At 43.4% G+C, this 221,072-nt stretch overlaps 3 protein-coding genes and 1 long non-coding RNA gene across 6 annotated transcripts; 1 reads left to right on the forward strand and 3 right to left on the reverse strand.

Annotated features, from left to right (window-relative positions):
• Positions 1-512: 512 nt before the first annotated feature.
• Positions 513-46,548, reverse strand: VWA2 (von Willebrand factor A domain containing 2). 2 transcript variants are annotated; one of them, XM_060641421.3, is made up of 14 exons: positions 46,076-46,548; positions 38,436-38,497; positions 34,742-34,816; positions 33,285-33,418; positions 27,447-27,556; positions 18,362-18,556; positions 13,933-14,066; positions 13,211-13,343; positions 10,795-10,850; positions 7,914-8,021; positions 6,000-6,572; positions 4,255-4,806; positions 3,410-3,535; positions 513-2,532 (listed from the first exon to the last, which is right to left on the reverse strand). In XM_060641421.3, exons 2-14 carry the CDS (start codon positions 38,485-38,487, stop codon positions 2,444-2,446), a joined length of 2,337 nt encoding a protein of 778 aa, XP_060497404.1. In that variant the 5' UTR covers positions 38,488-38,497; positions 46,076-46,548; the 3' UTR covers positions 513-2,443. The 2 variants fall into 2 exon arrangements, with proteins under 2 accessions (XP_060497404.1, XP_060497405.1); XM_060641422.3 differs by lacking the exons at positions 33,285-33,418; positions 46,076-46,548 and having other exon boundaries at positions 38,436-38,452.
• A 6,089-nt stretch (positions 46,549-52,637) lies between these two features.
• TDRD1 (tudor domain containing 1) lies at positions 52,638-94,828 on the reverse strand. Its single transcript, XM_078434848.2, has 26 exons — positions 94,649-94,828; positions 93,759-94,089; positions 91,419-91,468; positions 84,373-84,517; positions 82,158-82,263; positions 81,375-81,438; positions 80,282-80,386; positions 79,873-80,055; positions 79,217-79,360; positions 78,297-78,468; positions 77,135-77,221; positions 75,089-75,256; positions 74,860-74,967; positions 73,797-73,967; positions 71,957-72,199; positions 70,978-71,115; positions 68,034-68,144; positions 66,883-67,053; positions 64,242-64,517; positions 63,403-63,522; positions 61,167-61,283; positions 57,839-58,006; positions 56,585-56,812; positions 55,922-55,968; positions 55,748-55,840; positions 52,638-53,088 (listed from the first exon to the last, which is right to left on the reverse strand). Exons 1-25 carry the CDS (start codon positions 94,811-94,813, stop codon positions 55,748-55,750), a joined length of 3,711 nt encoding a protein of 1,236 aa, XP_078290974.2. The 5' UTR covers positions 94,814-94,828; the 3' UTR covers positions 52,638-53,088.
• An 11,235-nt stretch (positions 94,829-106,063) lies between these two features.
• Positions 106,064-107,045, reverse strand: LOC132684567 (uncharacterized). Its single transcript, XR_009612726.1, has 2 exons — positions 106,473-107,045; positions 106,064-106,220 (listed from the first exon to the last, which is right to left on the reverse strand). It is a non-coding gene; the product is annotated as an uncharacterized LOC132684567 (long non-coding RNA).
• A 130-nt stretch (positions 107,046-107,175) lies between these two features.
• Positions 107,176-159,032, forward strand: CCDC186 (coiled-coil domain containing 186). 2 transcript variants are annotated; one of them, XM_078434847.2, is made up of 16 exons: positions 107,176-107,360; positions 117,072-117,764; positions 124,081-124,207; positions 130,930-131,058; positions 136,102-136,314; positions 137,247-137,366; positions 144,704-144,808; positions 145,249-145,347; positions 145,531-145,617; positions 146,456-146,598; positions 149,742-149,997; positions 151,154-151,343; positions 152,480-152,560; positions 154,374-154,584; positions 155,885-156,104; positions 156,941-159,032. In XM_078434847.2, the coding sequence occupies exons 1-16, from the start codon at positions 107,212-107,214 to the stop codon at positions 157,022-157,024; spliced, it is 2,907 nt and encodes a 968-aa protein (XP_078290973.1). In that variant the 5' UTR covers positions 107,176-107,211; the 3' UTR covers positions 157,025-159,032. The 2 variants fall into 2 exon arrangements, with proteins under 2 accessions (XP_078290973.1, XP_060497407.1); XM_060641424.3 differs by having other exon boundaries at positions 107,243-107,393.
• The last annotated feature ends 62,040 nt before the right edge of the window (positions 159,033-221,072 follow it).

Raw genomic sequence — 221,072 nt, forward strand, 5'->3', positions numbered from 1 at the left:
ATCATCTCAAAGGAAACAGAAGAGCATACCACAAATCTCAATACTCCTAATAAACACTCTTAGTAATCCAGGAATAGCAAGAAGTATTCCTAACCTGATAAAGTAATCCACAAAAATAACACATCATGATGGGAGATTGTTTCGGGTCCAGAAACAGATACCACTACTCTTTAAAACATTATTCTGGACGTCCCTAGACAATGCAAAACGACATGCCAAAGTACTAGCACAAATATCAAAAGGAAGAAATAAGACTGATTATTTACAAGTACCTTTCTAGAAAAGCAAATTAACAACAGGAGTAGAGTGTCTAGCAAGGTGGCTGCAATCAGGATCATTCAGAAAATAAAATTTATGACCTATTTGCACTGTTTTAATTTTTCCAAGGAGAACATTTTTTTTTTTATGTTCTATTTTTAAGAGACAGAGGGTGAGCGGGGGGAGGGGCAGAGAGAGAGGGAGACACAGAATCCGAGGCAGGAGCCAGGCTCTGAGCTGTCAGCACAGAGCCCGATGCAGGGTTCGAACCCACGAACTGCAAGGTCATGACCTGAGCTAAAGTCGGACATTTAACCAACTGAGCCACTAGCTTCAAGGTTTTTTTTATTTAAATTCTAGTTAGTTAGGGATGACTGAGTGGCTCAGGAGGTTAAGTGTCTGACTTCGGCTCACATCATGATCTCACAGCTTGTGAGTTCGAGCCCCACGTCGGGCTCTGTGCTGACAGCTCGGAGCCTGGAGCCTGCTTCAGATTCTGTGTCTTCCTCTCTCTCTGCCCCTCCCCTGCTCACTGTGTGTGTGTGTGTCTGTCTCTCAAAATGAATAAACGTTAAATTAAAAAAAAAATCTAGTTAAAAAAGGCCAGTTTCTTTTAAAAGAAAGAAAAAGTCTTGGCTGGTTAGGCAATAAGATAGGAATTCTCTCTGCCACTATTGGGATGCTGAGAGGGTTGAACTATTCAATGGTACCTTCCCTAGAAAAGGAAAAAAAAAAAAAAAAAGGCTCAAGGTCTGGGATCTAAAAATAGAAGCAGTGTTTTAATGTGTAAGTCTGTGGGTTTTTTTTTTTTAAGTCCAAGCAATTCAAATGGGATGTCCAAATATCAGCCCTGACCCAAAGAGCCTACACTGTAAAATGATTAAACTTGCTGTTGAAGACTGTGGGTTCATGTAAGTTCTCAGACATCACCCATCGGCACCTGCCAGGTGGACATCCCTGCTCTGATGTCACCTGCCCAGGCTAAAGTAGTAACAGGAGTGAAAATATCCTTGAACACAAATGACTGTCATGAAGGTGCTTGGTACCCTGGACCTTTCATTTGAAATGTCTAAGGATACCCTCAGGTGGCCTCTTCAAGTACTTTAGGTCAAAGCAGCCTTGAATATTTGCATGTAAAACATTTACATTATTTACATTAAAAAGAAAAAGTATCTGGATATCTGGATGTAGGTCACAGCTCCACAAAGGTTTCTACTGAAAACCCAAAGCGAAAGGACCACAACCAAGGGGAAGGACTGATTCCTAAATACTGCAGGGGTAAGTACCTAGTTTGCCAGAAAACACTCCAACTAAAAAGCCTTTTTGCCACACGGGTCCTGTTAAGTAACCAACATCATATCTTGAGACATTCCTTTAGCGAGAAGCAAAGCCACTTAGATAACATTAAGATCGATGCTTAAAAAACGCCAACACCCTCTAGTTTTCTTTATGCTGTATTTGTTTAAGAATTCCAATCCTCTTTGTCCTAAAAAAAAAAAAAAAAAAAAAAGCAAGCAATAAACACCCCCCAAGTAGCCCCCCTACATAATCTCTCGAGGAAGCCCCCCCAAAGGGAATGTAGCCCAGGACCTGGGACATCTTCACCTGGCCCCTCCCCCATAGTCAAACAAGTTGGTTAGTGGTCACATTCCAGTCCCGAGCCTTTTTTAGGTCTTTGCCACGCACAGATCCAGGCACCAGAAGAAGTCACAAATGCCACACAAGCCCCTTGTCGAACCGAAAGCAAACGCACTAGGAAATCTTTGGGAAAAGAGGTGTGAAAAGGCCCACACTTTTTCCATCTCGAAACGCCGTGCCTTCAGTGGTCCAAACACCACTCTAGTCCGCGCCTCCTCCTATTACCGTTCCCAACGACATCCTATTTAGCATCTGGTGAGGGCCAAGGTTGCTTCAAACAGGCCATCAGGAGTCTCCACGCTCCTTTGTTTCTCCTCAGGGGAAAGGCGGCCGACGACACGAGCTCACCGGGGCACAGCCAGGCACAGCAACCAAATACTTACATGTCAAGACTTTTCAACATCAGCATTAGTGGTGGAGTCAGGTGTCGCCGTGTCCCCAAGCAGCACGGTCTGCAGCCGGGACAGCTCTTTGTGGCGGAGGCACGTGGGCGGGAGGGTTCTGCGCGGAGCCGGAGGCAGGATGCTCCACGGATGCCACGGCAGTTTCAGCGCCCGGGGTGCTCAGACCTGGGCAGTTGCTGGGAGGGGTCTCGGCGGGAGCCACGGGCCTTGGGGGCATCTCCTCTCAAGGACCCTGGGAGAGAAATGAACCTTGAGAACAGGAGGAGTGTCTGAGTCATCTTTTCAGCCAAATGGCAGCCTGTGGGGCCCTGCGTGGCTCTCCCTTCCTCCAGAGCCCGAGCCCGAGCCCGAGCCCGAGCCCAAGCCCACGTGCCAGATCAGAGGCCCTGTCAGCGCCCTTCAGGTCCACTCCCCGGCCTCAGACAGCCTTGCTCGGCCGGTGGCCGAAAACCCCAGACTTCCAGGGGCATCTTCTGGTCGCTGGCTCCCCTAACTTGAAATTCAAGAGCAGGAGCCACAGTGGGCCCGTAAGGCTGCCCAACATTACTCTCCGTCGGGTTGGGGCCCTTCTCTCCTGGACAGTCACCCAGCTCTCCTCACACCACCAGTGCCCCCTCCTGTCCTCACTCTCTGCTGACGGCTGTTCCTCCCATTTCGCCGAGAGGGGAGACACGTTCAAAGAAGAACTCCCCCCAGCCTCCACCCCCCACTCTGTCCCCACCAACCCGCATCTGTGCCTGCGTCCTCTGTCTCCCAGACACCCCGCCTCCACTGCGCTCCCGGCCCAGGCCCCCCTGGGAGACCTCCCTCCCAGGATATGCTCAGCACCCACACGGTGCATGCTGCACCTGCTCCCTGTCCGTCTCCCCCGCTGGCATGGGAGCTCCGGCAGGACAGGACTGCTTGTTGACTGCCATGTTCCCCGCACCTAGAACCACGCCCAGGGTGCAGGCGGCCCCGCTCAGCGTCTCGCGCGGGAGCGACAAACGACCGCATGAGCCCTTCCGTTGAGCGAACGCCCTAGAACCTGCCTTCAGCGGAGTCCCCGGGGCTCAGCAGGTCTGAGGGCCACCCCCAGCTCCCACGTGCAGAGCGAGAGCCCCACTTACGTTTCCCACAGTGGGGGCCCTGCCAGCCGTCCTGGCACTCGCAGCGGTAGCTCCCGTTCTGCAGGATGCAGGTGCCCTCGTGCATGCACGGGCTGGGTTTGCAGAGGTTGACGGGCCGCTTGGCTTCTAGAAGGGAGAACGTGCCCAGCAGGCCCAGCCCAGGTCAGCCCCAAGGCCCTCGACTCCAAGGAAGCCCAGAACAGAGGTGAGGCCCCTGGAGTAGAGCAGCGGCTTGGAGGTTGGCACGTGGTTGGTGCCCCACACGGCTTGGCTAGGTCACAGACCCGGCGTCCACACAGCCTTCCTTCCCTGCTGCATATGGCGTCTCTCTCTCCCTCTCTCTCCCTCTCTCTCTCTCTCTCTCAAACATGCTGTGCACATAGCAGTGTTTACCATTATTATCACGGACACACTTTTAAAACAGCAGGAAGGAGGTCACTGGCAAAAGGAGGCCCTGGGGTCAGGCTGGCCTGGCCGTGTTTGTTCCCCGCTCTGTCATTCACTACCTAGGTCGGTGTCAACCCGGGCCCTCAGATTCCTGGGGGCGTCTGCGGGTATCCTAGGGGCGGCTTCTGTTCAAACGAGGTACAAAACCTCTCAAGTCGGGAGAGAGGGGTTTTTTTTGTTACTCAAATTCTCTGCACCTTAAATGTCAGATTGGGTCAGCTGCGCCTGGGGCAGGGTTTCACGCGAGCGGGGATTTAGCAGAGAAGCCAGCGCACGGAACGCGGGGGGGCAGCTGGGGGGCGCTGCCATCCTGGCGATGACGCACCCAAGGGCGCAGGCTGAGTGCCCCCAGCCCCACCCCGGAAGCGACAATGAAGGGTGTGGACTCCCCTGCTCACCTCCACATATCCACTCGATGAGCGCGTCCTGGTGGTGCCTCAGGTCTCCGTAGGTTGCCACGTGGAGCAGGGAGTCCCGGGGACCCGCGAGCCTCCGCAGCGCCTCCCTCAGCACGGGCCCCACGCCCACCACCAGGACAGAGACGCCGTTGTTCCTCAGCTTCCGGACGGGGACGGCCGCGTCCTCCGCCCCCAGCCCGCCTGTGAGCACCACCACAGCCTTGGGGACACCAGGCCGGGCGCCCCTCTGGACCGTCATCACCCTGTCATGGATGTGCAGCAAGGCTGTGCCCGCCGAGCCCACCCCGCCCAGGTAGGGGGCCTGGCTCACGGCCCGCAGCACCGCGGCACGGGTGGCGTGGGTGTCCAGCCCGAAGGCCACGCGGACCTGGCCGCCGTAAACCACCAGGCCGACCTGCGTCACGTCGGGGTTCACGTCAAACCGGAGCGCGCAACTCCTCACGAAACTCTGCATCCGGGCGAAGTTCTCGGGCCCCACGGAGGCCGAGGCATCCAAGGCGAAGACCAGGTCCAGGGACCGCGCCTGGCAGCCTGCGGGGAGAAGCAGAGTGAGCCCCGGGCCAGGCCCTGCCCAGCGGAGCCCCCTCCTCGGCACCAGGCCAGAAAGGGGGGCCGCCCTGGGTTGGGCCAGCAGTCGGCCCGCTGTAGCCGCCACCCTCCGCCCGCTCCTCGAACGTGAGGACACGCGAATGCCAGGCTAGACCGCATTCCCAGACTCCCCGGCAGAGAGAGCAGAGACAGATGGCCACACCTGTCTCATGGGACGTGGTCGGAAACGACCTTGCGGTCTCCAAACCCTGTCCTCGAGAGGAAGCTGCTTCCCTCCTACTTCCCTTCTCCCCACCTCCTGCTGGCTGAGAGACAAGGACCTCAGGCCCAGAGGTGGCACAAGAGAGCCAAGCCACCGTGCTGGCCGAGGCCACACTCACCTCCTAACTGTGAGAGGAAGAAATGTCTAAATCGGCTGTAAGCCACTGGGCTCCGGGGACCCTCTGGGACAGCAATTCGCCCGCACCCTCATCCATTCCCTTCCTGGGCACCCTCCGTGTGCCATGAACTGGACTCGAGGCGCTGACAGTACCAAGTGGACAAGATGGGCCCACGCCCCGCCTCAAGGGGCTGTCTGTGGGGTGACAGACAGGAGACCCACACAGAATTACAAATTACGTGAGCAGGCTTGGGGGCCCAAACCAGGGTACTGTGAGAGGGACCAGCAGGAGCACAAAAGCAGATCGGGAGAAGTCAGGGCCTCTCTGTGAGGAGTAAGTGTGAGCTGAGGGGTGGGTGGGGTCCTGAGGCAGGGGGAGGCCCCGAGTGGCTGGACCCCCCCACCCCCACCCCGCACCGTGCAGGGGCTGCAGACAGATCTGAGGAACCAGCCACAGGGAGCTCTCAGAAGCCAGCGGAAGGAGTCTGGGTTTTCTGCCGAGTGCGGAGGGGAGCCAGTGGATCGGATTTATCGGTTTTTAAACACCACGCCAGCACAAGGAATATCTGAGAAACTGGCGGCCCGGGGAAGCCTAGGAAGGCATGATGGCCAACTATAACGCAGGGTCCTGGACAGAATCCTTGGAACAAAAAAAGGCCACTAGGTAAAGACTGAGATCTGAACAAAGTATAGACCTTAGTAAATAATAATATATTTGTGGATTCACTAACTATGACAAATGCACCCTGTTTTAACGCCTCGTAAGAGGAAGCATTGTGGAGTCCTGGGACCTCACCTGGCGGCGGCCGGCTGCACAGCTTCCCCTGCAGCTCACGGGTTTGGCGGAACAGGTCATGTGGGCCGGTGTAGACCAGGACGCGCTCTGGGCTGCCTGTGATCTCCTCCAGCTCTGCCCGCACGGCCTCGGTGCCCACTCCCAGCAGGAGCAGCTCTCGGGCCCTCGCACGACGCGCCGGGCCGGCCACGTCATCCTGGGAGGGTGACTCGGTGAGCAGGACCACCACTCTGCGGGGACGGTCCTGGCCCGTCCTGGCGGCGCTCCCGAAGCCGCGCTCAGCCGCCTGCCGCAAGGCGCCGCCCGTTAGGGTGGCGCCCCCGCCGAAGGGGATGCCATCCAGGCTCCTGAGCAGGTCCGGCACGTCCTGGTACTCGCCCACGGGCACGGCCACCATCAGCTCCCCGCTGTAGCGGGCCACACCCACGCGGGCCCGGGAGTCCTCGCCCAGTGAGGCCTGCACAAACCGCTTCACGAAGGCCTTGGCCCGCAGGAAGCCGTCCAGGGTGGTGCCCGCTGAGCTGGCCAGCAGGAAGAGGACGTCGATTCTGCATTCCGGGCTCAGTTTCGGGGCTGCCGGGATCACAGCAGCCGTCAGTCACGCTATGGCCACCTGGAGCATGGAGGTCGCTGTCCCACCCGAGATGCCCAGCCACTACACCAGGCAGGAGACACCTCTCTCCCAGGAGGGAGACGGGGCAGAGAAGCAGGCGACACGGGCTGGGGCGCGTGGCACAGAGTTACACCGGCCCGCACACGGCTCTCCCTCCTGGCTCTCACTACGGGTCTCCGTCTGGCCCCTTTTTAAAACTTAAACTGTAACTTAGAACTTTCTTCCATTATGGTTAGTGCTTCTTGTGTCCCTGTGAGAAATCTTTGTCTACCTCAAATCAGGAAGATATGCCACGTTTTCTTCCAGAAACTTCACCGCTTTGTCTTTTACGTTTAGATCTACGATCCATCCGGAACTGATTTCTGTGTCTCTTAGAAGGTAGGGGGTCAAGATTGTGTTCTTCCATAGAGATCTCCAGTTGACCCAACACTACGTTTTTTAAGTTATTATTTTTTACAAGAAATAAAATATATAGATAATACATATATTATATAACGTTATATATTATATAATTATATAATATTATATAATTATAATTATATAATATATTATATATTATAATATATAATATATAATATAATATATATTATATATTATATAATATACATTATATAATATATAATATACATATTATATAACAATATATATTAATATAATTAATATATAATTATATAAATATATAATATATAATAATGATTAATATTTTAATAATATATTATATATAATAAATATATATTATCAATATATTATAATATATAATATATATTTTTATATATAATAAATATATATATATATATTTTTACAGTTTTTGTTTAATAAGCTCCTACTGTGTGTCAAGCCTTGTTACAAGGCACTTTCCATCTACCTCATTTAAAATGCCCAGCAACCCTGCAGGGTAAAGCCTACTATAATTTTCATCTCATACCAGGGGTTAGGCCCTTTGCTCCTGTTCCTATGAGAGGGGAGAAGAGACTGCCCAGAACCAGGACTGAGAGTCGGACTGGCGTCAGCCTGCACCTGAACTCAGCAATGCTCAAAGAGCAAGCAGTGGCCGTTCTAAAGATAATACGCCAGGAGCCGCTGTCCTACCCAGGGTATCACCACCTGAGTTATTTATTCGTGGAGCACTCAGAGGCTGTATCACACGAAACAAAAGATCGGCGGTGTGCCTGCAAAGTAGGTGGCTCTAAAACTCAAGGGCCAGTTTCTACCTAGTAGCTAGCGGGGTGGGAGGTTGGTAGGGGGAGCCCAGGTTCCACGGCTCCCCAGCGGTCAGTCTCAGAAGTCCCGTGCATACGTACCGCAGTTAGCCTCCCCTCCGAAGGCTGGTGGGCAGAGGCAGCGGTACCTGTCCAGTCCTTCTGGAACACACGTGCCTCCATTCTGGCAGGGCTGCGAGTCACAGGCGCCTATCGGAGAGAGGCCCATTAAGAGCCTAGCACGTCAGCTCAGAGGCTTGAAGGGGTTTGGCCAGAGGTGTGAATCCGGCAGACCACCCTGCACGCCACCAGGGCCCAGCTCCCTTCTTCCCTTGGGACCACTAGGAAACTAGCCACGAAGTCTGTGGCAAAGAGGGGACAGAAAGCGAGTGAGGCACGTAAAGCAGGGGCCGGGTGGCCGATGTCAAGGGCACTCAGTGATGGGCTCCCTAAGGCCCTGTGTGAATTACAGGCTCAACGGACCCTGGACTGTTAGGGACTGAATTGTCTTCCTCCAAATTCATATGTGCAAGTCCCAGCCCTCAGGTCCTTAGGATGTGACTGTATTTGGAAAGGGCCTTTAAAGAGGAAATTAAGGCCAAATGAGGTCATAGGGTGGGCCCTAATCCAGTCTGGCGCGTACAAGGAGGAAGAGACACCAGCCTCACGCAGAGGGAGGCCACGTGAGGACAATGAGGAGACAGCCATCTGCAAACGGAGCAGAGAGACCCCAGAAGAAACAGAACCTGCCGCCCCCTTCATCTTGGACTCCCAGTCTCCAGAACCACGAGCAAGTGCATTTCTGTTGCTTCAGGCATCCGGTCTGTGATATTTGTTCATGGCAGCCTTAGCCGACTGCACAACATGGCTTCACAGCCCCCGCCTGCCGAGGAGACCTGGAGGAGCTCCCGGGGGCTGCAGTGATTAACTGGTGTTGGATCGGAGCTCGGCGAGGATGGAAATCTCAGTAGCATCATGGCAGCCACGCGGGTGTCCGTTAAGACTCAGGCGGCACCGTGGCGTGCCATTTCCTGAAGTTCTACGTGGCTGTTCTTAACGGCCTCTCCGGGCTGCCACTGCAAGATGGTGAGCCTTTGGTGCCTGGGGCCCATGAATGTGGCCTCCTCCACCTGCATGGGCGCCTTAATTAGCCCCTCCACAGAGTTATTGTGACGATCACGCAAACTAATCCACACAAAGTCTTGGCACAAAGCCTGGCGTGAAGCCAACACTCCATAACATGTTAACACAGCATTGGCTTTGGGAGGTGAGGTCCAAATTAGGGGCAGTGTCTCTTCCAAAGGGGCTACTTTATACAGGAAACCACAGCCCGTGACAAAATGGGGCCCGCTCTGAAGTGTCCTACCTGTGATACCCTATGGTCAATATCTGAGCTCCTTTCAATTCCCTTATCAATTACTGTAAAATGCAGATGATACCACATGACCTCCCTCCCAGAGTTAGAACAGACAAGATCTTTATGAATTCACGTGTCATGATATGCAAAGGACTTACTAAGCAGCTGAGTGTGGTTACCACGGGAATTGGTGATTTCTGTCCTTTCTACATAAAAATGTAGAAAATGTGGTGGTCACATCACTATAATTAAAGCATATGCTTATTGGAGGTAGAATTTTTGAGGCTAACTCTGGGCACCCAGGCCTGCTATTCTGCCAGCCTGGTATCATGGAAACAACTGGGGGCGCATGAACATGGGGCCTTTAATGGAGCAGCTACTATGTGCCAGGTACTGTGTTAAGCACCACACGTGCATGATCTCGCCTCACGGACACTGCCCGATGAGGTAGGTTTTGTCAAGGTCCCCTCATTTCAGATGGGGAAACTGAAGCTCAATGACTAGAGGTCACGTGCAGTTCAGATAGCTGGAAAGGGGTAGAGCTGGGACTCAAACCCGGGTCACTCTCTTTCCAAAGCTTTAGGCTCAAACTTCAATTTCCTTTTTTTTTTTGGGGGGGGGGGAGGCATGCAGAAAGACAGCGAGCACGTGCGTGTGCGCGAGCATGCGTGAGCAGGGGACAGGCAGAGAGAGAGGGGGACAGAGAATCCCAAGCAGGACTCGACGCGAGACTTGATCTCAAGAACCATGAGATCGTGACCTGAGCCGAAATCAAGACTGAGCTTAACCGACTGAGCCACCCAGGCACCCCTCAAACCTTAATGTCTGAGGGAAAAACCACCCTACTTTCAGTTTCTTCTGTGTTTCACAAGGACGCAACTTGGGAACTTTTTAAAACAGGATGTCAAGGGGATCGCCAAACTCGGGGCAGAAAGTGCAGCTGGCTCTGCTTCCAGGAGACAGGCTCCTTGCCTCAGTCGGGAGTAGCAAACCCATAAATGACTGATGCCAACACATGAGTGCAACTTCTATGCTCCCGGGTCAGTGAGGTGCGCCAGACCCCCGGAGAAGGAGCAGGAAGGCCCACTGGGGAGCCAGGCTGAACGATGCCTAATGGTATTAGTGAGTCCGCCTGTTTGCTTTGGGGCCTTGTGGCTGACGAAGCACTTCCGTGGGCATTTATCTACCGAATCTTCACTAGGAACCCGTTTATGATACCCCCTATCATACAGAGCAGGGAGACGGGGATTCCAGACGTGGAACAACCTGTTTTATAGAGGAGGAAACTGAGGCTTAAGTGTCCAGCCTGGAGTTTGGTGCTGGACGTGAGCTTCCCTTTCTGCAAAGCCGGTGCTCAAGGCACGCCCTTCTCTGCCTCTTGTCCTGCAAGGGGCACGGGTTAAGGAAGGTAACTCCAAAGTCTTCATCCTTAGTGAAAAAACGCCACTGAGCAAAGGGGGAATGAGTCCAGCATGAGCATTCGCCTCCACCTCTGCAATGCCGGTCGCCCTGCCTGGGAGCTGGTTCCAACCCCACCCTCTGCCCCAGGCGTGCAAACACATCTTTAGACGCCAGCCTAGTCCCAGGGCCCAGAAAGAGCTAGAAAATCCAAGACGCAGACTGTACCTGGGCAGGTTGTCCTGTAGCAGGTGGCAGGGTGGGTTAGGACCACTCTCTTCCAGCTGTCACCCAAGGGAACAAATGGCAGAGAGCAAAAGTTTAACACGAAAGCAGAAACCTGGAAGGCAATTTGAACCGCTAAAAGCCGGAATGAGATTCCAATGCAGATACGGGTCAAGAAAGACGTCTTTCTGTCTTGATTCTACCCCAACTTTTATCTGTATGTGGATAGGATAGGGAAAGTTCCAAGCTACCCGGAAACAGTTTTTAAAAAATGTAAGTTGGCGATCATGTCAGAATTCGGAAATAGCTGTGCTCAGAACTCTGAACTATCGGCAGAGCTTTCTATTACGGGTTACTTTCTGGGGCCGGCACAATGCAGCGCTGGAGGGGAGGGCGAGGAAACAGTGGGAATTGGGCAACTGGATTCTGGCCGTGTGATTCCCCCAGGCCTCCCACCACAGGGGCAGGCTAATTGGGCTCACCTCTAGGGCAGAGCCTTCCCTGGAGCAAAACACCCACTTGGGATTAAAGCCAAGTCAATTACTGACTCAAGGAGTTGCTGAAATCAAAAGTCTGCCAAGCTGCCAGCTCATTAAAGAGAAATCTTCTCCCTGTCCACATGTACTCCTAGTGACTTCCTGAGACCACAAATCCTAGCCCAGAAAGTTCTGCGGACTCCTCCCAGCCTGAACTGGGAATCCCACGTCGTTGGAGCAGAGACTGGCCACAGGGCTTTGCCTGGATCTGCACATCGCTCACGGCTCCTTCCTGAGCTCCCTCGGGCCTGGACTCTATGCAAAAGTGGGCCTTTCCTGCCCACTCTGCCAACGCTGCCCCAACCACCACCTCCCCACGCCCACCCGTCCTTTCGTTCCTTTTCTCTGTAGCACTAATCGCTACCTATCAGTTTATTTTATGCATTCGTTTTATTTACTATTGCCTCCTGCCACTGGAGTATCAGCTCGTGAGGGCAGACTGGTTTCTGAGACACTCACGCTGATTCCCCAGGACCTGGGACAGTGGAGGCCCTCAGGGTTTCTTGAATCGGGGAATTGGCGAAGAGCTTACTACACCGGCAGACAATTCTAAAAGCCTCCAGGATTAGTGCACTTCACAGATCAACTCGATGCCGACTCTCCACAACCCTATGGGGTGGGTATTATTATCATCCCCCTTTCACATGTAGGAAAAGGGAGGGGGAGGTTCCGAGCTCACCAGTGGTCACTTGGGAATTAACAGCTCAGCAGCCTGACTCCAGGATCTGAGCACAAAGCCACGGGGTGTCCTCTACCCACCAGCTTCTCCTGAGGCTCCCAGCTCTGAATGCCTCTGTGTGGCATCACCGGGTTCCCGTTTCTTTCAAGACTGATCCAGCAGCCCCTTCTCCATGACATCCCAGGGAGGACAGGCCCCGTCCGGGCACCTGAGACACCTGACGGTGGTCACTGTCCAATGCCTCCTCTGGACCACGAGCTACCTGGAGGTGGCGGCCATGCCTCTCTCCGCACTGCACCCCGCTCGGTTCAGAGTGAGCTCTCAGAACGAGTCCAGTGGGGAAACAAAGAACTGCCTTCTTTCACTCGAAAGCTCGGGTTCTGAAGAGGGCCTCTAGTGGCCTCTGCCAAGGCATGAGGCCCTCTTTTCTCTGACCCACGTGCAGGCCACGGCCCTTCCCTGCCAAGACGGTCTTTGGACTCGCCCCCAGCCCAGCGTGATGGCTCACGGCTTCGCAGCCGGTCCATTTCATTGCTGGGTGTCTTCTGAGCTCATCACTGAGGGGCAGGCCAAGGCCAAAGATGCAGCTGGTTCCAATATGACCCCTGGCTTTCCAGAGAAGGCAAGAGGACAGGATCACCAGCTGCCGACCAGATGCCGTACCACAGGTAGTCTAGTCTAGGAATCTTCGAGAGAATGGCTGACCTCCAGGCAGCAGGTATTCTAGAACGCCTGAGCTCCAGTTCTGACGAACACTGCATCATCCCCCACGGCCTCCACAACTGGAATTTATCTAAGACCTTAAGCCTCCCGCCCCACTCGGCCCCGTAAGGACAGAGACTGGTATTCAGAGGAATCAAATTACCAGACCGCCATCCGAAGTCCAGACCACTGCCCTAGAGGACTGGCTTTGGCTCCCTTATTAGCCTTCCAGAATGGCTGTGGCCCTGTCACCCTCACTCACCATGCGCGACTGGGCCGTGGGTCGACAAGATTCTGACGCTGTGTAGCTGTGACCTTTCCTGTGACCCCACAGCTCTGTCCCTGTCTCCCTCCCAGGTCCCCTCTTGTCCCTGTCACGCCCCGTGGCCAAGGCCCTTCCAAACAGCTGTTCTCCCCGGAGCACGTGCGTGCCCAGCTGTGGGGGTCTCCGTCTCTACCCAGGCAGGCCCTCGGGCGCTGACCCCAGACCACGTGGACAAACCTGGAGAAGGGACAGAGTGCCACCAGCACGGCATCGGTCCCCCGCGATCCTCTCCAGCACAGGGCACTGCCCACAAGCTCCCTGACCGTCTCCAGCGTCTTGCGCTCACAGGGATGAGGCTGGACCTGGCAGTCTGTGTCCACAGGGCACAGTGACGGAGAAGACAGGGTTATCTCCCTCCCCCACCTGCGGTCCCACCACCCTCAGCCCTCCTACCTTCTGCCTCTTTCCCGGCCGAGCACGTCAGGGGAGGGGCCCTGCGCTACCTGCTGGCGGGGCAGCCAGTCTCTGAGCATCCCCCCGGCCCACAGCTCTCGCATCTTGTGCACGTGTGCGCCTTTTATTCTGGCTCCCGGGTGGAGCCTGATGATGACAACTAGCAATGCGGAGACCTCACCCCAGCTGAAGTGGCCCTGTGCTGACCGTGCCTGGGGAGCTCACTTGGCTCTTCCTCCTGAGGAGGGGACAGGCACAGGGGGCCCCACCAGGTCCGGGGCCCCTCTACCCCTCAGCGACAAGCTCGGGGTTCCGCGCTGAGAAACCACAGGGCTCAACACAGGGAGGCAGCCCGAGCAGAGCACCCCAGAGCTGAAGCTGCGAGACCCCGCTCCTCTTGCCCTCCCCTCTCCCTGGGGAGCCTCCTGACCTCTTGCCTTGGGGAACCGTCCCCACCCTGCTTCTACCTGGGCGGGGCCACACCTTCTCAGCCTGGAAGGCCTTACCTGGAGAGGCGACGGTGCAGATGTCAGACTTGCTGAGGGTGCTTAAAAGGCCATTGGTGGCGTCCTCCACCTGCTCAGCCATCAGCACGTGCTGCTCCCTCGGCTCGCTGGCCAGCACGTGCAGCTCCTCCCACCTGTCCCCCGTCCCCAGCCCCCAGCCGAGAAGTTACGAGCAGCTGACTGCCCCACCCCCCTCCACCTTCCTGTCCACCCATCTCCCACACCAGGGGCTCCCTGTGGACAGCAGTACGACCGCACTGCTCCAAAGGCCACGTAGCTGCAACCTCACCCACCAGGGATGCAGGTTCTTTCTGTGGTTCACTTCTGGACCTTACCTGCATCCCCGGTGGGTGAGGTAAGGTCCAGAAGAGAACCGCAGAAAGGCCCCGAGGGCGTTCGAGCACGCGTGCCAGGATTCACAAACTTCTCCAAGGCAAGCCAAACCCGCGGAACCATGGGCTCTCATTTGAGACATGGTCTTAACAGACTTGGTTGTCTGGTGTTATCCCCCACAGCTAATGAGAAACATTTAACCAGAAAGGAAATGAGGGAAAGTGATTCTGGGTGATGGCAAGAGAAGAACGAGCAAGGGAAGCTAGCGGTAGAAAGAAAACACTGAAGGATGATAAACAGTGGACATAAGAACTCAAGGGTCAGCAACGTGAGGTTATGCAGAGGAAGGGGCCAGCACACATCAGCAGCCAGGGGGCACTGAGGTTAGGGCCCAGCCCCAAAATGATATGTGGGATGAAGAAAGCATTAAATGATGTTGAGAAGCCTTTTTTTTCGATTTCTTTCTTTTTTTTTTTTTTTTTTTTACTTTTTATTTTTTGAGACAGAGAGACAGAGACAGAGAGAGAGACAGAGTGCGAGCAGGGGAAGGGCAGAGACAGAGAGGGAGAAACAGAATCTGAAGCAGGCTCCAGGCTCTGAGCTGTCAGCACCGAATCCAATGCCGGGCTCGAACCCAGGAACCGTGAGACCGTGACCTGAGCCGAAGTCGGACGCTTAACTGACTGAGCAGCCCAGGCGCCCCGAGAAACCTTTTTAAGGAGACCGGGCAGTCAGGAATGTATTTAGAATCTTGCCCATCAAGAAATTCATCAAGACAGACCAAGGTCTGGCAGTATGACAACAACTTCATTTATCTCCCAAGTTCACTGGTATAAACCTCTCCATTCTCCTCTGGAGCCGTGTAAACTAGACATTCCGCCCAGTACCTCGGACAGCACCTGACACACACAAGGGGGCTTCCGAGTTGGGGCCTCAACAGTAGCATTCAGAGGGCAGCGAGGCCGGGCCCCTCCCTCCGCTCTCCCAGCCCAGCAGCAGAATTTCACAAAAGCCAGGGCCGAGAACCAGCAGAGAAGGGGCCCAGTGAATACTAAGAAGAGGAAGGAGTCGGAACCGGCATCAGCTTTTTCATCGCACTCAGAGCCTCACACTGCCCACGGCGGCGGTTCTCCAACGTCAGTGGACATCAGAATCACCGGGGGCCACGGAAAACCACCGGCCGAGGTGCCTCACCCCAGAGTTCTGGGTTCATCGGGGTGGGCCCGAATGTGTGCATTCCTCACAAGCTCTCACGTGATGCTGATACCGCTGGTCCAGGGAGCACACTTTGAGAACACCGGTCGGTAGTGACCTGGCCTTTTACCAGCAGCGAGAGGAGGGGTCAGAAGGGCCTGGGAACCCACGGGCTTCCTCAGAGGGTTCCTATGGCTGCAGCCCAGGACATGCGGGGCAGAGCAATGTCTCCTCTCCTGACCAATGACCTCTTGATCCCTCTAAGTGAGGGGTGCTCAAAGTGCAGGTGTAGGCCCCCAAACCGTTTCACCCTCATCCAGAACCAGACGAGCATAGACACTGACAATAAACACCTAGAAGCTATTATACAGGAACCTGACAGTGTCATTTTACGCCTGCTGGATCAAGTAATAAACTTTTGGGCTTCTATTCTGTCTTTGCTTTTTATTTCACTTTGCAAGTAATTCTTTTTTTTTTTTTTTTTGTCTTCCTCTGAAGTATCCATCCATGATGGATTCAACAGACTGGACCTCCACCACGGACAGTCTGAGAAGCACTGCTCCAGCTGGCAGCTGGAGAAGAAAGTCCCGGAACGGGCCACGTATCGCCACCACCTGGCAGGGCAGCATCCTCACTGCCAAACCTTTGGGCAAGTGCGACGTGCAAGGTACTGGATTCGGCACCGTGCGGGAGGAGGGTGGGCAGCGGGCCAGGAAGCAACACCCTTGTCTCCTCTCTCGTGCGTGAGGACACAAAAAGAGCCCCCGGTGAGGTGGTGTGTGTTAAATACTCACTCACTGGCAATGACAACCACAACGGGATGCTGCTGGTGGCGGCCCGGCCCAGGATAGCCCCCCCCGCCCCCCAGTACTGTGCACGCTGGTCCTCAGTGGTCTTCCCTCGCTGCACCCACTCGCTAGGTGATCTTCAGGCTATAAATGCCACCCTCGAGTTCAATCTCTGTCCATCCTCTCTCCTGCGGCCCAGACTCCTACGTCCCGCCGCTGACTCCGCTTCTCTGCTCAGAGGTCCAATATGCACCCCAAACTTGATCTGAAAGAGGACTCCGCTCCCCTTGCTCCTCCCCAGCCTTCCCCACCTCAGTAAGTAGCCCCGCCTTTCGCTCTGGGGCTCAGGCCAAAATCCTGGGTTGTCCCACGCGCAGCTCACCAGCCACTCCACTGCCCTGCCTTCAGAACTACCCGAGTCCAACCATCCCTTAGCGAGGTCCCAGCACTTTCCCGCTATAAGCCACCACGATCTCTCTCTCTCTCTCTCCCTCCCTCCCTCCCTCTCTCTTTCTCTCTCTGGTGAGCGCTCCAAAGGTCGCCTAACTAGATTCCCTGCCCTGCCCCACCCCTTCTCCTTGCACCTCAACCCCCCAGTCTCTTCTCTACCTGGCAGCCAGTGTGATCTTCTAAAACAGCTAGTCAACACGTGGCATTTCCCTGGTCAAAGCCACCGAACCTTCCCAACCTACTCACAATATGCTCTGAAGGCTTTACTGTGACCCGCAGGTCTAGAGACCTGACTCCTACCTACCTCTTCTATCCCGTTTCTTGTAATTCACCCCTTGTTTGCTGGGTTCCACACACACCGCCAGGCTTTCTGTTCTATAGCACACTAAGCTGGCTCAGGCCGTCTGTGCTCGGCATCTGTCTTGCCTACTCTTTTCCCTGCTATTTGGAAGGCTTACTTGTTTCCCTCAAGTTTCTGCTCAAAAATCAACTCCTAACAGACGCCCCCCCCCCCCCCCCCCGCCACCCGATCTAAAACAGCTGGGTTCCCTGCGCCTCATCACTCTTGTTAACCTCCTACCACCTTCCTTTTCCTTCTCTGCGTTTTATTTCCACCCGAAATAGCATTACTTATTCATTCACTCACATGTTTATTGCCTAGTGCCTCTCCTAGAACGGAAGCTCCGTGAAGGCAGGCGCTTTGTACCGTCTCTGTATTCGGAGAACTTAGAATAACACCTGTACTAAAACTAATAGAGGGGCTCCTGGGTGGCTCAGTCGGCTGAGTGTCCAACTCTTGATTTTGGCCCAAGTCACGGTCTCATAGTTCATGGGACTGAGCCCTGAGTCGGGCTCTGTGCTCTCGGTGTGAAGCCTGCTTGGGATTCCCTGGCTCCCTCTGCCCCTCCCCCACTGACTTGTGCATGCCTCTCTCATGCCCTCTCAAAATGAATACATACACTTAAAAAATAATAGAAAATGGGATTTCTGTGTACAGGCATGGTACCCAGACCAGAGAGTCCTTTCACTTAATACCCACAATAACGAGGGCCCACAAGGGCACCCCCAATTTTAGGGTTGACAGCGGGGAAGACCTGTGCTCCTCTCTTTTCCAGGAAAGCACATTCCAGTGTCTGAGGAGGGAGCGGCCCCTCAGAGACCCCCACTCTCCTGGCCTCAGGAGTGGGTCTGTGACTCAGGCTAAGGAGAACCCTTTCTTGGATTATTCCACTTGAAACCGGGAACATGAGTCTTCTCTCCCCAGGGTGGAGCTGGGCACCACCTGCAGCCACAGTCCCGGGTTCCTTTGAGGACCAGGCTCAGAGAAGAGCAGAGGCAAGAGGAAAGAATCTTCATGGCGTTCAAGTCCCTGGCTCCTGCTTACCCCAAGGGACCCCTGACCCACCCAGTACAATCAGATGAGTCTGTGAATTTCCATTTCTGCCCGAGTCAACTGGGGTCAAGTTTCTGGCGCTTACAACCAAGGACTCAGACTCAGCTAAAGACAACGCACGCTCCCAGACTTGGAGCTCCGCGCGTTCTGGCACCACATACAAAGCGAGGAGGAGAGCGAACCTGGAAGGACCAGAGTGGTCTGGCCAAATCCCCTCTCTTACTGTGTCTCCACAGTCTCCAGGGTGACCCAGAGCGACCGAGGCTCTTACCTGGGAAACCGGACCCCGACGGCAAATACGGTGACACCTCTTTCCTTGAGCTGCTTGGCTGGCGCCGACACGTGCCCTTGGGATCTCCCGTCAGTGACGACGATGAGGATCTGGGGCACAGAGGCATTTCTGCCCCCAGGGAACCCTTTGCGCAGAAGGTATTTCAGAGCGAGGCCTGTCTCTGTGCGCCCTCCTCTGGGTGCACACAGGAGGAGGAGACAAAGACGACAGTCAGTCATCCGCCTGCGTGAATTGGGAATGACGACCTGAAACAACGGGCTCCTCCGTGTTTAGTGACAGCCGCTTTCTCCCAGCAGTGGCTCAGAGTGACAAGTCCAGCATGGGACGTGCACCTTCTCACCATCCGAATCACAACGAAGAGTAGTAATTAACTCTTCCTGTGGACGGAAGTTTCACCCTGGACGTCTCTGCCGTATTACGCAATAATGTCATTCTTTGTGTAGGTTTTTGGACTCTCTTCCCGTACCCCTCTGCCTCCAGTGACAGCTCAGGGGCTGATGACCTTCACTTTCTGTGTGTCTAACACCCACCTCCCACCTCTCCCCATCTGTATCATTCTTTTCTTGTTATGGTTCAGCATCCCGTTGGGGTGGGCAAGCAGATAACTGAGCTTCGGAAAATCGTGTGACTCTCTAACCGTGAAGGACGGGTCTTTGATCCAAGGGTCTGATGATGGTAGGGTCTGTGATCAGGCCTTCCTGGCTCACTTCCAGTCCAGGGTTAGGTGCCGGAAGGCTGAACTGTGGGACTGCTTCCAGATCGGGGGACGTTACGGTGGTCCCATCTCGTCACAGCCTAGTTACAGAGACTGTCTGCTGAGCTTGGAATCCCAGCACAGAATCTCTATTAAATCCTACAATAGGAGGCTCATGCAAGCGTCCTCAGAGGGAGGGCTGTCAGCCTTCAGAGTCAAACAGGCAGACAACAATTCCCTGTAATGGGTCTTAGGCCAAACCTTTCAGTGGGTGGCAACACATCGGACATGAGCCACAATGTCGAGCCTGATGGAATCACCACGGTTATTAACCGCACACACAGAGAAAGCCCTGTAGATTTGGGGGGGCACATTTATTCTTACGTTACAGTGTCAATTAAGGCAACCATGCCTGTCTCTCAGAGGGCCCTACAGTGACTCTTCTAAGGTGCAAACACCCAACTGGCAAGAGGCTCGGGCACTCTGTGTGTGTGTGCCCACGTATCTGCGTGGGCAAATGCGTACACGCTTCTTTAACTCGCCACTCAAAACAGTCACTTCTCATGCAAGCCTGACGTGGCCCTCCTGCCCAAGCATCTCTCCTGGTTTGCTCTCCTCCAAGCAGCTACTCAGAGATCCGGGCTCCTTTCCTTTTGTGCTCCCCTTCCTCTCTGTCCTCAAGGACCTCTCCACTCAGCAGAGAGGTGAGGGAAGAGCAAGGAGGAGTGTGCTTGGAAGGATTTATGGACCAGGCCCAGAATATTCTTCACTTTTACTGCTTTCTGTCCTAAGAGAGCTCTTGAAGGGCAGTTCTATGAGGCTCCATTAAGTTAACGAATGTCAACAAGAGTGCATAACTCCTAGAATTAAGACTCTTGGTCTTCCATAATCAGCATCTGCATCAATTAAAAAGCTACTGTTTTCAGCCCACTGGTGTTTCTTATGGGCACTCTAAGTGGAAGAAAATGAGAGTGAGACCAGGAAGCATAACATGATCCCATGCCCCAAGAACTGTCGGTCTAGCTGAAGAAACAGGACCTATAAGCAATAACAATTGCCAACGAAAGGATGACAATAGCAAGAGTTCTGAGGAGGGGTTCATCGTGGGGAGGAGCTGTCAGGGACAGGCTTCAGCAAGGCAAGCATCTGATGGGGTCTTGGTGAGTCAGTGGATTAGGAAAAGAAGAGACCACTCCAATCAGGGGAAGAAGTGTAAGCAAAGGCACTGGGGAACACTGCCAGCCATGTCCTGGGCTGGTGAGCAGAGCCTGGCTTGGGCAAGGGGCTTATCCAAAGGGAGCAGAACATCAATGAACACCAAGTGCCCCCCCCCCCCCCCCACTCTTCTCACACTGTGCTGGGTCACATATCAGATACTGAAGATAACCAAGAGGATTTTGATTTCTGAGAAGACTCCCACCTTTGCCAAAGCTCTTCCGTCTACAAAGAGCCATCCTCTAAGGCTCCTAGGAGGGCAAATGGCTTCCCATTCCTAAAGGATGATATTAATACAGAGTTTTCACTTCATGCCAATACTTCCCCTACCCGTTACTAAAAGTAATCCCTACAGCGATGATAAAAGGTGCTAATATTATCCTCATTTATTAGATGGGGAAACTCCAGCCCAGAGAATAGTAATACTAACTGCTAGGATTTCCAGAGCACCTATCTGCCAAGCACCACTGTGTGTGTGTGTGTGTGTGTGTGTGTGTGTGTGTGTGTGTGTGTGTGTGTGTAAAGGTACTAAGCTCAAATAATTCTCACCACAGCTGAGATAGGGGAGTTCAGGGAAAGGCCCTATCTAAGGTCACACAGCTCAGGAATAGTGGAGGCAGGACCTGAACTCTGGACCCTCCACTTCCAGAGGCCAAGTTCTTAGCCAAAACGTTATACAGCCATCCAAGTCACCTGCCTCTCAACCAGCTAGTGGGGGGTCAGAACTGGAGTTTAAACCCAGTCAGGCTGATTCCAAAGCCAATGGTCTTCCTTCTCCAGGGGTTGGCAAATTACAGCCTGTAATTTTTTGTAGATAAAGTTATAGTGGGAAACAGCCATGCCCATTCGTTTATGTACTATCTATGCAAAGACCCTATGGCCAGCAAAGCTTGGCCTCTATAGATCTTCACTGAAAAAGTCTGCTGATCCCTGCAGTACACCGTTCTACCTAAATGGTCACAATGCTCTTCTGCTCACCAAAAGCCAAGGTGCCCCACTGACCATGAAACTCCCTGGGCTTTCATGCCCCTGGCAGTGTGCCCATGGCTGTGGTTAGAGATAAATCAAATGTCCAAGACGTGGGAGTCTGGGCTCCCAACTCCACTGGCCTGTGGGGTGTCTGTCCTTCCTGTCCCTCAACACACAAATGCCTGTGCTGTCTGTCCTCTCCACTTTTGCTCCCTAACCCACTTTTCCCACTGGAATACTCTACCAGTCAGGTGAGATTCCCAAAGACTTCTGGACTCTGGGAAATGAGGAAAACCCCCCCCACCTCCATGTTCCTCACTCTGTGGAGCATTTCTATCTGAGAGTCTGTCCTGAGCTCAGGGTCTGGCTCTAGACAAGGGAGGTCGGAGGCCAGAGTCTCACCAAGATTCTTCTAATTTCTCTCAGGACTAACCCAGGTTGCAAGTGAAGGTTCGCAGACTGACTACGGTCTTAGGGGAGCTGTGACTGCAATGCTTGGGCTTTTTTTGGTGGGGGCGGGTCTGGAATCTAAACATTTGGCCATTGGAATACTCAAGTGGATAAGGAACGTGGGCTCCAGAGTCGGTGGGGCTCAAATATTAGTCCTGAAATTTATTAGCCAAGAAAACTGGAAAAGGTAATGAGACTCACTTTCCTTCCTTGTTAAAGTAGGGGAAGTAACAGTATTAGTAAATGCTACACCCAGTGCCTCCTAGGAGCCAGTGAGCACCCCATCAGTGGTAGTTACCATGATTAACTAGCAGTCTGTTCCAAGAGGTTTTTCTTTTGAGTTAGTCTCAAATTCCAATGAGCATAAAAATCCCTTGGGAGGTGGGAAAATGGAGATTCTCAGATCCCATCATCCAGAGACTCCAAACTGGCGGGTGTGCGACCAGGCTGAGAATCTGCATTTCAAGCCAGCCTCCCCTGCCCCAGTGATTCTGAAGCAGGTAGCCCACGAAACAGATTCTGAAAAGTAATTTATCAGAAAACTCACTGTAGGGGCACCTGGGGGGCTCAGCAGGTTAAGCGCCCAACTCTTGATTTTTGGCTCAGGTCACGGTCCCACGGTTCGAGGGATCAAGCCCCACGCCGGGCTCTGAGCTGACAGCATGGAGCCTGCTTGGGATTCTCTCTCCCTCTCTCTGCCCCTCCTCCTCTTGCATGCACACACGCTCTTGCTCAAAATAAATAAATAAATAAACATTAAAAAAAGAAAACTCACTGTAGGTAGAGGGATGTTGATTACAGAGGTTTCTTTCTCTTTTTTAAACCAATAGACAAAAACCTTGGAATCAACGTAAATGTGTCCCTTTAAAGAAGTGATTTAATATACTATGATAGTTCAATTCATTGAGTTATCGTAGAGCCATTAGAAAGGATCCGCATGAAAAATAACGCAGCTTTATGCAAAACTGCGCACCAAGTAAGTTAAAAAAGAGCCAAAAGCTTCGTAATTACAACTATTCTAAAAGCGATGTTGAAATGTTAATGTGGTTTGAAAGATGCCACAGCTAGCATTGTGCTAAGGTACAGTGAGCGGTGAGTGCTATTTCTGGAGAGCTATCTAAATACAGTAAAACTCTGATAAAGCTACAGATGGGGTCCAAAGCAATCAGAAAACCCAAGAGTCGCGTGACCGTGAGATTAATGAAATGACCGCGGGAGCCTGCACAGCCAGCTGGCCAGGAGCTCTGCGCATTTGGAACAGATTTTGCTGGCCATGCTTCATCTGATTTTATGTTATCATGGGGTGCAAAACTGGAAGGTTCTTAACTGTGTCGTTTTTTTAAACTTCTTAATGCAAAGTGGCAGCAAGGGCAGTTCCCCGGCCACCTCAAAACACACTTTCAGGGGATCGATCGCCTTGGTCTGAAAAGGCAAGCATTTGGAGTTCTGGGTAGAGCTGTCCCAATCAGCCCAGCACTTAAAATTTCACTGCAGAAAAAGGGTAGAGAGCCCTCGGGAGGTTATCACTCCCACTCGGGCCAACATTCCTCTGTACTGATTAATAATAACGTCTTAACGTTTAGCGTCCTCAGTGACCCTGCAACTGCGGCCAAAAAATTACTTAGTGCCTCCTTGCCTTGTTTGCCGCCTCTTGTAGTCATCCTAGGACACACGATGCTAACCATACACGGCTAAGAAGATCAGACACATAAAGAGGCCTCTTTCTCCACCCACAGTGTCCTCATCTGGCATATCCTTACGGAGTCTCTGGACTTCCTACGTTGTGACTAATACTCCCAAGCCCTTAGTTATGACTTCCAACACAGCTGAGGAGAGGCTCAACAAACACTTTGGGGGGTGGGGAGGGGAGGGTGGAAAGAGGTGGAGAAGGACAGCTGGGCGGTGGCGGCGGGGGCGGGGGGTTGCCTACTGGACAAGTAGCAGGACTCTGCGGTCCTGGCCAAGTCCCCTGCTCCTTCTCAGCCTCAGTGGTCTCCTCCGTAAAATGAGGGGTTGAAATAGATACTAGATGATCCCCAGAGTGCCTTTTTGAACCAGTATGCTGCAATTTGCTCAGTGTTTTCAGAACAGAGTGGGACCAAATCGTTAAGGCAGAGTTACCCAAACAATTGCTGACATACAGTCCTGAACTGAAACCAAGAGGCCAGTTTCTCTTCTGCAAACGTTAGCATGCATCTAATGGGTACAAAGATGTTTTGGGAATAAAATGTTTTATCAATAATGATATGGTAATTTTATGGTATATGAATTCTTATACCATATAATTCTCCCTTTTAAAATATTTTTTAAGTTTATCTATTTATTTTGAGAGAGAGAGAGCAGGGGTGAGTTGGTGGGGGGTTGGCGTAGAGAGGGAGGGAGGGAGAGAGAATCCCAAGCAGGTTCTGTACTGTCAGTGTGGAGCCCAATGTAGGGCTCAAACTCACTAAACTGCAAGATCATGACCTGAGCTGAAATCGAGAGTCAGATGCGTAAGAGTCAGTCAACTGAGCCACCCAGGCTCCCCCAAAATCACCCTTTTATTTATTTTTTTAATTTAAGAAAAAAACGTTTAACGTTTATTTTTGAGAGAGAGAGAGAGAGAGAGAGAGAGAGAGAGAGAGAGAGAGAAAGGGACAAACAGCATGAGTGAGGGAAGGGCAGAAAGAAAGGGAAACATAGAATCCGAAGCAGGCTCCAGGCTCTCAGCTGTCAGCACAGAGCCGGATGTGGGGCTTGAACCCGCGACCCATGGGATCATGACCCGAGCCGAAGTTGGATGCTTAACTGAGCCAACAAGGCGCCCCCAAAATCACCCTTTTAAAGTAAAATCACCCTGGTGTTCAGGATAGTCACAGAATTGTGCAACCATCCCCACTAAGCTCGAAACATTTCATCGCCCCCAAAAGAAGCCCTACACCCATTAGGAGTTCCTCCCTCTTCCCTCTGCCCACAGCCCCCGGCAGGGACTGATCTGTTTTTTGTCTCCACAGATTTGCCTATCCCAGACAGTTGACATACATGGAGGAATCCTGCAACACGTGGCCTTCTGGGTCTGGCTCATCACGTTTTCAAGGTTCATCCATGTTGTAGCATGAATCACATCGTCCTTCCTTTTCACGACTGAAAAGGAATGATCTTCCATGGTTCGGATATACCGCCTTTGGTTCAGCTATTCATTCACTGGGCTTTTGTGTTGCTTCCATTTCGGGGCTGCTACAAATAATGCCGCTATGAACATCAGTGTCCACGTGTTTCCGGAGGCATACATCTTCAATTCTGTCCGAGTCACTGGGTCACGTGGGAAACCCGTGTTTAGCTGCCAGATTAGTCCCAAAGGCACTGCACCATTTCACAATCCCACCAGCAGCGCATGAGGGGTCCAATTTCTTCGTGCCCCTGCCGACACTTGCTACTGGGTGTCATCTATTTTAGCCTTCCTGGTGGATGTAAAGTGGCAGCTCATTACGGTTCTGATTTGCATTTCCTTAATGACTAATGACACTGAGCATCTTTCCAAGTGTTTGAGGGCCATTTATACCTCTTCTCTGGAGAGATGTCTATTTACAAGGTTTCTTGCTGGGGTGATGAAAACGTTCTAAAATTATAGTAATAGTGGCCTAACTCTGGAAAATACACTCGAAGTCACTGAATTGTACACGCTGAATGTGTGAACTTCATGGCATTTAAATTACATGTCAATAAAGGCGGGGTTTTTTTGTTTTTTTGTTTTTTTTTTTAAACTTAGTGTGTAGAATAAGCACATGGCAGGGGGTGTCTGGGTGGCTCAGTCGGTTAAGCATCTGACTCCTGATTTCAGCTCAGGTCATGATCTCACAGTCATGAGACAGAGCCCTGCATCAGTCTCCCAGCTGGGCATGGAGCCTGCTTAAGCTTCTCTCTCCCTCTCTCTCTGCCCCTCCCCTGCTTGCACACTTGTTCTCTCAAAAAGAGAGGGGGGGGGCACCTGAGTGGCTCAGTTAAGCGTCAGACTCTTGATTTCAGATCGGATCATGATCTCACAGTTGTGAGTTCAAACCCCTCATTGGGCTCTGTGCTGACAGTGTGGAGCCTGCTTAGAATATATATTCTCTCTCTCTCTCTCTCTCTCTCTCTCTCTCTCTCTCTATATATATATATATATATATATATATATATACACACACACACACATATATATACATACACATATATACATATATAGATGTGTATATATATATGTATGTATATACATATATATAACATGTATATATATACATGTATATATAACACGTATATATATATTCCTCCCCTGCTCGTGCTCACTCTCTCTCAAAATAAATTTAAAAAATAAAAACAAAACAAAACAATCATCATCATCACAGGGCAGTGGGAGAGACCTTTCAAAAGTGCAAATCCTTAGTATCTAGTATCTACGTGCCCTAAGCCCACAGAGGGATTCAGCAGGTCTGGGAGGGAACTGAGGCACCAGCATTGACGACACACTCCTTACAGGCAACGCTGACCCAGGCCTTCTGACCAAAGAGCTCACTTTGACAAGTGCTGCTCTGGGCGTCTGGGCCTCAGACATGGGAGTGAGAGGCTGCGACTGTCCTCTCTAGGAAACCATTCTCGGAGGCCTCAAGGGTGGACGGTCCGAGGGAACGAGGCAAGGCCAGTGCACACTACCGTCGTGTTTAACAAACACTTCAAGGTGCTCGCCTTCCCTCTGTGCCTTCTTGAACCTGACTTGCCTCTCATTCTGGTCGGGGTATCCCCGGACCGGGACAAACAGCCTGAGAAGAAGTCACCGAGGGTGCCTGGGGGCCATAGGGCCCCCAGAGGTCCTGCTGTGCCCAGCGCGCGGGACACGGGCTCCTGGAGGGCGCTGGAGGCACGGAGGCCTGTGACTGGGAAAGACTGCAGAGTCCGGGGCCCTCCCTGGCAACCGGAGTTGGTGGCTGTCAGCGGCTAGGACCAAGGACCCCGGCAGGACTTCAGTGGACACCCGCTCAAGGGGCAGCAGACAACAGAGAGCAGAGTGGCAAGCGGTAAGCGGCAAGTAAAGGTGCTCTTCTGTGTTTGTACACGTGTGGGTGCGTGCACTTGCACGTGTATATAACACACGTACACAGATGCACGTGTGTATATAATACACGGACGTTTAAAATACTGATACACAGTATACGTGTGTATTTACATATACCTATATGCGTATACACACACGTCAGCTGACTCGTAATGTGAGTAAAGCTGTGACCCTACCACATACATTTATAGGGTGTATATGAGCACACAAACAGCTGTTCATCCTTTCTAAAGCATTCTTAGTAACTGGGGGACACTTACTCTTTCTAGAAGACAAAAACGAGGCTCCGAGACGTGTGGGGAGCCATCCCGGCCGCAGGGACAGAACTGGGAGAAAGACCCAGGGTTCTTCCCCCACCCCCCCAACCCCAACCCCTCACGCTCCTGAGCCACCTCAACCTTCACTAGCCCTCTCTGTCCCAGGTAACGGACAACTCCACGCTACGGCGGCAAAGATACCGTAAGTCGGCGTGAGCTCCCACTGGAGACGCGGTTATGTAACAGGAGGAGCGGTCTTGAGAAGAAGGGAATTCTCACTACCCACCGGACGCAGCTGGGGTTCCGGAAGCCAGACCGCAGCCCTCTCTCGGGCCAATCACGCCCTTCAAGGGAGCGATCTTGAGAGCAGCCGGCTCCATCCGAAGCACGGCGGTGTCGGATCATACGTACTTGAAAACCACGCTCTTCATGTTTGCCTTCACTTCCTGTGGGGACGAAAACGAATCCAAGGGGAATTCCAGACGAGGGATGGAACCGAACTGCAGTGCTCCCACTCTGACCTGCAGTAGGAGACAGAGGGCCCGGGGGGAGGGTGCTGAGAGCGAGGTCAAGTCACAAATATTCCTAAGGGAAACGAAGGGACGAGAAAGGTTAACGACCCTGCCTCCTGCCCACGCAACAAATACCAGAGCCGGGGCTCCCTCCAGTGTCCCTCAGAGAAAGGCCCAAAGACCAGGAGGGGGGCCTGGAGAAAACCAAGCGCCTGTGCGCGGCACTGACAACCACCAACAGCACCTCCTCGCCCCACATCCTGGCCAGCCCTCCCGGCTGGGCTGCGAGCACCTTGAGGGTAGGGTCTCTGGTCACACTTCCAATGGCCTCCCAGGTACCGTTTTATTTTTTTTATTTTTTATTTTTTTTTAACGTTTATTTATTTTTGAGACCGAGAGAGACAGAGCATGAATGGGGGAGGGTCAGAGAGAGAGGGAGACACAGACTCTGAAACAGGCTCCAGGCTCTGAGCTGTCAGCACAGAGCCCGACGCGGGGCTCGAACTCATGGACCGCGAGATCATGACCTGAGTCGAAGTCGGACGCTCAACCAACTGAGCCACCCAGGCGCCCCCCAGGTACCGTTTTAAACAATCCCTCGTGTTATTTCATGAGCGAGGAGCCATCCATGCTCACACCCCTGCCGGAGGAACGAAAACGTAGAGAGACACAGATCCGGCCCGGGGCTAGTGAAAAAGAGAGCGGGGCCACTGTACTTCGTGCCCACGACCCTCACTAAGCCTCAGCGGCACTGCCAGCCTCCTCAGCAGCCAGCACGGACCTTGAGCAGAATGCTGCCGGCGAGAGCAGGGGAGCCGCGGAAGGCAAGCACGGCCGCCTGCACGGGCGGCTCACCCCCAACCACAGCCACCACCTGCGCATCCTTGGTGGGCGCGGGTCAGTCCTTCCCAGGCCTGCTCTTGCCAAGCGCGGGGAAGGCCGGCTCTCCACACCAGGGTCACACTGGGGGGACAATCGGCATCTTAACCTGAGATGACGTTCCCCCACGGCGGAAGGGGTCGGGGCCGCGGGTGATTCCAAACAGATGCTGCATCATCCGCATTCAGAGGCCACGTGAGAAGACCCAACGCCTTGCAAAACTGGAGAAGGGAAACTGAATCAAGTCACTTTCCGGGCCCTTTGGACCCTAGCTTGTCTCGAGCAGAAAAGGCTATAAACATTTGGGTTTCCTCTTGAAAGCCCAAGCCCTGTACATAATCACTGGCTCTCCAAACCTGCATTCCCAGTCACTATCAGCTAACCCCAATTCCGGCCAAGATTGCAAATAGGCCATGTGATTCATATTGAAGCGATGAGACTGCTCTTTTACCCACTACTTGAATTCCTGCACCGCTGATCCCTTAACAGGCTTCGTGCTTTGGAGACCATCAAAGGGCTCGGCCCCACCAGCCCAGTGGCACCTGCTCCCGATGACCAGAGCCCAATGGACTTTCCTTCAACAGGAGGTTCTGAGGATGAGCATCTTCAGTAGGAAGAGATTTGGGTCTTGGGTGGGCATGTGTGGGAGAGGGACCCTGGAAAATGGGGCAGAAGAGAAGCTTGAGATTCTGAGGAACGACCCTTTCGAAATCTCCCTTGAGGTCAGCGTGTGATCAAGGTGGCACCTCCAGCTAGTGGGGAAAAGCTGGTCTAGTAAGTGACACTGAGATCACTGAACAGCCACCTACAAATGAGAAAAGGATCAATCACAAATGGATTCAAGATTTACACGTGAAAAAAATGTAACCGTGGAAGTTCTAGAAGAAAACTGGAAAGAATTTCTTCATAACTTCCAAGTGGAAAACAACCTTACTTTGCCTTGAAACCCAGAAGCCATAAAGGAAAAGGGTGATAAATCTGGCCACATAAAGAAAACTTCTACAGGGCAAAACATACCACAATGCAATAAAAAAAAAATGCAGACAAACGGAAAAGTTGTTTGCAACTCAAGTCAGAGGCACGAGGTTAGTTTTCCCAATATGTAGGGAACTGATCTAGGAACTGATGCATAAAAGACCAACAATACAATAGAAAAACTGGCAAAGGGTATGAACAGATATCACACAGGAAACACAAAGGGCTCTTTGAGAAAAGATGCTTCACTGTACCATACTGAAATGTAGCAGAAATCTAAATACAATGTTTGCAAGGGAAACTACCAAGTTCTCAAACACCGCTGGTAAGAATATAGATGCTACAGCACCTATGGAGACCAATTTCTCAATATTTAGTGAAAATACAGTTGCATAGGGCTCCTGGGAATATATCCTACAGACATACTTCCATATATGTGAAATGATGTATTTACAAGCTCACAGTATACATACATATATAACAATATACATATATGTATATAACAGTATATGTGTGTGTGTATATATATATATATATAACAGTATACATATATATATTTTTTTAACATTTATTTTTTTTTTTTTGAAAGACAGAGAGACAGCACGAGCAAGGGAGGAGCAGACAGAGAGGGAGACATAGAATCCACAGCAGGCTCCAGGCTCTGAGGTGACAGCACAGACGCGGGGCTCGAACCCACGAACCATGAAATCACGACCCGAGCCGAAGTCGGACGCTCGACCGACTGAGCCACCCAGGTGGCCCGGTATGTTTGTAATATCAAATGTCCATCAATAGGGGATTGGTTAATTAAACCTCAGTATATCCTCACAATGGAACATTACTAAGCCATAAAATATAATATATGCCTGTATTAACGCCTATATTACCTATCTACCTAGATACAAAAAGACTTCCAAGACAATATGAAGAAAAAAGGCAAGGGATAGAACAGCGTATACCACATGCATGGTAGGCTTCATACCGCTTGTGTTTGCGTGAGGGGATTCTGGAAGGGTGCTCGAGAAAACAGGTAGGGAAACCGGGCAGATGGAAAACATGTGAGCAGGAGGGACACTAGGCATTGAATGTGTTCTCCTTGAACGCTGCGAAAGGGTTACTTAAAAAACAACAATTCCCTTGAGACCAACAGCCGAGCGTATTTGCTTGAATTAAACAGGAAGGACATAACTTCAAAACAAAACAAGATGGAAACAGCTTGAGTCAGTGGTTAAGGCATTTAATTTAATTGGCGGTTTGGGAGCAAAGGAGTTGCCTTTTATCTTCGGTTTACTGTGTGCTCCGAAGCAAGCCTGCCCACATTTCTCACCGCACTGTAATCACCCTGCTGCAATCACTGTATCAGAGCCAGGAAGTGAACTTCTCAGCTTCTAATTGTCGGGAGAAAGACTTCAGACACTTTCAATCCACCTCACCCCACAGAGCGCGCACAGAAAGCAACTTAATTTATAGCAACTTGAAAACTTAAGTTGCAGGGGCGCCTGGGTGGCTCAGTCGGTTGGTTAAGTGTCCGACTTCGGCTCAGGTCACGATCTCACGGTCCGTGAGTTCGAGCCCCGCGTCGGGCTCTGTGCTGACAGCTCAGAGCCTGGAGCCTGCTTCACAGTCTGTGTCTCCCTCTCTCTCTGACCCTCCCCTGCTCATGCTCTGTCTCTGTCTCAAAAATAAACAAACATTAAAAAAAAAAAAAGAAAGAAAACTTAAGTTGCAGAAAAGTAGAATAAGGTGCAAATCAAATCCTCCGAGCGCGGAGATACAAGGAGTCACAGAAATGCAGCAGCCAAAGCACAAAACCTGAAGCACAAACCAGACAGAGACGGAGCCACCTGAAATGGCCCTTCATGCCAATCCCCAGTGGCACCATTCCAACAAGTCTGAGCGGCTTGAGGTCCTGGTGCCCCCTTGCTCGCTGAAACAGACCCCCCCCCCAACCCCTTAGCTCAGCAAGTCTTGCCATGAGAAAGTTTGGACACTCTACATCAGTGCCAACGTCACCAACGTCAACAAGGGTTCGATGTTTACGGTTCTCCCTCCACGAATAACTAATGAAACGTCATGGGGAATCCCTTCCTTCGAAAAGCAGGGCCCTGTGTGGAGGAGAGCGGAGACTCAGCAGCCCGTGGTCCTGGCCCTCAGAGGACCCGCGATGGGTTGACCCGGTGGTTGCAACTTCTGGACTGCTCGTGCCCGGATGGAATGGTGTCTGTCACGGTGTCTTCAGACGGCCCTGCAAGGCTGCCTGTGGTCCAGGACAACGTGCTCCCCCTCTCAAAAGTACCTGCCATTCTGGAGAAAATCTGGCTTTCATTAAAAGCCACTTTTGCTCTTAAATCCTAGCGGTTTTTCTAGGATTAACCCAGGAATGTCATCTTGGAAAACCACTTCCTTCTGTAACCTGTTTGCAAGTAGTCTCTAGTTCAAGTTAAGTATCGCTTTTCAGACCAAAATGCCGTTGTTAAATTTTGATTTTTGAGTAGGTTCCCATGGTTCAAAATCCATCATGCATTAAAAAAAAAATCTGTATCGGTGAGTCTCCCCGTGGAGGCACCCCATCGGTTCAGGTCCCACCCTCCCCCTCAACAGCAAACCACTGCCCTCAGCCTCTTTACAAATCTCTCCAAGTACAAACCTACTCTATTTACCTCCCTTTATTTTTCATAAAAAGTAACATGCTACACATACCATTCGCACCTTACTTTTTACTCTCGTCTGTTTCGGTGCCCTTCCGTCTAAGACACCTTCCCCATTCACTTTCTGCAGCTGCCCAGTGTGTCCTTTAGGAATGCGCCATATTGGATTTACCCGTCCCCTGTGAATGGGTATGTGGATTACCTGAAACCTTTTACGAATGCAAACAACACTGCAGGGAATCACCGTGTGTGTGCATTACTTTGCATTTGTGGGAGTATCTGTGGAATAAATCTCATGGAGTAGAATTCCTGGGTCAAAGGGTCCGGGCCGTTGTCATCCCGACAGATGCTGTCAGATGCCCTTCCGAGAGGCTGCACCGGGTTACGCTCCCACCATCAGTGCGCGCACCCGTTTCTACGGATCTGCCAATGGGGCACGTCACCGAACCGCATTTTTGCTAAGCCAGTAAGTGAAAATGGTATTTCAGCGGGACATTTGCCGTTACCGTGAGTGAGGCGGGGCGCCTTTTCCTGTGCCTAAGGGCTGTCTGTGTTCGTTGCCCGTTTCTCTGTCGGGTTGTCCCAAGATGCCCCTTTTAGCAGCAAGAGCCATGGCCAGTGCACCCTGCTGCTATTTCAGAGCGCTCTCCGGAGCCAGGGAGGACCAGGAATGAAGAAACTGGCTGGATTCACTCAGGCAGGAGTAGTTCCTCGCAAGTGAACAGAGAGGGTACTGCACTTCCTATTGAGACGCTCGTCTTCTGAGGCATAGCTTTTGTCTGCCAGCACGCTGTCCCTTTCCCACTGTTCTACAGACACCTCTCTTGCGAGTGGGAAGCCAACAAGGCGAATCGGCACGTGACTCACAGGGGGCCAGAGAATCTCTCCCCTCTGACTACTGGATTGGTCAAGGGATTGTTACGTGATCCACGCCTGCCCGATGGGAGCCATGCCGCCAGGTGTCCAGGGAAAGAAAACCACCTTCTTTTTACTGGGTTCCCTATCTTGAAGGACAAGGTAGGGCGAGTCCGCCATATAAGGAAAGCTTGCTTGGGAAGGAAGCCAACCAAGGAACACAAAATTCTACCATGCCTAGAACCAGAAGACCACCCCCCCCCCCCACCTTGGTCTTCCTGTTCCACTAGCGGGTACATGTGCCCTTCTGCTTAGAACTGGATCTCGGTCACTTGCCACCAAAGATGCCGAAATACAGAGATGACGAGACCTGCACTCACCCTCTCGGGACCGATGTCCAGAGCGTCGCAGACCGTGACGGCAAAGTGTTTGGACCTTTCAAAGCTCCCCTTCCCGACACTGTAGGAGCCGTCTATCAGAAACAGGACGTCCACAGCAGCTGAGCACCGTATCACTAGGGGGGAGAGGGGGACATGATGTGTGACAACTGGCTTCCCCGCCATCTGGTCCCAAGAGGGTCTCCCTCCTGAACCAGAGCAGAGGCAGAAACAACCTTGGGGTGGATCGGGCTGCTCCTCTCAGCACCTGGGCAGAAACGACGCAGGAGAAGGTCCCGGCCAGAGGCAGCCCTCCTCTGGAGCAGGAAGTCTGCTCCCCCGGCCAGGCCTCGCCCACCAGCACGAAGCCCACAGTCTTCGTAATAACTGGAAATGTCTAATTCAACAACACTAACTGAGCCATAGGAGGGGAGCGCCCGCTGGGCCAGCGAGGGATACTGAAGAGCCTTGGCCCCAGCCCTCGGGGGCCACAACCTAGTTCAGACCCTGGCACATGAGGTCACATTACCCCAGAGTTCAAGTGAGAACGGCACTGACTGTGTCTTTCCTGTACACCATCCATCCACTGCCTTCAACGCTTCACATGTGCTAACTTATTTAATTCTTATAACCACCCTAAGATAGACTGCTATTTTTTTGACTTAACAGTTTAACTGAGGCACTATTCACAAACCATTCAATTCACCCGCTGAAAGTTTATAATCCAGTGGCTTCTAGTATATTCACAGATACGCCCCATCGTTGCCACAGTCGAATTTAGCACCTTTTCCATCACCTCAAAAAAGAAACCCCGTAGCCTCTAGCTCTCAGCTCCCTAGCTCCACACCCCACCCCTAAACAGATGCGCGGTTTTTACTCCCAGTGGAGAGATGAGGAGAGAAAGGCACGGGACGATTCAGTAACTTCCCGAAAGCCAAAGTGCCAGCAAGTGAGGGGGCTGGGAAGCAAACGCAGGCTGTCTAGCTTGCAGAGGCCACATCCCTCCACCTCAGCTCGAGGATGCAGGACAGTGGAGGTCAGAGAAGCACCGGCGAGAAGGCGCCACCCAGAAGGCGGCGACTGCGGGGGACTTCACCAGAGAGGGAGGGAAGGGGCATTCAGGGCCTCTGGGAGTGGGCTGGTGGGGCGTGAGCACGTGGAGCGAATGCTGGCAAGGGCGGAAGAGGAAGGAACATGGCGGGAGGTGAGGTTGCTGGGGGGATGGTGGTCACGAGGGACTTCTAGGCAAGACCAAGGAATTCAGCAACAAGGATTAACTAAGGGTGTTCACCCCCGCGGGAGACCTGCTCAGGCCTGTTTGGGGAAAATGGCCCTGGCTACAGCGTGAAAGGAAGACGGGAATGGGACAGGAACGTTCTAGAATACCATAGTTTCCCTTGGGTCCATCACGCAGAGGATGAAATGGGGGGCCTGGAGGGTCGAATGACACAAAGGCTTACTTTTGCTGGCGGCTGAAATCTTCCCAATGGTCTCCCTGCTTACGTGGACTTCCTGAAGAGGATGAGATGGGCGTACTAGGAAAGAAGACACCAGAAAGAGCCATTACAGGGAGCAGTCTTAGAGTCCACATATGTGACCAGAAATGAGAGGTAATAAGAGAGAAAACTGGAAGGTGGAGGAATTCAATGATGTTGTATCTCAAAAAATTACCAGACGGACAACATAAAGAAACCCCTCCAAATACTCCAATCAGGAACCTTTGTATTTAAATTTGGGTATCCCGAAGACAAAAATTAAAAATGTACATAGAGGGGGATACAGAGAGCCTGTGAATCTCATGAGTTTTGCCCTTTGGTTAGGTATAATAACTGGGTGCCCCTCTGGGGCACAACACCTTGCCATAAAAATTAACCCTGGATATAAACATACAATTCATAGAAGAAATACAATTCGTGGAGAAGCACAAGGGAAAATGTTTAAACCGGTGACGAAATGTTTTAACCCAAATAATGAGATACCCGTTTAACGGTGAAATTTAAATGATCAGCCTCCAAATTTAAATGTAACTGGGGAAAGACCCAATCAGGAAAAACTCTTCCAGGGGTGGCCCTGGAAACTGGTCCAACCCTTTTAGCAAACAATTCGGCCAAATGAATGAAGAGTCGTCAAGCTGCTTACAGCCTTTGCCCCTATGGTATCGCACCTGGGAAGGGATCCAAAGGAAAACCACTTGTAGACAAGGGAAAAGGTAGATCAAGTCTCTCCTTTCACGGTTGCGATGGAGAGGAAGGCTGGAGAGAACAGATATCCATAGGGACAGGGCTGGGAGTAAACTCTGATAAATTTGTTCAATGCAATTCACATGAAAAAGAGCCAAGAAGTTTTGGGGTAGGAAGTTCACGAATACATCTTTCGTTCTTTTATACGATATCTAGTAAAATTGGAATGATGACATATAAGCAATCAATAGCAATTTAAAACAAACTTTGGGGCACCTGGGTGGCTCAGTCGGTTAAATAAATGTCCAACTCTTGATTTCGGCTCAGGTCATGACCTCACGGTATGGGAGTTCGAGCCCCATGTTGGGCTGTGCGCTGACAGCATGGAGCCTGCTTGGGATTTTCTCTCTCTCTAACGTAGTTCCTAGCTCTCCCCACCTAACCTTCCAGCGGACGGTCTCTGCTCACCTGACACGCCCGTCCCTCAATCTCTACTCACAAGGAGGCTGGTTCTGGGCCAGAATGCTGGACTAGCAGTTCCTCCGCAGTCAAGAGCCGTCACGCAAGTACCTCTGATGAGGTCTAGGACACCCCGCCATGGCGGTTTTGCCACCAGGAGCAGAAACAAGACAAACTACAAAGACAGTCTTGTTGACAGAGCTCTCGCCAAAATCTTGCCAACTCACTGCCCCCTTCCTCATAACGCAGTGTTGCTCCCATCAGCCCAGCTCCCCTGGAAGCCCCCCCCCCTCCCCGAGGGCGGGAACTTTCCCATCCGTCTTCCACAAAGCCTAGCCCGGCTCTCTGCACATGGTGGGTTCGCACTAAGGTTTCCCGAGTAAGTCTATGAATTACTGCCAAGGGCCCGGGAGCCAAGGAACCTCCAAGGCCCTACAAAAAACCGAAAAATACTGTTCCTTTGTAAAAGTCTCACCAGCAAATTCTCCAGCTGGAGACAGGCCAGCAGCCTCCCCCTGAGGGGAAGGAGGAAGAGCCCTGCCACCAGAGACTAGTCACTACAGATGTCACTCAGCCGATGTGTCTTTCTGTACCGTGTGCTCAGCTGTCACGGCAGGTGCCAGGCATCAAGTGAGCCCTCCTCGTGCCTCGGGTGGCCTCCCTATTGCTCCCCAGGGAAGTCACCTCGGGGCTCTGTGCAGTCTCCCCCTGGAACAGGGAGCCAACGAATGTGTGACTGTGGCTTCCCGTTCAGACCAAAGCGGCCCGGCCTCTGCCGGCCACCCGCCCGGGCTCCAGAACTTTAATCTCCAGCCAAGGAGCGGGCAGGATTGAGAATCACTGGTCCCGTCAAACCCTTTCACCTTTCAGATAAGACAGCCGAGGCTTACAGAGATGATTCCTGTGCGTTCCGCTCCCCCAGAGGAGCCCAGAGCGGTGTGGCCGGCCCAGGAGTCAAGAGATGGGCGTTTGTCCCTGGGCAACGGCTGTGTGACCCCGGGCAAGTCACGAGGATCATGGGGCCTCCCCCACCTCGTCTGTACAACCCGGGGAAGGTCAGATCGAGTTCTCTGTCAACTGCACAGGGCCACAGGAAGCGCAGCTCTGCAATGAGCTAGAGCCGAAGCTGGACCCTGAGCCTCCACGGACCTCATTCCCGCCCTGAACCCAAATGCATCTCATTGCTGCCCAGTCCCTCGACCTTGAAGCCACTAGTTACACCTTAAACCCACGTGGCTTGGAGAAGGGGGGCTGGGGGAGCCGAGCAACCACCCGCCTTCTTCCAGCCTCTCTTACCTCCCCAGACTCCGGGCCAACAGGTGGCTCGTGCCAGCAATCAACACACACCCCAAAACACAGGCATGGGGGGACTGCCAGACAGAATCTCAGAGGCCACGAGGGGATCCCAAGCTAGACTCGGATGGCTGGACACCCTGCCCATTTGTCCTTACTTGAAGGACAAGTAAGACGTTCTGACAATAAAAATAAAGTTGATTTGCTCCGTTATTCACTCCTGAATCCACTTCTGGGGCACCTGTATGTGCCAAGCCCGGTGCTGGGCATCCAGATGACACAGTGGTAAATAAACAACACACAGAACCTCTCTCTGATGGAGCAGATCTCTGGTACAGCAGGTGGGCTCTAAGGTTTTAAAAATTCACCCGGAAGTAAACTCGTCTCGGTGTTACATGCTTCAGAGCAGACGTACCCACGGCTACAGGTTTTCCAGGAGAAACAGACTGGATCTGGGGGCCCCGGAGGAATTGCGCTGGGTGCTGAAAGACGAGTAGGAGTTTGCCAGGGTAGCAGTGCTCGGTGAGGGGGTGATCTAGCCAGAGGGGCCACCATCACTGAGCACGCGTAGGCAGGGAGGGAGCAAGGGTGCTGGGCAGGATTGGAAGGGCTGTGGCGAGGAGGGAGAGGGTCCAAGAGGGGACTGGAAGTGGCATGCGGTCAGATCAAGCAGGGTCTCTGAAGAGCAACGGGTATCATTGAGAAATTTTAGGCAGACTGGGGCACCTGGGTGGCTCAGTCGCTTGAGCATCCGACTTTGATCTCGCGGTTCATGAGTTCAAGCACCACGTCAGGCTCTGTGCTGGCAGCTCAGAGCCTGGAGCCTGCTTCAGATTCTGTGTCTCCCTCTCTCTCTCTGCCCCTCCCCTGCTCATGCTCTGTCTCTCTCTCACTCAAAAATAAATAAATTTTTAAAAAGTTGTTTGTTTGTTTGTTTGTTTAATTTTAGGCAGAGAGAAGGCGGGGAGGAGTGGAGAGGGGTCCAGGCAGTCAGATTTGCATCGGCTGGAGCAGAACCAGGGGGACCCGGGGTAACCGCACAGCGGCTGGGCTGCTTTGGTTAGAACAGCGGTCCAAGCACAAGATGATAGGGCTCATGCTAGGCAGGTGGCTGTGGAGTGGACAGATTCAGTTGCCTTCGAGAGACCTCCTGAAGTTAAAATTGACAGGATACGAGGCAAATCAAACCCCTCCACACCTCACCCCTGACCAAAAAGCTTACCTCCAGAAAGCAGGAAAATGAAGATGGCCTCCAGCAACGGGAAGGAAGGCATGTTGATGTAACTATGGGGCAGGGTAAGAAAAAGGTATCAGCAATTAGCTCTGTGCACCCCCCAAGTCATCCTGAAACAAGACGACAGCTGCTCAGTCTTTTCCAGGTACAACTATGACCTTGAGGCTCTTCCTCGCCACGGTGACTGTATTCGTCAAAAAAAAGACCCAAATTCCCTCAAAAGTCACGCAAGACTACTCCAATGACTTTGCTTTCAAAGGACAGGCTAGCATCTTCCCCAGACGCCTGCCCCCAACCCCCCCCCCCCCCAGCTCCTTCACAGACTCCGGGAAGGCATGCTGTCCCCACGGATAAGAGTCCCGGGTCCCAGCTTGGCCTGGCCCCTGTCCCGCCACGTGACCTTGAGTAAAGTCCCCTCCATCTCATTGCCCCCATTTCTTATGACGAGTTAGAATCAGAGACTCAAGATAGGATTTCCAACGTCCTAATGTTCTGAAGCCTTCTAGCAAGATCACAACGTCTACACTTCCTACGCCATAAAAAGTAACATGGCTGAAGAAGTCACAAAAGGATCTTTCAAAAAAATGCCTAGTAATGCTTAGAGTACAGGTAACACTCGGTTCCATGGGGCTTGACAACGATCTTTAAGGGAGGAAAGGGTGGAAAGTGAGAGCTTTTAATAAGAATGATAGACTATAACTCTGCTGCTTTAAAAGCACATACATGAGGTAGACTTCTGATTTTAGCTGTGGGGCCCAAGAAATGGATCCTTATCCTTTTCAACCACAAAGATATGATGTAAAATCTACACAGTCTTACATTTTAGCCACTGTACTGAAAGGGATCATACAGAATGAAATGTAGACTCCCCTCCACCCCCAGTATAATTTAGCGGGCAAAAATCTAAGAATATGTGAACAATAAGCTCCAGAAATTCTGTTTTCTTGCCTTTTGGGATCCAGTACAACCAAGGTCTCACCCTACGGTTTCTCCGCATCAAACCTGCCTATTTAAAAAGAAAACATGAAAGAGTGGGGCCACACGTAGGCCTTCCCGAAGTTTCCTCCTGTTAAACAAACAATGCTGGACTCTCACTCAGGAGACCATTCCAAAGAGAAAATCCCACGCAGAGATACAGGAAGGGAAGCACGGCAGGGTCCCCCCGGGTTCTAGAGAAGAGAGTGGAGGGAGAGGTGGCCGGTCACTGTGTGTGGTACGCAGGGGTGCAGCCGAGGGTAGAGAAACTCATTTCCACCTGGTGCACCCAACTCAGAACGTCCCTGTGACCTCTTGGACAAACACGCTCTCCTGCGTCTAAGAACGTGGAGAACAAGGCAGGAGTGCCAAGTTTTCGTGTACGTATCTTGGGTCCTGGGACATCCACATCTCCACTGGCAGATGTCAGTTCTCCAAAACGCACGGCGGAAGCTTCCCGGTTATGTTTAGCTGCTCACCAAAATGCCCGTAACTTAACGCACGCGACAATGAATTCTCCTGTCAGACGCACTCCACTGTCTCTACTGGGGCATTACAAACACATCCCCTTGGGACGCTTAGTCGGTTAAGCACCTGACTCTTGGTTTTGGCTCAGGTGACGATCTCGTGGCTCGTGAGTTCGAGCCCCGCGCTGGGCTCTGTGCTGACAGCTCAGGGCCTGGAGCCTGCTTCGGATTCTGTGTCTCCCTCACTCTCCGCCCCTCCCCTGCCCACACTCTCTCCAAAATAAACATTAAAAAAAAGAAAAAGACACATCTCCCAGCTGCGGCAACAAAACAACTTGACTTGACTGTCAGAGGAGTTTGAGCGGGCCAAGAGCAAGGGCTGCCTTGAAAACTGAAGCTCCCCAAGAAAGATAATTTTTCATATTTAAGTTTAAATATAACCCAACTCATGTTCCTATAGCTGCTACTGCCGGACCTTACTTGGAACTGTAGGGAATTTGAACAAACAGCGGGGACTGCTTCAGGGGACAGCACTTACGGCTCAGGTCTGCATTCCTACTCTTGGAGAGCAGACTCCAGGGAACAAGAGGGACACAACTTGGGAAAGGGGAAACTCACAGTGAATGAGCCGGACACACCTAAGAGATGAAGGAAGGGGTCACAGAAGCTCAGAAGCGGCAGGGGGGGGGGTCCCAGACAGTCGCACAGTTCAGGTCTCTGGCCCCTAATCCAGTTAGATGCTTGCGTCTAACCAGGCTGCTTCCGAAGTGGAGGTGAGTCAGGGCCCTCGAGCTACCGCTCAAGCTGAGATGGCATAGAGGCGGGTGACTAGGACAGGTAGGGGCTACACCTGCCCCCTGGTGGCACACAGCCCGCACCGTGAGTCCAGGAGCCCCACTTCTCATCCGATGCCATGGTCCCTCATCTACAAAACAAGGAGGCTGGACCAGATGCTGCTAAGGTGTCTTTTGGTTTTAAATCTCTCTGTCACGGACCCGTGATGGTCAGACCTTACTCTACTGAATATTCAGCTCCCTGGATTTCAAACACGTCTGGAACAAAGGGAATCAAATGTCCCAACCAGCCGAGAGTCTTTGTGCCTCAGATGACCATGAGGCTCACGTCTGCACCTAATCCAAGTGGCCAGCGGAGAGCGAATCTTACAAGAGCAAGAGGGTCAGGACCTTCCCGGACACACGGGGGAGGGGAAGACGGACAGAGAGGGAGCAGGCCAGCGCGGCCAAGGCCATCCCCGCTGGCTTCCAGCCTGGCACCTGCCAACAAGACAGGCCTTCCTTTCCTCTCACTCCCGACGACAGACGAAGGGCAGGTTCTCGCCTGCCGCCTGGGAGCCAGGCCGGGCCACGTGGACCAGGGCCAGTGCAGAGCTGCCCCTGGGATGCAAACCAGTCAGGCTCAGGCTGATTTTCCGGGGTCCCGGCTTCTGACCCTGGGCACGTGCAGGACTCTGAGAATCAGGCCTGTTGATGTCTTTCCCAAACCAGGATTCCAGCAGCCTCCCCAGGCTGCCGTGAGGACCTGGGGGAAGGAAGTACATACAGAAGGTTCCCGCGCGCACAGAAAGGCACTCAGGTCTGCCAGGAGACAGACCCAAGCAACTTCCTCCCGCTCTCTTCCTTCCGTGCCCCTGCATGCCCCGGTGAATGCTTTTCAGAGTCTCCCAAGCTTCTGCTCATTCGGGCAAAATTTACGTTGGCGATCTGCAAATCAAGGCAAGAAGTCAAATGCCTCCTGAGAGGCGTCCGGACCAGAAGGTGCTGGCTCTGGGACCCCAGCAGCACCTCCCTCCCCTGCGCCCGCGGCACAGCCCGCACTCAAACTGCCCGCTGGTGTGATCGTCTCACCTGCCCGGTGGCAAAGGCCGCAGGGACTCCGGCTTCGTCTCTGCCGGAGCCCCAGCCGCCTGCACTTGTCTGGCACACAGTAGGCGAGATGCGTGCCTGCTGGGTCAGTAAGCACCGCTACGCCTACTTCCGGAAGGATCTTTGCGCTCACTACACTCGCTGCATTCCTTCTTATGCCAAGATAAACGAAATTAAACGCTGCTTGGGTGCGGTATTCACAGCACCCTGCTGTCTCCCACCTGTCATCTCAAACGTTCAGTTTCCCACCCCCCTCCCCCCATCACAACTGCTTGCAGTGCTAATTCAAATTCTAAGTACAGCCCAACACCTGAAATCTTTTTAAGAAAGGACGAATTGCATAGTAAAAATCCAGCAGCTGCTTCCATCCAGTGAGCATTTGCTGGGTGCCTGGCACCGGGGGCCATCCTTCTATATCTTCTCTCCCCCTAAGCCTTGCAGCCAGTCACTGAGAGTATTGTCCCCATTTTACAGATGAGAAAACTGAGGCACAGGCAAGTTGTTTTTGCCGCAGGTTACACAGCTAATAAGGGGATCAGACTCCCTTCTGGCCTCCCAGTGATATGCTCAACCCATCCCCTTCCTGATCCTGGGGGAGTAAGGTAGGGGAAGAGAGGCATAATTAAAAATCTGCCAGCTGAATCCTGCCCTTTGGCAGTTTTCCACAAGCTACCACCTGCCAGCAACTCCCACCTTCGGCACACGTGAGAAGATTTCCAGAACTCTCTGCATTCTTGTGCAAAGCAGTCAGGAGTGGTTTGCATCCCAGGGGCAGAAACAGATCATCGTGTGCAGGTACCCAGGTATGCCTCGTCAAGCCTTTTCCGTTGCAAAACGCCCCACTCGTCATTTGTTCTTTTTCTGTTCCATTACCCACGCTAATCCCACGTCATTCCTGGCTCCTGGGGCTCTCACACATCCACTCTTCACCACCACCACCACCTCCCCCCGCCCCCATCTTCCCATCTGACTGCTGTGTTCAAATCCTGGTTCCACGCAGCACTGGCACCGCTAAGGACAGTGGGTAAGCGCAGTTTGTCGCAGGGCTCTGCAAAACTCAGCACAAACCAGGGATTACACTTTCCATGCCGCAGGAAGAAATGAAGGCCCAAACAAGGCTACTTTGGGAAAAGAAGGACCAGGCTGGCAATGGCTGAGGGCAGTTTTGCAGGACAATGCCTGCCTTCTCCTCTAGGATGGGAAATGAAATGAGTTCGGGGTGAAAAAGGAAACCACTTCTGCCTCCTCACAAAACGCACTTCCCACCCCAAATATTAGGTTAGCCCTTGGCAGCCTCCTCTCCATCAGTGGGATGGAAATCTGAGCCCTTTACAAGAACGGGCAACACCTGAACAGGAAGACTTTAAAACCGGAGGTAAAAGTGTCGAGCCAGAAAGCCCTTGCTGTCTTTCACCGTAGCAGTTGCCTTCCTTGTCCTTTTGATACAACATTTTGTCAGGCTCAGGGGGTCCAGAGAAGTGGGCCACATGCTTCTAGTTTGACACAGCAGAGAGACCATTTTAAAAGCTGCTGGGGGAAAGTCACTCTCCCTCTCAAAGAATTGCAGATCGTTAGAACCTGACGGTCTGAGAAGCTGAAGTCAGCACCAAGGGATGAACAATGCGCTGTACAGATTCCCTGATCAGATGGGCATGGATCTCAAGGCTTCCCACTCTCGCCGCACCTGCGAAGAGACACTTACAGCCAAGAGAGATGTTTGTTTTGATGGTTATTTGAAAATCCTTCATTTAATCTGTACAGGACCCAAGTTCATTGGACTCTGGGAAGCAGAGGCATAAGAGAATGCACATGGGACCAGAAGCCCAGAGACAGAATTCCATGCTAGTTCTGCTTCTAAACACCTGGGTGACGTTCCCTGTCTCAGGGTCATTCATTCGTCCAATTGGGGTGAATCTTAGTTTCACGAACTCAGGCAAGCGTTGTAAAGATCCAGGGGAATCGTGTGTGATCGTCCCTAAATGTACAACGTTAAAGGTTGTCATTACATTTAATAGGTTAATTTCATAGAACACCCATAATGCCATAGGGTAGACATGATCATTTCCATTTTTCTACATGAGAAAGTGGTCTTGTAGAAGCTGGGACCCAAAGTCAAAGAGCTCCAACAAGTGTGGAGTCAAGCCCAGGTCTTCTGATGAGGACAGCTGGGCCGTGACAAGAAGAGTGCAGTAATACAGAACGAGCACAGTCAGACGCCGGGAAGCCTGAGCCTTAAGCCTTTCAGTAACTTCCTTCAGTTCAGTCTTTCAATTTCCTTCCCTCACAAATGGGGGTGACATCACCCAGCCTATTTACCTAAAAAGGTTGATGCCGGGATCACATGAGATCACAATGCAAAAGTGCCCTGGGTGAAGGCAACGTCTCTTAAATGGAGAGCAGGGAGATCCGTTGAAGAGAAGGGACTCAGGACCAGAAAAGGAAATGAGGGATCCAGGACAGGAATCATATTGAAGGCAGGCCAGCAGGCAATTCTGTGGGTGGGAGAGGAAGCGGTCCGGAGCTGTTTACATGATGAAAGAGTAAACTTAAGGAAGGGACTCCAAGCGCATTCCACTGGTCCAGGGAGCTGGCTGGCCTGGGGTGATGCTGAAACCATTAGCCTTGTGGATAATGACAGGGTTTTGTTTTATTTGCAAACAAACAAACAAACAACAAAAAAACCCTTGTGGGATGAGATTAAAAGTTGATAATTTTGCTGCATTGCTTCTGATGAAAACTAAAAAAAACTGATCTGTGAAGGGCAAAAGTACAAAATCTGCGGACCACTGTTCTAAAACACCTCACAATGATGCTGACCCCTCCAATGTTATAATTACATGAAATTTCATTTATTCAAGCATCTGCCCTGTGCCCAGCACCCTGTCAGGTGTTGGGGATACAATGAAAAGACTCTGTAAGGTACACACAACATGGGACAAAAGGCTTTGTAATCTCACCAGTTTATCCCTGATGTCAGCACTTGCCAATTAATGACTGGCCCATTTATGCAGCTCATCAAAAGCCTAGCAGTCTGGGTTCCTGGGGGGCTCTCCCATTCGCTCGTGGGTCGTCTTTCACCTCTCTAGGTCTCGGTTTCCTTATCTGTAAGAACCTGGACATCTGAGCAAACTGAGGGGAAGGAAACAGCTATTGCAAGCTCCAGAGGGTAAACCAAAAACTAAAGGTAAGGGGAAATATGTCACTGATGGTTTTCAGTCAATCAGACAGATGTGATAAAGGAAAGGAGCCCCCCTCTCTTCCCCAGGATTTGTCGGGGGACCTAGTCTGGAAAATTCTTACACCATCAAGAGACATTTGGGGTCGAATTTCTACAAACAGCAAGGGCTGCACCCTCGGTGAAGAGCAGCCCGCAGAGCCTTGCACCCCCATCAGCAGCAAGAAGGTAATGGCTGCAGGTTGCTGAAAGCCAGCAGCATTTACAAATTAACTCCCCAGGCCTTTGCCAATTGCAGTGGTACCTCTAGGACGGACGGAGAAAAGAGAAGAGAAGAAAGAAAAATCTTTTCTGACTCTTTTCTCAACAAATGCACATTTCTTAATATAATGTCACAATGGAAGCCAAACAGACGTTGAATTTTTACACGTTAAGTTATAAAACATTGAAAGGTTCTGGGGTTTTTGTGTGTTAAAGAACCTCGTAATTTGCCAATTGTACAGGTTCTGATTATTCAGTTCCAAGACACCAGACACACAGCAGGTGCTCCCACCCAACGGCCGCTCTTGGCTGGAGAGCCATAGATTCCAGGGGGGGCCAGGTGCCCTCCCCCCTTCTTTGCCAGGGTGCCCACCCTGCTCCTAAACCGACGCCACCTGGCAAGTTTCAAAGGTGCATTTCCGAGACCCTCCATTTACTCTCCCAGCAGGTGGCCAAGGGCTCAGCCCCAGGAAAGAGAAATGCAGGAAAAGGGGGCGGGGGGGGGGGGGGGGCGGCCGGGGAGAAATCCCAGTATGAGAAGTCACAAGGACAAATCCCCTAGCCTTCCCATCGCCCAGGGGCCAGTCTCTGGGCCACGGGCCCTGCTAGGGCTCTGCCAGCAGAGGCTTCGCCGGGGCACTCTCGCTGCTGGGAAAACTGCACAGGAGTCACCTTAACACCGCGTAGGCCCTGAAAAAGAGGGGCGCGGGGAGGGGGGCTTGGGCACGTCCCCCAAACATTTACTCAAAAGGCGAGTCCCCTTCCGCAGTCTCCAGATTAACAGACTGTGCCTGTGCCAACCAACAGGTCGAGTTTAATACACGGTTCCCTTCTCCACCCACTGCCACCTAGCCCCTGTCCCCTTACCTGTGCTCCGCGCCCCCTTGGCTCTGCGACCCCGTGCCGGAGTCCCAAAAGAGAGGCCACTCCCGGGCCCGCCACGCTCCCCGTCCCGATGCGCTGGCTGGGTCTCCCCGGGCCGGGCCGTCTGCAGGGAGCCCGGGGGAAGCGTGCGCCAGGTGCGCTCGTCCAGGTGCGCCAGGTGACTCCGGCTTCCCCGAGAAGCGCGCGGGCCTCGCGGCCGAGTTCAGGTGCGGCTCAGACAAAGCCGAACAAAGCCCGCAACGCCGCTCGGCCGCCGCGTCCACGCGGGACCGCACGGGATCCGTGCCGCTGGGAGGGACGGCTGGGGGCCGAGCGTCCCCACCCCCGGAGCGCGGACAAGGAACCGGCTCCCCTCCCGAGGCCGCTGGCGGGGGCCCGGGGCGCGGAGACAGCTCGGGCTCCGACTCACCGGGACGAGGGCGGCGGGAGCGCACGGCGGGACGCGCGCGCCGAGGCTGCCGAGAGGGCCCGCGGGCTCGGCTCGGGCCAGGGGGCGCTGCAGGCCCGCGGGAGGGCGCCCTGGGTGGGAGCCACGTGGGGCACCTGTAGTTCTCGCCGACGGGAGGCGGCGAGCGCGGCGCGGGCCCAGGGAGGTGCATCGGCCTCTTCTGGGACCTGGGCCCGCATCGCTTCTCGCGTTTTTTAACACGGCGTGGGCCAAGAGCGGCAAGTCAACAGAAGTACTTACTTCTGCGCGGGTCTCCCAGCCTCTGATCGGTGTAGCAGGGCTGTGCCATCCGCTGCCGACTCCGCAGGGTTTAGTGCTCAGACCCGTGCGAAGATGTTGACTTTGGCATCGTTTCTATTTGGCATGGCAGTTGCCATTTACCTGTCTGCAGTTACTGCGGCTGGGAGGTAATAAGCGGGCCTTTTTGGCCAGCGTCCTCGATTAAGTCTAGAAGGTGCCTGATTTTTAAAACTCGGATGCCAGAAAGCAAAATGGCATAATGCCTACACACAGTAAGCACTCAAGAGATGTTGACTATTACTGTATCATCTATAGTTTTCATAAGGCATCAATAAAGTGTCATTGCACAACGTGTGCTCATTGCAAAATAAGAAAATGCCAGTAAGGACCTTGCAGAAAAACACCTGTTCCACCATCCAGAGATAATCACTGTTAACGTTACGGTGTTACGTTCTTTCAGCATCCTTCCACTTACATAAAAATTTACATTCTTTTTAGTTCGGTCCCTACATACTGTGACATACCCAGCTTTTCTATTTCTCTTCTTGAACATGTTTTTAGCCACTACTTAATATTCCAATGTAGTTAACCTGCTGTTGTAAACATTAACTGTTAATCATGAAATTAGATATTTGTGCTTTTGCCCAATCACTTCCTTGGAGTAAACTGCAAGAAGGCAAATTTCTAGACTCTTGGGTATAGGCAGGTTAAGGCTTTTGATGTGTATTGTCAAACTGACCTCCAGGAAGATCAACCTGTTTCCTCTTTTCCATGCCCCTCTTCCCATTATTCTTGTAAATGTCAGTCTGATAGACTAATACCTTTTTTTTTAACGCTTTTCCTTTTTAACAAATTTTTTAAAGCATTGCCCTTTGGTTCTCAGTTGGTTTCCAACCCTCTCAAAATCTGCAGCTTCTAGTGAAAGGGACCCATGGTCAGTAAATGTTGCAAACTTCACAGAAGTGGGGAAAAGAAGGACCCATTTTTCACTTAACTCCTTCCAATAACATTTATTGAGCACCTGTTTTTGGTTGTCTGTTTTACATTAAAACGGAGCCACACCAGAGCAGGATAAGCCATGCAGGAGCACCTATGCAGGGGAAACTGGCCGCAGGTCTAAATGCTTGGCGGAAGGAGGGTTGGGGAGGGGAATTGTCTCAAAAACATGTAATGCAAGCCAAATAGGTCATTTTAAACGTTCCAGTTACCACATTTAAAAAGTGGAAAGAAACAGGTGAGCTTAGTATTAGCCCAGTAGATCCCAAATATCTTGTGTAATCAATGTAAAATAGAGATATTTTATGCTGTCTTCAAAATTGTGTCTTACACATTTATAGCACATCTCAATTTGGTCTGGCCACATTTTAAGTGTCCAGTAGCCACCTGTGGTGAGTGGCCTGTGTCTCTCCAGACAGAACAGAGGTTTGAGAAGGGCAGACCACGTCCTGGCAAAAGTGGAAATTTAACAGCTGACGGCCCTCTCCCCGACTTGGTGTGATTCGCTGCTAAGCTGGCATCTACCAGCACACCTTTGGCTAATCAGTTTACGTGTGAGAAGTCAAATTTCAATTCTGGATGTTCCTGACAGTGTGGCGGCTTTAACTGGGGGGGGGGGGGGTCGGGGGGGGGGGGGGTCGGGGCGGGGAGTTCACATGTTCATTCCACGATCAAGAAGTAAAAGGCTACAACTATAAATACTGGTGGAGATACAAGTTCTTTCAAACTCCTTCACATCAAAGTATAAGTCAGTCTGTCCCAGATGCCTATCAGATCTATCAGATGTGCATGGCGGCGGGGGGAGGGAGGCAAATGCAAGTGGCCCAGGCTACGGAGAGTGGTGAGTGGGAGACTAGCAGGGCTGGAGTTTTACACAAAAAGCTGGGCAACTCCTCCTTTATGAAGATCTGTGGAAAATTTCAAGTCACTTTGAAGGACCATCATCCCTAAGAGTCTGTGAGCCCCTTGCTTCCAAGGACTTGCCTTGCTCATCGTTGCAGCCCCAATGCTTGCTAACTCTACACAGTAAGTGCCCCTTGAAAATGTGAATTGCCCCTACAGCAGGTCTCGGTGGTGAACACACAAGGCATGGAGGCGACTGTGCGTTTCACGCAGAGACAACAGGGGACCAGTGACACAGAGTGGGAGACACCCAGTGTGGAATGACCACTGCTTTGGAAATGAGGGAACTCTGGGATTCCCCATTCAGCTCCCCTACCTACTGGACTTGTGACAGAGAAAAGATGCTTCATTTTTGACTGCTCAGTTTTCTGGCCTATGAAATGAAAGGTTCAGGAGTACAACCGTTCTCAGATCTGGGGAAGCCCCCAGTTTTTTGCACCCGCTCCCATTATTTGGACCCCCGAATGATGAAAGCAAGGTGAAACACGTATGAAAAGCCCCAAAGGAAAATAGGTTACAGAGCCGCCAACATGGACTTCCCAAAACCCTCTCGAGAAGTGCAAGATCAGGAAACAGTGCGTATTCAATGGCCAAGAAATCATCCCAGAAGAAATAAAGGGCCTGATTCTGCAGTGCTCCACAGGCAACAAAACCATGGCGCGGAGGGCAAGAAGAGAGAACAAAGTAGTGTTGGCAGGACATGAGGAACAGAAATACTGCATCTCAAAGCTGGAGACCCTTGGGTTTGGGGTAGACACCAATGGCTCTAAGGTTTAAAACATACAACCCAACTCCATTAAGACAGTGAGAATTACACACAAGGTTACTGGATTTGTTTCTGGGAAACGTGATGCTTTCTGGCTCAATCAAGGAAACACATTATGTCTCCAAAGGCAAGGGCCTGGGTAACGTCAGTCATGAGACCCACACCCAAGACTGCGTAAGCACTCTCCTCCTTCAAACTGCCAGGACTTCCAAATTTTGTATCTCCCGTTTCACACACGAATGCCTTATGTGTTCACTGAATGCATTTCGAGAGGAATCTGGGCACACCCTTGGGGATGGGCTTCTTAGAATTAGCCCCACGGTCTGTCTCACTTCCTGGAAGGCTTCCTATCACTACAAGGTTTCAAAAATGGCATCACCTCAGAGTCTCAAGGTAAAAAGGGAAGCACAGGAAAATGGCCAAGGCTGGGCAGCTAAAGCCTTCAATGAAACCAATTCTGGGTTATCTGAAAGCTATTGCCAAGGTTAGAGAAGCTTCCCAGGGAAGATGGACTGCAGTGTCTAAGCAGGAACTTGACCAACGAACATTCAGGGCTGCAGAAAAATGTGTCCGTTCTCTGGGTGAGCCTCTACCACTCCCAGCCTGTGCAGGTGGGCAGTAGTCTTACTTGTAACTGAACTTCACTTTAATCCAGCAAGCAAAATCAACCTACAACTCTTAACTGTCTGTGTGGAACCACAGGCTGCCCTCCAATTCCTTTTATCTGGAAAAACAAAGCAAAAACCATCCTTGAGAATCCTGTGTGCTTAATGAGTACACACTGCTTGGGCACATGGCCAGCTACAGGTCCACTGGCAGCTGGTGAATAGCCTAGGCGTTCCTCTCTGGCCACCCCCCAAAGGGCTCAATTTACCAAGTCCGGGCAGTAGTTGTGTCAGTGGTGAGCCCACTGGTTACACTAAGGGTCTACTGCTCCGGGCTAGCAGCCTCCCAGCATTAAGCCTCACATTTACTTAATTCCTCTCCTGGAATCTGGCTATTTGGGGCCCTACGGATAAGGATCCTCACCTATTGGTTTTCTGGAGCATTTACTATCTAGTAAGAGAGCTCAAGTTCAGAAAAGTAATCACCTTCACTCAGTTTTGAGACTTTTACATTTCTAGTTGCCCCAACAAAAGAATTCTACCAAAAGAAAAGGCGTATCAAATATACCTCCACAGACACACTTTCCTCACAATATTTACATGTCCTCTGCCAAGGAATAATTTGTTTGGTTACATGGTTTCAGCAATTTTGTGCTTATCTAACTGAAGTACATATTTTGAGGGAAACTGAACACCAGATGTGATAGACCGCACATGGTGCTGATGAATAAACAACACAGCATTTATTTCAATCTCAGGAATGTAAATGGAGGTCAGTATATACTTGAATGTGAATTAATAATGTTAAAGTAGGTCCATTAAAGATAGAGCTATTGCTATTGCTAGCTATTGCTAGACCCAGCAATTGCACTAGGAATTTATCCAAAGGATACAAGAATGCTGATTCAAAGGGGCAAATTCACTCCAATGTTTACACAGCACTATCAGCGATAGCCAAATTATGGCAAGAGCCCAAATGTCCATAGACTGATGAATGGATAAAGAAGATGTGGTATATAGATTACACACACACACACACACACACACAGGAATATTGCTCGCTGATCAAAAACAATGCAATCCTGCCATTTGCAACAACGTGGATGGAACTAGAGTGTATAATGCTAAGCAAAATAAGTCAGAGAAAGATAAATATCTGATTTCACTCATGTGGAATTTAAGAAACAGATGACACAGGGAAAGGGAAGGAAAAATAAGAAAAACAAAGGGAGGCAAGGCATAAGAGACTCAAGTACAGAGAACTGAGGGGTGCTGGAGGGGTGCTCGGTGGGGGGATGGGCATAAAGGAGGGCACTTGTTGGGACGTGCACTGGGTGTTATATGTAAATGATGAACCACTAAATTCTCCTGAAACCATTACTATGCTACATGTTAACTAGCTTGGATATAAATAAAATTTAAAAAAAATAAAGTAGGTCCAGTATAGTATCATGTAAAATGAATCCAGATCTCCAATTGTGAAACTACTTCCATAGACTGTCTTGTTCCCCAAAAGAGACTAATAGCTGAATCCTCATATTAAACTCCATTTACTCTTTGTATTCAAATTTCCAGCACCATGTAAAACCACAGAATCTGAAACTTTCAGACCTTTTTAATGTTCTGACTTGCTTCTCTACTTTTCCACAATGAAAAGGTCAACTTTGTGATTCCATAATTTCTATGTGTATTCTCACTGTGGCTAGAATTGACTGAGAAGGAACTAAGCATCCAAGGCTCCAAACATGTACAAATCAGAAAAAGAACTTAGCAAAATAGTGACCATAAGAACACAAGGCTGAAAAGTGAAAGGATTTTGAGCAAAGCAGCATATATTTTTATCTAAGAAAAGCACAAGGGCTCAGTTGTTTAAGCATCTGACTTCAGCCCAGGTCATGATCTTGTCGTTTGTGAGTTCGAGCCCCACACTGGGCTCTGCACTCACAAAGCAGAGCCTGCTTGGGGTTCTCTCTCCCCCTCTCCCTCTCAGAATAAACTTTAAAAAAAAGGCACATCAATATTTGAACTTGTTACATGAAGAAAAATTCCATTTAATCTGGCTGACATACATTACCAGTAAAAGCAAAAAAAAAAAAAAAAAAAAAAAAAAACACCAAAAACTAAAAACCCAAAAAACCCAAAAAACATTCTTTGAGTTGGTAACCTCTTCTTGGACAGGAGTCTGATACTAAATTACTAAATCATGGAAAATTTCCCAACAGAAACTTACAGGCTGGCAGGAAAGTCAGCTGGCCCATAATTCTGCACATGTTTTAGGAGCAACTAAGATTCCTTTATGTGCTTCAAGAAAAATGCATACTCTAATTTTTAACTTAACTGCATTTTTAGTTCAGAAAATGTAAATTCTACCTGCAACGAAGTCTAGATGGCTGCAGATTTGGAAGGGTATGGATGTTCTGTAGAAGCAGAAAGAGAAAGTCCCTTCCGCAGCTGAGGAGCGGTTGAGAGCCTGAGGATAGACTCTGAGCCCAAAAGGCCACAGGAAAAGAGATCCGAGTTGGGATGGAGACAGCAGCTCACGATCTCAAGAGTGGACAGGAAAAGAAGAGCCAGGACCGAAGCAACAACAAGCCAAGGAACATTTATTAAGTGGAAGAGGCAGATGACGACAGAGCAAGGCATGTTTTATTACCAAGTATTTCAAACATACAGAAAAATCCAAAGAAACTCATGCATCTATCAACTAGATTTATCTGCTAGTAATATGAAGCCATATTTTCTTCAGTGTTACCTTTAAGTCCTAAAAATTTATATTCACAGTAGAAAATCCCTATGTATCTCTTCCCGATATCCCCATGAATGCCGTACGAAACTTCCACGCCAGACTTATTTGAGAGGAAGAACTTAGAGGGAAAAAAACACAACTCCCCAACCCAACAGAAGAGCGGCAAAGCAAACAGAAACGGAGGCACAGAAGACAACATTCGCGATGAACACGCGGGGTGCCGTGCTGCCTCTAAGTCTAGCCTTCGTTGTTTCCTTTCTGGTAAGCGTGTATCTCCGGGACAGACTGCTTCTGAAAGAGAAAAATCAACTCTCAATATGCCTTATTAGAGACTCAATCACCCTGCTTAATTTCTAAAGTGCAAGCAAACCAAAGTGTACATTCAAGTCGGATCTGTTGCAGAAATGCACCGCCACAGCATTGTGCACGAGCTGCCGTGGTTTGGACCGCCCTGGACCAAAGCGAAACACAGCTGTGTGCACTCCCCTTCCGATACAGAATGTTACAGTGACTTGTGTGCTGAAGCACTTATTTATCACGTCTGAGCCACAGAGGACAGTCTTCGGTTCCTATCGCCATGGCATTCCTAGTTGGGCGATTTTACAGTTATTTAAAAATTTCTCCAATAAAGACTAAACACTTCAATTTTAAACACATTTTCTCTGTATCTAGGAAAAACATTTTAAAAGAGTGAATATTCAGGGCGCCTGGGTGGCTCAGTCAGTTGAGCGGCCGGCTTCGGCTCAGGTCATGATCTCACAGTCCGTGAGTTCGAGCCCCGCGTCAGGCTCTGTGCTGACAGCTTAGAGCCTGGAGCCTGTTTCAGATTCTGTGTCTCCCTCTCTCTGACCCTCCCCCGTTCATGCTCTGTCTCTGTCTCAAAAATAAATAAACGTTAAAAAAAATTAAAAAAAAAAAAAGAGTGAATATTCAACTATACTTCCACCACAATGAAGTATGCTTAAGCAATCATGTATGTAATTTTTTCTTTTTTTGTTTCGGTTTATCCATTCATTTTGAGAGACAGAGAGAACACGTGCATGGGAGGGAGGGAGGGAGGGAGGGAGGGAGGGAGGGAGAGAGGGAGAGAGGGAGAGAGAGGGAGAGAGAGAGAGAGAGAGAGAGAGAGAGAGAGAGAGAGAGAAAGGAGAGGGAGAGAGAATCACAAGCAGGCTCCGTGCTGTCAGCACAGAGCCCGACGCAGGGCTTGAACTCACGAACCGGGAAATCATGACCTGAGCCGAAACCTATAATCAGACACTTAATCAACTGAGCCACCCGGGGTATCCTGTAATTTCTTCTAACATAACTCCTCAGTCTCATGTCCTTCAAAACTGACTGAATCTAAGGACACTGCAGCACAGCAGACAGTAAGCAGCAAGGAGCAGCAGAGAGGGTTCAGCTTTGAGCCTAAGACCTGGTTTTGTGTGTATCCAGTGCAGCCATTTAACCTCTTTGAGCCTTGGCCTCATCTATAAAGTGGGGTCTTACTCTCTTTCCAGGACTACTGTAATGATTACGTATGCGACTAAATGTTCAAGTGCTTTTTAAATAATACATAAGGCATTATACTATATTCAAAATGTAGATAAAAATACGTATTTATTCCACAGTAAAGGAAAAGCTAGTTCAACTACTAGTCTTCAAATCACATCTTGTTTTTGTTTTTTTTTTTTTTAAACAATGTCTTCAATCTACGTAGAAACAAGAGAAAATAGAACTTTCATCTCATGCGGGTTAGCACTCTCAATATCCTTACAAAAAAAGCCTATTACACAGGTAAAAATGAGATGATTTGGTGCTAGGACTAAATTCCACAAGTCCATGTCACTGCATGTCCGTTACCCTACAAAATTATCAGGAAATTTAAGATTTGACTTTACATTTTTTTTTTAACTTAAGATCTTAGACTCAAGCACACAAGACAGTAGTCAATACTGAAAGCGAGTGCATCAGAAAGGACTGAAGGCTGTAACTGCAATGGCAGATGAGCATTTATTAGAAATAACCCAAAACTTGTAAAGAAAATCAATCAGGAGACAAAACTATTGCTCTAGCAGCGATGACACTCCACTCAGAATTCAGCTGTACTTTCTTAGGAGCAGAAACAAAATAACTGGACCTTCCCACACGGAGAAGGAGAGAGCACGTGAACTCACGGACAATCACCAGGCGCTCAGAGGTACCATCCCGTGGGCTACTTGCAAAAAGGTCTGACCCGGGCTGTGCTGTAGCCGACAAGAGTGCACTGAGTCAGAGACCCTTTGCTTTTGGCTGGAATTAGTAGGAAAGACAATTTCATTTTCATCAGAAATTCTAACTGACCTCTGATCACAAGGTACTTCTGAGGGCTACCTTCGAACAAAGCATCCCAGACCAAAAAAAAAAAAAATAATAAAAATCAATCAATCAATCAATCAATGTGGGGAAACTGTTGTTCCAAACTCACCAATTATCATTGTTACACACTAGAATCACCACCAGAGAGTAGGCTTTGTTTTGAAATGAAATACACTATCAGTGAAGCCCATTTTCCATTCTTGGCCCTTTAAAACCTCTTCACAAAAAATGCTGAACATTTTTACCGCAACATGCCCAAGTGAGAGTTAATTTCACCCCTAAGACACAAAGAATCTGAGGTAAAGCTTTACCTCACAACAATTTTTACAAGTCCCTCCGCGCCATCAATAATGTAAGCATTCGGAACTGAACAACAGTGAGTGGTTACGACGTGAACACCCCTGGACTCAGTCCCATTAACGGCCAACTTCAGATCAGCAAATAAAACTCGGCAAGGCAACAAACACATTACAACCAGACATCAAATCATTAGGTCGCAAAATAAAGAACAGCCTCATGACGTGGTTCATGTCATGAGTTCTACCCTGACACGCCTTGAGACGTCCCGTTGGTGGTGACGGAAGTGGTGAAAACATCAAATTTAACTTACTTAACTTCTCAACAATTTTTTCATTTCAATAAATTTATTTTGATTGGTTGGATTGTTTAAGAGGAAGAGAAGAATCTGTTCATGTTTTTCAACCTATGGGTGATAAAGAAATAGTATTACTTCATTTCTAAAAATGTAAGAAGTATAATTTCACTTCAAATAAACTCTACCCACCTGTTTCCGTAACTCTGTGCAACAGCAATTCATCCTACGTGTCTTTTCTAGAAGCAAATACAAAAAGCCATCAGATAACACACACCATATGTAACAAAAACACTGACGAAACGCTGAAAAACACTGAATTTACACAGCTCTGCCCCTTAGGCATGGGTTCTCACTATCAAGGACCTAATCAATTACTTCTCATTTGGGCTTTAATATTTTCTACTACTGTGTCCTAGTTTTCACCAAATTAATGCCCTCATCTCTAGGATTTTAGGTCTTTTGTCTATCATATACGGGATAGCTCTTCAGCCGAGGGCAGGCCTATCAAGTAATCCTCTTGTGAGATATCCAGAAGATCCAATCTCAAAAGTGCAAACTCTTCTCACTTTGGTCAGGGTCGAAAGTAAGTTGGAAGTAATTCTGAATGCCAGACATTTCTAAAGCTCTCAGCATCAATGTATCAGCAATGCTGCTGAGCCTAAGCTAAGGAAAATCTGGACCGGGAGGCCTGCTTCCACCCAGTAGGTCCCCGTGCCATTGGATTTACAAAGGACAGGGAGGAGGAAGGGAATGTGACCACGCAGAGTAAGGAAAGACCAGGTCACCTACACTGATTACATCGCTTCTTAATTACACTTACATCTGTCATTAATTAAACTTGAAAACAGATACCTGTATTTAAAGCACTTTGCTTTTTAGATGTGATGTTTTTTGCCAGGCCGTAAGTCACCAGCTTATCAGCTATACTGACAGTACCATTTTCACAGCATTTCTCAACCGACACCATATGGACATTGTTGGTAATTCCTTTTACGGAAAGCATTACACTCTGATTCAGCATGAAATTTTTTAGTAGTTCTATCACTAATTCCAAGTAGTTTCCATTCAATTCTATTAGTCCTGGGGAAAAAACTGAATATTAATCAAGTGCCTTAAAAAAAAAAAATTTACATACATCATCTAAAGATAATAAGCAAAGGGATGTCTGAGTGGCTCAACTGGTCAAGTGTCCAACTCTTCCTATCAGCTCAGGTCATGATCTTGCAGTTCATGAGTTCAAGACCCGCCTTGGGATCCATGCTGGCCATGTGGAGCCTTCTTGGATTCTGTCTCTCCCTCTCTGTCCCTCCCCCACTTGTGCTGTCTCTCTCTCTCTCAAGGTAAATAAATAAAAAGTAATAATAAAGAAAATAAGCAAAAGCCTCACTCCAGCTGAGTTTAGGTATGCTTTGATGTACTATTGCTGTTGCATTAAAAAAAAAAAATCACTCGATAAATATTCATTGATCCCTATTGTTTATCGAGCACTAATCTGAGTCTGGAGGGCACAAAACAGAAAACAGTTACTGCCAGGGACATATGTCCTAATGGGAAAGGCAAACAATAATAAAGGTAATTTTCCAACTCTCTCCCTGAGTCAAAACCAAAGCAGACTAGGAGCCAATGAATGAGCTATTATCTGCTGGGACCGCTGGGTAACAAAATGAGGAGTGAAAGTAAAAAGCTACATTAGCATTTTTGTTCACTTTACTCAAACACCAAAGGAAGGAACTGAATATCAGTGCAGATACAGTGCACAGTGAATTAGCCCGAATGGTGTCATCTGAATGTCTCTTGTCTCTAAGAGCCATGACAGAGCAGAGAGGCCCTCAGATAAGGGTCAGAAGGCCCAGTTCTCCCAGGCACTGCCACTTCTAGCTGTGCAACCCGGGGCCGAACACAATAACTGAACAACAATGGGCTAGCAATATAATTTTTGTGAGAATGAAATAAAGAATAGAAGATACGAAACTTTTTTGGTAAACTCTGCTTGATGTTTAGAAATCTGGGCAGTTATTGAAATGCCCATTTGACTCAGACCTAGGGCTATAAAACAAAGGGAAAACCACACAGACATCTCAACCGGAAAGTGACTTAACTGCCTACCTTCAAGTGAACATTTAATAATTTGGAAAGGAAGCTCCAGGTGGCTGGTGGAAATTGGCTGCACTCTGGAAAAAGGCAGAATTTCAGTGTTTCCATAGTCTACATAGAGCACTTTCACATTAGCATCTGATGTCCCCAGAACAATGGCACGGTACCAGAAGTCATCATCTGAAAATATAATGCAATCTTAGGTAAGAAGGTACATTCAATGACTCTCTCCCTCCCTCCAGATGGTTATTCAGTTACATTTACATCACTGAAAATTTTTGATTACAGTCCAGATGAAACACAAGCATCACCTCCACTCCTTCCAGAGTCTACTAAAAAGACAACTGCATGATTAAAAAGGAAAAAGCACAAAACCACAAGGATAGAGAACAAGAGAGAAGACAACACCGGAAGTTGGAAAGCAGATGCCTGAATGGAAATGAGGTAGCAGTGCTCAAGCAAAGCTGGCCTGGCCGTGGGGAAGCAAAGAAGCCTCTTCATTTGCATCTCAAACCCCCAAGCCTGGACAATCAAGCCATTCAAAGGCAGTAGTAAGGATGAAGCTGAACATCAGGCCTGGGGAAAGGAAGTGGACCTCCTTCCCAAGACATCTGAACAGACTTTAGTTTATAAATACATTTACACATAACACTTATTTTTTAAGTTGCTAAAGAGAATGATCTCTTTTACGTTCATGGGTTTTAATAAAGCTTCGAATGCCCTCTTCATTTCCAGCCAACTGCTCCTACTCAAGGGCAGAAGACTAGAGGTTTCTTCTCCTGAGAGGATGAACCAGACTACTGGACTCGGAAGCATGAGGCAGCGCAGAGAAGGAAGTTTGCCAAGAACAATGTCAGGAGAGCTACCCACTCCAAGCAGGAGACACCAGTCCCAAGTGAATGCACTTCAAGATTCTCAACAGCGGGAGTCCTGGTGAAATGGACGGGCCCCATCACCCTACAGTGAAGGCCACCAGGAGCTGCCAATCAGATGCCCCATTGTAAGTGAACAGCAAAGGATCACCAGACATTTGAAGTAAGCTTCCGACACGACGGAGAAGATCAGAACAAACAGGAACTCTAGGAATCGGGAGAAGACTGAAAATTACAACGATGTTTTAACATTCCCAGAGAAAACACCTTCCACCCTTGGAATACCAAGACAGTATTAAAAACACACACTTGAGAAGACAAGACAACAAAGCCACTGAAACTAGAGATGTGGTACCAGAAGTTAAAAACTCAGTAAGCTGAGAAATAAAATTGAGAAACTCTCTTGAAAACAATGAAAAAAAGTGAAAGAGAAAAGAGGAAACTTAGCAGAAGAGTTTCAAGTCCAACATTAGAATATTTGGAATTCTTAAGAGAACAGAAAATCAAAGAAGGGAATAAAAAATTTTCAGAAAAATTTCTCAGAACTGAAGCTCACAACTTTCTAGCCTTAAGGGCCCAGCCACTTACGAGCGCCCAGCACGACAGTGAAAGCCAATACTAAGTCACATCATGAATTTCAGAACAGGATGAAGACATTCCTACAAGCTCCAGGATAAAAAAACATACAGTTTGGAGAATCTAAATGATCCTTCTCTCTTGACCAGCAACAGCTACAGCTAAAAAACAGTAAAAGCGGACTGGCCTGTCTGGCTTGATCAGTAGAACGTGCAACTCTCGGGGCGCCTGGGTGGCTCAGTCAGTTAAGCATCCGACTTCGGCTCAGGTCATGATCTCGAGGTCCGTGAGTTCGAGCCCCGCGTCGGGCTCTGTGCTGACAGCTCAGAGCCTGAAGCCTGCTTCAGATTCTGTGTCTCCCTCTCTCTCTCTGACCCTCCCCCGTTCATGCTCTGTCTCTCTCTGTCTCAAAAATAAACATTAAAAAAAAAATTAAAAAAAAAAAAAAGAACGTGTAACTCTCGATCTTGGGGTTGTAAGTTTGAACCCCATGTTGGGTGTAGAGATTACTTAAAAATAAAAAATAAAAAAAACTCTTAAAAAAAAGAAAAAAAGCAATGCCTTCAAAAATTTAAGGGAAAGATTATTTCCAATCTAGAGTTTTAGATCTAGGCAAGCTATCAATTACTTGTTAGGGTAAAGCCTTTTTCAAACATGGGAGAACATGGGGAGATAAGAGAAAATTCACCTTATGTGTATCTTTTCTCAGCTTCTGAAGGATGGGATATATACCCAAATATTAGGGTAAACCAAACGTAAGGAATTCAGAAAACAAGGTGAGATGAGGGAGGGAGAAATTTGGCCAACAAGGTCAGGTAAGAGACAAATCCATGAAACAAAAGGGAATCCATCACCAGCATGATGATGAAGGAAAAATTCCAGGGTGATTTCTCAGCCGTGAAGGACAAGCAGTCTAGATAGGAGGCGCAAAGGCCACAAGAACTGACAATATGATAAAAGCTGATAAAGTACACAAATGTTCACTAAGAGAATTTATACCAATGCAGACAACTGGAGATAATCAGCGAAAGGATACAGAACACTGGTAACAACAACAACAAAGACTGCAAAAGAGATATGTAACCATGTATCTCATTACATCATGGTTTACTACACAGCTGTGAACAGTGTTTATGTAAAGTTCTAATAAAGTAATAAAGAATACTTATCTAACCAAAAATTACGATAGATCTCCATCAGAAGAAAAGGAAGGAGAATGTAGATCCAGTTGTCATACAAAAGGAAACAAAACTAAACGTAATATGGTTAACTGTAAATTTAAATTTAAAAATGAACACTATGTGGGCAATAGAGCAAAAACACTTTAAATTCATTGCTGACAAGGAGATGATGAATTGGCACTCACAAACTTTTGGCACATATGGACATTTCTTTAAGATACCCAGAGAGCAATATGCTTCTGGGACGTACAAAACAATTGACATCTTTTGACTCAGGAATTCCCAAAATTTCTGCCCAAGAATATTCACTCCAAGGGTTATTTTTATTCCTAAAAGAAATCTGTTAACATGAAATATTAAAACAACAGGACAATGGTTAAAGTGTCCCTGATTCAACAAGTCGACTTTTCAACGCAGTTATTTTTTTTTTAGCACATTCAGAAAGTTCTATAAACTTGCAACTCCTCCACATATAAATATGATATTATTATGTAAAACTGATTATCTGTAAGTACTGGTAGATACCTACCTATATCCTTACCTAAACATAATTTATGGTTATGGAACAGAACATATGAATTAACAAACAACCCTGCCTTTCTTAATTTCTCTAACAAAATGAAATGTGCACTTCAATAACAAAACACACAAAATTTCATGTAAAAGAGAACAAAATATTTCCCTTTAATATTTTACCTCAAAGACCCTTACTTGTGTATCTGGCACAGCACACATCTCCAATTTTCGGTCGGTAAGACAATCGACTATTCTGAGCACTGCAATATTCTACCAATTCAGCTGTCAACACACACAGTCTTTCCTGATTTTCTGAAACGCAAAAAAGCAATTTCCTGTGAGGAAATTTTTGGTGCTGTTTAGACAGTATACAAAAAGAATGTTAAATCGAATCACTTTAAAGACCCTGTTTACATTTACATGTGAAGAATCCACGAAACAACGGTGGCCCCGGGTACAGGCGGGCTGCAGTGCTGGGCAGGAGGACGAGGGAAGCCTCCAGAGCGCTCAGTTCCACACCAGCATGGCCATACTCTACAGAAACTCATTGAGTCCCACTTTCACAATTTTCCCATGTAATTTTCAGTTAAGTGTGTTCTAGTCAATAACACACAGTTCTTCCAATTCATCAGGATTCAATAACCCTACTTTCCCACCTACACAGATTAAAGATGATTATTTGTAATGCTGGACATAGATTTAAGAGCCCTTGTTGGTATCACCACAATTTGTCGTCTGACAATTTGGACCTTGAGAGCTTGTTTGGAAGTTCTAGCAGGGGAGCGCAGCTACTCGTATACCCTTGACCCAAGAACGGTCCTCCTCTATCGGGGAAGGTCGTCCTCTTCGACCGAGCGCGCAGCTTGGGGAGGGACGCACATGGAGCGGTGAGGAAGGGGACCCCCGCCTAGCCAGCCGGATCAGCCCAATCGACCCTGGCGATCAATGGGGTGACAGATGTCGAGCCAGATCGCCCTCACATCCTCGTTTGACAATCTGAAACAAAGATTCACTTTTCCAGCCTTCAAGTACCTGCAAATTGTTTTAAATCTGCACCAACTTGCACTAACTCTCTTTCTGACACTACAAGGATAAACTCAAATATGTTGAAAGAGATTCCTTAATATACACTTCCATGAAACAAAGAAGAAAACATTTATACGTTACTTTTTTTCAGGATTAGGACCAGTGTAGTAAAACATTCTTCTAAGTCTCTAAACTGTAGTAACACAGATTACAAAGTACACTTTCAACATATCAAATTTTCTTAACATGTTAGCTTTGTAAATACAATTCAAATTAGATAGTATTTTTTTTTTTTTTTTTTGAGAGAGAGAAAGACAGAGTACGAGGGGGGAAGGGCAGAGACAGAGTGAGACACAGAATCTGAAGCAGGCTCCAGGCTCTGACTGTCAACACAGAGCCCAACGCAGGGCTCAAACTCACAAACCGTGAGATTATGACCTGAGCCAAACCCAAGAGTCAAATGCTTAACCGACTGAGCCACCCAGGCCCCCCATGTTTTTTAATGTTTGTTTATTTTTGAGTGAGAGAGAGAGAGAGAGAGAGAGAGAGAGACAGACAGACAGAGAATCTGAAGCAGGCTCCAGGCTCTGTCAGCACAGAGCCCGACGCAGGGCTCGAACTCACGAACCATGAGATCAGGACCTGAACTGAAGTCAGATGCGTAACCAAGTGAGCCACCCAGCCGCCCCTAGATATCTGTTTTTAAGCAAAAAATTATATAGCAATTAAGGACACGATTTTTTAATATGAAATTTGTTATCAAATTGGTTTCCATACAACACCCAGTGCTCATCCCAACAGGTGGCCTCCTCAGTACCCATCACCCACCCTCCCCTCCCTCCCACCCTGCCCTCCCTCCCACCCCCCATCAACCCTCAGTTTGTTCTCAGTTTTTAAGAGTCTCTTATGTTTTGGCTCCCTCGCTCTCTAAACCTTTTTTTTTTTTCCCTTCCCCTCCCCCTTGGTCTTCTGTTAAGTTTCTCAGGATCCACATAAGAGTGAAAACATACGGTATCTGTCTTTCTAGGACTTATTTCACTTAGTATAACACTCTCCAGTTCCATCCACATTGCTAACAAAAGGCCATATTTCATTCTTTCTCATTGCCATGTAGTATTCCATTGTGTAAACCACAATTTCTTTAAGAGACACGATTTCCTTATAAAAACCTGAAGATTGGACAGGTGCTAAATGCAGGGCATTCCCTTCATGTTCACATTTGTGTTTGAGTAACTACATGTGCCTTAAGTGTTATGACGGTCAATTCTTCCTTAAAACATTGAATAAGACAAAAATCACCAGCCTCCCCTCTCCCTCTTACTTCTTAAGGAATTCTCCAGAGAAGTGTTTTCATTATACAGTTAAAAAGATGCGTATCAATAGGTCTCAAAATTTGGTTTCTTACCTGGCATCTCATTTGGTAGAGCATAAAACAAGTGTGGGTTTACGATTTCTAATACGGTTGCTTGCACAGTTTTATTAACTGGCAATTCTATTGTCCTCCACTGCTCAGCTGAAGACATGGCTGAAAACACAGAAAACAGATCTTGCATAAAATAGACTAAACTTGGTATTCTCTCCCAGTTACATATTCATTCAATTTATTCATCAACTGCTGATTATCAACATTCACAAATTCCTAACATGAAAATCTGTATTTTCACAAAACAATCTATTCAATTTGAGGGATTTTGTATTACAAAAGAGTCCAATCTACTGACCTACTGCACTCCAGTGTTACTTCTGTAGTACATATAATGTAATTATTTTTTTTCATATTTATTTTTGAGAAAGGAAGAGAGTGTGTGTGGCTGGGGGGGGTGGGGGGTGCAGAGAGAGCAGGAGACAGAATCTGAAGTAGGCTCCAGGCTCTGAGCTCTCAGCACAGAGCCCGACACGGGGCCTGAACTTGTGAACCACGCTATCGTGACCTGAGTTCAAGTCAGATGCTTAAACAACTGAGCCACCCAGACATCCCTATAATGTAATTCTTAAAACTGGTTGAAACTTTAGGGGACACATAATTATATGGTGCAAGATTACCTGATAAGTGACTACACTAAAAATGAGGATGGTGTTGCATAAAACCATGTTTCAATAAATATTTTCATAACCTATTATTAACCTATTTCCACAAAGCATGTATTTCTACAGAAAAACTGCATCATTTGGATAGAAAAACTTTCATAACCTGTAAGAGCAAAGGATACATTAAATAACAAATCAAAGGTTTAAAAATGTTACCTTGAAGCCCCAGGGCATCAATTTGAAGATCATGTTTATTAACAGGCCTATTACTTCTCAAGCCTTTACATGGCGAACTACTTTTTAAGACCAGATGTTCTTCAATCAGAACATCACTGATTATTCTGGGGTAAGAAGTGGAGACATCGGTGAGCTCAATTCCCACTCCCTGTCCAGTGATTTCAACCACTCGGGCTTGGAGTTTTATCCCTGCAACACACATCTGAAATCTTGTGATGGCTTCTTTAGTCCAGTGTCTGTTTTTCGGCTCTATATCTGGCAAAGAAGAACGGCATTAAATAGGATTCCATGCCCAAGCTGCATTTTCGCTTCAACGGTGTCTGGGACTGGGTCCTTGTTAAGTACTCCATTCGGGTCAGCCATTTTGGTATCTTTTTTCAACGTTCAATTACATCTCTACATCCCCCATGCCCGAGTTACAGATACTGGCAGGTGTAAACATACCGCTAGGGTTTTGGGTCACTCAGAAACTTTCTTTTTTTTTTTTTTTTAACATTTTTTATTTATTTTTGGGACAGAGAGAGACAGAGCATGAACGGGGGAGGGGCAGAGAGAGAGGGAGACACAGAATCGGAAACAGGCTCCAGGCTCCGAGCCATCAGCCCAGAGCCTGACGCGGGGCTCGAACTCACGGACCGCGAGATCGTGACCTGGCTGAAGTCGGACGCTTAACCGACTGCGCCACCCAGGCGCCCCATCAGAAACTTTTTTACTTTCCCCACTAAAGTATCTTTACCTGGCATTTTTCCAACAGGCAAAAATGGGATTATTCTAGAAGCCACCATCGTGTTCTGTTACATACACAATGATGAGTTACACCAATTCTGCTGGTAGGAGACGTCAACCACACACCTTCACTTCTGCGGGCAGTGTTCTAGTGGTTAATTTCAAAATGTTATTTTAAAGTACTTAACCAAAAATTATTTTTCTGATAATTGTGGTTGATACCCTTATTTTTACAATGGTGATCCTCAAACTTGAGTGTGCATCTCAACTCTCTAGAGGGCTCGTTAAAACAGATTTCAGGGGCCCATCCTAGATTTTCCAATTTAGCAGCAGGTCTTGGTTGGGGACAGAGAATCTGTAATTTGAGTAAGTTCTCTCAAGTTGATGCTGCTGGTCTAGGGGCCACACTTGAAGAAGCACGGACATGAAACGTGGTATTAAGAATAATCTGAAACATAGTAAGTAGTAAGCAGAAAGAAAACACGCAAAAGGAAAAATAAAAAGCATCTGTGCTTCTAGACATGAGCACTATTAACATTTTGGTATCCAACCTTCCATAATTTTCATGTGTGTATGGAATGACCCACATACACATAATACCGATTTCTTTTATAAAGAAACCTTTGCAATAATAGTAGCTACTGTGGATATGATGCCAGGTAGTGTTTAGTGCTTTATATTTTTTATGTCTTTTATTCTTTTTTTTTTATGTTTATTTTTGAGAGACAGTGTGGGTACCAGCATGAGCAGGGGAGGAGCAGAGATGGGGAGAGAATCCCAAGCAGGCTTTGCACTGTCAGCACGGAGCCTGACACGTGGCTCAAGCACATGAACTGTGAGATCATGACCTGAGTTGAAATCAAGAGTCAGATGCTTAACTGACTGAGCCACCCAGGTGCCCCTATGTCTTTTATTCTTTCAATGTTTTTTTTTTTTTTTTAATTTATTTTTGGGACAGAGAGAGACAGAGCATGAACGGGGGAGGGTCAGAGAGAGAGAGAGACACAGAATCGGAAACAGGCTCCAGGCTCCGAGCCATCAGCCCAGAGCCTGACGTGGGGCTCGAACTCACGGACCGCGAGATCGTGACCTGGCTGAAGTCGGACGCTTAACTGACTGCGCCACCCAGGCGCCCCTATGTCTTTTATTCTTAATGACTCCTTGAGGAAGGTACTGTTATTTTCCAAGTGAGGAAACAGAAGCACCAGAGAGTTTAATTAATTTGCTTAAATTCTCGCACAGCTAGTAGGGAGCAGAGTTGGTTCCAGAGCCTGTCCTCTTAACCACAATACTATCCTGCATCTCTTATAACCTGTACTCTTCGTTATCTGCTACACATTAATGCCCGGGCAGCAAGGGCAAACACTTAAATCCGCCTGTGCAGGCCGGGGAGCCTTTGTCCTCAGCACCCACTGGCCCCTCACGGCACCATCTGAAGCAGGTGCTGAGGTTTTCAACCCTACAGGTCATCACTGAATCCATCCCCTGCCTAGCTGCCTGCGTTGTTTTGCTGCTATTAACAGCAGTATACGGAACGTCCTTGTAGGTGAACTTTGTGAGACTCCAAGATCATTTCTTTGGGATAAATTATTACAAGTAAAAATGCTCAGACAAAAGGCAGGACTATTTGAAGCTCCTAAGAAATCCTGCAAAATGTCTTCAAGAGGACATATCAGTTTTCATTCCCATCTCAAGCCCAGAAAAGCAGCTGTTTCCTTCCTTTTAGCATCTACACTCAACACTCTGGCCGGTATCTTCAAAAGTACGTTTCTAAATTTTATAATATGAAGCAAGATCTTCTAGCTCACATGTTAAAATTACAGATGTTAATACTTAAAAGTACATCTACCCTAAGTATTAGAAGACAGCTTTGAAAGCTTATTCTGCACCATACCTGCTAACCAGCACCGTATCCCTTGACACGGAAGTTTTAAAAATTTTGATGGGATCATTTGGAGTTCATCTGCAGTAACTTCTTCCATGTTCCCATAATCCACAAAATGGACTTTAACATTTCCAGCTGGCAAGATTTCCTTGACTAACGCACGATACCAATTACCATCACCTATATTTAACACAAAGTTTGTAACACAGAACATTATTTCCTTTCTATTAACATTTGAAATTTTTATCTCCAAAGAAAAATCCTCTGCGTAAAGTAGCTAATAAATCTGCTCTCCTTCTCCAGATGATGCCTCTAGTTTTCATTCAGAAATCCCCAGGAGAGTTATCAAAATTTGTTTTTAGAACACATCCAAATTTTTACAGCACATTTAACACTAATCTAATATAAATTTAAGATTTCACTCATCACCTATCCAATAAACAGAGCGTGAAAGTGAAGATAAGACTTAATAACCTTAAACGTTATCTGTCAATCTGGAAGTTTTATAATACTCTCATAACTAATGACAAACTGTTTTACTTGTTATTAGTAAAATCATATAAAAATACTCGAAAAACTCATACGATGAAATTAAGGGGTGGGGCGCCTGGGTGGCTCAGTCGGTTAAGCGTCTGACTTCGGCTGAGGTCATGATCTCGCAGTTCATGAGTCTGAGCCCCGCATTGGGCTCTGTGCTGACGGCTCAGAGCCTGGAGCCTGCCTCAGATTCTGTGTCCCCCTCTCTCTCCGCCCCACCCCTGCTTGTGCTCTCTGTTGTTCAGAAATGAATAAACATTAAAAAAAATTTTTTTAAGAAATTAAGGGAGTCTCATAAAATATACTTCCAAACTAAGTATATACACAGGTGACCAGAAGAAACAATGAACCTGCAGTGAACCATTATCTAACTTACTTTAATATCAGAGATTGTGGAAAGAAAAGCATTTAATGAAATTTAACAAATGGAGGTAAGGAAGTTCCATTTGGAGGTTCCTTGTTACAAACAGAATATTAGACATGACACTTTCTGCATTCATTTAGTCTTGATTGTGAGAAATACTTGCTTAAACATGGGGAAGAAAATACACATCAAAATATGGGCTCAACATCAGGAAACAAAACTTTCTATCAAAGTCAAGACTGTACCAACTGTAACTTACCTGCAAAAGGAGCACAACACAGTTGCCCTATTTCTGCTTTAAAATCATTGGGCACCTTCTGCTGGCAATATTCTGCTAACGACTTATTCAAATCATTGAGTTTCTTTAAAGCTGAAAATGCAATACACATACAGCATTTAATATTTAAAAAAGCATGCAGAACACAGATTTTTCCTTTTAAGTTGGAAATGTTTAGATCATAACACCTCAGGTACATTCCCAAACAACTATTAAGTATACCAGATGCTTTTCTCTTTTTCTCATTAAAAAAATTAACTGGGAAAGTAAGTCGTAATTAGTTAAAGCTCTTGGTAATTCCCAACTATGGCATGGTTACCAGCACACCAGAGCACGAACTTGTGCACAGGGCTAAGGACAGAGTGTACAAGCCTGTACACAAAGTGACACACAAGCTTATATGTCCTGGAGGAGGACATATAATGAATGACTGAGTGTATGGCACAGACATCTGCTAGGGAAACGCAGAGAGGTGAGCTCTGTGTGCTGCTTTTATAAAGAAATAGGACAGAGAAGGAGAGGGTATTCCCGAAGAACCAGAAATGGCCCTGAGGCAAAGTACAAAATTAAGCAACCAAAATTCATCTGGCGGGAGCAGTTTGGCGAAGCAGGGAAGTGGAAAGCGAACCATGAAGAACATACCAGCACTGTGCTGGGAAAGTACACACCACGGAGAGCTTTAAATGCTGAGTCAAGGGGTCCCGACACTACACAACAACTTAAGGGAAAGCAGCTGCCTTTTACGCATGTGGCAAAGGCCCCTTCACAGATACAGAAACTAAACTATAACAAGTCAGAGCTGTCACCTTTCAGTTTTACAAAGTTTAAGAAACACTACTGAAAATGGTGTGGGAAAGGCGTGTGTACGTGTCTGTGGGAATTAGCTTGGCTGGCCCCCTTCGGCGTACTCCAAAGCACGAGCACATGCATCCTTTAACTTAATAACTACACAGGAATTTGCCCGGACAACACACTCACAGAATAAAGCCAGAGAACACAAGGAATGTTTCAATAATAAGAGGTCGGATAAACCCACATAGTGAAACACCACGTAACCATGAAAAGGGAAACAAAAACAGCAATGCGGCATCCCGGACTAGACCCTGGAACAGAAAAAGGCCATTAGTGGGAGTAGAAAGAAAAAGGACATGTCCCCATCTCAGTTCATGACTAGGTGCCCATGTTGTTCTCTCAGTTGTAACAAACGTACCACAATTCTGTGAGACGTTAACTGTGGAGGAAGCTAGCTGAGAGGCGTACGGGAACTCTGCACCATCTCCGCCACTTTTCTGTAAATCTAAAATTATTCCACTATTAGAAGTTTAATTTAGAAGACAAAAAGAATGAAGAAAGGACCATGCGGGGACAAAAGCAAAGTGCAGACATCACAGCATTTACCGCGTATGCCTACACAAACAGAGACATATACGTTCACACAAGCATATGCATAGACTACTTCTGAAAAGATATTCAGAAAACTCAGGGGGGACTGGGAAACGTCCCACTCTACACTCTTTTTGTAACTTTTGAATTTTGTACCATAGGCTTGTATGATCACCTATAAAAAGTAACTTTAACATGTTAACGTCTTATGCTATACGAAATAGTGACCTACCTACCAGGTAATTCTGAAGGGAAGGATGACAGATCTCACAAATTGGGAGCCAGACGAGCTTAGGCACCTAGTGTCATGTCCTCACTTGGTAGAGAGGAAAACCAAGATTTAGAAAAGCTGCAACTAACGCTGCTTACCAGAATAGCTCAAAAGAAACAGAAGGGAAAACAAGTGTAAGGATGTGGAGCAACTAAAACTCTCAAACTAACAAGCGTCATCATCATCACTTCGGAAACTTTCTGGCCTTCATTGATCAAAGCTGAAAATACACATGCCCGTTAGGATAGGGCCACTGATTTCACTCCCGGGAGTATATTGAAAAGAAACGCATACACACGTGCACTAAATTTGTACGGAAACGTTCACACCAGTATCGTTAAACAGATCAGAAGTAGAAACAACCCCCGTGTCCAACCTTAAAAAGAAATAAATCCACAGTACATTCACATGGTGGAACACACCGGGGTAACAAGACACAAGCTACTGCCACACATGGAAATGAAGAACTGATCTCACAAACAACGTGGAAAAAAAAAAAAAGCAAGGAATACAAGAGCACACATTGTAGGATTCCTTATATAAAGTTCAAAACCAGGAAAAGCTAATCTATGCTATTAAAAGGCAGGACAGTATTTACTTTGTTTATTCATTTTTGAAAGAGAGAGAGAGAGAGAGAGAGAGAGACAGACCACAGCAGGGGTGGGGCAGAGAGAGAGGGGGACACAGAATCTGAAGCAGGCTCCAGGCTCTGAGCTGTCGGCACAGAGCCTGATGCGAGGCTTGAACCCACGAACTGTGAGATCATGACCTGAACCAAGTCGGATGCTCAACCGACTGAGCCACCCAGGTGCCCCAGTATTTACCTTTTAAAGAGAGAAAAGGGTAGTAATCAGAGGAGAAACGAAGGAAACTTCTGGATTCTGGTAATGCTTTATTTCCTGACCTAAATGTTGATTATTCAGGGTTTTGACTTTCTGACAATGTGTCATGCAGTACTATTTATGCACTTGTATATATGCGTGCTATGCTTTAATATAATCAACCGTTAAATTTAATTTTCAAAAACAAATTTAGAAGACATTCTTTGACATCTAACCTGGTTTAAATATAAAGAGAGCTTTCGAAAATAGAAATAATAGCTTAAAATGGAATAAAAGGCAACTATAACCAAATCTTTCCCGGAAGCAGAAATACCTACCCACTTGGCCCTTCTTGTAAAGACAGTAATTTTATTATTCATTAAACTCATCTCCAGTTATTATCTACATCAACGTATTTGTACAAAGAAATCAATGAGAAGAGTCAACTTACCATCCTCTTTAAGCACATGGCAGTAAAATTCTCCAGGACTATATATCATGCAGACCACAACATCTACTGTTTGGTCAACAGTAAGTTCAACCCATGTCCACTCCAGTGGATTTAGTTTTGCTTCTACACCTAAGGGAACTGTGAAAATAAATGAACATTTTGCAAAACAAATGGTCAAAGTGGGGATGGGAGGTGGGGTCAGTGAGGTATCTGCATTTGAAGAAGAACTGAATTTCCAGTGACTTTCTTAGTGACTTTAAAGGAAACAATCAGTATTACAACTAGCCATAACTACCTCACTGAATTTTAAATTCATGTCTGATCCTTCAGCAGCTAGTGACCCATAAATTTTTTTTTCAGCTCTCAAACACACTCGTGTGTATATAAATGAATGCCTGGATCTTAAAAAGACAAAGGGCACTTGGGTGGCTCAGTTGGTTAAGCGTCCAACTTCAGCTTAGGTCATGATCTCAGGGTTCACGAGTTCGAGCCCTGCGTCAGGCGTTGTGCTGACAGCTCAGAGCCTGGAGCCTGCTTCAGATTCTGTGTCTCCCTCTCTCTCTGCCCCTCCCCTGCTTGTACTCTGTCTTGTTTCTCTCCCTCTCAAAACTAAACAAACATTAGTGATAATAATAATAAAGACAAAAAGACACTTAACATCAACTTTTTTAATTTTTTTTTTTAACGTTTATTTATTTTTGAGACAGAGAGAGACAGAGCATGAACGGCGGAGGGGCAGAGAGAGAGGGAGACACAGAATCAGAAGCAGGCTCCAGGCTCTGAGCCATCAGCCCAGAGCCCGACGCGGGGCTCGAACTCACGGACCGCGAGATCGTGACCTGAGCCGAAGTCGGACGCTCAACCGACTGAGCCACCCAGGCGCCCCAACATCAACTCTTTTTGAAAGTATGAGAATCCACATATACACACAACCGTCTGAACTGCAGCATGGGCATTATGAAGGAGACATTTTACTTACCACTGGCTTCTTTCACGATGCTGGGTTTATCCGTCAGCACCCCTGTCTCCCCCACAGCAAAGCCGGCATCTATGAGAACTTGGGTAACACTGATGTGAGGTGTCACAGATTTATCTAGAAGCTCCACCAGGGAACTATTTTCCAACTTGTCTGCCACTTTCACCGTGATCATTTTGTTCTGTACAATTTTTTTCATCAGACTAATAGCTTCTGGAGTCCAAATTCCTAATGATGGCTTTACTCCTAACAAATAATTTTTAAAGGAATGTTAAAATATTTCTTATAACAGGCATTTAGAAATTTAGCTCCCAATTTCCATAAAGTTAAACTTAAGGAATCTGACAAACACCAGACCCAGAAAGTCCCACCTGAGCAAAAGGATTTTCTAACCATGAAAATGAAGGCAAAATTACAAAGAGAAAATGGCTATACTTCTACGTAAACAAAACATAATTCCACTGATATGAAATGTCCAGAAAAGCAAATCTCTAAGACAGAAATTAGACTAGTGGTCGCCTGGGGAGGTAGGATTAACTATCAATGGGCACAAGAAACCTCATCAGGGTGATGGAAATTTCTACGAGTGGATTATGGTGATGGCTACACAACTCGATAAATTTACTAAAAAATCACTGAATTGTGTACCTAAGACCAAGAATTTTATGGTATGTAAATTATATCTCAATAAGTTAAGAAAGTCATAAACAAAAGTAGAAAACAATGCAGGAAGAAATACGGTCCCTTAGAACGACACAAAAACATCTGTATCACTCACTCCAAAGGCACTTACAAATTAACAACCCAGAGTTATGCCCAGTCTTTTCATAAAATAAGAGCAAGTAACTTAAGAAAAAATGTTCAGCCTCACTGGTAATAAAGTAATTGAAATGATTTCATTTTAACTTATCAGCATGAAATACAGAAGTGTCTACTTGGTGTACCAATTTGTGAAGTAATGGGCTCCCCGCTATATTTCTGGTAGGTGTGTAAATTATTTCTACCCTTTCTGGAAAACAATCATAATATATATCATACAAAAAGAAACATACCTCCAATGCCTCCATTTCACCTACGGGGGTGTCTTGTAACATAACTACATTTGCAACCTATGCCAAGGAAATGCTCCTGGATAGGTTGCAAAATGCAGTTAAAAGAACACTGCTCGTAGCATGAACTTGGAAATATCCTTCTGATAATCGTATACTAGTTCAATTACAGTACATTTGAATAAAGAAGCCAATTTATTAACATGGAAAGAAGCCCCGGCTCTTGATGGGATAAATTATATTTACAGTCAAATTTTTCTTAATGTTTATTTATTTTGAGAGAGGGCGAGCACCCACATGACCACGGGAGGGGCAGAGGGAGAGGGAAAGAGAATCTTAAGCAGGCTCTAGGCTCAGCACGGAGCCCAACACAGGGCTCAATCTCAGGACTGTGAGATCATGACCCAGGCTGAACTCAAGAGTCAGACACTTAAAATGACTGAGCCACCCAGGCGCCTCTACATACAGTAATTTCTAAGCACAATGTTCTTACTGTTTCTATAAGCAGGTTTTGCCCTACTTTATGTCATGAATCCACTTCTATGATATCAATAATGCAGACTCTATAAATACCAAAAATACTCAATATTATAATAGATACGTTAAATTTTATTTTATTAGAGATAGCAAGGTAGCCCTGTGTATTTCCTAAATGTTCTATTAAGGATTATTTTTTCATTAAGAGAAGTTATATCTTAACACATTCTTTTATCTGCTCATTGGTTTAACTTCATTTCTAATGCTCTTAGGGGTTTTGCTATTTTAAGAATATGGGGACCATAAAAATTTCATACCTGCCAGCACACACTTTATAGCTTGCATTGGCAATTCCAACAACTTTGGAGTTATGGGACAAAGTCTCGTCAAACTAAGGATTTCGAAGTTTCCATAATCTACATATCCGACCAGTACAGACTGCTCAGAAGCATAAGCTAAAACGGAGGCCCGGTACCACTGATCATCCTCTGAAAAAAGGAGAGACTCAGTCTCAAATCATTTTCCAGTACACATATAAATACAAACTTTCCCTCCCAAATCCGGAGATGGCCATCTGTAGGCTTTAATACAGTATCAAGCTTTACAGAACAACGTATGTTGAGTCAACAGTGCTACTTCTGCCTATTGGAAGCCTTAAACCCCTAAAATCTCATCTTTCTGCAGGCCTTAGACCCCTCACTCACTCCATGGGCTGCCACCACTTACAACCTCTGCCCCATAGACAGTTAACTCGCAGGACAGAGTCTTGTGTGTGAAATCACAACGATGCCTTGATCAATGCAGGAACAATTTGCTAAGCATCAAGCAGGGCTAACTTTACAACACCTGGCAGTAGGAGTCAACCAGACTCCACCAACCAAGCAACCAGTTTACGGGAAGGCTGCTAGGATCTCCCCTCCGGCAGAGACGAACCGAACCCACTTAATACAGCTGTGCCGTGACAGCTCCATGCTTCTAGGCCTCCTGCTACTCCCACTAAAACCGGTAAAGACGTGATCCCGGGAGATTGCACCATTCATGTACGGATGTAAATACAATTATCTGCACCAGTCCCCAAAACTAAAGGGCTGATAAAACAATAAAAACTTTCTTTACCAACCACCCCCCTCCCCCCCACCCACTGCAACAGGCCTTCCTCCCTTACGTCACACACTTTGAGTCCATTTAATTGGATGTATTTAAAACTGACTGGTGCACTTTAATACTCAATACTACTTGTTTAATTACAGTGCAAAATGCACTGAATGCAGCCAAACAGTGAATGCAGCCAAACAGTGCAAAATGAAGATTGTTTGGGGTTTTTGGTTTTTTTTTACTTCATTGTAAGTAAAAAAAAATTCAGGAATACTCTTTCCTCACCTGAGAACTGTGCACAACAGATATCACCAATGGTTGGATAAAAATCTGAGCGTGGAGGCACTTGACCACAGTACTCACTAAGGGACGCCTGAAGTTCAGCAAGCTTATCTGTAGATATAGATCACATCTTAAACAAAAGAAATACAAACCTACACATTATCTTCATTTTCGCATGTTGAGTCTCTTGAAGTGGGTTATATTGATAGGACAATCAAGAAAATTTGCTTACGTCCACTTTGTAGCTGTTGACAAAAGAAGTCTTCTGGAGTCTGAATGTGGGCAACCACACCACAGAACTCATCGCCTACATTCACAGTTAACACTTTGGGGATCAGATCACTTCTGTCTACAACAACTTTGTTTTCAGCTGTCATTTTTCCAACATCTTCAACATCACCTTAACAGAAAACAGAAAAACAAGGCATTTTGGTTTCATTAATCTAATTTTTGCAGTTTTTCAGGCCCAATCAGGCTCCTTCCAACACCTCCAGGCCTTAACACATGCCACTCTTCTTTCCCAGGACACACTCCCAATCCCCCAGCAACCTGATTATTTCCTGCTCAGTGTGCCGTCACGTTGAAAAGGCTTCCCTCCGAATCTGGGTTAGGGGTCCTTCCTAGGTGCTCCCACGGCATTTGCGTGCATATCCTCTATCACACCATTTTATAATCTCTTCTCTAGGTGTCTGTACTAATCACAGAACACCCTCCATGATGGTACCTCCACAGTTCCTCAGTGAAGCAAATACTGCCCAGAAGATGTTTGTTCCTTCCCCTGGATACCCGTGCAACACTTGCCGTTATTACTGATGACTCCCTCCTAGAAGCCTTCACCCTCCTATTGCTCTGGCAATTTCTTCCCCATCCTCTATCCACCCATCCCATCGTGGTTTCTCACTTGATGTTGCAGGCCCCAGATCAATCTCCCTATTTTTTCCTCACTCTATACTCCCCCTAAAATACCGCCAACACTTATGGTTTCAATCATTAGACCAATAAGTGTTTGGTTTTCTCCTCCAGATGGCAAAGAATTACTGAAAACTTTTCAGCAGAGCTGGCACACCAACACTTGTGTTTTGGGGATATCATATGGGCAATACTGTAAGAATACAGGCAGGAGACAAAAGATAAAGTCACAAGGTTGTTGCAATTATCCACAAATAGTAAGGATTCCTGAACTAGAAAAAAAGAAAAAAAGATTAAAAAAAAAAGTCATATACAAACAATATTTAGAAAGAACCATCAATAAAGACTTGGCAAAGGACAGGAGGCAGGGATAAGGGAGATTTAAAGATAAGTCGATTTGTGTATATGAAAGGATGCATCCAATCACAGCACCATTAACTGGCAATCACCTCTGGGTGAATGAGCAAGAGACAATGAAGTATGTCCACATCCAAAGTAATTTGTAAAGGAACAAAGTGAAGGCGAAAACATTGCAATAAACAATACATAAAACTAAGCAATGAGAAAATAAAATGCTGATAGCAAATCTTCTTGGTTCTCTTGTTATACTAAATGAAAAGCCACACACATAATTAAACAAGTAGTAAAAACTTAAGAAACAACATCTTACCAGAACAGAATGTTATATCCCTATTTATTATTTCTAGAATAACCAAATAAGGAGGAAAAATTAAACTAAGGAAATTTTAGCTAAAACCCTTCAACTCAAAGTGTCATATTTAGTACTTCAAAATTTCTAGAATTGTTTTAATGTTTATTTTTGAGACAGAGTGAGGGGGGGAGGGAGAGAGGGGGAGGGAGGGAGAGGGAGGGAGAGAGAGAGGGGGAGGGAGGGAGAGAGAGAGGGGGAGGGAGGGAGAGAGAGAGCGCGCAAGCGTGCAGGGAAGGGGCAGAGAGAGACAGACAGACAGACACAGAATATGAAGCATGCTCCAGGCTCCTGGCTGACAGCACAGAGTCTGACGTGGGGCTCAAACCCACGAACTGTGAGATCATAACCTGAGCCGAAGTTGAACACTTAACCGACTGAGCCACCCAAGTGCCCCTAGTACTTTAAAAATTTCTGATAACCATCATGTCAAAGACTGATCTGGAAGACAGGGAAGGAAAACAGGCAGGGTAAACTGAAACTAGACAGGATGTACCACTGAATGAAAAAGCATCACCTTTTTTATATAAAGTTCAAAGAATGGTTATCACTTCCATTAAATCTGACACTGCAACAGCTCTGCCCTTTTTTGTTCAGTAGAGAAGACACTTTTCAGTACCCAGAGTCACTATACTGTTCAATATTAATCTGTATACTCACCTGGATCTGCACTCTGTTTCTTAGAATTTTGTCCTTTGGGTTTCAAGCCATATCCCATTTCTATGAGCACATCGTCTAAGAGTTTTCCTAAAAATGATTAAGAAAATGTACCTCCATTGAGATATTACAGCAAGTATTAGAAGAAAGGCATACATACACGAGTCACAATCATCTAGAGATGATCTAATGATCTAGAGATTATAGCTATTAATACACTGGTATATTCCTTACCAGCTCCATTTCTAAGTGCAAAATACAGTTTCCAATGCTCAGCCTTAAAAATTGAGGCAAAATCCTCATCATCACTTGGCAGAAAATCTAATGAAAGTATTTCACTTCAAAATTCTGGATAACATGAAAGATTTAGTTACCACCTCACTGGTATGCTTAGTATGGCCACCATTTAGGAGAAAAAATAAATTTGCTGTTAAAATAGGACTACTTTTTCTCAGACATAAAGTATAGCCAAAACAAGGGTAGCCAGTGTGATATGAACTTCAAGTTCCATAAAATAACATCCAGAAGCCCAAGCTGTTAACATACACAGCAAAGAAAGAAAATAGATTTTATACTTAATTTCACAACAGGATTAAGTCAATTTTCTACCAAGTCACCAAGTGACGCCGGATCTCTAAAAGTAGAAGAGTAATAACTTGAGAAGTCACTTTTCAAACACACAGAAAGCCAGCACAGAAGGACAGGATTCCAAGGTGTTTCCATTTAGTATTCCACTTAAACACTAGGCATTCAAAGTCTCGATACTAAACCAATGCAGTTCTGTGAAGGTTGTTCAAGGAAAAAGCACTCCTGACACAAGCATGGACAAATTCATAAAGAAATTCTTGACTTTTTCCCAATAAATGAGTAGAAATCATGAATAGAGATCATAATGGCTATATCAAAAGGGTAACAGAGTTATCCCCAAACTAAGTATAGATGTAGCTTTTTGGCCCACCCATTTCTAGGAACGTGCTCCAGGTCTTTGACAAACTGCCGACCCCAAGAGCAGGGCCAAAGCCATCTTTTTATCACAACCCGAATGACTTCCGAGTGGAGCTTACTACTTGGCCTCACTTCGTGTTTTTATTTTTTCTCTGTGCAACAAGTAAAGACTAAATAACATATTAAGTGCTCCATCTAAAAAAGAAGACTTAGATCTTACCTGAACTTGGCAGCATAACATCCACAGCAAAGGTAACTACCTCTTCTTTTAAGATGTCGACAATCTTTATAGAGCAGTACTGCTCCATTAACAGTGATTTAATAGTTTTGATACATTCATTGCTCCAATTCCCCTCTGCTGGGGTAACACTGGCCACAAAGCACTTTATGGCCTGAAAGATTTTATGTAAGTTACTAAAAAAAAAAAAGTTACTATTTGAAAATGACTTTTTCTAATTAATAATGTGAATATAATTCATGCTGAAAATTTACTGGAAATCTTCAAAAACTAACCAAATAAACAACTTTATAATTATTTGTCTCTTGTGGTACTCTAACCCACAGTGCTTTTCCTTTTGGGACTTCTTGAAGCTCAAAAATTCATGAAAGGATAATAATTATCCCTCACATACATATAAATTCAGGCTGCTTCCACACAATGTAATAATTACAGAAATGATCATTTTAGGGGCCCCTGGAGTGGCTCTCAGCTGGTTAAGTGTCCAACTCTTGATTTTGGCTCAGGTCATGATCTCAGTGATGAGATCGAGCCCCCACGATGGGGCTGTGTTGGGCGTGAAGCCTGCTAAAGATTCTCTCTCTCCCTGCCCTCTGCCCCTCCTCTGCTTGTGCTCAAAAAAAAAAAAAGATCATTTTAAAAGAGCTGATGGATAAGATAGATGTCCCTAAAAATGCGAAGTTTCTCATCTAAGTACTTAAGTAAATAAGGCCTATTAAATGGAGCCAAGAAAGCCAATGATTGTTTATCTACTTGGTAAAAGATGAAAAATATACCAGAAGGTGTTTTTTCATAATAACAATAACAATCACAGTATAGAACAAGCAAATACGGTGCCCATCAAAATATTAAAAAGAGCTCCTTTGAGACACTTAGGAGTTTAGAAAGTGAAAAAGACTCACACATGGAGGAAATAAGTCGATGTTTCTATTGAGTTGGTGAATTCTGTTTACCGGAATTATTTCTTCATTTCCATAATCAATATATAAGACTTGCGCCTTCTTCTGCAGCATATCAACATCTCGTATTACTACTCTGTTCCAGGTCTGAAAGTGTAACAGAATGGCGCCCTGCTTCAGAACAGCGTTTCATAACCTTACGCCTGAAAACCCTCAGCCAATCTACAGAACGCACAAAGGAAAGGCTACTGGTCTGCTGAGGCACTTGGTAGGTTAATTTTCTAGGAATCTGGCTAAGAAACCCCTAAATTTGTCTTTTTAGGAGACTTTAATAGGCACAACTCTTCCCGGGTTATTCTAGCCCACAAGACCCTAAGACACACTAATGCCTCCGCCGCAGAAATAAACACCATCCAGGACTCACAGTCTGCCAGTCTGTAACTGGCGACTGAGGAGCCTGTAAACAGAGCTGGAGGGGGCAAGGGCAGGAAGGAGGTCACCCGACACACCCGCAATACTGACCGAGGAAGAGAAAGAGGAGTGTGACCAGAGCCTCTTGTCAAGCCATCAAATGCATTATTAAAAGCTCTGGTGTCGAGTTTGTATGAGCAAAGTAAATTAAAACATCATCTTAAATCATTCATTTCGTCACAGGTTACCTGGTCAACAGTGTACTTGGCAACACAAACTTCCCCCTTAACAGGAATATAATCCTCTTCATGCACCGCATTTGCATAGGTTTCCTTTAAGCACGCGGAAAGTTGGTTCATGTATTCCAAAACTTCTGAAGAATATAACTGCACATAAAATTCACTCGGGTGCTTGAATTCAGTAACTGTACCCTTTCAAAGACAGAAAAGGTGCAGTAGCTCACTGAGAACACAAGCAAATATGAATTTCTTAAAGTTTTATAATAAGTTTTTAAAAAGGTATTACAGTTTTTGCAATCCTTACCAATTTCATCGGTTATATTTTGTAGCTATCTTATAAACTCAAACAGAAAATAGGAAACAAGGAACAAAAAGCTATAGTTCTTTGGATGTCTGTCTATATAAATTAAACAAATACCTTTATCTCCATGGTTTTCCTGAGTTGTAGACTTCTCAAATCAGAAAACATTATTTTATCAGCACAAGTGGCTATTTCTTTAGTAAGTCCAAGAGGGTATTGACCCTGGGTTAAAAAACAAACAAACAAACAAACAAAAAAAAAAAACAAGAAAAAAAAAGTGAGTTATTTACATAAACACATGTTTCAGTGATACCGTGACCACTACTTGCTGGAATTGAGGCAAAAATAGCCTCTTAGGCTTCAACAAGAAAGTAGAGAAATAGCGTGTACTTTCAAGAGCCAATAAAACCCACTGTCTACAGGCAGTGTACAAAGCACTGGGATCACTTAAGAATCAGGCCATAATGGTGATGATAATGTTGTGTTTATGAAATAAAAAGAGGGGCTTAGCGTTTTAAGTTTGTACTTGCTAACATTTTATAGCAATGATTATTTGAGGAAGTCAGATTTTTTTTTTTTTTTTTTTTTTTTTTTTTTTTTTTTTAAGTAGAAGCTAGGACCAGCTAGAGAAGGCTAAAAATTATCTGTTGACATGAGCTGGACACTGTTAGTATTTTTCAGATTATGAATGATTTAGCCCATAGAGTTATCTAAATGGAAGAGTAGTATTACAGAAAAAATGCTCCTTTGGTCACAGAGCCCTGTTTTAGGATGCTGTTACACAAAGCCAGAGAACATGTGCCTGCAGGGACTACAGGAGAAGGGGCTCTCTCAAGAGTTGAATGAAGTTACACTGAGACACAGCATTTCTCAAGTCCTTTGGGGAAAAGAGCCGGGCACACACAATGCTCAAAGACCCCCAACAGTCACCCAATTGATCGTTAAGATGTACAGATTTATTCAACAAGAAATTGTTTTTAAATAAACACTGGTGCAGGGCACCTGGCAAGCTCAGCCAATAGAACACATGACTCTTGATCTCAGGGTCATGGGTTCAAGCCCCTTGGTGCCTCACTGTGAGTGGAGATCACTTAGAAATAAACACTGGTGAAACGTAGAAATCAGGGGTAAGTATTTTATTTAGCTTAAGTCCTCTTAATTCAGTAAAAGTCATTCAAAGTTTACTCTAAAGGCAAAAGGTTTATCATACCTCATTTTTCACTTCCATGTTCTTAGTTTCAAAAGGTGATTTACTATCTTCACGTTTGTAGAAACTGAAATAAAGCAGCTGATTATAATACTTCTAGTACAGAGCCAATTAAGAGTAGGGGCCACAACGATGTTAAATGCTCAATCAATAGAATCCAGAAAGGGAAAAACAGCTTCTTCCAGAGAGAATCACAGTAGTAACAAAGCAAAACAGTCCAAGGCTGGCTATGAAATGGTTTACCCTGTACTGGGCTTGCCGCCTCTTTCAAAGCCACCTAATTAAAAGGGATATATACAGCCACGATCTCCAAGTCCCAGCTTCCCTATCTGCAAAATGGAGATAATCCTCACACGACCTCAACAGTTTCGAGGATCAAATGAGGTCATAGATGGAAACTGCTTTGCAAACTGGTAAATACCATGCCAGTAGGATTTTTGTATTTTAAAATCACAATTCGAGAGACATTGTGAGAGCTCTACCTCATCAAAATTCAGGAAAGAATACATGATTACATAAAAGTAAGGCATTCTAAAGCTTTCATCATTACAAACACAAACTCACTTTAAGTTCTAACTGAATATGTACCATTTAATAAAATTATATTCATGAAAACTCAGTCCTAAGTCTGTAGAGCTGTTCATTTCAGATTTGCTTTTATGTTTATGTTATGCTTCAATAAAAAGTAACTTCTACCTAGTTATTGCCTGCTTACCTCATTTGATCGTTACACTATCAAAACAAAAAAACCACCTTACTTTTAATGAATAAGAAAATCGCGCTTACTTGTACTGAACGGGTTTGCACACGATGCTGTGTGCTGACCAGTCCCTTCTCTGGCATGCTGTGGAGCAGTAGTACGTCTGCTTACACTGTGAGCACCTCAGCGACCCTACAGAACACACCCCACCACCACATCGCCAGTGTTTATTCCAAGTATTTGTTGCTGGGAGCAAGACATTTTCAAAGACCAGACATATCAAACACATTCCATTAATCACATCAAGATCACCTGAGGGGCACCCGGGTGGCTCAGCCCGTTAGGTGTCTGACCTCGACTCAGGTCATGATCTCTCAGTTCGTGAATTTGAGCCCTGTGTCGGGCTCTGTGCTGACAGCTCGGAGCCTGGAGCCTGCTTCTGACTCTTTCTCTTTGCCCGTCCCCCACTCGCACTCTATCTCTCTTTTATTTTTTAAAAATTCTTTTAAAGATTACTTGAAAAGGATTATGCTGTTTATGATTAGGTGTTAAGATTAAACTTTCAAATCCCTCTCAAATTGCAAATAGGAATGCAAAGATGAATATGAGAGGCAGATAACTAACCTTCCTAAAGTAGAGCCCAGAATACATGTTTTTAAAAAAGCAATCAAAGGAAACAGAAAATGTGTGGCCATAAGAACATACTTGTGCAAACAGACTGATGTGGCTTATTATCTTGTGCCATTAAAAAAATACAAACCAAAAACTAATCAAGAGAATCACACCCAGAAAAACCCAGGAAGTTTTTTAGATAAAGTATTAAAAAATCCTATTAGTGGGGCACCTGGATGGTGCAGTCGATTAAGCATCTGACTCTCGATTTTGGCTCGGGTCATCATCTCACGGTTCATGAGTTCAAGCCTCACATCAGGCTCTGTGCTGACGGCACGGAGCCTGCTTGGCATTCTCTCTCCCCCTCTCTTCCCCTCCCCCATTCATGCTCATTCTCTCAAAATAAATAAACTTTAAAAAAATGTTTTAAATCCTATTAGTATACAGGCAGAAAAAAAATATGTCATCTAAAAAACCAAGACAAAGCACATTACGAAACAACAATAAAACCTGGCTGACTTCGAATGCCTCTTCTCTAAAAGAGATAGAAAAAAACACAAAGGAGCTAACTATGCAAATAGCCAGTAAGCACATGAAATACTGCTCACTGATCATGAGGGAAATGCAAGGTAAAACCACAATGAGATACCTCTATACACCCAGGAAAAGGGCCAATATTGAAAAGACTGACAACACCAAATAACAAAGATGTGGAGCAACCAGAATTCAGTACCACTAGGAACATAAAATGAAACACTTACTGTGGAAAATGGTCTGGCTGTTTCCTCTGAAGTTCAACATATACCTACCCTTTGACTTAGCAGTTGTACTCCTAGGTATGTACCCAAGAGAGATGAAAACCTATGCTTACACAAGGACTTGTGCAAAAATATGTAGACCGTTCTATTCATAACAGCCAAAGCTAAACACAAGCAATCCAGTGATATAATCATACAAATACTACTTAACAAAAATTACAAAGAACATAGATTAATCTGAAAAATATTATTCTAAATGAAAAAAAAAGCTTTACACAGAGGAGTCAATACTGTAAGATTTCATTTATATGAAATTCACAAGCTGGAAAACTACTTTATGGTGCAAGAACAACTGTGGTTGCCTCTAGCAGTACAGAGACTGGAAGGGATGACGAGGGAAAGTTCTAAGAAGACAGAAATATTCTGTATCTTGATAGGGTCTGAGTCTGTGCATGTCAATATTATCACAAACAAAACTATAGAAAATAACAGGCGAAGAAGCGTCAAGAGCGCAAAGGTACAAACAAGAACTTTAAGATGTTGGTAGCTGCCGAAGGTGAGATGCGTATATGGTGTACACACACACACACACACACACACACTACTGTTTACATTTAATAAATTTTAAACTTTCCATAATAAAAATATTTTTCAGGGGCACCTAGGTGGCTCAGTCGGTTGAGCGTCCAACTCTTGATTTCGGCCCAGGTCATGAAGTGATCAGTTTAGATCTAGAGCACATGAGATTGAGCCCCACACCAGGCAATGTGCTTAGCATGGAGCCTGCTTAAGATTCATTCATCCTCTTTCTGTCTCTCTCTCTCCCACTCCCCACCCCTCTCCCTTGTTCCTGCTCTCTCTCTAAAATAATATATATTTTTTTTCAAATGTGTGAAAAAATAATCCAGACACCAGAGGGAAATATGCTTACCAAACAGGCCACATCGATGGCAAGTTGTTGATCGAAAAGGAGGTCCTAAGGATCTGAAGAGTGCTGAATTATTTATGGACAAGGAATTCCCAACCAACTTGTGCATTTTTTTTGACTTTGCAGGAGGCACATTATTGCTAGGCTCCTATTAAGAGAAGAGAATAGCAATATTAAAACTTGGTAGTACTTTTTTTCTTTAATACTGTATTTGGGAATTCCTCTTCTGAGAAAGTAAGGTAGATGTACTTTTCCCTATTCCTCCCATTAAGTCCAACTAAAACACCCTGGACATTTATGTAAATAAACATAGGCTGACTTTGACAGAAAGCAGCAAACAGGCTAGGAAACTTGGGACCCAGAGAACAAGGCAACGAGTTTCTTGAGTTTTCCTTCTCTCTCATACACTCCAGACAGGGTGCTGGAGAAGCCAGCAACCCAGAAACGCCAAATGGTACAAACAATAAAAGCCCCAACAAAAAGTCTGCTCTTTTTAACCAAATGACCAGGAAACAGGCAGCACAGCAATACAGAAAACGTTCATCAATAACTGCTCTACCCTAAACAAACACCACGGAAAAAAGCTGTGGCCCTGTTCTAGGGTAGGGAGCTGGCACTTCATCCCTGGGGTCTCCCCATGAAGACCACATGGGGAACCTGGACTTCCACCCGGCAGGTACGAGTTCTCCCCCTCACCACCATTATTGGGGAAATGGAAGAGAAGGCCTTGTGGACAATGAGGACTTCTCACCACCACTCAAGAGTGACGAGGGTCTCCAAACTCTCCCACCGCCTCCAACTCCCCACCCTGGCCCGCTTACTCTCTCCCCACTCTACCTGACTTCCACGACAGTCAAGAGGCACTCATCACTCCCAGCCATGGAGGAGGTATCCCATGAGGCCCACGAGGAGTCAGGAACTCCCGCCCTCACCCGAAGTAAGGAAGAGCATCCCCTTGAGTGTCAGAGGTTGAGTAGGGAACCTGGACATCTACTCTCACCTGGCAGCACCCACCTTCCTCTGTGTCAGAGGAAGCCAGCTAAAACAAAGTTTAAATAAGATACGGCATTTCATTAACATAACGCCCCAATGTGCCAGGTTCAATAGAAAATACCTTGCCATACTAAAAAACAGGAAAATCACAACTGAATGGGAAAAAAAAAAAAAAAGATGTCAACATCAAGATGACAGAGATGTTTATTTGACAAAGATTTTTTTATTTTTTTTAACGTTTAGTTATTATTGAGAGACAGAGAGAGACAGACTGTCAGCAGGCGAGGGGCAGAGAGAGAGGGAGACACAGAATCCCAAGCAGGCTCCAGGCTCCGAGCTGTCAGCACACAGCCCGATGCTGGGCTCAAACTCACAAACTACGAGATCATGACCTGAGCCGAAGTCAGATGCTTAACCAACTGAACCACCCAGGCACCCCTATTTGACAAAGATTTTATAGCAGTCATAAGTAATAAGCAATTATGAGCACACTTGAAACAAATGAAAAGAGTCTCAGCAAAGAAATGGAAAATATAAAGAAGAACCAAATGGAAGTTCTACAACTGAAGAGTAAAAGAAGAAATATTTTAAATGCAATTAGCAGAATGGAGGGGACAGAGGAAAGAATCTGTAAACTTGAAGACTGAACAATAGAAAATGCCTAATCTGAACATCAGAGAAAAAACCTAGTGGAGAAAAAAAAAACTAAATTAACAGAGTCTCAAAGACCTATGGAACTATGACAAAATATTTAACATTCATGTCTTCAGAGTCACAGAAGGAGAAAGAAGGCAGAACTGAAGAAGTCCTGGGATGCCTGGGTGGCTCAGTCAGTTAAGCATCTGACTTCAGCTCAGGTCATGATCACAGTTTGTGGGTTTGAGCCCCAGGTCTGGCTCTGTGCTGACAGCTCAGAGCCTGGAACCTGCTTCAGATTCTGTCTCCCTCTCTCTCTGCCTGCCCCCCCAACTCTCTCTCAAAAATAAACAATTAGAACTGAAGAAGTTCTGAAATAAAAAAAAAAATGCCCCAAAGTCACATAATTTGGCAAAAGATAAAAATCAACAAAATCAAGAAGGTGAGCAAATTCCAAGCCAAATCAAAAAAATCCACACAAAGGCACATCTTAGTCAAATTCTTCAACCTAAAGACAAAAAAGCTTAGCAGAGAGAGGGAAAGCACATCTTACCTATGGGGAAAAAATAATTCAGATGAGAATAGATTTCTCATCAGATACCAGGAGAACAGAAGGAAATAGCACAACATTTCTCAAGTGCTGAAAGAAAAGAACCATTAGCTGAGAAACTTATCTAGGAAAAATATCCTGCAGAAAAGAAGAAATCAAGACATTCTTGAGTGAAAGAGAACTAAGAATTTGTCACCAGCAGACCTATCCTATATAAGAATGGCTGGCTAAAGGAAGTTCTCTAAACATAAAGGAAATGATAAAGGAAAGAACGCTGGACAAAAGAGGAGGAAGAACATATTAAACAAAAATACAGTAAGTACAACAGACTTCTAGAATAGAAGCATTTGTGAAGCAAAACTAAACTGAAAACAGATCATCAGAACTTTAACATCCCTCCCTCAACAAGGAATAGAACTAGACAGAAGATCAGTAAGAAACAGAAGAACTCAAGATCACCAACAACCAACAGATTCTGTTAGACATTTACAGATCATTCTGCCCAACCACAGCAGAATGGACATTGTTTTCAAATGCTAACAGAACGTATACTAAGACCATATACTGGGCCATAAAACAAACTTAAAAGATTTTAAGACATACAGAGGATGGTTTTCAACCAAAGTGGGCTCAAATTTGAAGTAAAAGTAACAAATAATCTGCCAATATTTGAAAATTAAACAATACACTTCTAAAGAACTCATTAGTCAAAGAGGAAGTCTCAAAGGAAATAAAAAATGCTGAAAAAAAAGAAAATATGACAAATCAAAATTTGTAGGACACAGTTAAAGCATTGCCAAGAGGGAAATTTATAGCACTAAGTTCACACGTTAGAAAAGAGGAAAAGTCTTAAATCAATAATCTAAATTCCCATCTTAAGAACCTAAAAACTAAGAAAAATAATGCTCAAAGTAAACAGAAGGAAACAATACAGCCAAAAACAGAAACCAATGAAATTAAAAATTAAAACTTGGGAGAAAAATCAATGAAACTAAACCTGGTTCTTTGAAAAGATCAATAAAATTGATCTCGCAAGACTGTTTGAAAACTAAACAAGACAGAAATGATCAGTATCAGGAATGAAACAATGTGTATCTTACTATAGACCATGAAGACAAATATGATAGTGAAATACTTTGAACTCTACACATATATATCTCATGATGTAGACAAAATGGACCAATTCCTCGCAAATCACAAATCACCACAATAGGACATAATTTGAATAGTCTTATAAATATTAAATAAATTGAAATAATTTTAAAACTCCTAAAAAATAAATCTTCATACTTATCTGGTTTTCACTGGCAAATACTACCAAAAGTTTAAAAAATTAACACCAGTCCTATACAACCTCTTTTTCAGAAAGTTAATATTCCCTTTGCTCCCCAACCATACAAAGACAGTAAAAAAGAGAAAATTACAAACATTGCTCATAAAAACAGATGTAAAAATCCTTCCCAAAATGATACCAGATGTAATTCAGCAATATATAAAAATAATTATACACCATGACAAAGTGGAATTCATTCCAGAGATGTAAGGCTGGTTATGTTTATTTCTTTTTTTGAAAGGAAGACAGACAGCACGCAAGCACACACACACACGCAGAGGAGTGGCAGAGGGGGAGAGACACAGTCTTAAGCAGGATCCATGCCCAGTGCCCAGCCCAATGCGGGGCTCAATCTCATGACCCACATCATGACCCATCATGAGATCGTGACCTGAGCCAAAATCAAGAGCCAGATGTTTAACTGAGTCACCCAGGTGCCCCAAAGAATATTTTAAAACATCAACGAAATCCACCAAATTAACAGTCTAAAGGATCAATTATCAATGAATGAAGAAAAAGCATTTAGAAAAACTCCACACCAGGGCACCTGGGTGGCTCAGTCAGTTAAGTGTCCAACTTTGGCTCAGGTCATGATCTCCTGGCTCCTGAGTTCGGGCCTACATAAGATCCTCTGTCTCCCTCCGAAGCCCTGCTTTGGATCCTCTATGTCTGTCTGTCTGTCTCACAAATAAACATTAAAAAAAAATAAAAACTCAACACTGATTCACAATAAAAACCATCAAAAAAGTAGAAATAGAAAATTTCATCAACTTGATAAGGCTCATCTACAAAAAGCCTACAGCTAACATTACACTTAATAGTGAAAGACTCAATGCTTTCCCACTGAGTTTGGAAATAAAGCAAGATATCCATTGTCCCCACTCTTATTCAACACAGGGTTAGAAGTTCCAGCCAGTGCAATAAAGAAAAAAAAAGAAAAAAAAAAAAAGGAAATATAAAGCACATATATTGAAAAGAAATAAAACTGTTCCTCTTTGCAGAAGATAAAATTGCCTATATAGAAAATACCAAGGTATGTCTAAAAAAAAAAAAAAAAAAAAAAATCCCTAAAGCGACTTCAGCAAAGTCACAGGATGCAAGAGAAACATGCAAAACCATATTTATATATATTAGCCACGAACATGACAACACATGGAAATAAAAAATATAATAGCATTTACAATCACTAAAAAAAACCACCTAGGTGTAAATATAATAACATGTGCACAGAACTTACAAGCTGAAAACTACGAAATGAAAGAAATCAAAGACCTAAGTAAAAATGAAGAGAGAGATTATATTCATGGACTGGAAGATTCAACACAACAAAGATACCCATAATCCTTAAGTTGATATACAGGTTTAATACAATTCCTATCAAAATCTCAGCAAGACTTTTTGCAGATATGGACAAGATTATCCTAGAATGTATATTGGAAGGCATATGAGCTACATACAAGCTAAAACAATCATGAAAAAAAAAAAGCGTGGGGCAGGGGGGATGCCTGAGTGGCTCAGTCGGTTAAGTGTCTGTGCAGACAGCTCAGAGCCTGGAGCCTGTTTCAGATTCTGTTTCCTCCTCTCTCTGCGCCTCCCCCGCTCGTGCTCTGTCGATCTCTCTCAAAATAAATAAACATTTAAAAAGAAAAAAAAAAAAGTGGGAGGAATCACAGTACCCAACTTCAAGACTTACTACATAGCTCCAGTAATGTATGGTATTGTGGGAGGAATATATAGATAGGTCAATGGAAAACAAGAGAAAATCCAGAATAGACCCACACAAATATGCCCAATTAACTTTTGATAAAAGTACAAAAGCAATTCAGTGGAGGAAATACATCATTTTTAACAAATAGGGCTAGAGAAATTAGACATTAAAAAAAAAAAAATCAACCTTGACCTAAGTCTCACAACTTTAACTCAAAACGGACCACAAATCTAAATGTAAAACTATAAAACTTTTTGGGAAAAAAATTTTTTTTTTCCTGAAGCCCAAGTAGCAGGAGTTTCTAGACTGGACACCAAAAGCATAATCCATAAAAGGAAAAATAGATCAGGACATCATTAAAATTAAAAACTTTTGCTCTGCTAAACACCCTAGTAAGAGCATGAAAAGACAAGCTACAGACTGGGAGAGAACATGTGTGAATCACAAGTTTGACAAAAGACTAGAATCTGGGATATATAAAGATCTTTCAAAACTCAGCAGTTAAAAAAATAAACAATCCATATTAGAAAATGAACAAAAGGTATGAATAAACATTTCACCAAAAAGGATATACACATGGCAAATACGTACGTGAAAAGGTGTTTATCATTAGCCATTAGGGGGAGCACAAAATCACGATGAAATATCACCACATACCTATGAGAATGGGGGCGATAAAAATACAACCACCGCCAAATTCTGGTGGTGATGCTGGATGCAGATTTTCTCAGTGCAAACATACAATGGTATAGCTATGCTAGAAAACACTTTAGTAGTTTCTTAAATATGTGATACTGTATGATCCAGAAATTATACTCCTGGGCCTTTGTCCCAGAGCAAAAATAAACAAAAACAAAAAGCTTATGTTCACATAAACCTTGCATGTGAATATTTAGAACAGTTTTAGCTGGAAGAGTCAAAAACTGGAAACAATACAGATGTACTTCAACATGTGAATGTTAAACCATGGACTACTACTCAGCAATAAAAACAGAATTATGGATACAACAGCCTAGATGAATCTCCAGAGAATTATGCTGAGTGAAAATACCCAATCCCAAGAGGTTACATACTGTAGGACTCCATATATACAACATCCTTGAAATGACAAAACTGTGGATGTGGATTAGATTTAGTGGCTTCCGTGGATTAAGGAAGTGGTAAGGGCGAGAGCGAAATGGATAGGACCATAAAAAAAGCATGCAAGGGAATGATGGAAATGTTCTGTATCCTGACTCTATCACTGTCAATCTCCTGGTTGTCATATTATACAAAGTTCTGCAGCAAGTTAGCAAGTTACCACAGGGAAAAACGGGGAAACAGCTACACAGGATCTGTAATATTTCTGCACGTCAACTGCTGAGTTGCATTTACAATTGCATGGTAATCTACAATTACCTAAAAAGAAAGAATTGTTTTTAAAAGGTACTAGGTTAGGGGCGCCTGGGTGGTTCAGTGGGTTGAGCGTCCGGCTTTGGCTTGGGTGATGATCTCACTGTTTGTTGAGTTAGAGCTCCGCGTCGGGCTCTGTGCTGACAGCTCAGAGCCTGGAGCCTGCTTTGGATTCTGTGTCTCCCTTTCTCTCGGCTCCTCCCCTGCTTGTACCCTGTCTCTCTCTCTCTCTCTCAAAAATAAACATTAAAAAAATTATAATTAAAAAAAAAAACAGGTACTAGGTTAAAGAAATGGAAGCTCGACCTTGACTAATACCTGAAAATTGAATAATTCTTCATTAACACAATACAAAGTATGTTTAGAATCTTTTACCCAAACAAAACCACAAAACAGAAAAAAAAAAAAAAGTCCTGACACATCACACTACTACTTACTTCTTTGGGTGGTGAATTGTTTGCAACATTTAATGGTGACACTGAGTTTCCTAGAGAGGGAAAACATAAAAGCCAAATATTACTTTGTTCCTAGAAATGTACAATACCATAATTAGATATTCAAATAATAAAATTATACCATAATAGCCTTAAAGGTACACTAAACAATCCTACTTTTTCCTAATGATAAAGGACTTGCCTGAAACTTCCTTAAATACCAATCTTCTTACTGTGAACTTTTCTCAATTCACTAAGGCAGCAGTTCTCAGACATTTTTGAACACCAAACTCATTTACACACTTAGAAATTACTGAGAACCTCAAAGAGATTTTGTTTATATGGCTCATGTCTGTCGATATTCACTAATACTAGAAATTAAGGGGCGCCTGGCTGGTTCAATCAATAAAGCATGTGACTCTTGATCTCAGGGTTGTGAGCTGAAGCCCCACACCGGGGCTTACTTAATTTAAAATTAAAGCTAACTTAATTTAAAAAAATGTTAAAAAAAGAAATTATAATTAGAAATTTTAAACTTTTAAAGTTAAAAACATTTAAACATAAATTATTACATGTAGACATGGTTGTTTTTATTTTTAAAGCAAATACATTTTCTAAAGCAAAAAAAAAATTATGAGTAGCACTGTTTTACATTTTTGCATCTCTCTTTAATGTTTGGTTTAATGATAGACTCACATCTGCTTTTGCATTCAATCCACTGTGATATGTTGCTTTGATTGAAGCATATAAAGGAAACCTGGCCTCTCACAGACACATGGTTACAAAAAGGAGAAGTATTTAACGGCCTTCTCAGATAATTACGGATATTTTCCTTTAATATCATGCCAAAACTCAAGGGGTAGGTAGTTTAAGGAGTAGCTGCAAGGTGGAATCTAAAACTTTTTCATAATGTGACACCGAAATCCACTGATTCATCTTGCACCTTGAGTGGATTTATACGTTTGCACTTTGATTCATGAACGCACATTCATTCATACATGTTTAACCCATACGTGACTTCGCAACATCACACACTGGTCATTTGGAAAAGACTGAGAAACTCTGAGTTACGCAGATCTTCCAAATGTGGACGATTTCATTTTACAATAGTGAAAAATTCACGTGTGTTAGTTAACATCCCTCTGCATCTCACGAGGACAGTCTTTATTTTTAAGTATTGAGAAGCTGTCACACAGAGTGGCAGATACAAGCTTCCTGAAATTCTCATTTTTGCATAAAAGCTCGAATTTTATCATTAGCAACAAAATACTGTCAGGTGTATTCCTTGAGGTGACAGGCTCACTTTGTTCATTTTTGAGACTGCCACATCTCTAGATCTGAATAACCAGAGTTTGTCACTGTCATTCTTTTCAAGTAGAAATGATGTTCAAAGAAAAAAGTTTCCATACAGCTCAGAACTCAATCACACACACGCTCTTCATACTTCGTTATGAAGCAGAAGCTGGGGATAATTCCCATTTTGTTACTACAAATACCTGTACGCAAGGTTCAAGATTTCGTAATAACTCTTACTGCTTTGTCAAGGACGTACTTTAGTAAAACTGGCATTTCCACCTTTGTCTGTCTTAACTACAAGTGCATAGCGATGAAAAACTCGGTGAGCACTAACCCAGGCTGGTGTCCCTACGTGGGGCTAACAAGCACCACTGGTTTACTCATCTTTGTTTTTGCACCAGCGTGAAGTTGGCACAACAAAGGCAGCAAATGATTTCTAAGATTCAGAAAATAGTTTTGACCTCTTGGAAAACCCCGTGCCAGAACTCCATCACCATAACATTAAAAGATCGTATCTGATACACATTCATCCAGGGCCCAGCCTCCTTAAAAACCAGGTTTTTAAAAAAAAAAACAAAAAAAACAAAAAAAAAAAAAACCAGGTTTTTAGGACTGAGGACTAAAGGGGAAAAAAAAAAACAACAAAAACCACCTCATGAAACAATTTAATGTATTAGCTACATTTTTGTGAACTTTTGTATGCATACAATTTGCATAGTATTTTTTAAATATGGTCAATCTGTAGAGTTCCCATAAAAAGCCAGAGTACAGTATTTCCTTTCTGCACTCCTAGTCCTTCAGTTGTGGGGGTGGGAGGGGCTCCTCTGTAGACATTCTCTCCTCAGGAATCCTTTTTGTGATGAATCTAGTCAAAGGCAGCTACTTGAACACCTGGTTTTTCCTTCTAGATTCATATTTAAATGCAAATACTATAAGGTGGCCATTTCGTTATTCTGTTAATAGCCCATGGGTGTGTAATTACATACTTGTGATAAGCCAAAGAAACCACCAGAATCGAGAAGTATTAAACCTGTAGTTTCCACTTACCTGTAGGCAACGTTTTCCTGTCTCCTTTGGATCCAGTCACCTCTCTGCTGAGGCTATTAGAGTTTGAAGACACTGAATTGTCTTCCTGACTAGCCAAATACTGTTTGGTTTGCTCACAAAGCAAAAAATTGTTCTTTTTATTTCCATTCTCTGGACTTTTCAACCGGAAGTTAGGGTGGTTAGCATGTCCTCCAGGACTTCTTAAAGAATCACATGGTGGAAGCTTGTTTTCATTTTTCTCAAAATTAAATGGCTCTGTCATTTTATAAGTAGATGCCTCCAAATGATTTCTGGACATCATACTACGCGGCGATGCAACATTCACAGAAGTCTACGGGAAGAAGCATATTTACAAGGCAATTTTTAATTACAAAAGTAGAAGCATTGTAGGCCCAGGTGATTTCTTTTTATGTAACAGGTAATGCTCCTGAATGATTCCAAAGCAGAGGTAACTGTGATATCACAGCCTGGCCTAAAGGCAAAAGAAAAAAAACAATTCGATTCTCTATCGATAAGTACAAACTCCCAAGTTTCACACAATTCAACCACAGACAAAAAACTAACAACTCAAGAGACATCAAGAATAATCTCAGAGTTCGACACCGTTTCTTACTTTAAAAAGCTTTTGAAACGATAGAACTTTCACATTTTAAAAGAAATATTTCCAACTCAGTGCATGCAACTTAAAGGTGAAATACAATAAAGGGCATTGTTTTCATCGGGTCATTGCCTACCTTTCTAGAATCCCTCTACTGGCTCCTATTTAGATGGTATGACCTTGTATCTGCAGAGCCCAGCTCCCCAATGGCCAGGCCCCTCCGTCCCCGCCTCTCTCATCCCCCAGGTTAGCTCCTTTCTTCCCAGCCATCCTTCAGTTTGCTTCAGCTGACCTCCATGCGATCTGTTTTTCTTCCCAAGGCCTCTGCTTTGATCATCTCCAGCTGCGCTTCCATAAACTGTAACTTGTATCTACTGTTTTTCAGGATTATCTGTGTGCATCCTTCTCTGAAAAGAAGGTAGCATATTGTTGCAACGTGCCTCTGAAAAACCTCCATCCAGACCTTATGCTGGCTTGTTGTTTTTCTCTTATTCTTAAAGAACACTAAGTGTCCTGCCCAAGGGAAGTAATAAAAGTGGACAAACAACTTTTCTTTGTGTAGTGAGTTACCACCGCTTGTCTATTGACTGCAGGCAAAACTGCCTATCGTTCCAAAACTGCTCAAAAAAAAAAAAGCCACAAAAAATTAAACTGGTATGAGTATCATCTAAATGTTGCTTAACATTGTTTTAAATAGAAGATAAAGAAATAGCAGAAAAGTCCTCCTCCTGGTGTCCTAAAATGCCTATTTCATTTCCTGCTTTAAATTAGGCCTAGCCTAATCCATGACAATAGAGAAAAAAATAATGAAATAAAAAGAAACACACAGGCACACTCAAAGGTGGGGAACTCTCTGAGGACCAGATCCTGGAAAGATCCCTAACACAAGGCCTGCAGATAGGCAGTCACAGTGAGAGATCCTGCAGCTGCCAGGGAAAGCACACCTACACTGAAGAAAGTTGGACGCGGTAAGAAATACCGTGGACACTGAGTTACAAAAGAGAAGTAACTTCCAGGGGAAACTGGGTGAGGGTAGGAATATGGAGTAATGCCACACACTCTGTACAAGAAATTTAAAGAATGTGCATTTCCCAGGGTGTGTGGGTGGCGTAGTCAGGTAAGTGTCCAACTGCTGGCTTCGGCTCAGGTCATAATCTCACGGTTCCGGAGTTCGATCCCCATATCGGGTTCCATGCTGACAGTGCAAAGCCTGCTTGGGATTCTCTTTCTCTGCCCTTCCCACATGTGCTCTCTCAAAATAAACGGATAAACTTATTAAAAAAATGCATTAACATATTAGGGTAACTACTAGAAGAACAAAAACAATACATGAATTTAAAATTACTGAAGAAAAAAATAAAATTACTGAAGAAAAAATCTCAGTCTAACAGAAAAAAAAAAATTCAAGCATGGTCAGTGGAAAACATCAAATGTGACAGAACCAAATCCAAGTATCAGTGATTGAGTCTCAATTAAAAGAGAAAAAGACTTAGGGAGAAAAAGATCCAGCTAAATGTTATGCATAAGCAGCAGAGATAAAACAAAATTATACAGCAATGTTGTAAATAACAGAACTAAAACACATGCTATGCAAACAACCAAAAAAAAAAGGTGGAATACTAATATTAATAGCCGATAAAAATAGACCTCAACTTCAAAAATATCGGGAGTGCTGGGGTGCCTGGGTGGCTCAGTCGGTTGAGCAACTGACTTCGGCTCAGGTCATGATCTCACGGTTTGTGAGTTCGAGCCCCATGTTGGGCTCTGTGCTAACAGCTCAGAGCCTGGACCCTGCTTCAGATTCTGTGTCTCCCTCTCTCTCTGCCCCTCCTCTACTCATGCTCTGTCTCAGAAAAAAATAAACATTAAAAAAAATTTTTTTTAAATGTCAGGAGTGCCTTAGACAGTTGTCAAGATACAGAAAGCAAGTGGTGATATTTTAAATACCACGATGAATACAACCAAAAGCATTCATTTTTCCAATACTGGGCATATACTGGACTAGAAAGGCCACCCCAACAAACTCCAGAAACACTAATGCCATGTTCGCTCATCACAGTACACAAACCTCCATCTCAGGTTTTATTTCCCAGGGAATCAGCCTACAACAACTACATTAGAAGATGAAGCATTCCGGGGTTTTTTGTTTGTTTAAAAGTAGTAAAATATCACGAAGAAAATGATAGCAAACAGGACTCTATAAAACAAAAACTTCCAAGAAATAGCAGAGGCCAGGAAATAAAGATTAACACATAGGTGAAAAATTCAACACCAAAATTTTTAAAAATGGGATAAATAGTAAAAACATTCGGATACTGTAGCAGACACTGTGATTGACCCAAAAAGGCCATCTTCTACCTCCGATTTGTCAGCTGGCACTAGAGACAACACTGGCCATAATCAATCCTCCTGAGGAGAACTTCCCAGAAAGCTCTGTCCTTTCTTGATGAACATGGACAGGTTTGGCTAGCAGGATCCTTCACCCCTTTCTTCCTATAACGCAATCAGGAAGCTTAAATAAGCAAAAGGAAGAACACACACTCTAAGGTTCGTAGAGCTGGAAAGGCAGAGCACCTGGGGTCTCTGGCGGTAACCTGGAGTCAGTTCGTCAGCTCTGATCTATGCATAGACTTGCTATGGCATCAAATAAACCCATGAGTTTTCTGTTATTTGCAGCACAATTGATAGATACCAATAAAATATGTGAGCAAAAGTCATGAACAGAATGCATAAAAGATGAAGACTGGTTGATAAACATAGGGGTAAAAACATTCAACCTCATTTGTAATAAAAAAACAAAAATTGAAATTAAGTAACTTATTTTCTACCCAGCATGAGTGTGATTAAAAAGGACACTCATTACTGCAGGGAATATAAAGTAATATGTTCCTACTGGGAGACAATTTGAATATACATACATACATACACATATGTATATGTATGTCTCTAAGTATACATTCTTAAGATATCAATGTATTCTTAAAATTTTTTAATGTTTATTTTTGAGACAGAGACAGAACATGGCGGGGGGAAGGGGGGCAGAGAGAGAGGGAGACACAGAATCCAAAGCAGGCTCCAGGCTCTGAGCTATCAGTACAGAGCCTGATGTGGGGTTCGAACTCCTGAACCGTGAGATCATGACCTGAGCCGAAGTCGGACACTCGAGCTACCCAGGCACCCTGAGATATAGATGTTTTCTTAAAAACATTCCTAGTCACTCATCTGGCAACTCTACTTCTAGAAATCATCCCATTAAAATAATCCTAAATAACAAAAATCCTATTTAGAATGATGAAAAATACTGGAGAAAAAAGTTAACTGTGATGCCATTACTAAATAGAATATTAACGTTACCATTTAGGGTCCTAGTTTTAAAAATATTGTGAAATGTGTTAGAACAGCAAATGAAAAATCAGAAACACTGTATATTCAATATAATGACTGGAAAAAAAAATAACCCCTGCATGTAAGCATGATCAATGAAATACATTAAATTTTAAAACAATGAGTGTTGTGTAAAGTAGGTTGACAAAGGAATCTTTTTCACTATATATAATTTTGCAAATTATAAGAATTACTTTTATAGAAAAAAGCATTTTAAAGATTAAAACATCTCGGGGCGCCTGGGTGGCTCAGTCAGTTAAGCGGCCGACTTCGGCTCAGGTCATGATCTCACGGTGAGTTCGAGCCCCGCGTCGGGCTCTGTGCTGACAGCTCAGAGCCTGGAGCCTGCTTCAGATTCTGTGTCTCCCTCTCGCTGACCCTCCCCTGTTCATGCTCTGTCTCTGTCTCAAAAATAAATAAAACGTTAAAAAAATTAAAAAAAAAAAAGATTGAAACATCTCTGGGGCATCTCGGAGGCTCGGTTGATTAACCGTCCAACTTCAGCTCAGGTCATGATCTCATGGCTCGGCTGGTGAGTTACAGCTCAAGCCCTGTATCAGGCTCTGTGCTGATAGCTCAGAGCCTGAAGCCGGCTTCAGACTCTGTCTCCCTCTTTCTCTGCCCTTCCCCCACTCATGCTCTCTCTCAAAAATAAACATCAAAAAAAATTTAAAGATTAAAATATCCTTAAAAATTAAAATATTACTATGACATTTAAATTGAGCCTATTTCTCCTAAAGTGTAGTTAATTCTAAACCAAGTAAAGGATCAAGTAATATTTAAACCACAAAAGTAGGGTATAGTCCTCTTCTCAAGACACCAGTGGGACCCTCAATACACAACATGTAACTCCCAAAATAGCCTTTCCTAACTTTGTCATTTAGTAAGGCTGACAATCAATCCACAGTCACTTTCCACCCTGTATTACAGTTAGCTATAGACAATTACATCCGTCTTCTAGGTTATTTTAAGTAGCTTGAGTGCAGGAACCATGTCTTCTTAAAACCATTAACAAAAACCCCCTGATTTCCCATAGCACCCACCATGGTGTTTTTGTACAGTGAAGTATTCAAAAGATATTTGAATCTTTTTTTTTAAATTTTTTTTTTTTAACGTTTATTTATTTTTGACACAGAGAAAGACAGAGCATGAACGGGGGAGAGTCAGAGAGAGGGAGACACAGAATCTGAAACAGGCTCCAGGCTCTGAGCTGTCAGCACAGAGCCCGACGCAGGGCTTGAACTCATGGACTGTGAGATCATGACCTGAGCCGAAGTCGGCCCCTTAACCGACTGAGCCACCCAGGCGCCCCAGGTATTTGAATCTTTTGATAGAAAACTACTTAAAAGACACTGCTGCACTATTTTCATGACAATCTCGACAGGAAAAATGAAATTCATTATCTGAAATTATATTTGGCAGTCTTAAACAGAGAATTACATCATGTTATGAGGTTTTCTGAAATTTAATAGCAAAACCTCAAGTCTTACATCCACTCTTACAAACTCCAAAAATTAGCCAACAAATTTGACTTCAGGAACAACAGAATCAGTCTTAGACCCAATGTACAAGTGTAAGCAGCAAATAAAAAGGTGAAATATGTAGGTTAGAAAGACACCTCACTTGCCTCACCCTATTCAGGAATTTTCATTCCAACGCCCAGAGCAAATAGTGGTGAAGACCTGTTCTATAACTAGAGGCTTTTAACTTCCTTTAATTTTGGACAGCCAACTGTACTGCATTCTTTTTTATAAGATAATTCACTCCCCCCCCCCCCCCCATTCTGTTGCTGCCCTGTAATCACTACCTTTCAAATATCTGAGATGTCCCACCAGGTCAACTTTCCTCCAGGTCCTTCACCAGCTGATGTAGCACCTTCCAGAGTCCTCACAAGTCTGGACTTTCTCTAGTTCACCAGAAACCTTCATATAGACAGGCTTCTTCTAACAGAGCACAGGACTGCAGACGTGAGCCAACAGCAGGGAGGCAGAATCATACTCCCCCTTACTTTGAACACTAACCACTTCCACTCATGCTCTAGCTTTTGGAGCGGCAGCCTGGAATTCTGTGAGTGCATGTAAAACCTGCAATTACCTAAAATCTTGTAGAATTTAATTTTTTAAAAAAGTGTTTATTATCGTATTAAAAATGCCTTTTTTGATTTACAATCCTATCGATTCTTTTTCTTTTTTAATTTATTTTGAGAGAGAAAGAAAGTGCATGTGTGCACGCAAGTGGGGTAGGTGCAGAGAGAGAGGGAGAAACCGAATCCCAAGCAGGCTCTGTGCTCGATCCCACGAACTGTGAGATCATGACCTGTGCTGAAATCAAGAGCCAGACGCCGAACCAACTGAGACACCCAAGTGCCCCTACAGTTCTATCAATTCTAACACATGTATTTCGACATTAAAAAACACTTGTAAAAAACCTGCAATTATCCCTACTTGGCTTCATCCTGTGTCAATCACTGGGCATGCTCGAATCTGGAGTGGGCAGACACTATTCCATAATGCCATGCTTCCCAACCTCGGGCTACTGACTTCCGGTATACAGGTACAGAGAGGTATCAGACACTGTTACAAGGGTCATGAGATCTCATAGGCTAATCTTACCCAGCTGTAAAACAAGCAGTTTCCCCTATATACAATGTACTATTTTTTACATGCTACTGGTGGTAAGAATTTATAACCATTCCCAAATCCATAGGAATTAGTTATGTATTTCCTTAACCTAACACAAGAGGTTAATTAGGAGGGTCCCCAAATTTATGTTAATCACTGATGTAATAAAAGAGCAATGGAATGGAAGTGACTACTGAGAGTTCTACAGGCAAAAATAAGGCCTTAGCTTTGTATTGTAAATTGTGTTCTGGGCTTCATGATTTGACATCAATAAAACATGAAGCTCCCTGAGGGGCAAGCCTTTTCTTTTACTCCCTTGGGATCCCGCTCCCCCCTCTTCCATGTGGCCAGGAGCATCCCAGCATACATCTGCAACCAGTGACAGTAAGCCTTCTCCTTCCTTCCCAGAACACTACAGCCTAGAGGCTAAAGTGAATTTTTACCGCTGTGCATTGTCCTTTAATACCAAAAGTACTTGCAACAGATACTGAGCTGTGATTTTTTCTTCTCTGATGTTTGCTTTTGCTTTCCCCCACGCGTTCAGAGAGAATGGCTACTCAAAGGAAACACTCAGTTTTAAAGCTGTGAAACCCAATGGTTCAGCAGAACACAAGTTTTAAATTTAAGCGGGTCAGACCCAAATCTGAGCAAAGGCTCATCTTCCTCTTTCAGCTATGCTATCTCAACCCCAATCACTTCATTTTAGGATTCAGTTTCTGCAAAACGCGGCCAACCTTACTCACTTCCTCATAACACTTACCCATGAGGATTAAGTTTGAGAATGTGTGTTAAGACTTAGCACCGTGGCCGGTGCTTGCAAAGTGCGTAAAAGGCAGCTATGATCTCGACTTTACTTTTATCCCACTCCCACCAAGAACTTTTTCTACTCATGAGTAACTACTTTGCCCACTGAAGTAATCTGAGGTTTAAAGTATTCCTATGTCCTTATTCCTCCAGCTGAGCGAGGGGGACCTGGGCGGGTGAACTAACTTGCCAACCATCCCCTCCCCACACCCCCGCGCGCCAGAGCGAGCACCCTTGCACAGCGGAGATGAAAATCCAGGTCTGATTCCCAGATCGTGCCGCTTCGCATTCAATACCCTTAGAGCTCAATAAGGAAACTAGAAGCACCTTCTCACACTCCAGAGGCCAACCAAGCCAGCGTATTCATAGCAAGGACTCAAGTGCTAACTGTGATTGGCGCCCAGCAGACACGCTACAAACCCTCGCCAAAGGAACCAGGGCTGGCTCGCCCGTATCCCGCTAAAGCCATGGCGCATCTACGTTCCCTACAGAAGGCAGGAAGTAGGGGGAAAGTCTAGGCAGCGTTAAGTGTCGTTTGCACAGGCAGCTTCGAAGCTAAACGAAAGCAGTGACTGAATCCACAAACTAGTTTCTTTTGGCGACCAGAGAAAACAGCTCCTCGAATGGGATCCCAGGGAACGTTCACATTTTGGAGGATCACGCCCGGAAGTACTATTTTCTAAACTTACGGCAGAGCCCTTCCCCCCCCCCCCCCCCCGCCACTTTGCCCGGGGGCTCAAGTCTCACGGCTCTCGCCCCTCCCCCACCACAACCTCCAACCCTAAACCTGCCCTTCCCAGCCAAGGCTCCGAGGGCCCCAACACCCTTCCATCCTCTCTCCACTTCCAGGCCCCTTGTGCCCGCTCAACGCCCGACCTCAACGCCCGACCCTAACGTCCAGCGCCCAACGTCCGGTCCCCAACGACTGAAGCCCCGAAGGCCTCACGCAGTCCCTTTTCGCTCCGCCACGCGCCTGGGAACCCTGACCTGGTAGGAGGCAAAAGGGCCGCCGACCCCGACCCGTCTCTGAAGCCCGGCCGTGGTGGCGGCCGCCGGTGCCCGGGAACCCCGCCGTCCAGGTGCGCTTCCGGCACTCACCTCATCTCCGAAGTCCGGCCCGGAGCCAGAGCGGCGCCTGCGCAGTCCGCGCGCACGTGCGCTCCGCGACGCCCCCGCGCGCCCTCCGTGCGCTGGGGCAGCAGAGCTCTGGTCTCCCGGCCACGTCATTGTGCTCCGGTGCCGCGTGCTCACGAAGTTCTTCTGCGGAGACGCCGTAGCTATTCCGGCTGCTTCTAGAAATGTGGCCCTGCGAACGCGGACGGCGAATTTTGAGCGCAAAGACGCAAACGGACTCCCTAAAGGTCCCTTGGGTCGCATTAACCACTTAAAGTCTTGCAAGGGTTTTCAAATTAATCTGCTCCCTCTGCCTGGTCTTGGAAACTAAACACAGGTGGTCACTTTTTTCTTCCCCCAAGTGCACCTGGTTATGTGTTGGTGCTACTTAAATACTTAGAAAACTTTGGGGGAGGGGGGGGCGGACTAGGGGCCTTTCAAAAAAATTGAGAAGAAACCTGGTACCCCCCTGTAGTGATCACCAAGTTTGAACATTGCCAATTCACGGTGGATCTTGTCTGCATCTGTACCCCTGACACACTCCTGTTGTTTGGAAGCAAATCCTGACTTGTATCTTTTTTTCCTTTATAATGGATTTTTTTTTAATTTGTTATTTTTGAGAGACAGCGCGCTAATGGGGGAGGAGCAGAGAGACAGGGTTGGAACTCAGGAACCATGAGATCATGACCTGTGCCGAAGTTGGTCCCTTAACCGACTGAGCCACCCAGGTGCCCCATAATGGATTTTTTTTTTTAGAACAGTTTTAGATTTACAGAATAAGTTGAGAAGCTAGTAGTTTCTCACATTAACCACACCCGGTTTCCCCTTAGTAGGACACATTAGCTACAATTAAGGAACAAACATTGATACATTGTTACTGAAGTCCAGGGTTTATTTAGATTTCCTCAGTTTTTACCTACTGTCCTTTTTCTGAGCCAGAATTCCATTCAGGATACCACATTTTTACATTTCGCTGTCATATCACCTTAGGCTCTTCTAGGTTATGGCAGTTTTTCCGACTTCCCCTGTTTTGATGACCTTGATAGTTTCCAGGAGTGAGTACTTGTTAGGCATCTTGTAAGATTCCCCCACTGTCAGTTTCATGGTTCTCTCATGATAAGACTGGAGTTAATAGGTTTTTGGAAAGAAGGCTACAGAGGGAAAGTGCCATTCATAGTGCATCATACCAAGTGCACATCCTTGGATGTGATTCATGACATTTGATGCTTTCCACCTGTAGAGTGCAAGATCGCGTCCCTCAGGTCAAATTGTTATGTAATCAGGAAAGCAGCCAAGGGTACTGCAGCTAACACCAGGTATCACCAAAACCAGTATAGACTGGAAGTACTGAGGGGTAATAATCTGTAAGGCCTGGAAGAATCAGGAGCTGATAATCACTAGCACTAAAAGAAACCTGCAAAGGCCCAAGATTGATTAAACTTCTCTTAAAAGGGAGGATTTCTGCAGCAAACTGCCAGATTCTCTGGGTGTTGACCTTTCCTCATCTGACCGCCTGCTGCCGAGGGCTCTGCCTGAGTGATCTCTAAACATAACAGAGACCCTCAACTTTTTGAACATATTAAGCAGTAGGTGCCTAGAGCTGGCCCAGAACCTACCAAGTCTTCATCTTAACTGTGTGCTCACACACTGACTTTGTTTTGTTCATTAACTTCTTATCCTTATCGTATCTCGTATGTTGCATGACTTTATATCGTACATGGTGTGATGTGTAGGAAGCCAGATTAAACACATAGAGATCTCATTGAGTTTAGAATCCTGAATCTGCTTTACGGTTACATTAATCTTGCTTTATGATGGAATAAAACTGACATTGTGGAAAGACACAATTCATACATACCTTTATAACATGCTTGCGACATACCCCGCCTGACTGGTGGTGTTCCTCAGGTTTCTGTACTCTAAAGTTAACTTTTGTTTTCCCTCTCTTTGCATATTGTACACTTTGGAAGGAAGTCATTATACACCATCTACACCTAAGAAAGAGGAGTTATGCTTCCCCTCTTTAAGGACTCTCAGCACAGAGACCAATGTGGGACTCAATCCCACATATTGAGGGATCATGACTCAAGCTGAAAGCGAGAATCAGGCGCTTAATCTACTGAGCCACCCAGGTGGCCCACTAATAATTTCTTAATATCATAAAATTTGTATTTAAAATTTCCAGCGTCTCACATGATTTTTAATAATTATGTTCAAATCAGGTTCCAAACAAGATCCTCTATTTGTATTCAGTACTATACTTTAAAAAGAGATTTCCTTTTTTTTAAATTTAGTTTATTTGTTCTAACTTGTTTTGAGAGAGAAATAGCAAATGAGGGAAGGGCAGAGAGAGGGAGATAGACTCCTAAGCAGGTTCCATGCTATCAACGCAGAGCCCGACACAGGGCTGGAACTCATGAACCATGAGACCATGCATGAACAGAGCCGAAGAGTTGGACGCCTAACCAACTGAGCCACCGAGGCACCCCAAAAGAGATTTCCTTTTAATGATTTTCTTGCAATTTATATATTGGAGTTATGGCAGGGGCATCTGGGTGGCTCCATCAGCTGAGCGTCTGACTTCAGCTCAAGTCATGATCTCACAGTTTGTGGGTTCAAGCCCTGTGTCTGGCTCTGTGCTAAACACTTGCTCAGAGCCTGGAGCCTGCTTTGGATTCTGTGTCTCCTTCTCTCTCTGCCCCTCCCCAGCTCATACTCTGTCTCACTCTGTCTCTCAAAAATAAATAAATGTAAAAACAAACAAACAAAAAATGAAGTAATGGGAGTTTTTCTTAGATTCAATTTTGAGCACATCTCCTCTGGTAAGAATACTTCACAGGTGGTATTGTGTTCCTCTATTGCATCACATCAGAAGACACTTCATTATCTAGTTGTGTCTCTTTGAGAAATACTAAAATTGATCTATCAGGTTCAAGTGTTGTCAGCCCCATCCATCTACTGTAAAGTTTTCCACTGGCTTTTCTTCTAATGATTTTAGACTCATTGATGATCGTTAACTAGGTCCATTATTTCATCAGGCCTAGGAAAATGGAAAAAATCTATCTTTTGCATTTATTATCCGTTATTCTGTGAAGAACTTTCCCACACTATTTGAGATTCAGTTTGTAACAGGAAAGTTAGGATGCTTGATTCTTTTATCAGTTTTCAGAATGTGATGATTCTTTGGCATCTTCCAAAGGTGACCAAATGATGTTTTAAAAAATCAACACACATTAATTTTGGACATAGTAGATGTATCAATCAGTTGCTGTTACCATTTTTGAATGCTTAATTGTCCTTTGACCAGCGTGCATACCTTTGAATGCCTACCCCGTCCCCGAGTCTTTGACACAACTCCTATTATCTTCACTTTCTTCTTTGCTTTCTGATACAACCAACATGTCTTAGACTTTATTGTACTTTTCCTGCCCCCACTTGGAAACAGTCCTTGATATCCAAGAGGAGCCCAGGTGACTCTTGGTGGGAAATTATATTTACCAATGATGGAGAATAAGAGTGTGCATTGTGTTGATCGTTGTTTCAGGCCTTTTCAGTGGACAGACGTTTAATGAAAAAAAAATACCATGAGTTCATACTGATATTACCAAATTCAAATTTAGGTTTGCATAATTTTTACTTAATTTCTTTGACTATGTATTGCATTTCCTTTCTCCAATACTCAAAATCTTGGTTTCAAGAAATGTAATTACTTTAATGCTTACTATTAATATGTATATTTCAGAAATAATGATAGGAATGTTATTATTGACAATATGAGTTGTGAAAAAGGCCTAAATTTTTATTTTCTCTTGAAATAATATATCTCACTAGGAATGTTTGGTTGACTATTTTAAAGTTAAATCATTTCTTCACCGTTAAAACACTTTTAACTGCAGTGTGTTTCAGTGCACTATTTTCATTTAAGGAAGGAGGTGCTATTTCCTGTTGAAAAGGAAAGAGGAACAGAGTTACACAATGTTGAATTTTTTAGTGATTTCCACCCCCAGCAGTTAGTATCAAAGAAGCTTAACAGAACAGGAACAAGCTTTGCTTTACAAACTCTAACATCGACAACTTGTCACAATTAACTATTTTCACTCATAAATTGTGAATAAGGAGTCCTAAACCAAAGAACATCACTTCACTGGACAGTATAGGTTTGCAAAACCTCCACAAACTATTCACCTTACTTACCTGGACCTGTTTAAGCAACTGTATTCAATACACTTTTCCCCCCAATACACTTTTTGTTGCTAATATTTGAGCACCTCCCACATGTCATTCCCCACGCTGCCTATAAGGACACCTGGCAGGCCGGATAGGACACTTCTTGCACTCAAGGCGGTCACAGCCTGGTGCCAGAGACGAACGCACCAACAGTTTATTATTAAACAATGGCAATGAGTGCCACCCTGTACACACGAACGCGGTGTTATGGAAACCCCCAGAATCTCTCCCACGGATGAATCGTCGTCGGGCAGGTAGGCTGCTCCTGCTGATTCCTCCTATGTCAGGTGCAAGGTTTGCGCATCAGAGCTGGGAAGTCACAATTTCGAATTCTCTTTTATTGCTTTATGCCCCTGACTAATATGAGAAGGGTCAAAAGGTGAGGTGAGCTTATATCCAATGAGCGCGTCCCACAGAAAGAAAGAGCAGGCTTGGGTCAGAAGTGGCGCGAGACACAGGACAGGACTAGCAGGATCGCTGGCTAGCCAAGTCAGATGGGGCGTAGGTGCCCAGAGTCTGAGCGCCGGTCTCAGCGCTTCAAGTGCAGGAGGCGGTGCTGCCCTGGCCCCGCCCACTGCAGACAGGTTACACTGGCCCCGAGGTGCGTCGCGTCACACCGCCCGCGCCTCCCTGATTGGCTCCTCTAGACAGCCCCGCCCCCTCAGCTGTAGTGGGGCCGGCTTCAGCGTCGCCGCCATCTTTGTTGATGTGTCAGCTCCGCGGGGGCTTGAGGAAACCGAGAAGGAGGGAGCGCGGCGTCGGTGTTGTCCCTTTTCTCTGTCTCCTCGCACCTCATGGTCTGCCGGTCCCCACTATGGAGAAATTAGGTCCTGAGCCGGAGCTTCAGCGGCCTCGGTAGGGGTGCGGCCTGAGGCTCGGAGAAGTGGGGTGAGTGCTTGACGGGTCCCCGAAGCGGACCGGGAGTCGTGGTGGCGGCGCGGCGGGACTGCCCACCTCCCTCGCGGCTCTGCGGGGCCCGGGTCGGCCGTCCGCCTGGCCTCTCGGGGACAGTGGAGGCAGGCGAGCGCTAGGGGGACAGAGTTAGGAGTCCCTTCCTCTCCCTGCCTTCTTCCCTGGGTCCCGGGCCGACTTGGAGAGACGGCGGCCCAGAGACCGGTGGGGGTCCTGGGGCCGTGCCTCCTGAGTGGTGCCTGGAGAGCAGTCGAATTTGGGCCGATTGCCTGGTCTCCCAGGGCGAACTGCAGCTAAGCCCCACCTGCCTGACGATTTTTCATAGACTCAATCGCCTGTTTCTCTTTTCGTCTCCAAGTTGACTGTTTTATGTTTACTGTTGCGGCGACTTTTTACCGTCTTGTAAACACTTCCGTTACTATGATTTTAAGTAACTTAAGATTTCGGGGGATTTTGGATGTGAAAGATACTGTTCTTGGTTTTTATGTTGCCTTTCTTCCAAGGACATCCAAGGCGTTTGCTAAACCTTGGCTGGTAAGGATATTTCAGATTTGTGTTTATCAAACTTGTAACACGGGAAAGGCTCTTCTACATGTTTCCTTAGTACCAAGCCTAGGGGACAGCGCAGGTGTAATTAATGCTTAGCTGTAGCAATTTAACAGCTGTAGCTAACATTCACATCTTGGTTTTGTTTAAAGAGACCTGGATTTGGAGTCGGAGCATCAGGATTAGAATCTGCCCCTTTCACTTGTTAGTCTTGTTACCTGTGGGAATTAGTTTAGTAAAAATAATGGCATACGGTACCAAGGCATTTGATAGTTTTCTCCGTGTGTGTGTGTGTTTGATGTTCCCTTGATGCCTAGTGTTTTTACTTCTTTCAAAATGATAGGCTGGAAGTTTTTGTAAGAAAAGTATGCAGCAAATCGGTGCAACAGTATTTCAAGAGCTGTGCTGGTAATCATTAAAAAAAGACCCAAGTGTATAGGTATGCTAATTGTGGGTGTAGCCTTACCAACGACAGGCTACACCTTCGTATTAGCCGGAGTTGATCTTGTGGGAGAAATTAAGGTTCAAGAGACATTGATAGTGAAACTGAACTATCTCCTTGTTAATAAAGTATACTATTCTCTGTACACCTGCTTTTCAACTCTTTATTCATCATTACAGAAATAGAAAAGGGTGATGATTGGCCTCGTTGTTTTTTTTTTTTTTCTTTCCTTTTTGGTCTTTTTATTTTAAATTCAGTGAAATTACTAATTCACAAGTCTTACAAAGAATTAAAACTCCTTTTTACAGTGTAATAGGCCAACATGTAAATACTGAAGAATCTACCTGGAAATGCCTGGCTTGTGCCTATATTCTTGTTTTTCCCTGGAAATGCATGGATTATGTTTCTGTTGATATTATTAATTTTTAAAACCTTGTCAAATTCAGAATACCAGCATATAAACCTCGAGATTACTTTAAACAGTGGAGGTTCAGAGAATGTCATTGGTGTTTCAGAGTTTTAACCACTAACATGAAGGGAGTAGTGTAGCCCAGTAGCTACTCTTAACCTTTTAGGTCCTTCACCCATAAATGCAAGACTGGGCCTTTAGTGCTATTCGATGACAGCATTCCTGATGGCAGTTGCTTAGGACACTTTTTACAGCTACGTGCTGACATCTCAAAGTAAAGGTAACTGTACTGTATATTCAGTCTTTACGAAGAGATAATAGGTGGAAGCGGCCTTATTTAGAGATTTAGAAAAATCATCTTTCCCTTTGAAGAATGACTAATCTGCTTTAGTTTTCCAAAATCTTCTAACAGGTTCATGTTAAAGGAAGAATCCTTGGTCTCAAGTTTTGTTTTTTTTTTTTTCTTTCAGTAAAACTTGGATTTTTCTTTTATCCCTTATCTCTAGCTTTAAATAATAAAGCTAAATTTTGCATTTCTCAACAACATTCATTGGGGTTAGGATATTGCAATGTTACATTTAGTATTCATTTCAGGGCAGCACTAGGAGCATTGATAATTTGATTTTGAAATCATTTGTAATCTCATGATTTCAGACTTCTTTGAACTTATTTATTACCTACTGAGATTTTAAAAATCTATTTGGGCTGAGGTGCCTGCGTGGCTCAGTCGGTTAAGCATCTGCTCAGGTCACAATCTCATGGTTTGTGAATTCGAGTCTTGCCCCGAGATCTGTGCTGACAGCTCAGAGCTGGAGCTTGCTTTGGATTCTGTGTTTCCGTCTCTCTCTGTCTCTCCCCCAGATTGTTGTCTCTGTCAAAAGTAAATAAATAAACATTTAAAAAAATATTTAGGCTAAAAAGTAAACAAAAGGAATAATATTGGGATGGAGGGGCAATAGATACAAAGTATCAATTAAACCTGGCAAAGGAAAATACTGATTGGATTGTGAGTATATTTGTCATTAGGGCACATGAATTGGTAATCTACTATAGGGATGATTATGTAGTTAGTACTAATGAATAATTTTTTTAGTGAACTATATCATACCATGTTAACTGAGCCCAGGCCAAAGGTGGTTTCAAAATTTAAACATTAACCAGAACGACTTAATATAAGGCAGACTTACCACTTACTTTTAACTTTATTAGTCGTCTTTTTTGAAGAAGGAACTATATAGGTCAGTCATTTTTCTTCCCCCCACCCTTCTTTTAATTTTCAGATTTGGAAAAAATTAGCTGAAAACTTTTTAGCCTTTCTGAGACTCAGTAAAGTTTAAATAGCTCTCTACAGATAGCTTCAAACTAAGATTTCTATATTAAAAACTTTCTGCTTTAAAACTTATTATTAGAGTTACATAAAATTGTATGGGTCTAAGATACTAAACTGATAATATAACATATGACTTAATAACGTGATAGATTTTTTTAAAATTTTTTTTAACGTTTATTTATTTTATTTTTGAGACAGAGACAAAGCATGAATGGGGGAGGGTCAGAGAGAGAGGGAGACACAGAATCTGAAACAGGCTCCAGGCTCTGAGTTGTCAGCACAGAGCCCGACGTGGGGCTCAAACTCACGGACCGCGAGATCATGACCTGAGCCGAAGTCGGACGCTTAACCGACTGAGCCACCCAGGCGCCCCGAATAACGTGATAGATTATATGGTTACTTAACCTCTTTTTCCTGGAATCTTGATGGATCATAATTTCTCTTTCTCCTGTTATCCTGTCACAGGGTTTGGTATTATTTGGGGGGACTCTTGCTGCATCTATTGCCCTGAGTCTGTCCTAATGTTTTCTTTTGTGATATAATGCACATAACCCTAAAATTTGCTCTGCCCTGAGTCTTGGGTGCAAAGCTAAACAAACCCCACAAGGATACTGACCTTGGCTTCATACTCTTCAAGCTGTAGACTTAAGGCAACTTTAAAAATATTGTGCTATGTTTCACATAAAGGAAACTCGAAGTTTCCTTTATTAAAGTTAAATTTTTACTTGCAAGTTTAACTAGAATGTGAGTACTGGGGGTGCCTGGGTGGTTCAGTTTACGTGTCTGACTTAAGCTCAGGTCATGATCTCGCAGTTCGTGAGTTCAAGCCCCGTGTCTGGCTCTGTGCTGCCAGTTCAGACCCTGGAGCCTGCCTCAGATTCTGTGTCTCCCTCTCTGTCTCTGCCCCATCCCCTGCTTGCACTCTGTCTCTCTCTCATTCAAAAATAAACATTAAAAAAAAATTAAAAGAATGTGACTACTGTACAAAATATTTCTCCTTTTTGATAGAACTTATCTAGAGTTTTTTGAAATATCTTAGTTTCTAATCTTTTTTTGTTTTTAATCTTTTAAAAGTAGAATTTGATTTGCCTTCTGTGAACTGCAGTGTCTGATATTTTCATCATGTGAAAAAAGGTTTTCATGTTTTTTACACACGTTCCTTTCTGTCCTGTTAGTTTATTCTGTGTTTAAAAACTTTATCCAGGAAAGTGTTTGTATTTTAAAGGTAACATCCATCAAAAACCAGTTACTTGGATTACTTGAGGATTGTGATCAGATTATGTTGGACTATGGATGCATCTTTGATGTTATTTATTGCTTCTGATTTTAATTGACTTATCAGAACCTTCTTAGAACTGGTCATATAAGTTATTTTGTTCATGGTGCTTTCAATGTGTATTTAGGAAATATGTGAAAAACCTTTCAATGTACTTTGCCTTCAAAGGACAGTAAACCATTATATTTAAGAATAGGAGTGCTCTCACAGACTCAACTTGCTTGTCTTAGTGGATGTTATCTAAGAAATATACAGCTAGTATTACTTGAGACTCAAATGGTATAGTTTGTAATTTAAAACTGTGTAGTTTGTTGTAAATATTTATGCTGAACTGAGCCAGATTTTTCTGTTGAATTTAAAACACTTATGCATATCTTCTATAGCTTCTGAGGGAACACTGACAGATGTTCATATTAAAATGCTATAAACAAAAAGAGTAAAAGATTTAACACGGAGCTTTTATATATATTGGTCCACTATACCAAAATGTAAATTCCCTAAGGGATGGATGTTTTCTTCACTGCCACGTACTCAACACAGAACAGTATGTGCACATAATGCATGCTCAGTCGGTACGTACCTGGTGAATGAATTAATAGTTTGGAAATGTATTTGTGACTTGGTACTTTTGTATGAGGCTTGTTTGATAACCTATTACCAAATATATGTGGATTGGATTCATTTGTTTTTGCGTTATATTGAGTAGGCTTAAGTTTTTTTTTATTGTTTATATTGCTAATTACTAAGAAAACAAGTACTAGTACTAAAAGTTCTTAAAGACAGTGTTTTTATTTTATTTGTAAGGCTCTTATATGGAAGTAATTTTGTAGAAATGAGAGGTTTTTTTTCATTAAAAAAATAAAACAGGGACACCTGGGTGGCTCAGTCAGTTGGGCATCTGACTTCAGCTCAGGTCATGATCTCACAGTTCATGAGTTTGAGCCCCGCGTCAGGCTCTGTGCTGTCAGCTCAGAGCCTGGGGCCTGCTTCAGATTCTGTGTCTCCCTCTCTCTCTGGCCCTCCCTCACTTGCACTCCGTCTCTCAAAAATGAATAAGTGTTAATAAATCAATAAAACAAAGGTAGATAATGGTTGGCTTTAAGGCAAATAAAAAATGTTTCTTGACCAGTTGCCTACAGCTGATGAGCTCCAGTAAGAGCGAAACCAATTCTCACTCCTGAAACAATATTGAAGTGTGAATTGGTCCTGTAGTACTGTGTCAGAAACAGAACCAACTCTGGGCAGGGGAAGCTTCAACTGAGGAATTTTGTGACTGCTAAGGTTTAAATACAGCATTTTCCCCTAATGAGTAAGAGTTGCTAAAAAGTCAGATAACCTGTGTTATTTTGAACTCAAAAAAAGGAATAGATACTGTAATTGTAATCACTGTATCTTTATATGTGAGTGTAGATTAGATTTGTACGAGCACTTCTTAATTAAAACAATTTTGTAAACCTGTTGTCTAACTGCTCTTAGGCTATTGGATCCTCAGTAATTTCAATGACAATTCCCCTATCCCCAAAGAAAAAACTTGGATGGCAACCACACTGGCCTACATCTGTGTTGCCAACTGGAGGCCCGCAAGAGGACTCAGCTGACTGGTCCCTCTCCCCCCCAGTTATCTGGTTCATTGTGGACATAATCAAGCTCATTGTACATAATCTTGTACAGTTACTTAATCTTTGGTTGATGGCTTTATTACATATATACACATAGATTTTTCTCAACATCTCTCCTTTTGTTGTGCAAGTAGTATTCATTTGAGCATCCGAAAACTAAGTTTGCAAACTAAGCGGTTACCAGATGTCAATTTATGTGAAAGGTCAGGGGCATATAGTGAGCAACAATATAGAAAGTACTTGTCTTTTGAGGTTAAACTAAGCTTCCTTTAATTTATGGAAGGGTAATATGTAAAACAGTCTAAGCTGAGGTAATCATAAAAACAGACTTATTTTTTTTCACTTAGATAAATATTGAGAGTGAGACAATATTCTGCGCTGTTCGTATAATATTACAAGTCTCAGATCATTGTATAAACTCAGTGGGTCCCACCCTCATTGAGAACTGAACAACATTTAACATTTGCAAGAATAAATGTAAATATAGTAAAGAGTGTATGTTAGATTATTCATTATTACCCTTATTATATTGCTTGGGATTTAAGAAGTTTGATTCACTTCAGAGTGAGGTTCCTCCTTGAAAGTACAAAGCTCATTTAAAAAGCTAAAGACTGTCCAGAAATGTCATTAGGAAGGCAGGGACTGTGTGCTTGGTGAGTATATACAAATGCAGCACGTTTGCATTTACACGAGAGATTATTTCTGTCCTTACAATGAGAGAAAATTTGGAGGAAGATGTGGATTTAGAATTGGTCCTTTAAATGTAGTTAGACTCCGAATAGACTCGTGGCAAAGCCATGGAAATGTTAATGTGTAGGTTGAAGGAATCTTGAGTAGTCTGGTCAGGGTGGTAGATTATAGTGAGGTCCTAGGATTTTAGGAATGTGTTGAGAGATAAGATTGGACAAGTAGTGTGACTGGTTTACTGAGGAGGAATCACATTCTGAGGTATAAACATGGTTTTAGTTTTTATTCTCAGGTCCGTAATCATCCTCTGTAAAACACCCCCATCCTTTTTACTTCCCTCTGAAGTACAGTCCCTTGTATGGGTTTGATGTTGTATCTTTCTGCCACTTTTCATTATCAGAGAAAACTTATTCCAGAAATTAAGATAGGTTTCAATTACTTAAGAAACAAAACAAGCCACAAAAAACATTACAAACTCCTTATTCTACCTGAAGAAAGGATAAAGGTGTTAAGTTTCCAGCTGCTTGAATTAAAGAAGAGGTAATTTGACTCTAAAATATGTTCCCTCTTTTTTTTCTCTAGCTAGCCCTCTTGTAGTTGGCCGAAGACCAGCCCTTGGAGGCAGAATTCTTATTATAGGAACCTCCAAAGAGGAAAGAGATATCCCTGGTCTTAATCTGGTTCATCTGGTTGCATTTGGTGGTCGTCTCTGTGGAGGTTATGATATGTGTGGATCTTCTAGGGTCAGTGTTGTAGCTCCCTGGTCCCTTCTGCCATCGAGGGCCGGCTCCCTTCACAGGGCAGCTCCTGTTCCCTTTTGGCAGAGCTATTGTAGTACATGCTTCAACCCCTTTTCTGGATTGGGTGATACTTGACCTAGTGCGGTCTCAAGTCACTTGCACTTTTTATTAAGCTCTTTATTTTTTTACTTGGAGTTGCAGGGAAGACAATAGGAATGGAGTAAGACTGAGAAATCAACATTTCAAGTGTTAAGGTATGAAGTGATTACACCTGAATTGGGTTGCAGGTAGGGGACAGTGGCAGCAGAAAGGAAGGTATAATTGGAGGAGACATGAAGTTGGTAAAAGAATATGAGAGCAAAGGAAGGGAAGGAGTCATGACTAAGAAAAATGATACCATTGACAAATCGAAAGGATTAGCTGGGAGTGCTCAATTATAGGAGCTACAATTTTGATTGGAGATTTTTAAACCGTTTTCAGTTTGAGGCTGTGGTGGAATATCCATTTGAAATGCCTACATTCAGAGGGAGATTTTAATACCGGTACAGAGATAGAGTGAAGGCAAACAGGAATTCATTATCTGTAACTCAAGAATACTGGACTGAAAGTAACTAATGTGGATATCTGCTAGGAGTTGTTGGTTCAAATTTTCAAAGTGGATGAATTCTAGGAGGGAAAAAAGGGTGAAGACTGAACCCAGGAGAATATGAAAGCTGGATAAAAGGATACTCAGTATTTGCTTAGTGCTTTTCTCTTGACAAAGCATGGCACACGTTCTCTAATGATAAAACTTCTTACTTGCTCTGTGCTGGAGAGTCACAATGCCTTTGTATTACTTAACTCATTTAAATAGATTCTTTATCTGTTACCTGTTATTTTGGTCAGCTCTGAGTTCACCTTCAGTTGCTATAACATTGACTGGTTATGATGATTAAAACCACTTCATTAGTTTTTAGATTGATTTCTAAATTAATACTTCAAATTCAGCAGCAACACATTCACAAGTTATATCTCACAGTGACTTACTTTAGGGAGAACTATACAGGTGGTTAATGCCCCTGTGTGAGAATTATTTTGTCTTAGGTTTTAGAATACAGCATGCTTATGAGGCCTTTATAACTTACTGCATTAATTTGTATTGTGTAAACCAAGCCTTTAATACAAGTGTGGGCTTTGTCTTCGTTATAATATATATGCAGCAAGAAAATGATAATTTCTATTTGGTGCTTTGGAAATGTGTTATACAGATAGGTAATGTGTAGGATTAAGGCCAGTGTCTGTGATAGTTGATGCCTCAAAGGGCAGTCTAAACTAAAAAAACAGGGTACTTAACAAACTGGTCCTCTTTTCTTAGAATTATTCTTCCCCATTTTCTACACTCCTAGAAGAATGTTCCTCAAATACAGTACTAGTTTTATTAGATCACTTCTGTACTTTAATGCAATACTCGAGAATCTACTGTGTGCTAGAAACTATAGTATAATCAAGTATACAAGTCCATCATGATTTATGGTGTCATAAAATTTATTCCTGCATATCATTCCCAGGTTCCACCTGACAGTCTCTTATCATTTTTCAGAATCCCTGACCAATGCTTCCATCACAGACCAACATGAATATATATCTTTCTGTTATTCAAAAATTTTATATTTTTGTTTTCCATAAATACACCTTCCATCTGGAATTCTTTCTTTCCTACTTTGTGTCAAAACTATGATCTGTCCCCTTTTTTATCCAACCTTATATGACACTGGTAGCTCATCTACTCTATACATGCTTTGTTGATGTGTGACGAAAAGAAGTTGATGGTTCTTTTTCATCAAGATTGCTGAAATATTTTATATTTATCTGTCGTAGGATAATTTTTGAAGTTGACTAATTTTCAGAAAATAGCTAAAATATTAACCCTCATAAACAGCATAAAAATGTATTCTAGTTGTTGAATTCTTTTTTTTTATGACCCAGGCAGTGCATATGGGCTCCATTTGAGTTGCATTGAGCATTGTTTATTCTTGATGAGAATGTTTGAAAATCACCATGGTACTTCCTGGATTTTTGCCTGGATGAAAAACAAATTCCCACCAGGGATCTTTAACATCCAGCTTTAGGAGCCTGGGCTATAGATAGAGTTTTCCTTGTCAGTAAATTGTTATCATCGTTAGTGTGAGTTGTTTTATAATTTTTCTCTTCTAGTGAAATATTCCTTCAATATTTTCTGATAGATTCTTGAGAGTGTCTTTTGCCTCTCATGGAACTGAAGGAATTCTAAACAATTCAGTTGAATTCTAACAATTTAAACTTGTATATTTTATACCCAACATCTCATAGAGGTGATTAAGGAATGCAAACTGCACCTGAAGTGAAGTTGTGTGACTGAATTAAAGGAGGAAAGGAGAGTAAGATTTGTAGCACCCTCCTGGTTGTGGCACACTTGGATTGCCTATCTTACTTGTTGTGGGTTTTTTTTCCCCCTTTCAAAGAGTTATTACTGGTAAATTTGTGGCCTTAATTATTTCACATCATGGAGTATATGCAAATACATATGAGGTCATGGTTTACGAAACTTTTTAAATTGTTTACAATTTTGATGTTTTCACTTTTTTAGATGTAAAACGAAGACCAGGAACAGATTTGAAGCAGTGCAGAGTGAAGTGGTGCCAGTCAGCATGTCAGAGGCAGAGCACATAGCCTCCATTTCCTCTGATAAAAATATCGGGAAAACATTTGAATTAAAGGAAGACTCCTGCAACTTGTTGTCTGGTGATGACAGCAGCAGCTTAGAAAATGAGTCTACGCTGCCATCATTAAACTTTGATAAAACTTTATGTCAGCCTAATGAACACAATCAGATTGAAGCCCAGGAAAACTATATTCAGGATCATGGTGGAGGTGAGGATTCTTGTGCTAAAACAGACATATGCCCAGAAAATTCTGAACAACTAGCTAATTTTCCTGGTGGAGGTTTTACAGAGCAAGCTTCGAAAACAAATGAAACTGAGCAGACAGTGACACAGATATTGGCGGAATTGAGGTCATCTACATTTACAGAAGCAGCAAATCAAAAGACTTATTCAGAAAGTCCTTACGATACAGACTGCACCAAGAAACTTATTTCAAAAATAAAGAATGTTTCGGCGTCAGAGGATTTGTTGGAAGAAATAGAATCTGAGCTTTTATCTACAGAGTTTGCAGAAGAACACCGAGTTCCAAATGGAATGAATAAGGGAGAACATGCATTAGTTATGTTTGAAAAATGTGTGCAGGAGAAGTATTTACAACAGGAGCACACCATAAAGAAGTAAGGTTTTAACATTTTCGTGCCCCCCCCCCCCCCCCAACGGTTAGGATTAAAGATTGAATTCTTTAAAGGAAAGTATCATCTTGGAATTCCATAATAGTCATGCACGTTGCAGTTCATCAACAAATATGTGCTGAATAATTGAGCAAACGTCAAGTTTGTCTAGTTACTTAATATATGCCTAAAGGAATAAATATTAATGTGAATTCATTAAAGATCTAGAAATATTTATAAAGACAAGTTTTTCAGTTTTGAAAGAATGTAGAGCATAATATTGTTAAAACTATGAGAAATTCAAAAGGAAACAAGAAGTCATGCAATTAAAAAAGATTTTCTTAAAATTCCCATCGTAAATCCATTGGTTTTAAAAATTAAAATTTAGAGAATTGGTTAGTTATCAGTAATTAAGAACATAGTTATTTTTAGACTTCTCTTGGATTGATAGAGTTAATTTCTATTTTAATGATGGTTTAATTTTATTTCATCTTAATATTGTCCTGTATTTTTATTCTAGATTTTTTTATTTAAGTGATGCAAATGTTTAGACAGTCTTTTATAACCTTTAAGAAAGGAAACCTTCTTAACCTTCACTAAAATACAGACCGATTCTCTTTTTTTAAAATGATACTTAAAAAAAATTTGGAATGGGAGATACATATGTAAAGAAAGGAGTGGAAGCAGTCTATATACTAGAGGAGGGTGACAGAAAAAAATATAATCCAAATATTGCTAGATAGGTAACTGGCTTTTAATGATCTCTTGCTTCCAGTGTTTACTCTTCTAGATTTTTTTTTTTTTTTAAAGTTTATTTATGTTGAGGGAAAGAGAGGGAGGAGGAGCAGAGAGAAAGGGAGAGTGAGAATCCCAAGCAGGCTCTGCCCTGGGGCTTGATCCCACACTCATGAGATCATGACCTGAGCCACCCACCCAGATGCCCCTCTTCTAGATTTTCTTCCTCAGTGGATCAGTCTTCCCCAAACCAGCTTACCCTTCATTGGTTTATCCAGTGAACTCGAATCTCTGAACCATCCAAAGCCTTTCTTTTTTTCTATTTTCAATTTTTATTTTAGATTGTGACAAAATACACATAAGATTTCCCATCTTAAATATTTGTTTTAAATGTTTATTTTGAGAGACAAAGGGAGTGTGCACGAGTGGGGGAGGAGCAGAGAAAAAGAGGGAGAGAAAGAATCGCAGGCAGGCTCTGCACTGTCAACACAGAACCCAACGCGGGGGCTCCATCTCCTAAACCATGAGATCATGACCTGAGCTGAAATCAAGAGTCAGATGCTCAACTGACTGAGCCACCCAGGCATCCCCATCTTAACTATTTTTAAGCATACAGTTCAGTAGTGTTAGGTTTATTGTTGTACAACCAGTCTCCATAGCTTTTTCATCTTTCAAATGTGAAACCCATACCCAAATGTGAAAAGCATACCCATTCAACAACTCCCTATTCTCCTGCCCTCAGCCCCTGACAACCACTGTTCTTTCTGTTTCTAAACTTTATCCGTGATACTTTATATAAAGTGAAATCATAGTATTTGTCTGTTTGCAGTTGGCTTATTTCACTTAGCGGGTGTCCTCAAGGGTCATCCGTATTGTAGCATCTGTCAGAAATGCCTTCCTTTTTATGGGTGAATATTTTATGTATATACCATATTTTGCTTATCCATTCGTCTGTCAGTGGACATTTGGGTTGCTTCCACATTTTGGCTATTGTGAATAATAGTACTGTGAACATGAGTGTACAAATTCTTCTTGAGACTCAAGTCTTCTCTTAAAAAAAAAAATTTTTTTTTTTTTAACGTTTATTCATTTTTTGAGAGACAGAGAGGGACAGAGTGGGAGCAGGGGAGGGGCAAAGAGAGAGGGAGACACAGAATTTGAAGCAGGCTCCAGGCTCTGAGCTGTCAGCCCAGAGCCTGATGTGGGGCTCGAGCTCACGAACTGCAAGATCATGACCTGAGCTGAAGTTGGACACTTAACCAACTGAGCCACCCAGGTACCCCGAAACTCAAGTTTCTTCTTAATACTACCCTAAAACTGGGGCGCCTGGGTGGCCCAGCTAAGTGTTCAACTCTTGATTTCGGCTCAGGTCATGATGTCATGGTTCGAGAGATTAAGCCCTGTGTCAGGCTCTGTGCTGACAGCACGGAGCCTGCTTGGGATTCTCTTTCTCTCTCTCTCTCTGGCCCTTTCGTACTGTTTCTCTCTCTCAAAATAAATAAACTTAAAAATACTACCCTTGGGGTGCCTGGGTATGGCTGCTTCTCATATCCTTACTGGACTGCTGCTGTTATGAATAAACTATATGCTTTTGTGCTTAGACCTTCAGTGCTTTTACCATTGTTAATTTTTAGGGTAACTTCCTTATTTTCCTTTTGTACTGTTCTTTCAGACCCTTTTTATTTTTTTAATTTTATTTTTTATTTTAAAAAATTTACATCCAGATTAGTTAGCATATCATGCAACAATGATTGCAGGAGTAGATTCCTTAGAACCCCTTACCCATTTAGCCCATCCCCCCTCCCACAACCCCTCCGGTAACCCTCAGTTTGTTCTCCATATTTATGAGTCTCTTCTGTTTTGTCCCCCTCCCTGTTTTTATATTATTTTTGTTTCCCTTCCCTTATGTTCATCTGTTTTGTCTCTTAAAGTCCTCATATGAGTGAAGTCATACGATTTTTGTCTTTCTCTAATTTCACTTAGCATTATACCCTCCACTTCCATCCACATAGTTGCAAATGGCAAGATTTCACTCTTTTTGATTGCCAAGTAATACTCCATTGTATATACATACCACATCTTCTTTATCCATTCATCCATCGATGGACATTTGGGCTCTTTCCATACTTTGGCTGTTGATAGTGCTGTTATAAACATGGGGGTGCATGTGTCCCTTCGAAACAGCACACCTGTATCCCTTGGATAAATGCCTAGTAGTGCAATTTCAGATCCTTTTTTTGAGATTGTCTCTGATGTGTCTTCCCACTTTGCTCAGATCTGGACTCTTCACTTTAATGCTCCTCTTGTAAATTGTGAGATGTTGTACATTAAATAATAATAACAGCAAATAATTACATGCTGTTGATTATATGCCTGGCACTTACATATATTAACTCATGGAATCACAGTTCTCTGTCGTATGAACTATTATTCCCATTTTTCAGATGAGGTACCCGAAGCACAGAGAGATTAAGTCAAGGTCACATGCTAGTAGATGCCAGAGTTAAAATCTGAGCCTAGTTACTTTGGCTTCAGAAGATTTTTTTAATGTGGTTATCTGAACTGAACTAGTTGTATTAAATTTATCTAAAAATATTAGGAATACAGTAGAAAATTCTTTTTGCCCCATCCTGTCTGAATAGTGGCCGCGTGGTAGACTGGGCTAAGCACAGTTGTGGTCAGAGGTCTGCTGTTGGAGAGTCCCCCTTCCACCTGCAAACTCTGTTTTGTGGTTCATATCAACCAAACATTTTTCATGTCTGTGAGGGGGATGACATCTGATGGAATTGTTTGTACACGTTAAGACATTTAAAAATACTAGATATTATTTTTAACTAAGTTCATCTTTTGTTATACACATAATATTTTATTATTTTATTTTATTTTATTTAACATTTATTTAGTTTTGAGCGAGGGACAGAGCGTGAGTGGGGTCGGGGCAGAGAGAGAGAGGGAGACACAATTTGAAGTAGGCTCTGGGCTCTGAGCTGTCCACACAGAGCCCGATGCGGGTCTTGAACTCATGAACCACGAGATCATGACCTGAGCTGAAGTAGGACGCTTAACCAACTGAGCCACCCAGGCACCCCTCACATGATATTTTAAATTCCAAAGAAAATGCTTTGTAACTCGGCTTAGCTCTGGAACAACTATTTTTTTTTTCTTTCGCCTTCATTTAATATTCTATAAAGAAAATTACTTTTCAGTTCCTTTGGTTTAAATTTTCCTGAATCAATCTATTTCCAAATGTCTTTGTTTACACATCCTTGTCTCTATTTTCTAACATCAGTATATTGTCCAAGGTCCCAACCAGAATTCTTAGGAACAGTTGTGCATCGGATGTGACAATTGGAGGGTTTGCTGCTCTTCACTTCTGCCTCGGTAAATTGTTTACTTGTGAACTATAGCCAGGATTCTTGTGTTGCAGGTAGTTTTCTGCAACAACTTGAATGTGTACCTAAACAAATAAATAATCTAAGTTAAACCACTGTGCTAAAAAGGCTTGGATAAACTTGCATGCTACATTCTTTTCCTTCCCAAACATTTGTGTGACTTGCTTCCTCACTGTATACCCGTGCTCTTCAGAGAGGCCTACCCTGCCTTATCTAAAATCGCTGCTCGAGTTGCTCTCTACCCTCATGCCCTCCTTTACTTTTCTTAAGAGGACGGGATCACTTCCTGACATTTTATTATATGTTGTTTATTTTCATTTTCTCCCTTCGAATGTAAACACCATGAGGGTGGAGATAGTTTGCTGACATACTTGTAGCACATAGAGCGGTATAGGGGGGCTCCTGGGTGGCTCAGTTAAGTGTCTGACTCTTGGTTTCAGCTCAGGTCACAATCTCACGGTTTGTGCATTCAACCCCCATATAGGGCTCTGTGCTGACAATGTGGATCCTGCTTGGGATTCTCTCTCCCTCCCCCCCCCCCACCGGCCCCCCTTGCTTGCTCTCTCAAAGTAAATAAATAAACTTAAAAAAAAAAAAAATAGTATAGGTACATAGTAGGTACCCAGTAAGCATTTGTTGAGTAAATGAGCAAACTTCAAAGTAGGAGAAAGGCTTGGGCTGTGGAATTAGACCTGTAGCCAAATCTCAGTTCAACCACATACTAGTTATATGACCTGGAACAAGTGCTAGGCTTCAGGTTTTTATTTTTTTGTTTTTTTCCATAAGACATAATAATTTCACAGATTTAATAATTTCATAATCCTGAACATTAAATGAAATAATGCACTTAAAAATTAACTTAGTAATTGAGTAGTCAATGTTAAGTAATAGCTGTTGCTATTCTAGGGGCACCTCAGTGGCTCAGTTAAACGTATGACTCCTGATTTCAGCTCGAGTCATGATCTCATGATTTGTGAGTTCGAACCCCTCATGGGGGCTTGAGATTCTCTCCTTCTCTCTGCCCCTCCCCTGCTCACGGTCTCTCTCTTAAATAAAACTTTAAAAAAAACTTTGAGGGTGGGAGGGAGGGGAGGGTGGGTGATGGGTATCGAGGAGGGCACCTTTTGGGATGAGCACTGGGTGTTGTATGGAAACCAATTTGACAATAAACTTCATATATTGAAAAAAAATAAAAAAATAAAAAAAAACTTTGAAAAAATCTAAAATATTAGCTCTTAACTTCCTTAGAGGTCTTATTTTATAGTTCTGAGTTTGCAAGGTTTTGTTTATATTTTTCTAGGGGACTCAATGAAATTTCTGCTTCAACTTTTGTATTTTGTTTTACATATTTTTTATTTTATTTTTAAAATTTTTTTATTAAAAAAATTATTTTAATGTTTATTTATTTTTGAAGGAGAGAGAGACAGAGTGTGAGTGAGGGAGGGGCAGAGAGGGAGAGGGAGACATGGAATCTGAGGCAGGTTCCAGGCTCTGAGCTGTCAGCACAGAGCCTGACGCGGGGCTGGAACTCACTGCCAGATCATGACCTGAGCCAAAGTCGGACGCTTAACCGACTGAGCCACCCAGGCTCCCCTATTTTATATATTTTTAATTTTATTTCAACTTCTTCTGTAACTATTACTAGAATATCACTGAAATATTCTTAAAATAAAAAGCAAGATTTTTCACCCTCAGCATTGTGGACATCTGGGGACAGATCATTCTCTGTTGGTGGTGGGGCTGTACTGCATTATAAAATGTTTAGCAGCATCCTTGATCTCCACCCGAAATAATCCAGTAGCAACCCCCCACCCCTGATGGGGTGACCAAAAATGTCTCCAGGCAAATGTCTGGAAGGGCTTTGCCCTCAATTATGAACCACTGATCTGGAGGAGTTCAAATACTGAAGGGATGAAGTGCATATTTGAGATACCCAAAGAAGTAAACTTAAAAGAATTTGGTTTTCTTTATAGGACTATATTTTCACTTGATTTGAAATATACAAATTTCTAGCAAGAAGGTAATAGCCTGACCTCTAGAGAATTTTTTTTTTTTTAAGTATAATGTATCATTATGAAAGGATTACTTAGGAATGTTGATGTATTTATCATAAGTACCTGTAATCTGCAGATAGATTCTATTTCACATCTCCAGTTTTAATTATGCTTTACTTATACCACCCTTTTTATATTTAGGTTAATTAAAGAAAATAAGAAGCATCAGGAGCTCATCTTAGACATTTGTTCAGAAAAAGACAATTTAAGAGAAGAATTAAAAAAAAGAACAGAAACAGAGAAGCAGCATATGAACACAATTAAACAGGTAAAAAGACAAAAATCTTTAAAGACTATACTTCAATTTATAAAGTAAATACATTCCTGAAAATTTGCGTATAAATTGAAGTTCTTTAAGCTAAATTGTATTTTAAATGCAGAGGATTGATTGGTATATAAAGCATTCTTTTTTATGAAGTGGAAATTATAGCCTGATTTTTTTTCCCTTATGTAAATTTAAATTCTTACGAGACATGTGAGTGTATTCTATATATAATAGAGATCAGAGGAAAAAAGGATTCAATTTGGTAGTAAGAAAGACTATTACCAATTAAGGGTGGAAGTAATATATACCTTAATGTTAGTATGTGGCATTAGAATATTTTTAAGCTTATAGTTTAAGATGATTCCATTCTCAGTATTATTGTGAACTATACTGTGAAGATTGGCTCTCCTGCTTCAGATTTTATCTGGCTAGCTAGCTTCTCCAGTTTGTCTTTCCTCTTTTTCTTTCCTTTAAAAATTTTTTTTAATGATCTCTGATGCATGGATTAGCAAATTGAATATTCAGACTAGTAGCAAAGCTGAGCTGCTCTTTATCTTTCTGAGCTGCTTCCCCCCCCCCCCCCGTGGACAGGATTAGAAGCATTTTAGCCTTAAAAGTCTTCCCTTTTGTCTCATCCTTCACCAAAAACTATATAATGAAAATAATAGTAAACAATTCATAATAATAAAAAATTAAACCAAGCTTCATTTGCTTATGTTTTGGTATACTTAGTGCATTATTACAAAGTGATTGTATTTGTACATTTTACTTATTTAATCATTATTTTTATATGCTTTAGAGCTACACCACATGTAAACCAAACTTAGAATTTTAAAGTACGAGGGAGTCTTAATAAAGGGCTGAAGCCACATGTTGGTAGGCAGGTCACTGCTTATGACCAGAAACTTCAGATTGAATAGATGGGAGAGGACCAGAGTTGTTCATTTCATGAACTTGTTATTAGCCACATATAGCCACTGAGCACTTGAAAGATAGCTAGTCCAAATTAAGAAATGCTATAAGGTAAAACAGACACTTAATTTTGAAGACTCAGTATAAAAAAGAAGTAAAATCTCTCAACTTTCCATGTTGATTATGTGTCAAAGTGGTAATACTTTGGATACATTAAGTTTAATATTTCAGTTTTTGCTTTTTAAAAATGTGTCTACTAGAAAATATAAATTATACTATGGCTTGTATTCTATTGGACAGTGTCACTCTAGGTAATTTTGTCATAAGGAAAATTAGTGCACGTGTTCCATAAGCTAACATTTAGGGATTTTTTTCAACAGCTTTTTTGAGATATAGTTTACATACCATACAATTCACCCACTTCAGATGTACAGTTTAATGGTTTTTAGTTGTACATCTTTTACCACTACAGTAAACTATTTTATCACCTCCCAAAGAAACCCCATACCCATTAGTAGTCACTCTTTATTTCCCTCTGAACCCCTTCTTTCCCCGAGCCCTAGGGAACAACAACCTACTTTCTATGTGTTTATCTCTTCTGCGAGTTTCATATATATGGAGGGATGTAACATGGGGCTTTTGTGTCTGACTTCTTTCAGCATGTTTTCAAGGTTTCATCCAAGTTGTAGCATGTATCAGTTCTTCATTTCTCTTAATGGCTGAATAATATTCCATTGCATAGATATATAGCATTTTGTTTGTCCTTTTATCAGCTGATGGATATTTGAGTTGTTTCTACTATTTGGATGTTAAGATAATGCTGCTATGAACATTCATGTACAAGTTTTTATGTGATCAGTTATATGCTTTCATTTCCCTTGGCTGTATACTTGGGAGTGGAATTGTTGGGTCATATGATAATTCTATATTTAAGTTTTTGAGGAGCTGCCAGACTGTTTTCCAATGTGGCTGCACTATTTTGCATTCCTACCTGCAGTGTATGAGAGTTCACTTTCTCCACATTCTTGCCAATGCTTGTTGTTACTGGACTTTTTGTTTTGTTTTTGTTTATTTAATGTTTGTTTATTTTGAGAGAGAGAGAAAGAGCATGAGCCAGGGAAGGGGCAGAGAGAGAATCCCAAGCAGGCTCCTGCTGTCAGCACAGAACCCAACACTTGGCTGGATTTCATGACCATGAGATCATGACCTAAGACAAAATCAAAAGTCTGACCCTTAACTGATTGAGCCACCCAGGCACCCCTGGACTTCTTAATTATAGCCATCCTAATAGGTGTGAAGCAGTATCTCATTGTGGTTTTGATTTGCATTTCCTTAATGACCAAGGAAGTTGAACATCTTGTATATTTCTGGAGAAATACCTATTTAAATTCTCTGCCCATTAAGAAAGATTTTTTTTAGTTGTCAAGTTGTAATAGTTCTTTTATATTCTGAATAATAAACCTATATCAGATATATGGCTTATAAATATTTTCTCCCATTCTTTGAATTGTGTTTTCGCTTTTTTTTTTTCTTTTAAGATCTTAATTTTTTTAAGTAATCTCTACACCCAGTGTGGGACCCAAACTCACAATTCTGAGATTGAGAGTCATATGCTCCTCTGACTGAACCAGCCAGGTGCCCCTTTTTTTCACTTTTCTTGATAGTATACTTGAAACATAAAAGCTTTCAAATTTGATGATGTCCAATTTATCTTTTTTTGTGTATGCGTGTGCATTTGGTGTCATATGCAAGATTCCATTGCCAAATCCAAGATCGTGAAGATTTACCCCTATGTTTTCCTTTAAGGGTTTTATAATTTGGCTTTTATATTTAAGTTTTAATTCATTTTGGGGCACCTGGGTGGCTCAGTCGATTAAGTGTCCGACTTCAGCTCAATTTATGATCTCGCGGTTCGTGGGTTGAAGCCCCGCATTGGGCTCCGTGGTGAACACTTGCTCAGAGCCTGGAGCCTGCTTCAGATTCTGTGTCTCCTTCTCTCTCTGCCCCTCCCCAGCTTGCACTCTCACTCTCTCAAAAATAAATAAATGGAAAAAAAAAATTAATAAAGGTTTTCATTTTGAGTTAGTTTTTGTGCATAGTATCACGTAAGGGTTCAGCTTCATTCTTTGTGGCTATTCCATCGTCTCAGAATCATCCCTTGAAAAGACTGTTCTTTGTTCTTCCTCCATTGAATAGTTTTGGCATCTTTGTTGAAGATTGTTTGATATATGGGTTTATTTCTCGACCCTTAATTCTGTTTCATTGATCTCTTTGTCTTTTGTTCCAGTAGTACCAACACTACCTTGGTTACTGTTATTTTGTAGTAAATTTTAAAATGGAGAAATGTGAGTTCTTAAACTTTGTTCTTTTTCTTTCTTTCTTTAAAGTTTATTTATTTATTTTGAGAGAGTGCCAGCAGGGGAGGGGCAAAGAGAGAGAAAGAGAGATCCCAAGCAGACTCCACACTGTCAGCACACGGCTGGACAGGGGCTCAATCCCACGACTGCAAGTTCACAACCTGAATGGATATCAAGAGTTGGACATTTAACAACTGACCCATCCAAGAACCCCTGTTCTTCTTTTTCAAGATTGTTTGGCTGTTTTTAATTCCTTAACATTTCCATATGAATTTTACTCTCATGTCGTCAATTTCTACAGTGAAGCCAAGTGGGCTTCTGATAGAAATTGCCTTGGATCTGTAGATTCATTTGGGGTGTTTTACCATCTTAACAATAGTAGGTCTTCTACTTACATGGATGTCTTTCCATTTATTTAGATCTTTAATTTCTTTAAACAGTGTTTTGTAGTTTTCGGAGTGTAAGTTTGTACTTTCATTAAATTTGTTCCTGGAGTATTTATTCTTTCTGATGCTATTGTAGATGAAATTATTTCCTTAATTTCATTTTCAGGTTGTTAATTACAACTGTATAGAAGCATTTAATTTTTGTATATTATGTCCTGTAACCTGCCGAGTTCATTATTCTAGAAGGTTTTTTGGTGAATTTCTTAGGATTTTTTGAATATAAGATCATGTCATCTGCAAATAGAGAGTTTTACTTAATCCTTTCCAATCTGAGTAGCTTTTATTTCTTACCTAATTGCCCTCCCTGCCTAGACCTTCTAATATGGTATTGAATAGAAGTAGCAAGAATGAATATCCTTCTCTTGTTCCTGATCTTAGGGAGAAAGCTTTCAGCCTTTCACCATTAAGTACAAAGCTAGCTGTGGGTTTTTAACAGATGCTCTTTATCAGGTTGAAGAAGTACCTTTTTATTCCTACTTTGTTTAGTGTTTTGTGTTGTTGTTTTTTATTTTGCTCAGTGTTTTTTTTGTCATGAACGAGTATTGAATTTTATCAAATGCTTTTTGTGTATTTATTGAAGTGATCATGTGTTTTTGTTCTATTGATATGGTACATTACATTAGTTGATATCTGGGTGTATAATGCCAGCCTTGCATTACTAGGATAAATCCCTCTGGGCCATAGTGTATAATTTTTTTTGTATATTACAGAATTGGTTTGCTAGTATTATATTTTCCATTGACTGAGGATTTTGGTACCTACAGTGATAAGAGATACTGGTCTTATAGCCCTTTTTCTTGTGATTTCTCTGGTTTTGGTGTCAGAGTAGTACTGACCTTATAGAATGAGTGTTTCTCATTCCTTATAGAATGGAAGTGTTTCTTCTGTTTTGGGGAAGAGTTTGTGAATAATTGGTATTCCTTAAATGTTTGGTAGAATTTATCTGTGTAGTCTCCTGGGCTTGGATATTTCTTAGTGGACAGTTTTTTTTTTTTGTTTTTTTTTTTTTGTTTTTTACTAATTCAGTCTCTACTTATTATAGGTCTCTTCAGATTTTGTTTTTTTTTTCTTAAGCCAGTTTTGGTAGTTTGTGGCTTTCTAAGAATTGTCCATTTATTTCATCTAAATTAAATTGGCCATAGTATTCATTCATACTGTTTTATTTCTGTTACTTCTGTAAGATCTGTGTGCCCCTCTTTCATTTCCATTTGAGAAGACCCCCGCCCCCCACCAGCTTCTTTTTGGTCAGTCTCCCTAAAGGTTTGTCAATTTTGTTAATCTTTTCAAAGAACCATTTTGTTGAATTTTCAGTTTTTCTATTTTCTATTTCATTAATTTTCATTCTAATATTTATTTCTTTCCTATTGCTGGCTTTATTTAGGTTTCGTTTCCTTTTCTTTTTCCAGTGTCTTAAGATAGAAATTTAGATTATTATTTAGGATCTTCTTTTTTATTTTAATTTAATTTAATTTAATTTTAACGTTTAATTTTGAGAGAGAGAACATGTGTGCACGCAGGGGAGGGGCAGAGAGAGGGGAAGACTGAGAATCCCAAACAGGCTGTGCGCTGTCAGCGGAGAGCCTGATACAGGGCTTGATCACACGAACTGCGAGACCATGACCTGAGCTGAAATCAAGAGTTAGACGCTTAACAGACTGATCCACCCAGGCGCCTCTTTTATTTTTTTAAGATTTTATTTTTAAGTAATCTCTACACCCAGCGTGGGGCTCAGACACACAACCCCTTGATCAAGAGTTGCACACTTTACTGACTAAACCAGCCAGGCGCCCTGAGATCTTTCTTTTTTATTAATAGGGGTGTTTATAGCTATAATCTTCCCTCTAAAGACTGCTTTAGATACAACCCTTAAGTTTTGGTATGTTGTGTCTTTATTTTCATTCACCACCTTGTATTTTCTAATTTTCCTTATGATTTCTTCCATTAGTTATTGAGGTGTTAATTTCTACATATTTGTGATTTTCTCAGATTACTTGGCTGTTATTGACTCTAGTTTCATTCCATTCTGGTTGAAGAACATGCTTTATATGATTTCAGTCTTTTACGTTTATAGAGGTTTGTTTTATGACCTGGCATATGTTCAGTCCTGGAGAAAGTTCCATGCATACTTGATGAGCATGTGTATTCTTCTCTGGTTGGGTGGAATGTTGTATAGATGTGTTAGATCCAGTTGTTCTATAATTTTGCTCAAGTCTCCTATTTCCTTGTGAATCTTCTGTGTACTTCTGTCCATTATTGAAGTATTGAAGTTTCCAACTATTGCCTTCTTCATTTCTGTCAGTTTTTGGTTCATGTATTTTGGTGCTATGTTATTAGGTACATATATACTTAGAATTATTATAGATTGACCATTTAACCATCATGAAATATTCCTCTTTATCTCTGGTAACGTTTGTTTTTTTTTTTTTAGTTTATTTTGCATCTTAGTATAGCCACTCCTCTTATGGTTGTTTGCAAGCTGTATCTTTTTACATCCTTTTCTTTTAGTCTGAATCTTTGAATTTAAAATCCCTCTTATAGATAGCATATTGTTGGATCTTGTTTTTTTATTCCAGTGTGATAATCTCTGCCTTTTGATGTGATTATTTAACACAATCTCACTTAATGTTGTTATTGACAGTGGATTTGTCTGCCATTTTTTTTTCCTATATGTATCATGTCTATTTTGTTCCCGTTCCCCCCTTACTGCTTTCTTATGCATTAAGTAAATATGTAACATTTAAATTTCTTTCATATTTTCACTATATTTTTTTATTTCCTTAGTGATTGTTCTGGAGCTTACTATATACATCTTACCAGAATCTGTGTCAGCTTTATACTTACTTACTTCTAATGAGATTTAGAATTATCGCTAACATTTACTTTTGATTTCTGTGTTTGAAGTATATTCATTACTTCCTCTGTGTTCCTTTTCATTGTTTATATTTATTTAATGTGTTGGTGGCCTACTTGGTATAGCTATGAAAATAACTGGAAATAATTTTCTTTTCAGTTAGAATCAAGAATAGAGGAACTTAGTAAAGAAGTTAAAGCTTCCAAAGATAAACTAGTAGCTCAAGACATTGCAGCTAAAAATGCAGTTCAGCAGTTACATAAGGAGATGGCCCATCGAATGGAACAGGTATTTTTCAAATCAATATCATTATTAACTTGATATTCTGGTGACTCTTTCTTGTTTATTGTAAACTAACTTGTTAGACTGTTTTGAGTATCAGTGGTATCTTAAGAATAGGTAATTAATCTTTTTAAAAAATGCTAAAGCAATGCATAAATACATGCTAACTACAAAAATATTTTTAAAATTAAGGAAGTATATAGAAAAAAAAGTGAAAGTCCTCCTTCATTTGTACTTCTCTTTTCCTGCCCCCAATCCCTTTATATCCCACTCCTTGTTCTGTAGTAATTATTAATATTTTGGTTATGTATCTTATCACATACATAGGTATGTCACACAAGCTTATGTGTATGTATTCATATACTTATTCCTCCTACTTTTTTTTTTTTTTTTATGTTTTATTTATTTTTGAGAGAGAGAGACAGCGTGAGCAGGGGAGGGATAGAGAGAGGGGGAGATACAGAATCTGAAGACAGGCTCCAGGCTCTGAGCTGTCAGCACAGAGCCCAACGTGGGGCTCGAACTCACAAACTGTGAGATCATGATGTGAGCCAAAGTCGGATGCTTAGCTGACGAAGCCACTCAGGCGCCCCCGATTCCTCCTACTTGATTGGAATCTTACTGTATATCTTTTTGGGAGGTTTCCTACTTAATTCATTTTGGTAATATTTTTGAGTTGGTATATATGGATTTCAGAAGAGATCATTTTAAGTATTGTTTTTGTGTTATTATTGCCTGCACTCTTAAGTATAGGATCTTAGTCATCTTCATTTCTCTATTCATAAAACCTAGCATAATGCCTAACAATTGGTCCTTATGGTGAATTGAATCAGAAAGTGTTACCTGCCTGCTAACACTGTCAGTGAGATGGAGCCTGTTCTTTCTGCCCTAAAGCTACTATCATAGGTAGCTTTCTGGAAGAACTTTAGCAAACAGTTGATCCTCAACCTTTATTTCTGTGATTCTTTACAATATGATGATTTAAAATCTATGCTCTCAGCTCTCAAACTTTTTGTACTAATTGAAGAGAAATATAGAGGATGAGACCTTAAGAGTTTGTTGGTTTTAGTAGACTCAAACGTAACTGATAATTAGAACCACCAAGCTTTTTAAAAAATGTATTCTTTAGAGTTTATTATATTTTCAAATAAAAACAAAATAGTAGTTGGATATATACAATAACAATTCAAACAGTAAAAAATGAGGCTTCTTCCAAACATTTTCTCCCATTTTCCCCCTTCCCATAGGTAACCATCGATGCCAGTTTCCTGTGTATTTTCCCCAAATGTTTATTGCCTAGACAAGCATGTGTGTATTCTCCTTCCTTCCATCCCCCCTTTTTAAAATAATTGGCAACATGCTGCATTCACTACTATGTAATTGTTCTCTCTATAATGATGAAAACTATAGGTGAAGTTATTAACATTAGCTAGTGTATTGAGATTTAGCTATGGGCCAGGCCACGTTCAAAGCACTTTACAACTTATTTAATCTTCACAACAACCCTACGAAGTGGGTATTATGGTGTAGATTTTGGAGTTCATTTCATTTAAATATTTATAGATCTGCTTCATTCCTTTTTACCCCTACCTTTTCCTGTCAACTTTTTGAAAATTTTTAAGCCTGTAGAAAAGATGAAAGAATAGTAAAATGAACACTGTTTTATCCTTCATGTAGAGTCACCAAACCTGGTTAAATTTTATTTAGAAGTAAATTCCCAGCATGAGTGTGCACCTGTTTATGCACACGCACACACAGTACATTCCCCAGTTTAATTTTCCAGCTTGAGGTTTCTCCATTTCTCAGACTGCAGGTAGAATGAATACGAACCTCAAACTTCCAGGAGGGTAGGCTTATATTATAAATTCTCAAGGACTTACAGCATGTTCCCTTTATACCCCCATTCCTGGATTGGGAAATGTCCACAGGGCAATGAAGAGTTCAGGCCTAGCATACCATTCTGGATTCCTGCTTCCTCTTAGCTTCTTGGGCCCTGGGGGTTTCTCATACTTTGTTGTGAGCTCAACTGTTTATTAAAAGAATATTTGTTGTATTTCATCTAAATTTTTGGTGTTTTAGATGGGGATGGTTTATCTACCATATTTTGAGACCAGAACATCTTACATTTTATCTTAATTTTAACTGGCTATTGAATCCTATTGAATATCTTATTCCTGCTTTCTATGTGTTTATCCAAGTCAGTGATAAATATCTTAAACTGGTCAAATCCAAAGACTTACTGGCTCCTCTTCCTTTATCTGTACCCTAAATGGACAGACTTTTTGCAGAAGCTTAAGCAATAGTTACTGTATGATCTTGTTTAATACTTCCAGCAGTTCTGGGAAGTAGGTGCTGCCATCATCTGGGTTGAGACCTAGAAATGTGAACACTCAGCACCCCACGTTATTCCTTCGCAGCTGATCCACGGATGACCGAGAAACAGGACATCCCTCGCATAGTCCAGAACCTCATACTATTCTACTTTATTTTAATTGTCTTTTTTTCTGGTTTTTCTGCTTCCCATCTCTCAATTTCAGCGAAGCTACCATCCTGCCACCAGTTATCTTACTAATTCGTTTAATAAAAGGTTTGATTTATAAACCCTTTGGCTTCCCATTGCCTGTAAGATAAAATCTTAACTCATTAGCATGATAAGAGAAGCCCTTCTTCCTTTGAAGATGTAATCTCTAATTAAATCTGTTTCATAACTACTTCCCCCCACCCAGTCCAACCAACATACTAAATTTAAATCCTCCAAAATGTCTTGATATCCTCAAAAAAGTTATGCTATTTTATACAACTAGGCATTTGCGCTTTTGTTCATGTTATATGTATATATGTTGTTTATATAATGTGTAAACATTTTGTTTATATGTTATTCATACCTAGATAATGAGCTTTTCTGGGACAGAAGCCACAACTTGTTCTTTGTGTTTCCAAAAGCTAATACATTATCTGAACATCAACTTATGAAACTAGACTTCTTTTTAAGTTGATATTATCATTAATTGCTTTTCCTAAGAACAGTTATTCAATTATCTAAAAATATAGCTAATTCCGTTAACCAGTTCCAGCACAGTTTTCTCAATCCTTGTCTACAATTACGTCGTGAAATCCTCAGGGATCTCTGACATTCCTATTCCAATATTTCCCTTAATTTTTCCTGAAAATTAACAGGTTATTTCGGGGGGGGGGCCAATTGGACAATTTTGAAAAGTATTCGTATAGTATTCTGAGTGTCTACTAGATGTGCTTATCAGCTATAGCAGAACTTCATGAAACGTTCTTTGTCATGTACTTTTCATCAGACCATGGTAGCTTTACCTATATTCTCTTTAACATTATATCTTCTTCAATTCAGTTATAGTATCAGTTGGTATTTACCACTAGATGCCAATGAAAAGCCCTAAAGTTTAAGGTTTCATCTTTTATAACATAAATATGTGTTCCATCATATTTGCAAGCTGTGAGTGTAAATTTACTTAAATGAAGGGCTATCTGTAGAAGTTTTCATTGCATGAAACTTCAGGATATGGAGCACTGGCTTATATTAACAGAATTTTGAGAGTATATAGATATCACAATCCAATTAGGTATTTTTTTTTTTAACGTTTATTTATTTTTCAGACAGAGAGACACAGAGCATGAATGGGGGAGGGTCAGAGAGAGGGAGACACAGAATCCAAAACAGGCTCCAGGCTCTGAGTTGTCAGCACAGAGCCCGACGTGGGGCTCGAACTCAAGGACCGCGAGATCATAACCTGAGCCGGAGTCGGCCGCTTAACCGACTGAGCCACCCCGGTGCCCCTAGATATTTTTTTATTAAGTGAAACGCTTTAGAAAAGTTTTTCATATACAAGAAATCAGATGATCATTCATTAGCCTACAGTTAGCGAGGGAGCTAAGATTTTTAGATTTTAGGAATTGTCAGCCATATAGTCAGGGTCCTGGCAGAAAACAGAAACTGCCGATTTGAGAAGGTAATGAAAGGACTCTTTACAAAAAAGTATGGACAAGGTTTAGGGGACCCAAAGGAAAATGCGGGGTCTTGAGATGCTAGAGGAGCCACTGTTACTCTTTGGGCTAAAGGAATAAGGGGAGGGAGCAGGTAATGCAACTCAGAAGGGTTAGTTGTATAGTGTGGACACCTGACACAGACAGTGGCCTTCCGCGAACCTGTGGTGACTCTGGAGGAGCCAGATCTCACTCATTGCCTGTAGTTCTGATCTGCCTAATGCCTCCTGTTGACTGAATCCAACTGGAAGTATGAGGGCAAGGGAACTTATTTGATACGGTCCATGATAGTCATCTTCCCAAAGCACAGGGTGGGATAGGAAAGAGTGGAAGAGTGGATCTGGAGGAGTAAATGGGAAACAGTAACTATGTCAGCCAAAGGAAAAGGAAAAGGAAAGAGTAAAGGCAAATAGTAGTGATAGTAATTTATTGGCTGTATCTTTTTTCTGTAATTCTGAATTTTTCCTTTCATTTAAAAATTTCATGACACAGGCCTGAGAATGTTGTGCAAAAAAACCCAAAAATACATTGGTGATACTGTAGAAAAATTTTATTTTATTATTTTTTTGTTATTTAAAATTATTTTTAAAGTTTATTTATTTTGAGAGAGACAGAGCATAAGCAGGGGAGGGGCAGAGAGAGTGGGGGACAGAGGATCTGAAGCAGGCTCTGTGCTGACAGCAGAGAGCCCTACGTGGGACTTGAAATCACGAACCATGAGATCATGACCTGAGCCAAAGTCAGATGTTTGACTGAGCCACCCAGGCACCCCTATTATTTTTTTAATATTTGTTCTTGAGAGGGAGGGAGAGAGGAGGGGATGGGCAGAGAGCAAGGGAGACAGCGGATCTGATCTGTTGTCAGGGCAGAGTCGGATGTGGGGCTTTAGCTCATGAACTGTGAAATCATGACCAGAGCCAAAGTTGGATGCTTAACCCACTGAGTCACTCGGGTGCCCCAGGTATTACTTATTTTGATTGATTTTGATTTTGTTTTGCAAAAAAAGTTTTATTAATGCTGGATATTTTTTCAAAGGCCAACAAAAAATGTGAAGAGGCACGCCAGGAAAAAGAAGCAATGGTAATGAAGTATGTAAGAGGCGAGAAGGAATCTTTAGACCTTCGAAAGGAAAAAGAGATACTTGAAAGAAAACTCAGAGATGCAAATAAAGAATCTGAGAAAAACACTAACAAAATTAAGCAGCTTTCTCAGGAGAAAGGACGGTTGCACCAGCTGTATGAGACAAAGGTATAACGTGGTGCTGTTGTACCTTAGTTGAAATGTATTCTTTTTGCTTTTCTTTAATCAAATAATCATAACTTAATGTGGTTAAGTCACTATTAAACATAAAGTGGTTTTGTTAGTTTGCCTTCTAAGAACATGAATGTTTTAGTAACTTTAATATCTCATTACTTGTCTGCAAAAAGTCTTTGCTGGGAAAAAATGAGATTGACACATGTTTATTAAACAACATTTTCTTGACAGGTATTTTTTTAAAGTCCTCTTTTAATATCTATATGTTGAAGAAATGAGAGTCCTGCTTCAAAACATTTTATTTTGGTAAAATATATACATAGTATGATCAAGATGTAAACAATTTTTCAGCCAGAAGTATACGATTTGACTGAATCTCAATGTAACAGTTATTTATCATAGAATTTATATTTTTCTTGCAGAAAAACATGTTCTTAGATGCTTGCCCCAAAAGATTTAATTACTGAGCTTTTTAGAGTCCTTACTGTTAACTAGCTGCCTCATGGCATGGTCTTATTTCTAGTGGATTATCATTTCTTGCTGATGAATGTTATTTTTTTTTTATAAATTAACTTTTAGTTCAGAAATGTTGTCATTGTTCTCAGGAATTCTGGAAATATTTAATTTGTATTTTGCCTGAATGCCAGCCAGTTGAGAAGAATCATGAAGGTGTGCTTGTACTTGCAACGTATCTAGTTGGTTAAAATGTAAATGTTAATCATCTTACGTCTATTAATTTGATGTAGGGTTTTGCTACTCTCTTAATCATTTGAACTTTAAATTAGGTTTACAGCTTGTAGGTTATAATATGCTAGCCCCTGAAATACAGTGTTAATTGCACTGATTATTTTGATGAGGCATAAAAGATACACAAAGAGTTGGTTGATTGTATAAGTGAAAAATATGACCTAGTGATATTGTTTTAGGAAAGTGAAACTACTAGACTCACCAGAGAAATTGACAAATTAAAAGAAGATATCAACTCTCATGTCATAAAAGTAAAATGGGCACAAAACAAATTAAAAGCAGAAATGGATTCACACAAGGTAAGTACTGTAATGCAATGGAAAAATTATTCAAACCAGTTTTAAGAGCAAATGCAATAATAGTTAATGAGGCATAAAGCTTAATTTAGTGACTTCTGTGGAGTAGGTGGGGCCTAAATATTTAGTAATTGTGAAAAGATATTTCCTTGCATGATTTACATATTAAATTACACTATTAAATTTTATCATAAATTTAAAAAATATTAAACTTTGTCATTCATTGTTTATAAATCCAAAATTGATTTTGTTCTTCAAGCATTTTTTGATATCTATATTTAATATTAAACATTGTCAGAAATTTAGGGGAAAGAGGGGAGTCTGTGGGTTATTTATAAAAATTAAAAGTAAACTCTGAAAATTTAAAAGGAATATCAGTGATGCTAAGATTCTTATAATCAAGAAATATAAATTCTTATTTATGTGGTGCCTGGGTGACTCAGTCGGTTGAACGTCTGACTCTTGACTTCAACTCAGGTCATAATCCCAGAGTTGTGGGATTGAGCCCCATGTGTGCCACCAGGTGTGGAGCCTGCTTAATGCTCTCTCTCTCCCTCTGTCCCCTTCCCCTCCCCAGCTTATATGCACCCTTGTGCACTCCCACTCGCTCTCTCAAAAATAAAAGAAAATAGAGGCACCTGGGTGGCTCAATTGGTTAAGTGTCAGACTTCGGCTCAGGTCATGATCTCATAGTTCGTGAGTTCGAGCCCTGTGTTGGGCTCTGTGCTGACAGCTGGGAGCCTGGAACCTGCTTCAGATTCTGTGTGACTCACTCTCTCTCTCTCTCTCTCTCTGTCTCTCTCTCTGTCTCTCTCTCTGTCTCTCTCTCTCTGTCTCTCTCTCTCTGTCTCTCTTTCTCTCTCTCTGTCTCTCTTTCTCTCTCTCTCTCTCTCTCTCTCTCTCTCTCTCTCTGCCCCTCCCCGACGTGTGTGCACGCACATGCATGCTCTCTCTCTCAAAAATAAACATTTAATAAAATTTTTTAATAAATAAATATAAATTTTTATTTTAATAAGAGTATAATAAAGATTTTAAGAATGTTTCCATATCTGTTTATTATGAATATAATTGCATTGGTATTCTGCCTAATGAGTATCATTTAAAAAAAATTAATATAATGATAAGTGATCTTAAAGGCTGGTATGTGATGCCATGATTTTAAGCACCAACTGAACTGGTATAAGAGTTAATAAAAATCTGAAGATGATAGATGTGAAGTAAAAGAACAACTTCAAAATAGGATTTAAACTGAAGAGCAGTATTATTTATAACAATTGCCAAGTTTTCAAAACTAAGATTAATGATATTGTTTAAAACCATAATCATAGGTTATCTCACTAAATAATTCTAAGTAGAACTGTTAATAACCTTTGGATATTTGCATATAATATTATCAGAGAAAACTGTTGGGAGAAGTGTTGACAGTGGTGACAGAATAGAGAATGGCGGCTGTCCTCAAGTTCTGAGCTAAATGCTGATCCGCACAGGAGTGTTGACGAGCTACACAGGCAGAGAAGGAATTGCCAGAAGGAATTAGGAGCGGAAATCCTTGCAGTTCACACAGGCAGGGCTGTAAATCATTTAAAATTTCCCTTTACTTTAAGTTACAGAATGAAGAATTAAAATTCCAAATCCTACATCATGATAATGATTTCCAAACTATCCAAATTGCTTCAAGATCTGAATATAATAGTGGGTCATATCTAATATCTGTGGCACTTTTCTCCTCATTATCTCTAGCCCTAAGGGATGGGATGCTGCAACTTATTAGAATACTAGCATTGGAGCGTGAAAAGTGAAAGGCTAACATTTGGTCTTCTGTGACCATATGTGTTAAAAAATTGGTAATAATAGATACTTAATGGCAGCTTTGAGGTGAGATGAAACCAGATACTTTGTAAGTAGGTTAGAGAAATAGTTTAAGGCTGACATAATGAGGTCACGTGGTGTGGATTGCTAGAAAACGAAAATAAGCATATTGACCTAGTATGTGGAAATTAGAAATTAACCAGTTTTTTTTTTAAGGCATTTATTAACCAGCAGGTGTTTAACTGGGCCTTCCTCTGTGCACAGCACTGTATGAAATAATATGGATGCTGTAAAAGCCATGGAGGACCCAGTAATTGCTTTGAGAGAGTGTCTGGAATGGGATCCTGGTTACCTGTTATACGTATTTACCTAGGAGATGTGAGGTGGCGTCTCTAGATCAAAGGATGCAAAGATTTAATGACCGTCTAGGCAGTATAGGCCACCTTTTAAAATGTGAACAAGAGCCAGGACTCTCATAAGTTTTTCTCCAGGCACCCTTTCCAATTTTAGTTTCTGCCCACCCAGTCCTAGGTATTAATATTGAAGTTCTGGATGTTACTGGATTCACTGTGATCATTAACCGCTGAGCAGGCCTCCAGAGGTATTACCAGAAACTAAGTCTTAGTTAGATCGGATAGCTCCTTCATCAGTAGAATTATCAATTGGATCAGACAATGGAAATAGTTTCACTTATTCCTTTTCTGAAACTCCTTTGGAAGTTAAATTGAAATGTGTTTTTAACGCCTAGCTTCTAAAAACAAAAGCCTTTTATTTTTAGTGTAGTGAAGGACTTTCCCCACAGTGTACCTCATATAATTGTTCACCTACCTGGTTGCTACCTATTTACGTACTTAGTCCCAGGATAAAATAATCTCACTGGAGCCTAGATATGGCCAGCAACAGATGTGGCAGTAGAGTGTAGCTTGACTGTACTGGGTGCTTGCTAGACAATTTTGCTTCAGAGAAAGCTTGAGGAGTGGATTCTTGGATATGAGGACAACATCTAAACCCCCAGATGCAAGAGATTGTACTATCCTGCAGACCTAATGTGCAACTAAGGGTTGGTATATTTTATAATTTATTCCCTCAACAAGACTCTGCTACTTACGATCTGTGCTCTTCTCTGAAAGTTATCATGTTGTCAGTGATAACTTCATTCTTGTATGGTTTAACTTATAAAGCCCACTAATTAGAAACTAGTGCTCACTTTTAATTAGCTTTACTGTTACCTCACATGGTAGAAGTATATGTTCAGTTCTATAACTCTTCTATAACTATAATTGGTTGCATTATGGAGTAACAGGGTTCAGTTTAGCCTCCCACCTTAAAAAACTTAAAAAAAAAAAAATATATGAAATGAAGGTTTTTAGGTTTGGGACAACAAAGGCAGCACAGGACAGTGATCCCTGAGAGAAGGGAATCAAGCAAGATGGAGAATTTGCAGGTTGCTGCAAAGAAGAAGAACCCAGACAGATCCCAGCAAGTCTCCATGAATTGAGGAGACAAAGTTTGAAGTATGGGAAACAGGGTAGAGTACCAGAGAAGAGAAAGATTTGGAGATTTGCACTGTGTTCCCTTCAGTTCATTCAGCTCAGTACTAATCAGTATATGTGTATGAGAAAGAGGTGGAGTACTCAGAAAGGAGTAGGGGTGACAATTCCTAGGGCTCATAAGAGCGGCTCACGTTTCCCCCAACCAAGAGAGAGCGCTCTTAACATACAGGGCATCCAGTGGTCCTCAGAAGGGTGTTGCTTTAGCAGTGGGGACTAATTAGCCCGAATTCAAAGTCTGTTATGGACCCATCTTACAAAGCTTTGAAAGAAAACCTCAAATCAAATTGTTTCAAATAACCGTGTCCCAGAAGAAAGCCCAAAATACTTGAATTCAGAAATCTCTAGGATCTACAAACTTAAAATTGACAGTGTCTGGAATCCAATAAAAAATTACCAGACATGCAAAGAAGCAGGAAAATATAGCCTATAATGAGAAGTAAAGAAAAATCAATTGGTAGAAACAAAGCCAGAAATGACCTAGGTGAAAGAAGTAGGTAAGGATGTTAAAACAGCTGTTATAAAAATATAGTCCATATATTCAAGAAGGTAAATAAAAGCATGAGTGTGTTAAAAGTAGAGACATAAAAGGTGAATTGGATGTAACGTCTGAGATGAAAAATACAGTGGGCAGAATTAACAAGATTAGATACTATAGAAGACAAGATTGGTGGACTTGAAAAACATGAAACTTTAAAAGCTATGCTAGTTAGTGACTCCTAGATTTATAACTTGGACACAGAATTCCAGATTCATACAGTCCAGTGGCTGTTTGGCATCTGACATCTGGGATGACTCACAGGCATCTTCAACTGAACATGTCTAAAACTCAGTGGATAATGTGCCCGCCCTCCATTGCTTCCCTTCTCAGTAGATGGCAGTTCAGTCTTGTAGTTGCCCAGGCCCAAAACCTGAGGATTGTCCTTGAATTCTCAGTCACCATATCCAGTCCTTTAGCGACTCTTCGTGCTCACTTCTTTCAGGTCTTTACCCATCTGTCACCTCTCAGTGTCACTTTCCCTGGCTCTCTCAACATTCATACCTCCCTTCAGACTTGCTTGTGCCCTTTATTTTTACTCCCTAGCACTTGTCACTATCTAATATAACGTTTTACTTACGTATTTTATGTATTATTTATGATCATCACTAGAATACCAGCTTTATGAGAGTAGATATTTTAACTGTCTTCCAGTAATATTTCCCCAAAGCTTAGAACAGTGCCTTACATGGCAGTGAACACATAATACCTTAACCAAACTTATTTTGTTCGATTATTTAATAATGATTTAGCATTAAGGAATCTCTCAATTGCTGGTTTTTGAGTGGAGTACCTACTGTGTGCCTAGCTATTTCAGTTATTGGTATGAAAGTGGGAAAAAATATATGAACGATTTTTCTCTCCCCTCCCCTCTTCAAGCTAATATTCTGATATCAAAAAAAAAAAAACAAGGTTTGAAAAATTCTCCAAATAATTTGTATTTTAGAAGTGATACTGAGTTTTTTTTTTTAAATTTTTTTTTAATGTTTATTTATTTTTGAGACAGAGAGAGACAGAGCATGAACGGGGGAGGGTCAGAGAGAGAGGGAGACACAGAATCCGAAGCAGGCTCCAGGCTCTGAGCGGTCAGCACAGAGCCCGATGCGGGGCTCGAACTCACGGACCGTGAGATCATGACCTGAGCCGAAGTCGGACGCTTAACCGACTGAGCCACCCAGGCGCCCCGAAGTGATGCTGAGTTTTAATCCAAACCAAGTTTTTACTAGAAGACCAGCAACTGGAAGTGTCTAGCTAAGTACTTAATTGTATGAGAGATTATAATAAAAAATGACATGAGAGAAGCGGTGTGTGAAGATAGGTGCAATTTAGATGGTTCAAAAGACGAAGACAAAGACGTTCAAAGTGGAGGAACAACAAGAAAAAAGGAAAAATGGGAGATGAGTATTTGATATTTAGCAAGACCGGCCTACCTACAGCAGAAAGTTTATATTAGTGATTCCTTGTTGATTTAGCAAATATACTTGAACAATAAACATGTGGCAAGTACTAAGCCGGGGGTTGTCCAGAAGCTGTGTACTCAAAGGGGGGAACACGAAAGCTACAGTACAGCGTATACATTGTTATACCCTATGATGCCCCGGATTCTGTCTATGGGAAGGCAGAATAGCAGCATCTACCCCCTTCTGACTAGCAGCTACCAGGAGGTCATACCTAAACCCTCGTCTCAAATCCACAGGATAGCCCAGACCATGGGACTGGATGGGTGCTCTGAAGGAGAACTTTGGAAAATGAGCTGCAGAGCAGGGCTGTATCTGAAAAATTGCCACAGGAAGCAGGAAGCCAGTTGAGGATACAGAGAAGGCAACAGCAAAGAGGGAAAAAACAGTATATTGTCTTGTAGTAGAAACAGAGGAAGGCTATCCAAAGAGTCAGAAGGGGTCAGAACTGGAGCAGGTAAGTCAAGAATTAAAAATGAGAGAAAGTAGTTGGATTTGGTAAGGGTAGTCCGTCCAAACCTTCAGAATTGCTATTTCAGGAGAGTGGTTAGGAACAGAAACCAAATCACAGCATGGGTGTGTAAGACAGTTTCGAATAGATACCATGGCTGTGAAACAACTGTCTTTTGTGTGTGTGCAAAGAGCTGTTTAACGCTGTGTTCGTCTTGGCTTATCATGTTAGTTACTTGTAGCGATTTACTTAAAACTCTGTCAAATTTAACTTTATTTTATGGCTATCAGTTAACTGCATAGGCCGCTTTATTTGTTGTCAAAAGCATAAAGTGTTATTTCTAGAAAATATGTGACCCCTCAGTGGCAGTGCCAAGACAAGAACTTTCTCTACTCTGATCATTGTTCTTACCGTTCATCACGTTACTGTGCTCAACCTTGTCGCTGTCTGTGAGGGACAATGTTTTCCTTCCCCAGTGTAGGGAAGAACCCAGTTCTCCCTACTGTGTCTTTCTTCCCTGTGAGTCTCCTTTACTTTTACACAAGACACTTGACCTCTGACACTTCTGGTCCACCAGATGGGTGGAGGTTTTCCCTCCCTGCAAGTAATTCTCTGTGAATACCACCTAGGTGTCCTGCAGTTTCACTCGACTCTGACACATCTCCCTGGAGGTAGCATCGGATCCCACAGGTTAAGGGTTCGGTCTTACAAGAATGCCCACCCACCCCCTGCCACATACATACTTCAGATGTTATCACCCGTGCTTATGACCAACCAGCTATGGATCAGAAGTTGCAGCCACCCCCTCCTTGGGTTGGAAATTTTCCTTAAAGAACTCAGAGAAACACACGTTTACCGCATTATAAAGGGTATGATAAAGGACACGGACGAACAACCCGATGAAGAGCTGTGTAGGGTGGGGTCTGGAAGGGTCCCAGGCGCAGGAGCTTCCATCCCCATGGAGTTGGCGGGCGTCCCCCTCTCAGCGTGGTCGTACTTGCCAGCATGGAAGCTCTCTGAACCCCACACTTTGGGATTTTATGGAGGCTTTGTTAAGTAGACATGATGGATCGTCAGCTCCATCTTCAGGCTTTCTTTGGGGGCTAAAAATTCCTGGCTTCTAATCATGACATGGTCTTTTTGGTGACCAGCTCTCATCCAGGAGCCCACCTAGAGTTGTCTCATTAGAACAAAAGACACTCCTGTCACTCGGGAAGTTACAGGGGTTTCAAGAGCTCTATGTCAGGAGCAGAGGCCAAGAGCAATATTGCAGTGGGTTGCCTGGGTGGCTCAGTCAGTTAAATGTCCGACTCTTGATCTCAGCTCAGGTCTTACTTTCAGGGTTGTGAGTTCAAGCCCTGCGTTGGGCTCCACGCCCAAAAACACACACACACAAACAATATTGCAACAAGAAATGCTCCTAGTGTTCTTATCACTTAGGATACTACAAGGGTTTAAGGAGTTTTGTGTCAAAGACCAAGGCAAAGACCACTATGTATTTTTTTCTTGTCTCACACTGTCTTTTGTCAATGCAGGAAACCAAAGATAAACTCAAAGAAACAACAACAAAGTTAACTCAAGCAAAGGAAGAAGCAGATCAGATAAGGAAAAATTGTCAGGATATGATAAAAACGTATCAGGTATGCTTAACTTTTCAAATAGATTAGTAACAAAATTGCACCAAATATCAGTACTCGTTTTGTATCTCCAGTGTTTGTAGTGTGGAATGGATTTGGTAGGACAGTTAAATAAATTGCAGACTATTTCCTGTGTTAAAGTACTTGCAGCTTAAATAGAGATCTTATTAGGGAAGTTTTAACCAAATAAAAACATTAGAAAATGTCGGAAGAATGAAGAGTACAGGAAACGTATAACATAAAACCTACTCTGTGTTATGTTACGTATCTTAAGTGCTATTCTTGTTCGTGCAGAATTGACATCTTAAAAACCTTTCAGTGCAGTCCTTTTTAGTAGGTAAGGTATGCATTTCACAATCAGTAAACAATGGCAAAAGCTGTCACGTTCCAAAGTATAAAACTTTAAAAGTTAAGTCATACTTTTTTCATTTCTTTTCCATTAGGAGTCAGAAGAAATTAAATCAAATGAGCTGGATGCCAAGCTTAGAGTCACAAAAGGAGAACTTGAAAAACAGATGCAAGAAAAATCCGACCAGCTAGAGGTGAGTGGCTTTGTTCTTTTCATACCGTGGATTGTGTAATAAATACAGAGGGAGAGAAATAATAAATAATGTTATAGTAAGTGTAATAAGAGAATAATAAGGCCTTTTCGAAGGAACACGCAGTAACTTTTAGATCTTGTCTGGTACATAATGATTTGTGGTTTCTTTTAAACTTTTTAAAAGATGCATCATGCCAAAATAAAAGAACTGGAAGATCTAAAGAGGACATTTAAGGAGGGCATGGATGAACTACGAACACTGAGAACAAAGGTAATTAAATCGTTAGTCATTTCAGAGGAAAGCTCAATATCTTTAATTTGGGACTCATTCTGATTTTCCAAGTGTTGGAGAAAGGATATTTATATAGAAATGTTTCAAAATGAAAGAACTCAGAGGAGTAGAATGTCGATTTCCTAGCAACGAAGGTGAGTCTCTTATTGAAATGAAAATGTCTTCTACTTTAGTCCCTTTGAACTATTTGCCACACATTGCTGTTTTACAGCACATTTGCTGTTTCTGTAACTTCTCCTCGGGCCTCTAATGTAAGGCAGTCTTGTCAGCGAATTAATTGGAAAGAAAGTTGGACTTTAGAACTGTGAGTGACAAAAAATAATAGACTTTATATTTCTCCCATATAGTCTTGTACAGTGTTAATTTCTAACAATCTAGTATAGTCCTTCTTGGAAGAATAGTATCCCTTTTGATATGGATGTGAAATATCATTGAATACCATTTATTTATTTAGAAATAGGCTTTTAAGTAACAACCTGGAATTTGCCATCACTTAATAGTTTTCAAAGTGCCTTTCGTGTGCATTCCATTTGTTCTCCATGCCAGTTTTTTGAGGTAAGTAGGGAAGGTATATGGTTTTCAGGTGAGGAAATGGAGATTCAGCAAAAACAATGTGACAGGCTAAAACTCCCGAGACTAAATCATAAGAAATCTGAGACTGAGTCCTAGGACTGTCAACATCCCATTGTATTTTCTTCACATTAATTAGTTCCACTCCAGAATTTAGCTTGGATTATTAATATGTAATCACTATTTGAAGTAATTAAGGAACAAGAAAATATTGTTTGTACGCTAACTTGGTTATGATTTTTGATAGGTGAAATGTCTAGAAGATGAACGATTAAGAACAGAAGATGAGTTATCAAAATATAAGGAAATTATTAATCGCCAGAAAGCTGAAATTCAGAATTTATTGGACAGAGTGAAAATTGCGGATCAGATACAGGAGCAGCATCAAAGGTATAAACTTCACAACTTTTCTTTATGCTAATCAATAGGCTCTTCTGTCTCAAGATTGTGTTCTTAAATGCCATTACTGCATTAAACAAGAATGATTTTACAATTCGACTAGTGAAAAACTTTTAAATTCCTGTCTTTGTTTGAACTTTTTTGGATTATCTTTGAAGTTCCTATTATGGCTTCTAAAAATCAAAGTGTATATACCCTCAATATTGGAAATAGCAATTTATAAGACAGAATGGTTTTTAGTTTCTTTATCCATTCTTTAACTTTCAAGTTATGTTACTTACTTTTTCTTCTCAAAGGTAGATACATACGTATACCTGTATCTTTGTGTGTGTGTAGTGCAGAGTCAGGAGCTGACCTTATTCCTTGACCTCTTGTAAAACCTTTTAGCTAGACTCTACTCGTGACATGACCTGGCAGAGCGTGGATTCCACTTGAATCCAAATACCTTCTTTTTCATACCTTACCCATATCTGCTGCTGAGTGTTGCTAAAAATTCTCACCATCATCAGGGTTGATGCTGTGATAAATCCATGGTTAGTTAGTAACCTCAACTGGAAATGATAATGATGTCCCTAGTCATAGCCTCTCCCTGACCTGGAAGCATCTATTCCTGCTTTGTTCACACTTCTGGTCTCCCTTCCCTTGATATTTACGCTTAGCGGGCAATTACCTCTTATTTACCTCACAAAAGAAATGGGAGCTAACAAGTTCTTATCTGTCCTGTGAACTCACCAGCCTTTGCAACCTTTCTTTCTTTTCCTTTTGTTGTTATGGAAGAAGTGTTCCTGTTCCCCTCTGAATTGAGCTTTTCTCTCAACTTCTGTGGATCCCATGCTCTTCTGCTTCTCTTATCCTTTATTTCTTACCCCTCTCTAAATTTTTTGTCTTTCTGCACTTAAATATTATATATTAAAAACATTAAAATTCCTATGACTCCCCTACCCTTTTCCTGTCGTTCACAACTGAGCATCTTCGTAGAATCATCTATACGCACCCTCCACGCCCTTGCTTCCTTTGTTCTTTTTCTCTCTACGTCCTTCTAGATTCTACCCCAACCTCCCATTAAAAACTGCTAATGCCTCCTTAAATCTAGCACACGCTTCTCAGACTAAGCCTTGCTTGAATTTTCAGTATTTTTAAAATTTTACTTACTTATTTTGAGAGAGAAGGAGAGTATGAGTGCTGGAGGTACAGAGAGGGAGAAAGCGAATCTCAACAAGGCTTCACATCTAGCACAGAGCCCAACACGGGGCTTGATTTCATGAACTGCGAGATCGGGACCAGCTGGAGTCAAGAGTTGACAGTTAACTGACTAAGCCACTTAGGAGCCCTGAATTTTCAGTATTAAGACCAGTAAGCCCCTTATCTTTCTTGACATGCTCTGTTCTTCGGCTTCATTTCATATCTGCTTTCCTGGTGTTCCTCCCCACTTTGTGGCCACTCGTTTTCTCCTTTCCTCGGCAGCCTTCTCTTTGTCATAAAACTCTTTTGTTGTTATTTTATCATACCCCCAAGTGAGCCTTACCATTCCCATACCGTACTGCAGGACCTTCAGGTACTGTCTTCAGCCCTTTTTGTTCAGCTCCAGACACACAAGTATCACAGACGCCTCGAACTTTCATGTGTCCCAAACTGATTCATCTATCCTGTCCACAAATACACTCCTCTCCTGTTCCTGACGTGAATGATGCATGTAGCACCCACGTGACTTTCCAGCCCAGGAACCTGGGGGTCCTCCTTGGCTCTTGTCTCCTTCCCCTCACACATCTAACCAGAAACAGAGTGTTAGTGAGTATCCTTCAAGTCGTGTATTTTTTCGTTCCCACCACTGCTATCATTGTCCTTTCATCTGGAAAACTGCCCCAACTTCTAAACTGTCTTTTTTTAGTTTGGTGGGGTTTTTTGTTTGTTTGTTTTTGTTTTGTTTCCCTTTGAATCCATTTCCTACACTGTGGCCAGCATAATCTTTTTAAAATGGAAATCTCACAAGCTTTCAGTGATTTCCCATTGGCTCAAACTGCCCTGTGAGCTCAGATGCCTTAGCATGGCTTGGAAGATCAGTAGCCACCTTGCTTCTCCCTCTGTGCCTTCTCTTTTTTCAGCACAATTGCTTACAAATGTTGAGTGTCTCCCGTGTTCAATGCTGGGGATATAATGCTGTCGCTGTCCCCATCAGTGTTGAAGCAACAAACAAGTCATTCCGTCGTTCCCTCTCCAGATTTAGCACATACTGTTTCTTCTACCAAAAACATATATATATATTTTAATATGAAATGTATTGTCAAATTGGTTTCCATACAACACCCAGTGCTCATCCCAACAGGTGCCCTCCTCAATGCCCATCGCCTACTTTCCCCTCCCCCCCCCCCCTCCCCCCGGTCAACCCTCAGTTCTCAGTTTTTAAGAGTCTCTTATGGTTTGGCTCCCTCCCTCTTTTTTTTTTTTCCCTTCCCCTCCCCCTTGGTCTTCTGTTAAGTTTCTCAGGATCCACATAAGAGTGAAAACATGGTATCTGTCTTTCTCTGTGTATGGCTCATTTCACCCAAGAACGTATTTTGATGTCTCGGTCACTCCTACTTTTTCTTTAGGTCGGGAATTAGCAAACTGTGGCCCGAGAGCCAAATCCAGCCCGCTACCTTTTTTTGTAAATAAGTTTTTTGTTTTGGAACACAGCTGCTCTCATTCCGTTTTGGGCTGTCCAAGGCTGCTTTCACACCACGGTACCAGGGAACAACAGTCGCCACAGGGCCATGTGCCCTAGAAGCTTAAATTGTTTACTGTCTGGACTTTTTGCAGGAAAAGTTTGCTAACCTTTACTTTAAGTATTCGTTTAAACATCACTTATACGAGGTGAGGCAACCCACTCTGCGCTTTCATCAAAAATGTTTTATCACACATACAGTTTCCTTACTTGAATGAAAGCCCTTTGAAAGCAAGCCCGTGTCGGTCTTGCTCACTTACACTCCCAGCTCTTAGTTCCTAGCACATATCAGGTAGTCATAAAAATCCAAATAACTTGGATGAATGCGTAAAAGTACCTTCATAAAACATTTTATTTGATGAAAACTCCCAAACCATTAACTTAATGTATTTTAATAGTTTTTTTTTCCCTAAACATAAACTTTGTTTTTTAGAGGTAAACAAGAAATTGAAAATTTGAAGGAAGAAGTGGAAAGTCTCAATTCTTTGATTAATGACCTACAAAAAGACATCGAAGGCAGTAGGAAAAGAGAATCTGAGCTCCTGCTGTTTACAGAAAAGCTCACTAGTAAGAATGCACAGCTCCAGTCTGAGTCCAATTCTTTGCAGTCACAATTGGATAAGCTTTCCTGTAGTGAAAGTCAGTTACAAAGCCAATGTGAACAAATGAAACAGACAAATACTAATTTGGTAAGTATAAATTTACATTTAACTTTTATTTATTTATTTATTGATTTATTTATTTATTTTAAATTTTTTATGTTTATTATTTATTTTTGAGAGAGAGAGAGTGTGTGAGCAGGCGAGAGGCAGAGAGAGAGGGAGACACAGAATCGGAAGCAGGCTCCAGGCTCCGAGCTGTCAGCACAGAGCCTGACACGGGGCACAAACCCATGAACCGTGAGATAACGACCTGAGCCGAAGTCGGACACTTAACCGACTGAGCCACCCAGGTGTCCCCTACGTTTAACTTTTAAAGCAACATAGCAAGAAGCACAAATTAAATTTTCCTACTAGCATAAACCCACTGGTAGTTGAGTTAAACTCTTTTTTTGTATTGGCATTGACTTTCTGGCAATTTCAAATGCTGTGCAAAGTAACAGTTTTTCTTTCCAACTTGTTCAAAGTGTCCTTTTTCCTTCCTAATTTATAATAAAATGTCTCCCTAAAATGCTTATGAAAAAGTATTTCACTTTTGAAAATAAGAAAACCATGGTTTTTTGGGGGCGCCTGGGTGGCTCAGTCGGTTGGGTGGCCGACTTCGGCTCAGGTCACGTTCTCATGGTTTGTGAGTTCGAGCCCCGCGTCGGGCTCTGTGCTGACAGCTCGGAGCCTGGAGCCTGCTTTCAGTTCTGTGTCTCCCTGTCTCTGGCCCTCCCCTGTTCACGCTCTGACTCTCTCTCTCAAAAAATAAATAAACATTAAAAAAAAAAAAAAAAAACAAACCATGGTTTTTGTCATTCCTAACTGGAATTACTGTATGTTTTTTAAAGTTATTTCAAATTTCTATATGTTTATAGTTTAAAAATGGTTTAATATTTCTGTGTTATGAAAGTATCTTCAAGTTACTCATAAAAATAATTTGAGATTTTAGTCCAAAATACAGAGAACATCGGGCATATGCTCTTTTGCATGTATGAAATGGCAAATGTGTTAATATGCCCCTGCATTCCTCTATGAGGAATTTGGAGAGCTCAGGAAACAGAGCCTGGTAAGAAGCGATTCTGGAAGAATCTACCATCATTTACCATCAGGGACCTTGTATTTTCAGGATTTTGAATTGTGAGCAATAATGGAAACAGGTATTAAAACTGGTGTGTTTTGTTTTATCCTTTTTAATATTTAGGAAAGTAGATTGTTGAAAGAGGAGGAACTGCGGAGAGAGGAGGTCCAGACCCTGCAAGCGGAACTCACCTGTAGACAAACAGAACTTAAAGCACTGAGCACCCAGGTCGAAGAACTAAAAGATGAATTAGTCACTCAGAGACGTAAACATGCCTCCAGTGTCAAGGATCTTATCAAACAACTCCAGCAAGGTACCAATTTCTCACCCACTTAGACCTTAATATTGTTTCTTTTAGTCATTAAGGATTTATAGAAAAAAATCTACTTTGATCAGGTTCTACCACTTTGATTAGAACTCTGTGTTCTTTTTAATGTATTAATGTTCATAAACCAAATCACTAAACCTCTTATAGTTCCACAAATAGTCTATAACATCCTCTATGTAAAGGGCACTTATTTTGCAGAATCCCAAAATGTGACAGTTGGGAATGTACCTTAGGGAAGTAGTGTCTAAACTTTTTTGACCACATGCTCCTATCAGTAAAAAGTAGTTAAACATTTGTTCTCCAGTTTATGTATACTTCTTTATAAATTTTAAACATGTATTATTCTACATTACAAATGTAAATTTTAAAAGAGCAGACGAAATACAAGTATAAATGGAAATTCTCATATTCTCTCCCTATACATGCTATGAGTTGTTTTGTTTAGCATCTAGGTACCTGTACCTCCCCTCATAGACCTCTTAGAGATCATTGAACCCTAACCCTTCATCTTAGAGGAGACTGAGACCCAGATACGTTATGAATTACCCGAACACAACAACTAGGACTAGAACCCAGATTTCTTTTCATCTAAAAATTCATGCAGTTATTTGGAGTGTATGCTATATGCTTGGATAAAAGATGAGTAAGATATGTATTCTGAATTCCTAATCTCTACTATTCCTCACTACTTTGTGGTAAAATATGGTAAAATATGGTAAAATATAGTAATAAGATAAAAGAGTTTTAGCATTTACTTAATATGAATATATTCAGGTATTTGCCTTAAGGATTCAGTTTGTTTTTATAGATAAAATTGAAGGGAAATCTTTGGCATCACAGAGATCATCTAAATTCGTCAGGATTCTGAAAGTTAGGTCACTGTACCTAAATGATATCATCATAGTGTTGTCTCTATATATTTTGTATTTGACCTGTACATTTCTACATATCATTTTATATGAATGACTACTATAGCTCTCCTGTCTGAAGTATGTATTCAAGAAATTTCTCTTGATGTTTAAGCCATTTTTGCCTAAGTGATTTTAGCAATTAAGATCAGAGATAGTGGGGGCAAATGGTCATGAGAATTGTCACAAGCAATCCATTTCTTTTTCCTATAGCACGAAGAAAATTAGATCAGATTGAGAATGGAAACTATGATAAAGAAGTCAGCAGCATGGGGAGTCGTTCTAGTTCATCAGGTAAAAATCTCAGGCTTCAGATGTTACCTAGTGACTGACTGTAAAAAGAAGTAGCTTCTTTGGTGTGTTAAAAGGTATTGATATGCTTTTTTTTTTTTTTTCTCATTTTGAGTTATAAAAAGTTGTAGCATTTCCAGTTAAATATTTACATTCTCATCACCGTCCAGGGTTTCAAATTTGCCATGGGATTCTAGATTGTCTGTCTCCCTACCTGCTGCTTCTTTCTTTATTTTTTTTTTTTACCTGCTGCTTCTTTATTCTGTGTAACAATTTCCTCATTTTTCAATTTATATTTGTATCCATCCATATAGAGAGATTGGGTATAATTCTGTCTGTCTGTCTCTCTCTCTCTCTCTCTCTCTCCCCCCCCCTCCCTCCTTCTCCCTCCCCCTCTCCCTCTCCCTCTCTTTTTTTCCTTTTATATTTTAACACCTGAAAACTAATGAAATGATCATTACCAGATTTTTTATATATGTGTATTTTATTTTTAAAAAAATTTTTAACGTTTATTTATTTTTAAGAAAGAGACACAGAGTATGAGTGGGGGAGGAGCAGAGAGAGAGAGAGAGGGAGACACAGAATCTGAAGCAGACTCCAGGCTCCGAGCTGTCAGCACAGAGCCTGACGCAGGGCTTGAACTCGCAAATTGTGAGATCATGACCTGAGCCGAAGTCAGATGCTTAACGGACTGAGCCACCCAAGTGCTTCTATATATGTGTATTTTAAAATTTTTTAGCTTTTCTCATGATAAATATGCCAAAAATTATGATTGATACCATTGTGGAAATGATGATTAGCAAAAAAAAAAAAAAAAATCAGTATATTTGTCATTTTGGAATGCCAGGAACCGTGCTAAGCACTTCAAACATATTATTGACTCTGCAGAATAGTCGTGTGAGGTAAGTGTTATAATTCACATTTTAGAGATGAGGAAACTAAGATTCCGAATGGTTCCATGACTTGCTCCGAATTCATAGCGACAGAACTCTCAGCCTCTAGAGTCCTTTCGTGCCATTACACTACACTCCCTCTCAGGAGTTGTACCTTACAGGGAGAATCAGCTGTTCCGGTAATGGGAAAATCATGTAGTAGAAAGAACATGGGTTTGAAACTACACATAGGTATTTAGAACCCAGTCTGTCACTTATTAGTGTGCAGCCACGAATAAGATCTATTCCTTGTCTTCAGTCTACAAAATGGAGTTGAAAAGGCTCATGTTTGTGGTATAAAAAGGATCATAAATTTTTCTCAACTGATGTTGGTAAAAATAATAGCTAACACTTAGTGCTTATTATATGCACTGTTCCAAACACTTTCACATACATTAGCTCATTTAAATAAAGATAATCCTATGAAGTAAATAATAACATTATTCCCATTTTAAGATGAAATGACCAAGGCACAGAGAGTTAAATGACGTGGCCAAAGTCACAGAGCTACAAAGCGGAGGAGTGGGATTTGTACCTAAGGAGACTGGCTTCCGAGCTGAACCCACTGGTATATTCTGTCTTCTCTCTCTGTGTCTGCCTTTGGCTCCTCGTTTCACTTCAGGCTTGTTATTGTGACTTTTTCTGAGTTTCTTGTTTCTCTCTTGCCACTTCCTCATCCTGTTGCTGAGAGACATAATAGGCCCTTTGGTACTTCTGACATCCATGTATTCAATAGCGAGAGCTCAGGCCAGGTAGGACTTGTGTTCTGTGCCCAGCTGTGTTAGAGTGAATATTTGAAAACAATACTAGAGGAAATAATATGTGCTATTAGAGATGACTTTAGACTAAGCACAGCATCTAAACTGATTTTTTTTTGTCTTCAGGGTCCCTCAATGCTCGAAGCAGTGCAGAAGATCGATCTCCAGAAAATACTGGGTCATCAGTAGCTGTGGATAACTTTCCAGAAGTAGATAAGGCCATGTTGATTGAGAGGATAGTAAGGCTACAGAAAGCACATGCTCGGAAAAATGAAAAGATAGAATTTATGGAGGATCATATCAAACAATTGGTAGAAGAAATTAGGAAAAAAACAAAGTATGTATTATTATGATAACACAGTCTGTGTTTGAAATACCGTTATTTGTATGGTAAAGTTACTGTTTTCAGAACTAATTATAACAAGAGCCCATCTTTCAAAAAATATTTGTTAATTTCCCAGTCTTATATTGATCACTTAACTATGTTCTAGGTTTTGGGAATACAGAAAAACCTAGTTTTTCTGTAAAACAAAAAAAAGAAAAAACAGGTCGTTAAGGTGATACAGAGAGTTCAGTGGATGTTGATTTTTCTTTAAAAATTTTTTTAAGTTTATTTATTTTGAGAGAGACAGAGACAACGTGAGCAGGCTAGGGGCAGAGAGAGAGGAAGAGCGAGAAAGAATCCCAAGCAGGCTCTACACTGTCAATACAGAGCCTGACACGGGGCTTGAACCCACAAAACCGTGAGATCACGACCTGAGCTGAAACCGAGAGTCGGACGCTTAACCTACCTAGCCACCCAGATGCCTGAGATGTTGATTTTTTTTAAGATACTAAAATAACTTTGCATTTAAAAAGAATATTCTACTTCACTTTCAATTTTCATTACTGTGGCTCTAAGAGATAATATGGGGTTGTGGGTTATTGTTCCTGTCAGGTAGGATATAGTGGGTAATTTATTGGGCACCTGCCAAGTACAAGATTTTGTGCCTGTGACTTAACGAAATTTCATTGATTTCTTACAACTGAGTGACCTATACGTTAACTGGTGGTGCTCAGATCAAATTACTAAATGTTCCAGAGTCACCACTCATCTAGTAAGTGACCAAAAGCTGGAGGTCTGGGCCCAGCTCTGACTGACTCCAGAGCCTGTGCTGTGCCAGAGTCCTCTTGCAAATGTCATATTCTTTTAAGTAAGAGGTTTTATATATATAAAAAGTCTGTACCCATGCCTTTTTAATTTTAATTTTGAAATAATTTTAGTCTTAGAGAAAATTTTGCCCATGACTTAAAAAAAGAAAAAGGATAAAGTTCTGAGCTTAATAACAGGAAAATAGAAAATGCTAACTAAGAATGGAGCAATAAAGAAATTACTCAAAAGTATTTTGATTAAGGTAATAAAGAAATTGAAAAGCAGTGTTTGTATATCGTTAATATAAATACCATGTTGAACAAAAATGGGATTAAGAAACTACTGAATGAGAAAAGTTCCCTTATTTTCTAGTATATTTCTTTTTAACCTAATAGATATTTGTTTTATGCTAATCATCTTTATGCTTATGATTAGCCAACTCCTGTAAATTCTAATGTTTTTAATTCTGCAAGTATATAACTGACAGTGTCATTTTATTTTACAGAATAATTCAGAGTTACATTTTACGGGAAGAATCAGGCACACTTTCTTCAGAGGCATCTGATTTTAACAAAGTCCATTTAAGTAGACGGGGAGGCATTATGGCATCTTTATATACATCCCATCCAGCTGATAGTGGATTAACATTGGAACTCTCTTTGGAGATCAACAGAAAATTACAGGCTGTTTTAGAGGATACATTACTAAAAAACATTACATTGAAGGTATTTATATTTTTCATTTACTTACCAACCAGCAAGCATGGCATAATGGGGCCTCTTTCATTGCGTGAGCTGGCGTGTAAATGACCAGTTCTGTAATGCAAGGTAGCCATTTGACCCAGAGATCAAATTTCTGTATTTTTCTTAATGAAAAAGAAAGAGCAAAACATCAGCGTCACTATTGGACAGACAGTTGTTTATTTTGCAGTGGGCCGCCTCTGACCTCTATTATAGTCAGTTATGATTGATCACCGAGGCTTTAAGATTGAGGTGTGTCTTTTCTAATGTACATTCTAGCTCTACTTTTTGCAGATATTACCTGACCTGACTGTTCTGTTTGTGCTGTGTTTGGGCCTCCATAGTCAGTAATGGATTTTAAAGAATGTTTTTATTTAGTTAATTATTATCATTTTTCAGTTTTAGAGAGTGCACAAGCAGGGGACAGAGGGAGAGAGAGAGAATCTTAGGCAGGCTCTACGTTCAGCACAGAACCTGATGTGGGGCTCAGTCCCATGACCCTGGGATCATGACCTGAGCCAAAATCACTCAGACGCTCAACTGACTGAACCACCCAGGTGTCCCTAAAACAGAATATTTTAAATCTAGTAATAATTTTGTGTACCAAAATTTACTGTCGCTTCAGTAAAAAGACAGATTCTGAAATGTACAGGACTCCTTTACTGAAAACCACTGTGCTCCTGGCCAGTGTCACCGAGCATTTAAGACTCATCCTCACCCTTTTGGTTTCAAAATTTAAGCAAAAACAGTACAAACTAAATCTTTATACTTACGCTACCTAATAATTCTGTTTTCTTTCCCCCTTTTTCTAACTGGTGAAGGAAAATCTACAAACACTTGGAACAGAAATTGAGCGTCTTATTAAACATCAGCATGAACTCGAACAGAGAACGAAGAAACCCTAACGCAAAGCTCTCATTCACTAAACAGACAAAAGCCACATAAGGAGCAGGTGCCACTGCCCATTATTGTTGGAAACTTTTCCCTGCTTTGTGTGTCAGTAAAAAATTGTTTTGCTTCATCTGTATAAAAAAGTATCCTTTTACAATATGAATGCATTGCTGTATACTGTAAGAGCAAAAGCTTTGATGAAATTTGTCTTTGTATAGTGACAGCCTGTCCCTGAATCAGAACACCCGAAATTGCTAATGGTCATACAAAGTGCTGAACATTACTACAAGGGCTTTTGAAAACCCCTTCTCCTTATTTCTTCCTTTTAAAATATATAATGTCAAAAATGATTCAGCTTTTAAAATTCTGCATGAAAGGACACGTGTTCATCATTCCGTCATGTGCTGTTTCTCCAACGTGAAGAAAACTAAAGTGATAAAGATCATATTTGACCTGCCAGTATCCCATTTGGTTGTGTCACAGGGATGCCAGTGAGTCTTAACTTCTTGTCATTTTAATGGACGCTAATAGGAAAGCCAGCTCTTGGTCGCCAGCAATAATCAGCCATTGAATGCCTCCATCAGGTTTCCTTCTCTGTGCTAGGTACGTTTTGTCCGATTCAAATTGTTTGAGTTCATAGTTGAGTTTTTTTAGTCTTCAGTTGCACAAAATCCGATTTTAAATAACACGCTCACTTAGAAAATCTCTGCGGACTTCAGTTGTATTTTAAAATGTGAAATAGATTATTCATTAGAACAGAGAGATGAATAATGAATTCTTTGAAGCTGAAATACTTTAGTTTTACTGACATCAGGTGTTAAGATAAATGTGTAAGGCTTTTATGAAGAACCAGTTCCCCGGAGAATCCAGCGTATGGCTCTGTTAACCATTTCATTTGAGCACCATGCTTGACCATTGATATAATTATGTATTCCAGTAGAGTGATCTTACAGTCCCCAAATGTGATGTGTTTCAGTATATTTATTTAAAAATACAAAATAATTACATCTCTGTAACCAAGGGAAATTTAGAGCCAAATTTGTGTAGCCTGTTGGATTTTTACAATATTTATTTAAAATACACACGTGTCGCCAGTCCATGGTATCGGTACTTCTACATCATTGAATTTTGTTCCCTTCTCTTGTAATTTGTCACCTATTATCATTTCTGTGTGTGGTTTTTCACACTTCATTACATTCAGGTCATCTCTACGATAGGACACCTTGGCTGACATGCAGATGTTGCCACAAGTGTCACTCTTGTTTTGGATTTTTGCATCCTTTTCTCTCCCCTTAAGAGAAGTAAGCTTTGGGATGATGAAAAAGCCTTTCAGAAGTTATATGGCTCTGAAAGTTGGGCTTACGGTGGCAATGTCCCGTTAATGTGTTTTAACATTTTTTTTATATCAACATTGTTTAAAAGGATCATATGCTTAATTTTTACTAAGGATTCAATGTAGTGTCTTATTTTTTCTGTGTATCGAGTTGTCTTGTCATCCAAAAACAAAATCTTTTCAGCATGGAAATAGAAGTTCGAAAACATTTTTAAAATAGCTGTAACAAGTGTCAGTCTTACCATAATGTGTCTCGTTATTTTTACCAATAATAATATATCAAAATAAAAGAAGAGGGTGAGTGCAATCAAATCTGAATTATTTTCCCCTTTGTTTCTAGACACACTATTGATATTCCTCTAGACTGCTTAGAGTAGCCAACAAAACTACATTTTTATGGCTGCTTATGTGATAGAGATTCATACACTACAATATTTGTTTTTTCCTTCCAAGACACAAAATATATGAATGGAGGCCAAACAGTGATCAGATCTAGAGTGTCCTATGTTTACACACTTTTTAAGAATATACACATTTATTACATACAAAAATAAAACATTCCAATATTAACACTTGTGCCACCATTTGGGAAAGTTAAATGGTGAAGCAACTTTAGAAGAAAGCTGTCATAAATCATGTTCTGACTTATTGTTACTTACCGCCCCCCCCCCCCCCCCAAATACAAGAAACTATGGAAAACTTTTGAAGAGAATGCTTTATCTTCTTTTTTTCCTTCAGTTTCTATTGTATCTTCAGTTTCTCTTGTGGATTAGAAGCAAACAAAGTAATGTATGAAAATGTGCATATATCACATCTTTATACGAACTCACAAAAAGCTCCTGGTGTAAGGATTTAGGGATTTAGAGAGTCTTTTACTATAGTGAATATACGGAGAGAAGAGTGGAGTGTCCAAAAAAGGAAAATGGCCTGAATAAACCTGAGATCTGGGGGAATATTTATTTTAGATGTTCATTATTCATTGTACATATCAAAGGCTACATTGATAGTTAGCACTGCTTTGGTTTCTTTGAACAGGAAATTATTTTGTGTGTGTGTCTTATCTGTATATGCTTACTAGGCCTTCATTTTGAAGTGAGTTCTTACTGTGGCTCCCTTTCTCGCATACTACTTCCCTTTAGCCTGTGAAGTGTTCAGGATTGAAAACAGTGGGTTTGAGCAAAGAAATGGGTTTGAACTTCGGTATTTTGGTTTTTCTTTTAACTTTCTATCTTTGACGCCATTTAAAGTGATTTATCTTGAATTATTTTATCAGGCTACCAGCATGTTATTTATTCATTAAAAAAAAAAAAACACCTGTATTGAAAGTCTGCTATTGTGCTATTGCCTGGCACCGTCCAGGGTATTGTGATTTTACTGGTGAACAGACCGGGCAGGACTGTTGCTGTCCCCATGGAGCTGAGGTCTAGTGACAGTGGCAGGGAAGGCACCAGAAGCAGCTCTTTGAGCCTCTGCAGCTCCCAGCCAGCTGCCGTAGGAAGAGGGTTAATCCAGTTGTGCAAGTAGTGGCCCAGAAGTCTCGCCGTGGCATGAAACTTCGGGAAATGAGTCCTTGCTCTGGGGTAGGCTGAGAGGTCTGCACGTCCTCTGCCGTAGTTTGGTGTTTACTTCTTCTTTAGGAAAAAAGAAGAAAAATCCAAAGAGCATAGACAAGTATTTGATTTTTGCCATTTTAGTAAATTATTAATGCCTACTTGATGCTCATAAAAGTGAATCTAATCACGTTTTCATGCGTGTTCCTAAACTTTGTTTCACAGCATATTCTTTTCTAAAGATTTTCCTCATAAAAGTTTAGATCAAGATTTACCAAGACATTAAAAAACCATCAGTGTTGTAAATGTTATATATATGCTACTGTGGTGAAAATACTTTTCTCAATCATGTTACTCGGTATGGTTAGTTTGCCTTATGAATGTTGACTCTACTAGCCTGTTTTTCGATATCCTTTTTAAAAAACAAAACAATCTTCTTTTGACACTGAGATTGTTCATTTTTAACACCAGTTGGTGGCACTAGAAACCTGAAATTTCTCAAGGCTCTGAACAAGAGCAAATAATTGAAAACGTATCCAAACATGAAGAATTTTCAGGAAAATAAATGAAAAATATAATTGTATATTAAAGATGTATTTTCTGGTATGAATTCTTTTTTAAAATGCATATGCCTGTCCATTTTGATGACAATGATAAAACTTGTTTATCTTCCAAAAGTGTGTATATATATATATATACATATATATGTGTGTATATATATATATATATATGTATATGTATGTGTGTGTGTGCATTGTACAGATAATCTTTAATTTGATTACACTGTTCATTTTATAAATATGTTTCTGTATAAAATGAAGCTTTTCAAGAGAATTCTATGTATATATTGTACTTATTAAATAGGTAATGCCTCTTTACCAAGTTGTATTTTATAGCATCTTTGATTATTTATTTACATACACCACTTGCTAAACAGACTGATTCTCCAGACTGTTGGCAAGGCTGACTCAAATTGCTTGAATTTTCTTTTTTAAACTCCACTAAGAGGTTTTGCTTACCACAGTTCTCTTTATTATACCAATTATTATTAGAAGTCAATGAATAGTAAGCAGTTTAAATTGAATGCCAGGTTCTATTTTAAACTTGTGTTTATATCATTGGTAGCAAAACTTGGCCTTTTACAAAAGGCAAATTTTCACATGCCTGTCTTCACATAGACATTTTCACATGCCTGTGTGAAAATTTCTCATTGAACTGGACGAGCCAGTGATATATTCACATTTTCCACCAAACTATGTAACTTGCCCAAATTATCTAGCTTTAATAATAAAGCTCTAATATGTTCAATAAAAAGATACGGAAACGGCATTAATTTCATGAAGTTAATGTGTGTGTGGTGGGCATTTCACATCACACCGTGTTGTTTTCCATACACTTAAATTATGCCACGGACCTTAATGACTTTACTACTGGAAAGAATCCTCTGAAATCAGGATCCTTGGAATAAAGGGAAAATTAATAGAATAGAGGAAGCTTGCATGATGTCCTCAATGGTCTCTTTTTTGGTAGCCTAGGGATTTGTTTTGTGAGAGAAAGGAATGTATACGTGGAAGAGAATGAGCGAGGGAAAGAGATACTAGCTGTGGTGGGGGGGTTTTGTTTGTTTTTTTGTTTTGGCTTGTAGTTCTTAACTGTCAGTTTGAGCCTCATCAGTGAAGAGATTGGAAAGACCATCCCACTGAACTTCTTTCCATGCTGGATTTTTTTTCTTCAAAAAAAAAAATTGTTAACGTTTTATTTATTTTTGAAGGAGAGAGAGAGAGCATGAGCAGGGGAGGAGCAGAGAGAGAGGAAGACATAGAATTTGAAGCAGGCTTCAGGCTCTTAAGCTGTCAGCACAGAGCCCAATGCGGGGCTTGAACTCACAAACTGTGAGATCATGACCTGAGCCGAAGTCGGACGCTTAACTGACTGAGCCACCCGGGCTCCCCTTGTGTTTTTTCTTAATAACTCTACTCCAATCCGTGAATGTAGAAAGAGTACACACTTCTTTAGGACCAGAAGCTTAAGAGGATGCCTCTGGTTGACAAATGCCAATGCTGTTTTAATGATTCTCTCTGAGAACAGTGTGACCAGACTTGATGTTCCTGCCCCTGTAGAGATGCACTATTAACCTACGTTATATTTAAGAAACTTGATTTTTTTTTTTAAGCATGCATTTAAGAAGTATTCTATTTCTGAGGAATTTTCAGCCTTGTTTTACTTTTTGATTGTCCGAAGGCCATGCTGTTGGCTAGACTATCTGCTCCTAATTGCACTCCAAAACACACACACACACACACGCACGGAATAGGATGTCGTTACATTCCAGAGAAGAATCTCTACCATTTAGCACATTGCCAAAGTAGTTCTGTAAATTTAGGACCCACTGAAATAAAACAAAACAAAAAACTTACTGATAGTCAACTTCTACTGCATTAACTTGGGAAATACATTAAATATTAGAATGGCTTTCCACATCATTACACTATGCAGTTTTTTTGTTTTGTTTTGTTTTGTTTTTTTTAATGACTAAGGCGCAGGGCAGTAAGTCGTGTGTGTGTGTGTGTGTGTGTGTGTGTGTGTGTGTATGTTCTCAGCACCCTCCTACTTTGCTTGTTTCAGGAAATACCAGTTAAACTTGCACACTACTTATTTCTTAGGTTCTTTTTATGAGCTCTGACTAGGTGAGACAACCCCAAATGCCCATCACCCCTGCTGTCCTTCCTCCAGGTCTGCCCTGCTTCTGCCCACCCAGACCCCCAGTAGATTCCATCTCCCCAAAACCCAGGTAACCAGGAAGCCCGTGCCAAGGGACGGTGCTGCCTTGGGCTCAGAACTAGCTTCTCTCTGGATTTTGTGTTTTGTTCTTGTGAATTTGAGACAAGGTTGGAGGGAGACCCTGCTGGGACAAGCAGGCCAGAAAGAGTCTTTCCCCGGCATCCTGACCGTAATTCAGAACTCATTTTCTCATAGAAATCCCATTTTATTTAAATTTTTTTTTAAGTTTATTTATTTATTTTGGGAGAGAGTGGGGGCAGGGGCAGAGAGAGAGAGAGAGAGGGAGACAGAGGATCCAAAGTGAGCTTAGTGCTGATGGCAGCCAGCCCGATGCGGGGCTTGAACTCACGAACCTCGAGATCATGACCTGAGCCAGAGTTGGATGCTCAACTGACTGAGCCCCCACCGGTGCCCCCTAAAATCCTATTTTAAATAGTACTTTACTCGAAGTTTATGTGTAAAGTGGCCTTTGTGTGCTTGCCTGAAATATTTATTACGTTGTTTCTTTACTTTTATGAGGTTCAGTGCCTTCTAAGCTCCAAGGCACCAACTTCCAAAAAAAAGTTGAAGCCGAGGCCGGGAGACAGAGCTCTGCGGCGGGAGGACGTTCCACACGCTCAAGCTCCAGGTGCCCCCTGAGGGATCGGACGATCCAGTCTCACGAAGGGTTATGAAGTTGTCGTGGTCGATCTAGCATCTCGGGTGCCAAATCCCAAGCCGTCGAGCACAAATGTCGCCGATGGATTTTACAGATCAGACTCTACTGTGGGGATAACGTAGTTCCACTGCAGCAACCACTGGTCACAGAGCAGAAGAAACTCTTGGCGAAGTTCTGGGGCGCTTTCAAAGCCGTGGAGATCACTTGAACACTCCTCCCACGCAGATGATTTGTGGTGGGCTTTTGTTTTTTGTTTTTTTAATATTTATTTGAGAGAGAGAGAGACAGCATGAGCAGGGTAGAAACAGAGAGAGACACAGACTCCGAAGCAGGCTCCAGGCTCGGAGCTGTCAGCACAGAGCCGGACACGGGGCTCGAACTCACAGACCGTGAGATCATGACCTGAGCCGAAGTTGGGTGCTTAACCCACTGAACCACCCGTGCGCCCCATGATTTGTGTTTTGATGGAAGTCAGGCTGTTTGCTGTCGCCAATTCAAAGCCGTTATGCTCCGCAAGACACACATATAAAGCCATTTTTTCACCATTTCCTAGATTTTCTTCCTGCCTTTGGACTCATTGAATATTTTGTATGAAGCACAGATTCCAAAGAGGAAAGAGCGCTGGAAGGGAGAACATCTAGCCCCAGAATGACCGGACCTTCAGGTTCCACAGACCAGTAAAATTTCAAAAACAGAATTCGGGGCTTGTTGACTTTTATTTTGCTAAGTGAAGATCAAAAAGAATGAGCATTTATCACCATAATATCCTAAAAGACAAGATGATTTACCACTAAAAAAAAAAAAAAAACAAACCCAAAAAACCAGTGGTTGAAACATTCAAACTTTAAATTTTTTTTTTTTTTTTCAACGTTTTTTATTTATTTTTTTGGGACAGAGAGAGACAGAGCATGAACGGGGGAGGGGCAGAGAGAGAGGGAGACACAGAATCGGAAACCGGCTCCAGGCTCCGAGCCATCAGCCCAGAGCCCGACGCGGGGCTCGAACTCACGGACCGCGAGATCGTGACCTGGCTGAAGTCGGACGCTTAACCGACTGCGCCACCCAGGCGCCCCGAAACATTCAAACTTTAAACTGTGCGTAGCCCTTTGAAACCGTGTGTGTGTGTGTGTGTGTGTGTGTCTTGTTGTAGCCCGGGTTGCAAGCCACTCGGCCACTGCAGCCCCTCAGTAGAAGGTGAGGAAGAAGGCTGGTGAGTGAGTGGAGGTGATCTGCCTGAGGTCACACACCTTCGGAAGCCTCTTCCATGCAGGCACCGACGACTCTGACGGTGCCTGAAACACAGTTAATCCCCACAGCCTCCTGGTTGCACGTGTCCCTGGAACCGGATGAACTCAGGAGGCTCCGAAGGTGGACCGTGTGTGGAGTATTGATGTATTGCCTCTCAGCTCCCAGTGCATTCTTCAGTATCCGCTCTGTGACAAACCAGAGAATCCCCTCAGCCTCTTCTCCTTTCAAGTGAGCGCGGTGTTAAGTTTCCTCGGTAGAGGGCCATGGCGGCACGTTACCGGAGGAGGAGGCTTCTGGAAGTTTCTGTCAGGGGCTGGAGGTCCGCTGAGGACATCCAGGGGAGCCTGCCCCAGCCATCCCTCTGCAACTTTGCAGCACTTGGTGCTAACCTTTCCGTGGCCTTCTCGACGTGGAAACTGCAGCCCCCGCATGGCTACAGACCCTTGTTCGTGGTCCAGAGAGTCACACGCAGAATTGCCACTGAACGTTCACACCCCTGTTCACTGACTATTTCCCGGCCAGCGCTGCAGAGGGTAGCCTATTCACTGCTCGCCAGCCAACTCCAGACCAGCTCCGGGCTGGCCAAACCAGCTAACCTCTCTGCTACCCGGTGGGCTGAAACCCCTCCAAGTTTGTGCTTCCTCGGGACCTCTCTCTCAGCCTTCGTGTACCACACAGAGTTTCCTTATGGTTACTCTTTTATCATAGGTAATAATTCTTTGTATTAAGCTCTGACTTAACCTACTGTGTTGTTTCTCTCTCCTGACTGGCCCAGACTGCTACTAAGGTGAGAGTGACCTAAGTCGTTCGACCTCCTGCAAAGGCACAAAGATAAGACTTTGATCTTTGACACTCAGAAACTTAATGTTTAACCAACTAAAAGTATCATTTCTTCTCATTGTGTTATTTAACAATTCATACACTATCATTATGTGCAAAGCACCATGGGAGGTAAGACGAATTCCCTACTTGGGACAAGGCGGCAAGAGCCCAGCACCCTATGATGGCATGGATGGTGGTGGGAAAGGACCAGATTTGTGCCGGAAGAGACCGCGTCATCTGAGGAGGACCCTCATGGATGTCGCAAGTGAACTTACGGAAGGAAAGCTGGACGGGACGCCCCGATGGAAGAAGCCTCCATGCCATTTGCTCAGGGCAGTCTGGGTGTGCCAGCGGTGGTAACAGAAGACGTGTAGAAGAAATAGCTAGTGGTTCTATTTGGCTCAAGCTTGGTCTGGATCATGCTTTTGGCACAAAAAGGCGGAGTCTATTTTGCAATGGCAACCTTTATGTTCAGCAAGCAATGGTAAGACCCATAGACACGGAAGAGATCTTCGGAAGTTATCAAACAGCATCCAGGCGGTGAACAGCCTTGAATGCCACACACAGAAACTGACTACTGGGTTTGCCAGAAAAGTTGCTTCAATAGAAGACCACAGGCCGGTGTCCCATCCACACAAGTATATTGACTATCTGGTCATTATATTAACAACAACAACAACAACAACAACAAAACCCTTTTATTGAGCTATAGCCATAAGGCTTCCAGAAAAGTCTACATGTCCTGAGTATACAGTTTAATAAATTGTTATAAACTGAACACAGCTGTGGAACCAACACCCAGTGCTTTCTTTGTCCCGATTGGATCCCGACCGACACACCCCAAACCCCTCCTCGTGCTCTCAGTCATTACCCATCCTGGAAGGATGAGAGTTCTCTTAACTTCTAGTAGCATTGACTTATTTTACCTCACTTTTTGTGACTCGATAGAAGATGGACTCATATAGTAGCGTTCTTGTGAGTCAGCAGTTTGTTTGTAAGCATCAGCCCCGCTGTCAGGTATTATCGTGGGTCATTAATTCCTTTTGCTCTATAGTATTTCATTGTGTGGATATATCACCGTTTATCCATCTCATACTGATGAGCTTTGGGGGAGTTTCTAGCTGGGGGCCTACTTGGAGAAATAAAGCTGCTATACAGCATTCTGTACACGTCCATGGCAAAGCGAATGGATGTGTATTTAGTGCACGTATGCCTAGCACTAGAACAGTCGATACACAAATGTCTACTTTTGATAGAAACTACTGGACGTTCCCAGAGCGGTTGTACCATTTGGACACCCCCTAGCTGTGCATAAGAGTTCCCGTGGCTCTATTCTATATCCTAGCAAACGAGGAGACACTGTCACGTGTGGGCTCATCAGAGTGGGTGATTCGGCAGATGAAGTCTCTGAAAACCATGTTCTTAAGAAATGATTGAAAAGAATAAGGTCTTTTTAAACCTGGACAGGGAAGATTCTGTGGGAGATAAGAGCACTGTCTCCAGAGAGCTGAAGAGTTGCCCAGGTAAAAAGGGATGGGACTGGTCTCTAGGGATCCAACACAAAACAGCAATCCCGCTGGGTTCAGGGACCTTCCCAGGACTTATCACTGGTAGGTAGGGCAGTACGTAATTCCAAGTTGGCCTGTCTTCAGAACCCATGTCCTATTTTTTTAATGCCCAAATATCAGTTTTATTTTTTTAAACAACTCGAGGTAATATCAACATATAAAAATTGTATATATATAAGGTGTATAACTTGATGCTTAGATATATGTATATGTTGTAAAAGCGTCACCCTAATCAAACTAAATAACTTACCCATCACCTCTACATGGTTGTCAGTGTGTGTGTGTGTGTGTGTGTGTGTGTGTGTGAGAGAGAGAGAGAGAGAGGTTTAAGATCTATCCTCTTAGCAAATTCCAATTATACAATATGGTTAACTATTGTCACTATGCTATACATGGTGATTATCTCATCAGAACTTATTCATCCTGAATAACGGAAATTTTGCACCTTTGTTTTCTTTTTAAAAAATATTTATTCTTGACAGAGAGCATGAGTGGGGGAGAGGCAGAGAGAGAAGGGGACGGGATCCGAAGCGGGCTCCACACTGACAGCCGAGAGCCCGAGGCGGGGCTCGAACTCACGAACTTTGAGATCATGACGCGAGCTGAAGTTGGATGCTTAACCGACTGGGCCACCCGGGCACCCCGCAACTTTGCGCCCTTTGGCCAATATCTCCTCATTTCCTTCTCCCCGCCTGCTCCTGGCAACCATCACTCTAGACTCCACACGGAAGTGGAGTCCTGAAATATTTTCTTTCTGTGTCTGGCTTATTTCTTTTTTTTTTTTTTTTTTTTAATTTATTTTTGGGACAGAGAGAGACAGAGCATGAACGGGGGAGGGGCAGAGAGAGAGGGAGACACAGAATCGGAAACAGGCTCCAGGCTCCGAGCCATCAGCCCAGAGCCTGACGAGGGGCTTGAACTCACGGACCGCGAGATCGTGACCTGGCTGAAGTCGGACGCTTAACCGACTGCGCCACCCAGGCGCCCCGTGTCTGGCTTATTTCAATCAGCTGATTGTACTCCAGCTTCCTCGATTTTGTCACCAATGGGAGGATCTCCTTTTTTAAGGCTGAATAATATTCCACCGACGTTTACATTTTCTTTATTCCATCTGTACATCCGCGGATATTTAGATTATTTCCACACCTCCCCTTTGTGAGTAATGCTGCGGTGAACACAGAATCCCGATTTCATTTTCCTTGGATGTATACCCAGAAGAGAGATTGCTGGTTCCTATGGTAGTTCAATTTCTAACTTTTTGAGGAGCCTCCAAAGTGCTTCCCAATTTATTATACCAAGTTACATTCCCACCAACGATGTACAAGTCCTCCCTTTTATCCACATCCTTACCAACACTTCTCTTTTGTCCTTTTGATACTAACCATTCTAACAGGTATGAGGTGATATCTCATTGTGGTTTTCATTCACATCTCCCTGACGTTTAGTGACGTTGAGCACCTTTTCATGCGCCTGTTATTAGCATTCCTTTGGTATGACTCCACAAAGCCCATGCTCTTTCAACACGACTCGTTTCCCAAAGTCTGAAAGAAGTCTCTAACATCAAATATATGCTTTCGTTAATAAAACTTAAACTGGGAAAGTGAGCATGGAAACCTTACATGACTTTGGTGGAAACTGGTGGTATTAGGAAGGCAGGGTGGCTTCCCTACCAGGCTCTGGAGTCCAGTCACTTACCCACTCACGGAAAATATATTTCCCGAGTGCCGGCCAAGTGCCTGGCACCGATTTAGACACACGGAGACTGCAGTGAAAGCGAGGTTTTCTCCGCCAATGGGTACAGCTTACAATCCAGTGGGTTTGGGAGTGAGAAAGAAGGCAGAAAATAAATAAGAGAATAGATGATTTCCGAGTATGAAAAATCTTTGCAATAGGATACACGTGGGTTCAAATTCTTAACATTGTGACTTTGGACTTTGGGCTTCTATCTACCCGAAGCCCCACTTTCTGTACCTGTAAAAACACTTAAAACGGGGACACCTGGGTGGCTCAGTCCATTAAGTGTCCAACTTTGGCTCAGGTCATGATCTCATGGTTCGCAAGTTTGAGTCCCCACATCCGGCTCCGCACTGTCAGGAAGGAGCCTACGTGGAATTCTCTCTCTCCCTCTGGCTGCCCCTCCCCCACTTGTGGGCGCCCGCGCGTGCACGCACATGCTCCCTCTCCTTCTTTCTCTAAATAAACTTTATTTTTTAAAAAAAAACCTATATTTTTGCTGTGCAGATGAAAGGAATTTATTATATAAAGCATATAGCATGGGGCCTGCTAGACTGAGTAAGCCTGCGATAAGCTGTTATGAAATAAGTGATCAATTACACATTTCTTCCAACGTACCATAGAAATCTATACCCCCTTGCTTTTTCACACTTCATTTCCATTTCTTCTTTTACATTTATTTATTTATTTATTTATTTATTTATTTATTTATTTTCAGAGGGCACAGGCAAGTGGGGGAGGGGGCAGAGAGAGAGAGAGAGAGAGAGAGGGAAGGACAGAAAAAGAATCCCAAGCAGGCTCCACACTGTCCTTGAAGGGCTTGATCAGGGGCTTGCGCTCACAAACTGAGATCATGACCTGAGTCGAAGTTGGACGCTTAAGCCGACCGAGCCACCCAGGCGCCCCTCATTTCAATGTCTAAGATCTGATTATTCTGTCCTATAGACAGGAAGTATTGGCTATGTTAGTTATTATGTATAAATCACCTATAACAGTGCTTGGCAAATATTATGCACTATATGTGTTTATCAAGGGACTAAATGTATGCATGAATGAACGAATAAAGTCTACCCTGGATATAGTTCACTGACTCCTCCTCATATCAGGAGAGCCTTGATGCAATTTTGCATCCTTTTTCCAACGAACCTTGTATTTCGAACCTTATATAATCATGCCCACTGCACTTCAGTTCATTCAACAAATATTTACTGAACACGTCTGGCACCGTTCTAGATACTGGGAATACCAGCAGTGGACATTTTTAGTAGAGATTAAAATATTAGCTTGAAGCAATAAATTCAGGCTAAGGGTAATTTCAAAATAATTTGAGAAATTATTTCAAAATATTTTGCTCCAAAGACAGGAATTTGTTTTTTCTAAGTTTAGCTGGAAACGAGTTGTCACCCGATATTAAGTGGAGTGCTTGTTTAAGCAGTGAAATTCTAGTCACTGACTGGGCGTACCAAGAAACTGTGAGCTCTGGGGTGCCCGGGTGGCTCAGTCAGTTGAGTGTCTGACTTCAGCTCAGGTCACGATCTCATGGTTTGTGGGTTCAAGCTCCACGCCAGGCTCTGGGCTGACAGCTCAGAACCTGGAGCCTGCTTTGGATTCTGTGTCTCCCTCTCTCTCTGCCTCCCCCCCACTTGTGCTCTGTCTCTCTTTCTCTCTATCAAAAATAAAATTTAAAAAATGAAAGGAAGAAAGAAAGAAAGAAAGAAAGAAAGAAAGAAAGAAAGAAAGAAAGAAACTGTGAGCTCTAAGTGCTCAGTGTTTCCACTGTAGTTGTGAGTGGGGATATGGGAAAATGAGGATCGAATGTGAATAAGGTAACAACCAAGATGACTTGGGTCTAGGCTGCGGGGACCTAGGGAGCAATAGAAAATGTAAAAGATAGATGTTCTAGGGAATCCAGCCTCTGACCATCTGCCCCAGAACATCTGTCCACCTCCCCGTTTTCTTAAGGACCATGAGGGAAAAGGACGAGAACTGGGGTAATTCCAGGAAGCGTGTGAATCTAACGGAAACCTGTTGTGAGAAATTCTGGTGCTCAGCCAGCGTGGTGCCTCCAAGAAATGGCACAGAGTGGAGTAAGACAGAGCTGCAGGGCATTTTGAGAAGACCCCAATCACGCAGATCGAGCTGCAGCCAGCTCAGTGGACACGTTACACCAGGGCACACGCGCGATCCTAAGAGACTCACGTGAGATCAGAGGTTCTGTGGTGTTGATCGTGGCCTTGGACGGGTCAATTTTGACAAAATCAGAAAATATGACAACACTAGCGAGCGAACACCCCCTGACAACGGACGAGGAGCAACTTCCCACGTACCTGTCTTGTCCGATGCCTTACGTAAGGGCAGAGACACTGCTCTGCTCACTCGTTCGTGGATGAAAACAGCAGAAGCTCCTATAAATCAGGTACTGTTTTAGACAACTTCTGTGTGTTAACTCGTTTGATCCATGCCAAAAACCTGCCTTAGAGATGAACAAGCTCGGTACGTTGAAGCAACGTGCTTGAGGCTGCCGGGGTAGGAAGCGGTAGAGTCAGAAGTCACATCCAGGCCATCTGACTTCAGAGCCTATGCTCTCAGCCAGGACACCCAATTCCTAATCAACAGGATCCTCGGTTCTAACACAGGGCACAAAAAAAAAAAAAAAAAAAAAAAAAAAAAAGATTGCACAGCCAGCACTTGTCCAGTAAGTGAATGAAAAATAACTTATAATGTTTTTAAAGTTTATTTATTTATTTTGAGTGAGAGAGACAGAGAGAGAGAGAGAGGAAGAGAGAGAGAATCCCAAGCAAGCTCTACCCTGACAGTGCAGAGCCCAATGCGGGGCTCCAACTCACAAAACTGTGAGATCATGACCTGAACCAAAACCGAGAGTTAGACGCTTAACTGACAGAGCCACCCAGGCACCCCAAATTATTCTCTTTTTTTAAAGTTCATTTATTTATTTTGAGAGAGAGAGAGAGAGAGAGAGAGAGAGAGAGCCTGAACAGGGGAGGGGCAGAGAGAGAGGAAGAGAGAGAATCCCAAGCAGGCTCCACACTGTCAGCACACAGCCCAGTGCAGGGCTCGATCGCACGCCCCTGGGATTGTGTCCTGAGCCGAAATCAAGAGTCGGACACTCAACCGACTGAGCCACCCAGACACCCCTATAAATTATTCTTTTAACTACTATCGGTCTAAGCAGCTGGAAGACCGAATACACATTGCCAAGGAAAACATAACACAGGCACATAAGCGATATCACAATAGATCTCTATGCTGGTCACATTTTCCCCGGGTAGTTCAGATTAATTGGTGCAGCCTAAGATATAATTTACTCCGCAGGCCATTGAAAAAGAATATGCCACGTCTGGATTTTATAATATACAAAAATGGCACGAACTTCTTGACAGTGTATTAAGTCTCTGGGAAAGCGTTCTGCTGCTTGCCAGTTTCTTAGCTAGAAGGATATGGAAATAGACGTTAGCTTCAGCAGGGACAATGACCTGTCCTGGCAGTGGACTGCCCTTTGATATTTGGCCACATTTTAACTGAAATGAAGCACAGTTTGTCATCACGGTTTATTTGTGTTAACGTTTATTTACTTTGGGAGAGAGAGATTGGCAGAGAGAGATTCCCAAGCACTCCGTGCAGAGCCTGATGTGGGGCTCGATCCCACGACCGTGAGATCATGACCTGAGCCCAAACCAAGAATCAGATGCTCGGCCAACTGAGCCACCCAGGTTCCCGCATCAGAGTGTAATGTGTAGTAGAAACCAACATTGTCTTAGGACTGCTTCAATACGTTTTTTAAAAATGTATTTATTTGTTTAGAGAGAGAGTGTGTGAATGGGGGAGGAGCAGAGAGAGAGGAAGAGAGAGACTCTTAAGCAGGCTCTGCGCCGTCAGTGGGGAGCCCGACACGGGGGAACTCGTTAACCGTGAGATCATGACTTGAGCCGAAATCAAAACCGAGAGCCAGATGCTTACCCGACTGAGCCACCCAGCTGCCTCTCAAGTTATACTTTAAAAAAATTTTTTTAATGTTTATTTTTGAGAGAGAGACAGAGCATGAGCAGGGGAGGAACAGAGAGAGAGAGGGAGACACAGAATCCGAAGCAGGCTCCAGGCTCCGAGCTGTCAGCACAGAGCCCGACGCGGGGCTCGAACTCACAGAGATCATGACCCGAGCCGAAGTCAGTGCCTAACCGACTGAGCCACCCAGGCGCTCCTCAAGTTATACTTTTAAATGATATATTCTACTTATAAATATAATTTTATATTAAAGAAAATTTTTGTTTCTGGGCACCTGGGTGGCTCAGTTGTTAAGCATCTGACTTTGACTCAGGTCATGATCTCACAGTTGGTGAGTTGGAGACCCACAGTGGGTGAGCACGAGCCCCGCTTTGGGTGAGCTTCAGGCCCGCTTCAGGTAAAAACATGAGTCCCGGATGAGCCCTGCCTTTCTCTCTCTCTCTCTCTCTCTCCCCCTCTCTCTCAGATTAAATAAACTTAAGAAAAATACCAAGTGGGTTGCACCTTCATATTCTGTAAAAAAAAAAAAAAATCCAAAGACACAGAAAAGACTTTTGTGTCGACTACTTTGTTGATTGCTTTGCCAACACCCATTATAAAAGCTCTCTGAGCGATAATGTTCATTGAGTGGGGAAGGAGTGTGGCTTATCATTTTGAAATTCCATTACATTTTCGTAAAATAAAAATATTACCCAGATAGATCAAAGATTTCAAGGCCAAGCACAGTTGCTGACTTATTGACATTTTTTATTCTAACCCAGTTAATTGACGTGGATCAAAGATATGTTGTGGAAGGTCCAAAAAAATGTACAAAAAATATTCAAGTAGAGATCTAAGGTTAATCATATGAATGCAACCAATCACTGCCTTGTACCTAATCATTAAAGAGAAACATTGAAACAAACAAACGAACCCTTCAAACAACCTCAAATAATGGGAGTTTTTCTGGAGTATGTTCCCCATAATATTATTAATTTTGACCATTCTCATTACTTTATCCTCAGCAAGCATACTTTCTATAAATTAAAACGAATTTCAGATGATTTAAGGAGTACCGTGAGATGACAAAGAACATCTAACAGAATTAGAGACACTTAGCATTAAAACCTCAAGTGGCTTTACAAAATTGAAAAGCACAAAAATGAATGGGTTTGTTTATGTCAGATCATTAAAAAACCATTCTATGCTCATTTTAAAATGTGTAAATTGAAGTATTATTTTTATACTGTCATATTTTGCTTAAGGTTTTGAGTTTTGATGTTCATTTCTATTTTTTTTTTTTTTTTTTTTTTTTAGTTTTGTCAAAAGAATGGGCTTTAGTAATTGGTGGGGTTAGGTTCCTAATTTGTTTGTTTACATACAAGGGGCTCAGCGTTCGACTTTGGATCTGGGCTCCTTTGCAGTTCCTTATACCATTTCCCACTGACAAGTTCTTGCCCTGGAATAGTTCTGGGAAATCTTAACCCAGCGTTGTTGGGCTGATATTTGTGACAAATCTGTCACATGTGTCGTGTACTTCCAGGCCATTGGTTTTGTGCCAGGAGGTCCTTGATGTCATGTGATACACAATGCAAATATGACAGCCACCGCCTGGAATAAAGCTGGCCTTCTGGTGTAAGACCTTATATTTATGTGGAGCAATGCATTTGGACAAACCGTTTTGAGCAGCCTGGAAAATTAAGTAAAGGAAGTTTTGTACCACCAAAAATTCCAACAGCAGGATATGATGTGAACTTTGTGATTTTTTAAAGTTTATTTATTTTGAGAGAGAGAGAGAGATGGGGGGTGGGCAGAGAGAGAAAGAGAGAGAATCCTCAGCAGGCTCTGCACTCTCAGCAAGGAGCCAAATGTGGGGCTTGATCCCACGAACCGCGAGACGTGACCTGAGCCAAAATCAAGAGGCAGATGCTTAAACGACTAAGCTACCCAGGAGCCCCAGGATACGATGTGAAATGGAGAAAGCGTGTACATTCTGGAAACAGAATGTCTGGGCTCGATCACTTGATCTTACTGCTTGACCTTTGACCTTTTTGTGCCTCGGTTTCCTCCTATGCAAAATGATGGTGAGGGTAGGTACCTTCCTTGTGATGCTGTGGCGAGATTCAAATGAGATAATAATCGTAGGGCACACCGTGTACTGTCACCTAGTGTGAGCACTGAACAAATGTTAGCCGTTACAACAGCTAGAATTCAGACCCCCGGCATTGAACATGGATCTTCCAAGTGGGAACAATGCAAGGTCATGCATAGGCACCGGATGAAAGATTGCAGTCACGCAAATGGCATGATGTAATTAAAGATTTGGCTTTATCCGTCTAAAAGAATTTCCAAAGCAGTACAAATAGTAAAGGCACAGTCACAGAGTTATTGTAGAAATCCTCGTCTCTAGCGATAAGGATAACAAGGATACTTGTGTGTGTGTGTGTGTGTGTGTGTGTGTGTGTGTGTGTCTTTGTGCTGTAGATCACATTATTGTGAAAGAATAAATCGTTACCTGCTACAAGTTATCAGGCACAAGGTCCATGGTAAAGTGGCTTCGGGTTGTCACCCAACACGCTGGCACAGACCCGAAGTCCATTCTCATTGATCTTCTCTCTGATGAGCTTCCTGAGGGATTTGTTTGAAATTGTTTCACATAAAAAATAAAGATACTTCATAAACGCCTTGCAGATTAGTCCTCATAGAAGCTCCTAGAAAGTTCTATGGGGCGTATGTTTAAGCTCTAAATGCCACTAGGTGGCAGGGGAATGTTATGAAACCAGCCAATTATCACAGATGAGCAGGGTGCGTCCCCACGGTGGGTGGCCTCCCTGCAAGATCCCGAGAGAACTTTCCTGCAATGTGGACTTTAGGTCCTTGCCTTTCCACATACTCAGCCTCCAGAAGAATCTGTGATGCTGGATGGCAGGCACTAGCATAATCTAGCAGATCATGAGTGTAATTCCACTGTTGCCCAAAGCCCTAAACCAAAAATATCAAAAGCTTTCCAACCTTTGAAAATTTTATTTTCAAGTCTGGACATTTGGAAGAAAGGGCAACATTCTTTTCGGCACGCTGCCGGACACTTGTTAAGGAGGACGAGCCCAACACTCTGGGATGTCATCTTTCCTCCTCCTGACAGGGGGGGTCCACTTTTCAACTCCCACCCCCCAACACTGAAGATGGACAAGTAGCTCTATGTTTGTCTAAATCTTTAACTTCTTAATCTCAAAAATGATTTTTGGGGGGATATTAAATATCGTTTCCAGCGCTCCAAAATTTGGGAGGCCAGTTTGGACTAAACTTGAGTGATTTAATCAATTGGTCTTATTTTTCATTTTTTAAAAGATAAGGCGCTGAGTCGGAGCTGGAAAACACTCCTTTTATTCCTGAGGTCTAGCTCCACTGTATTTTATCTGGAGAGAGTTCAGGATGGGTTTGATCAAGTAGCTCTTGTAAGCAGAAAGGAAATATCCTCCTCGAAAAAGAGCTGCTTTAATGTCATGTCAGCACCGCATGAAGCAGAAATCCAGCAGGTTCTGCTTTATGATTTGGAATTTTATTACAGTCAATATGATTTGCTAACAACAACAATCCTTTCTTGCTACTATTTACAACCACCCAATTAATTCTTCCAATTGCTGGAGAGAAAATTTCTGGAAAGGTAGCTAGTTGAGGTCCTTGGCTTAAGAATCAAGTCTTCCCCCTCTCTTTCCACATGGCAAGTGCTGACTGAAGACTGGGGCAGGGCCAGTGGGGGTGACAGCAGGGCATGTGGCCTGAAAAGGATTCGTGTAAAGAGATAGATGAGGACCTCACAGTCTGAAAGGACACCTTATTCGAGGTGACAGGGAGCTGGGTTCAGAGGTGGCCACAAAGAGAGTGTCTTCCTACAGGACCCCCTTCTTCCCACCTGTGTCCTAAGTCCTATGTGTCCCAGACCTGTCTGTCCAGGGCCTCCATCCGACACAGGCTCGTTCTCTTACTGATGAGCCACTAGCCTCTGATGTTAGCTGAGATGTGGGCAAAGGGTGTTCTGTCCATTCAGCCCTCTGTAAGTGATCGCCACAGTGGCCCTTTGCTTCCTCTGCCAGTGGAGCTTTCCAGCCCAGGATCTGTTTCCTGGCTTTGGGGAGAAAGTGGGAGAGAAAATCCAGCTTTCCAGTAAAGGACAAATTAGATTCAGGGGCTTCCAAATTAAGTCCACGCAATCATCTCCTTCGTTAAAGAAACCCTCTGTCCTTGTAACCGGCCAGGGTGCCTCCTGCTTCCCAGAAGGGGTTACTGGAAACGCAGCCGCCGACCACGCATCAAAGCAGCCCAGCCGAGCCGCCCACGGTCAAGGGCGGCGCGGGCGGAGAGCGCAGGCAGGGAGAGCTGAAAGGCAGGGGACAGTCGCACTCTCCTTTCTGAGCCTCCCACCTCTGTGCCCAGGCGTCCAGAGGCGGGCTTTGGCAGTGGAGGGCCAGCTGGGGACAGCCCCCCCACCCCCACCCCCGCAAGGAGCCTTCAGCCACTTCCTTCTGCCGGGGGCTGCTGGGTCCCTGTCCCCGCCCAGCTCGTCCCCCGCAGACTCCCCGCGGCTGGAACTCACTGCCCTGGCCTTCCTTCTCCTTTTGGAACCCCAGCTCCCCCTGCCCCCTGGCTCCGGGCGGATCCCGTCTCTGCCTCTGGCCGGGGTCCCGCGGAGCCCACGCGGATGCTGACCGCGCTTCTTCCCGCCCCTGGGAACCTCGTTCCTTCTCCGTGCTTTCCTCTCTGGAATTTCCGTCTCTCCTGGGCTGGATGGTTTCTGGCTCGCCAGCGGGGGGAACATTTCCTCCAGGAGCCCTTTCCATGTCTTATAAAATAACATTTGCTTTTGCAGCTAGCTACACTACTGAAGGTTTGATAGTAATATTGGGGGCTCACCCGGAAATTTGCAAACTTGCTTTCAATGGTGAGTGCAAAATATGGTTTTTCCTATCAAGGGCTCCGCTGTGCTGAATTGGGGAGCATAGTGCGCCTTCTGGGGGGGCTGTTTAGAAGGTGGACGAGGACTCACCGCTCCGGGGTCCCCACACCTCATTTCACGGTGCTTGGGGACCAGCAGACTTAAATTTGCCGCCGGGAGAGAGGGAAAGCCCCCATGCCGTAGCCTGGATGGGATGCTGACTTCAGCTGGCATAAAGATCACGGGTTTCAGGTCGTCCTTTGTAGGTGTGCTTGGAATCTGCCAGTTGTGCCTACACTGACAAAGACCTGATGCTCATCCTGGAAACTACAAAGATGATAATAAAGAAGACACAAAGGCGTATTTTTGACAAGTTCAGCTCAAACGTAAGCGCGTCCATTAGTGAACAGGAACCCAGCAAAACGCTTAGGTTTTGGTTCTAGATAGAACTAGACCGGGTGCAAAAATCATCATCAGGCCCACTCTTAGCCAGAGCAGAGGTGGAGAACCCAGAATGCCCCCACGGCGGCTGCACACATGGATTATGTCACTGTCACCTTCGGCAGTTACTATTTTAACCAGGCAGCCCCTCATCTCTGCCTGCCGGGAAAGCCTGCCAGACGTCCTTCCTCCTGTGCTCCTGGCTCCCCAGGAGTGGCAGATTTGTTTCTAGCCCTTTCCATAGGGCAAGTGTTCTGTCCAGAATAGAGCTTGGCTCCGGGGCCACCGGTTCCAAAGCTGTCTTGGTGACTGAGGGGCTCCTGTTCTCTCTGCTTTAAGAAATGTCCCCAGAGGTCAGGACCAGTTGAGACTCAGTAAGTGTCCCCTCCCGAGACAGGGAGGAAAGGGGAACCGGACCTGTCAGGCAAAAACATTGCTCCCACCCTGGTTTCACTTCCGTTTTAGAATGCAAAGCGACAGAGGGTGTTCAGCCTATCGGAGAGTAAGGGGGACCTGGAGGGGGGGGGGGGCGACACTGGGGAGACAAGTAAAAAGGCCGTCCCTCTGAACGAATAGCGCCTCCTGCTGGGGAAGTCGGGGCAGTGCACTTGAGGTGTCCCTAAAGGACGTGAGTCTGGGTCAAGGGTCTGTTTTAATTGCAATCTGGTCGACCTGAATAAGTCAAGTTTTTCTCAGAATGCCATTCTCTGTGTGTTTCTCAAATAGGAAATGGGAATATTGGTTAAATCAGGACAGATGAGGAGGGATGTTTTAGCTTTCTCGTGGGGGGGGGGGGGGGATAGAGAATAGGAACAGGGGACCCTGAATTATTTTCCAGTGCTGTCTAGGATTTATAAATACCAACTGAACCAAAAGGACCCTGAAATGAAAGGAACACTATTTGTGTCAGTGTGTATGACTCCTCGGGCAATTAAACAGAGAGGAAATAGTAAATCAATCAGAGCGTCGTTACACATTAGCAGCTCTGAGGCAGGGGTGTTTCCCTCTAAGTAAATTGTTTTATTTGATAAAGGATTTTCCAGTTGGGGCACGTGGACTAGAGTTCGTGCTGGGTCTTACTGGGTGTTCACCTCTTTGAGCCTGTCTTAATTTGCTCAGGCTGCCATTAACAAAATACGACAGACTGGGGTCAAACAACAGAAACTTATTTTCTCACAGTCTAGGATGCTAAAGTCGAAGGTCAAGGTGCTGGTAGGTTTGTTCCTGTCCCGAGGTCTCTCTCTGTGGCTTGCGGGTGGCTGCCTTCTTGCTGTGTCCTCCCATGGCTGTCTCTCTGTGCACGCACATGGCTGACGTCTTCCTCTGTGTGTGTGTGTCCTAACGTCCTCCACTTTTAAGGACACCAATCATATTGGATTAGGGCCACCCTAAAGACCTCCTTTTAACTTAGGTACTTACTCCACTGGGCCCTGGGTCAGTGTAATCCATTATCTATGGATGATGCACAATAGCAAGTTGGCTGGATGAATTTTATAGGAAGTTGCGTTAAGCAGGAGAAGACTCCTAATCTGTCTTCCATATAGTTTAGGGGGAGCTTCGCCAAAAATATCTCTGGCCTTCAACAACTTCCCCCTGACTCTTCCTTCCTCAATCTCAGAAGGCTCTTCAGGATCTGAAGGTTCAGAGGAAGTTAGAGGTTACCCTGTGTTTGAGACTGGGGCCACATGCGCTCATCTCAGGCTGGAAAAAAATTCAGATTCTGTCACTCTTAGAGGCTGAACACCTCATACAGTGAGGCAAACCTGGGTTCTACTAAAAGCAAGGACCATTTACACACACTGAACACACATGTGCATGCACACACACAAGATGCACACACATGCATGCACACACAACATGCACATATATGCACACACAACACGTGTGCATTCACAGACGCACACACATGCGCGTGCACACATAACATGCACGCGTGCACACACATGAACACACAACAAGCACACACCATGCACACACAACGTGCACATGTGTGCACACACATAACACACATATATGCACAACACAGCATGCATGTGTACGCACCCGTGCACACACATGTATGTGCATGCAATCACAACATGCACATGTGTGCACACATACATGCACACACAACACACATACAGCACGCACGTGCACGTACAGATGCACACACAACATGCACGTGCACATACATAACTTGCACATGTGCAAACGCATGCACATACATAACATGCACTGGACACACACACACACACACACACACACATGAGTGCACAGAGGCCAGAAAAGTTTGCACCTGTCCTTGAATAAAGAAAGTAGCAATGGGTACTTTTTACAGCTAGGGATTCCCAACCTGTGCTAAAGAATGCCCTTAGTCCATAGAGGGGAAAATAATACCATCGGCACCCTTGATCTTTCTCTCTCAAATTTTGAAACCTCAAAGCTGAATGAGGGGCGTGATATGCTAGTCCGCGAGGTCAGCCAGAGGAATCCCTTCTCTGTTGGTTCCTATGTCATATGATGCGGTGTGGGCAAGATAGGAAATGGAGCTACACCCTCCTTGGGTGTTGGAGAACAGAATGGACACACCTTGGTTTCTTTCTGGTGCCCAGTCAAGCGCAGGAGTGCCAAGAAGAACTAGGAAGTCTAGAGCCACAGAACAAACACTGTGATAAACTGAGGCAGAAGCTGGCCTCCAGCACTGAGGCAGAGAAGAAAAACAAAAGAGCATCAGGAAAGTACAGCTTCCGGCCTGAGAAAAGCAAACTCAAAAGAATGGGGAGAAGAGGGGCCTCAGGAATTCAGCTTTTGTACCTCCGACCAACAGATTATTTTGTAGCTGAGAGACTCCGTTTTGTTGGATCTCAACCTGGATTTATGTCCAAGACGGGACTGGAAATGGGAATTATGAAGCCAAAAATATCAAACAGCCTCAGATCCTTAGTTAAAAACATTAGCAGCAACACACGACAGAACTCACCTCCCCCATTCTTAACATTTCATTAGGAGAGGAAAACCACAGGCCGAACTTAGCAAAGGCTGTTATAATTAACTCACAAGACTCTGTGTTCTTGCTGGTGGTTTCGGGGTCTCTGAGGCTCAGAAGTAATGTAAGATGGGCTTATTTAATATGTGTTATGGAAAGAGGAAACAAAAACACATTTTTAGTCTCGTTTGCTAAACAGCAGCCCGATTCCATTACATCCATTGTAACTTACTGTTTCCAGGCTCAAGGGAATAATTTCTTTGTGGCATTTATCTGCATAAATTTGGGATGAAAGGAGTTAACATGTGTCAATCAGGGTTCTTAAATGGCAAGTAACAGAGGACAAGTCTGGTCCCTTAGAGCAGAAAGGAATTTGTTGAGTTAGATAACTTCTGGAATCCCAGGAGGGCTGGGGAATGAAGGCTGTAGGCTATGCAATCAACAACAGTTCCTGAAACCAGTTCTTGAGCTGCGCTGGGGCCGGCACCCCTGCCTTCTCCCTGGGCAAGGAGGTGGCCGCGTGGGCTGTGACCGCTTCTCACACTGGACAAACTTCTAGATCATCTATAAACTGGTTGTGGTGCCACCATCCTTCCCAGCGTGCCCCCAAATCCTGACCAGTCTCCTCTGGTTCTCTGGCTGTTCCTCTTTCTCCAGAGACTTCTATGCAAATCTCCCCACCCCCACCGCCTCTTTCGGGGAAACCCAACCTTATCCAAGAGAAGGGGGCTCATCCTCTGGAACCACCTCCCCTCGCCATGCGTCCTGGCTGTTTTTGCTCAGGTTGGAGTTGTTCTGTCTGGAGTAGTACCTGGGGTGCTCCAGCCCCCATGGCAACTAAATCCTCGAGGCTGGGTCTGCTTATCCCTAAGAAGCCTCACAGGGCAGTATAGCATAGACTCATAATTAAGAGAGACAATTCTCACAAACATTTCAAGGCTCTCTTCCTTCAGACACACAGAGTCTTACTTCTATGCAGAGTGGTTACCTTGAAAAAACCCAAGATAGTAGAGGGGACCCACACTCCTCTCTGCTGGCTGTTCTCATTGACTCCCTGGCAAGCGTTCCTGGTTGACCATTTATGGAAAGGACTCATCTATCTTTTTCTTCTTCCTCATCTCCCTCTTGGGGGTGGAAGGCGGTACAGGATCTGGTGCCTGGTGCCACTTTTTTTTTTTTTTTTTAATGTTTATTTACTTTTGAGAGACACAGACAGCGTGAGTGGGGAAGGGGCAGAGAGAGAGGGAGACACAGAATCCGAAGCAGGCTCCGGGCTCTGAGCTGTCAGCACGGAGCCTGACGAGGGGCTCGAACTCACGAACCCTGAGATCATGACCTGAGCCGAAGTCGGACACTCAACTGAATGAGCCCCCCAGGTGCCCCTGGTGCCACTTCTCATTACTGCGTCACGTGTCGCTCTTCCTGTGGGAGTAGTGCAAGACCACATATTAAACATGTAATGCGGCAGAATAAGCCGCTTGAGAATTAACAATGCCTAATTCTCTTAGTTGTAAGCTCACCAGGAAAGAATGAGAGGAATTTTTTCCTTCTCCCAAGAGAGGAGCCAGGTTCTGCGTTCTGGATGTCTGGGCTTTTGCTGTCGCAGGGGAGCATGACATGCCTTTGTCTCCAAAGGTCTGGGAGACAGGACTCAACCCACTGGAATACGGAGAGGGCTCTGTGGGTTGAAGGGGAGGGTGAAGGGGGTTGAGCTCTGAGGCTGGCCAGGTGGAAGGAGGTGAGGTTCTGAAACGGTGAAGGCCCCTCCCAGCCTGCAGGCACTACCTCGTGAAACATGACACCTTGGACAAGGACTGGTTACCCGGAGACAGTGAGCAATCCGGTACTGACTTGCGCGGCTCTAACCGCCAAGGCCAGTGATCCCTGGTACTGAGCCTGACTTACGAGGAGTGATGCACTCAACACTGACGCCCGTCAGCACCCGGACCACTTGGCCTGGGATCATGGAGCAAGCAAGGCTCACCCCAGACAGAACTGCAGCATGGATAGGTGGCTGTGCAATGCACCCACAAGTAAGTTGACCCTTGAGCAACACAGGTTTGAACTGCTCGGGTCCATCTACATGTGGAGGTTTCTCGAGAAATATAGTACAGGGCTGTAAATGTATTTTCTCTTCCTTATGATTTTCCTTTAAAAATTTTTTTTAACATTTACTTATTATTTTGAGAGAGAGAGACAGAGAGACAGAGAGACAGAGTGCGGGGGAGGGGCCGAGAGAGAGAGGGAGACACAGAATCCGAAGGAGACTCCAGGCTTTGAGCTGTCAGCATGGAGCCCGACTCGGGGCTTGAACTTACAGACCACGAGATCGTGACCTAAGGGGAAGTAGGATGCTTAACTAGAGCCACCCAGGCGCCTCTCTTCCTTATGATCTTCTTAATGACATTTCCTTGTCTCTACCTTACTTTATTATAAGAATATAGTATATAACACATATTGCATACAAAATAGGGGAACTGACTGTTTATGTTATCAGTAAGGCTTTCTGTCAACAATAGGCTATTCGTAGTTTAGTTTTGGGGGGATCAAACGTTATGATTTTTGAGAGCATAGGAGGTCAGCACCCCTAACACCTGCATAGTTCAAGGCCCAACTGTATATAAGGGGATGTAAGGTGAACCAGCTGAACACTGACCTCAGGTTCAGAGACACTACTAAGTTCCCGGGGTTCCTTACAGCCCAACACTGGAGCCCCAAAGTACAAAGAGGATATTGGACTTCTCCCTGACTTTTACAACACCTTATTAGGGAATAATTTTAGATTTACAGAAATGTTGCACAGATAGCACAGAGTTAATGTCATTGGTTTATACATTGTGTTATACTAACTAAAACCCAAACTTTATTTGGATGTCTCCAGTTTTTCCACTAATGTCCTCTTTCTGTTCCAGAATCCAATCAAAGGGATCACATAGCATTTAATCATCATGCCTCTCCAGTCTCCTCTAGTCTATGACAACTTTTCCATCTTCCCTAGTTTTTCATGACCTTGACAGTCCTGAGGGGTGTTGGCCAGCTATCCTGTAGAATGTCTCCTAAACTGACTTTGTCAGATACTCTTCTCATGATTAGACTGGGGTTGTGGGATTTGGAGAAGAATACCACAGGGGTGAAGTGCACTTCTCATCACATCACGTCCACATCACATCACATCACTTCTCATCACATCACATCACATCACATCGCATCGAATCACATCACTTCTCATCACATCGCATCGCATCGCATCACATCATCACATCACATCACATCACATCACAGGGTCCATGACACCCACATGACATCACTGACCACGTTAGCCTTCATCACTTGGTGGATGTGGTATCTGCCAGGTTTCATTACTACCAAGTTACTAATCCCATTTCCCTGTTCGATTCTCTTAAAGCCATCCGGCCCCTTTTTTATCTGCAATATAGAAAAACGAAGAACTATGATGCTACTTGCAAATGAGTGTCATGGAACACTTCTTGGCTGTTATATTTATATTTGAGCAAGGGTTTTCTTGAAGCCCTCTGCCTCAACCAAAAGTAGCAACGCTAATGGTAGGAATTTCAGGCTCTGTGACAGTTGGGTGTGGGCGTGTGGGCCTGGGTGGTAAATGCAAGCAACATTCTCAATCCTACCACTCAGGCAGTGCCCTGTTCCTCTGCCTATATATAGGACCAGAGCATGGGGTAGCCTGTTCACGAAATCTTCATCCAGATTTGAAAACTTAACACACCCACGCACATTTGAGGGACTATCCTGCCACTTATTTTCTAACACGGGGTATACGTGCGGATTTAGAAGGGGTGATGATTTTGTTTACTCAGGACAAATTAAGCATCGTTGGTTGAGAGCGTAACTGGGGAGGAATATGGTTCCCTGTCTGTTTCAAGTCCAACTTGTTCCCAGTGAGACAGTCACTCCATTTCAAGAGTATGCCCTTCCCTCCATCTTTGAAACTGGAAGCCACAGGAAGATAGATATGAAAACAAGTATAGAAAGACGCCTGCTTCTAATATCTGTTGCACCCACTTTCAGCTCTGGAAATGACATGAAGCGTCTCTTATTTTCCCAACCGCCTCCGGTGACCCCGAGAGTTATGGATTTTCAGGTTTAATGCCTTAGACAGAAGGTATTTCTGTGGTTGCGATCAGCGGAGAGACTATGAAATCATTCAGAATGCTGCAATGACAAAGTACTTGTTGGAACATCGCAGAAGTTGTTTATTGGGTTTCTGACTCGTAGAGAAACAAGGAATTTAGCAACAGATTTAGAGCAATAAAGCATGGTAATGTTTGTTCACACTTTGTGCTGGCAGAATTAAAATTCAGTTCCATAAGTCTTCAACTTGGGTCCTTCACAGAAACCATCTCATAATATCCCTTCACGTGGGCTGCGTTACAGCAGTTCTGCGGGAGGTGAGAGCAAGGCGTGGATTTGATGGAAGGGTTTTCAAGACACTAGAGATTAGGAAGTGGCCTTGGCGGGGGGGGGGTCCCGAGTTCAGGAAGGCCCAGCCAAGCACCCCCTAAGGTCAACCGAAGATCAAGGGGGAAAGGGCGCCTCGCACATCCTCCTCTACCTGGCTCTATTTTAAACCTGGAAATCGGACTGCAGGGCAGAGGATTAGAACAAGATTCTGCCTCTACTCCTGAGAGACTCACAGTGTGGAGGGGGGGGTCGCAGGGAGAGGAGGACAAGGAGAACAGGGAATAGACGGACGAACGGTGGCTGGAGTTACCCGGTGCGGAGGTGGGGTGGGAATGGAAGGGCATTCTAGGCAAAGACAGGGGTTGCTAAAAGGCCCAGAGGTAGGCTGGGAGAACTGCAGGTACCTAAAACCAGCTAACTAACCTCCATGGAAACAGAGGGATTTTGCTTCTCTTAAAAACAAAATGGCGTGACGATTAAACTGCACTTGGAGTTAACATGCCAACAGAGCTAAGGACATCTGAGGAGAGGATAATGGGAAGAGGCAGAAGCCTTAAATGTTAAAGGAGATCAGAAAGCTACTTTAAAATGCTATGTTCTGGGCATAAGAATGGATAAATGAGGGGCGCCTGGGTGGCTCAGTCGGTTGAGCATCTGACTTTGTCTCAGGTCGTGATCTCATGGCTCGTGAGTTCGAGGCCCGCATCTGGCTCTGTGCTGACAGCTTGGAGCCTGGAGCCTGCTTCGGATTCCGTACCTCCCTCTCTCTCTCTCTGCCCTCCTCCATTTGTGTGCGCGCTCTCTCTCTCAAAAAATTAATAAATAATAAACATGAAAAAAATTTTAAAAAGAAGAGAATTGATAAGTGGATAGACAGAATAGAATAGTTAACCTAAAAGAGACCCCAGAACATTTAAGTACGTAATAGATCATAAGGAACTAAAGGAGGAAGATGTGAATTACTCAAAAAATGATGGAAAAATGGGTTATTTGTAAAAGATTGAAACTACAGCCTTACCCACTGTATTAAAATGCGTTACAGATAGATTAGCATAAAAGTAACGCATGAAGCCTTTGAAAAGCAGAAGAAAATGTCAGAATTGAGCGCTCTCTAAGTATGCCATCAATACAACAAATTGTTATAAAAAGGAACGAGATTTTTCAATAAAATACAATTCTTATGTATCTAAAAAACAGTAAACAATAAAAAGGCAAATGACAAACTGGCAAAAATATTTTTAACACTACAATAAGGGATTAGTAGCTTTGTTTTACAAGCAAACTTTACAGAATATTAAGAAAAAGTACACCAGAAAAACAGGCAAGGGACATGAACAGAAATACATATACCCAACAAACGTTAAAGAATGCTCAACCTTGGAGATAATGAAAGAATGCACAATAAAATGAAAAGATAGCATATTTTCACCTGTCCAAGCGGCAAATATTTTAAAAGAAGGGACTCCGGCAATATGTACCATGAGCCTTGAACATACGTTCATTACCTATGACCCCAAATTCCGCCTTTAGAAAGCTATCTGAAGGCTAGGATTTTGAAAGTGACAGCCCCGTTTTTAAAAGCAAACTCTCCTTCCATAAATGTATGCTGGGACCCAAACCTGCAAGATTATGTGTGTATATATATATATATAAAATACATACATATACTATATATATATATAGTATGTATATATGTATATGTATATATGTTATATATATATATAGTATATGTATATACTATATACTATAGTATATATAGTATATATAGTATATAGTATATATAGTATATAGTATATATAGTATATAGTATATACTATACTATATATATACATATATATAGTATATGTATATGTTGGATTTCTCTTCCAACTCATTTTACAATATTGTAAAGCAAAAGGGTTTGTAATCAGATTATTGAGTCATTAAGATAGTAACAATAGCTTGAAAGTTAGTTAAATGTTCTGAACCTCAGTTTCTTAATCTTTAAAATGGGATTTTGCTGGTGGATTAAACCTCTTAAGTATTGGAGGGCACACAATAATCACTCCATGAATGTTGGAGTCATGGTTTCCATGTCCTCATCATTCTGTTCCAACTCTTCGAGAGGCATTTGCTGATTTGATTTGAATAATCAGGTAAACTACCGTTATGTGTTTAGGAATCTGGTAGAGAATAGGAATCTGGCAGAGGAGGAGAGAGGGAAGTGCTTTTGGAAAATTCCACGGATCGTGGTAGAAAATTAAGTGGGCACCAGGGCCAATAAACCAGTCCAAGTGCTCCCATGGGAGAAGGAAGCAAAGGTTGGTGGGAAATAGACAAACCCTGGATCCCTAAGAGCTAAGGATTGATCAGCTAGACAAAAAAAAAAAAAAAAAAAAGAAAAGAAAAAGTAATTGACCACACAAGTTTTCAGGACACATCTATCCTGAAGGAAGCCACCCAAAACTGTTAGTCGACGATCAGCAGTGACCATCTTCCTGTGTAAGACACGTATCACCTCTGTCAACACACAGGCTCAAGGTGTCTCTGCCTAACTGAGGAGACTAAAAACTAGTATAGACTTGGTTAGCAGGACAACTCCCGGAGGGCGGTGATGACCAGCCTCTCCCAAATTCCCATCAAAGAAATGGGAACAGCCTGTCTTAGAGCTGGCAACTAAGGAAGACTGACTGCCATGTGCCAGGAACACGGAGGAATTTCTGTTGTCTACAGCTCAGACCGGAGCAGATTAAAGGAGGGGATGATTCCATCTGGGGCTGACTCTGTAATGCAGACCTTGGGCAAAGTCCCGGCCCCAGAGAACAGAGCCCGGAAAACTTCAAAGCCCGACCCACCATATCTGTGAATTCCTGGGGCTTGTGTTCTCACGATCCCTTCTGCCCCTGGCTCCTCCGGCCCTCACCCCACCCCTGCTTGGCCCCATATCAGCCTGGCCGGGAAACTCCAACCCTTCAACACTTTGCACAGAGAATTCACTCAGACCCGGCACATCATGAGTGGAGTTGTCTTAAGTCAGTTATTCCCCACTGGGGACATTTGTCAGCGTCTGGAGACATTTTTGGTTGTCACAAATGGGGAAGGGGTGCTGATGGCATCTAGGTGGGTAGAAGCCGGAGATGCTGCTGTGCACAGGACAGCCCGCCATGACAAAGAATTATCTGGCCCATATGTCAATAGCATCGATACTGAGAAAATGCCTTCCCTGAAAGATACGAAGGTCATGAGACTGTTAACATTGTGCCGTACATGGGTTTCTGCGATTTCTCTGTCTTCCCTTTTTCCTTTTACTTTCTCTGCCTTTCTCTTCCACCCGGCCCCCTCCGCCCCCACCGCCCCCACCTCTGTTCTTCTCAGGAGCAAAACACATCCTTCTCCCTGCCTCATGGTCCTCCGTTAAGCCATCACCTTTAGGGATAAGAATATGCCCTTGGAGTTTCATCCACTCTGCCAAGCAGCTCATCAAATTATTTCTCCTAACTGCAGTGCTCTCCCCAAGAGGAGTCCCGGTCAGTATGACATCTCCCACCCCACATCTTATTACACACATACGTGAAGGAACCACTTGTCAGGGAAATGGAACGGGCTTAGATCCCTCACGAGGGTTTGGGGAACAGCAATTGCCCGCACCAGCCCTCGGAGTGGACATCGGTGTACCGTAGAGTCCCAGAACCCAGGGCTGCCTGCTCTGAGGACAACGGCATCAGGCAAAGCATGTGCGTTGCTGTAAACGCGAACAGGGTCTCTGGCATGAAGGTGCAGCCTTTCTCCCCAGCCCCACGGAGCTCTCTGCGGAAGCTGCTGACCTAGCAAGACGAACAGGAGTGAATCCCTCGAGGAAGAGATCAAACAGGTGGCCACGGCGATTCTGAAGGACTGCACCCCACTCCCCCTAGCTCGTCTATCTCTTTCTGGAGGGCTCGATTCAGACAGAACATGGGACGCGGAGGACTCCAACTTCTAAAGAAGGGAACCTACCTGAGGAATCAAGCAAATATGCAAAATAAACAATGGAATAAACTCAGCAAAAAAAAAAAAAAGTTTGGGGCACCTGGGTGGTTCAGTTGGTTGAGCGTCAGACTTCGGTTCAGGTCATGATCTCGCGGTTCGTGGGTTCGAGCCCCACGTTGGGCTCTGTGCTGAACGCTTGCTCAGAGCCTGGAGGCTGCTTCAGAGTCCGTGTCTCCTTGTCTCTCTACCCCTCCCCCGCTTGTGCTCTGTCTTTCAAAAATAAATAAATGTAAAAAAAAAAAAAACCACTTAAAAAAAAAAGGTTTAATTTGAGTTCTAATAAGGCCCAAGAAGACACTGCTGGGAAAGCAGTCAGGATGATCTTAGGAGGAGGGACCTGAGAGCAGGAGAGGAGACCCAGAGATGCAAATCCTGATTGCCAGATCACTCCCCTTCCCCCATGGAGGCCCTGGGTACCACAGAATAGCAATTTAATGAAGGAGAAGGGGCAAATTGAGAAATTCTCCCAGAACCCAGAGGAAAAATAAAAAAGGGATTATGGGGCCAGCTTAGTAACAAACAATAAATAGTATCTAAAAGGGGACTAGAAGGGCAGTGGAACAGAAGTAGAAAGAGGTGGGGAAAGACATAGTTAAAAAAAAAAGATGCTGAGGAGAATGAGGATCTTCCTAGAAAGTGTGATTTCAGACCTGATGGGGAAGTACAGCGTGTCCTGAGAACAGGCGGAAATAAACCTATTAAAGCAAGATTCAGCGAAGAGTGAGGCCTGCCTGGGCCTGGCCCACCCTGGCCAGCAGCACCTGGCTGGCACGCCAGCATTATTCGGAGAGTGTCTGCATAGCCCACACTTTTCCCCCTAACAGTACCAGCGAAAGTTCTCTGATCTGCGGCTTTAAGAAGACAATAAAAAAGATCTGATAAGAATAACTAGAAACCACTGTGATTCATTGAGAATTGCAGTTTATCGCAATTAACGGAAGAAAAATATATACTGTGCATGTGCATTTTATGTATATACGGACCTGCACTTCTGATTTAGATGATTATTAATTTCCTGAGCACAGGAATCGGTGAAAACCTTCTGTTTGGTGTGGCTGAGAAAAAAAGTTCCGGTTTTGCTCTAGTCTGGATCCTTTTCTGCCGGTGTCCAGGCTGTCTGGCTATACCAGGTGCCAATGCTGGTCTGAGCGGCCACGCTCATGGTTTCTGGTTTCCGCCAATGTGCTTGTTCACAATTTTTTTTTCCTTTTTAACATTTCAGGGAATTATTTCTTTTTTATTTATTTATATTTTTTCAATTTTTTTTAACGTTTATTTATTTTTGAGACAGAGAGAGACAGAGCATGAATGGGGGAGGGGCAGAGAGAGGAGACACAGAATCTGAAGCAGGCTCTGGGCTCTGAGCCATCAGCCCAGAGCCCGATGCGGGGCTCGAACTCACGGACTACGAGATCGTGACCTGAGTTGAAGTCGGACGCTTAACCGACTGAGCCACCCAGACCCCCCCTCAGGGAATTATTTCATTCAAGCTTTCACATGCATGTTGTCATTTAGGACCTTTGCCCTCCCGGAGTCTCATTTTGCATCATATTATATTTTGGTGAGTTATCGCAGTTCTGTGTTGAGATACAGCTTTTTTTTTTTTTTTTTTTTTTTTTAGAATTGAGACAAAATTGACATAGAACATTATGCTAGTTTTAGGTGGACAACGTCATGATTCAGTATTTGTATATGTTATGAAACGATCGTCACAATAAGTCTGGCTAACATCTGTCATCTTGCATAGTTACAAAACATTTTTTTTTTCTTGTGATGAAAACTTTCAAGATCTATTTTCTCTGCAACTTCCAAATATGGGTGAAATAGATGAAGGACAAACTTCTGGTTATAAAATAAGTCACAGTTTTGTTTTCTTTTTTTCAGTACAGTCTTCTCACCAAGGCCGGTGACCTGTCGGTCTGTCTGTCCCTGCTGTCTCTGGCCGGAGCATAAACTCCTGGGGCTCTGTTCCATGCCTGCTTGCCCTAAGGTGCAACGTCTAGCTCTCTACACCATGCATACACAACGCCAGTGGAAGGAATCAACTTTGCAGCATTTGGTGGGGGAAATAAATCCCTAATTGGAATCTGACATGAAGATGTTTCTCTCAGTGGCAAAGACCTAGGTTCCATAATATCCCTGTGTAATACCTTAAAACACCCTCTGGAGTGCTGTGGCTCAGGGTTTCCCATGAGGAACTCATGCCTGCTCTCATGTGGATGCAGAAATGCCCAAAACCGGTCGCCAGCCCCCAAAAATAAGCTCCAGGCTGATGGAGGTGACTCCATGCCCGGGAGCTCTGAATTTAACAAATATGGACTTGGCAGTCAGTCATGAGAGGTAAACCAGGAGTCTCAGAACATCTGCTGGAAAACCCATTCGATCCCTGCCCACTTTTGCAGACCCAGAGAATTCCTATAGCTTTGAGGTCTCAAGTGGGAAATGAGAAGCAGCTGGGAGCTCAGATAACACTGGAATGTCTTCAGAAGAAAAATCTAGAAGAGTCGATTTTGTAGAAAGGTTGAGGAACTCCTACTTTAATTTTTAGTCTTATATATTATTTAGATTTTTTTTTTTATCAGCTACGTATTTAATTTTTCTATATTGTTAAGCTAGTTAAGACAAGACAAAAAGAAACCAAACAAAGGATTATTCCTGGCCAGGAACACAGAGGTGCTAGGCTTGAGGACTTGGTCTTAAGTCTTGTAGATCTTTGAGTACTAGAGCCCGATGTGGATGGCACAGGAGTCAGACTGTGAGGACAGAGGGAGCGTGAGGTGGAGAAAGAGTGCTGGCCTGGTGCCTTGAGAAGCCCGAGTAAGTCTTGTGCTGTGGTTTCGATTTTAACTCATGCTGCCTATCCCCTTACAAGACCATGTGTGGTAGATTATCCCAGTGATTGCCCTTAGTGAATTTCACGTCCATGCCCTTGATAGTCTCTTCTGGGTTTGGCCACATGACTTGCCTTGGCCAATGGGATGTCGGTGAATATGGCGTGCCCTTTCAGGATGTTGCCTCCATGTGAAGAAACCCACACTTGCCTGTTTGTGACCCAGCCGACAGTCAACACCAACCTCCGGACGTGCACGTAAGGCCATATTAGGCCATCCAACCCCGGCCGAACTGCCTGATAGATGATGTTTGCAGCGCGAGTGACTCCAGGTAGGACAAAGAGAAGAACCACTATCTAAGCCCGGCCCGAATTGCTGACTCACACGATCCTAAGAAAGGTGATTTAGGTAAAAATGGATGATGTTGAGGAGTTCTGTTCTCCCTCTAGTGGCACTCTTCTCTTCCCCTGGAGAGGAAAGGAGGAAACTCATGTGTAATGTATTAGCCTCTGAATTTTGTGGGAAAAAAAGAGCTCTGTAATTTCAAAGTATAGTCTTGAGCCACGCTCAACAGGCATTTTGTCTTTTGGCCCTGTGTTTGCGTATTATAGCCAGCTGTTTAAGTAATTTGTTAATGTTTACATTTATAATGATTAATGAGCATGATTTTAAAATGAAACGCTGTCCATTAGAGCCTTTTTTCTCAAAATAATTTATTCAGTGAATCATATTTGTCTTCTCTCTTGTCCATGGAGAGACCAATCTGGCTGCAATCCAGTTGTCAGGTTTCTCAAAAATGGATGCCCTATTTGCCCCCAAGACCTGCAGTTCGTGCACAGATCTGTCTTAACCTCTAAGGAAGGTCTTAACCTTTTCTTCTCTCCCGCAGCCTTGCTCACAGTAGAAGAAATAGCGGTCATCTGAGGTAGTTTGTCATGCGGGTGCTACTTCTAAAAACCTTTCAATAGCTGCTACTACATCAAGGAGAAACCCCCAAGGGCGTCTGGGTGGCTCAGTCGGTTAATTGTCTGACTTCTGCTCAGGTCATGATCTCATGGTTCATGGGTTCGAGGCCCATGTTGGGCTCTGTGCTGACAGCTCAGAGCCTGGAGCCTGCTTCGGACTCTGTGTCTCCCTCTCTCTCTGTCCCTCCCTTACTTGCACTCTCTCTCTCTCTCTCTCTCTCTCTCAAAAATAAATAAACATTAAAAATTTTGATGGAGAACGGTGGGAGGGAGATTTTTGCCTCAGCATAAGGAAAAGGCTCTCTGGCAAATAGAGTTGCCTAACTTGGAATGGCCAGCTGGGGTCAGGTATTAATTATCCTCTTTCTCAGCAGTGGGCTAGGAGAACTGGTCAGCAACGTGGGATGGGACAATCATGTACAGGTATGGGGTCAAACTGGATGACTTCCAGATGCTTTCCACCTCGAATTTCCAATGACTCTCTCATAGGAATTAAGAGGAAAAGACCCAAGAAACACTTAACGAACAAAACAACATATGATGAGAAGGATAGCCAACGAGTACCAAAAGAGCTGTGTGAGCAGCAGAATCTCAGTCCTGAGATTGGGATTCACAGGAAAGTGGGTGGAATAAGTATAGGGAGGTGGGGGGATGGGAACTTTTGGCAGAAGGCCCAGCAGAAGGAAAGTGGAAGGTCTGTGCACAGCAGTGAGGAACTTGGGCCAGGAAATGATGTCTCACAGTAATGTGGGATCAGGTTGTGCTTTGAAAGTTGCTCAGAGGAATTAAGGAATTGAGAGGAATTAAGGCAATTAAGACAAACAAGCAAATACACACACGAAATAACCGTGGCCTGGATTTCAAGTTCTAGTTCTCATTTCTGTCAATTACTAGCTGAGCGACCGTGAGGAGATCACGTTTTCTGGACGTTCACTTCACAATTTGCGACGAAGTAGACCGGTTTGAATGGTCAAGCTTCCTTCTGCTCTACAAGGCGACGACTTCTTAAGATAAATTGTTGGCTGCCATTATAGATTCATGAGTGAAAGAGGCATATGAGAGGAGTATTTGGGGACAATTCATTCAATACGCAGGGTAGATTGCGGTCAGAAGAGACCGAAGTTAGGAAGAACAGCAGAGAGGCCATTCCAGTAACTGGTTCTCAAAATAATACCATTCAACTTGGAGTTTGGTGCCAAGGCATCAGGAAGCACGGAGTTTGGTCCCCCTCTATGACAACTCTGTTTATAGGTCACATTAATTTCCTGTCTTCTTGTGTGATTAAAAAAATGCAATGCTGATGTGATCACTCTAAACGCTGCCTCTGTGACATACGTTCTGATTTTTGCATTCTGTCATGAGAAGGGTTCCAGCGATGGCTCACCTAGCAGTGTTTCTCTGCTGCCATGTCCCGCAAAGTATTCAGCACCATCCACACAAGTATTGAGACAGAGGAATTTTCGCACGTCGTTTTTTCTCAGCTGTCAAATGGCAGATGGCCCAGCCCAAACCTGGCTGGCCACAAAGTTCAGAATACTGATCTCTTACTCCTGTCCTTTCTCAGCAGGCACTTTGTTTAGCAATGAAGTTTTATCCTGACTTGTAAAAGAGTTCTTACAATGACAGTTTGCTCTGGTTCTTAAAATAAAGTGTTTCCACAGACAGCTCTATGCCTGGGGCCGCTCATGGGAGGTGGTGACTTCTCTCCAGGTCACTGCTTTGCAGTTGGCCAGACTGAGAGGGAAGGAAAGTCATGGCCACCTTAGGGTGCCCGTGGCTGGCAGAGGCCGTGGGTGAGAGGGAAGGGGAGGAGAGGAATTTTTGATCGCTGTAACTGGCTGCTTCAGTGAGTTAGAAACACTAATTAGAGAACCGTTAGGTTGTAGGTCAGTGGCTGGAATGTCTTCAGAGCGTGGCATGACCGAGATGTTATATGACAGATACTGCCCAGTGACTCGTCAGGGAGGCGTGAGAAGCTCTAGTCTACACACTCAGCTTGTGGTGGTAGGATGAGAGTTCACAAACAGAGTAAATGCAAGGTGACCAGAATAAACCAAGGTAGGGAGAGCCTGGGTGGGCCTCTGGGAACACCTCTTCAGCAATTCACTCTGAATGGGTGCCAGCCACCCCAGAACCCCACAACTGCCTTTCTTCCTGTTCTGCCTGGATTCCTTCCCTCCAGTACCAGAACAGAAAACAGACTTGGGACAAGGAGGACTTGGGGAACCAGGATCAAATCTGGGTGAGGTTGGCGGATGGGGAGTCATTCCGATTTCTTCGCTCTTACGTCATTAAGCCCAGACGGAGAGGGTGAAATCAACGTGAGTTGTGGGCTCACACACCCTTGATCACTTCAGCCACAACGTCCCCTCTTTTCTCTTTGCCTCGGATTGCTGAAGTGTGGTCCGTACCAGTGCTGGTCCGTGGGGTGTTTTTAATTTTATTTCTTTATTTTAATACCTCCGATGAGATAACCACAGAAATTAGGATAAAACATGCAAAAACTCGCATAACAATTCAGCATTGTTTTGACATCGAAGCACGTTTTGACTGTGTTTTACCAATGCATTGGTCTCCAATGGGTGAGAAACTCAAAAACTGGTCCTTTGCCACAGGTGGTTTGGGAAGCACCACTTGTGTTCCATCCCTTCATCAATGAAATGTTTACTTAGGGTCTACTGCACTCAAGTGTCAGCGCTAGGGACACAAATGTCTCAGGAGTTGACAGTCAGGACTTTGTACGGCTAGCTGATGATACGAGGGTGGTGGTCTGGTCTTCCCTTGTGTCAAGGCAAATTCCAGAGAGAAAGAGGCCATATCTCAGTCTGCCTTGGTGTCCAACTAAGTTTCTGGCACAGTGTCGAGAACAGAGCAGACAGACAATAAGTACATGTTGAATAAAGTTACTACTTTGCAATCGTGGTAAGAAAAATGAGATGAGAAGGTGACAGCCGTAGGTGACTATAGCAGGTAGCTGGCCTCTTGCCTTTCTGTCTCCCTGCTCTTTTTATACCCATTCTGAAGATAAACTTCCATGGCCACAAACATGGACTGGAAATGGCTCTACCTCTGAACTTGAATAAATATCCAGGGGCGTCTGGATGGCTCAGTGGCTTAAGTATCTGACTCCTGGTTTTGGCTCAGGTCATGATTTCATGGTTCATGAGTTCGAACCCCACACGGGGCTCCAGGCTGAGCATGGAGCCTGTTTGAGATGCTCTCTCCTCTCTCTCTTTCCCTCCCCTACTCGTGTGTGCTCTCTGTCTCTCTCAAAATAAAAAAACGAACATTGGCGGCTCCTGGGTGGCTCAGTCAGTTAAGCGTCCGACTTCAGCTCAGGTCATGATCGCTCTGTCTGTGAGTTCGAGCCCCATGTAGGGCTCTGTGCCGACAGCTCAGAGCCTGGATCCTGCTTCGGATTCTGTGTCTCCCTCTCTCTCTGCCCCTCCCCCGCTCGCACTCCGTCTCTCTCTCTCTCAAAAATAAATAAACAAATAATAAGTAAACAAACATTGGAAGATAACAAAAAAAATCAAATCTAAAAATGACTGGAATTTATAAGCACTCTTCAAAGGAAGCTCAACTCTTGGGAGGCAAATCATGTGGTCTTGTTTATCTGTTAATTATCTTAAACTTTGGTGGGGGAAGTGATTGGAGGCCAGGGTTGTCAATAAAGACCTACCTTTGGTGCCAGCAGCTGGCACGGGCACAATTTCATTTTGCTGCTGGGTAGTAGTAACACCCAACAGTCTCCAACAGGAACCGAAGCCTCAAAGTGGCCCCAGCAACCTGCTGCCCGTCTGATTCTCAGATTTCACAGCGGGCGAGTGAAATGCAGAGACAGTAAGGGACTTGCCATTCTGGTAATAAACTGTAGCCCTTTCCAAGGATTTACGATGCAAACATAACTTACTTTGGGCCAAAGTTTGATAATGCAAAATCTCACCACTAAAGCGAACTCAGTCGCAAAGGAAAACCTCACCGAGTTGACATTTATTCAGGTCAGAGAAAGGCCAAATACATAAGTTGGCAAGAGTGTGCGTCTCAACCTGAGATAGAACACGTATTGTAGGAAGTAACAAGCCAAGGGCCAGAAATCTGTGACTCTTAGCACATGCTGGCAGTTAAAAAAAGGTTCACGGTCCACTGGAAAATTATTTTCTAAGTCCCTTGTTATTTAACGTAAATGCGATATAACATGACAAGCTCCCCTAACCTGCAGGCTGAATTTTTCTGATGACCCCCGAATGCAGAGTTTCTCAGCCTTGGCACTCCTGACATTTTGGAGCGGGTGACTCTTTGGAGCTGTGGGGGGCTTTCTCGCACACTGTGGGATGTTTAGCATCATCCCTGGCCTCTACCCTCCAGATGCCAGTAGCCTCCCCCAATTGTGATGATAGAAAACGTCTTTAGACATTGCCGAATGTTGCCCCCAGTTGAGATGGAATGGTTACTTCTAGCTGTGGAAGGATGAAGAGTGTCGCAGCGGGACGATGCATAACATCATTAGTCGTTAGGGAAATGCAGACTAAAAGTGCGATGAGATACAGCCCCCCACTGTAAAAATGGCTATGTTTAAGAAAAAATGACAATACAAAGCGCTGGCAAGGATGTAGAGAAACCAGAAGTCTCCTATACTGCGGGTGGGGATGCAAAATAGTACAGCTACTTTGTAAAACAGTGTGGCAGCTTCTTAGATGACTAACCTTATACTTATCACACAACCCAGCAGTCCCGCCCCTGAGTATTTACAAAACTGAAATGAAAGCTTACATCCACAAAAACCTGTATGTGAATGTTGATAGCAGCTGTATTTATAATTGCCCCAAAACGGAAACAACCCAAGCGTCCTTCCACTTTCGTATGGATAAACACTCTTCGGGTTCGTCTATCCAATGGAATAGTACTTCGCAACAAAAAATAACGAATTACTGGTATGTACCTTAACATGGATGACGCTGCAAGTGAAGGAAGCCAGGCTTAAAAGGATGTGTGATTTCATGTATCCGTTGTCCTGGGAAAGGCAACATTGTAGAGACAGGAAATAGTTCTGGGGTTAGGGGAAGCTGGGGGTGAGGGAGAAGGGTTGCCTACAAAGATACAGGGGAATCTTCTGGGTGATGGAACTGTTTGCTCTCTCGGTTGTGGTTACATGGCTGTATGCATTGGTCACAACTCACAGGACTGTCTGCCGAAAGGGGTGAATTTTCCTGTATGTAACAAAAGGGGTAAATTTTCCTGTGTGTAATACATACGTCCCGCTGTGTGTATTAATTTTAAAACCTGAAAAACATGTGCCAGTGTTATTAGAATTAAGTTAGCTCAAATAAATATAGTTCTCAATCTTTTCCAAGCTAAAAATTCACACTGTCCTTAGTTAACTGGACAGAAGACAAACAGCAAAATTTTGTTTCCATAGCAAAGGCCCAGACGTTGTGATTTAATATTCCTTAGGTATTACCAAATGGCCTGCGCACTACACAGCCCATATAGAAACGAGGCAGCCCTTGCCCGGCAGGTAAAAAGAAACCTTTTTCAGCATCCGTCTCTGGCCCATTAACTGGCTTCAGACACATCAGTCTCCTTTTTTATGCAAGTGTATGCATGTCCTGTAGTCATGCACCACGAGAGACACCTCTGGGGTAGGATCTGCATCTTATACTTCTTTCTATTCTAGAAAGTCTTCCAAAGAGCAGGGGTTCAATAAATGTTTGATGACGATGATGACGGTGGTGGTGGTGGAACTGGGCAGTCTAGTCCTGTTCTGGTTTAAGGATTTACTTTTGCCCACATTGAGGGTTTTCAGAGGCCGGATTGGGACGGAAGAAGAGCGGAAAGTGGACCTAGAAGGAAAGAAGGAGAATATCCAACATGCTTCCCAGTCACCTCAGTGTGAGAAAGTTACGCAGATGAGAAATCAAGAAGTTTCGTTGGTAAGCTCGCTCCGTTTGAGATAAGAGTGTGTTTGGGGCCCCACGAAGCCATCCTCGGGGCTGGGATTACAGTTCCCCAGAGGGAGGATTTTAGCCTGTATCCCCCACTGAGCTGCCAAGAATAATGATTTTAGGTGTGAGACTAAGAACTCTCCCAGAAGGCTGTCTTCAAGGTCAGGGGGACCATCTGGAACTGAAATGAGAGATCCACTGACAGGCGGGGAGGGCTGAGGGAGGGAGAGCTCACTCGGGGGACAGTTGGCATCCTGCCCCCTTGTTTGAAATTCTTCCCGTATCCTCACTATTCTCCTTTTTATTTTTTATTATTCTTTTAAAGTTTATTTATTTACTGTGTGTGAGAGAGAGAAAACGAGCAAGGGAGGGGCAGAGAGAGAGGGACAGAGAGAATCCCAAGCAGGTTCTGCATGCTCAGCACAGAGCCTGACGCCGGGCTCCGACTCAGGAAGCGTGAGGTCATGACCTGAGCCGAAACCAAGAATCGGACGCTTAATCGACTGAGCCCCCCGGGGGGCCCTCCATTTTATTTTTTAAAGATGAAAATGCACAGGAAACATTAGTAAAAGAAACTGTAATAAAAGAAGCTGTAGTAAAAGATAACGTACAAAAAATAATTTCAAAATAGTGAAAAAGAAAGCCCGCCAACGATCAAAAGAAGACTCTTCTGTCTAATTGGCAAGACTAGAAGATACCAGTATGTGACCTACACCGTGGAAGCAAACTATAGGAAAAGGATTCTTCTTGGCAGAAACATATAGAGGGCCAGATAACAGGCCCGGTCAAGGCCTAGTAGAGGGTTTGGACCAAAGGGTCTCTGGCTAACCTCGTTCTTTGGTTTCAGCCACAGCGGGCATCTGAAGCTGGAAACACCCAGGGATGCTGCGTCCATGCTTTTTCCCCGCCAAGCCAAAGGTGAGCAAAACTCACTGAAGCTGTTATCAGCCCTCTCCTTCTCTCTCTAAGCTCCTCTTCTCCAAACCAGGGTAAATCAAGCCTATGGGAAGCCACTCACATACAAGGAATACTCTCCATATTTCCCATGGGCAGTGTGCATTGTCTTTGCTGACTGAAACTGAAAACTCCATGGCCTTGGCCAGAAGTTAGGGGGCAAAGTCAAAAGCAGACCATAGAAGGAATTGCAGAATGTTACCTGGAAGGACAAACTGCGAATTCAGCGCCTATGAACATTTATTTCGCTCCAGTCCCCTGTGGTGTAATTCCACAGAGACCGAGTTTATCAAAACTCTCGAATCTTCTTCCTTCCAAAGGAGATTACATGCCGTTTCTTGAAGCCAGATGGGCTAAGTCCGCCCTCTGAGTTCCAGCCCTCACAGAATTTGAAAATGACAAAGTGACATGTTGGAATTCAAGCTTGCAGATCCCAGAGTTTACTAGTTGCTGATAGATAACGCAGAAAGGATTGCGGCTTCAAAGTGCATGTTTTGGAAATTATGTAAATATGTATATTTATGCAATGGATTATGAAAACCTTTTAAAAACAAACTTGGGTATTTACATCGCAGACCTTCTGACTCCAAAGAAGTTGTTGTGCTCTATTTCAACTTCCATTCAGCAGCATGAGGTCTTTTAAAAAATACTGTCTTGCAATGAAATAATGAAAGAAAACCCGCACACAAAAAATAAGGTTAATGAGGCCTCCCCCAGACCACTACTCGGCGTAACTTAAGGGATGGAAAAGGACTATCTCTCAGCACAGGGAAGTTACAAACTGTGACAAGACGTGAGGACAGAAAATGGAAGCAAGCTGTAACATAAGTAAAAGTTGAAACTCCATGAAAAGGGAACAACATCAGTATTTACTTTTTCTGCTTTAATAAACTTTGTGGGGTGAGGGATGAAATCATTTAATTCTGGGAGGGAAAAAAATGTGCTTTCATCTTCAAAGCACTTTCATTTGAGTAAAATAGCTTCGTGAAATAAAAACAGAAGTATTTTGTCTGCTTAGTATTCATTGCAATTCATTATAATGTTATGCTTTTTAATTTAATAGATCAGAGAGCCTCATGATACCCTTGGAGGTGTAGTTGAGTGCTTTTTTAAAAGTCTTTAATGTCTTTCTCTTGTGCGTAAATATCATCACTTTGATCTTTCATTATCTAACAGGAACATTTTCCCTGCGGGAATGGTCACAGAGACTCTGTAAGATGTGGAATGCCAGATCTCAAAACATATTGGCTGGGAAATTGTAGAATAACGCCTACAAATTAGCATATCATAGAACAATACCTACAGTATAATGCCTATAACATTTTAAAAGTAACAAGACAATATGTAGTGCTCTGTGTGTTTATATATGGTACAGGTATAAAAGCTTGGGAGGAGACGCCTCGTCAAAGTCATGACAGAGGTCGCCTCTGGGGAAGAAGAACAGAGAGAGGTACAGGGCAGGAAACCAAGGACCTTCTGCTTTATTTTTAAGAGATTTTGATGTCCAGATGTTAATATTACTCAATTCTAGTGGGTAGTGGCCTATGGATACCCTATCCTAATAATCTTTACTTTTCCATTCTCTTTACTTTCCCATTTAATAAAATGTAAAATTTTAAGAGAAAGGAAAACCCCGTTGAGCTCAGCCGAAGTCAATTATGGATGTGCCAACCAGGAATGAAGCCCCTGTTATCAGAGCGAGACAAATAGAAAGTCAGACGATAGAAAATCAAAGCTGACCCTTTGTGCAGGGTCCTTCTGTTGCATTCTTGGGTGAGAGTGAGTCAGACTCCCCCAAGCACAAACCTCCTGGTGCACCTGTTGCAAACGTGTAGTTGCCCCCCACCTCCCCCCCGCCCCCGGTGGGCTGGATTTTCCCTTTCATTGCTGGGTGCTCGCTTTTCCCCGTCTGGAATCCTTCCCTGTATTTTCTGCAGAGTCAACATTACAGTTCACAATAAAAAAAAATATTTTTCTGCACTGCTCCATGAGATTGGGGAATACAGACTAAACACAGAGAGGTAATTACAAGGAAGGCTCTACCCTATTTAGTCAATTCATCTCGATTCAGTTGAATGGGCTAATCAGGCCTAGATTCTGTCATCAGATGCCTCTCTCCTGCTCCTGTCTGCGGCCAAGCCAGACTTCTTTCTGTTCTTTAGGTCGCTGCACAGGTGAGAGCTTCCTTTCCGGCAAGATGTTACCCCAAGTGGTTATTAGACACCCGGGTCTCCTACTCTACCCGATCAGCGTCTCCATTGTCTGAGTGTGTGCCTGCGAGGACATACTCTCTCAGCCACTGCCTTGGATTTTTTTTAGTCTCTTGTCCTGTTGTGCCTCTGCCTGTTCACGTGTTTATTCTCTTCTGGTCCGTTTTCCAGCCCTGCGATTTGAAAATACTCATCCTATTGTATGGGTGGCTGGCTGGCAGAGGAATTGTTCAAATCTTTGCATATTTAGGGGAGATTTATAATAAAATGACAAACAGGCTGAGAATTTTCAGAAGTGTAGACTTTTTTTTTTTTTTTTAATAGAGAAAAGAAAAATAGAAATACAAAGAAACAGATACCTGGGGCTATTAGGTGCCCACAAATAAATTAGTTTCTACTTCACCCTGTTAACAAATCATCTTAATCCCTTTTTATTTAAATATTTTATTTATTTGAGAGAGAGAGACAATGCAAGGGGGGGGGGGCGGGCAGAGAGAGAGAGAGAGAAAGGGAGACAGAGGATCCTAAGAGGTCTCTGCAGCTAACAGCACAGGACCCCACCTGGGGCTTGAATCCAGGAGCTATGAGATCATGACCTGAGTTCATGTAGGACACTTAACCAACTGAGCCAAGCAGGCGCCCCCATCTTACTCTCTTTTAAATTTTTTTTCCCCATATTTTTTCTTTTCTTTGTTTTTAAAGTGTTCTCTTTTGAAATTGACAATTCAGATTTTAATGTTTATTTATTTTTGAGAGGGAGAAACAGAGCGCAAGTGGGGGAGGGGCAGAGAGGAAGGAGACACAGAATCCAAAGCCGGCCCCGGGCTCTGAGCTGTCAGCACAGAGCCCGACACGGGGCTCGAACTCATGAGCGGTGAAGGCCTGACCTGAGCTGAAGTCAGACACATAACCGACTGAGCCACCCAGGTGCCCATTTCCTGTACTTTTTCTTGGGTTTCCCCCAATATTCCAGTAGGGTGACACAGTAGAACCAGTGTAGAAGGAATGTAGGTGTTGGATCCCGATGCCTAGATTGGAGCTCGCCACACTCAGGCTCTGGGTCTCAGTCTTCTCATATGGGAGATGGGAATAGTAATACCACATCTTTCTTTATACATAGGATTAGAAGTAAAATCTTTTCTCCTCAGCAACTACCGAACCTAGCACTCAGAATCTCTCCACACTCCCCAGCAAGAATAACCACCCCTGAGGTGATGTCGAACTGATCTGCCCTGAAGGGACAGGCTCACTGGAAATATCTGATTCTGGACCTCAGCTCGGTGGCTCTGGAAAACAGGCTTCTTTCGGAATGAACAACTCAAGCGCGAGATGGGTGTTTGGGCTGGATGACTGCGAAGGTCCTTGCAACTCTGGGATTCCATGATTCTATGAATATAAATTGTTTTCTAGAAAGAAATTAACGTGTCAAGTTAAATTTGCACCCATTTATACAGAGTCACCAGACTTGACAGAAAGTTCCAGTTAGTTTACTGACTTGTTTAAAAAAAAAAAAAAAAAAAAAAACAGGTCTTGCGGCAACAGGGGTTGGACTGCTTCATGGAAAAACTTATCTGCAGCACTACAAGCTGGAAAAGGAATTTAGAAGGCCTCTGTACGGCCAGCTCTACTTGTCTTCTCTTCTTCAAAGTCTGATGTTGGCTGTAAAGTTTATGAAGTATTTTCTCTAGGAGAGCTTGAGAATCCTTCCTGTGGCATCAGGGCTCCCAGCAGACGTATTTCGGGGGAAGGAAGGGAAGGAGCTATCGTTATCTGGATTGCAAAAGTAAAATCCTAGGAAATTCCATCATAATAGAAAACGCGTTCTCGAAATAACTTCGGAGGAGCAAGTAGGTAATGAGATAACAATTTTTATTTGCAATGCAAAGGACTATTTGTGGCCGGCATCGCTCAGTAAATACTTCAAAGATGTTACGATGAGTTTAAAATAAGAGGAGGATGTAAATGCCAGAAGGAAACTCCTGACGTCTTTCGCCCAATGTCATAGCTTTCCATAAAAAATGACGGACTTTTTATTTGATTTTTTAGCCAAGAAAATAGTAGCTCGCTATATGTTGTGTGTGTCTAAAACATGGTTATACAACAGCCTTTGATCAAGTGAATTACATTCTGCACGTTTTAACACTTGATTACGAATAATGTCATATTGTCTGCTAATTATCCTTTTGAGGGCAATCAGACTAAGTTCTTTGGGAATGTTTTTTGTGCTTCAGTTTTCAGCACAGGCGTATGGGTAGGCTCTAATAAGCACTTAACAATTAGCCTTTCGGGGATGTTATTATATTCATATCTGGGTGATTGTCAATTAACCGGGACTCCAACCCCCTCCCCCCAGGCAGTTGTTAATAACAAGTGATCCAAAGGACCTACGGCTGCTATTGAAAACTCCTCTGCTCACCTGCATTAACCAGTCTATATCTTAGGGTTCTGGGGATGTGGAAGTTTGAATTTCCCTAAATCAGGGGAAATTGTGGAAAAACACTGTGGGGGTAAGAGCACGGAAATGAGTTACGTAGGGTACGGACCAGAAAGAAAAACACATATTTCTTCATGCACGAGAAAAGAAAAACGTCTTTCTGGGTGAAGCAGAAGTCGCTCCTGGTGTTAAAACTGTGATCTTCAATCGACAAACGCAGGTGTATCCTTGGCCGTTGCACCTCTGGACACGCAGAGCAGCTACAATTACCGATGGCATCGCGGTCCAGGGTTGAGGTGGGGAGAATGCGGCCATCTAATAAATCGCAACCTTCCCTCCCCCACCCCAGAGTGATTTGGAGAGTGCCTCTCTTCAGGAAGACCCAAGCTGTCACCACCCACCTGACAAAGAAGAGTCAGAGAGCCTGGCAGGGGGATGGGGAGGTGATGCCTCACTTTTGTTTACATTCAAAGGGCACTTGGTGTCCTGGGTCAGGACTGTCTGGAGCATTGCATGGGAGTGGGCAAGTCGGGGAACTCTGAAGGAGGGTGCCAGGGTTTCTAAAGCCCCGTAGAGCCAGTGTCCAACTTGGGGGAAGGTTTTTGACCTCTCTAAGCCTCAGTTTCCTCATCAGGGAAATGTGATAGTACTCGTCTCACGGGGTTCGCTCAGATCGAGTGACATAGTCCGTGAGTGCCTTTAGCCATAGTGCTAAATAAAATAAGAAACACTAAAGCAAGACTGTGAATTTTTAAAAGCATTCTCCTGAATTTATGCATCATTCCTGAAGTATTCTCCTATTTTTCCAGTTTTGTACTCTAGGACAGGTCCAAAAAATGAGGAGCACAGCTATGGTTATTAATGTGATGTAGTTTCCTCTGGGTCAGAAGTGCTTCTGTTAAGGGCAAAACCCTCTCGGTTTCCTTAAGATTTGCCACTGACTGTGGCTCTTGCTCAAGCTCAGATGTAGTAATGAATTCAGATGTAATTAACATCTGCTGTCACTTGCTTCTCTGATTGTTTATGGTTTTCTGTTGTCTAATGACTACTTGTCTGGGACTCCTATTTTTAACAAACATTTAAAACCTGACAGATAACAGCTCTTGGGTTACAATTGTTCATTAAAAAAATAGGATTCTCGGGGCGCCTGGGTGGCTCAGTCAGTTAATTGTCCGACTTCTGCTCAGGTCATGATCTCATGGTTCATGGGTTCGAGCCCCACATCAGGCTCTGTGCTGACAGCTCAGAGCCTGGAGCCTGCTTCGGATTCTGTGTCTCCCTCTCTCTCTCTCTCTCTCTCTGCCCTTCCCCTGCTCAATCTCTCTCTCTCTCTCTCTCTGAAAAATAAATAAACATTAAAAAAAAATAGGGTTCTCAACAGGTAGCTGTTAAAAACAGAAGGGAGACTGACTTATTAGGGAAGGTCACCTGATCATAGTGATTTATTTTGACACAGCTAGAAAACAGTATAACAGAGGAACAGAAAATGCCCGGTCAACACCAGTGCTCTCGGTCAAGGGAACTAAGAACCATAAGTTATGCAACAGACAGACGCGGCATGACAGAGCCAAGAATCTGCTTCAATCTGCCTGCACCCTGTTCTGAAACTGAGTGACCTTCTTGGAAGTGGGTGAATTTACCCTGCTATTTCAGGCAGCAGTTCCGGTTCTCAGGCTCTCTATTCTACCAGTGGCACTTCTAAAGTAAGAAATATGTCGTCTGCCTGATACCCAGCCCTTGGTGCCAAACACATTCTTTCAGTGATGCAGGGGAAAGTCCTGCATGAGTTGGACAACAAACTAAAACTGTAAAGAAGAGAATATAACACTTTCCTAACTCTTCTTGGGCAACTCACCTGGCTTGAAGCTGATGTATCATCTTTTCCTCGAATGAGAAAGGAGATACATACACAGATTCCCAAATATAGAAAGGATATATATATATACACACATGCACATATATGTGCACATATACACACATACATGCATTATATTTAATAATCTTGGGACCCATATTTTTCTACCTGTTATCATACAATATCTGAATCAGTTACAAAGAAGAAAAGTTTACCTGTGAAGATATAAGAAATATCATTTTGCAAAATAGTCTAAGGAGACTGTAGATTGACTGTTTCCTTCCCCAACATTTGCCCCCTCCCCATCACGATTCTCTTACTTGTTTTGTTGTGTTTAAAAAAAATTTTTTTTAATGTTTATCTTACTTTTGAAAGAGGGAGACAGAGCGTGAGCAGGGGAGGGGCAGAGAGAGAGGGAGACACGGAATCCGAAGCAGGCTCCAGGCTCTGTCTGAGCTGTCAGCACAGAGCCTGATGTGGGGTTCGAATCCATGAACCGTGAGATCATGACCTGAGCCAGAGTCAAACGCTCAATCGATAGAGCCACTCGGGTATCCTTTTTTGTTGTGTTTTTGTTGGTGCCAACACGGTGTTTTCACTTTTAAGTTCTCCTTCGCAGTGGGCCAACAATCCCCCCATCTCTGTATCTAGGCCTATCCTGAGCCACAAATCTATTTTCTTAGCTGCTTGGTGGGTATCTCTCCCTGAGTGTTCACATCAAACTCAAGAACCTCAAAGCACATGCCTAGCTCTGTTTACTTGAACTTTCCGCCCAGGAAACCTGCAAACAGTCTCATCTTCCTTCCTGCCATTTATGGCCTTGTCTCATTATTGTGTCTCACTGAACTCACGTCCCTTTCTCCAGTTCGTTCTCCACTTGTCCATCCTCCGTATTCTGATGGAGCGCAGGCAGGAGAACTCAAATCTGAGTTGGTTGTTCTTTTACTTGAAGCCTTCAATGACTGTCTCTGCCCTTCTTTTTTTTTTTTTTTTTTTTTAATTTTTTTTTTCAACGTTTTTTATTTATTTTTGGGACAGAGAGAGACAGAGCATGACCGGGGGAGGGGCAGAGAGAGAGGGAGACACAGAATCGGAAACAGGCTCCAGGCTCCGAGCCATCAGCCCAGAGCCCAACGCGGGGCTCGAACTCACAGACCGCGAGATCGTGACCTGGCTGAAGTCGGACGCTTAACCGACTGCGCCACCCAGGCGCCCCTGTCTCTGCCCTTCTGAATGAAGTCTAGAATTCTTGGTAAGATGTATAAACTCCTTCCCAATCTAGCCTGTGCCCGTTTACCGTTTATCCTTTCCCACCGTGCTAGCCGCAGCGGCCAGAAGCTCCAGCCATCGAAACGTTCTCGCTGTCTTCGGAATCCGGCCTCTTCTTCCTTGCCTCTGTGCCTTTGGAAAGTTCTATCCTCTGCTTGGAATGCCCTTTCCATCTTGGCAGCAATCACTCATCAACCAAGTTCCAGCTTACTTGAAGCCTTGTGGTGATGCTATCTTTGCCCCCGCCCATTTGGGGATCAATTCCCTCTTTGGGGGTCTCATGGTAAACCCTGCATAATTCAGTTGGAGACCGACATTGTCCACTTCTTCCACCAGGGGCCAGGATTGGCAACTGTGTGTTTCCATTACCTAAGGTAGTACCTGGCTTCTAGTTGGAGCTCAACACATGTTCCTGGATTAAAAAACAAAACAAAACAAAAAACGAAAAACAACCATATATATGCGTGTGTGTGTGTGTGTGTGTGTGTGTGTGTGTGTGTGTATTTATAAATCAATTAACTTAGCCTTCTTTTAAAACCGCTTAAAAATTATTGAGTTTCTCTTCAAGGAGAACCTGAACTTTCAGGCACACATCCATGGTTAAATGTAGGGTAGTTGCAATTAACCAGAGCTAGAAAAAGATCTTTGCTGTTACCTTGTTGAACCAGTAGTCTTTTCACAAATTCAATATTGTGGCTAAGAGACGTGCCATCACTCCCCCAAACTGACTAGGGGCAGAGGGCGCTGGAACCCATGCCAGGCCCTATCCCTAGTTTAGAGGCCTTTTTTTCTGATGCCTCCATTGGAAGTGCCCAGAATAGGAATTAGTCACAATACTCTCGTGTCATGGATTTAATCTGCCATATGGATGTGGGTAATTCTACAGGTCAGACAAACTGCCGGTTTATATAAATAAATACCGAAACAAAAACGGTTGTACTTGACCTCTAGGCAATAAATCAGGTTGAAATGGAGCAGCTAAAAATGTCAACAGCTCTGCCCAGGAGAGGTAATGGAAGTTGCCTTAGGAAAGGGGAGGAATCAAATAGGAGGAAAGGGGATTTAGGCTTGATCAAGTTCCGATATCAAACTGAACTTTGGGCTGCCCGAAAATCTGAAAATCGGTTGGTGGGTTCCTCGTGACCGGTCTGTCCCGTGGTACTCCATGTTCTCCCCCTGAGCAGGTCAGGTTCAGGGTTCCACAGGAAAGGCTCTCTCAGCCTCCTGCGAGCCACTCCCAGGTCCTCCCAGAAGATAAGGGGTGATTGAAAACAAAACGAAGGAACGTCGTCTTTGTTCAAACTTAGAAAAGAAACTGAATCAGAATTTGGGACTGTGAATTTACATACTCCATTTTAAAAACTGGCTGAATCGTATTGAATGCCAAGCACTGTCACCCTCAGTTAACAGATGAGGAAGTGAGGCTTGAAGAGGTAAATGACCAGCCCAGGGTCGCGGATCAAGTGACAGGAAGCCGAGGACCTAGGTCTGTTGCCACTCTGCTCTGCTGCTCCGTTCCAAGTGGTGAAAAGACTTGGGATGTTTTGCTGTGGCAGGATTAATTTGTGCCAGAACAAGTGGAACCCAATCCAGCCGTGGCTGGTGGGAAGGGTTCCGGAATGCCAGGCAGAAGACTTGGTTCTAGTTCTGGCTGAGAGTCACTCTCTAGAAATGAGTTTCTGTGCATGTGTGTGGTGTTTTTTTTTATGTTTTTATTTGAGAGAGAGAGAGAGAGAGACAGAGCGCTAGTGGGGGAGGGGCAGAGAGAGAGGGAGACACCGAATCTGAAACAGGCTCCAGGCTCTGAGCTGTCAGCACAGCACCCGACGTGGGACTTGAACTCACAGACCGCGAGATCATGACCTGAGCCAAAGTCGGAGGCCCCACCGACTGAGCCACCCAGGCACCTATAGAAGCGACTTTTTAGTGGGACTGGTGGAGAGACTGGGAGAAAATAAAGAAGGTACTGGGTTCAGGCTCTGGGTGGGCTTGTACTTGACAGGAACTATGAACCCCTACATCAGACACGACACAAGTCAAAGAACCTGGAACTGACAACAGCCATGTCAACGTGACTTAGCGGTTTGGTCCGGGGACCCTTCCCTCAGGAATGATAAGACTGTAAACCAGTAAATAACTGTACATTTGGCTTCAGGGAATCCTGAAGATCAGTTTACCAGAGGTACCCGGCAAACAGCTTGCTATTCAGACCATAATTTGCTCATCAAGACTTGCCTCGAACCCCTTGCCCTGCTGTGCCCACCGGCTGCCCGCATTATACTGCATTGTACACATACACATACACATATGTACACATTATACACTATACTCGGCCCCTGTCAGTCAGCCCCACCTTCAAAGACCTGCTGTAAATCACTGCGACCAGCCCCTGAAATCCTCTAAACATCTATTTTGCCTTCCCCTTTTGAGACACTGCTAAGACTTTGTCAAGATGTTGCTTTCCCTTAACCGCAGAAAGTTCTAATAAATTTGATTTTGCTGCATCGACAAATGAACTGGTGACTCTCAGGGGAGTGCAGTGCTGAGTACTTTCCATCCCATTTTGTTGATGTGGAAACCGAGGTTCAGAGACACTAAGTGACCGTGCTTGAGTCACACAGCCAGTAAATCTGCCGAACAAGATTCAAATCTGGAAGTCCGCTTTCCAGGACCAGGTTACTATGGAAGGTTCAGTTTCCTGATCTGTGAAATGAGGGAATCACATTGGCTCACGAAGATTAGGATTCTTCCTTGCTTGCTATCAACTTCGATAAAAATCCATTTAACTATTTTTAAAGCTAGAATAGAATTTCTCCCCTTCTCTTTCTCTTGTGTCGGAATACTTCCCCCAATTTTTGTTTTACGTGGTTTTGTCTATCTAAGTAAACTGCAAGCCTAGTGGAAAAGGACCCTGTTGGATTTTCTTTTTATCGTGGCAAAAGACACATAGCCTAAAATTTCCCCATTGTAACCATTGTGAGGTGCACGATTCAGTGGCATTTAGTACGTTTAAGAGGTTGTGCAGGGGTGCCTGGCTGAGTCCGTTGGTAGAGCATGTGACTCTTGATCTCAGGGTCAGGGTTTGGGCCCCACATGGGGTGTAAAGGTTACTCAAAAAAATTACAAAACATCGCTGAGAGAAATAAAATAAAATAAAGAACACAACATAACATAAAACAAAAATAACATAACATAAAATAAAATAAAGTAAAATAAAATAATAAAAAGGTTGTGCAACCATCACTAATCTCTATGTTCCGGACAATTTCATCACTCCAAAAGGAAACCCCATACCTATTAAGGCTGGTCATTCTCCATTCCCCCCTCCTCCCAGCCTCTGGCGACTATGAGCCTCTATTCTGTTTCTGTGGGTTTACCCATTCTGGATATTGCCTCTAAATAGAATCATGCAATATGTGACTTTTGTGTCTGGTTTTTCCCCTTGGCATCATGTTTTCAAGCTCCTATCATATTTTGTGTTTTTTAATGGTCATGGTAGATTTTTGACACTGGAGAGCAGCAAAGGAACAAGCCAATTACATTAATCAGTACGATTGAGAGTTCTTCTCCTACTAGGAAAAGAGAAGCGGTCCTAAAGGTAACAGTGACCCAAGGAGAGCTCTCTGTCACTTTCCCCAGGCTCAGGGCTGAGCCGGGTAAGGAGAGCAGGTGCAGAGAGGGCGAGGAACCAGTCACCTGACTTGGTGGTGCCTTTGTTGACCTACGTGGTCTTTTCCCCGTGTGTTCATGAAGACAGTGCGTCGAGCTGTTGGATGAAGCCTAGCAACACAGTGAGATTTCAGCTAGGATCCGGGTTGCCCTTAGGACAGTTCATATTTAATTTCGCCAGACTAAATGGAAAGAGGCTGCGGGGAAGTTTTTTGGTCCACACCTGGCGGGAACCATTGCTTTCTTAACTTCTCGTGCAAATGGGAGTCAGTCTTTGCAGTGTGATCGCGAACTGAGTTCGTGTACCTCCTTCTGCCGCTGTGTGCCAAGGTGCTGGAGCTGGTGAGCGAATCTCTTTGAGACGCTCAGATTGAAAAGGATGCTCTTCAAGAACCATCTAGATAAGTGTGCGGAGGCAAGTGCATACTGGAGCACACCCAGAATCCTCTCCTGTCGGACTCCGAAAAACATCAAAAAGAAGAAATGGCGTGCCTGATACCGACAAATCTGAATCATGATTTAATGCCAGAGACTGGTACAAATCTTTTCTCCAGTGACGGCTCAGCACTTAGAAAATTTACTTCATCATTTCCTTTCCCAGTTAGTGTCCAGTTGAAAGCTGATGCTTGAGATATTTACTAGTCGAAAATTTTACGTCCTTTCCGTACAGGACCTCTTTTTCTGTTCATCTCCCTTCTGAGTTAGGCGTGGTATGGGATGCAAAAGTACACGAAGGAAAGCTAAAAATGTCATCCTGTTTCCTTTTCTCCACCTTTAAGATAAAGACAAAGGGTGGGGCGCCTGGGTGGCTCAGTTGGTTAAGCGTCCGGCTTTGATTCAGGTCATGATCCCCCGGTTCGTGAGGTTGAGCCCTGCATCGGGCTCTGGGCTGACAGCTCAGAGTCTGGGACCTGCTTTGGATTCTGTGTCTCCCTCTCTCTCCGCCCCTCCCTCACTCGCACTCTCTCTCAAAAATAAATAAATGTTATAAAAAAAATTAAAAAAGATAAAGACAAAAGGTCACAATGGGTTCAAAAGATTGTATCTTATAAATATTGCATAGAAAATCATAAGTCGAGATGAATGTCACAGAAGCCACTGAAACATATAACCACAGTCAATTTATGAGGCAACTTAATTTAGAAGCCCTCCAGGGTTCTAAGATTGCTGTGAAGTGATAAAGCATTAGCTTTCTTTGCAAATACGGTAAACATCTAAGGCAGGAATTTGTAACCAGAGGTCACAAGACCCCTTGACCATGTGACTCTTTTCACTTTTTATGTATTTGCATCTTTCTCAGCGAAGATCATAACATTTTGTTTCTTTTTTTCTTTTGTAATTTCAAAGGCACTGGTGACCCAAGGATCAGAAGATTCTTTGCTCTAAGAGGTGGTTGGATGATAGTGATTTTAAAGGTCTATTCCAATCATGAGATTCCTTGGAATTACCCATGTGTTAATCAAGGATACTTTCTTGGCACGTAGATGTAGACATGTAGATAAGCAGACAAGCGGAAGGCTGGCTATATGATACGTCGTTATGGTTTTCCAAAAATTTGCTGCTTGTTTCTAAGACATTGCCCACCAATCACCATCATGCCTTTGGCCATTGTTAATGTCTGCTAATAGGATGCAGCTTGAGTTATTTTAAAATCTCCTTGCACTTGCCACTGTCTCAGTAACCGTGCTTATTCCCCCTTTTACAACTATTTAGGGGCACCTGGGTGGCTCAGTTACTTAGGAATCCGACTTTGTCATGATCTTGCAGTTTGTGGGTTCGAGCCACGCATGGAGCTCTGGGCTGACAGCTCAGAACCTGGAGCCTGTTTCAGATTCTGTGTGTCCCTGTCTCTCTCTCCCCCTCCCCTGCTTGTGCTCTCTCTCTATCAAAAATAAATAAAAACATTAAAAAAACAAGAAAACAAGTATTTATTGAATATTGCTCATAAATGAATTGATTCAACATATTTAGTAGGTTTTACATATGTTTCATTGCCTTCCCTAAAAGACCGATGGCACACCACAAAGGAACATTCCATATTACGGGTCCACAGTTTCTTATTCTCCATTCCCTAATCCGGAAAGCTGAAGAGAGAGTTTTTCCATAACTCATTTGAGAGTAAATGTGACCTGACTTGGATTCATTTGGCAGCAAAACCTGACCTGAACTAGCGAGAGGCTATTTATAGTCATTTATCCACTTAGTATGAATAATCAAATATTTCACTGCAGAGATGTTAATGTTTGATTATAGAAATCTGACCTGGACCCTGCTTAGGGTCTTATAATATGTGGTGTATGCATATTACCTTCCTAAAACTCAAAAATTCTCAACAGTTCCAAAGCACGTCTGGCCCCACAGAGCCTCAAATAAGAGTTTGTAGACATATACTACACATTTTGCCCAACCTCTCTCCCTTTCTCTCTCTCTCTCTCTCTCGCTAGATATAGATATAGATATAGATATAGATATAGATATAGATATAGATATAGATACAGATATAGATATAGATATATAGATATGTAGAGGTAGACAGATAGAATCAGATATAGATAGATCATTACATGAAATGGAAACAATGCTACTTCTTTTAGCAAGACTAATAGAATCGAATACCTAGGTTCTCATAATGTAAAAACAGACATAGGAGCTTTTCTAGTGGGGGATATGCTTTAATCTCAATGTTGTAGGGAAGCCAGCAAAATACCCTCCCCACTCCCACCCTTCATGAACTCAGAAATATTCGATGAGAGCAGAGATAGACTGCTTTCGTCACAAGACAGCCAAATCAGGAAGACTCGACAGTGAACTGCCTAAGTATCTTAACTTCTACAAAGCCGGAATGTATCTGTTGGGAGGTGGGGGTACTGATGATGGAAAATGGTAAGACACAGAGTCAAATGGAGACAGGGTCCATCCAAGCCCCACTGAGGGAAGAAAGGAGAGTTGGTCTCACGGCCAGCAGACTTCCAGTATTCCAGCCCATGTTAGAAATAGATGCATTGGTAAATTTTAGTCTGATGCCCTTAACGTTAAATTTTGCCACCAGCTTCCCTTGTTCTGACCCCCTGCTTGCTAAGCAATCTTTAGATTGTGATTATCTTCCCTGGGCCTAGAGAGAGAATGTCTGATTATGCTCAGGGAGGCGTAATAGGCCTTGTGACAGCTGCATTGTAAATTATTAAACTGGCTTTCTGATTTTATACATCGATCTCAGGAACTGACCTAGAGAAATGCACACTTCGCAAATAGGTTTCTGAGCGTTTAGAGCCGAGAGTCTGTAAATGCCTGAAGGCCATGCCTCTCATGGGGGTCTCCTCACGCCAGCCTCCTCATTGCTGCCCACCTTCCCACTCTGAGACCTCAGTGCTGAGCTTCTCACAAACAATAATCTTGGTATGGTAATAAAAATATAATGCTATTTAAATGAACTCTGCAATATTCAGTACATACATACATACTTAAAAAAAGAACACCAGCTAAAGTCCTAATGCTTTGTCAAAAGGCAAGAATCCATACAACTTCCCTTGCAACAGTCAAAGATTCAACATGAGCTCTATTTCTTGTGTTAAGAGAGGAAGATAATGATTGTGAATCTGTTTCAGGTGGAAAAGACCTAAGCGGATGATGCAAACTTTGAGAGGGCTGTGGATGTTTTGTTTGCTCCGAACACATGTTTTATGGATATACTGTCATTTTTTTCACAGTGTAGAAATGCAGAAGTAAAATTTAAAACTGAAATCTGTGTGTTGGTGAAGTGGAATATGATTCTCTTAGTTATGTTGACAGCTGGGGTCCGGGGAGACCATGAAGGGTAGGGAAAGGGGCTTTTTCTCTTGATGTCCAGTAAGAATAATGGCTATGGATCTCTCAGAAAGGAGAGACAGAATACGGTAAGTGACAAGGAAATCTACGATTTTGCACATTGACAACCGAACCTAGAGCCTAGAACATGTCATTCTGAGTTAACAGATTTAGTGAAGTGTCTGTTATTAACAAATGATAATATACAGTATACCACCCTCATACTCATTGTGTTTATGTTGCCAAGGTACATAACTCCGGCAATCTATGTGCCATTTCTAGAAAGAAATCCATTTCTTAGAAATGTTTGGAAAATAACCCCTCGTTTCCTGTGACACGAGGAGGGCTTGTCTCCTGTGCATGTCAGTTGGAGGTTTTGCACCTTTCTTAGAGAAATATTCTTTATGTCTGTGGGAAAAATCTGAATTTACAAAGGAAGTAGAGGGTCACATCACATCTTCTTGCAGCGCATGGGTCTAGTTAAGCCTGTGATCGCTATGTGCCTGGATTGCTGGAGAAGCTGGAGAACTTGGTTCTCTGATCCTAGTCAAATTGTCAGTGAAGGTTCAGAGTCAATGCTTTGTGTCGGGCAATGTGCTGGGCATTGGAGAGTCAAAGATAAAAAGACAAAGCCTTGGGGCGCCTGGGTGGCTCAGTCGATTAAGTGTCCGACTTCGGCTCAGGTCATGATCTCATGGTTTGTGAGTTCGAGCCCCACGTTGAGCTCTGTGCTGACGGCTTGGAGTCTGGAGCCTGCTTCGGATTCTGTATCTCCCTCTCTCTCTTTCCCTTCCCTGTTCGGGCTCTGTCTCTCTGTCTCTCGCTCTCTCAAAAAATAAATAAACATTAAAAAAAAAAAAAAAGACAAAGCCTTTATCCTGTAAGAACTTCTAGTTTGGTGAGGAGCGGACAAGCCATTTGGTGCATGGATAAGAGACAGACTTAGGAGGGACTTGATCAAAACTGCTTACCTGTTGCTTTGAACAAATTGCTTGATCTCTTATTCCTTACTTCCACTGGAGGCATGACCTTTGGACATTTTCCAGGCCTCAGTCCTGTGCACATAGAAACCTATTTGGCCAAAAAGCATTTTTCTGGGTCAGCTCCTGAGGTTGAGATATAAAAACCAGAAAGCCAACTTAATAATGAGCTCATATCTATTACAGAAAATTATACAAATCTTACTGTTTTTTTTTTTAATTTGGAAAATGTGATCACTGAATTTACTTAACTCAGAATTATTTTGAAGGTGAAGATGTTATACCCACGTATCATGCCTCTGATGCCAGGTTACTCTTTCTAAAACACTCTTTTTCTCATGACACTCTTGTTCATAAATCTCCATGCTTTCAGGAAGGTTAGAGTTCAACACTTTTGCGTTAGCCTTCTGATCCATTCTCAGACGACTTTTCCAACTTCATCTTCTAATTACGCCATCAACACGAACTGTCTGCATTTGGCAATTTGTTTGAAAATTCATCTGACTACACGTGTCTCTGTGGTTTTGTTCCTCTCCCCCTTATAACTTCTCATTGAATGGCCTTTCACGCTGTGGTTATCCTCTTTTCCAAGATCCTCTTCGGCTTATGCCAACCTTCCACCCATAATCCACCCACCTTTCCTTCTCTGAACTCTAAGCTCAAATGTCAGTACAGGAGCCACTGGCCCCATGTGGCCATTGAGCACTTGCAACGTGGTGAGTCCCAGTTAAGATAGTCTGTAAATGCAACATACACGCCCGATTTAAAAAATGTAGTGTATGGGGCGCCTGGGTGGCGCAGTCGGTTAAGCGTCCGACTTCAGCCAGGTCACGATCTCGCGGTCTGTGAGTTCGAGCCCCGCATCAGGCTCTGGGCTGATGGCTCGGAGCCTGGAGCCTGTTTCCGATTCTGTGTCTCCCTCTCTCTCTGCCCCTCCCCAGTTCATGCTCTGTCTCTCTCTGTCCCAAAAATAAAATAAAAAACGTTGAAAAAAAATAATAAAAAAAATAAAAAATAAAAAAAAAATAAAAAATAAAAAATGTAGTGTAAAAAAAAGTTATCTCATGAATACTGTTTTATATCAATTACGTGTTGAAATGATAATACTAAGTAAGCCTGTTTATTTTTACTTTTGTAAAAAAATGTGGATAGTAGAAAATGTAAAATTAAATCTAGAACTTGCATTATATTTCTTTAAAAAAATTTTTTTTAAATTTATTTTAGAGGGAGGGAGGTAGAGAGAGAGAGGGAAAATACAAGGGGTGGAGGGACAGAGGGATTCTTAAGCGGGATCCATGCTCAGGGCGGGTGGTCCCCTGATGTGGGGCTCGATCGCACAACCCTGGGATCATGACCTGAGCTGAAGTCGGACGCTTAACCGACTGAGCCACCCGGGCTCCCCTTTAGTCACTTTTCACGTGTGGAGTTCCAATCTCCGCAGCCAGGGAGTGCCTTGGGGACAGGCTCAGAGTCTTCGGCTGGTTGCATTCCAAACAGCACACTCTTTCAGTGCGTAGTACCTTCCCATCTTTTAAGAACAGCTGAGCATATGAATCACATCTCCAAGACTCATCACAGAAATCCTCCAAGTAACCCAGGTGTCTCCTGAGCACATCTAACTGAAAAGATTTATTTATCCGTATAGGTATATTCGTGCTCAAAAAAGTTTGAAGAAAGCTGTGGACGTTTTGCCCTTTGGGGAGGGAGTTTTATTGGTTGCCTGTGTGGAGAAAGATTTACATTGTCCGTCTTGTCCCATGTTCGCAAGGATGCCTTAGGCATGGGCTGTAAGGACCTATCGGTTTTCATGTTAAACTTTGTCACTTTGTACAATCATTTTTCAGATCTTCAGAATTTTGTGGCTCTGGTGATATTGAAAAACAAAACCAGCAGCACAGTTCTAGGAAGGATAGGATGCTGATGGCCCCGGGCCAGGTGCCACACTTAACGCTTGTTTCATTGAGGTCTCCAGCCAGGAGGAACCTCTGTAACTGGGGTGAGTCAGTCCCGTTTGAACAACAGAAAGAATGAAAGAATTTGAAGTTGTTTGCAAGAGGAAATGGAAACAGTGCACCGAAAGCTGAGGAAGGGGTCATCAGAAGGATTTTTACAGAAAATAGTGGATCAGTCATCCTTTGTCAGATTATATTGGGATCAGCCATGAGTCAAAACAGCGGGAGGGATTTGTGTTAGCTACAAAGGAACTATTTGCTGATAGGACAGGCTATAAAATGGTAGAGCGGGTCTTTAAATCTCGAACTGAATGCCATCCATTTCAGGGGTCTGCGCTGATCAAGGTATAGACTTGCCTGAGTAAAGTGGTGTTGTTTATCAGACATATCAACGTCTTTCCCACACCAAAGAGTCTGGAATTTGCCTTAGTGACTCAGTTTTACTTAAGTATGCTTATTTTAAGAAAAAAAAAATTATTTCAGGGCTGATCACAGACTCATTTAAGCACAAGGAATTCTTGAAGAGGAGCGTCTTACCAAAATGTTACCTTTAATGGCTTTAGAAAAATCCCTGGAGTGCAGAAAATCTCATTGGAACATCTATTAATGTTTACTCTTTAAAAGCATTTTTAACAAGGACATCAAGATTGCAGGTGAATTCCTCTAGTTAACATAACAGATATTTTAAGTCGGTCAAATTCCCGTGTATTTGCCACTGTTGGTGAAGTTGGGAACAATGAAACCCAATACCCTGCAAGCCACAAAAGAGGTAAACAAAAAGACAAACTTAGCACGTTTCATCTCTGAATTGCGATGCCCAGAAAAGAGAACAATTCAGAGAGTTGCTTTTAGCATTTACAACTCAGTCAAAATCGTAGAGGTGAGCAACTTTTCAAATTGACTTTTCTCATAGAGGCTGTGGGTTAAAAATCATTGAACAACCATTTTTGCTTAGCACATGGCAAACAGGTTTTTTAATCCGATGTTTGGGAAGGTTATTCAGTTGCGGTTTCTGCAGAACTTTAAACATAATAAAAAGGGAAGGACTGTTTGGATGCATGGGGTATTATATATATTTTTATTCCTCTTAGCCGTTCCTTGCACTCATAAAGGAAAAAAAAAAAAAAAAAAAACCAGCCACCGAGGATTTTATAGGTGGAGTTACAAGGAAAGGGAAAAGAAAGTTAAGAGGAAGCATTTGAAATGATAGACTTTGCAAAGCAATAAACTTCTATTTCAAAGGATTTCACAAGCAAAGTCTACTGATCGGGCTTTGTGGGAAGTGAACCTGAGGTGCAGGGTAACCAACTGACTTTCCCAAGGTCACTGCCCACAGTGGCCAGCCAGAGCAGCCAGAGTCTCTGGGCCATCGGCTCGAACAAGTTTTCTGCTCTCCAAGAGTAGAAATTTACCCACACGAGCCTAATAATGGCTAGGAAAACTGATTTACAGTAAGCTGTAGTGGAATAGCTAATGTTATCCTTTGCAGGCAGGATACTGAAAGACTGACAAAGCCATCAGTTCAAAACTGAAAAATAAAGAAAATCAGAAAAAGAGATCCTAAGAAAGCCCCACACCCTACACTCAACGTGAAGACCTTGTATAGGAAATATACAAGTGAAAGCTAAAACTTTTCCCATTAATAATTATGAGCAATACTGAAATTCTCAGGAAGAAATCCAAACTTAAGACATTTCAAATGCATCATAGGTAAGTTTCGTGGCATAAATAGGAAGAAAACAGTGTGATCTTGCTGATACTAGTTAACAGCTACGACGAGCAAGGGATTGTGGAGAGAGAAGAAAGAAATTGCAATGAACACGTTGAGAGATGTTGAAAATCAGAGCTTCAGGAAACTGTTCATGGGAAATTGATGCTGCTGTGAAGACAGTTTACCTAGAACTAGATGTTCTAGATATTTCGAGTTCATTCAAGAACTGAAGGGAGTGCTCAAGAGAAGGGCCAGGGAGTGTGGCGGGTCCCAGACAAGAACTGGCTTCAGGTGTGTTCAGAGTGGTCTTTGAACGACATCCAAGTGAAGGCAAAGGCTTAAAGGGCGTAGACGGTTCCTTCCAAGGCTTTCTTGGGTCCTGCTGACATTACGGCAAAGATCATGCTCTAACTGTGACCTTATGGCGTAAGCTTCTCCTTGGGGCTGCTGTTTTTCCAATCTGTCTTTAGAACAATTAGATTTCCCTTTGATTACATTATGAGGGCTATTTAGTAGAGACCCTTTAAATGAGAGCAAGGTAAAACTGGGCATTTCAGGAGAGGTGTATTTCTCAGAAAATAGTTCCATGGGGTTTTGCTTAAAAATCATTGCAATGTAGCAATGCAATTTGGGACACACTGAATCACAAATTCTGAGGATTCAGAGGCAATTTTCTTGATGGAAATGTAAATAATATGGAGGGTATGTGCGAAGAGGAAGAAAGAGAAATTAATTTAATTCCATTTGCTGATGCGACTGTAGCACGACTATTTTTAGGTATAATCCAAACAGTGCATATCTTCTCCATTTTGATTAGTAGCAAATTGGCAGGGATTCAAAAGAATTAGTATTTCTCAGCGCATTATGCCAGAAACGTACGAATAAAACTAAATTATCTGTGCCAATGTGTTTAATTTGAATTAGTGCTAAGGTTTTTTATTTATGCTTTTCCTTCAAAAGAACTAATGGGTCCAGCTTTGTGAAAGAAATTCTTTTAAAGCTT

Source organism: Panthera onca, chromosome D2 (genome assembly GCF_046562875.1).
Source record: "Panthera onca isolate mPanOnc1 chromosome D2, mPanOnc1 haplotype 2, whole genome shotgun sequence".
Classification (NCBI taxonomy): domain Eukaryota; kingdom Metazoa; phylum Chordata; class Mammalia; order Carnivora; family Felidae; genus Panthera; species Panthera onca.

Bases quoted from the DNA above. Each gene is read 5' to 3' on its own strand.
- VWA2 (XM_060641421.3), bottom strand. From the start codon at position 38,487: ATGCCTTCCTTCCCGTTGCTGGAGGCCATCTTCATTTTCCTGCTTTCT. The intron at 4,807-5,999 runs GTGAGGTCCCAG...TTCTCCCCGCAG, and splicing joins GTGCAGCCGGCCGCCGCCAG to GCTGCCAGGCGCGGTCCCTG. The intron at 3,536-4,254 runs GTGAGCAGGGGA...TCTCCCTTCTAG, and splicing joins CATCGAGTGGATATGTGGAG to AAGCCAAGCGGCCCGTCAAC.
- TDRD1 (XM_078434848.2), bottom strand. From the start codon at position 94,813: ATGGAGGTTTTTCAGAGGCACGTTGCAACAATATGCTACCTTCTTTTC. The intron at 80,056-80,281 runs GTATTTGTTTAA...TGTCTTTGAAAG, and splicing joins GGAAAACCATGGAGATAAAG to GGTACAGTTACTGAATTCAA. The intron at 72,200-73,796 runs GTATGAAATTTT...ATTATTTGTTAG, and splicing joins TATAAAGTGTGTGCTGGCAG to GAGTAAAGCCATCATTAGGA.
- CCDC186 (XM_078434847.2), top strand. From the start codon at position 107,212: ATGTGTCAGCTCCGCGGGGGCTTGAGGAAACCGAGAAGGAGGGAGCGC. The intron at 146,599-149,741 runs GTATAAACTTCA...TTTGTTTTTTAG, and splicing joins ATACAGGAGCAGCATCAAAG to AGGTAAACAAGAAATTGAAA. The intron at 156,105-156,940 runs GTATTTATATTT...TAACTGGTGAAG, and splicing joins TAAAAAACATTACATTGAAG to GAAAATCTACAAACACTTGG.